At 43.1% G+C, this 244,179-nt stretch overlaps 2 protein-coding genes across 11 annotated transcripts in view; one reads left to right on the top strand and one right to left on the bottom strand.

The window, feature by feature from the left end:
• Window positions 1-3,198: 3,198 nt before the first annotated feature.
• NMNAT2 (nicotinamide nucleotide adenylyltransferase 2) lies at window positions 3,199-179,852 on the bottom strand. Of its 2 annotated transcripts, none has more exons than XM_025359456.1 (11): window positions 179,191-179,852; window positions 47,368-47,456; window positions 46,453-46,520; window positions 43,827-43,905; window positions 40,389-40,515; window positions 38,436-38,516; window positions 37,704-37,748; window positions 32,616-32,692; window positions 15,822-15,923; window positions 15,622-15,689; window positions 3,199-7,679 (listed from the first exon to the last, which is right to left on the bottom strand). In XM_025359456.1, the coding sequence occupies exons 1-11, from the start codon at window positions 179,273-179,275 to the stop codon at window positions 7,577-7,579; spliced, it is 924 nt and encodes a 307-aa protein (XP_025215241.1). In that variant the 5' UTR covers window positions 179,276-179,852; the 3' UTR covers window positions 3,199-7,576. The 2 variants fall into 2 exon arrangements, with proteins under 2 accessions (XP_025215241.1, XP_025215250.1); XM_025359465.1 differs by lacking the exon at window positions 179,191-179,852 and adding an exon at window positions 59,307-59,511.
• A 56,923-nt stretch (window positions 179,853-236,775) lies between these two features.
• The window catches only part of SMG7 (SMG7, nonsense mediated mRNA decay factor), an 87,631-nt gene continuing 80,227 nt past the window's right edge, over window positions 236,776-244,179 (top strand). For 5 of the 9 annotated variants that reach the window (XM_025377201.1, XM_025377236.1, XM_025377220.1 and 2 more), the window contains exon 1: window positions 237,104-237,376. Coding sequence is in view for 3 of the 9 variants with exons in the window: in XM_025377227.1 (XP_025233012.1) it covers window positions 237,348-237,376 (29 nt within the window). In the remaining 6 variants the exon portion in view is untranslated. Of the gene's footprint in view, window positions 237,377-244,179 lie in introns of all 9 variants that reach the window. The other 4 variants (XM_025377227.1, XM_025377175.1, XM_025377211.1 and 1 more) reach the window with 2 other exon arrangements.

Raw genomic sequence — 244,179 nt, 5'->3', positions numbered from 1 at the left:
GACCTCGTGATCCGCCCGTCTCGGCCTCCCAAAGTGCTGGGATTACAGGCTTGAGCCACCGCGCCCGGCCTAACTGATGCTGTCTCCTAAGCATAAAGCTTTATTTCTAGAACAACTCAAGCTGGGTGGAGGGGGGTGGTATAGGTAATATTCTTATCTTTTTCATCAGCTATAAAATGCAGGTTGTGGTGCATATGTCATGCTTTTTAAGAAGTTAAAGTGTACTAAATTAAGATCATGAATTGGCCATCTACATAAGCGACTGAGGAAAGAATCCTGCTTGTGTCCATTGACCCCCAAATTCTGATAGGTCTGGTCACTTTGCTTTACCTTCTGTGAAAATGAATTTGTAATCCTGTCTTGGCATACCCAATTACACATTCTACAGATCTCTTGCTATAATAAACAACCAGTGCCCAGACTCCACAGTCATTTCAGAGGCCCTGCCATTTACAACATGTGACTTCTGAGGTTGCCTGGGGGATGGAGGGTTATGGCCATTCCAGCAGGTTGTCACCAGCTGATGGAAAGGGAAAAGAACATGGAGTAAGGAGACACAGGAAGGCCAAGCTTAGGAGGGCCTCACATGCCATGGTCCAAAACCCATGAAAACAATCACATCTACCCTGCAAAGGGGTCTGGAAGATGTAGTCCTTTGTTGGAAGCCACTTATCAGTGACAATTCTACATTATGAAAGGAGAAAATGCATTGTTCGTGATTGGCTGTCTCTTCCAAGTGTAAGATTAGACAGTATGTGTTGTAGGAAACTTGGTGAGGGATCCCATTAGTTAATAACCATGATATGTATAATCATATAAGGATTCCTCAATGGAATAGATTGTTTTAAAAGTCGTAAGAGGCTGGGCGTGGTGGCTCACGCCTGTAATTCCAGCACTTTTGGAGGCCGAGGCGGGCAGATCACGACATCAAGAGATTGAGACCATCCTGGCTAACACAGTGAAATCCCGTCTCTACCAAAAATACAAAAAATTAGCCGGACGTGGTGGCGGGCACTTGTGGTCCCAGCTACTTGGGAGGCTGAGGCAGGAGAATGGCGTGAACCTGGGAGGCAGAGCTTGCAGTGAGCCGAGATCGTGCCATTGCACTCAAGCCTGGGTGACAGAGCGAGACTCCGTCTCAAAAAAAAAAAAAAAAAAAATTTGTAAAGCTGTCTGACTGTCTTCCCTGACAAATGGGAAATGATACCTGAGTAGAGATGGGGAATAGAAAAATGACTTATGGGACTTCCCTTGGTGTACAAATAATTCTCTCATTTCTAAGGACCTGAAAAGTTATCCGTAAGAAGAGAGAAGGGGATGTGGCTTCCCCAGCATCTAGACTCATGTTGTCAGTCCTTAACCTGACCCTGCCAAGATAAGGAAGCTTTCCTTCTGATTTTTCATCATTATTAGTAGTTCATAGTGAAAGCTTTCTTGAACTTCTCCTCTGAGAGTTTCTGGTTAATTATGCTGTTGGTAAGCTATTACACACGTCATCTACTTTAACTCTTAGGGACCTCTCTTTGGAGAGAGGGGTGGACGTGAAACTGCCCATAGACTATAACTTCTTAGCAGATGTATTTCTGGTCTTCTCCGAGGATGTGGTTTCTTTTCAGTACTCTCCAGTACTTCTCTCAGCCTCTTGGGAAGCTGGAGAAAAGGACAAGAAAATGCTTAGTAATATTCAGTGTTTTGAACAAGTCTCAAGGACCAGGAATATGTTTATTGTGTCTTCTTTTAATGTTTTGCATAGCAATGGAAAGGTTATGGATTCTTGCTGTGGTTCAATTTTCCACCTGGAGAACATAGGTTAGAATTTTTCTCTCCTTTCTTCATACTATTGGCTACATGGAACTTTCTAGGAAATCCGAAGATCTAAAGCTTACATATAGGTCATAAGGGAAGAAATGTGTATGTGCACATATGTTAATTCATATTTAGTATATATATTTTATAAGTTAGCAAATTAAACCAGTGTTTATATTTCACTTTAAATGAGCTCTTGGCTGAACGCGGTGGCTCACGCCCGTAATCCCAGCACTTTGGGAGACCGAGGCAGGTGGATCACCTGAGGTCAGGAGTTTGAGACCAGCCTGGCCAACACGGCAAAATTCTGTCTCCACTAAAAATACAAAAATTAGCTTGGTGTGGTGGCAGGCACCTGTAATCCCAGTCACTCTAGAGACTGAGGCAGGAGACTCACTTGAACCCAGGAGGCTGATGTTGCAGTGAACTGAGATTGCGCCATTGCACTCCAGCATGGGCGACAAAAGCGAAACTGTGTTTCAAAACAAAACAAAACAAAACAAAAACAAAACCCAAAGCAAATAAATGAGCTTTCATCATTATGTACTCTCAGGACAAGGAAAAAAAAAGGCAGTGTTTAGCTTTGTGAACAAAATAGCAAATGTAAACACAAGTGATCAATTTACAAACATATCAAGCATCATTACGATGTGCCACGAAACCCACACGATGCATACAAAGCTGCCACATCTCAATTTTAAGCCAAAAATAAAAGATAAAAGAAAAAAATACTAAGAACCCCAAAAACCAAATGATTCGTTTAAAAAATTAATCTGATAAACAAATGGCTAACCCTTCAATGAACTAGCCTAACAGGGAATTACTGTTTCACCTTCTGAATCATATCTGATAATTAGCTAATGGCAATCACCATTCACACCTAACCCAATACAGGACTGAAGGTGAAATAAGAACTGATAATCACAGCAGGATTGAACAGTTAACAAATTATTCATTTTTGCTTGTTTACATTGCCAAAGCAAATTACGAGTTTAACAAGTTCTGTTTTACTTAAGATCTTTCAGGCTAAAAAGTTGTTCAAATTTTTCGTTTTCACAAATATAATTTTATTTCATAAAGTACTAATTTCATTGAGGAGCCAAAGTTAACCAACACTGGACTATGCAGATTATCAAGATCTAAGATTTAATGTTTTAAAACTAAGAAAATGGAGACACAATTTACAAATTTGCTAATTATTCTTCCCTTTATCATCCTTGGATGTGGCTGTACATACTTTTATATTACACATGTGGCATCAGCTGAACCAGGCAGGAAACTGCTTGTTCTACGTACATTTTTACAACTGTTGTCTCCTGTCAAGTAAGATTATGAAGAAAAAGTGATTAATGCTGCAACTCACAGAGAAGGTTCTTGAGCAAGACACAAGACTCTTGTAGCATTGTCTTATTTATTAACATAATTGAAACATTTTGCATAAAACTCTTGCCCATGACTATTCTAGCAACAAAATCGTACTCAAAATATTTCACTGTGAAATGGTATTGCAACTTGAATATCATTTTTTATTAATGAATTGATTCCATAAAGCAAATCTTACTCTTAAAATGGCAGATTATGTGATCAAAAAGTGATTCAAAAAAAGCTTCCCCCTCCCCATGCCAACCCTCAAGACCATGTGGATCCAGCTGAATCCTCAGCCCTGGGACTAGACTAAGGTCGAGGGAAAGAGCCGTTACTCATTCCTAACCAGAACAGGCTAATAGGACACTCCAAACTCACACTACAAAGAGACCACATGAACAGTCGAGTGTGCTGGGCAGCTATAAGATGGTGCAGACTGGATGAATCTGGCAGAGCATATTCATCGCCATTACTACAATGCTATTCCTAAGGTGTCCTAATTGTACGAGCTACAAAATCGGTCCCTGTTTCCATTCTTCCCATCTCACCTGTTGGCCCTCCTGCAGCAGGTAGCCTTGGGAGAGATCCTGAGCTTTTAATATTCTTCCGTTTTATTTTTGCATTACTGTTTGGATGAGTAAAATGTAATAACATGCTTCTCTCTCTTAGTCCTCTAAAAGAGTGTGTGTGTATGTGTGTGTGTGTGTGTGTGTGTGTGTGTGTGTGTATCAGTTTGGGGAGAGTAGAATTGGGTTGTTAAGTAAAAGTTGTTTCTCCCTGTAATTCTCTGCCTTTTGCTGTAGTTCAATTATTGAGTCTCACTTTCTATTTAATTTGAACAGCAAGTTCTTTAATTCTTTCTGAGAAGCTGGAGCTTGAAACTAGAGAACATTGTTGAAAGGCTGGCCAAGCTAAGACAGGAAGAACGGTGTCTCTAGAAGCTCTAGCTTTGGGTTTCAGGCACTTCAGTAAGAGACTTTTCCCCCTTGTTCCTATGTACATTCAAGGAAAATGAAAGCAAGAAGGCTCTAGAGGCTACCTGGGGTTGGGGATGTGTGACTGAGGTACCCACTAGCAGCACAGCTCTCTGGGAGGACCATTCCTTAAGGACAGAGTTATTGACAAAAATTCCTTCTGCCTGTTCTTACATCAGCCACTTTCAGAAAAACGGGAGGGATATTTTTTTTGCTGGTGGGCAGGAAACAAAGCTCCAGACCCCTCTGGACATGATTGTTCCAGTCCATGCCTTTCTCACAACCTCTGAGCCATGCCAGTCTTGGATTGGCCTTGCAGGAAGGAGCAGGACCCCAGAGGCAAAGTCGGGGCCCAGAGGTTATCCTGTTGGCACCTGGGGCACCACTTCAGATTCTGAATCATCTTTCTGGTATTGGCTGTGGCTGGGTCACGGTCACAATGTCCTGTCCTGGATTCAGTTGTGCTGTGACCTTTCCCTAGCAAATGAAAGGGGGCGTGTGTGTGTGTGTGTGTGTGTGTGTGTGTGTGTGTGTGTTGGGGAGGGGGGGCGGGGCGGTGATGGGAATGGACGATTCTATCCAAAAGAAGATTCACTTTCTTTTTATATTAAATAGGAAACCTGTTTTTAGTACAGCACCTGTAATCCACAAAGATAAGATCTGCCCCACTTCATTCCTAGAAATCTACTTCTATGGCACCTGTTCTTTGTCTTCATTCATCTCACTTTCCCTCCCCACTCCCACATGCCTTCTGCCTGTATGCAGAGAGTGCAGAGCCAGCTTCATTCCTTCTCGTGGGCTGTAGACCAAATGGGGCTTGACCACAGCAGAGTAACAGAGAGGACCAAAGAAAAAGAAATCGAGTCTTCCTCAGGTCTGCTCATGTGGGTCCCATAAAGTCTACCCATAACTCCAAGTCCTTAAACAAGCCATGTTTCCCAGGAAATTCAGGCACCTGTTTTCCTTTGTTTCATTTCCTGGCTTATGACTGTCCTGCCTGGACAAAGGCTGTTCCAGATTTCGCTCTCCAGCAGTAGCATCATCCTGAGCACTCTCTGCGTCTCCCTTCACCTTCCCCAAAGCAATTCTTTCTTGGATTCATGGAGTCCGTTTCTGGGATTTCTTCCAAGTTGTTGAGATCTCTTTCTAAAGGAAACCCAACAGTGGCCTTCCTTACTATCACACCCTACCCTGGGACTGGTGTTACCATCCTCTGTGTGGGGAGCACCTGGGACAGACATAATTTAAAAGAAATATGCCAGGGTAAGGCTTGGGAAGTGTAGAAATCACATGGATACCTGGTCAGCAACATGAGGAAATGGAGGGTGTGGTGTGACGGCCTAGGGGTCAGGGAAACAATGTTTTCTTGTCAGGCTTTACACCTGCTGGCTGACCTGGACCAGCCATTTAATCCCATGGGCCTCTGCTCCCTCACCTTTTAAAGGAAAGTGTTGGATCAACTGAACTCTAAAGTGTTTTTCAGTTTATTACTTCATGATCCCTAGTCAAACACTGATACTCAAAAATAGGATTTTCCTTCCTTCCTCTGAAGATTATTTTAAAAAATCCAAGAGGAATAACAGACTCTCTGGATGCTGCTCTACCATGTTCTTCTGTTCCTTTTCCCGCAACTGAAGGATGTTGCAGATGTGAAATGTGTGGTAAAGAACATTGTCTTTGCTTTCAGGTCCCACATGGCCCCTCCTGGCCATAATTGGTACTAGATTTTGATAGAAGTATCCTAATACTCAGAGACTATTTCTCAAAGACCAGAATCCCAAGAGCCAGAGACTGGATGAGAGACAAAAAGCATAAGAGAGCAGTTTCCTTATGGCTGTCCAAGCAGGACATGCATGAGACCCTAGTAACCAGAAGGAAAGCTGGCAAAACTGTCTGCACAAGCAGAGAGGAAAGTAGAAAATTAGAGAAAAAAGGAGTGAAACAACTTAGTGGCTCCTGAGCCCTCCCAGATCTCCCTTCTGGGAACCCCCTCCCCTGTTAGGGAGATTTTCTCAGATAGTTCCTGCAGCTTCCGGGCTCTGCAGGGGCTAGAACCAACCACAGAAACAAGGCCAAGGCACTGCCTCTCAAGAAGGAACTGACCTCAGGCACTGTCTGAGTTACCTCAGCTACAGAAGGTGAAAATAATCAGTTATCATCAGGGCAACAAATTGCTTTCTCCTAGTTCATCCTGGACTTACTATATGAAAGAGACATTTCCCGGCCCAACAGACAATACATAATTCCAATTAGCAAAGACCTCCAGGACTGAGTGGACTCCTAGTGTTGTTTTGTATAGTTTTGCTTTTTTAAAGACACGACTGCCTGATCTGGATCTAGTCCTGCTTATGTGATTCTTCTCAGATGCAGGAATGTGTCTAAGCATGGCCTCCAAAGGTCCCTTGGAAATCCCTGGCTGGTAGGGAACCTGCACTGTGCCATCAGCTACAGCCCACATAAGTAAATGAACAGATGCCACCAGGAAATGAGGATGGACTGGCTCTGTGTGATCATAAGCTCAGAGCAACAGGGAAATGATCATTTGAAACTAAGAAAACAGATTCAAATTATTCTGAGAAAACTGACTATCCCCAGACTTGCGTCCCAGGTTTCAGAAGCTGAAAATCTCACTCCTGATCAAAGGTTGCTGCTGCTGCTGCTACTGCTATATGTGTGTGTGTATGTGCATACGCAAGTGCGCACGCGTGTGTGTGTGTGTGCGTGGTGCTGGAGAAGTGGAGGTTGCTTGGCCTTCTCTACTGGGTGTGGCCCTGATGCACTCACTGAGTGCTGAGGCTGGCTACAGTGTCCTATCAGAGGGGAAGTAATACCACAGGAGCACATCAAGACTACAAACATAAAGAACCATGGACACTGATTTCATCCAAGTTCTACAGGGAGTGAACAAAGAAAAATAAATAAACAAAAGAAAGAAAAGAAAAACAGCCCTTTGTAGTAAAGGGCATGCTGGGAAGGCGAGAGCCAGAGCTGCCTCCCCAGAACATGCTGGGAGGAGAGGCACCAGAGCCACCTCTCTAGAGCATGCTGGGAGGAGGGGCACCAGAGCCGCCTCCCCAGAGCATGCTGGGAGGATGGGCACCAGAGCCGCCTCTCTAGAGCGTGCTGGGAGACGGACACCAGTACATCTCCAAGGACTGCACTTCCCCCAACTCCCACCCCATTCCCTCACCCACCCCCAACCCGGAGACTAGAGGAAAGTCTGTCCAAAGATGACTGTGGAATAGGGAATGCCATGGTTCTCTGCAGGTCCCCCACACTATGGGGGGTTAAGTCAGCAAATAGGGAAAACAGTCAAGACGAGGAGATTGAAAAACAGAGAGGCAGGAGAGAAACGGGGGGCTGACAAAGATGGAGGGGCCATTGTGTTGCTGGAGGACGAGGGGAGAGTGGAGCTGAGCACTGTGTAGCTGCTAGCCGGAGGCATTGATGTACAGCTGGCTTTTAAGGATGTAGTCGATGACCGGCTGGGACAGGTAATCCACAACATGGCCGTCCCCATGCTGCAGGGCCAGCCTGCACAAGAAGAGATGACAATCAGATGGACGTCCACACCCAAAGCAAGCCCCATGTCTCCCCAACACCCCATTTCTAGCCTTTTCTCAGGTTGAGTAAATGGTTCTGTATTAGGAAAAGCCCTCTTGCCTCCACAACTCCTTCCCTACCTTGGTGACATCATTCATTGTGGTTCTGCCACTTCCTAGGAGAGAGGCCTTGGGAAAGTTATTTAAGCCCTTGTGTTCTTCAGCTTTTTTCCTCTAAAATGAGGGTAATATCTGGGCCCCTCTCATTTAGTTATTCAAAGGATTAAATGAGTCATTATGCAAAGCACTTAGAAGAGCACCAGACACACAGCGGGCATCTAATGTATTCACTATTCTTTTTTCTCAAATAAATTGTATTGTGTATATTTAAGTCATACAATCTGATGTTGTAAGATACACATGTATTATCATCATATAATATAGTATATACTATCTATGTTATATTACATATTTATTATATATATTTTATAATTTTTATATTATACTATATCATTTATATAATAGTGTTAATATTATATTATATTATTTACATAACAGTGTTAATATTATATTATTTATATAATATAGTTTAATGGTTACTGTAGTGGAACAATATTAATATATCCATCATCTCACTCAGATACATATTTGTTCTTGTGGCGAGAATAGCTATAATCTACTAATTTAGCAAAAATCCTAAATATAATACACTATTATTAGCTGTCATCCTCATGTCACACATTAGATCTTTCAACTTGTTTGTCTTACATATTTGCTACCTTCTATCCTTTGATCAATATCTCCCCACTTTCTGCCCTCCACACTTGACCCTGATAATCATGTTTTATTCTCTATCTGTATGTTTAAGATTCCACATATATTCCTACATATTTGCTACTTTGTATCCTTTGACCTATATCTCTCCACTTTCTGCCCTCCACACTTGACCTTGGTAATCATTGTTTTATTCTCTACCTCTATATTTAAGATTCCACATATAAGTGAAATCATGCAATATTTTTCTTTCTGTGTCTGGCTGATATCACTTGGCAGAATGTCTTCCAGGTCTAGCCAAGTTGTGGCAAGTGGTAGGATCTCCTTTTTTAAGTCGAATAATATTCCACTTCCGTGTGTGTGTGTGTGTGTGTGTGTGTGTGTGAACACATTTTCTTTATCTATTCATCCACTGATGGACATCTAGGTTGTTTCCATATCTTGGCTACTGTGAATAATGCCACAATAAACTTGGAAATGCAGGTATCTTTACAAGGTGGTGATTTCATTTCCTTTGGGTGTATACCCAGAAGAAGGATTGCTGGGTCATATGGCAGTTCCATTTTTAATCTCTTTAGGAACCTCTATACTGTTTTCTATAACAGTTGTACCAATCTACATTCCCACCAACAGTTTACAAGGATTCCCTTTCTCCACACCCTCATCAACATTTGTTATCTCTTGTCTTTTTGATAATAGCTATTCTAATAGGTGTGATGTAGAATCTCATAGTGCCTTTAATTTGTATTTCCCTGGTGATTAGTGATGTTGAGCATCTTTTTATGCACCTGTTAGCAATTTTTATGTCATCTCTGGAGAGATTTCTACTCAAATCCTCTGGTGGTTTTTTGTTTGTTTGTTTGTTTGTTTGTTTTCAGAGAGACAGGTTCTTACTCTGTTGCCCAGGCTGGAGTGCAGTAGTGCAGTTATGTCTCACTGGAGCCTCAAACTCCTGGGCTCAAGCAATTCTCCTGCCTCAGCCTCTCAAGCAGCTAGGACTTCAGGCACATGCTACCATGCCTGGCTAATTTTTTTTTTTTTTTTGTGGGGGGGGGGAACGGGTAAGGATAGAGACAGGGTCTCACTATGTCTGGAACTCCTGGCCTCAAGCAATCTTTCTACCTCAGCCACCTAGTATGCTGGGATTATAGGTATGAGCCATCACACCCTGCCCCTTTGCCCAGTTTTTAGTTGAGTAATATGTTTTCTTGCTATTTTGAGTTGTGTAAGTTCTTTATAAATCTTGGATATTAATCCCTATCTGATATATGATTTGAAAATATTTGATTGTTTCCTTGCTGTACAGAAGCTTTTTAGTTTGAAGTCTTATTTATTTATTTACTTGCTTTTGTAGCCTGTGTTTTCGGTGTGGCATCCAAGACATAATTGCCAAGACCAATGTCAAGGAGATTTTCCCCTATGTTTTCTTCTGTTTTTTTGTTTTTTTTCCCCTCAGGTCTTACGCTTAGGTCCTTTATCCATTTTGAGCTGATTTTTGTGGCTGGTGTAAGATAAGGTCCAATTTCATTATTCTGCATATAGAAATCCAGTTTTCTTGGCACCATCTATTGAAGAGACTATCCTCTCTTTATTGTGCCTTTTTGGTACCTTTGTCAAAAATCAGTTGACCATGTATGTTTGCATTTATTTCTGGGCTCACTATTCTGTTCCACTGCTCTATGTGTCTGCTTTTATGCCAGTACCATACTGTTTTGATTACTATAACTTTGTAATATCATTTTAAATGAAGAAGTGTGATACCTCCAACTTTTTTTGTTCTCATAATTGCTTTGGTTATTCAGGGTCTTTTGCAGTTCTGAGCAAATTTTAGGGTTGATTTTTCTATTTCTGTGAAGTATGAATGCCCCTATTGGGATTTTGATAGGGATTTCATTAAATCTTTATATTGCTTTAGGTAGCATGGACATTTTAACAATATTAACTTTTCTGATCCATGAGCATGAAATGCTTTTCATTTATTTCATTTATTTGTGTCATCTTCAATTTCTTTTGTCCATGTTTTATACTCCTCTATGTACAGATTTTTCACTTCCTTGGTTAAATTTATTCCTAAGGGTTTCTGTTTCTTTCTTTCTTTCTTTTTTTTTTTTCCAGACAGAGTCTCACTCTGTCACCCAGCCTGGAGTGCAATGGTGTGATCTTGGTTCACTGCAACCTCAGCCTCCTGGGTTCAGGTGATTCTCCTGCCTCAGCCTCCTGAGTAGCTGAGATTACAGGCACACACCACCATGCCCAGCTAATTTTTGTATTTTTATTAGAGTCGGGATTTCACCATGTTGGCCAGGCTGGTCTCTAACCCCTGACCTCAAGTGATCCACATGCCTCGGCCACCCAAACTGCTGGGATTACAGGTGTGAGCCACCGCACCTGGTTGTCTAACTGCTCTTGATAGTACTTTCAGTACTATGCTGAATGGAACTGGGGATAGTGGGCATTCTTGCTTTATACCAGGTCTTAGAGGAAAAGCTTTCATTTTCTCCCCATTGATTATAATGCTAGCTGTGGGTTTAAAAATAAATAAATAAATGGCCTTGCTGGGTGCGGTGGCTCATGCCTGTAATCCCAGCACTTTGGGAGGCTGAGGCAGGCAGATCACAAGGTGAGGAGATCGAGACCATGTGGCCAACATAGTGAAATCCTGTCTCTACTAAAAATACACAAAAAATTGGCCGGGCGTCGTGGTATGCGCCTGTAATTCCAGCTATTCAGGAGGCTGAGGCAGGAGAATCGTGTGAACCTGGGAGGTGGAGGTTGCAGTGATCTGAGACCGTGCCACTACACTCCAGCCTGGGTGAAAGAAGGAGACTCCATCTCAAAAAATAAAAATAAAAATAAATAAATAAATAAAAATGGCCTTTATTATGTTGAAGAACTTTCCTTCTATATTTAAACTGTCAAGAAAGGATGTTGAACTTTGTCCAGTGCTTCATCTGCATCAACTGCTATGGTCATGTGGTTTTTATCTTTCAGTCTATTTATGTGATGTATCACATTGACTGATTTGCATATGTTAAACCAGCCTTGTGTGCCAGGGATAAATCCTACTTGATCATCATGTATAAACTTCATGTTGTGTTGTTGAATTCAATTTGCTAATATTTTATTGAGGACTTTTGCATCAATGTTCATCAGAAATATTGGCCTACAGTTTTCTTTTCTTGCGGTGTCTTTTTTTTTTTTTATACAGAGTCTCGCTCTGTTGCCCAGGCTGGAGTGCAGTGGCACGTGATCTCAGATCACTGCAACCTCCGCCTTCTGGGTTCAAGCAATTCTACTGCCTCAGCCTCCCAAGTAGCTGGGATTACAGTCACATGCCTGGATAATTTTTTGTGTTTTTAGTAGAGATAGGGTTTCACCATATTGGCCAGGCTCGTCTTGAACTCCTGACCTCAAGTGATCCACCAGCCTTGGCCTCCCAAAGTGCTAGGATTACAGGTGTGAGCCACTGTGCCTGGCCTCTTGTGGTATCTTCATCTGGCGTAGGTATCAAGGCGATGCTGGCCTCATAGAATGTGCTAGGAGGTATTCCTTCCAGCTGTATTTCTTTGAAGAGTTTAAAATGTATAGGCCGGGTGCAGTGGTTCATGCCTGTAATCCCAGTACTTTGGGAGGCCGAGGTGGGTGGATCACAAGGTCAAGAGTTCAAGACCAGCCTGGCCAACATAGTGAAACCCTGTCTCTACCAAAAATACAAAAATTAGCTGGGCATGGTGGCAGGCACCTGTAGTCCCAGCTACTTGGGAAGCTGAGGCAGGAGAATCACTTGAACCCGGTATGCAGAAGTTGCAGTGAGCCAAGATCACGCTACTGCACTCCAACCTGGGTGACAGAGTAAGACTCTGTCTCAAAAAGAAAAGAAAAGAAAAAAAAAACCCAGAAGTATTGGTATTAATTATTCTTTGAAAATTTGGTAGAATTCAGCTCTGAAGTCATCTGGTCCTGGCTTTTCTTTGCTGGGAGGTTTTTAATTACTACTTCAATCTATTTGTTATTGGTTTGTTCAGGCTATTCCTGATTCAATCTTGCCAGATTATCTTTTTAAAGGAATTTATCCATGTCCTCTAGGTTACCAAATTTGTTTGCATATAATTGTTCATAATAATTCTTTATGATCCATCTTATTTCTGAAACATTTGTTATAATGTCTACACCTTCATTTCTGGTTTTATACATTTGAGTCTTTTTCAGTCTAGATAAAGGTTTGTCAATTTTGTTTATTTTTTTCAAAAAACCAACTCTTCATTTTATTAATTTTTTTCTATGGTTTTTCTATTCTCTATTTAGTTTTGCTCTAATCTTTATTACTTCCTTCCTTTGGCTTTAGTTTGTTTTTCTTTTTCTAGTTCCTTGAGGCATAATGCTAGGCAATTTATTTGGGGTTTTTCTTCTGTTTTAATGTGAGCATTTATTGTTAGAAGCTTTCCTCTTAGAACTATCCTTATTTTATCCTTTTGGGTTCCTCTGCATGCTGGCCTCAAGAGTATGAATCCTCTTCCAGGGATTCTTGGGATTCACTACATCTTTTCTTTCCTACAGGAGCCCATGGAGGAGAGGCACCAACAGGTATAAAGGACCCCAGTGACACATTTTGGCTTCTGCACAGTTTTTTTCCAGCCTTGGTCTGGCTGCTTCCTGTTCTCTCCTAACACAATAGTCTAGGTGTCAGACCCAAATGAATTATTTTTAAAAATTCAAATATTCCTCCACATACCTAGATTCTAAAAGGCGTCTGAGTCCTGCCTGTGAGATCTCACTGGAGACCAGCTCACTGCCTTTCAATGCATGCACAGCCCTTGAAACCACCTAGCAAACTATGACTGAGACAGTGAAAGAGATCTAACTTAACTGACTCTATCTTGCTTCTAACCTCCAAGTTGTCCTTGTTCCCGGTGTAGGCTGAACTAACTTCGGGAGAAACTTAGTTCATAGTTTATAGTTTGGGAGAAACTTAGTTTATAGTTTAAAAAAAGATGATAACAGCCCTTTCCCAAAACAGACCTCCTTCTTGCCTGGGGACTACATTGCCTTTGTGGACTAACATTAGCCACAAGATTAGAAATTATGGTTTAGGAGTCATGCAGCTGAAGGCTACAAGATCTGACCCTCCCTAAACTGCTCCTAAGATCAGTGCTTGCGATATTTTGTAGACCCTGCACTTGATGGACCAGCTGGCACCATCCAGATCAATAAACTGGCTCATTCGAACTTGCGCCCCGCTCCCACCCAGGAACTGACTCAGTGCAAGAAGACAGCTTCGACTCCCTATGATTTCATCTCCGACCAGTCAGTACTCCTGGCTCACTGGCTTCCCCGACCCACGAAGTTATCCTTAAAAACTCTGCTCCCCAAATGCTCAGGAAGACTGATTTGAGTAACAATAAAACTCTGGTCTGCCTCACAGCCGGCTCTGCGTGAATTACTTTTTCTCTACTGCAATTCCCCTGTCTTGATGAATCTGCTCTGTCTAGGCAGCCAGCAAGGTGAACCCCTTGGGCGGTTACACCCTGACCTTGCAAGTTAGGTCCCTAAGTGCCTCCTCACATAGTTAAGCTTTTTGAAAAAGTGTGTATACCTGTGACTCAGAAGCAGATTCCTAAGCCCACCCCCCATAAATTCTGATTCAGTGGGACTGGGCGGGACACAGGAATTTGTACTGTTGTATAACTCTGCATGGCGACTCTAATGTGCAGCCATGTTTGGAACCACATCCTACTCCTCTCCCCTTACTGCCCATTGCTTCTGCCCTCACTTCACAGTGGATGCTACCCTTGTGAGTGCCTCTGTAATTGCCTTCCAGGGAAGAAGGCAATTACTTTTTAAAGTCCTGGTCTCATTTGATTTCTCTGAAAGATGGGACGCAGATGGCAATGCTCTCCATCTTTGTATCCTCTCTCACCTTGGCTTCTGGGCCACCACTGCTGGTGGTTTCTAACTGCCTTTTAACTTTCTATCAAATGCTAAAATGTTTGCAATGTTCCCCATAGTCTTCTCTTCTTGACTCTTTCTGTGAGCTTGTCCATACCTAGAATTCTAATTGACACTTACATGTTCGTGGCTTTCAGTTTTTCCCCTCCAAACCTCTATATTCTGTATATTTCACCATTCCACTTAACATTTCCACTTTGGGTTTATGGTAGAAACTGGTAACTGGCCCCTAACACCCATTCTTTCCCTCTTTGGGTTAGTAATAAAGCATACTGAGTTTTATCTGGGTGTGTGGCTGCCTAGCTACACAGTCTATTTCCCAGCTGTCCTCCACCCCTGAGTCAGTGTGATGCAAAGGGAAGTGGTATGCACAACTCTGGGTCACCTTAAAGACAAAGCTTCTTGCCATGGGCTTCACCTTGCCTTTTCCCACTGGCTGAGAAGAGCCACCGTTGCAGCAGCTGTGCACCCAGAGATGGAAGTTTTATATGGATGAGGCCGTAGATTCCATCTTTGACTTCAGTAAGAGGGAACTAAACATCTAACATTTAAAACTCTGAATACTGGATTTTCTTTTTTTTTGGTTTTGGCAGCTTAGCCTGTACCCTTGTCAAATATTATTCCATAAGTACCTCCAACTAAAGCGTCCACAACTGAAAACACCCTCTTCTCCCCTTAAAGCAGCTAAGACTAGCTAATGGACTGTCCCCCCTTTTAAAAGTAAATGGCTGGGGCCGGGCACAGTGGCTCACGCCTGTATTCCCAGCACTTTGGGAGGCCGAGGTGGGTGGATCACTTGAGGTCAGGAGTTCAAGACCAGCCTGGCCAACATGGTGAAATCCCCATCTCTACTAAAAATACAAAAATTAGCCGGGCGTGGTAGCATGTGCCTGTAATCCCAGCTCCTCGGGAGACAGAGGTAGGAGAATTGCTTGAACCCGGGAGGCAGGGGTTGCAGTGAGTCAAGACTGTACCACTGAACTCCAGCCTGGGCAACAAGAGTGAGACTCCGTCTCAAAAAAATAAACAAAAAACAAAAAACAAAAACAAAAAAAGGTAAAATGGCTGGGAACAAATGAGGTCCAAACAGAAAGCTAAACACCAGGGCAGCAGATGTCTGCCTGAATCTTAGGGTCATCTCTGATGGAGGAAAGTTATGCGGAGACTTATAAGACAGTTTGACTAAAGTCTCTCCGGCCATTTGTCAAACATACCTGCTCTTGGTTGAGCTGACAACAGACATGGGATGGTTGATGTCATCCTTCACCACCATGATGTTGTTCTGAGGACAGAGCAGAGAGAGTCAGTTGCCAGTCCCTCCCACTAAACTCCTTTTGCTCTCTCACTCCTCCAGCTGCCAGGACTCTCACACAAGGGCCGTATCACAGATGCACTAGCAGGATGGAGGACTCACTTTGTATTTGCGGAGTATTGAGGAGTGATTCATGATTCGGTCTGTGTCGGCTGCATCCCGGGGCACCACCACAATCCCAAAGTCGCCAACAATCACCTCCATCTGAAGAAACAGAGAGAGGGCCCTTTGGTGAAACCCTGATCCCAAACTCCTACCAAGCAACTACTTAGCAGCGCCCGCTTCCATTCATCCACAAGCATCCATGTAGCCCCAAGCTTTAGTCCCAAACTGGCCTTCTTCTCAGCCCTATCAGCCAGCTCCTTCAAGGAACAACCCTTAACGGTGTTAATAGACTAAGTGAAAGCATTGACTGGTACACAGAAGTAGCTTAATAAATACCCTAGACTTAAGGAATAAATGAACTCTTACATGTCTGGCAAGATCTCTCCAGTTCCTGAGGCTCCCACTGAGTTCACAATGCTGCAGAATCACATGAATGACATCGCGTCCTTACCTGGTAAACACCCTCTGGAGTGAAACAGATCCCTCTGTTCAGCAAGCACATTTGAGCCCTCAGATGGACGTCATGAGAGGGACCAAATGCTCTTCCAGCTCACCCTCATAAAAACTGCTGTGGGACTCAAGGGGTAGCCAAGAGCTAGAACTAGAAGTTCTTGGAATGCATCACTGGGCACCCAGGCTGTGGTAGGGAGATGATGATGATGATTAGGGTCACTTCAGAGATCAGTTTTTGATAGACACACGGTGCCATGTGAGAAATGAAACTTTTTTTTTTTTTTTTTGAGGCATGTTCTCAGTCTGTCTCCCAAGCTGGAGTGCAGTGGCACGATCATGGCTAACTGCAGCCTCAACCTCCTGGGCTTAAGCAATCTTCCCACCTCAGCCTCCAAATAGCTGAGACCACAGGCACATACTACCATGGCTGGCTAATTTTTTAAAATTATTTTTTTGAAGAGAAGGGGTCTTGCTATGATGCCCAGGCCAGTCTTCAGCTCCTGGACTCAAGTGATCCTCCCACCTCAGCCTCCCAAAGTGTTAAGATTACAGGCGTGAGCCATTGCACCTAGCCAAACCTTGTTTTCATTTAAAAGAAATAACATTTTTATTTTCTGACTGTAGATGCAGTGCAAGCTTAGAGAATCTAGGAAAAAAAATAGAAATCAATCACAATCACACAATCCAGGTAGTGACTGTGAATGGTTGAGTGTATATCTGTAGTTTTTTTTCTCTCTGCAAATAGGTACATATCCACAATTGGATTAAACTATAAAATTAGTCGCCTTACCTATCTTTTTTCACTAGCATTATATTTTGAGAATTTTCTTACATTGTTAAAAATTATTTGAAAACATAACTTTTAATAATCTGTACATTTTACACTATGTGTACAGTTACTTCTGATTTTTTGCAATTATACATAACACTTTAGTGAAGATCTTTGTACATAAATCTTTTATCACACCTCTGATTATTTCCTTAGGATAAGAAATGATATAATTGGATAAAAGGAGATAAGCTGGACATAATTCAAGCTCTTGAGACATATCACCAAGTTGCTTCCGGGAAATTTGTGCCAACTTTTATTTTGAAAGAGCCTGAAAGTTATGGCATTTAATACTCTTGGATCTACCCTGGGCATATTACTGTTTAGATCTTGCCAATTACAGATCCCAGACTGGGGAAGGGAGGAGGAGATAGGTGGCTTCTAAGCAGCACAGTTCATTGAGCAAGACCTGATTTGAGGGCAAGGGTTTTTTCCCATAATTATCTAAACAAGTGGCACAAAAACAGATATACTGGGGCACGGTGGCCCCTTCTCCCCAGAGGATTTCTACACCAGCAGAATTCCATTTCTAAGCCTGATTTACTGGTTGTGTGTGTGTGTGTGCACATTCTGATTATTTCTGTCCACTTTTACTCTGCTTCTCCTACTGCTTACAACTGGACCTACACTTGCAGCTGGAGCTCTGATGTCGCTGAAATAAAAAGTTAGCTAAAGGTGTCTTAGGAGGAAAGTCGTAGAGAGAAGTTAAAAAGCTAGGTGTAGAATATCAGAGCCCCCATTGGATCATGTACTCTGGAAGATACAGAGCATTGCACAACACACTGCATCTATTGGTGTTGTTCGGATCAGGTAAACTGACACCAAACCTCTTGTCTTATAAACCAGAAATGGTAGGGAGAGGCAGGGCAGGGAGTTGGAGTTAGAGTCAGCTCCTTCTGCCATGGCATTTAGGATATTGCACTGGGACTCACTACTTAGACACTGGTTCTCAAACTTGGCTGCACATTAGAATCACCTGAGGAGCTTTAAACATTTCCAAAGCCTAGCTCACACCTAAGATCAATTAAACCAGAATCTCTGGTGCTGGAACTCAGGCAGCAGAAGTTCTTTAAATTCCCCAGGTGATATCAATATACAACAAAGCTGGTGAACCAGTGGTCTAAGTACTTAATTAAAGTTCTGGGGAAATTGGCAGAGAAAGAGACAGAAAAGAGAAGGGAGGAGAAGAGCAGAAGAGAGTGAGGAAGAGAAAGGAGGGAAGAGGAGAGGAGGACAGGAGAGAAGAGAGAATCTATCCAAGCTGGTATCCATGGGGATTCCTAAGCTGCGTGGTTATGTAGATGTTTCAAGATAATCTAGTATAGATTGCATAATGTAGGATCTGCCTTCAAATTGATTCTGTAAACTTGATGAATGTTTCATATATGATGTTTGTAATAATGGGTCTATATAAAGTGAGCATTCTAGTTTAAACCAGGAACATAATGGCTCAGAATAGCAGTCCTCATGGGGGAATCGCCCTGTGGGTGACAACAGTGCAGCTGCTGCTCTGCACTCAGTACCTAATGAACCGAGCGCCCAGTGAATAACTGTGCCAGGCTGTTCAGTGGGTGGCAAGCAGATGGAGGCCTTACTGCTTAGGATGTTTTCCTTTTCCAAAAACAGTGACAGACTTGTCCCTGGGAATCATAGATGGGTCGAGGAAGAGAGGGTCTATGAGACAAGATCTACAGCTTTAGGGCATCACGGCCAGGGTTTAGGCCAGAGACTGCCGATACTCTCTGCTGCTTTGGCCAGACACTGTTGTTTTTGTAGCACCTGTTTGGAGAATTATGGGAGAAAATCTGAGTGTCTTGCCCCCAAAGCAGGCCTTGCTCAATGAGCTGCACTGCTTAGAAACATTGTTCATGGTGGAGGGTATTTGTGTGTGTGCATGTGTGTGTGTGCGTGTGTGCGTGTTCGGGAAGGGAAGGTACTAGGTGCCAGAGCTGGTGAGATGTGCCCTCAGTCCAACGAGTGCCCATCTCCCTCTAGGAGCTTAGCTGTCCTTCCCACCTCAAGCACCCATTGCCTGCCTTCACCAGGCCTCAGGACACTACCCTCTCCTGGTTGTCCTTCTACCTCTCTGGCTGCTGGCTACTCCTTTTTGGACCCCCATGCTAATTCCTCCTGTTCTATCTGACCTTGAGCCACTGACCTCCTCCAAGCCTCAGTCCCTGGATGTTTTTTCTTTTCTATTCACACTCACACCCTTCATGATTTCATTCAATTTTGAAGCTTTAAAAGCACACTAAAGGCTTCCAAATTAATGTTTCCAGCAATAACTTCTCTCCTGAACTGGAGGCTCATATGTCAGCTGCCTTCTCAATATGCCCACTTGGATAGGCCATCTCAAACTCATTATGTCCATGAGCCCCTGGCCCTGCTAACATAAACAGACAGTTAAACCAACCACTCCCCTCAAAGAAATGGTTTTCCTGTCATCTTTTCCATAAAGAGAAATTCTCTTCCTTTTTTTTTTTTTTTTTTTTGAGACAGAGTCTCGCTGTTGCCTAGGCTGGAATACAGTGGTGTGATCTCGGCTCACTTCAACCTCTGCCTCCCGGGTTCAAGCAATTCTCCTGCCTCAGCCTCCTGAGTAGCTGGGATTACAGGCGCCCGCCACCATGCCCGGCTAATTTTTGTATTTTTAGTAGATACAGGGTTTCACCATGTTGGTTAGGCTGGTCTCGAACTCCTGAGCTCGTGATCCGCCTGCCTTGGCCTCCCAAAATGCTGGGATTACAGGTGTGAGCCACCATGCCCAGCAGAAATTCTCTTCTTATAATTGCTCAGACAAAAAGCTTTGGTATTTTCCCTGATTCCTCTCTTTCTCTTATATCCCACATTCAGTCTATAAGTTAGTCCAATGGACTCTACCTTCAAAGCAAATCCAAGAATCTGCTCATTTCTCACCATGTCAGTCCCTTCTATACTGGTCCAAGGCTATTTTGTTAGGCTGAATAATGAACCTAAAAGATATCCAGGTTCTAATCTCTGGAACCTGTGAATATGGCAAAAGAGACTCTGCAGATATGATTAAACTAAGGATCTTGAGATTATCCTGGGTTATCTGGGCAGGCCCTAAATGCAGTAACAAGTACCCTTACAAGAGGCAGAGGGAGACTGGACTCAGAAGAGATAAGATAATGGGAGATGAAGCAGAAAGAGATTTGAAGATGCTCCACTGTGGGACTTGAAGTTGGAGGAAGGGACCATGAACCAATGAATATGACAAATGCAGCTCTAGAAGCTGAAAAAGTCAAGGAAACCAATTTTCCCCTAGATCCTCTGGAGTTGTTGGCCTTGCCAACAACTTGATTTGGGCCCAATAAAACCTATTTCAGACTTCTGACTTCTGGGACTGTAAGACAATAAATATGTGTTATCCTAAACCACCAAGTTTGCAGAACTAGGAGACTAGCTCACCTCTATCATCTCTCGTTTGAATTTCTCTGGTCTCCCTGTTATTTTCTTGCCTTTTTTTAGTCTATTCCCAATAGCCAGACTGATAATGTTAAAATATAAGCCAAATCATGTTGCTCCTTGGCTTAAAATCTTTCACTTAAATATCACCTTCTTGGTGAGATCCTCTCTGGCCACCCTAATTAAACCTGTATCCCTTGTGCGCTCCCACCCCTTAAGCCTAAATTCTCACCAGAGTTGCACTTTCACCCTTTTGGTTCTCTGAGCAGCACTAAGGTGGTTGGCAAGAATAGTCACTTTACAAAATGTGGCAAAAAGGGAGCCAAGAAGAGAGCACTTGATTCATTTTATAAGACTGGTATGATGTAAAAATACCAGCTATATGTTTCATATAAGAAATAACGGAAAAACACCAGTCCCAAGGATGCGAGAAACCAAAATTGCATGGAGTTGTGATAGCCTCAAGTGTTGTGCATTTGAAGTGAGTCTTGCTCATCTGCAAAATGCTGAAGTTGCATTTAGAAAATTCAAGCTAATTACTGAAGATCCCCAGGGCAAAAACTGCCTGACTCACTTCCATGGCCTGGATCTTACCTGTGACAAAATGTGTTCCATGGTCAAAAAAAATGACAGACCATGACTGAAGCTCAGTCTGAATCAAGACCACCAATGGTTATTTGCTTCATCTATTCTGCGTTGGTTTTACTAAAAAGAGGCAACAATCAGATATGGAAGGCATCTTAGGCTCAGGTCTGCCAAATCTTGGAGAAGAGGATGGTAATAAAGACCAGGTGCAGGGTGGAGGGGTTGTTGTAGACAAATGACTTGAAAGAAGTGGTCAATAAATTGATCCCAGACAGTACTGGAAAACAGAAAAGGCTTGCCAATCTGTCCTCTCCATGATGTTTTCATTAGTTTTTCCACAGCCGCTACCTTTGTGTGAAGGTAGTGGCTCTGGAAAAACTACTGCGGGGAGAGATAGGAGCTAAAGTTGAACAAGCTGGTGGATAAAAGCCACTGGACCAAGAATCTGTTAAAATTCAGACTTTAAGGGTGACAGATAAAAAGTATTATTTGTGAAAATAAAATAAAATAAAATAAAATAAAATAAAATAAAATAAACGACAACAACAAACATATTCCCCAGACCTCACCTGAGAAATTTTGATATAGCATGTGTCAAGGGGCTGGAGCCTCTATCTTTACAAAGTTCCCAAATCCTTCGGATATACACCCACCTTTGGGAATTGTTGCTTTAAACCACATGGACAATTACCTAAGCTGGTAGTATTCTGGCCTGGTTTAGGATGGGGTCAAAATGAGATACTCGTGGGACAGGTACCTCAGCACCTCTGAGAAGTCCAGCAAGAATAAGGACATTCCCCCTGTGTCCTCAGGAGCGGGGGGTGTAAGGGCAGACATCTGACCCCAGGAAGCATAGGGCACTCAGATCCCCTTCCTATGGCGCCTGCAGGAGTGTGCCCAGGCCTCTGGAACTGAACTCTTGTTTCTGCTCGAGGGGACCAGCACCTCCTGTCTTCATGAAGAGCTCTCTGTGGGTCTTGCCCTTGGGGTGGAAAGGTGGGGTGGACGAGTGGCCAATGTGGTAGAACTGTCCTGATTGGTAAATCTCATTCCTGATGGTGACCAATGTGACCCCACACCGTGGGCAGGATCAGGACACAATCTTCTCCCCCTGCAGCACACAGTGGCCCTCACTTTAGCACTGGCCTGTGTCGAGCCTCAGAGGTGGGGGTCTGTGGCATTCATCCTGCTTCTACTTCCTGCTCACAGGCACAACTTTGATCATATCTTTTCATCTTCTGGTCAAAGGCTCCCCAGGGGAGGTAGGGAAAGGGATGGGGAGAGGATGTGGGAGGCGGTAGACTCTGCTTCCCCAAATGTGGGGAATCTGAGGGAAGGATATGAGACATGTTGAGGCAGGAAGCAACTTGGCCTTGGAAGAGAAAACACTCATGACCCAGGCAGCAGAGCTCTTGGAAGGAACGTAGAGTTTGCATCATCCCTCCAAGAGGCTGAATTTCAAGACCTGCCCTGCTGGATTTAAAGGGATGCTTTGAGGGGGTGGATGCCTTGTGGTTTTAGCCAGGCACTTTCCTAGACACTAGGGATGCAGGGTTGAGCAAGGCAGATATGGCTTCATCTCTTGGACAGATCACTGTCTGGTATGAGACATTAAACAAATGATTATTTTCAATTGTATCTACTGCTGTGAAGATATGAGTAGGTTGCTACTGGGTGGCTAATATCTTACAGTGACTAATATATCATGGGTAACTGGCAAAAGTTTGGGCCATATCCCATGGGGGAGGCAAACTGTATTATGAGCTGAACTCCTCCAACCAAGTTGTTCTCAACTTTCATTCAACAAACTTTTATTGAGCATGTATATGGTGAACTGGGCACTGTTCTGGTATCGGCGAATAAGACAGGCAAGTTTCCTGTACTCAAAGGGCTTACCTTCAAGTAACGAGAGATCATAAACAAATAAATACATAAATAAGAAAACATCATGGCAAGGTGTGATGTCTCACACCTGTAATCCCAGCACTTTAAGAGGCCAAGGTGGGAGGATCACTTGAGCCTAGGAGTTCCAGACAGCCTGGGCAACATGGTGGTCAGACCTCATCTCTACAAAAACAAATTTTATTTTAAATTAGCTGAGTGTGTTGGCACATGCCTGAGTCCCAGCTACTTGTGAGGCTGAGGCAAGAGGATCGCTTGACCCCAGGATGATCACTTGAGTCTAGGAGTTCAAGGCTGCAGTGAACTATGATCACGCCACTGCACTCTAGCCTGGGTGACAGAGTGAGACCCTGTCTCTGAAAAATAAATAAATAAAAGGAAAACATCAAATAGGGTTAAGTACAATATTCATTATAAAACCAAATGACCTTTATGTTGAAACCTACGTGATATGAAGGGATGGGCACAGGGATATCTAGGAGAAGAGGATTCCCAACGAAGCCACAGCCAGTACAAAGACCCTGAGGTGGGGAAAACTGTTCAAATAAACTAGGTGGGACTAGGGTACGCGGTGGTTGGAAAAGTAGACAAGGACCAGATCATGATGAAGACGGGGTTTCATTCCAATTGCAAAGAAATGCCATTAGAGTGTTTTAAACAGAGGGCTTGACTTCCATTAGCAACAAGATCCAATGTATGTGGATTTGCCCTGGCAGGCTTAACTGGCAAGATCCTCTGCAGGGCCATCCTGAGATCAGCGTTCTGAAGCCTGACTTTCCCTCCCAAACAGTGCTCTCTTCTCAGGTACAGTACATCAACGACTGCAGCCCACTTGTGTTTCTTCTCTGAATAAGGATTAGTCAGGGATGCACATGGGCCCATTGGGAAGGAGGGGAAGAAACATTGATTAAGGTGCCTGCTATGTGCCATGCACAGTACTAGGAACTTATCACATTTAATTCTTATGACAACTATCTTCTGAGATATGTGCCTCAGTTCTTATTTCATAGATGGGGAAACCAAGACTCAGTGAGATTTAATAACCTATCCAAGTTGCACAGCTAACAAGTGAATGGAATCCACTCTGGTCTGCCTTAAAGACTCTTTCCTCCACATCACACCTCTTCTAGATCCATTTTTAAGACTCACATTGTAGTGACTTGAAACTTTTTTGGTTAAAAAATTTCTATTTGAAAATATATTCTACCTTATTTTTTCCCCCAGCTTACCACAGCTACTTGGGAGGCTGGGGTACTCTGCATCACCCTTAGAGTATTATAATTTTAGAATACTTCTGGATGACTTTAAAAAGATGCCAAGAGAGAACTTCTGGCAAAAGTCATGCAGTACGTGAGCAGCTTCTGAAACATGCTGCCTCCATTTCAGTAAAGGATGCTCCACCCTTGCTCTAGCCCCTGCCACTCTCTGGAGGGAAGGCTGGAAGGAAACTAGTAGGGTCAGAGTTTAGCAGGTGGAAATGCATTTCCAGGATGGCCCTCTTAATGAAAAAAAAAAAAAAAAAAAAGAGAGAGAACCATTCTTAAGAGGGGCTTCCCAAATGAAATCATCCCCCCTCCCACTGCCAACTTAACTGGGGGTGTGGGAAGGCAGTGGATTCCAGACTCAAGTCAACAGCCTGGAAACCAAACCAACAGTGCCTTTCACATGAGAACAACCAGAATCCCCCATTGGTGGAAGCTGAGCCTCCTTCCCCTGAGCCTGTAATTTGGTATCATTTGGTATCAGTCATATCAGTGTGGGGGCCTAATCCCTGGGGTGCAAGAGTCCATCAGGCTTCCTGGCTGGAGCTGGACTGTCTGATAAAAACCATCTGAGCCTGAATAGCCAAATGTTTGTCTTTGTTCCATTTATCCTGGGGCCCTGGGATTTCTTCTGGAGTGGCTAATGCCCCAGGCTCTTCCTCTGTTTATTTTCTTTGGTTGTTTTCCCATAGCTGATGGATGTAGGAAGCAGTTAGCCCATGGCTGGTTGGCTGGAAAAATGTAGGATACAGCCAATTAGAACCAGCCCGTGGAATGCTGGGCTTTGAGGAGTGCAAAGAGGAAAAAAGAGAAAACAATTCCCTCAGTGGCCATCTCTGGTGGCTGATGTTCCATCCCCAAGTTTTTGCTCCTTTGGGTTAAATATTGACTCTTGCTCATTTGAAATGGAAATACTCTTGAGAGCAGCTAATACGTGTAATCATTAAACTTAATGATTTTGCTGCTTGCTCAAAAGTTAATACCATCTCAAATAAATACCAGGATTTACCTATTTCAAGCAACCAGAACATCTCCCCAAAGGTCTTGCTTCCTCCACTGAATCTTTTATATCCTCTTTCCTCCTTAAAAAGCTCTTCTCTTTCCACCTACTTAACCTAGTCCTGCTCACAATTGAAAGCCCAGCTCAAGGGCCACCCCCTCCCACAGAAAGTAAAGTGCACGGTCAGGTACTTTGTCTACTTTGTTTTCTCACATGGCTGGGTGCTCAATAAATATTTTAAAATAAGTGAATAACGGCCAACATTTACGGAATGCGTACTAGGTTCAGGAACTCTTCTAAACTTTTCACGTGTTATATTTAATAGAGTATAAAGAAATACTATAATGAAAAGTAAGATACTTTTAGACTGCAAGTGCCTCAAGGATAAATGCATGCTATGTTTATCCCAGGCACTTAATAAGCATTTGTTGAAAGATTGATTGAAGAAAGGAATGCTTGAATTAGAATTTTCTTTTCTTTTTTTTTTTTTTTTTTTTTGAGACGGTGTTTCAACCTTGTCGCCCAGGCTGGAGTGCAGTGGCGCTCTCTCGGCTCCCTGCAACCTGTGCCTCCCGGGTTCAAGCAATTCTCCTGCCTCAGCCTCCAGAGTAGTTGGGATTACAGGAGCCCGCCACCATGCCTGGGTAATTTTTGTATTTGTAGTAGAGATGGGGTTTCACCATGTTGGCCAGGCTGGTTTTGAACTCCTGACCTTAGGTGATCCATCCGCCTTGGCCTCCCAAAGTGCTGGGATTATAGGCATGAGCCACCACTCTCGGCCTTGAGTCAGAATTAATTTGCCTGCTGGGCACAGTGATGGACAAAGCAGTTGGCAGCATCGGATCCCTATACAACGGGTTTTGTTTTGGGGAGGGGAGTGAGTGCAGATGCCTTCTGCTTCACAAATCTGCCCATGGTTGACCCTATTGCCTTTGGCCTTGGCTTCCCACAGTCCCTGATCCATGCCTGGATGCCTGCACTGATGCTGGTGTCAGGATGCAGAAAAGCAAAGCAAAGGAGCAGGTCTCCTGGGAGAGACTAGTTCTCCAATAAAGAACTCGGGAATGCAGTGGCGTGGCAGGAGCTGGGTTCTGATCTCCGAGGCTGGTCCAAAAGTCTGGATCTTGATTTCCCATACAGCAACTCTATTCTGTTACACTTGAGAGAAACTCGATGACTATGTATGGAATTTTTTCTCCACGGAATGTAAGGGGAAGGGTGTGTCACTGGTCAGAGAAGGTCAGAATGTGCTGTGGGCTAATGGATCTTTATGCCTAATGGGAAATGCCACAAGGGAGGTGTTTGGGGTGGGGATGGGGGTCATCCCATTAGTCATGTAATTAGATTTCTGGATGGAGAGCTTTGGTTCAAGAATCCAAAGTGAAAGAAAGAGCAAAAGTGACTTAGTAGAGAGTGTGTGTTGGTGCTGGAGGAGGCCTTGGCAGTCCTGCTGTCCAACAGACGGTCTCAGCCAGTTCCCAGCCTGGCTGGAGGCCAGGCTGCTCCACAGCCCCTTCAAGCTTTCTCCCCAGACCCGTTTGAACCAGTGGCTTCCCTCCTGCCTTGTTTCTGAAGATTCTGGAGAAGATATGAGAGGCTGGAGTGTGGGGCCGGGGCCTAGGACGTTTCCAAGAAAAAGCTTTGATCTCTCTCCTGCCCTCCTGTCCCCAGTCATGGGCAGTGTTAAATCAAGGTTAGCCTAAAGCTGCCTCCCTGCATATTTTAAGTTCAGCCTAAAGGTTTCTCTGTACATGCTGAACTATAACAAGTGGAAGTGTTAACAGGCTTTAGCTTACATTTGTGCCAATCACCAAGTTTTGGCCAATCAAATGTAGCCAGCTGTTCGAACTGTGTTCAAATAAGGCTGTTTCTGTACTTGACTTCCATTTTCTGTACATCACCTTCCTTTTTCTGTCCATAAATCTTCCACCACATGGCTCCTCTGGAGTCTGAGAGCCTACTCTGGCATGGGATGCTGCCTGATTCACCAATTGTTCATGGCTCTATTAAACTCTTTTAAATTTCATTTGGCTGAGGTTTTTCTTTTAACAGCAGATTTCAGGGTTTTGGCCTCATGGTCTCCAAGCAAAGGTCTATGGTCAACAAGTATCACTTGGGGCACCAGGTAATAAAGAGAAATGTGCTCTGAGAAAGGGATGAATGAACGGGCAAATGAATGAAACCTGAAGCAGAAGCAGGTCTCACATATCTCATTTCCAGGAGTCTCATGGTTAGGAACAGACATTCCTAAAACAGGCCGTTTCCAGGCAAACCCCAGATGGTAGAACTTGCTGGTACAACAAGCAGGACTCATTCTGTACCTACCCCTGAGAGATGTTCCTTTTCCAGAACTTGAGATCCACCCTTCCCCAAATAAGGGCAGTGGACTAATTCACTGACATGCTAACTAGTTTTGTGCTCCCTACACCCTCCTCTGCCAGCTCTGTCTGCCTCCCTCCCTCCCTCCCTCCCTCCCTTCCTTCCTTCCTTCCTTCCTTTCTTCCTTTCTCTTTCTTTCCTTTCCCTCCTTCCCTCCCTCCCTCCCTCCTTCTTTCTTTCTCTTTCTTTCTTTCTTTCTTTCTTTCTTTCTTTCTTTCTTTCTTTCTTTCTTTCTTTCTTTCTTTCTTTCTTTCTTTCTCTCTCTCTCTCTCTCTTTCTTTCCTTTCTTTCCCTCCTTCCCTCCTTCCCTCCCTCCCTCCCTTCCTTCCCTTCCCTCCCTCCCTTCCTTTTGTTTTCTTGCTTTTTGGAGTCTTGCCTTGCCACCCAGGCTAGAGTGCAGTGGTGCATTCTTGGCACACTGCAACCTCCATCTCCTGGGTTCATGCAACTCTTCTGCCTCAGCCACCCAAGTAGCTGAGATTACAGGCATGCACCACCACGCCTGGCTGATTTTTGTATTTTTAGTAGAGATGGGGTTTCTCCATGTTGGCCAGGCTTGTCTCAAACTCCTGACCTCAAGTGATCCACCCACTTCAGCCTCCCAAAGTGCTGGAATTACAGGTGTGAGCCACCACGCCTGGCTGCCCAGCTCTATTTCTAGCAGAGAGCCAGATCTTTTACAGGAGGAATTTGCAGGACAAAACCAGAATGCTTTAAAGTCAATGACTTTATTTTAATATTTATTTATTTATTGAGACAGAGTCTTGCTCTATCACCCAGGCTGGAGTGCAATGGCACGATCTCTGCTCACTGCAACCTCCACCTCCTGGGTTTATGCCATTCTCCTGCCTCAGCCTCCCGAGTAGCTGGGATTACAGGTGCCCGCCACCACGCCCGGCTAATTTTTTGTATTTTTAGTAGAGATGGGGTTTCACCATGTTGGCCAGGGTGGTCTCAAACCCTTGACCTCAGGTGATCCACCTGCCTTGGCCTCCCAAAGTGCTGGGATTGCAGGCGTGAGTCACAGTGCCCGGCCTGAAGTCAATGCCTTTAAACTCACTGAAGAAATTTTGAACCTAGTGCAGTGGCTCAGGTTTGTAATCCCAGCACTTTGGGAGACCGAGGTGGGAGGATCACTTGGGCTCAGGAGTTCGAGACCAGCCTGGGCAACATAGTGAGACCTTGTCTCTTAGGAAAAAAAAAAAAAAAAAAAAAAAAAGACATTTCATTAGATGTCCTGAAGAGGGGAGAGAAAATAGGGAAGATGACTTGGGGATAGAAAGAACAAAGAAGAGGTTCTGCTGCCCTCCCACCAACTTTCCCTACAATAGGAAGAGGCTAGAGCTCTGTGGAGCCCACTCCTCCTCCTCCTGGGCAGCACACTAGGGGCAAAGCCTCAGAGGAGAACGGGCCTGGTGATCACAATGGGGCCCAGCACGAGGCCTCCAGACTCAGCCAGGAGTTTCCTGCTCCCGGTGGGTGCGGAGCAGGGCACCTTTGACTTCAAGGGACCACAAAGGCTTGGACAGGGAAGATGTCTGTGGTGACCATGGTGAACTGAAATTGAAGGACTGTCCTCATGTTCGGGGTGTGCAAGAGTCTTTCAGGTCTGCTAATTAGTAATGGCTGAGACGAAATTACCACCATCCCTGTGGGATAGGGATTTGGACTGGTATGTTAATTTGATGTAAATACATTAACATGATATTTCCGGCACACCTCGGTCGCAGGCTGAGATTCACACTCATTATGTGAGGAAACAGCTTCTTGAAACTTTCCCCCCTCTGTCTCAGACTCAGTGATTCTAAGGACCTCTAAGGATCACTTGGGCTCAGTTGAGGCAGGGGACTGAGCAGTTGGCTGGCAGGACGTGGAAGCAGGTCTGCTCCAGGCTCCAGAAAGCCATCTAGAGGAAGCTTGAGGGTCTGCTTCACCCAAATCCTTCCGCTGCCTCTGCAGGGGACTGGATTTCTCACCACCCTGGACAAGCTAGATGTGGGTCCCTACTGGCCTGGGACGTGGTACCCTCTGTGCATAGCTAGGCTGGGTGTCCTGGGACTCCAGGGTGGCTAACCCGGGACTGAGGGAGGTCCCAGGATATAAGCATTTCCGTTTTTTATTTTATTTTATTTTATTTTTTAGACAGAGTCTTGCTCTGTCACCCAGGCCGGAGTGCAATGGCGTGATCTCAGCTCCTGCAATCTTTCCCTCCAGGGTTCAAGCAATTCTCCTGCCTCAGCCTCCCAAGTACTAGGACTACAGGTGCCCACCACCACGTCCAGCTAATTTTTTGTATTTTTAGTAGAGACGGGGGGTTCAACATGTTAGCCAGGATGGTCTCGATCTCCTGACCTCGTGATCCGCCCACCTTGGCCTCCCAAAGTGCTGGGATTATAGGTGTGAGCCACCGCGCCTGGCCTAGTATTTCAGTTTTAAAACTGGGTAAGTCTTGCAGAAACAGGGACTAGTTGGTCACCTGATCTTGCTGTTGGTTCATTATCTCATCCGTCCCTGGCTTCCAGGGGATGTTCCAAAGTCATCCATCTCAGATGGTGATTGGAAATGGGATGGGAGAATCCCTCCCCTTTTTCCACAACCACCCAGATGGGACAGAAAGTCTATGATCTCCCTGGGGAATCCAGAAAGGGAAGAGGGTTGGGGCTGGGACTTGCCAAGTGGTCAAGTGGGAACGTATTTGACCCAATGAGTTCACTCCACCTCTGCTGTCACATCCCTGGTAAATCAACAGCTACTGGTTTCTCATATTTTCTCTCTAAACCAACCAACCCTGGTCTCAGCACCAGGGACCAACCAGAAAAGGAGAGACCTGGGGCTCTTCTCCCTGGTCCTATAATGTTGGTATCTGACAACACCAAGACCAGCCGTTTTGGAGAGAAGTTAGAGGACCTGCAATCTAAGTCAGCAATCTAACTGGGAGGAGCAGAGAGGGATTGGCCTGCAGCAAGGCCCCAAATTGTGTAAGTTTCAGGCTCCAGGAAGCCTGGGTCTGCCCCTGAGAGGAGGCTCCTCACCCATCACATTTAGTAATAGCCCTCAGGGATTCCTGCTCCACAGCACTCCAGGCTGTGCCACAGCTGCTGACCTTGTCTCTCTCAATTCCTCCAGGACGGCCCAGGCCTCTGCAATAAAATGGGGCCCCAGGTGATTGCCCAGATTTGCCTGGATTCTTGAAAGAGCTTTGATGAGCTCTTGTACAGAACTTTGCCACATTACTTTTGACTTTCACAGCTCCTTGTGAATTATCGAGGAAAGCAAAAGCTAATTAAGCCACATAATTTAGAACTGAAAGGAGGTTTAAAATCTCCTACCTGAAAGGAGGTAGGAAATGGTTCCAGGGCGGAGAGGACTGTATATTTCACACAGTAGACTTTACTTCCTGGAAACTTTCCCTCCCATCTTGGTTATCCCACAGCATGTTAGCATTTATGCCCTTCACCCTGCATAGCTTTGTGTGTATCTGTGTGTCTAGGTAAATTCACTTATTAGCTTTGCTGAGCTTGACTGTGTGTCAGGTGCAGGGGCTAGGCACTTTCAAAACACAATACCATTTAAGCCTTCCAAACCCAGGGGATGTAGGCACTCTTATTAGGCTCATTTCAGGGATGCAAAAAACTGAAGCTCAGAATATATTTTGTTGGCAGGGAACAGTGGCTCACGCCTGTAATCCCAGCACTTTGGGAGGCCGAGGCAGGCAGACCACCTAAGGTCAGGGGTTTAAGACCAGCCTGGCCAACATGGCAAAACCCCGTCTCTACTAAAAATACAAAAGTTAGCTGGGCATGGTGGCGAGTGCCTGTAATTCCAGGTGCCTGGGAGGCTGAGGTAGAAGAATCACTTGAACCTGGGGGGCGGAGGTTGCAGTGAGCCGAGATCACACCACTGCACTCCAGCCTGGGCGACAGAGTGACTCCGTCCCAAAAATAAGTAAAAAAAAAACCAATATATTTTGTCATGAGTTGTGTTGGAGTAGAACTCGAATCTCAAGCCTGACCCTGTCCTGCCTCTGTCCTGACTCTCTATCTCTGTCCAGAGACACACAAATGTACACGAAAATATTTCATATGTGTATGTCATGCCACCTATTACTTGGGGACAAGGATTGTGTGGTACAACGTTTCTTTAAAATCTCAGAACGCTGTAGATAACATTCTATAGATTTTATAGATTAAAACAACAACAACAAACTGAGGCAGGTCCAGAGTCACATAGCAAGTTAATCAAAAAGCACTACGTCTAGAATTGTTGCCTTGGGAATTCAATGTGCATACAGCTATGGGTTTGGGAGCTAGCATTAGCTTAGGCTACCAGATGAATGAATTAATGAAGGGATAAGAATGAATGTATGTGTGAAGAGTGAGTCATTTATGGGTGAGCTGGTTTGAGATCATCACAGTCAGACCTGGCAACAAAAGGTGCCATTGAGCTCCTAAGTGGTGTAAGTTTAACCTCCTGGTTCCCTCAATGCCAAGTCAATTGCCAAGGATCCTGCTGACCTCTTGCCATGAACTTCTCCCCTCTGGACCAATTTTCCCTTGTTGAGGGGATTCCAGGGTGGTATTTACCACCTCTTCAAAAGGAATCAAAGGAAAACAAAACACACAATAATCTCAAAAGGGCAAAGATTTTTTTTTTCTCCCTTCCTTCTCCTCACCTGCAACACATGCATACCCCAGCACTATTTGGAGCCAGATACTGCATGACTCAGCTTGCTTTTTTCCCAGGGGCTTTACTGGAGCAAGCTTGAGGAGGAGTAAGTGTAAAAATGCAGTAGGAGATAAAGCTTGGGGGTAGGTGAGAATTTTCTACCATAGTGATGTGAACGAACTGCCCTCTTAGGAGCTCAGAAGAAGTGAAGACAAGAGGCCAAAATCAAATGTACCCTTCCCATCCCTGCCAGTCCCAGCTGGGTGCCGGGCGATAACCTTGCTACTCACATCTGCCTCGTTCCAGAGCCCCGGGATGCAGAAGGACTCCAGCAGGTCACTACCACACAGCAGCAGGATCCGCAGCTCTGAGGAAGGCGAGCAAAGTTTGCAAAGGGAGTAAGTGGAGGCCTGGGAAGTATTAAACCCTCAGCCTTCGTCCCCTGGTGAATATGTAACTCTCCCACCTCTGGGGCTGTGGGACCCAGTTCTCCCAGGTGCCCCTGCCCCTGAGTGTGTGCAGTGCAGAAACCCCTGCTCACCTCTCCCTCGGGCTCATTTCCAGACCACCTTCCTCTCCTGTGGGAGGAATTATTCATGCAAGGAGAGTAGGGCACAGGGGGTGATCGACTGCCCTGGCTTTCCCAGGACATGGACCTTTGAGGGCTAAGCCAGGATGGCTTATGATCGTTTTTGTAACAGTGGCTGAGCCAGCTACGCATCTTGTCTAAGGTCTGAGGTACTCTCTTGCTCCCTGTCAAGCTCAAACGTCAACGGAGTTTGGATTCTCTGTTTCTGTGCGTCGTCTGGGGTTTGTCTCCCTGACATGGGAGGGGGTGTGAGGGGACATTGAATGTACCTTGAGGTAGCTGAGTGTATAAAATGTGCCACATGACCACTATCCCCAGCAAACGGCTTGAGAAGCAAGGCTGAGGCCCCTCCCAGTGCTCATACTTTTCCTGGCACCCAGGCGCACTTCCTGCTTGTCAGTTGTGTTTCTTTCCTCATTAAGCTCACTCTGAATTATCCCAGTGAGGCCCATTGTGGTTTAAAAGAGGCAGCAAACTGACTCACTTATTAAAACTGGGCAGTGGGGAACAACATTCTGAGAACACCATGAGGAGAGTCCTCGCCCAGGATGTGGCTCAAGGTGGAGCATAGCGTGGTTCCCAGGCGTTGCAGTCGCTCCCATCGAGAGGCCAAGGCTGTTGGGCATCTTGTCTGAAACAGTGAGGCAGCTCTGCACTGAGGGTACCACCAGCCTTCCAGAGACAGCTACCGGCACAGGCCCCGGAGCCCCGAGGCCCAGGCGAGAGACGAAGAGGCTGCGGGCAGCCCTGCCTGCCTTAGACCCTGTAGCTAATTCTGGGGCCTGACGGGGGCTTTCAGGTGGTCAGCTGTCCCCTGCTGTGGAATGAGTCTCTAGGTGGGACTCCTAAAGCAGGGGAGAGGCTACTGGGCCAATGGTGGGCAATGCCAGCATCTCATGGTCCCAGGGTCAGGGCAGCCTTCCCACCTCAGGGAGTCCCACTGAGGACTGGATTGTAACTATGAAATATTCCTGCCTCCTGTCTTCTCTCCTGTCTATCATACCTTAGTCTAATGATCTGTTTGTGTGCAGGGATTGTGCTTTATCTTTACAGCCCCAGGGTCTGGCAGAGTCACTGGCATACAGTAGGTGCTCAGACATGTTGAATGGATGAGGCAACAGATGAGCTGACAGCAGAGGTCCTGCAGGCTGCCTTCCGGGCAATCTGGGAGGCGTGTGGTGGCTATTGTGGCCTCTGCTCTTGCAGCAGGGGCCACTGGGGGAAATGTTTGCCTGAGTCAGTGGCTCCTCTGTGTTGCGCCATAGGATTTCTGGCCCAACTCCCCAACTGTGGAGAGGAACCACGCTTGGTATTGCAGACGGGGCTTATTTCTGGGATTCTGTTGTTCCTCAGGCCAACTTGGAGCCACCCAGGGTTCTAGGTCAGTTCTCTGTTGAAAGGGCACGTCTCTGTAATTCTGACTGCCTATGCGTTCAGTTAGATCAAGCTTGTCCAACCCATGGCTCGTAGGCCACATGCGGCCCAGGGTGGCTTTGAATGCAGTCTAACATAAATTTGTAAACTTTCTTTTTTTTTTTTTTTCTTTTTTTGGAGACAAAGTCTCCCTCTGTCACCCAGGCTGGAGTGCAGTGGCATGATCTTGGCTCACTGCAACCTCCACCTTTCAGGTTCAAGCAATTCTCTTGCCTCAGCCTCCCAAGTAGCTGGGATTACAGGTGCCCGCCACCACACCTGGCTAATTTTTGTATTTTTAGTAGAGAGGGGGTTTCACCATGTTGGCCAGGCAGGTCTCGAACTCCGGACCTCAAGTGATCTGCCCACCGTAGCCTCCCAAAGTGCTGGGATTACAGGTATGAGCCACTACACCCAACATGTAAACTTTCTTAAAACATTATGAGATTATTTTTTGGCAATTTTTTTTTTTTTTTTTTTGCTCATAAGCTATTGCTAGTGTTAGTGTATTTTATGTGTGGTCCAAGATAATTCTTCCTCTTCCAGTGTTGCCCAGGGAAGCCAAAAGATTGGACAGCCCTGAATTAGATGGTCACATCAACAGGGAATGTGCTGGCCCTCAGCTTTTGCTACATCAGTGGTTCTCAACTGAAGGCACTTTTGCAATTGCCAGGGGACATTGGGCAATATCTGGACATTTTTGGATGTCAGGACTGGAGGGGGAGGGTGGCATGCTACTGGCATCTAGTGGGTGGAGGCTAGGAGTGCTGCTAAACATCCTACAATCTGTTCCCAAATGTCAGTTAGTGCCGAGGTTAAAAATCCCTGCTTACACAGGCATGAAAATAAATCTCTTTCCTATTCTCAAGCCAGGGACGCACTATCCCAATCAAATATAATATGAGACTTTTATTTTTTAAGCCAAAGCACAAATAGTTCAAGAGTGGGGTCTCTGCACCTTTTCTGGCAGGACCAGTGCAAACATTTAAGTCACAGACAAGCGGCCCCAGCAGGGCTTGAGATCCCACATGTGGCCACTGGAGGGCAGCAGTGACTTCTCCCAGTTAGTCGTATGAGGCTAAGGCAAGTTTCCAGCCCACCAGCCTGTGGCCTAGGGCAGCCCTGGAGGAGCAGTCAGTTGTTAGGAGCATGTAAATAGGGTCAACAGGTGCTAATGGAACTAGGAGAAAATGGCTTTTCTTCCTCATTTAGTATGCAAGGAACTATCAAAAAGGGGGACATGTGAGCCCCAGGGCCTCACACAGCGCAGGAGTCGGGAGGCAGCATAGCTCCCTTCCAGTTTCTTTGGGCCGGCCTCCTTCCCCAGGTCACCCTGATTCAGGGCCACGAGCCAGAATGCACGCTGTCTGTCCACACTCCCCTCCCAGGAATCCGGGCTATGTGAAGCCCGAGCCCTGCAGCCCATCCCAGTTTCCACTGCACGCAGCCACCACCTGGACCATGCCAGGACCTGAGCCCAATCTGACAGCTGTGGATGCTGAGCTGTCCTTTCTCGGAACCTAGGTGTTCTCCATTCTCTACCCGCACTGTCCCTTCTCCATCACGTGCCGGTAGACCCTCCCTCTCAGCGAGCACAGGGATGTGGAAGGGGACAGGCAGAGCCTCAGAGAAACCAGAGGTGAGAGGTCGGTCACTCCCCAGCTGCATTTTTGGACCCTGGCGGCTGTCTCACCATAACTCCAGAGCTGCTATGGAGCAAGAAGAGTAAGCAGAGGCCCCTGCCCCTCCCAAGGTAGCCATGAGCTACTGGAAGTGAACACAGCAGTACGCTGTGCAACATTGATCACCACTGTCCTCTCCCAGAGGGGACTCCTTGACTCAGGGTGGGGAAAGCCTGATCCACCTGCCCCGGGCACTGGGAAGACAAGCAAGGCCACGGTTCAAGCTTGCCACAATACATCTCTGGACTAAGGAAAGAGAAATACACATTGGAATACAATGAGAAGTCCTAAGGCTGCTCTAAGCTCTGCCGGCCAAGAGACTGCGTGGGAAGGCAGCAGGTGATGGCCAGGCTGGAACTGCAGGGAAGTGGAGTGCGGGAGCTTTCAGCCCAGTCCCGGCACCTTCACTCGCATCCTTGCCTGTTGGGTGTTCTGGGGCTACAGAACCTAGAGCCTGTTTTGGGGAGCAAGCAGGAAGGCGGGTGCTCCTTCCTGTGGCCTTCAGAGAGTACCTGCTGGTCAATAAAGGATATTAAAATATAGTAAAATAATTAAGAAGTGAGGAGTTTTGAGTCTTCATTCCTTTTGTTTTTAATTCAATTTAATTTTAAGTTAATGTCACTTAATTTTTAGTAATGCCTGTATTCAAAACTGGTTCACAGAATTCCTGAAAACTTTACAAATGGTTGTAGGAAACCAACTGAGCCGATTCAGGGACACCACTGCACCTCAGGCGAGAGGATGAGACCCAGAGAAGCCCCTTGAAATGACATCACATCTGCCGGGTCTGCAGGAAGAACCAGGTGCTCAGGACAAACCCTGCCTCTCAGGATTGCAGCGGGAGCCCTGACTTCCAGTTCTTGGACAGAAAAGTACCAGGAGGGGATGCTTGGAGGATCTTTTCAGCTGGAAGTTGAAGATCGAGGGTGTGGACACCAGGCTGCCTTGCCCTAGAGCTCCAGGCATTCCTGATATCACTGACCCTTCTTGTACCCTGGTACCTGTGCCAGCTCCAGCTCTATTGTGGTGTCTCCCTGCCCTTTCCCCAGTGTCTCCCACTTGTGTCTCTCACCCATTCTGAAACCCTGGGAAGATTTCAGTGTTCCTATCTGCTTCTCAACTTGCTTGTAGGGGTCATCAACGCCTTCCCACCCTGACAGCTGTGGAACCGCCCTCCACTGGCTTGGGCCCGCCCTGGCCTGCCCTGGGAGTGGGTTGGGCAGGCAGCCCTCACACACAGTGAAGTGCCTTAGCCTCTGCCCAAGGCTGCAAGGGAGGTGTGGAGGTGGCTTTCAGTCCCCTCTCTATTTCTTCATCTTCACACACTGACTGAGGAAGGCGGGGGTGCTCTTCCGCCTCATTTGTGTGCAGTGTCTGTGCTCAGAAGAAGGGTCTTTCCAACTGGTGCCAAAGCTCAAGTTTCATGTTTTTTAGAGGAAGGAGAGGCTCTGAAGGAAAAATCACCAAATGATCCAGTCCTATCTCTTGGGAGCTGGCCGGAGTCCAGTTGAGAGATGTTAAAGGGAGCTAACTATGAATGCAGTCTTAGCCTGGGAACGATCCCTCTTCCGAGAGGAGACCCTGCTGCAAAACAGTCCCCGTGTTTTCAAGCCTCTCTGTTCCCCATGTTGCCTGTTGTGAAGGCAGGGGGCTCCAAATGTCCCCATTTTCCCCACTTTCACAGTCCCACTCACCGATCTCTTCATACCGCATCACCGTGCCCAGATTGGCATTCTCATCTAAGGAGGAAAGAAGGAAGGAAGGGCATTAGGGAACCGGCTTCCTCGTACCCAACACACAGTTTGCCTGAGGGCCTTAGCAGGAGTTATTGGGATGGGGTGGGGTGGGTGCAAGTAAGGGGGTGGTGTGCCACCCTGCACAAGTGACACCTGAGGAGGGTGAATGGAGAGCACAGTCAGGCATAAAATGGACAGGAAGCTCTTCTCCTGCTCCAGGAGCGGCACTTCACATTGCTGGGGCTTTCAGAATGAGACAGCCTGACTGGGGAGTCAATGATGAACACACACGTGCTCATGCTGAGCGCCTTCTGTTGTTTCCTTATTTGAGTGAGCTGGCCACAAGAGCAACATCCTTACAACCTACAGAGATGGCTTTTGGGGTCACAAGAGGTGGCCGGCTCTCAGGGATTACCTGGTTTAAAGTACAGGCACACTCGGGGTGCAGAACTTTTTCACATGGTGGAATGTAGCAAGCGCCTGCAGGAAGCTGAGAAAGACTGAGTCTTTGATGTGCTCTTGTGTGTGCAATGCCTGTGTGGGGTAATACGGTGTGCACAAGTATGTGCACACACACAGTCACAGGAATTTGCAGTGGGGGGAATGTGCTTGAGGATCTTTGCTGAAGCAATGAAGGGAAGAGAGAAAGAAAAGAGACAGGACTGGGAATCAAGTTCCTTAGTTCCTCACCTACAAAGGTGAAACGCTCCACCGGTGGGCGGACACAGCAGATCCGGCTGAGGCTTTCTCCCACCTTCCCCAAGATCTTGGCTATGGGAGAGAGCAAGACAGACAGGGACAGAGTGGGAGAGAACCACTCACAACTGGCACTCATGTCGGCCCGCCATTGGGGCCGCTGTAAACATCAGGGTGCATGGATGGGGCAGGAGTGGGGAGCAGGAGGTAGCAGGAGGGTAGAGAGAAAGAACAGAAATATGACAGCACAAATTTCTTCTTCTCATTCACAGTCTGAGGCACACACATTGTGAGCCCTAGACTGGAAGCCATTTTCTGGTTATGTTTATTTCATTGTTGGAAACTTGGAAGATATAGAAGAGGGAAATACATAAAGAGGAAAACTTAAGGCACTCATAATCCCACCCCAAGATATAACTACTGCCAACCTGTTGGTATATTATTTATTTTCTTTCATGTTTTAAATGTGTATTATGCAGGTATGTCTACATAAATTGGATCAGATTTTCCATTTAAAGGCCATATAGGCGGCTGGCTTCTTTCATTTTCTATATCATGAACATTTCTTCCCCAGGTTTGTCCCAAGCCTATCCTTAGCTGCTCCTCCCACTGGACAGCTACACCCACATCCAAGGAGACTCAGCAAAGTACATGTTTGGAACCATTTCTGCTGGGCTAAGGCGTTCCTTCCCATGCAGATGGTCTTTAGAATCATCAGACATCCTATTTGGCTGAGAGGGATCTGGTTTTCAATTATCCCTCCGGGCTCCAAGCCAGCAAAATTTTCTGAGCCCCCCACATGTAGCTGTATGCAAACTGTGAAATTCTGACTCTTCTTTGTGAATTACCCTGTTTATAATAGACCAATAATATAATAGCTTATGGTCTCAAGGCTTGAAAAGTAATATCAGAATCTGTCTCTTGGAGTTGGCTTGGAAGAAAATTTCAGAGCATGGACCTCGAAGCCTGACAGTACTGAATATGAATTGTAGCTCTTCTACTTTTGAGCTGTGTGACAAATCAGCAAATCACTTTTCTTCTCTGAATCTGTTTTTTATTTGAAATGAGAACATAATGTCTATATCACAGTACTACTGCATTAAATAAGAACGCAGGTAAAGCACGAGCATCATTTGGGCACATAGTCCTAGGTCTGGGGTATGTGTTGGTGCTCTCTGTCACTGGATTGGTGGCTAAGAGTGTGGGGAATCTGGGTGCAGACCGCCTGGGTGTGACTCATGGCCCTGCTTCTTCCTCACTGTGTGACCCTGGGCAAGATCCTTAACCTCCCTAGAAGAGGCAGAGAAAAATGCTCCATTTTATACATTCAATTCCCAGTTAACACAATTATTTCTTAAAATTCATGTTTTTTTTGAGACAGGGTCTCACTCTGTCTCCCAGCCTAGAGTGCAGTGGCACAATCCCCCACTCCCTGCAACCTCTGCCTCCTGGGCTCAAGAGATCCTCCCACCTCAGCCGTCTGAGTAGCTGGGACTACAGGCATGTGCCACCATGCCTGGTTAATTTTTGTTGTTGTTATTATTATTATTATTATTTGGTAGAGGTGGGGTTTCATCATGTTGCCCAGGCTACTCTCAAACTCCTGGGCTCAAGCCATCCACCCACCTCAGCTTCCTAAAGTGCTGGGATCACAGGCGTGAGCCACCAGGCCCGGCCCTATGCTTATATTTAAATGCAAGAGAAGAGTGCACACCACCACCTGCCTCTCTCTGATTGTGACTGGTTTGCTCTGATGCTCAGTATTCAGGGTTCTCAAAGTATTGTCTGTGGACTAGCAGCATCAGCAGCACCTTGTTAAAAATACAAGTCCTCTTTCCCCTCCCAGACCTACTGAATCAAGTTCTGGATGGATCCCAGCAATCACTATTTTAACAAGCCCTCCACATGATTCTGAGGTTTGGGTACCCCACATCAGTGTTCCCCTACCTGCAGTGGGCTTGGTGGGCACGTTGCTGTTCTGGTAAATGGGCTGGGGGGTCTCGTTTTGTGGCTGTCCGATCACAGGCGTCATGGAAGGTGTGTTGACATTGGAGAGGATGCAGCCAGTCACCCTCTAGGGAGAGGGAGAAGAGTGTTATTAGCCACATGACTTTGAGAATCATTTCAAAGTTATTTCCAAATGGTTATCTGCTTGTCCATCATGGAGAGGCCACCCAGAGCTGAGGAAGAGCCCTGGGGATGGTTCTAGACCCAGCTGCATCATGTGGTCACTAGGCTGGCAGGAGCAGCTCAGTAGGAAAAGCATGAGATGTGGTGTTATAATGGGTCCTGGGGCCAAATTTGGGCTCTGCCTCCTAGCTATGTGAGCTTGGACAGTTACTTCATCGCTCCTGAACCTCAACTCAGGAGTCTAACCATATACCCGCCTTTTCCAATTGTGGTCGGGTCGCACAGGCGAGCATATGCAAAGTGCCTGTGGGGTGCCTGACACATGGCAGGAGCTCCGTCAGCAGCAGGCGATGCTGGAACCTTCTGTGTAACATGAATATCTGCCCTCCCCAAATGTTTCATGGGGCTCAAATGAGATCATGTCTGCAAAAGGGCTCTGTAAGCTTGGGAAAGGTCATACAAACACAAGGCACGATCACCACCTGCGGCTTCTTCAGGCCAGAGTTGTCAGTAACACAGCCAAGCAAGAGGGAGAGCGGTGCCAGGCAGCACAGGATGTGTTTGTGCTGCGGGAAGCAGGGTGGGTGGGTTCTGAGCACTCTCTCGCCTGCTCAGTGTGAATACACATGCCAGAGCCAAGCGGAAATTCTGTGTGCATTATCCATTGTCCTGAGTTATCTGCCAGGCTACTCCTCGCCAGTGCTGCAGAAAACACAGAGCTGATAAGACAGCATTCCTCACAGCTGACCCACTAGCAACCCCACTGGGACGAGGTGACAGGGAGAGTGGCTGTTGGGCAACAGAGAAACAAAGGATGAATTCCCAATCTCTTTAGCTTCACAAGGGCCACTGCTTATTCGAGGTTTCTTTATTCCCAAAAGCCAGCTGCCTGGGTACCCACCACCCACTCCTGCATGCCACCCTTTCTGGATTCAGATTCTGCTGCCAGGGGACCCCCAGGCCCAAGGCTGGGGTGATCTTCTAGGCCCCCGTTCCACAGGCCATCCTGTGGGCAGAGCAGTGTGTGAGTCCTTCTCAGCCCTAGAAGGGCAGGCATTTGTCCTGTGGGGTAACCTGTCACCTTTGTAAGACTCCTGATAGGAGGAGGTCACATCTGACCACATCTGGGAGCCAGCTGAGGTGGGTACCGTGGGATCTTTTCACCTCTCGGTGGGCTTCTTTTCCCAGCTGTGGCCGGTGGGGTGGAAGGGGTGGTCTGCCTCCATGTATTATTTCACCAGCAGAAAAGAAAACACTGCATTCCTGTTTCCTGACTGGTCTGGTAGCTGAGGAGTTTCTTCCTCTTGCTGCACTGTGGGTCCCATTTGACTTGTTCTATCTCAGAGAAGTAGAAAATGGCTGGCTGCACTCCCTGATCCTGCCCTCGCCAGCCCCCATGGGCTCCTGCGTTCTCAGAGGCCTTGACATTGGAGAGTTGGCCCAAGTCACCTGTTAAGTCATGCATCTATCTCTGCGGTTGGTCTACTCTGCATGCCGGGAACACCTGCCTCATGCTTGCTAGGAGTTTCAAGGCTGAGAGTTCTTAGGAAGCAGCTCCAAGCTCTTACTCCAAGGCAGGGGGGCCGGCAGTGACCTACATTCTTTGACAGCCTCTGCCCATTGCTGAAACAGCTGGGGCTCCTGGTGGAGCTTCTCTGGCCTAGACTCATACCCTGGGCATGAGTAACACAGGTAGAGTTCAGGAAGCCTGGGCATTTAGACAACAAATGATAGCCAGGCTTTCCAGCCAGTATTGCCAGCACTGAGGAATGCCTGCAGGGTCCCCATTCCTCCCTTCTGTCATGGAGCCTGAGGCTTCTGTGTGACCAGAAAGAGCACAGGCCCACAGGTACTTCCCAGGTGACATGTACTGTGAGAAATAAACTTGTGTGAAGTCACTGAGCTTTTAGGGATGTTTGTCACCACAGCACATCTTTGCCTATCCTGACAGATACACTCTTACACAGTGCCTTTCATTACTGCTATTGTGGAGACCAGCACAGAGGAGCAAGTCAGCGTGGCCCCAAGTCAGCCTCCTTTCAAGGGGACCAGAAGGGTCAGGATGTGTGAGAAAGGTTCTGAAAACCAAAGGGAAAGGAAATTAGTTTTCTCCAATTGCGTGGGGGAGAAAACAACAGATAGAGAACAGCCAGCTGGTCCTCTCTACCTCACTTGCCCTTGGCTCCCCAGGACAGAGCTCTGAAGCTCCACATCTGTTAAAATAAAGCCTGGCTGTGCAGCTGGTGGAGTGTGGGGTGGTCAGGGGCTGCTCCCCAGGAAGAACATGGTGACAGGCCCTCTGGCAGCAAGGACACAGATGGGACAGAGGCTCTCCCTGTAGGAAGGCAGTGCCAGGTGGATGCTATCTGGGGCTGTGGAGGGCTCTGCTGCAGAGTCCGTGGAGGCGAGCAGAACTGATTGTTTGCTGTCTTGGTTGGTCAGGCTTCTCGCCGTCGGTGGCATTGCTTTTCGTCCTGTCACTGTGGAGTTGATGGGTTGGCATTGATCTGGGAAGGGTGCTTCCTGCACACTCTGGCCAGTGCTGCTGGCTGGTATGGAGCCCATTCTAACCTGGCAACCAGCCCTGAAGTCTCTGCAGCCCGGCCACAGGCCCCAGGCTCCAGTGGGGAATACAGAAGCTCTCGCCTATCTGTGTTCACCAAACACTCACTGTGTGTGCTCAGATATGTGGACTCCCCTCTCTGCTCCCTTTCACGCACTAATAAAACAGGCATCAGACACCGTCTGCCCATGGGGCTCTTGTGAGGAGGAATGGGTGGGAATGGGGTGCAATGACTGGCAGGTGTGACGTGCCAATGGGGTCCCCACAGGCGGGGCACGGGGCTTGGCTGCTTGTACCTCCCCTAAGTGCTCCTCTCTTCTCCTGCCTTTCGTTGCCCAGTCTCCTCCTCCCTCACTTTCTGAAGTCCTATCACTGTGGTCTCCTTAATCCCACCTTGAACTTGCTCCCAGCTGATAAAAGCTGCCTACCATACCCAGCAGCAATGCCCCAAATGGGAAGTCAAGACTGAGGGTGGAAGACAGGGAGTAGCCCCTGGTGCTACTCGGGGTTTCTCATTCATTGTTCTTTGTTATACACAGGCTGGTCTCTCTCGAAAGAGGCAGAGAAATAAGAGGCTGAAAGCAGGTCGAGAGGCCAGCAGCACCCTCTCCTCTCCTTGCCTGACTTCTGTGGGTCCAGCGCCTCCCCTGCAGCCTGGTGGTTCATGCATCCCCAGGCTCAGCCCAGCTCACCTTCATGAGGTCCCGGTGGTGTTCCAACACGCTGCAGGTCGTCTGCCAGGTGTCCTGGTAGCACTCCCAAGGGTCCACCCTAACATCATGGGAAAGAAATTTCTCTTGGTTTCTGTTCTCATACTCTTTCCTTATTGTTTCCTTCCAAAGATTATAGCTCAGGAAGCATGGAAGACCTGGCCATACCATGTGCTTAGATCTTGAATCAGATAAAACCCAGGTGTGAAACACTTTTCTGAGCTTCAGTTTCCTCCTTTGTAAAATGAGAAGAGCATGGTATAGGCTTATGAGAAGAGATGCTGGTGCCAGTCTGCCTGGGTTTAATTCCAGCCTTAGCTCTTTGCAACTGTGTGGCTTTGGGAAAGTTATGTGATCTCCCAGTGCCTCACCTTCCCCATCGGTAAAATGGGAATAACAACAGTAACGAGCTTACGGTCTTGTTAGAAAGGCTCGGCAAGTTTTATGTGTACAATGCTCAGTACAGCGTCTTGCTCCTATTATTACCTACAAAATAAACCCTCCTTTGGACCCTTGAGGGTTGTGACAAGGATTAGCTGAGCTGGGCCTTTGTCAAGTGGTGGCCAGGCTGCAAGCCCTCGAAAATCAGTCTTGCCTGCCTCCCTCTGCAGTGAGGTGCTTTATGGGTGTGGAGGTGAGGCATGGCAGGCAGATGAGAGGGCGCAGACCCAGCAATGGCCAGCCCGTCTGGGATACTGCTTGTGAAATAAGCAGGGATCCAGCCCCAGACTGAGGCAGCACTGGGCCTTAATTGCCAACTTAATGATTTTTTTTTTTAGACGGAGTCTCGCTCTGTCACCCAGGCTGGAGTGCAGTGGTGAGATCTCGGCTCACCGCAACCTCCACCTCCTGGGTTCAAGCGATTCTCCTGCCTCAGCCTCCTGTAGCTGGGATTATAGGCACATGGCGCCATGCCCAGTTAATTTTTGTATTTTTAGTAGAGATGGGGTTTCACTACATTGGCCAGGCTGGTCTCAAACCCCTCACCTCAGGTGATCTGCCCACCTTGGCCTCCCAAAGCGCTGGAATTACAGGCATGAGCCCCCACGCCCTGCCTTCGCAAACATTTTCTTAGCAGTCGTGCATCCCCTTAACACCACCACCCTATCCCACCACCCCACCTAAAGTGCCCAGAGGTGAGATCCCACTAGCTGAAAACCCTTAGAGAGTCAGCTTGCAGTTTGCCTGGAGCCTAGCTCCCCCTAGCCAGGCCCTGTGCCTGGAAGCGCACCTGTGCCAGAGACAAACACTTCATCTGGCTAAATGGGCTCCCAGTTTTAGGCACCCCATCTCAGCCAACCCCCATCTCTAGAGGCAATGCTTAGACTCCCTAGTGATCTCAATTCTCAGGATTCTGATTTTCCAACCTAGAGCAGCCCAGGGAAGGTGGTAGGTACTCAGTAGTTGTTGAATGAATGAGGGAATTATTCCAGAATCTTCTAAGCACATCCAAGCAGTAACAGCCTCCTGCCCAGTGATTTCCTCACTGGACCCTTATTCAAGGTCCTCAACATCCCCAGAAGATCAGGAGTTACAATGTTAAGAGGCTTCATTTCTAATCTTTTCTTCCCTATGGATGTATCAATGTATCATTGCTCAAACCCTTTGATTTCTCTGGGCCTGTTTCTCACCTGAGAAAAAGCAGCCGTCTCTCTCCAAAGCTTTGTCGTTAGGGGGATGAGAAAGTCTATAAAGGGCATGTGCTTCTCACACAAATCACTGTGCACGAATGGCAAGGATCACTGCTGAATTATTACTGTCGCTTCCCTTCACTGCTCTCATTCCCGCCCACCCTACTCTTCCCGGGCGAACTCTCTGCATTCCTCATTCTGAGGTCAGCATCCCGTCACTTCGCCCCTTTCATGGAAACCTCTAGGTGATGCTTATTTTTCCATAGAGGGGGAAATTACAGCACACATGGCATGCCATTATTTTCTTTAAACATCATCTTCTCATGCAAATTATAATGGTAGGAACTTTGGGGAGCATCATTAGCATAATTAGTGGAAGCTTGCTTTAATTACACTGCAAGCTCAGTGGAGGGGTTGGGGTGGAGGTGCCTTCCTAGCAGCACGTCTGGCCAGAAAGGCAGTGAGCAGGAAAGCCACCTAGTGGGTGTGATTTGGTGTGGCTGCCGTTAAGGGCAGACTCGCACCTCTCTCCTGGGGCCAGTGTGGGGCCCTTAGGCAGCCTGAGTTCAGGAATGGGAAATTGCAAAGGCCGGGGAACATTCCCTGAAAGGTAGTGAGGGTTCATGGAAGTTAGTGGGAATGAAAGGGAGAGGCATTTCTGATTTTCTGGTCATGCTTCACCCAAAACCCAGTGATATTTCTGGAAGCTCCAAGAATCAGGCCAGGACTCAGAGATGCCAAAACAGGTGCAACATTCAAGCTCTTTCTTTACTTTCATGGGCCTTATAGTTTGGTTCAAAAATAAAGTTACCGGTATCCCTGGAGGTCTACGTATTGCCTCCACAAGGCTAGCATCTTGCCCCTGCCTCCCCATCCTTTCAGGATCCAAATTACTGCTGGAACTCTTCTTTTTTCCCCACCTCACTCCCAGTAAGTCTCCGGGCCACCTGCCTCTGGCATCTTCAGGCCAGCCCTACCTGATCCAGTCAGAATTCTGGACGGCCAGCTGACACATGATGAGACGGTGCCGGCTTGACACGAGGCCCTGGGAAGCAACAGAGCAATCATTGGGAGACTCCCTCCGTTCCCCACAACATCCTTGGGGTACCAGCCCAAGCCCACCCATTGTTAAGGTGCAGCCTTTTTCCAGTGGTGAGAGGGAATGAGGGATGTGACCCCTTTACTTGTCCGTTTGCCACAGGCAGGCCTGGAATGGTGGTGGGGAAAGGAAACGAATAAAGGGTGTGTGGTGTATACCACCCCAACAGGGTCGATAGATGAGCCTCCATTTGCAAAGCAGCCCCTCTGTGCCCTGCAGAGATGAGACTTAACTCAGCAAATGTGGCCTTGTCTTATGACTCAGTCTGGCTCATTAGGTGAGTTTTCCCAGAGCCCACCAAGGTGCATCTGTGGGAGAAAGGGGGAATGATGGGTAGAGCTCCTAGATTTGCCGGAATATGTGGTAGGGAGGGATGGGCAGGGAAATGAATTTTAAATCAGACTATATGAGGCATAGGCCGTTTTCTCCTAAAACCCTGAGAAGACTTGCCCAATGCAGCTCAACCCATAACCAGCTGCCAACCTGGCATCCACCATACCAAGCCACACCCAGTGGATGTTCCTGCTCCCCTTTCAATGAGTCCTGACCGGCCTGTGAGTGGCTCTATGGTCATGGACAGCTGGTCTTTCCAGCTGCTGCTTCAACACCCATCCATTCAGGTCCAACTGTGGTCCTGAGATGGGAAGCAGGATGGATGCATGGACCTGGGCATTTTGTGTCTCCAGGAATCTTAGCAGAGACAGAGGTGGGGCAGTTTTTCTGCCAGGAACTATCAGGCCAGGGATGGGAGGGCGGGAGTTGAAGGAGGACAGAGGCACAGGAAGGAACCCACCTGTTTTCCATAGGAGTCGTGGACAGGGGAGACAATCCCGCCAATCACAATAAACCTTCCAGTTTTGTGCAGATAATCCCTGGCTCTTTCTAATTAAGAGAAGAAATCCATACATTATAAAGAGGAAAGGCATGGATTAAAGGTGATAATTGAAATCAATATGCTCAGCTCTGTAATGCTGAGGTTTATTTCCCATCTCTCTTGCCATTTAAATAGAAAATGTCAACTTTCAAAGCAAACATTGGTGATTCAAAAGGTTACAGAACCAGATTTCAGCCCCCAAAGCAAAAGGATTTAGAACTCAGAGTTTTAAAAGTCCTCTGTGGGAGGAGCCAGTGTAGCTCAGAGGGATTTAAAACAAGCGCCTCATTAGCAGCCGTTAGAGCTACAGATTGGAATTTACCCCTATTGTCACTTGCAGAAATTATAACGTGGAGGAGTAGTGTTTAAAAAAAAAAAAAAAAAGCCTCCTTGTAATATGAAAGATGTGCTGATTGCCTCATCTAATTATTCAGAAGAGAAAAACCACCAAAACAAATTTAAAGGGCCTTGTAGATAATTACAGAGAATTAGCAATCAACCCAGAAGACCATCATCTTAGACTTGGTTGAGACGAAAAATTTGGCCGGATAAAAGCCTTTTATCCTTTGGAAGGTATGCAATATTGCTTTTTCAAATCTATCAGAGAAACCCAATTTTATTTTCGCAATACATTTCGGCAAACTAAGAAGGGGCTGAAAAGTCTGGTTCTATCTTACTTCCAAAAAAGTTCCTTTTAAGAATGTCAACAGAGGCCGGGTGTGGTGGCTCACACCTGTAATCCCAGCACTTTGGGAGGCCCAGGCGGGTGGGTCATGAGGTCAGGAGTTGACGACCAGTCTGGCCAAGATGGTAAAACCCCATCTCTACTAAAAATACAAAAATTAGCCAGGCGTGGTGGCAGGCACCATAATCCCAGTTACTCCGGAGGCTGAGGGAGGAGAATTGCTTGAACCCGGGCGGCAGAGATTGCAGTGAGCCGAGATCATGCTACTGCACTCCAGCCTGGGCAACAGAGGGAGACTCCGTCTAAAAAAAAAAAAAAAAAAAAAAAATGTCAGTAGGGCCTGAGCTTATTCCACTGAGGAAAAATCTGGCATGGAGTTTACAGTGAAGGAATTTTTAACTAGAAGGGAGCCTGGGCAGCAAGGCTGGCTGTGTAGTTTACAAGCAAGTTTTCAGAATGACTTTGCTGGATTTCTTAACACTTGAAAAAAAGATCTCACCATATTTGCTTCTTTTTCTTTCTTTCTTTGTTTTTTGAGACAAAGTCTCACCCTGTTGCTTAGGCTGCAGTGCAGTGGCACGATCTTGGCTCACTGCAACCTCCACCTCCTGGGTTCAAGCAATTCTTATGCCTCAGACTCCCAAGTAGCTGAGATTACAGGCGTGAGCCACCATGCTTGGCTAATTTTTGTATTTTTAGCAGAGACAGGTTTCACATGTTGGCCAGGCTGGCCTCAAACTCCCGGCCTCAAGTGATCTGCCCGCCCTGGCCTCCCAAAGTGCAAGGGTTACAGGCATGAGCTGCGGCACCTGGCTGCTTCTTTTTCTTTCAATGTGAAATTTCTTAGATTTAAAAAACAAATAGACGATTTTTAACACCGTTTTAGATTTACAGAATAATTGAGGAGATTGCACATGGAGTTCCATATACTTAGACCCTTCCCACCTTTTTACCTCCCTCCATGCACAGTTTCCCCCATTATATTAATAATTTTGCACTAGTGTGGCACACTTGTTATACTTGACAAATCGATATTAACACATTATTAACTATAGTCCGTAGTTTACATTAAGATTTACTCTGTGTTGTAGAGTTCTGTGGGTTTTGACAATTGTATCCCTCATTATAGTATCATACCCAGTATTTTCATGTCCCTAAAAATTCAGTGTTCCACCCATTCATGCCTCCTCTTTTCCCAAACCCCTGGCAACCACGGATCTGTTTACTATTTCCATAGATTTGACGTTTCCAAAATGCCATACGGTTGGAATCATACAGTATGTAGCCTCTTTGGACTTGCTGTTTTCACTAAGCAGTATGCATTTAAACTTCCTCCATGCCTTTTCATGGCTCGACAGCTCATTTCTTTCTTTTTTTTTTGAGACGAAGTCTCGCTCTTGTCCCCTAGGCTGGAGTGCAGTGGCACCATCTCAACTCACTGCAACCTCCGCCTCCCAGGTTCAAGCGATTCTCCTGCCTCAGCCTCCCGAGTAGTTGGGATTACAGGCGCCCGCCACCACACCCAGCTAATTTTTGTATTTTTAGTAGAGATAGGGTTTCACCATGTTGGCCAAACAGGTCTCAAACTCCTGACCTCAGGTGATCTGCCTGCCTCGGCTTCCCAAAGTGCTGGGATTACAGGCTTGAGCCACCGCGCCCTGCCGACAGCTCATTTCTTTTAATCACTGAATGATAGTCTATTGTCTGGAAGTACCTCAGTTTAGCCATTCATTTACCAAAGAACATCTTTGCTGCTTCCAGTTTTTAGTGATTATAAATAAAGTTGATATGACATTCATGTGCAGGTTTTTGTGTAGACATAGGTTGGGGAATCTACACAAGGAGCCATATGAATCACATGGTAAGATTATGTTTAGCTTTTTAAGAAGCTGTCAAATTGTCTTCCAAAGTGGTTGTGCCATTTTATATTCCCACCAGGAATGAGTGAGACTTTCTGTTGCTCCAATTTATTACCAGCATTTGGCATTATTTGGATTTTAATAAGTGGGTCATTCTGATAAGTGGGTCACATTTGCTTTTTTTTGATAGAGTCTAGCTCTGTTGCCCAGGCTAGAGTACAGTGGCACCATCTTGGCTCACTGCAACCTCTGCCTCCTGGGTTCAAGTGATTCTTGTGCCTCAGCCTCCTAGGTAGCTGGGATTAAAGACGTGCATCACCATACCCAGCTAATTTTTTAATTTTTTAATAGAGATGGGGTTTCACCATATTGGCCAGGCTGGTCTCGAACTTCCGACCTCAGGTGACCTGATCGCCTCAGCCTCCCAAAGTGCTGGGATTACAGGCGTGAGCCACTGTACCCGGTCCCACATTTGCTTTTTAAAAGAGTTGTAGTACTTCACTTGTTTTCAGATTTTATTCTGAGGTCAAATTAAAGGCCTTGCAACAATCTCTTCTGATATTTGAAGAAACTGCACAGCCTCTCCCTGTTTCTCTTGGGCCTTCACACTCCAGTCCTCCTTGGGGTCATTTCTATCTGGCCCTTGGCAGTCACAGACCCTCTGCTGCAATAAACCAGACCTTCTTTACTCTCCCTGTTCTCCAAATAGTGCCTTCTCCTAACTCTTCACTTCCCAAGCACTTCATTCAAACCCAGCTCTACCCTACCCCACGTCTAGCATGCCTGCCCTGCCCAACATCCTCCTGCTCTGGACTTATTGCCCGGCCACCTCACTAATCTCACTGTGCATCCAGTGCAGTCCAAGGGACCTGGAAACTGTTTCTGTAAAATGTCTCCTTTGCAAAGTTGTTATGAGGATCAAATCAAATTACAAAAGTAAAAGTGCATAGTGCTAGGTGGTTTTACTGGAGAATTCCACCAAACTTATAAAGAACTAAAACCAAGTCTACATAAACTCTTCAAGAAAGTAGAAAAGGAAGGAACTCTTTTTCTTTTTCTTTTTTTTTTTTTTGAGATGGAGTTTAGCTCTTGTTGCCCAGGCTGGAGTGCAATGGCGTGATCTCTGCTCACTGCAACCTCTGCCTCCTGGGTTCAAGCGATTCTCCTGCCTCAGCCTCCTGAGTAGCTGGGATTACAGGGATGTGCCACCATGCCCGGCTAATTTTGTATTTTTAGTAGAGACGAGGTTTCTCCATGTTGGTCAGGTTGGTCTCGAACTTCCGACCTCAGGTGATCCGCCCACCTTGGCCTCCCAAAGTGCTGGGATTATAGGCGTGAGCCGCCATGCCTGGCCGAGGAAAGAACACTTTTCAATTTATTTTATAAAGCCAGTATTACCCTGATATCAAAACCAGGCAAAGATAGTACAAAGAAGAAACTACAGACCAATATCCTTTATGATTGAATACTCAAAAATCCTTAACAAATGTTAGCAAATAGAATCCAGCTATATATAGAAAGAATTATACACTGTGACTAAGTGGTATATATTCCAGGGATACAAGGCTGTTTTTTCAGTATTTGAAAAATCATTCAATGTAATCCACCAGCAAGCTAAAGAAAAATCTCATGATCCTATCAATTGATACAGAAAACACGTTTGACAAAATTCAACATTCACGCATGACAAAAACTCTCAGTATAATAGGAATAGAAAGAAACTTCCTCGACTTGACAAAAAGCATCTGCAAAAACCTGCAACTAACATCATACTTAGTGGTGAAAGATTGAATGCCTTCTCCCTAAAATCAAGAACAGGGAAGGACGTCTGCTCTTATTGCTGTTATTCAACCAGAAGTTCTAGTGCACACCATAAGGCAAGAAAAGGAAATAAAAGCCATACAGATAAAAAAAAGGAAAATAAAAAATCTGTCTCTATTTGTAGATGACTTGATGATCTACCTAGAAATCCCAAAAAATTTACAAGGAAACTCCAGCAGCTAATAAGTGAGTTCCTAAGTTCATAACTTATCACAAGGTCATAAGTTACAAGATCAACATAAGAAAATTAATTGTATTTCCATATGCTAGCAACAAACAAATGGAAATCAAAATAAAAATACAAAGCAAATGTTAATCAATCAAATGAAATACTTAGGTATAAATATAATAAAACATATATAGGGCTTATACGTTAAAAACTATAAGATACTGATGAAAAAATCAAAGATCTAAATAAATGTAGAGACATATGCATTTTAAATCTTAACTGAGAGTCCTTTTCAAGGATGCCTTCAACCCTTTATTCCCATATGCACTATATCTATGTTGCCTCTGTGAACACAGGAACAAATATTTGAATTCAGTGCCATGACAAATAGCAGAAGATGCTGATAATCCTGAATTTCTTTGGGTGATCATGCTTCTATTGAGTTGGATGGCATAGTCTAGTGGTTAGGAACAACAACAAAAAAATAAAGGGACATACTATGTTATGGATTGGAAGACTCAACACAGTCAAGATGCTAATTCTCCCCAAAATGATATATAAATTTAATGTATTTCCTGTCAAAATTACAAGATTTTTAAAAATGTAAATATCAACAGAATTCTAAAATGTATATGGAAAGTTATAGGAGCTAGAATAGTTCATAGCAGCTTTATTTGTAATAATCAAATACAGGAAACCACCCAAATGTCTTATAATAGGTAAATGGTTAACTAAATTGTGGTACGCCCATAGCAGGGACTATACTCAGCAATAAAAAGGAAAAAATTGGCTGAGCACTGTGGCTCATGCCTGTAATCCCAACACATTGGGAGGCAGAAGTGGGTGGATCACTTGAGGTCAGGAATTCGAGACCAGCCTAGCCAACATGGTGAAACCCTGTCTCTACTAAAAATACAAAAATTAGCTGGGCGTGGTGGGTGGCACACACTTGTACTCCTAGCTATTTGGGAGGTTGAGGCGGGAGGATTGCTTGAACCTGAGAATTGGAGGTTGCAGTGAGCCAAGATGGTGCCACTGCACTCCAGCCTGGGTGACACAGTGAGATTCTGCTTCAAAAAATAAAAAAATAAAAACAAATAAAAATAAAAAAAGGAACACATTATTGATATGTGCAACAATTTGGATGGATCTTTAGTTCATTATGCTGAGTGAAGAAAAGGCAATCTCAAAAGTTTGCTCATTATATGATTTCATTTATATAACATGGTCAAAAAGTTGTTCAAAAGTCTGGACATTTCGGCTCATGCCTATAATCCCAACATTTTGGGAGGCTGAGGCAGGAGGCTCGCTTGAGCTTAGGAGTTCATGACCAACATGGGCAATATAGTGAGACCTCTGTCTCTTAAAAAAAAAAAAAAAGTGTTAAGAAGATTAGTGCTTTCCAGGGGTTAGGGATGGTGGGTCAGGGAAAGGGGTAGGTATGACTTTAAAGCTGTAGCTTGTGGGAGATCTTTGTGGTAAGGAGCTAGTTCTATAGCTTACTTGTGTTGGTTCTGTAAATCTACCCTTTTGATAAGATAACATATAAACTATACATACACCTTATGCCATTGTCAATGTCCTCATTTCAATAGTCTACTATAGTTACAGAAAATATAACTGTTATGGTCTGAATATCTGTCTCTCCAAAATTCATATGTTGAAATCTAATCTCCAACATGTTGCTATTAAGAGGTGGGGCCTTTGGGAGGTGACTAGGTCATGAGGGTGGAACCCTCATGGATGGAATTACAGACCTTATAAAAGAGGCCTGGGGGACCCCATTTGCTCTTCCATGTTGTGAGGACACATAGACGCCACCATTTAGGCTGGGCACAGTGGCTCACGCCTGTAATCCCAACACTTTGGGAAGCTGAGGTGGGTGTATCAGAAGGTCAGGAGTTCGAGACCAGCCTGGCCACTATGGTGAAACCCTGTCTCTACCAAAAATACAAAAATTAGCCGGTCTTGGTGGCACGTGCCTGTAGTCCCAGTTACTTAGGAGGCTGAGGCAGAAGAATCGCTTGAACCCAGGAGGCAGAGGTTGCAGTGAGCCAATAGTGCACCACTGCACTCCAGCCTGGGTGACAGAGCGAGACTCCATCTCAAAAAAAAAAAAAAAGAAGGCACCATTTATCAGGAACAGGCCTTCACTAGACACCACATCTACGAGGGCCTTTATCTTGGACTTCCCAGACTCCAGAACTGTAAGCAATAAATTTACGTTATTTATAAACTACCCAGTCTAAGGTATTTTGTTACAGCAGCCCAAATGGACTAAGTAATCAGTAATCACTAGGGGAAACTGAGTGAAGAGTACATGGGCTCTCTCTGTATTAAACTTGCAACTTCCTGCAAATCTATAGTTATCTCAAAAAAAAAAAAAAAAAAGGTTTTGAAATGTTCATGGTAAATTATAGAACACTGCAATTTTAAGGTGGTGGTGTGCAAACCCAGGCAATGGCAAGCAAGCTGGAGGAGTTAGATGCTTCTGAAACTTTATTTCTGCTCATACCTTTCTATCTTTGCTGCTGTCTAGATTCTAAGATTTTGGTTTGTTACATTGTGGGTTATGTTGTCTAAAGCTGTGCTTCTTAAACTTTGATTTACATATGAATCCTCTGGGGGTCTTTTTAGAATATAGATTCTGATTCTATAGGTCTGGGATGGAACCTGAGATCAGAGTCAAGATTAGCATGAGGTAAGTGCGGCAGATTTGTTTAAGTGCTGAGTCAGATCTCGCTTTTATTTAAAATGTTGATATTTTGTGTATCATGGATTTTTGGCAGTGATTTCGGTATTTTAAAATATTGTTTATCTTGATTACTGAGTTTTGGGGCACCTCCTTCCATTTTGCACTATAGGCGGCCATCTCTCACTCTAGTCCCAGGCTTGCCTGAGATTCCGCATTTCTGGCAAGCTCCCAAATGAGACCAAGGCTGCGGGTCTGCAAATTATATTTTAAATAGCAAGGGACTAAAGACAGGTGGAGCAGCCCCTGCCATGTTAGAATACCCACAAAAGAAGCTCTCCTCCCTTCCCCCCTCCACCACCGTCTCCAACTTGCATGACAAGGGCATTTCTGCACATTGGTAGAAAGCCAGCCCATTGGCAAAGCTGTAGCTATGGCCCTGGAATTTAATTTCATGCCAGGCTTCCCAAAATGAGGTCTATTTTTGTCCATCAGTTCTGCCCCAAAGAAGGAGCCAAATTACTCTAACATAGGACATGCAAGTCAGACTCGTTCTGCATTTGGTCACCATCTTTGTGCCTGTGCTCATGGAGGAGGACCCCATGACCATTGCCACATGCTGTCCTTAGGACCCTGAGGGTCCACTGTGTCTCATGACTCATTCCAGGCCACTGGAACCAGGTAAATCTCCCTTCCTTATAGCCTGTGCTGGATTCTTGGATGTCCAGCCAAGGACAGACACAACACACAACATGAGTGATTTGCCCATTAATAAAAATTCATGAGAGGCTGGGCGTGGTAGGTCACGCCTGTAATCCCAGCACTTTGGGAGGCCAAGGAGGGCAGATCACAAGGTCAGGATATTGAGACCATCCTGGCTAACACAGTGAAACCTCATCTCTACTAAAAATACAAAAAAAAAAAAAAAAAAAAAAAAATTAGCCGGGCGTGGTGGCAGGCACCTGTAGTCCCAGCTGAAGGCTGAGACAGGAGAATGGCGGCGTGAACCTGGGAGGCAGAGCTTGCAGTGAGCCGAGATCACACCACTGCACTCCAGCCTGGGCGACAGAGCGAGACTCTATCTCAAAAAAAAAAAAAAAAAAAAAAAAATTCATGAGACACACATATCCTCCTGGCTACTCAGTGAACCTGGCTGACATGTGTAATCTACTCCTTCCTTCTAGGGAGTTAGTGGAAGAAACACTGCGGTCAGAACATCAACACTAACTCTATTTTTCCTTTTCAGCTGCAATTAGAAATGACCCCTTCTGAATTGTAGTCATAGCTGGAGCTGCCTGTATTTTCCTTGTTTGTGAATTTCACGAAGATTGTCTGGATTTGTAAACATTCTAAATTTTAGGAAGACCAAGTGCTGGATGATAAAGGAAGAAACCAAGCTTTTGAGTGCCTCTTAGCAGGGTTATTCCTGCTAAGGAGTTAAGAAAAAAACTTTAAGGAATCATCCCTGTGGCCTCCTAAACTGAACCTTGAGTGTTCCCTAACAAAAATTTAATGAGTGCTTATTACGTTGAAGGCTCTGTGCCAGTCGCTATAAGGGACATAGAGAAGTAAGACACAATTCCCATTTCCAAGGAGCCGAGGTTTCTGATGGGGGACACAGCATACACTTTGCTGAAATAATAAGACACCAAAAGAACAGCAGAGACATTAAGTGCTATAGGACTTCAGGGAGGGAGTCATCCAGTGGGATAGGGTGGCCTAGGAAGCCTTCTTAGAACAGATTAGACCTAAACTAGAATCCAACAGCAGAGAAGAGGGTGTTATTAACTATGTCTTTTTATTTTCTGTATTTTGATGTTTGACATTTGGGGACTTGCTGACCCTTGAAGGGAGGAATTATCCCTCTAGCCAATTCCTAGGGATAGTAAATAACTGGCCCTTGAGCACACTTTTCAAATGCAAACCAACCAATCCAGACCAACCACGCCCCCAACCACCTTCACTATTGGGCTGTCACACTCAGGGTCACTGTTCCCCTACCCTAATCTCCCCAAGGCTAGGTACCAAACAACTAGGGATATCCCCTATGCCCCAGAGGCTGCTGAATTTATTTAAACTAGGCAAAGGAGAGCCTGCCTCACCCGTCATTCCCAGAACCACAATCACATCTTTTGCCCTTGTTTCTCCACTCCCTCTGCCTTCTGACTGACCCTGGAGCCTCCTTGCCGGCCCCTTATGGCTCAGTGTGCCCCGTCCTCTTGGGACCTGTGAGTGTAACAACTTTCTTTTCAACAGCAGCCATCTCCTGATCTGTTGGCCTTGTCATATCTAAGAAATAATAAAACCTCGTATAAGGAGTAAGTTGGTGGGATTGTAAACTAGTTCAACCATTATGGAAAACAGTATGGCGATTCCTCAAGGATCTAGAACTAGATGTACCATATGACCCAGCCATCCCATTACTGGGGATATACCCAAAGGATTATAAATTATGCTGCTATAAAGACACATGCACACGTATGTTTATTGCAGCACTATTCACAATAGCAAAGACTTGGAATCAACCCAAATGTCCATCAGTGACAGATTGGATTAAGAAAATGTGGCACATATACACCATGGAATACTATGCAGCCATAAAAAAGGATGAGTTTGCGTCCTTTGTAGGGACATGGATGCAGCTGGAAACCATCATTCTTAGCAAACTATCACAAGAACAGAAAACCAAACACCGCATGTTCTCACTCATAGGTGGGAACTGAACAATGAGATCACTTGGACTCAGGAAGGGGAACATCACACACCGGGGCCTATCATGGGGAGGGGGGAGGGGGGAAGGATTGCATTGGGAGTTATACCTGATGTAAATGACGAGTTGATGGGTGCAGTAGACCAACATGGCACAAGTATACATATGTAACAAACCTGCACGTTATGCACATGTACCCTACAACTTAAAGTATAATAATAATAAATAAATTTAAAAAAAAAAAAAAAAAAAAGAAATAATAAAACCTCAATTTTAAAACAGAAGGAAGATACTCACTCCAGGGGGACAAAATGAGGTGAGCAGATGAACTGAGTCAGGGATGAAGTCTCTAAGCCCTACTGAAGCCTCCTTTTCTTGGTTTTGTTTGAAGAGCAATGATACCATTTTCATCCATCGTCACCAAGGGTGTCTCACCCTCCCCCACACAGCTGGAGCACCTTTGCAAAACTGAGGGGAAGACCCTAGCTGGGAAGAAGGCAGGGAAGAATTAGGCCAAATCAGGAGGTTATTGTGTGCCAAACCAAGGAATTAACTTACTCACCATTTGTTGGTGATCTGCTCTGTGTTAGGTGCAGTGTTAGGCACTTTGGTCTGTATTTTCTCATTCTAAATTTCACAACAACTCTGTAATAGGTGTTATAATCACTGTTTATCACTGTTAGGTGATATAATCACTGTTTTCCAAATAAGGAAGCCAAGGTTCAGAGTCATTCAACAGTTTTGCCTGAGATCACAGAGACAGGAAGTGGCTGTTGGAATTTGAAGTGGGATTTGAACACAGCATTTTTGACTCTAAGGTGAATGCTTATTCGATTTGGTCCTTTAGTCCCAGATCCTTCCGTTCCAGTCTGGATAGTTTTGGGAAGCAGGGAGCTAGGTGCTCACATTCTTCAGGGAGCATGAAACAGACAATCCTACCAGGCCCTCCCTCTTCAAATTGTCCAGCCTAAGCCTTAAGACAGTTTTCAAGTGAGATAGTTCTACTTGAGTCTGAAGTCAGTCTGAAAGTGTAGTATGGTCCACAAAGTTTGATCCATAGATGGGACCACAGGAGCCTACCATCCCATCCCTTGGAACTGTTAGCTGAGTGGGCTGAGGCCTCCAATAAATACAGGCTAGTTATGGATTTCCTCTCCACAGGGAGCAATTTTCCTTGCTCTTCCTCCAGCTAGCCAGTCATGCCTAGGCCAGCCGTCTACTAACACTTGTCCTTAGGCCTCTGGGCAGAGAATGGGGGTACATCAGCACGATGCCCTCTCCCTGCCCTCATACCCTTTACTCCAATGCGTTGTGGAGCCAGCATCTTCCCAGGCTTGTGTCTGTGATTCATGACAGCAGCTGGATTTCCCAACTTACCAACACTTAACGTGACTTGTGTCTTGGGTATTTCAGTTTGAAGCTGGGTGGAAGTTTTCTAGGAAGACAAAGGAAATAGGAAGTGGTGGAAGGCATTTCTGGAAGAAGGGGCAGCACATACAAAGGCATGAAGATATGAGATTTTGCAGGTATCGAAGAAAAGATCTATATGCCAGAAAGAAAGATGTGTGTAGAAGAAGGTAAGGCTGGAAAGAAAGTGGGGAGATAGCATGATAGGAACTGGGCTTTTTTAGGGGAAACAATTGACCGCAGAAGGCACATGATGGCAGCTGGATTTCCCAAGGGGATGATGGGTTACCCACATCTGGTATGTTCTTCTACCCAGACTCAGTGGCCAGTGGCTGACCAGCAGAAGGGGTGGCTGGGCTTGCATGCATATAGAGATCAGGATGAGGTCCCTAAACAGACTTGCACAGAGCAGCCCTGCAAACCTCAAGCTCCACTGGCCGCTGGCGACAGAACCCTGTTTTCTTGACCATCTGCGCCTCCCTCCATACCATGTGCCTCAGGCTGTCTGAACTCACCAGAGAGAACAACATACACTTCCCAGAGCCCCTTGCAGGCCTGAATTTCCTCTAGTTCCTGGATTTCCATCTATTTGTCTGGCTTTTGCAGCCACTACTTGCAGCCCTGCGCTGGCCATCAGGGAGTAACACAAAGTGGCACAGTTGCTCCCTCATTGCTGCTGATCTTGTTGGCTACACTACCTCTGGCTTGGGAGACTTTGAATCCCTTTGTCCTCACAGCTAGGAAATGATTTATGACCCTCCCTTCCATAACTGTCACTTCTGCCAGACCATGTTGATATGCTCCGGCTTGTAGGAGCCACTCCAGAAGTGTGGCCTCTGTTCAAATCCTTTCCACTGGAAAAGCTACCCAATTCCCATCCCCCATCCTTTCCAAATCAGACTCCAGGCTTCTTGGAATTCACCCATTGTTGAAAAATGCTTTTTTTTTGGGTATATATTTCTTCAGAAATGGAAAGCTAAATATATATGTAAAAATATGACACGAACTAAATACATATGTAAAAATACGACACAAAACCAAGGTTTCCCCTTCAGTGAAACTCAAAAATACATGAGAGAATTCTTTCAGAAACCCACAGACTATGGTACTAAATATAGCTGGGCGGGGGGTGGAGTGGGGCGGGGGATAGAGTGGAAGGTGAGGAGGAAGGAATGAAGACAGGAGGAGGACATGTGATGCAGAAGCCCACCGTGGCTCCGCAGTGGAGTATCAAGTCTGTGTCATTCGCATGGAATCAGGCTCTATTTTTAACTACATGTCTATTTTATTCTACACTTTTATTAACCTTTCTGAGTACAAGGCTTCTTAACATAGGGACAATTCGAGCTTTGAAATAGACTTTATCCAGGAGATAGCCGTTTTTCTTGGGTAAAACAGGTGACAGAATATTCAGCACAGATTCCTTTTTGTGAGGGTATGGCCGTGCTGAGGCTGCAGTGCGGGGATGTTTTGAAAGGTCAAAGGTTGCTTTTTCCCTAAAGAATGACATTGGAAAAACTGTTTCCTTTACAGCTTTTTTTTTTTTTTTTTTTTTTAAAGAAAGAGTTTCTCTCTTGTTGCCCAGGCTGGAGTGCAGTGGCATGACCTCGGTTCACTGCAACCTCCACCTTCCAGGTTCAAGCGATTCTCCCACCTTAGCCTTCCAAGTAGCTGGGATTACAGGCGTGCGCCACGATGCTCGGCCAATTTTTTGTATTTTTAGTAGAGATGGGGCTTCACCATGTTGGTCAGGCTGGTCTCGAACTCCTAACCTCAGGTGATCCACCTGCTTCGGCCTCCCAAAGTGCTGGGATTACAGGTGTGAGTCACCATGCCCGGCCCCTTACAGCTTTCTTATTTGTGTTTATCTTCCCTCTCTATTTCCCCTAGTAAGAATATCTTCGTGGAACAGAGTCCCCTTCTAGGGAACCAGCTGTCCAGGTTTGCGGGGACTTTCTTGGTTTTAGCACTAAAAATCCCATGTCCTGGGAGACCTTAGTCCCCGACAAACTGTTGGTTGGTGCTGCAGGCTGAATAATGGCCTTCCAAAAATGTCCACACTCTAATCCCCGGAACCTGTGAATATGTTATCTTAACATGGTAAAAGGAATCCAGATAGCCCCTGGAAGCTAGAAAAGGCAAAAGAATGGATTTTTCCAGAAAGAATGTTTTCTTCCAGAAAGAACATTCTTTGATTTTCAAACTTCTATGACTATAAGATCATAAATTTGTGTTGTTTTAAGCTAGTAAGTTTCCAGTGATTTATTACAGCAGCAATAGGAAGTGAATACACTTGGTTACCCAGCCCCTTCCTCAACCAGGAAGCCCAATGAACCGCTGAACCACTCATGCACTGAACCGAAGAAGCTCAATTACTGCAGAAGTGGAGAAACAAAGTCAGCTCATTGAAAATGTACCATGTGTGAGAATTTCAGGGACACAGAAAGACACAGTTTTAAATTAATTCCGCTGTTATTTTGGACTTTTCTCTAAAAAATCTGAAAGTAAAGAAATGCACAATAACCTACAAATGCCCCAAAATAAAGCCTTTGCAATTCCTTAAGTTAAAATACTAACCTCCACCTAGAGGCAACAGAACCTGTTTACAGGTTCAGGTTTAAATCCTGCCCCAGGTGTCACTAGCTGGGTGACCTTGGGTGCCCAACTAGTTACTCAATTGCTCTGGCTGCCAACTCTTATCTCTAAGCTGGAGGTAATAATATTAATCTGGCTCACAGTGCTGTTAGATAAATGGTATAAAGAGTTTAGTACAGCACCAGCACTCAGGGACGTTGGACATATTTCTATTTCCTGAGGAAGTCCAATCACCCCTTGGGGAGGAAAGTAGAGGGGGACAGGGAAAACTCAAAAACTCTTTGGAAAAAAAAAAACAAAAAAAACGTGCAGCTTGCCAATGTGGGAGTTATTAAATCTAAGAAGATTTTCTTTTGACCAGCAAAGCTTGTCCCTGGCCTGGCCTCAGTGAGATGTTTTTCTTGGTCTTGCTGCCCCTTTTGTCCTGCTGTCCCTTAGAGAGAGCAGATGTTTCCTTTCCGGCTTAGAAAGCCATCTCTAGAGAATGAGGGTCTGACTACAACCAGACCCTGATATCTTCTCTCCTCTTTAAGTGAAACCAAACAAAGGGTTCTTTTTTTTTTTGAGATGGAGTTTTGTTCTTGTTGCCCAGGCTGGAGTGCAATGGCATGATCTTGGCTCACTGCAACCTCCGCCTCCTGGGTTCAAGCGATTTTCCTACCTCAGCCTCCCTAGTAGCTGAAATTACAGGCACCCGCCACTGTGTCCAGCTAATATTTGTATTATTATTATTATTTTTTAAGACAGAGTTTTGCTTCTGTTGCCCAGGCTGGAGTGCAATGGCATGATCTTGGATCGCTGCAACCTCTGTCTCCCGAGTTCAAGTGATTCTCCTGCCTCAGCCTCCCAAGTAGCTGGGATTACAGGCTCCCACCACCGCACCTGGTTAATTTTTGTATTTTTAGTAAAGACAGGGTTTCACCACATTGGCTAGGCTGGTCTTGAACTCCTGACCTCACGTGATCCGCCCACCTTGGCCTCCCAAAGTGCTGGGATTAGAGGTGTGAGTCACGCGCCTGGCCTAATTTTTGTATTTCTAGTGGAGATGGGGTTTCATCATGTTGGCCAGTCTGGTCTCAAACTTCTGACCTTAGATGATCTGCCCACCTCAGCCTCCCAGAGTGCTGGGATTATAGGCGTGAGCTACCGCACCCCGCCCACAGTATTCTGAGTAATGTCAGAGCAGCCAAGGTTGGGGAGGGCGTGTGCTGCGCTTGGGCAGATTTTGACGGACTTTAGAGCCTCAGCTGAGGTGTGTTTGGATGATGGATGGGGGAGAGCCGCATGCAGGAACGTCAGGCTGGTCCACAGTTCTCCAAGTTATTGACTGAGCTCTGCTGGCATTGAGACAGAGGAGGTTTCTGCTGCGATGGACGACATTGCTTTGAAAGATTTCATGTGTCTTATGAAAGTCTCAGAGCTCATAGAGGATTTTGCTGCTTCTCCCTCAACTGACCCAGAGGTATGATCCCAGTGGACACCAGCATGAAACAATCTTGAAATGGTCTTTAGGATTCTGATGTGAAATAAGACACCACTGTGTATCACTTAAAGCAAATGATTTTAAAATGCCAATGACTAGTGCAGGTGAGGATGGGGAAGTGTACATTCTAACACATGGTTGATGAGAGCATAAATTGATAAAGCCTTTTAGGAGGGCAATATGGCAGTCAGCATCTAACAAAATGAGAGATGGGCATGACCTTGACCTGGCACTTCCACCTCCAGGAATCTATACTACAGAAAAAACTTGCACGTGTGCACACAGATGTATTCAAAAAGATGGTTCACTTCAGCATTATTCGTAATAGTAAAAAATCGAGAATAAAAAAGGAAGCTGTTAAATTTCGGTACCTCCATTTGAAGGAATATTATATAGCCATTTAAAAGAATGAAGTAGATTTGTCTAATCTGACATGGGAAGATCTCCAAGACACATCACTAGATGGGAAAAAAATATCAAATCACAGAACAATACCAAGTAAAACTGTGAGTCTATAGTAACTTCACATAGTGATGATAAGAGCGGCAAAGAAAATAACACAGGGAAAGAAGGTAGAGATTGGGTGCTGTGGGCTGCTGGGGAGAGAAGCAAATGGCAAGCCACCAGCCACACGACAGTGAGGAGGAAAGTGTCACAGAGAGAGGGAGCAGCTTTGTAGCCTCTGAGGTGGGAGAGCTGCTGGCATGGCTGCAGCGCTGGCAAAACAAGCTGAAGTCAGAGGCTTGAAGGAGCAGATAGAAAAGGCCTGGAAAGCCCAGGGTACAAGTTTGGGATTTTATTCAAAACCTTTGGAGGGTTTTTGTTTATTTTGAGACAGGGTCTCACTCTGTGCCCTGGCTGGAGTGCAGTGGCGCAATCACGGCTCACTGTAACCTCAAACTCCTGGGCTCAGCCTCCCGAGTAGCGGGGACTACAGGTGCATGCCACCACACTAGGCTAATTTTTAAATTTGTTGTAGAGATAAGGTCTCAGTATGTTGCCCAGGCTGGTCTCAAACTCCTGGCCTCAAATGATCTTCCCACCTTGGCCTCTCAAAGTGCTGGAATTATAGGCACGAGCCACTGTGCCCGGCCTTTGGAGGGTCTTAAGCAACAGAGTGATCTGAGTTACATTTCAGAGACTGGCTGTTGGGTGGAAAATCAATGTAGGGCAGCAAGAGCAGAGGCAGTGAGATCATTTAGGAGTCGATTCCAGGAGTCTGAAATAAAACAGGCGCGAACTCACTCATCTCTAGGCCTCATGTCACTCCCTCTGAGTTAAACACGATACTATGCACGTTAATGTGTTTGATAACTATGATATTAGTTTTAAAAGTAAAAAGGCCTACATTAAGTGGAGAGTAATATTACAGTAGAATTGAATTTTGTTACAGCTCATTCATTACACAGATTGTTTTGTTGTGATTGTATCCAACCTGATCAAATCCCGTCCCAAGAATATAGCAGTTTATTCAACAACCTGGTTTTATCTCATTGGTTTATGAAATGGATGGCAGCACTGTCCCCCCAAGCCCAAGACTAGAAGGGAGACCCCAGGAATTATGAAAACCTGTACAAAATTCCTAAGTAAGGCTAAGGTCCCACAGCCTCATGCTCTTAAGTGGGTTGCTCAAGTGCTTCTGCATACTTCTCCCGCTCATTTTGGTTTTGTTCATTTTTTAGCTAAAGTTGCAGTGCTCCCTGGAAGATCAGACTTTATCTTTTTCACCCTAATTCAAGGCATGGCAAATATTTTATCCTGGGTGAACCTTCTCAGTACTTCCCTGAAAATATTGGGTGGACACCTGAAGAATCATGGAAATTCACTTTGGGCAGTCCATAGCTTTGTTCTTGGAATGTAAAAGATGAATTTGTTGACCTTTACCGAGAGGGCAGTTTTAATTTAAGAGGAAGGAGAAAGACTGCCTAGAATAGGTAAATCTGGAGAGTCAACCTGGGTGGGTCTCAGATGGGCTCTCCCAAACATTCTTAAAATACTGTATTTCTAATTGTTCAAAGACCTTGGCCTGGTGATCTGAATCTTAGTATCTCTAGGCCAGCTTCCTATACTGCCCTGATCCTGGAACCGCTTTCAAAAGCTCCTTGCATGAACAGCAAATGCAGAGTATAACATCATTCTAATGCTTTAGAACTAGCACCAGAGTAATACAGCAAACCCTGTCTTCCAGAATGCCTCTGATATAAAATCATAATTACTCCTCTTTCCTTCATGAGCCTGAGTTTGAGTCAAATGCATCCAGCCTGCTCTGATCTCTCTCCTGTCTCCAGTGGTTTCCCAGGAAAACCAGGACCCTTATTCCTAAAAAGGTTCTAGATCAATCATTTTCAACCAGGGTTAATCACCCCCCAGGGCACATTTGGCAATGTCTGGAGACATTTTGGGTTGTCACAATTGTAAGAAGAAAGTGCTACCGTCATTTAGTTGGCAGAAGCCAGGGGTATTGCTAAACATCCTATAATGCACAGGATAGCCCCACAACAAAGAATCATCTGGTCCAGTTTGTCAACTGTGCCAGGGTTGAAAAATCCTGTTCTACACATAAACAAGGCCTCTGTTTCAAAGGGAAACTAGAAACTCATAATGCCAACACAGGTGGAAGAATTACGGCCCAAAGGGAAGGGAAAAAGAAAAAAAAACAAGGACATTGGAATTTCAGAGTGTTTTTCCACCCCTTTTAGCACAAGGGACTGTTATTGGAAAAAGTGACCAAGTCAAATAGCATATGACAAATGTCCTGCGTGACAAAGGGATTTCCCAGCTACTCACGCAGATCATAAGAGATTAGTTCTAAGGTTCCTGCTCACCCTGTGAGGCTGCTCATGGAGATCTGCCCCTGCTTGAGTGAGGCGCCCTGGTCTAGAACCAGCTCCTGCTCAACTGCCTTCTTCCTTCACTATCCACTCCCCTCCCTTTGTTTTGACAAACCAAATTCCAGTCTAGGGTGTCAGGTCCTGAAGCTTCGAAATACCCCCTGACCTGACAGAATTAATGGTTTCTGTGCCCAGTCATTAAGAGCACAGGATTTTGGAACAAGCAGAGTGAGCGATTTGGGGAATTCTTGGCCAAAGATCAAGAAAGCCTGTTTCTCCTTACAGGCCCTAATTAATTAACTGGCTCTTTATGAAACACTGTGAGGGAACAACTCAGACAAAAAGCAGTAAAGGGATTTTTCAGCAGTCTTTTATTTTCCAGATTCAAAACAGTGTTAGGTAATAATTAGGCAAAGCTAATTGCACTGGTGTCTTAGCGCTGGGAAGGATATTTTCTCCTGAAAGTGAAAATGGTGGGGATGGACAAAGAGGCCTGTCCCCAGTCAAGCTCCCTGACAGGACCTGCCGACCGCTTCTCAGGGGTCTGCTTTACGACCTGAATGATTAATGGCCACCGTGAAATCTGGTTACTGATTTGCTTTTCTCACACAGGATCCAAGAAGTGGGCTTCTTCTCAGAACAGAGTTAAGAAAAGAGTTGTGCAGTTCACCTCACACGTCTGGCCCCTACACACACACAGACACACACACACCCGCACACACGCCCTGGTGTTCTGCCCAGTGTAACCATGTGATATAGTTTGGCTGTGTCCCCATTCAAATCTCATTTTGAATTCCCACATGTTGTGGGAGGGACCCCGTGGGAGGTAACTGAATCATGGGGGCAGGTCTTTCCCGTGCTGTTCTCGTGATAGCAAGTAAGTCTCATGAGATCTGATGGTATTATAAGGGGGAGCTTCCCTGCACAGGCACGCTTTTTGCCTGCTGCCCTACATGTAAGATGCGACTTGCTCCTCTTTGCCTTCCAACCATGATTGTGAGGGTTCCCCAGCCACATGGAACTGTGAGTCCATTAAACCCTCTTTCTTTCGTAAATTGCCCAGTCTCAGTTATGTCTTTATCGGCAGTGCGAAAACGGACTAATACACCATGACAGATTTAGAAATTTATAAGCATACTATGAAGTAGAAGATAATCTTTTTTTTTTTTTTTTTTTTTTTGTAGGCACATTAGTCACAGGTTTGGGATTTCTTTTGTAATTTCTTTTCAGTTTAGATAATTTAAGCCTTTTTTTTTTTTTTTTTTGGTCAAATGAGGTCTCACTATGTTTCCCAGACTGGTCTCAAATTCCTTGACTCAAGCAGTCCTCCTGCCTCAGCCTCCCAAGTAGCTGGGATTACAGTAGGCATGAGTCACCACACCTGGCAATTTCAGATTTTTCAACAAGCTGCAGGAATAGTACAAAGAACTCCCATGTACCAATCTCCCAGATTCCCTATTTGTTAACATCTTACCACATTTGTTTTATTTGTTTTGCTCTCTGTATATTTATTTTATTAGTTTTAAAACTATTTAGTAGTAATTGCCTTATACTTCCTAAAAAAAGGACATATTGGTGACAGTTTGTCAAGCTCATCTTTTTTCAGTTGAAGAAACTATGAATGTTTGGCAAATGGCCTAGAAGTCTGGGCCTACTAAATAGGATTTTCCAAGTATCCCCCAGGATATCTGGGTTCAAATCCTGACTCTACTTCTTTCCAGCAGTGTGACTTTGGGTACCTTCTTAAGTCTCAATTTCTTCATCTGTAAGGTGGGATAATGACAGTATCCCTCTCAGGGGATGCTGTGAGGATCAAATGAACTAAGTAACTAAATAAGTCCATGCACAGACAGGTTCAACTGCATATGCCACCATGTTCAATAACAACATTGCTTCATTTTTGGCTACTATTATCTCCTTTTCCTTTCTCATTTTCTTGTAATTATTCAAGGTTATTATTCTCTAATATTTCCCCAACTAGTGTCTTTTCCAATGAAGCCCAATTCCAGTTTTCACTCGTAGAGCTGTCATGGAACACTCAATCTCCCTAATTTCTCTCTCCCACTGCTAGCCCCCAGCCCCATCCCCTGTTCCCCCAACACACACACATCCTGGTCTTCTATTCAATTTAACCAGAACAAATTCAGAAGCTTACAAGCATACCATGGAATACCAAAGAACAAAGAACCATTTCTTGTAAGGTTATTAAAATACTTGTGATTTAAAGCAGGACAACCCTGAAGAATCCAGGATGCCTGAGCTCACACATCTCTGAACAAGCAATAGGCTGTGATTTGAGTAATTACCCCTGAAGAGAGGGAGGTACCTGACTTCTGGGTATTTGGGTCAATCAGCTGGACTTTCTTTCCTTAGGCATGGATAATTGGGTATTTGGTTAGCAAGGAAAAAAGAAAATTAATGTTTAATATACACATAATATTCCTGGCACTTCCATTAAATGTTTAGAGATTTTCACTTTTAAGCATTTCTTTTTGTGAAATATACTTTTTTTTTTTTTTTTTGGAGATGGAGTCTCGCTCTTTTGCCCAGGCTGGAGTGCAGTGGTGCGATCTTGACTCACTGCAACCGCTGCCTCCTGGGTTCAGGTGATTCTCATGCCTCTGCCTCAGTCCCTCTGGTAGCTGGGATTACAAGCACATGCCACCACGCCTGGCTAATTTTTGTATTTTTAGTAGAGATGGGGTTTCACCATGTTGGCCAGGCTGGTCTCGAATTCTTGGCCTCAAGTGGTCTGCCTGCCTTGGCCTCCCAATGTGCAGGGATTACAGGCGTGAGCTGCTCTGCCCGGTCAATGGGAAATATACCTTTTAAAATCCAGCAACAACAGCACATATTAATCAATTACTAATTATTACCAATGGGCAACCCTCAAGAGGAAGGCCGGAAGAAGGGTCTTGAAGCAGACATCTCTGCTTTCAAGGGCCGCAGCTACAGCTGGGATTTGTTTCTAGGGCCCTGATAGGTGTGCAGCCACCGAGAACAGGGTGGCTTTTGCTGAGCAACAGCTTTGAGCCACGTGTTTATGAGACAGGCTCTACCAACAGCAATTGCAGATGAACAATGGAAGCAGTCTTCAGTGTCTGCTGTGTGGAACCTTGTGCCCGTTTCCAGAGGTGCACATTTACTCTCTTATATGCCTTCAAACTTTGTGCAACTATTTGCCTGTAGGATAAGATCCAAACTCCCAAACAGAGCAAATATAAAGGGTTCTTTAAATCTGAGCCCTACAGCTCTCTCCTGAACCTCCTGCATGCCCTTTTCCCCCAGCAACATATGCCTTCACTCTTGTGTTCCTTCTGTCTCAAATGCCCTTCCCTACCTTGGTAACCCCTGCCAACCCTTTAAAATCCAACTTTCCATGCCACCTTCCCTGACTTTCAGAGCTGGAATTGATCTGTCCTTCCACAAGTCCATACATGTCACTGTAATAGGTTTGATCCCATTTTCTTGGGAGTAGTTCCAGGTCAGGCCTGTGCTTTACTCTTCCTTGCATCCCCAGCATCTTGTCCAGTGTCTGGCACCCAACTGATGCTCAATTACTGTTTGTTGGGTTAAACTGGAAGGCATAACCAGGTCAGGGGCAGAGCAGCCTTGGCTATGGCGTTTCTCTGTTTCTAGCTCCTCCTTATCAACTAGACATTTGACAATACTCAACAAGCCCTCATGGTGTGCACAGCCTTTTGCTGAACTACAGTGTATGCATATGTAAAAATGCAGGCACCTTAAAGATAAGAATTCACTGGACGTGGTGGCTCATACATATAATCTCAGCTACTCTCAGCTGAGGCAGGAGGCTTCCTTGAGCCCAGGAGTTTGAGGTTATAGTGAACTATAATGGCACCACTGCATTCAGCCCTGGGCAACAGAGTGAGACTCCATCTTTAAAAACAAACAAACAACAAACAAACAAGCAAACAAACCTAAGAATTCCCAGTCTAAAGGTAAATTGCCTGACACAAGTGTAGGAACCTATGGGTGAAAAAGTTGTACACTTTGTATATGCTAGTTTTGTGAATGTAAGTTTCTAACATCAGCTCATGCAGATTTCAAAAATCAAAAGTTTAACGTCCCATCTTAATATTAAACCAATTATATTTTTTCTCTTGTCATTCTGATCATTGGTCTATCTCAACAAAAATATGGGGAAAAAATAGAGGCAAATATTCACTTGGCCATCCATCATGCTGTGATGGCTGTCCGTAGCTGATTCTGAAATCACTTGGGGCAGACACACAGATAGGAATAAAATAGTTCCACACATATTTTTAAAGGGTCAATTGATATCTCAGTTGTTTTAACAAAATAAAGAATAGCACTAAGTTCACCACTGACAAAATATTCCCATGTTGGTGAGCACTCAAAAATGTGTCACGCATTCAGTAACATGTGCAATAACAAGTCTTGGATTCCTTTAGAAGGTACAATCCTTCTACAGAGGGTACAGAGGTCAAGTTTGTGTGTGTGTGTGTGTGTGTGTGCGTGTGTGTGTGTGTATGTGTGTAATTCAATCCAAATTAAAGACATCATATCCAAATTACTTTTAAAATATGAGTAGCTTTGGGAGGCCGAGGTGGGTGGATCACGAAGTCAGGGGTTCAAGACCAGCCTGGCCAAGATAGTGAAACCCCGTCTCTACTAAAAATACAAAAATTAGCCAGGCGTGGTGGTGGACGCCTGTAATCCCGGCTACTCAGGAGGCTGAGGCAGAGAATTGCTTGAACCTGGGAGGCAGAGGTTGCAGTGAGCCAAGATCATGCCACTGCACTCCAGCCTGGGCGACAAAGCAGACTCCGTATCAAAAAAAAAAAAAAAAAAAAGAATACCTAATATAGATGACGGGTTGATGGGTGCAACAAACCACCAGGGTGTGTGTATACCTATGTAACAAACCTGCACGTTCTGCACATGTACCCCAGAACTTAAAGTAAAAAAATAAAATGAGTAGCCCATGAACTAAAAAACCAACAAATTTAGAATAACATAAGTCTTTAATTTTTGATTCTTAGAGCTTTTTCTCCTTAATTAGTGGAAATTAAACACCCACCCTAGGAGAGGGGTCAGCCAGGACCTCTGTTCTTGAGCTGTTTCTGTCCATCCCTGACATTCTCTGCACATTAGGGTGTTTGAGGCAGCAAGGCACCCTCTCCTGGGGAATGAAGGTGACATCACAGGCCCAGAGTCCCCACTGGCCCTGAGTGCTCCACTTCCCAGGGACTTCCTCCCTGGAATCTGGAATTCATTTTGGCACAAGTCACGGAGAGCCATGTGAACGATGAAGAGGAAGAGGGTGGCAGGGCTCAGTGTCTGTGTCACCCAGGGTCCATCACCCCCGACTCTTCCCTGAGATCAGTGGCTGCTCGGTGGGGTGGGGAGCTAAGAGGAGAGGGCTGGCCCCTCTGTCCCCTGCAGGCCCTCCAGCTTGAAAAGAGAGCAAATCCATGCCCCCTCACCTCCCTACACACATTCTTTCTGACCCATTTTCTTTCATGTCTGTGTAGATCAGATGCTGAGTCAAACAGCAGCCCAGGATTTCTTCCTGGGCTGCTGCAGTACCAGCTCCAGAGCCAGGGCCAGCTAGTCCCCCGCCAGGCACCTCGGGCCCCTGAGCTGGCCAGGCACTGCGGCCTGAGGGACCGAACGCTTTACTTGCACTCTGGAAGGCAGTCACTCTGTCTCATCCAGCTTGCTCCCTTCCTCAGCTCCACCCCACAGCCCTTACCAGGGTTCCTTCTATATTGTTGACATTCAGCAAACATTGATTCATTGGGTAAGTGAACGTAAGCAGAGCTTGCCATAGGGAATATTATGTACTAGGTAAAATTTGTTGGAAATAACCCTTTATCTGATTCCCCTTCTTTCCACTTACAGAAATTGAAGTCTTTCCCTCCGGTCCTGCATGTTGGGACTCTAATTCAGCATCCTTGGCATGCCTATGTTCCAGATCTCCATCCCCATGCCCTCAGCTGGTTGTTACCTAGTAGTCGGACACTACTAATCATTAGACCTGTGTCCCTTCTAAATGGGTACCATCAGGTCATACCTCAAACGTGGCAGCCTCAGAGTGGTGTGAGCCTGGCTGGTCAGCTCTTTTATCCCAGAAAGTAGGCTCAGCTTCATCCCCCCGTATCTCAGCCCACATCCTCCAGCATACCCTGAGCCTAACCAATGAATTTTTTTTTTTTTTTTTTTTTTTGAGACAGGGTCTGTCACCCAGGCTGAAGTACAGTGGCTACCTCTGGCTCAAGTGATCCTCCTGGGCTCAAGAGATCCTCTTGCCTCAGCCTCTCAAGTAGCTGGCATTCAGCCACCATGTTCAGCTAATTTAAAATTATTTTTTTGTGTGTGTGGGGATGAGGTCTCACCACCATGTTGCCCAGGCTGGTCTGGAACTGCTGGGCTCCAGCTATCCTCCTGCTTGAGTCTCCCAAAGTGCTGGAATTATAGGCATGAGCCACTGTGCCTGGCCATGACCCATGGATTTTTATGTACTCTCTTACCCACTCCCTCATCACCTACAATCAAGTCACCTCTTGCCAGTCTTTGGAAGCCAGGAAGACTTTTAGAGTTGACTCTGTTTTCCTCTCATTTTATTGACAAAGATGTGAAGGTCCAGAGACTGCCTAAGATAACCCCAAGGGTTGGAAATGGATTCACGAACCCCCACTCAAGTCTATTAACCCCAGGGCTATTGACACTAACAGAGAGAAAGGCTTCTACCCAGATTAATGCCAGGAGCTATTCAAAGATTCTTGACCAGTGTCCAAAAGAAAAAAATATTTAAACTACATCCACTGTGGGCTGGATTCTATGCTGAGCACTAGAGTCACAGGTAGAGCACCCACTGTGAGAGACAGATACACAGTAAACAAACAAATACAGTGTTAAAGGAGACGTAATAGCCAAAATGTCTGAGTGTCTGTTAAGTGCTGGGCACTGTTCTATAGCCTTTACAACTAGTTATTCTAAGGACAGAGGTAAGTTCATGGTCCTATGGAAGCTCTGAGTTCTACTGACACAGTGGGAAATTGGGCTTCGACTCCCAGACACTGGGCCTGGGCTAGCGAAGTCTCTGCCTCACCTCCCCAGCAGGCCCTGGGACCCCAGTGACATGGCCTGAGCCTTGGATCCTAAGACCTCCTCTCACTTTTGTGTTACTGGGCCTTCCGTGCCCCAGTCTGAAGTCCTCTTGCCTGTCTGCAGGCCACAGTCTGTTAGAGAAAAAGTCCAGGCTGGATGAGGAAACGGGGCTCTGCCTTTGAGACAGGAGGTGGGGGGACTGCGGAGGTGATGGCCCACAGGTGGAGAGGAATGACTTGAGTTCTGTGCGTGGAAGTCAGGGCAGCTCTGCAAGATTTTTTTCTGGCCAGTTTTGGATTTCCAAAACCAGAGAGAGATTCATTGTGTTCGCCTTGAGAAAGGAAATCCTCCAAACAGGACAACGGGGGAGGAATTTCTGAGGCAGAGAGTTTCTAGAACTGAGAAGGGAGGGTTTAGGGAGGCCAGGACAGAATCATTGCACAACCCTCCTCTCCCTGGGAAAAATGCTCAGTCCTTCCTGCCTTGAGCCAGAGGCCACGGGCTCCATCTGCTGAGGGCTTGTAGAGACACACATCAAACAAGTCCCAAACTGCTGACCTCTACTTCTGCCTTTGCTGAACTCCCTCAAATCTGATGCAGGAGCAGAGGTTTGGGGCCTGGGAGCCTGGGGCAGGAAAGAGCCAAGGGCAAAGAAGCACAAGCCAGCTATGGATTTTAAATATCATTTTGTTGTTATTATTTATTGAATCATCACATCAGCTCTATTGGGGGTGGTATCATTAAGCACAATTTATAGAGGAGAAGTTAAGGACTTGCTTATAAGGGCAGAAATGGGAATCATATAGGGACTCAAAGCCCCTGCATTCTCCTCGTTGCAATGCTACCGCCTTGTGGGGACACCGGCGTGTGCACGCCCCGTACCCCCACATACACACTACCCACGACTGTGCTGCAGCAGAAGCCATGCTGAAGTAGAAGTCAAGATTGCTGAGCTCTAGTCCTGACCCCACTGGAAACTGGCTGGGGGCTCAGGACTCTAGCTGACTCACCCCGAAAAATCTGCTCTGGTTACTTCCATTCTGCCAACATCGAGCACCTACTGTGTACCTGTGCTGAGTGCCAGGAATACAAGAATTTAGAAAATGAAAGTCCTGCCCTGGAGGCGTTTACACACGAGTCAGACTTATAAACACCAGAGAACGACTTATAAACAGATCACTTCAGCACAGTGCCTACATTTCCAATCAGTTGTAGAGTTGAGGTGAGATGATACACGCCGCTGTTTAGCAAACCCAAGAATTGCCCCAATGTTCCCAAGGTTGAGCCAGCTCTCTTAGAGGCAGCAGGAGAATCACAAGCAGACTGGGACACTCTTGGTCATCCTTCCCTTCTTAGCAGCGCCTCTGTACGCCAAGGCCAGGCCTGCCGTCAGCTTCCACTTGCCATGGTGACAGTGCCATCTGCCATCCTTTGTTTCTTCCCTCCTTCCTTCCTTCTTTCCTTCTTCTCCTCTGCCTCTCTCCCTCTCTCTTTCTCTCTCTCTCTCTCTCCCTCTCTCTTTCTCTCTTCCTTTATTTTTTGGCTTCCACTATTCTATGTGTCCGCAGCAGGGAAACCGGTAGGATATTCCTTCTCCATCTGACAAGAGTCAGCAATTGGGGAACTTCCATAGCCATGGGGTTGAGAGTGGGATGCAACCTAAGATAACCCTGGGAGGGAGTTTTCCATGATCTGCCATGTCTCTGAGCATCTGCAGTTCCCATCCTCTCATTCCCATTTTTCTGGACTCATTTTGATAGGAAAGTCATTTATTTACCTCTATTAACAGCCTCTCCCCTTCTCTGCCCATGGAGGGGAATTCTGGGATAGCCACTGTCTCTCTGGCTGAACTAGGGTAAAGGGAAAGGAGGGAACTGAGTGAAACCAGACCAGGTGAATTGATTTCCTCTAAAAAGTAACTCTGATTTCCTGATGAAGGAGAAATAAATAGATCCTGAGGATGAGATGAGAGGAGAAACAAGATGAGAATCTTCTGGGCTTAGAGAGAATTTTTAGGAATGAGGAGAGAGGTGATAGTATTTCAGAGGTAGTATATGTGAAATATACAGAGGAAGATAATGTTTTTGAAGTGCTGCTCTAGTTTGAGTTGAACATCCTTTTGGTATTCTTTGAGAGATTTTAGCAGAGATTAAAATTTCTGGCCCGGCGCGGTGGCTCATGCCTGTAATCCCAGCACTTTGAGAGGCCGATGTGGGCAGATCCCCCAATATCAGGAGTTCAAGAACAGCCTGGCCAATGTGGTGAAACCCCCGTCTCTACGCAATAAAAAATGATAAAGGGGATATCACCACTGATCCCACAGAAATACAAAACACCATCAGACAATACTATAAACACCTCTAAGCAAATAAACTAGAAAATCTAGAAGAAATGGATAAATTCCTGGACACATACACCCTCCCAAGACTAAACCAGGAAGAAGTTGAATCCCTGAATAGACCAATAACAGGCTCTGAAAGTGAGGCAATAATTAATAGCCTACCAACCAAAAAAAGTCCAGGACCAAACAGATTCACAGGCGAATTCTGGTAGTGCCAGAGCAGCTTTAGTCTGTAAGGTATTTGAAAGGAAACAGAAATATTTGGCCAGGCCACGGTGGCTCACACCTGAAATCCCAGCACTTTAGGAGGGAGAGGCGGATGGATCTACTTGAGGTCAGGACCAGCCTGGCCAACATGGTGAAACCCCGTCTCTACTAAAAATACAAAAATTAGCTGGGTATGTTGGCATGTGCCTGTAATCTCAGCTGCTCCAGAGGCTGAGGCGGGAGAATGGCTTGAACCTGAAGGGTAGAGATTGCAAGATTATGCCACTGCACTTCAGCCTGGGCAACAGAGTGAGACTCTATCTCAAATAAAAAGAAAAAAAGAAAAGCAAAAGAAACAAATACGTTAATTAATGTTACTTGGACTAGATTTTTGGTTTTTGTTTTGTTTTGGTTTGGTTTTGGTTTTGGTTTTGAGACAGGGTCTCGATTTGTCACCCAGGCTGGAGTGCAGTGGTATGATCACAGCTCACTGCAGCCTCGACCTCCTGGGCTCAAGTGAACCTCCCACCTCAGTTTCCTGAATAACTGGAGCCACAGGCATGTTCCACCACATTTGGCTAATTTTTTAATTTTTTTTTTTTTTTTTTTTGTAGAGACAGGGTCTCGCTTTGCTACCTAGGCTGGTTTGGAACTCTGGGGCTCAAGTGATCCTCCAGCCTTGGCTTCCCAAAGTGATAGGATTATAGACATGAGCCATCGCACCCAGCCTGGGCTAGATATTTGGATGCCTCTAATATCCTTCACAGTAAAGATGGAATTCCTTTTAAATTATAAGTAAAGATTGAACTGACTTTCCTGCATGGGACGCCCCTCTGAGACTGAATTATGTGGGTTTCTGGATTCATAAGGATTGCAAATGTGAGAGATTGTGTCATTTGAATGTGACATCCTTTAAGGGAGAACATGATCAGGTGTATGGTCCCAGGCTGTCAGACCTGGGTATGGGGGCCTCATGCTCCACTTCTTCATTATCTTGTACTGCACCTGCAGCCTTGAGGCTCAAAGGACAATTGAAACTCTAGAGCTAGGTACCTTCATCTCATCTAGAATGATCCTTCTCCACCTGACTCATCCAGCTGGGCAGATTAGTCCCCACTCCTACTCCTGCTCCTCCAAAGCTGGGCCTGTCCCAACTGCTATCCCCAGCTGAGAGCTCCCACAGATTACCAGACCAACAGTCTACAGACTGAGCAGCAGCAGCTCTCAGGGGATTAATGATCCACCACCTGGGTCCCAGTGGCCCCTCAAGAAGCCATCTGGAGCTTAAGCTCTTCCCCTTACCCAGATGACGGGGTGAAATTTTCCGGACCACACAGCAAAGCCTAAGGCCCTCCCAAACACTTGGGACTATTCAAGGTGTAGTCCCATGATTTAAAATACCATCTGTCTGCTGGTATCTCCCAAATTTATATTACCTTGCAGACCTCTCCTCCGAGCCCTAATCTCAGAAATCGAATCATCTGCTTGACATCTCTCCTTTGGTTGGCTCTCACAAACATCTCAATACATACAAAACTAGATTCTTTATTTTGCTTTATTTTTATTTATATATTTTTTAGATGGAGTCTTGCTCTGTCACCCAGACTGGAGTGCAGTGGCGGGGTTTCGGCTCGCTGCAACCTCCGCCTCCCCGGTTCAAGCGATTCTCCAGCCTCAGCCTCCTGAGTAGCTGAAACTACAGGCATAAGCCACCATGCCGGGCTAATTTTTGTACACTTAGTAGAGAAGGGATTTCGCCACGTTGGCCAGGCTGGTCTCGAACTCCTGACCTCAGGTGATCCACCCACCTCAGTCTCCCAAAGTGCTGGGATTACAGTCATGAACCACTGCACCTGGCCACAAAACTAGATTCTTGATATTCATCCCTAAATCTGCACCACCACTTCCTCCCTCCCTGCAATGGTGACACCACCTAGAACCCAGCTGCTGAAGCCAGAAGCCAGGGAGTTATCCTTGCTTCCTCCTTCACCCTTCACCCTCATATCCCATTCATTGGCAGCCTCTAAAATTGCTAGCTTCTTTCATCTCCACTGCCACCACCATACTCCAAGTGACCCTATGTCTTGTTTGGACAACCAAAGGATGGAGCTTAGAGAATGGATTGGAAAGCGAGCACATGTAAACACGTATGGAGCCTTCTGCCCTACCCTCATTAGCATTGCATGGAATCAAAAAAATCTGGAAATCTGAGAATGCAAAGAAGTGGATCCACCACCTTCTGCAACTCTGGAAAGAGACAGAGATTCCAGCACCAGCAAGAGATGCTCCATTAGTATGGGTGAGCAGATTTAGGCAGGATGTAGGTCTGAGATACTACCTTCCTTACAACCTTCCCCCCAGCTTGTCATCCTTGCTTCCTATGGCATAGGGAACACATCTGACAAAGGTAGATGTAAAACCTCTCCCCCATGGGAGAGAGGAAAGAATCTCTTAGGATTTGGCCTCTCTCCTACGAGATTTGGCCTAAGAGGCTAAGAGAGAGAAAGGCAGGAGAGGAAGCCTCAGAGGCTGGGGTGGAAGAGAAGTTTATTTAGGCAAATTAGAGAGTGAGGTTTAAGAATGAGCCAAAGTCGGGTAACAGTTAGCTGAGACTTGAGAGCTTGGGGGCCTGCTGGGGGATCACCATAAAGTGAGCAAGGGGACCCAGTGGTGGGTCAGGGTGGATGACTCAAACTGGAGACCTGAGAGGTGGCATAGCTGAGATGAAGGCAGATGTAGGAAGGGGAGATTCCTCAGCTCCCCTAGAAAATAGATACCAAGGTGCATGAATACAGCAGATGCCAGCAGAAGATCAATATGGGTCAGACACCCTTCCTGCAATACCAGGAAGACACACCAGCCCTTTGGAATTTTGAGCACATCCAGAGAGAAGGAAGAGGAAGGGAGGAATTCTGAAACTGCTGAGAGAGTACTCAAAAGAGACTGTGAGAACTGAAGATGCTTCTTGCATTGACAAGGGGAAATGAGCTAAGCTGAATTTCATCATAGGAAAATAAATACAATTAAATGTTTGCACATTGAACTGTTTGAAGTGGGAAATTTCCCACTTGTGACATGTAAATCCTACCATACTATTTCCTTTACTTAAACTCCGAACTGCTTATCTTGAGCCAGAAGGCCCTGCATGGTTTGGTCTACTTTCTTCACCATCCTCAGTTCAAGCCTCTCTTCCAGAACCACCAGTGCAAACCACTCTGGCTTTCTTTGAGTTCCCCCAATACTCTGAGCCTTTTCTTGCTTTCACACTTGCTCTCCATGTCCATTCCTCCTTTCCGATCCATCAAAAGGATGCCACCTCCTCCGGGAAGTCTTCTCAGATCACTTTCCAAATGGTTTCCCTGTGCCGCCCTTTATCTCAGCACCTTACTGCCATCCTCTTAGCACTTCATACTGTACTTCCCTCATCTTTGCTTGCTACCTGTCTCTTCCATTAGACTTAAACTCCCTGGGGACAGGGTCTTAGCCTTTCCTTCATCACCATTACATGCCTATCTCCTGGTACTGTGTGTAGTAGGTGCTTGATCAATGTGTGTTGAATGAATGGATCTCTGGACTCCAAGGCCCCACCCAGCAGAGTATCTAACACAGGGTGGATGCGGGTTCAGTGACAGTGACCAAGAACTCCCTCACCAAGCAGACCCCGAGGAACCAGAAGTCACATCAAATTGTCTCTCTGGGTAGAGCATATGTGACTGGGGGCCCTGGCCCAGGGTTTCCCGTTTTGCCACTATCCATCCTGATCTGCTGAAGTGCGAAGGAGGAAGCAAATCTAGCCCAGCCCCTGGATTCTCCAAGTCAAAAAGCTGAGGCCCAGTGAGATGATCTGACTTAGTGGTAGGAGGGGACTCAGAATCTCCGCTTCCCAACTCCAACTCAGCAAGCTTCCCTGCACATTTCACCCTCAATTCAATTTCTTCCTCTGCATAGAAAAGGAATTTTATTCCCTCTCCTTCAATTGAATGCAAACATGGCCAACTTGTTTAAGAACTAAAATTCATAAATACTCTGGAGAAATACATACATTTATCTGCATGAAAAGATGGAAAAATGAGAAGTGTCGTATTCTTTAAGTGACTCAGGACTGTCTTTATGGTTTTCTTTAAGCTACTTTAATGTTGTAATGGCTTGACTGAGGAAAGCCCTCCAGAAACCTCTAGAGAAAATGGCTCAGTAGATCCAAGGTTTTACACCTGGGCTGGAGTGACTTTAAATAAAACTCCCTTTCACCTCATTTGATTTCCTCACTGCAACATTTCACACGTAGCAAACGTACGTCTGTTGCTCCTGTCTTGTTTTTTAAATGTAATTTCAGAGTGCTTTCAATATTAAAAGAGCCATAACCTTTTCTTCCCTCACACTCAAACAATAGTTAAATCATGTGTAATGAGGGTCAACCCTATTGCCCAGTACATAGTACAATCCATTTCACATAGTGGGTGCTCACAAAAGAAGGAAATAACTATTTATAGAGCACCTATTCTATCCTGGGTACCCAGCCTAGGTGCTGATGTTTAGAGGTGGACCAAGCAGACATGGTCACTTCCATGTCCCTGCCACGAATTTACAACCTGAGGAGGGAGACAAACAGCACACAAGTATTTAAGCATACACATAAACACACATATACATGTGAATCGAGCAAGGTGGTGTGAGAGTAATGGACAGAATGCAGTCATCAGGCACACACAAGACAGGGGAGGAGGCCGGGCACAGTGGCTCACGTCTGTACTTCAAACACTTTGGGAGGCTGAGCTGGGTGGATCACTTGAGGTCAGGAGTTCAAGACCAGCCTGGCCAACATGGAGAAACCCCGCCTGTACTAAAAATACAAAAATTAGCCGGATATGGTAGTGCACACTCGTAATCCCAGCTACTTGGGAGGCTGAGGTGGGAGAATTGCTTGAACCCAGGAGGTGGAGGCTGTAGGGGCTGAGATCACGCCACTGCACTCCACTCCAGCCTGGGCAACAGAGTGAGACTCCATCTCAAAAAAAAAAAGACAGGAGAAGAGAACTATTTCGATACGGTTGCGAGGGAAAATATGTTGTGAGGAAGAAATAATTTCACTTTGAGGCATGAATGAAGAGGAGGATCCAGGGGCAGAGACTTAGAAGCTTAGCTTTCCATATGGAGACAGCAGCATGTGCAAAGGCTCTAGGACAGGGAAAATGTGGTGTTCTAGAACTTGAAGAATCTATATCACTAGGGTGGTCAATAGGCACCATATCATGTTGGGTGTGCTCTAACGGAAATAGGAAGTTACTGGGGGATTTAAGAAAGAGAGTGACATGATCTTACTCATGAAAAGCACCCTGGGCTGTGAGAAGAATGAATTGAGAAGCTCGCAGAACAAGATTGCAATGGACAAGGTGAGACTCCATTAGAGAAATGGAAAGAAGAGGATGGATTTAAAATATACATTGGAGGAAGAATCACCAGGTGAGCTGAAACTTTGACTCTGAGGGTTAAAGAAGGGACTGGATAACCAGGTGGATGGAAGGGGACTGGGAGAGGACCAAGAAAAAGAAATGAATAGGATTAGTCTCCAGTCACACAACAGAGAGGGAAGGAGTGGAAATAGCTATCCCCATCACCCTTTCTCAGCAGTATTCATAATTATATTTTATTTATTTATTTATTTATTTATTTTTGAGACAGAGCCTCACTCTGTCACCCAGGCTGGAGTGAGGTGGCACAATCTTGGCTCACTGCACCCTCCGCCTCCCAGGCTCAAGCAATTCTCCTGCCTCAGCCTCCCAAGTAACTGGAATTACAGGCACGCACCACCATTCTCGGCCAATTTTTGTATTTTTAGTAGAGACAGCTGGTCTCTACTACATGTTGGCCAGGCTGGTCTCAAACTCCTGACCTCAAATGATCCACCCGCCTTGGCCTTTGACAGTGCTGGGATTACAGGCATGAGCCACCACGCCTGGCCGTAATTATATATTTTTTAAATAACAAAGTGGAGACAGAAATTTAAGATAACTTCTCTGAGTTCACACGGCGAATTATGAAGATGTATTGGCTCAAGCATCAGTACTCCAAAAGGGCCATATTTGTAGGCATTCCTTCTTGCTACCTCGACAGCTCATGTATACCAGTGCTTCTTACTGTTTTCCGGCAACTCTTCTGAAATTCAGATATCTGTACACTTCACAGACATCAGTATGTCCCAGAATCGTTTCCAATGGAGTGGTGGGTAGGGGTGAGTGGCTGAAGAAGAGCAGGGATGTTTATTCGCCAGCACTGAGTTCTCTATACTCACAAACTAGGCGATTTCTCAGTGCCACAAGGACATTTCTGAGTCACTTGGGCAGATCTCTTGGGAGCAATGCTTGGAGAATTAGAAATAAAAATAGTCTTCTTGGCTGCTGTTTTTTTTTTTCTTTTTTTTCTTTTGCCCTGGGAAGCTACTACTTTCCCTCCCTCTCCTCCCTGGCCCTGTCTACTCCCTGGCTCCCCTGGGTTTCAGAGGAGCTGGCACTGAACACTGCTTTTTCTCACTTGACATCCTCTCTCCAACTTAGCAAGCAGCTTTTCTGCCAAATCTCCAGGTCGGTGGCTCATCAACGTCAGCTGCCCCCACAGCTTCTAAGGCAGGCGGAGAGGTTGCTCCCTCCAGGACTTGGGCCAGAGAGGGGAGAATAGGGGTCATGGGAGTGAACCATCACCTGGTCTCGGACCACACAGCATTGCAGCTGGACTCCAACCACTCACGCACACTAAGTTGGCAGGTCCCTGAAAACTGAAAAGGGAGAGGGGTCAGATGCCACAGGCCAGGACCCTGGCTTCCTGACTCCCTGGCTTCCTCCCCACCCATCAGCTCTACCCCTTCTCACCTCCAGAAGCTTTGGAGGGGCTATGATTGTTTTGGACACAGATTGAAGCTGAGATCAGCAAAATATAAACCCTCAGAGAGCATTTTGAAAAGAGCCTCTCTGGTGCTAAATGTTAATAAACCCTTCTGGGAGAATCCTCTTCTGGAATTTGCCATTTCTGCCTCTCTGCCATTCCTCCTTGGGCAATGTCCTTGGGCAGTAAACCCTCTGTTCTCTTGTCCTTTCTGAGGGAGATGATGATCAGGACAAAGCCCTAGCCAGCCCCATGAGTCAGCATGGTCACTGCTGATGTGACCATCAGGCCTGGTGTCAGGAGTTGGCGATCCTCCTGGCTCTAGTTAGGTGACTTGTCTCTGGGAGCCCTGCCTACAGTCCTCCCAACCTCAACACCTAGTGCCATGGGAACGATGTTCTGTACCAACAAACCTTTGCCTCCTGTGGGGGAGATCTTGTGGAATGTCTGCCCCAATCTACAGAGTCTCCTAGCCTGACCTGTGGACTCATGGTAATAGTTGGTAGCCGCCTTGTAAAATGTGACCCTGCTTCCCATTCCACCATCAGTTGATTGGACTATAAGAGCCAATAGAAATCCTTCCCCCGGTATTTGGATTACAGGAGAGAGAGACAGAGGAACATGGAGACAGAGATTTGGTCCTTCTGTGGGGCTGTGGTTGTCTGTTTCTGTACTGTGCATCTAGAGGAGCAGAGGTAGCAAGTCAGTAGAAATAGCAAACAATGTATCAGCTACAGAGAAAGAGGCAAAGATGACAGACCGACATATTCCAAGGGTTCCCCACAGCTTTCCAAATCAGGGTTCCTAGCCTCCCTGAAGCCCACTTCTGCCTATGGGGGTTCATGATTTCTATTCCCCTACCAGCATAAACTAGAGTAACAATCATGCTATTGTATTTCCTTAATTCAAACAAGTATCATCCATTTTAATTGCGTGTGTGTGTGTGAAGAAACACTAAATTGAAGATAAATATTGTGAGATTTATTGCAGTTTCAGAAATGCTCAGCATGAAAATCATATATCTTAGCATTGAGGAAATACGATACTTTAAACTCCCTGATCCAGACTCTTAATTAGGTAAAATGGTCCATTTTAACCCATTAAAGTGTACATTCCTCCAAGTCATTCAGGAGTGGTTGGAAAATATCTGTTACCACCCGCATGGGAGGAGACCTACTTGGATAATCTTTGGCTGGATAAGAACAGCTTTTAGCAATTTCCTACTGAGCCTGCCATGGGGATGACCCTGCTAAGGTCATTATTCAAACCCTTACTGTTCCCCTCATGGAGGGCTGCAGCCAGAGCCACACTGAGCTGTCTTCCTTTCCAACAGATACTGCCCACCCATCGACTTTTTGCTGAACATATTCACTTTCCTTCCTGCTCCTACCTTTTCTTGATAACACCCAAGGTGAGATCCAGGAGGCTGCAGAGATGGTTGGTTCCAAGCTCGGCTGAGTGCTCTATGGGGGCATTGCAAGCATCTGGTGTTAGAGAGGTAGAGACGTCATCTAATCTACTCCCTCCTCTGAAAGTCATGGAACTGGGGCTCAGAAAGCTTCAATACATTGCACAGGGTCACCCAGCCAGATAGTGGCACAACCCAGACTAGCATTCAGGTTTACTGACTTCTGGTTCTGTGCTCCATTCCCTCTATCATAACTCTTCTTCCCCCAAAAACTGGGAGGCTAGATATCGAACGGGGAGACAATGGGAGCCATCATGAGATGCAGCAAAACAGTCACTGAGCATATGGATCTGGAGCCAGAGTGTCCAGGTTCAAATCCCAGCTCTACCACTCCCCAGTTGCATGGACTCAGGCCAGCTACTTAGTGACTTTATGCCTCAGTTGCCTCATCTGTAAAATGGAGGTAAAAACAGCATCTATCACATACGATTGTTATAAACATTATTTGAGTCAATGTGAGTACAGTGTTTTGAACAGTACCTGGCACACTGTACACTCTATTTGTGTATTTGGTAAATAAAATCAAGCAGTCTCTGAAGACCCAGGATTTGGTCAGGCATCTGGAATTAGAGCTATCCTGAGACGTCAACTGAGCGGAGGCCCTCAACACCAGGCTCTGGGACTGTGTTACAAAAGCAGCCAGGCAGAGAGCAGAACAAAGGAGGGTGGGACAGGTGCTGGCTTTCAGCTTGGACTGCTTCACCATGGTCCCTACCTACACTCCCTCCCCGGGAAGCCTCCCTGCTCTTCCTCAACCATGCCTTCACTAGGTGAGAACATTGTTGGTGGCATTGGCGCCACAGCTGACTGGCCAGTTATCTCCCCATCCTAAAGCAAAACTTGGTGGGCTATGCGTGCCTCAGGAAGTCTGGGTCAACCGCTACAAATGTAAGCATAGAGCTGGGGCACTCCTGAATTAATGAGGCATTTCTTAATGACCTAAAAATATATTTCTTTTGCCAACCTGCATCTTTCATGGTTAATTCAAACAGAATCAGCGAGGTGAATTCTATTCCAATTGGTAGTTCCTCCCCACTTTAATGTCCTTTCAGATATCTAGAGTAAAATATGCAGAAAATCGTTTCTACCTCCTTCAGGGTTCAGAGCTCCCAATCCCTGAGTAAATGATCCTAATGTTTCCTTCAGATCTCCACTCAACCGCTCAGACATGCTGAAGGAGCCTCCTCTGTCTCTTTTCTTTCCTTTCATTTCTTTTTCTCTCTCTCCCCTCCCTTTCCTCCCTCCCTCCCTCCCTCCCTCCCTCCCTCCCTCCCTCCCTCCCTCCCTTCCTTCCTTCCTTCCTTCCTTCCTTCCTTCCTTCCTTCCTTCCTTCCTTCCTTCCTCCCTTCCTCCCTCTCTCCCTCCCTCCCTCCCTCCTTCCCAGGCTTTATTCAAGGTCCAGGCTGATTTTCAGCCTGCTACTCAGCTGGGAGCCCCTGCAAATGAAACCCCTCACTGCTTTCCAGCAAAAGCACAGAAGCATGTGAAATCATGAGGGGCAGGTGGGGGTGGCTGTGGCGCACTGAGCACTGGAACTGGAAAGAGGGCAGACATCAATCACAGCTGCTGTCATAAAACATGCATGAAAAGCTGGGTGGGGTCTGGGGGAGGGTTGCCAAAGCCTATTTTTCAGCTCACAGCTGGGGACTTGAGGAGGAGACAGGCTGACGGGAGGCGAGGCGAGGCGTGAAGGAGAGAGAAGGGAGTTGGAGGGTGCAGCGCTGCATAGACAAGATGAAAGGCAGGTACCCAGAAGCTGAGAGCCAGAGGGAAGCAGAGGCAGGTTTGGTCTCCAACAAGAGGCAGCCAAGGGAATCAGGAGCCTGGAATGTAAACACCTTTTCTTCCTACATGAAAAGCCACCAGTCTTTCTTTTTCCAACTCCCAACCTTTCTGGGGGCTCCCTGCTCTCTCCTGTTGGGCCAGTGACCTGACACTCCGCAGCTGCCTGAGCCTTCCAGACAGCCCTGCACCTGCACGCTGCTGCTGCTGGTAACGCAGGACTTTCCCTCCCCAGAGGAACACAGCCCGCCTCCACCCACCCAGGCTATCTCATAGCCAGCCACACACCCCATGGTGCATAGTTTTTAATTTTTATTTATTTATTTTTTGAGACAGAGTCTCACCCTGTCACCCAGGCTAGAGTACAGTGGTGCAATCTTGGCTCACTGCAACCTCTGCCTCCCCAGTTCAAGCGATTCTCCTGCCTCAGCCTCGTAGCTGGGGTTCTAGGTGCTCGACAACATGCCCAGCTAATTTTTGTATTTTTGCAGAGACAGGGTTTCACCATGTTGGCCAGGCTGGCCTCAAACCCCTGACCTCAGGTGATCCACCCACCTCAGCCTCCCAAAGTGCTGGGATTATAGGCGTGAACCACCGTGCCTGGTTTCCATGTTGCACACTTTTGTAGCCCTCCAAATCAAACCTGTGTCCTCAGATGCAAGCTCTGCCAAAGCACTATGCATACCTCCCAGCCAGGAGGGCCAGCTTTCTGTTAGAGAACTGTTTATTTTTAACATAAACACAAAGCCAATGGGCCTTTTCTAGAATTTTCTAGACTCAGCAGGGCCCAGAGTCTTAAAGTTAAGCCTGCTCCTTTGTGTGTTCTCTGATCTCACCAATGTGGGATTTTTTAATAGACAACTTTATCTTACCTAACTGTCTTTTGGGGAAATGATAACCCAGGATGTGCCTCAGAATTAAATTATAAGAGGCAGAATGTGATATTAATCACTGCGAATACTCAGGTTAAAAAGCACTAAATGTGAATAAATTAGAGTACTCAGTCACATAGACTGGAACCAAAGTGGGGGGAAACTGAGGGCAAACGGAATGGAGAAAAGGCTTAAAATGAGGTTTGGGATTTATAGGAACACATGGGATGAAAGTGAGATGCAACCAGACACTGTTACCAGCCAACCCTGCGTATGGGGGCGGGGGAGGAGATTCCAAAAAGCCAAAAAGACACTTGCCTGCCTTTTAGCCTGACTGACAACATGCTAGCCAAGCCCAGGAGGACCACCCAAATTCACTTTTAAACTATTCTGGACCAGAGGAAATGCACAGCTTCCTTGGATCTAACAATTTCTCTAGGGATCCAGACTTACCAGGGGAAATTCTCAGCCTCGCCCAAGTCTGGGTGCACTGCCTTCTCACCCTCCCTGCTGATTTCTGGGCCTTCAAAAACTCTGCACATTTATCCTCATTTTGTTTGCAGTAGCAGCCATCAGCCTGTTAGGAACCACAGGGTGACAGCTCTCAGAGATGATGATCTTAGGATGGCCTTATGGCTGGACCAGGCCATGAATCAGTGTTACCAGGTAATGACATCCACTCTGATACAAAACTGGGATGAAGCTGGCTCCCATTGGAAAACCCCATAGAAAAGGACTCCAACCAGCTGCACGAATCTCTTTTAGGGGAAGGAACAAAACCCAGGTGGAAGCCAATGCCCAGAGAACCCTCCAGGGGATACCTGGAGCTGGTAAAAGTGTGGTCACTCCAGCACTCAGAGGCATTTACTGAACATCTTCAGAGACGTCCTTGGACCTAAAGAAAACTCAGGCTGGAGGTGCGATGAGAGGGTCATCTCTACTATCGTAGGCAGAATAATGGCCCCCCTGAAGATCTCCACATCCTAATCCCCAGAATCTGAGAGTATGTTATCTTATATGGCAAAAGGGGCTTTACAGATGTGATTCAGTTAAGGATCTTCAAATGGGAAGGTAATCCTGATTATTTAACTTAAGCATCCTTATAAGAGGGAGGTCGGAGTATCAGAATCAGAGAGGGAGATGTGAGGAAGGAAGCAGAGGTCAGAGTAATGTGGGGCCATGAGCCAAGGAGTGCAAGCAGCCTCTGGAAGGTGGAAATGGGCAGGAAACAGATTCTCCCCTAGAGCCTCCAGAAGGAATGCAGTCCACGTAATTTGTTTTGGACTTCTGGCTTCCAGAACTGTAAGACAATACACTTGTATTGTTTTAAGCCACTAAATTTCTGGTAATTTGTCACAGCAATAATAGGAAACGAATACCCTTTCCAAGCAGTTTGACTTCCCCATAACTCAAGTCATTGCTGGATAAACCTGAAACATGGTGCTCCTTTTGGCTTTCTTCACAGATAATCTGCTGCTGGTTCTTCCCCCTCCTAACTTATAAATGCTGCCATTAGCTCTGTCGTTTCCAGCTGTGTTCTCGTTCTCTTCAACTATCTGAGGGACCCACCAATGCCGTCTAATTGTCCCCAGTAAGTAAGAAAGCTGAAAGGAGAAAATGATCTCATTGTTCCCTGTTAAGTAAGAAAGCTGAGACGAGAAAGTGATAAAGTGAAGTGCAGATGCTTTGGGAAACGTGCACGATGCATCTTCCTCACAGTCTTTTTTTTTTTTTTTTTTTTTTTTTGAGACGGAGTCTCACTCTGTCGCCCAGGCTGGAGTGCAGTGGCGCTATCTTGGCTCACTGCAAGCTCCGCCTCCCGGGTTTACGCCATTCTCCTGCCTCAGCCTCCTGAGTAGCTGGGACTACAGGCACCCACCACCTCGCCCGGCCAGGTTTTTTGTATTTTTTAGTAGAGATGGGGTTTCACTGTGTTAGCCAGGATGGTCTGGATCTCCTGACCTTGTGATCTGCCTGCCTCGGCCTCCCAAAGTGCTGGGATTACAGGAATGAGCCACCGCATCCGGCCTCCCCACCGTCTCATATTTTTGAGACCGTGTCTTGCTCTGTCACCTAGGTTGGAGTGCAGTGGCGCCATCTCGGCTCACTGCAACCACCCTCTTTTTCAAGCTCAAGCAATTCTCCTGCCTCACCCTCCCGTGTAGCTGGTATTACAGGTGTGCACCACCATGCCCGACTAACTTTTGTATTTGTAGTAGAGACGGGGTTTCACCATATTGGCCAGGCTGGTCTTAGACTCCTGGTCTCAGTCTCCTGACCTCAGGCGATCCATCTGCCTCAGCCTCCCAAAGTGTTGGGATTACAGGGGTGAGCCATCATACCCGGCCCTGTTGAATTTCAATAGACTCCCTGCTTTCTATGAAAGCCTCCTCAGGCTGGAAACCCAGATTCAACTAAGTTCACTTCAGTACACTCAAGAGGCTGTGTCTGCCCCTGCCACAGGGCCCATGGAAGGCAGCTGAGTTAGGTACAAGGCCACCCATTTTTTTTTTTTTTTTTTGAGACAGAGTCTTGCTCTGTCTCCCAGGCTGGAGTACAGTGGCATGATCTAGGCTCAATGCAACCTCCACCTCCTGGGTTCAAGTGATTCTCCCACCTCAGCCTCCTGAGTAGCTGGGATTACAGGCACCCGCCACCACGCCTGGCTAACTTTTGTATTTTTAGTAGAGATGGGGTTTCACCATGTTGGCCAGTCTGGTCTCGAACTCCTGACCTCAAGTGATCTGCCCGTCTCAGCCTTCCAAAATGCTGGGATTACAGGCATGAGCCACCGCACCCAGCCAAAGGTCACCTATTCTTCAGGTCCTGACCCAAACTGCCAGGACAGCTGAGCCCTGGGTTTGGGAGACTCCAGGGTGCCCTAGTGAGGAAGCTCTGGGCTCACTTCCTGTCTGTTCTGGGTCAGGAAAAGGTTACACGATATTGTCCTAAGTGGAGAGAGTTAAGGAACTGGAGCACAACATGGAATTAAGTTAACATAAAAATCTGATTCAGCCAGGTCTCCCAGCATCTCACTACATTGATTAATAATAATTGTTAAGTATAACCTACCAGGTACCTTACAGATGTCTCCTCATTTACTCCACTCAACTGTTCCATTATTCCCATTTTGCTGGGCTTCTGTGAAAAGTCACCGAACAATCACAACCAAAATAACAATTCCCCAAACAACTAGTTTCCTTCTTCTTACTAGATCCCATCTCTGTTAACAGCAACACCATCTACTTAGATGTCCAAATTAGAAAAGTCTGGTAGAAACAACATGGTCTCTTCCTACTCTACACCTCTGCACAAATCTGGCCCTATGTCTTGAAAAATCTATACCTCTGGCTGTGGATGCAAATGGGAAGGAAATAGCCCTTCACTCATTAGTGTAAAATGTGAATGAACCACCAACATGGCCACTACCTGAGTCTCCTCTGCACCCCTCTGTGGCGAGGTGATGTGAGGAGACTCTTTCTCTGATTATGGATGCTTTTGCTACAGCCAAGCTTGAAGATGTTTCTGCTGTAGTCATCTTCAGTTCCAGCTTGGCTATGTTTCCTTGGGATAGACATGGGAGAAATGTCTGTATAATGCCTTCCTAAAGCTTGGGGAAAAAATAGAACTTCCCTGGTGTCCCAGGGTGGGGTTCGTTGATCATACCTTTGTGCTCCCACATTGCACATACCCCTTTTTGCAGTTATCCCTGTGTATTTCATTCATTTTATTTCATTATTTTTACTATATGTTTTGCCAACTAGATTATAGGCTCTCAGAAGTCAGGATCATGTCTAATATATCTTTTGATCCCAAGCTTTAGCCAGTGCTTGACACATTACAGGCACCCATCAATGTTTGTTGGACAAATAATCTGTGAATACAACAGGCTGGCCTATCTTTGGGCACAGGATGATCTCAGGAGATAAGGAGGTTTACAAGGAGAGTAGGAGGGAGAGACCTTCACAACAAGGGTATCTGAACGCTGTGAAATTCATTTCTGTGAGAAACTAAAACATAGTCTAAAATTCTTCCCTAAATGTATGTGATTTCTTCTCATACCAACTTTATTCCCTGGCAACAGACTATAATGTTTTCCTAAATCAGCCCGGTGAACTTAGGCTTGTTGGGTTTTAACCAACAGTAGCACCGTAGTGTTACTAGAGTAGTGCCACAATCAAATCTAAGCCTAATAGACTAGGATGCAAGTCATTTAATAACAAAAAGACAAACAAGCCAACTAAAAGAAAATGTATGAAAACTTGATCAGACATTTCACAAAAGAAGATATATATAAGCAGCCAATAACCACATGAAAAAGTACTCAATGTCATTAGAAATCAAATAAATGCAAAAGAAAACTACAATGAGGCCGGGCGCGGTGGCTCAAGCCTGTAATCCCAGCACTTTGGGAGGCCGAGGCGGGCGGATCACAAGGTCAGGAGATCGAGACCATCCTGGCTAACACGGTGAAACCCCGTCTCTACTAAAAACACAAAAGAGTAGCCGGGCGAGGTGGCGGGCGCCTGTAGTCCCAGCTACTCGGGAGGCTGAGGCAGGAGAATGGCGTAAACCCAGGAGGCGGAGCTTGCAGTGAGCTGAGATCGCGCCACTGCACTCCAGCCTGGGGGACAGAGCAAGACTCCGTCTCAAAAAAAAAAAAAAAAAGAAAAAGAAAACTACAATGAGATACCACTTCATACCAGTTTGAAAAACCAATATGTTTTAAAACCTTTTTATTTTCAAAATAATTGTAGCTTCACAGGAAGTTGCAAAGAGAGTATAGAGAGAACACTCTTCACCCAGTTTCCCCCACTGGTTATATCTCATATCACTTCATGTGGATTTGAAAACCTACAATTAAAAAGGCTGACATTACCAAATACTGTTGGTGATGTGGAGGAACTGGAATTCTCATACTGAATAGGAATTCAATCCTATTGCTGGTAGGATTGTCAAATGGCAACCACTTTGGAAAGCCATGTAGTAGTTCTTTACAAAGTTAAACACCAGATGATTCAGCAATTTTATTCCTAAATACTTACCTAAAAGAAATGAAAACCCATGACCACAAAAATACTTACATGAGAATGTTTATAGCAATTGTGTTTACAATAGCTCCAAACCAGAAACAACCCAAATGTTCATCAATAGGAAAATAGATAAATAAACTGTAGTAGATTCAAACAATGGAATACTACATATCAACACAAAAGGATACACTATGCTACTTGCAAGAACAAAGATAAGCCTGTTGGGGTAAGTCTATCAGGAATAGAAAGCCAAATACAAAATAATGTATTCTGTTTAATTTTATTGATCTAAAGGTCAAGAATGCAAAACTATCTATAGTGGCAAAAATCAGAATAGCTGCCTAAGGGGGAGGAGGATTGCCTGGAAGGGAGCAGGGGAAAATTTCTAGGGTGATGGGAATGGTCTGTATCTTGATTGGAGAGTTGGTTACACAGGTGTATTTATCAAAATTTATTGACTTGAACATTTAAGATCCATGCTTGCTACTCTATGTAAATCTTTTCCTTAATTTGAAAAAAATGAAAATAATGGGAAAAAAGATTTCTACAATGAGAGAGAAAGAATTACATAATGAAGGGATAAAAATAAGAAAAAAATTAGGAAGAGAGAGAGTCCTGTTGTTTACTACCTGTCAGTAGCATTACAATTTTTTAATCATGAATATGTTTTACTTCGATGAAAATACAAAAACAAATTTATCTCTTTAAACTTCAAAATCCTCACATCACTATTTGATATATTATTTAGTGTTATCATTGCCATACAGGTTTTATAAACAAAAAACCCAAGACATAAAGAGGTTGAGTCATTTACTGAGAAATAAGACCTTGAATCTAGGTTTTCTTACTACCAACAATCTTAACCACCTCCACTCCACAGCAAAAAAAAAAAAAAAAAAAAAAAAAAAAAAAAAAATCATACGTTTGAGAAGCATTTGTAATTGAGAGTTGCCATCAGTTTGTGGGCTTTTGTAATTATTCCTTCAAAAGTAATGGACCAAGGATTCAGCTGAAGCTTCTCTCTGCTGGCAACAATTGTTTCCTGCTCCATTTTTAAATGCTTAATCACTTAGATACCTTTTGCCATCAATACTCTCCATCCATTTGCACTTTTATTGCCATTTTCCAAGGGTCCAAATGCCTCGTAGATGATTCTAGATGTCACAAATCTGGCTTCTTTATGGAGAGAGGCCTGTGCTGTGCTTAGATGTTTAATGCAAAAGTAGTGGAAATGCTGAGATGTGCATACACTTGTCAGGCTGTTTCTTTATTTGCTAGTGAAATCGAAGGAATAAACTGGTTGTTCTCTTATTATTGATTTCAAATAGATCCCCTCCCTTAAAAAAGGGTATGCCATGAACTATAACAATGGAAATGTTGCCAGGAACACTGGCCTGCATCTGTAGTCCTAGCTACAGGAGGATCACTGGAGCCCAGACCAGCCTAGGCAACATAGTGAGACCCTCATCTCTTAAAAAAAAAAAAAAAAGCAAATGCTACAGGATACAGATAGAAGAGTGGGAATAGATCTGACAGATCATTAACCATGAGGCAGATATCATAACTCTGAGTTCTTCAGATGAGTCAGGGTGCATCTGAAAACTGCAAGACACTAGATTCTACTTGAAAGCTAGAAAGAAATTCTGAGATCATTTATTCCAAATACCCTCACTTTGCACATGAAAAAATTAGGGGTGGGGTTGGGGGAGAAATGACAACAGTATAGAAATAGCATAGGAGTTTCTATTTAAAAATCTTAGCTTTATGTTCTGGTTTTCACTTACTAGAGGTACAATCTTAAAGTGCTTAACCTCATGTTCTTTTCTGTAAGATGGAAATAAGAGAACCTGTTCTGATGACTCACACGGTCTTATGAGAATCAAATGAAATAAGGTTTGAGAAACAGTTTTGTCAACCTTACATTAATGTGTATTATTACTGTTGCCCAAGGTGGTAAATGGAAAAGCTAAAACTAGAACTCAGGTCTCCTGAGTACACGCCATCCGTCTGAAAAACTGCTTCTAGGCTACTCAGCTGACCTCAGAGGGCAATTTATTATTAACTCCAGGACTTAGGAAGTAGCACTGGCTTCAGGAGGCTACAGAGGAGGAGCAGGAGCTGACCACTATGGTGAGACAGTGCTGGCTTGGGGAAAAGAAAGAAGCAACTAGAAACTGTCCTGTGTCAGGCAATGTGGCCAGGCAGCCTTTTGGAGACTGTCCCACTCTGTCTCAGGCTATGAGCTGGGATGTAACAGGGTGAGGAGGGCAGGACTGAAAGGGCATCAGAGTCAAGTGCTTCTATTTAGTAAGGCTGATTTCGCAGGGTCCTGCCAGGCGCCCCTCCCCAAGGGCCCCCTTAGGGACAAACATCCCATCATGGGTAGGCACAGCAGCTCCAGTTCCTGAGATCACAGTTTTAAATCCTCAGGGATGGGTACCCAGAGTCAGTGCCTGGACAGCACTGCTTGAGTCCTTTGCAGCATTATTGTAGAGAGTTTCAACAGCATCAGAAGGCCAGTCCAGAGGAGCAGTACTGGGTTCAAATCCCAGAGTTGAAGGTCCTTGGACAAGAGATTTACCTTGTCTGAGCTCCAATGTCCTCGTTTAAAGCTGGGATAAAGGGTTGTTGTGACAGATGATCACAAGGGTCAATATTAACTGAACACCTACAGCGTGCTGAGCACTGCTCTCAGCATTGACACGGCTTGTCTTATTTAGTAGTAACGCAATGCATTTTTGATAACTGCCCTGGCAGTCAGGGAGGTACCATCTGTACCCCAAAAAATGAAGCTGCTTTTGAGAGAGCTTCTTTATCTCTGCCTTCTGAGTGGCCCAGTGAGAGGTCCTGAAGGAGCTGTGTCTGCCTCAGGTGGGTGTTGGAAGCATTCATGAATGCCTGGAACCACAGGCATGTCCTGAGCAGCCAGACCATTGCTATTACTAACGATCAAGATCCTGAAAGCAAGAACACATAAGGGTGAATGTCGGTTGCCATAGGCCCTTGGCAGATCAGCAGAGTCACGTAGGCCAATCACAATGATTACAAGAAGCAGAGAGCCTGGTCCCATCACCCTCCTTAAGGTCAATTGCCAACCAGCCTTGCAATGGCCTCAGGCTAGAGAATCAGACTTTCTGGCTCTCCCCTTCTGGGGGGCTGCCTCCCTGCTGGGGGCCAAAACTCTGAAGAGCAGACATCTGTACTGGCAAGCCCAGCCTCCCTCAATGGCTTCCACGGAAGACATCCTCAAATAGATACAGCTGGTTAGTACCCAGGTGGCAAAGTGGCTGAGAGACATTTGGATCCTGGCACTGTTTCCCTCAGCTAACTTCTTCTTTTTTTTTTTTTTTTTTTGAGATGGAGTGTTGCTCTGTCACCCAGGCTGGAGGGCAGTGGCACAATCTTGGCTTATTGTAATCTCCACCTCCTGGGTTCAAGCAATTCTCCTGCCTCAGCCTCCCTAAGTAGCTGGGATGACAGGCGTGCGCCTGTAGTTTTGTAGTTTCGCCATGTTGGCCAGGCTAGTTTTGAACTCCTGACCTCAGGTGGTCTGCCTGCCTCAGCCTCCCAAAGTGCTGGGATTACAGGCATGAGCCACTGCCCCGCACCTCTGGGTTAGCTTCTTCTTATGGACAGTCAGACTGGGAAGCTCTGCAAAAACTTGCTTGACTTAGATGTGAGCATATCTGCCTGGGTGCTGAGAGGTATTTATCCTCCCAGGCCTCCCAAGCTGGGCTGAGGAAATGCAATCCAAAGATGATCTGCTGGATTGCTGGTTTGATTATAGCATCCCCAAGTGTCCTAAGGGCAGGGAGCAAAAGGATTGTGACCCAGAAGCCCCACCTAACGACCTGGATTTATACGAAGGGTTGGGTAGTGATTGTTAGACTCATGCTTTACTTGTGGGAAGGCTGTAGCTCACAAAGGCTCCACATGCGTTATTTCATTAGATCCTGATGATGAGCTGTGAGCTGAGGCAACACCTGTCCTTGGTTTACCAAGGAGGAAACTGAGGTTCTGACAGGCTGGGCGACTTGCCCAAGGTCATGCAGTGGATGGGTGGCTGGGCTAGAACTTGAACCCAGGTTGGCTAAGCCCAGGTCCTTGGCCCTTTCGTCTGTGGCAGTTTGCTCAGGTTGGTAGATTGAGCGCTGTGAGTCAAGAAGGCATCTGTGTGGCTCACTGCGAGACTCTGGGACCATCAGGTCTTTACTATGCACCTACCCATTAGTTGCTCCCATTCTGAAATGGCAACCACAATGCTATATAAATAATATAAGTGAGGCATTTTGGGACAACTGGCCACACATAATAGACGCCCAATAAATGTTGGTTGTTGTTAAATATGAGAAAGTCCAAGCATGGTGACTCATGCCTGTAACTCCAGTGCTATGGGAGGCTAAGGCAGTGGATCGCTTGAGCTCAGGAGTTTGAGACCAGCCTAGGCAACATAGCAAAACCCTGTCTCTACCAAAAAAAAAAAAAAAAAAAATTAGCTAGGCATGGTGGCAGGCACCTGTAGTTCCAGCTACCCGGGAGGCTGAGGTGGGAGGATTGCTTGAGCCTGGGAGGAGGAGGTTACAGTGACCCATGATCATGCCACTGCACCCAGCCTGGGCAGCAGAAAAGGAGGGGGGGAGGGAGAGAGAGAGAGAGAGAGAGAGAGAAACAAAAAACAAAAAAACAAAACAAACAAAAACAAACTGTTTCCTCCACTCCGGGTTACTTTCTGATCAAGTGTTTATGATTACATAATTTCCATCCAAGAGGAAAAAAGTCCTTTCAGGAGCACACAGGAAAGTATATCAAAGTAGTTATACTACCTGATGGAATCTGGGCTCCATTCTTTCCGGTGATTTGCCCCCAAAGACATTTACCTAAGGTGGAATCCCACCTATGAATTAATTGAGGGGGAAGTTTCCTCACAGACCGAATACATCCAGGTGATTATTTTTATCTTCCTTCCTCACTTTTTTTTTTTTTTTTTACCAACCCTTTGGCATTGGGGAACCCCTGCCCACTGCCCCTGCTGAGGCCCAAACATGCACAGCAGTGTCTCTGAGTGAGAAACCTTCCACACTGCACAAAAATCTCCATGGTGCTGGCTGCCCTCTTCTCAGACTTACACTTTAAATCTCCTAAAGAGAACTACAGGCCAGGCAAGGTGACTCATGCCTCTAATTCCAGCACTTTTGGGAGGCCGAGGTGGGAGGACTGCTTGAGACCAGGGGTTCAAGACCAGCCTAGGCAACATAGCAAAACCCTTGTCTCAAAACAAAATTTTTTCAAAAGAATAACATATTAATAAAAAATAAAGAGAGCTACCTAATGCCTCTCTGAAACAGACTGGAGGATGCTTAGGCCCACAGTGAGAATATCACAGTGCACATCCTTCTTTTATGTGTTAATTTCACAGAAAAGGGGTAGAGCTTAAGACTTTTCTAAGAAGGAACTAGATGATTCCTCTTCCCTGTTAGGTTCTCCAGGGTTTTGTCCTCCACTCTCCACTTACTCTACACACACTTTCTCTTCCCCATATATGACTTTGATTTCCACTTCTATGTTGGCAATCCCAATCTTCATCCCCAGACAGTTCTCTCTCTTGGTCTTCAGACCTGCAATTCACATGATCTCTTGACATAGCCTGTTGCATATTCTAAAGTCATCTCAAACTCATTTTTAATTTAATTTTAGTTTTTTTGAAATAGGCTCTTGCTCTGTTGTCCAGGCTGGAGTGCAGTGGTGCAATCACAGCTCACTGCAGCCTTGACCTCCTGGGTTCAAAGGATTTCCCCACCTCAGCCTCCCAAGTAGCTGGGACTACAGGCATGTTCCATCATGACTGGCTTATTATTATGATTATGATTATTATTATTGTTGTTGTTGTTGTTGTTATGGTAGAGATGGGGTCTTGCTTTGTTACCCAGGCTGGTCTCAAACAATCCTCCCACCTCAACCTCCCAAACTGCTGGGATTACAAGTGTAAGCCATTATACCACCCAGCCTCAAACTCATTTTAGCCAAAGTGCAATGCAAGATCTTTTGTCTTCATGTCTGCACCTCATTCTCCTTCCCATGTCACCAGATGTCACCCCTGGACCTTTGAGGCCAACCATCTTGGACTCCTCCTCTCTTACCCCTACATCCAAGCAATCACTAAGCCGTGTACTGGAGATTCTTCTTTCTGAATTTCTCAAACGGATGTCCCTCTTCTCCTTCCCCACTACTACTCACATTCATACACTCTAGTCCATTCATTCTCTTTCATTTGGTGATTCATTCATTCAAGAAATACCTATTGAACAACCACAATGTTCTCATGCAGGCCTTAGTTTATCTGTCATATGCTCAGAGTGACCTTTCCTGACCATCCTGTCTCCAGTTGCTTCTCATCCTAGTCATTACATTATACTACCTAATTAAAAATTTCCACAACTTTTAACTTCTATGTTTGTTTTCTTGTTTACTCTAAGTCTGTCTCACTAGAATGCAATTTCTATGCTATCAGGAATGTTGTCTTTTTCAGTATTCTGAACACCAAGAGCTTCATAGATGCTCTGTAAAAATTACTTGAATGAATGGAGATTATACTTTGAGATAAGGCACTAGAACTTACTAACTCTCTCTCCTAGATTTTTGGAAAAGTCTCTTTATCTGTCTACTGACCCCCTCCAATCTATCCTTCAAATGTTTTAAAGAAGTGATTTATTTTCCCTAATTCACAAGTCTGATCTTGTCACTACTCCTTTTAAATATTCCAGTGACTCCACATCTTACAGTACAAAAGCTGAGCTCCTTGGCATTGAATAAAAGGCCCTTCAGGATGGGGCCTCTCCTCCCTATCCACCCTCTTATCCTGCTGGCCCCTAACTCCACCCCCAGCCAACATCCCTACTTTCTTTAAACTAAGTCGCACTGGGCTATTCGTAGTTCTCCAAATGAGTCACAATATGTCCTCTCTCAGGGTCTTTGCCCATGATATTCTCTGTCTAAAATGCCTCTCCCTCGTTGCTTACCTCGCAACTTCTACTCATCCCTCAAGCCTTGGGTTAAATGCTGAGAAGCTTTTCTAAATTCTGAGGCAAGTAAACATCATTTTCATCATCATTATCCTCATCATTATTATTAGTTATCATCTGTTGACAAATTATTATGTGTTAGCACTGCACTGAATGTATTTAATCCTCACAACAGGACAATGAAGCAAGTATAATAATCATCTGCATTATAGATGAGGAAACCGAGGTTTGTAGGGGTGAAGTAGCCTGTCCCAGGTGGTACAGTATAACTGGGATTTGATTCCAGGGCTGACCCATTCCAAAGAGGCTGCCTTCAGCCACCACGCAGCACTGCTTCCTGCTGTTCCACCGGCCTTTGTATATACCCCGTGATAGCACCTGCCTTATTTTCATATAATGGTTTGATGGCACATCTGTCGCCTCACAACACTGTCAGGTGTTTGAGAGCACAAATTTGCCTTTTCATCTTTATATTCCCAACACTCTACTTAGAGCTGACACTTAGTAGGTGCTTTATAAATAATAACTGAGTGGATTAAAGCAGGCCTTCTCGGCTTCAGCACTACTGACATTTTGGAACAGATAATTCTTTGTTGTGGGGGCCGTCCTGGGCATTGGAAGATGTTTAGTAGCATAAACATAAACAAACTCTGGAAACACTTCCAGAGAAGGCAGAACAGAATATTTAGAGGCCCCGTGAAGTACTAGGCATTGAAAACCATACCTCATTTAAACTCTATTTTACAAATGTGAGACCAGAAGCTGAGAAAGGTAGAGCATCTTTTCCAGGACCACATGGTTAGTGATGATGTAGCTTAGGTTGAGCACAAACCTGCCTCCCCGGCAAGGCTCCCTCCTCATCCGGGGGCCAACTCTCCAGCTGTTCTGTGTCTGTTCTCCACTGGTTCAGAGCCACAGCGGGGAGAATGATTGTAAAATGTCATCTCCAATCCCAACTGCTCTTTCAAGGACCCCATCTCCTCATTTCACCTGTTGTAAATCTCTCCTGGACATCCTATTGTAAACTAAAATGACACTGCTAACACACAATCTTCTCTTCTCTTCCCCTAGCCCACCCTGCCATTCCCTAGCTGACTTGCTTCTACTAACATCACCTACCTCTTCAGGTTATTAAGCCTTTAAGTCATCTTTGACTCTTTTCATCCCCTACCTTCTCCCCTACTGTGTTTGAATATATGACCCTCTAAAATTATGTTGAAATTCAATCCCCATGATAAATTATATATGTATATTTTACCTCAATAAAAGTAAGAAATTATTACCAAAAAAAAAGGAAACTTAATCCCTAATGTGACAGTATTGAGAGATGAGGCCTTTAAGAGATGCTTAGGTCATGAGGGCTCTGCTCTCATGAATGGATTAATCCATTCCTGGATTAGTGGATTAGTGGATTAGTGAATTAGTGGGTTATGATGGAAGTAGAACTAGTGGCTTTATAAGAAGGGGGAGAGAGACCTGAGAGACCTAATCGGCCCTCCCCCCATGTAATACCCCGTGCCATTTGGGACTCTTCACAGAGCCCCCCCCAGCAGGAAGGCCCTCACCAGATGCAGCCCCTCGACACGGGACTTCTCAGCTTTCATAACTATAAGAAATAAAATCCTTTTCTTTACAACTTACCCAGTTTCAGGTACTGTGTTATAAGCACCAGGAAATGAACGAATATATCCCCCCACATCTAATCATTTTTCACCTCTCACATCTGTCCCCTGATTCCCAGCTCCAATTCCACTGCTGCTGGGTTCTCCTTGCCTTTCAGCTGGGCCGTTTATTAGTAGTCCCTCTCTGTGATGGCCTCCAGGGTTTTTCCTCTCAGTTCCATCGCTCCCACTGCTACCAGACTGAACACCCCCAATCTCACCTTCAAGATCAACACAAATGAGTCCAAACTCCAAATTTACCTTTACTTGCCTTTCCTCTACCCTTCCAGCCTCTTGTCTTCGATTTCCCAGCCACAACAAACATGTTATCACCCCCAGTGACTCACAGCCTCTGTACCTCTGCTCTTACTGCCTTCTGCCTTGTTAATTAACATTTATAAAAGGCCACTGGTTGGGACTGTGCTCCTGCACCAGGCACAACAGACTAAACCAAAATGGAGCCCCTCGTGCTGAAGTTCCACATCACCAAGCCAAAACTAAGCTGTTCCTCTGACCTTCCAAGAAATCAGGAGAGGGAGATAATTGCCGAGTTCCCAAACAGGGCAGTTTTAGCAGGCATGATAAGGAAGTCTCCTCTGCTTCAACCTTTACAAGGAAAGTAACTTTGAAATGGCCGACCTTCTTTTTGTTTTATGTTTCGCTGTCCTCAGCCCTTTTTTGTATGTGAAACCAATTTCCTCTGCTCAGCTCATTGGAACACTCATTCTGCTTCACAGAATGAGGTGTTGCCTGATTCTAGAATCACAAATAAATGCCAATTGAGATCTTTAAATTAAATTTGTTGTAATTTTGACTTTTGACAGCCTAAACAACCCTACACCCCATTTTTACCCCATTCACCCTTTTTCTTTCTATGACAAAGCAAAACAAGAGCAAACACATAGAAACTCACCCTACTCTTCAAGACCCACTAAGATTCCACCTCCTCCATGAAGCCTTCCTTGACCTTCTGGGTGGGAAGTCACTTTTCCTTCCTACAAACAGCTATTGCATTTCCTTTGCATCTTCTCTGGTTCTTAGTCACTTTCTTCTGTGAGTATTCCATCACTACTATAGAGAACAAATTCCTGACTCATAATCTGTGAAAGGGGATAATAATAGTACCTCCCAGCTGGGCACTGTGTTTCACGCCTGTAATCCCAGCATTTTGGAGGCCTAGGTGAGAGGATTGCTTGAGGCCAGGAGTTTGAGATCAGCCTGGGCAATACAGTGAGATGCCATCTCTACAAAAAAAAAAAAAAAAAAAAATTAGCTGGGCATGGTGGCGCATGCCTAGAGTCCCAATTACTCAAGAGGGTGAGAGAGGAGAATCACTTGAGCCCAGGAGATCGTGGCTGCAGTAAGTCATGATTGTACCACCGCACTCCAGTCTGGGTGACAGAGCAAGACCTTATCTCTAAAAATGATGATGATTATGATAATAATAATAATAATGGTACCTCCCTCATGGGGCTGTTGAGAGGATTAAGTTAGATTAAGTACATTATTATATGGAAAAAGCTTTGGAAAGTGCCGGACACATAGTAAGCATTATAAAAGTGCTTGCTATTATTAGTACAATACTACCCTTGTGTTTCTGAAGCCCTTAGCACTGGACATAGGAATTATTAAAAAACACCCCTGAGTCTGTGAGTGACTGCAGGAGCACTGGTTTTTGAAATGTAGTAACAGCTGTGCAGCATATAGCAGGGGCTCCCATTCAGTCCCAGATCTTTAAATGGAAACTGTTTTTCCTTGAGTACTACCACTCTCCTGGTGTTAGATGGCCCCTAGTCATCACACTCTTTTAGACCAGTTGACTTCAGCCCTTTTTATTCATGCCAACATCCTGAGAGAGAGCACATGCCTTCCTCAGAAACTCAGCTCCCTTCAATGGCTGCTTGGGTTGGGAGGGGTGAAAAAACGGGGACATGTCCACTAAAAAGTAACCCCAAGGAGATTCCTGATATACCTCCCCCATTCCCACACCGCTCCCCCGACCCCTCCCATTCATCTAGAAAGATCTGTCTTTGACTGCCTTCCTTTAAAAGACAGGGCCTATTTATAAAATGCCCTGCTCTTTTATTTTCTCAACATGGGTGATATGTTGGTATGTTCTCCTTTTCAATTTGACATGAAGTTTAGTTAAAACAGTCAACCCAGTAAAGGCATCTTTTAAAGGTTTTTTTTTTTTTTTGGTCCCTTGAATAAACAACATGGCTTGTTTCCTCTTAAGCTGTGTGTGCGCGCACAGGTCCACAAGCATGAGTATGTAAGTGCACACACATGCCATACTGGGAATAGAAGTAATTTATTCTGGGAATGCTGAGTGAGTTACTATTAAATCATTTCTATCTCCTTCACCATCAAAGCCCATCCACTGAGCTCCCCGTGTATAAGAAACTGCACCAAGCAAAATTTAATCCAATATTAGATTCACCAAAATATTTATGTTCTTTGTTCCTAAGACCCTTTTCTCAGTCAAAAATAAGAGAAGGAGATTGGGGGTGTGGGGGGATGACGGAGAACATGTAAACATTTTTGCATAATACATCAGACCAGCTTTGCAGCCCAGTGTTTGGAGATTTGCTGGAACAAAAGGTCTTTCCTGATACATGCACAATAAGGGGCATTTCAAATAGGATCCTTTTGCTTTAACGAAACAAAAACAAAAACTTCTTTCCTTCACTCCATCCTGCCACACATTCCAGATGGAAGGAAGGTATTATGCTTTCGGAGATCTTGTGTTTTGGCGAGATCTGAGTTCACTATTTCAGTCTTGATGCTTTCATTAGCCAAAAGATCAGAATACAAATCCTGGCCAGGCGCGGTGGCTCAAGCCTGTAATCCCAGCACTTTGGGAAGCCGAGACGGGCAGATCACGAGGTCAGGAGATCGAGACTATCCTGGCTAACACAGTGAAACCCCGTCTCTACTAAAAAATACAAAAAAAAAAAAAAAAAAAAGAATACTAATCCTTGGAAGTCAAGGTAGTGTCTCCTCACATTGCTTAGGAGAGATATGGCACCAGGTTAGGTCTTTGCTAGGAGAAAATGATGCCAAAGTGAACACAGCATGGACTCGGTGCACCAGGGTGACCCAGGTACATCCATTGCAGAGTGTTACCTGCAAAACTCTGGCCCAGGTGGCTTCTGACCCCAAAGGGCCCAGCTCACCTGCTCTCTGATCTACACTGTCCCAGGCATTGGTTTCTGGTGTTCAGAAATAGCCCCGGTGAAACCTGTCATATGGATTATGTTTCTCCCAAAGGACAGAGCTCTGCTGGTTTGAGATCCTGAATCATCAATTTAATAACACCATTCTGCATGGCGGAATGGAAAGCAGGCTTGGAAATGTTTGTTGCCAAGTTTAGCTGCCTCTGCTCTTTCAGGCAGCCTGGGAAGAACTGTCCACATTCACAGCCAACATCTCAAAGCCTTTGCCTGCTCACAAAAGGACCAGTCATCCTTAAATGGTCATGGACAGAAGAGGCAGGACAACTCACAGGCAGCTCGGATGCTGAAGGCAAAGGCAGAGGAAGAAATGAAAAGACTTTAAAAGCGTTCTCTTTCCAGCCCCCGCTGAGAATTTTAAATGCCTTTGCCTCTGGCGTATTTGAAGTCTGCATTTTATAGTCTGTTTAACTTACCCAGCAAGCCTTTGGGGCAGGCAAGAGCTGCCTCTTTGCATGTTTGTGTCTAATGCTGAATGTGCTGTTGGCACTCAGAGCAGCAGAAAATAACATGGCTAAAATCCACGGCAGCAGTGGGTGGCCTGGGCCCAGAAGGTAAAAGCCAAAGGAGAGATTTCCTATCTGTGTGGTGTAAGGAGGGCAGGAGATTTACAGACCTCTGAACCAACATTGGGGAAGGAAGGGAACATCAAATATTGATTTTCTCCTGGAAATGGATCTTGGCCTTGCAGACTGGGAGCCTGGGAGGGGGAACTAGGAAGCCCACCCCTCTGAGAAGAAAAGCTCAGGAGCCAACCAGATGCTGACTTTGCTAGAAGATGCATCTCTCCAGCCGAAATCAGGATTCCCTTGTTTGGACTGGCAGAATATAGTCTGAGGCTCCAGAGTTAGGCTCTGTCCTGGACTTGCTATACAACCTTGCCCTACCAGGCCACCATCCCACACATTCATACATTGAATCCCTGCTGTGCACCAGACATTATGCAAACACTGAGCATATGAAGATATACAAGATACACACGATCCCTGCCCTCATGGAGCTCATCTTCCAAGGGGATCACTGTAGAGGGTGGTAAGTGCTGTGAATAAATGAATGGGGAGAGGTGATGGTCAAGGTCTTCTTTTTTCCTTCCTCCACACACCAAGTAAGAGCCATGACCCAGGGTGTGCAGGAGAACAAGGGAGTCTCTGTTCCCAATCACCAGCTGATTGGTCAGCCCCTGTCAATTTGGGAGGAAAATCTGAGAGAAATCCATTCAAAGATACTCTGCAGGCTGATAAAGGGAAGAAGAAAAAAGGGGGAGGGAAAACAGAAAGAAAGAACGGGGCCCTCCTTCAGAAAGTGAAAAATCTTATTACCATAATTGTACCATTCAAAGAATGTAAGTAAGCTTTAGTAAGGAATATGCATGTCTGACTTTCAAAGGCCAATGCTTCTTTGTCAAAATTCACTTTTGTTATTAGGCTTGATCACAGTTCAGCTCCTGGAATACTTGAGTGAACAATTTTACATCTAGATGAGACTCTTGGGAGTGGAGCAGAAGGAATTCTTTATGAACATCATTAAAGGAAGCTGCTACAGAAATAAAAGGAGAAATAATAATTTCCATTTGTTGTATGTCTACCACGCGCCACACATTAAACATAATTTCACTTAATCTTCACAAACAGCCCTTCTGAGTAGGCATTGTTTTCTCCCTTTTATAGTTAGGTGAAGTAAGGCTCAAAGAAATTAAGTACCTTAGCTAAGATCACAAAGCTATTAAGTGAGAAAGGTGGGATTTGCACCACGAGCTAGTTCACTGAGTTCAACACGGATTTGAAGGAAAATTTTCCCAGTTCCAGAATTGTGTCAGCAAAATGGCAATAAAATGTCACTGTGGAGTCTTGTGCTAGGGATTGCAAGGCCCCAGAGAACTGTGTCCCATCACCATTGTTAACCAACCTATCATCATTCAGCATCTCTGTCCTCTCCTTCAGTGCCTCATACTCCAGGTCTTACTGTTTGTTCAGCCACTTATGTCTTTATTTGTTACTGATTTCATGGAAAATGATTTGCATTATATAGGAGCTTTCTGGATATAATACTATTATCAAAAAAGAGGCCCAAAGGCATGATGAGATTTTCAGATACTCTGACAAAGTGCTGGATTCCCGGCAGCACGCTGTTCCCTTGATGATCCACAGTGCCTAGAAAACCTCAACCACAGGTCAGGTACTAGACACATAGTTGGGCATTGATAATATCTTCTGATTGGTTTATTCCTTTCAGCCTAGGGTCTTTGTTGAAAGGACTGAACCTCTAGAAGAGTGGTGAATTCCACAATGTTGGCAGCATTCAAGTCAAGGCAGGCTGGAGATAGGGCATTGGGAATTCTTGTTCTAAAGTGTTGGACTGGGTGAGCTGCTGGTCCTTCCACAATCCTGGAGGAGGCTCTAATAGGGTCCCTATAAGAATACAGAAACCAGGTACCCTTGGAAAGGGAGACTATGAATGATCAACACATCCTAAGAGAATGTCAATAAATCAGGAGACAAGGTGACCAGGGTGTGATTTGTGAGGACATAACAATAAATGACATGAGCATCAAGACAGTTGAAACCCAATGACATGCAATGTGCTACCAACAAGGATACCGTCTGGGTGGATCCCGTGTAAGCCCAAGGGAACAGACTTATCAGTACTTATTTTCCCAGGGCTCTCCTGGGGAGAGAATGTCTAGTTCAGGGCATCTGAGCATTCTGGTATAACCCAAAAAAGTGTCGTTGGGCAGGGAGAGTTCATCTGGGGTTTCTCTTCAAGATAAAAAAGCCTTCAAAATCATCCACCTCCCTTTGCTCTGAAGCGCTGATCACTAAGCAAGTTTCCGATTACCAATTTAATCTCCTGAACACCTTGACATTGAATAAGAGATGTGTGAGAGGCCAGGTGCAGTGGCTCACACCTGTAAGCCCAGCATTTAAGGAGGCTAAGGCGGGTGGATCACCTGAGGTCAGGAGTTCAAGAACAGCCTGGCCAACATGGTGAAACCCCATCTCTACTAAAAATACAAAAATCAGCCAGGTGTAGTGGCATGCGCCTGTAATGCCAACTACTCGGGAGGCTTAGGCAGGAGAATCGCTTGAACCTGTGCGTCGGAGGTTTCAGTGAGCCGAGATCACACCACTACACTGTAGCCTGGGCAGCAGAATGACAGTCTGTCTCAAAAAAAAAAAAAAAGAGTTTCGAGTGAGAATTCTGGTCACTGAAATAGAATATCCACCATTATAAAATCCAAATATAGACATTTGTGTTTATATGTCAGTTTATTGCAAGCCTGGTTATTGTAAGTCCGTCTATGAGACTAGCATCTATACAACTAATGGCTTGTCCCGGGAACATGGTGACCACACCAAGGCCCTTCACTGTGGAAAAGGCCTCACCTGGTTGAAGCCTTGAAGTCTCAGGCAGCCCCATGCTCACCCCTCTGTGACTGAGGTACTTTACAGCTCCGAGATTCTGTGATTCAAGAATTCTCTGACTGCTGCGGAGATGAAGTGCTAAGGGGTATGCATGGCCTCTGCATGCAGCTGACCAGGAATATGAAGAGAGGGTGAGAGAGGAGGCTCCAGCCATCTTTTTCTGAATACATCCTCTTTTTCTGTTTCTTTTTCTTTTTTTTGAGACAGAGTCTCACTCTGTCACCCAGGCTGGAGTGCAGTGGTTCACTGCAACCGCAGCCCTCCGAGTTCAAGTGATTCTTCTGACTCAGCCTCCCAAGTAACTGGGATTACAGGCGCCTGCCACCGCGCCCGGCTAATTTTTTGTATTTTCAGTAGAGACGGGGTTTCACCGTCTTCGCCAGGCTGGTCTTGAACTCCTGACTCGTGATCCACCCACCTCGGCCTCCCAAAGTGCTGGGATTACAGGCGTGAGCCACCACGCCCAGCCTTGAATACATCCTCTTAAAAAGACAGAGACTAGGGCAAAGGTTCTCAGAGATCTTTCCGAAACAGTCAGTAGGATCTTTTCCATTCATCCTTCTCCTTTTGATATTTTTTCAAATCAGAAAAGTTGGGAGGTTTTGAAATGCCCTAAAAGAGCTTTAAGCTAGTAGAAAATCTCACTCCATTGGAGCCTTAAAGTCAATCGTTCTCTGAGGATCGTGCAGCAGACCAGGGGAAAGACACATTGTGAGGTGGTGTTTCTGGGGCCTCTAACCTGAGACCACATCACCATGTGGAAAACCATCTGAAACTCTGCCAAATGCCCAGGACCCAAATCATCACAAATATCTCCAATCTCAGACATGAAACTGAAGAAATACAACAGGTTTTCAAAGCAGCAGTTGACTCACCCCCATATTGCTGGATTGCTGGTCTCAAAAAAGAGGTGGCATTACCATTGCCATGGGAACCTCCACTTTGACTTACTGGTATTCAGATCTCCAGCTGGGAAATTCCTGTTCCTGTCTCTGATTGCAGCTCATGACCTACTTCTACTCGCTTGAGCGAGAGGCCCCAGTGAGATACCTGGGAGTCAGGAAGCTCCAACCCTCCTACTCTGGAATTGACTCCATTCCCTCTCTAGCAGAGGGCAAGGCATATCACTCCACGGTTCAGTGCTGCCTCAGTTCACTAAGGATGGCAATGGCAATCTTTCTCTGATGAATGTTTTATGAGTTTAGTAGATAAAATTTGAAAGGGTGCAGAGCCTCTGTATCTGGACAATCCTTTTTCCCCACTATGTTTGTCACATAGGAAGCCCAAGCCCACACGTCTTGTTCCACATGGCCAGAACCTTGCCCTTATCTTCAGATAGTCAATTGCTGCAGCAAATATCTTACCTAGCCCAAGTGACAGGTGGATATAGTCTGGCTTGAGAACAAAGAGATGAGAGGGGAAAGAGATGACGGAGGAGGAAGGACAAGGAGTAAGGTTAGATAAAAACTGTCAGTGGATATGGACACAAAATTTTCATCACTTTCTCAGGAATCAGTAGATTTGTCCTGCTGCTATAATTTAATCTTACTTGCCTGTGACCGTCTTTAATGCTTTTTTATTTATTTATTTTTTTGAGACAGTGTCACTCTGTCCAGGCTGGAGTGCAGTGGTGTGTTCATGGCTCACTGTAGCCTCAACCCCACAGGCTAAGGTGATCCTCCTACCTCAGCTTCCTGAGTAGCTAGGACTACAGTCATGTGCCACTATGCCCGGCTAATTTTTGTATGACCTTGTTTGTAGAGACAGGGTCTCACCATGTTGCCCAGGCTGGTCTCGAACTCCTGGGCTCAAGTGATCCTTCCACCTTGGCCTCCCAAAGTGCTGGGATTATAGGCGTGAGCCACTGTGCCCAGCCAACCATCTTTAACTTTTTCCTCTCTCTCTGCCATATCCAATCCATCACCAAATTCTATCAGTTTTATATTCAAACAATATCCCAGAGTTACCTACTTCTCTCAGTCACCACAGGCACCACCCACCTACCACAAAAGCAACCATCTTTTGCCAGGACATCTGTAAAAGCTTCCTAACAACCATTTTTGCTTCTCTCCAACACATCTGCCATACAACAGTAATAAAGTTAAATTTTACAAACATAAATCAGAACACGTCAATTTTCTGCTCAACAAGGTTCCTTCCATTGTGCTTGGCATAGACCCATGGTCTTTCTACTCCACAGGCCCTGAATGGTCCATGCAACCCCTGGCCCATCCACTGCACCCACCAGTTATGCTGGTGTCCGTTCTCTCCCTCCCCCTGCCCCTGCCCCTTTCTTCCTCAGTTTCCACATTCTCACCCCTTGCATCCATCTTTCTCACCTATTCATCCTTCAAGGCTCTGTTCAAATGCGATTTCCTCGGAGAGGACATCTGAGAGTCTTCTAATCTGTGTTAGGTCCTCCTCATATGCTCTCCCAGACGCCTCTTATTTTCCCCCCAGGGAACTTCTCACAGTTTGTTATGATGTATTAGTGGTTCTCCAAGTGTGGTTCCAGACCAGCAGCACCAGCAGCACCTAGAAGCTCCTTAGGAATGCAAATGACTGGGCTGCACTCCAGGCCCACTGAATCAGAGACCGAGGGTGGGGCCCCAATCTGTGTTTTAACAAACTCTTCGAGTGATTCTGATGCACACTAAGGTTTGAGAACCAGGCCCATATTGTTATTCCTGTGGCAAACTGATTGACATCTGTCTCCTTTACTTGAGTGAAAACTCCATGAACTCAGTGTCTGGCACAGAGCAGGCACTTAATAAAACTTTGTTGAGTGAATGAATTAATAGATGTGCATTACATTGGTTTGTTGGGAAAGAGGCTAATGAGGCCCAGATCAGAAATGTAGCCCCAGCCTGGGCTCCTGTGGCTCACTCTGCTCCATGAAGTGCTGCTCTAACTCTCCAGCAGGCCCTCGGCCCAGATTGTGCTCACAGTGTGTTTCTGGGCCTGTACAGGCCGTGTTGCTGTTCAAACCCATGGAGCCTCTGCTGCCCTTCTCCTAGACTCAGACAATTAGTGAAAGGTTTTTGACAGACAGAGTTGTACCATTATCCTCTTAACCTTTTAAATCCTTCCTCTGGAAATCTCAGAGCTCCACTGAGCATATGGTGAGCTCAGAAGTGTCTTCATAGAGCAGGGCCTCCTGCTCAAAAGCCAGAACCAATGGAGAAGCATCTGCCACTCAGGAGGTGGAGCATCTGTCACTCACCACATGGAAGTAGTCAACTCATAATAACCAGCTAGCACACCTTGCGCATTTACTATGTGTCTGACACTATTGAGAGGCGCACAATCTCATAGAATCCTCAGGACAATGCCAGGAAGTGAGCTATTTCTCCAATTTACAGATTTTTAAAAATGAGCATTAATGACTTAAGTATTTTGTTTTACATTCCTCCTTTAGTAGTGGTAGGGCAGGACTTTAACCTCATTCTGTCTAAACAGACACCTCGTTCATAACCCTTATACTATACTGTTCCCCATAAGTCATAGAAAGCCATAGACTCTTAGAGCCACCTCAGGTGAGCAGTCAGCCTGTTGGGTGCCTTTAAGCAGCTTGCTGGCTCCCAGAAGCTTTCCAATCAGCAATACTAGGGAATGACCCAGTGTACCCGGGCACCACCCAGCCAGGTGGGTAGTTCGCATATACCTGCTAAATACAGAGAATGAAAATGTAGCACCATCAACGTGTGCATCTGTCCTGGATCTCAAATCTTTTGTTTAAACTTGTGTTTGGACCTGACTTCCATTAGAACATGGACCCCTGTGGATCCTACTAACGTCATGCCAGGCACAAGATCAGCTGGGTAAACTATGGGCCTGAGCCAATTGGTTATGCCTAACTGTATTCATAGTATATAAACACGCTGAGTTAACTAACAAGGAGGTGAGAAATTCACCTTTGGAAGGAGCTGACATTTCTGAGGCTGCCAGGGCCATTTATAGCAGTCTTATAGAAGACGGAGTTTTCTAAATTAAACTTGGTATGTCTGAAAATAACTGTCTAAAACCCAAGCAACTTTTTACACATACAATCAGGTCTACCGTTAGAATTCACACCCAATATTTAACTTTTGTTATGGCTGCACAGTATTCTATGGTGCATACGTCTACTGTTAGAATTCACAGCCAATATTTAACTTTGGTCTGGCTCTGTGCCAGGTGCTCTATGTATATTATCCATCTGCTACGGATAATATAAAAATGAATAAGACACAACCCATGTCTCAAAAAGTTTATAATGTATGATTTGGGATGGCTATGGTGAGATGGGGGGCAGAATGTGGAGGACGTTGGTGAGGTTTAGGGAAAGCACACTAAAATAATACATGGGAGAAGACAGGTGGCCAGGCCAAGGGCTTCAGTGGCTCAGGGAAGAGAGACATCAAATTCAATAGAAGATCTCATCTTTAAGGAATCGCCTCACACTGTCTTCCAAAATGGTTGGACTAATTTACCCTCCCATCAACAGTATACAAGCATTCCTTTTTCTCCACAACCTTGCCAACATCTGTTATTTACTGACTTTCTAATAATAGCCATTCTGACTGGTGTGAGATGATATCTCATTGTGGTTTTGATTTGCATTTCTGCAATGATCAGTGATGTTGAACTTTGTTTCATATGATTGTTGGCCGCGTGTATGTCTTCTTTTGGAAAGTGTCTGTTTATATCCTTTGCCCACTTTTTTTCTTTTCTTTCTTTTTTTTTTTGAGATGGAGTCTCGCTTTGCTGCCCAGGCTGGAGGTGCAGTGGCACGATCTCGGCTCACTGCAAGCTCTGCCTCCTGGGTTCACGCCATTCTCCTGCCTCAGCCTCCCGAGTAGCTAGGCCTACAGGCACCCACTGCCATGCCTGGCTAATTTTTGGTATTTTTTTTAAGTAGAGATGGGGTTGCACCTTGTTAGCTAGGATGGTCTCAATCTCCTGACCTCGTGATCTGCCCGCCTCGGCCTCCCAAAGTGTTGGGATTACAGGCATGAGCCACCACGCCTGGCCCTTTGCCCACTTTTTAATGAAGTTGTTTCTTTCTTGTAAATAACTGTTTAACTCAGTAATCCCATTATTGAGTATGTACCCAAAGGAATATAAATTATTCTATTATAGAGATGCATGCACACATATGTTCATTGCAGCACTATTCACAATAGCAAAGACATGGAATCAACCTAAATACCCATCAATGATATATTGGATAAAAAAAAATGTGGTATATACACCATGGAATACTATGCAGCCATAACACAGGTATCTATGCAGTCTACAGTCCTCCACTCTACCAGCAGAGCTATCGAAGGGTGCATTACGCAGCCATAACAAAGAATGAGATCATGTCCTTTGCAGGGACATGGATGAAATTGGAGGCCATTATCGTTAGCAAATTAATGCAGGAACAGAAAGCCAAAAACCACCTGTTCTCACTTGTAAGTGGGAGCTAAATGATAAGAGTGCGTGGACACATAGAGGGGAACAACACACACTGGGACCTATCAGAGGGTGGAGGGTGGGAGGTGGGAGAGGATCAGGAAAAATAACTAATGGGCTTAATACCTGTCAATGAAATAACCTGTACAACAAAACCTTGTGACTTGAGTTTACCTGTATAACAAACCTGTACATGTACCCCTGAACTTAAAAGTTTAAAATATATGTATAGTTTTAAAAACTAGAACATCTCAGGGGAATCCTCACAAAGAACATGATTTTCTGAGCTGAGCCTTGAAAAGTGGGGAGGAAAGAGGGAAGGCCTGAGTAAAGGTGCAAAAGTGAAAACATTGCAAGTATATTCTGCAACATCTTGATCCAAGTGTCTAGACTGAGAAGGGAGAGCTGCAGAGTAAGCCAGACAGGAAAGGGAGAGTGACTATGAGAGGGAAAAACAGGAAGACAGGCCTCATCACTTTTTTCCCTTTGTCACGTGGTCTACCAATTTTAGTTTCCTAAACATACTGAGTCCTAGATGCTTCTAGAATCTCCCAGCATGCTAAGAATGTGCAGCTTTCCTCTTTTTCTGCCTTCCCACCTTCCTCTCCTTTCTGAATAGCAGTAAACTGAAAGGTACAGGATGGATGATAAGGTTGGTGCAGGCTCCCCGCCAAGCCGGTCCTAGTCACTCAGGCTAAGCTGTACAAATGATCCAAAGGTTGCAGCATCCTGATGATACAGAGCTAAGCAAGTGTTGATTTGAAGAAAGTTTGAGCAGATAGGCCAACAGAAAATAGCTGGACAGATACAGTGCAGTTAAAGTATCATTGCATATTGAGCTGTTCAAATCTACTTACAGAAATTCCTTTCTATCTTGATTTTTTTTTTTAAAAAGTGTAATCTAATACTAATTACAGAACACATGGGGCTGATTTCATGATATAGCTGATTTTAGGTAATGTTTATAATTCTATCACATTTGCAAAAATGTCCCTCCTTTTGGAAATGGAGGCTAGGGCATGTTCCAGGTTCCTTGAAGCATCCCCAGAGCCACAATTACCAAAAGATTATGTTAGTAAAATAAGAACTTTTTCATAATAGACATATTGCGCTGCCATTAGGAACATTTCCATAAAGACATGAAGAACTGAGGAAAAGGAAATCCCCTCTTTCCCCCACTGCCCACCCAAGAGATAGAAAAGAAGAGGAAACCAGGTGGTGTGTGAACCACCAAATTCCCACACTGTCTGGTTGCATGTGGGACAGGAACAGAAGAAAAGCCCTGAAAAGCAGACACCGGCAGTCTTCGCCTCTTAAGTTCTTGGATCATTTTATAACTTGAACCATGTGATCTCAACTCTCTCCCTTCTCTACGTGAGGTTGTATTGGCTTTGGGTAAACCTTTGTCCAAGCATAGGACAGCAGGACAGATGGAATCTTATCCTTACAAGGGATATGTGAGGTGGAGATAGCTTGGGTTGCTGGGAACATCACCCTCAGTGCTGCCTCTTTTTCTCTTCCATGCCAAGATCCGGCTCAGCAGTGGGAGAGGGAAAATGGAGACATGTGGGATTCAGAGTCCAGTGGAGATGGGATACAGGTGTGCTCGAAAGGCAGGAAGCCCTGGGAAGCGTTTGTTCTTGGAACTTTAGCTAGGATATAAATTTTTCTAGTTATTCTTATAGAGACACCTGCAAGATAATGATAGGCTTTTTTTTTCTCACAACATTTTAGAATCTTTCTCCTTGGGTCCTTGATGTTGGCTCCTAGCATATACTCATCCTTATATATAGTTAAGTGTAAAACATTGGATTTTTGCTGGCTTTGGACACTATTATGGTGGGCTAAGTCTAAAGGTGAATTAAGTGCCTTTTTACACACTTGGGTTCCTTCAAGCCTGACAATGAGTCACTCAACTGTGCTCTGTCCTTATTTCTGTATCGTTTCACTTTCCATTATGAAAATGCTCAATAGTTTGCTCTCAGAAGCCTTGCAATACATTTCAGACCAAAGCTAAATAGATTTCACCAAATTCCTGGAACAGAGGAAATATGAAGCCAAATTCATAGATGAGAAAGCCAGATTTCAGCCAAGGAGAAACAGCCTTCTAAAGTTGACATGGAAAACTTAGACTGGGCAAGATGGAAGCTGCACAGCCTACCTACACTCCCCAGGGTAAGATGCTTGAGACAGCTTGTCATTCCTCACCGAGAAAGATACTAGCTACTCACCTCTTCATCTTCCTCCTTCTATTTAGCTCCAGGACCCAACAATAATTGAAATTTTTAGACTCCCACTTCACAGGTCTCCCCTACCCATCCACGAGTCTCCTAGAGGAGGACCCTGCTTGTACCCTCCTATAAACATCCTCTGTCTAGGGAGTACCTAGCAGGGAGGAATCTGAGAGGTGCTCTGTGCAGAACTGAGGTCTAGAAATGTCTGCCAGGTCATCTATTAAGATCAAATGACAGCAAATTGCCCATAATGGAAAACAGGCTGAAGGAGTAAAGTAAACGAATCTAAAAAATTGGCAGTGTGCCTCTCACTGCAAAGACTCTGGACCGGAGGTTGCATATAGTAAGCTGACTTTTCGGGTTTCCCCAGGAATTAAAATAAATGCAGATCCTCCAGGATTAGTTTTTCCCCAAGCACAAGTGTTCTTTTATTGGTGGAAGCATTTTTATAAGCTGTGTTGTTTTGTATTTTAAAAAATAATATGCAATTATAAAAATCTCAAACCTTATAAAAACAGAGAAAATATCCTTCTTTATTTACCCTACCTCTCCACCAACCACCATCTCCAGAGTCAACCATGTTTTAACTGTAAATCTGAAAGGGGTCTTTCTATCTTAATGATCGTCAACCTCAGAGCCACAACACTGAACATGTATGCTTAAGAGGCTGTAATAAAATTTCTGCACATTGAATGTTCAATACATGCCAACCACTGTTGCGAGCATTCTGGCATATGTACACTTATTAAATTGACACAACATTCCCATGAAGTGGCAGAGGCAAGATTCAAACCCAGGCATTTGACTACAGAGTCTGGACTGAATGCTACTTACATCACCACCACCCTTATCCTCCCCATCGCCACGTGGTCCACACTTGGCAAGCCACTACTTGTTCTTGACTCTCCTGCCCAAACCTCTCTGGCCTTTAGCTTTGGAGTCAGACAAATCTGGAATCTGGGCACAAATTCTACCTCCACCACTCAATAGCTGTGTGGCTTTGGGCAGTTTTCTTAACTTCTATGAGCCTTAGATTTTTTGTCTGTAAAATGAAGAGACTAATATTGCATGAGTGAGGAAGTAAACATAATAAACTATAACACAACTAGCAAAATATCTGGCACATTCTAGATGCCCAATAAATATTTTTAAATAAATGAACAAGTGAAAGTGCAATGGCAGATCCTAGTACTAAGTCTACCTTCATTATGCTATTATATTATAAATGATGGCTGTGTCTCCTATTGACTGGATACTCTCTAGTACTGTAATCTCTGTGAGATACACTAATATTACTTGTATTTAGTGAAGTATCCTTCCACCGATTCAAAAGGGGTGTTTTCATTCTCCTTTTTGGCTGTTTATCAAGAACCTCATTTCCGAAGCTGTCATTTACAGACACTCCAAGCAAGCATTGTGTCAGTCATTTTATTTTATAATCAAATCCTAAATCTTAGTGGCACGTGCTCAGTGCCCTAGAGTTTTTCCTAGGTATGGGTACTTGGCACTTTCTAAAGCCAGCCCTCTGGTCTCAGATGCATTTTCTATGATAATTTTATTTGCTTATTTATTTGAGATGGAGTTTCGCTCCTTCGCCCACACTGGAGTGAAGTGGCATGATCAGGGCTCACTGCAACCTCTGACCCCCCAGGTGCAAGTGATTCTCCTGCCTCAGCTTCCTGAGTAGCTGGGATTACAGGCACTTGCCACCACGCTGGCTAATTTTTCTATTTTTAGTTGAGATGGAATTTCTTCATGTTGGCCTGGCTGGTCTTGAACTCCTGACCTCAGGCGATCCACCTGCCTCAGCCTCCCAAAGTGCTAGGATTACAGGCATGAGCCACCACACCCAGCCTCTATAATAACTTTATTGAGACATAACTCACATATCATAAAATGGGTCCTTAATTTTAAAGTGTGCAATTCAGTGATTTTTAGTGTCTTCAGAGTTGTGCAACCATCACCACTATCTAATTCTACAACATTTTCATCACCCCAAATAAAAGAAACCCAATATCCCTTAGTAGTGATTTACCATTCTCCACTGCCCCCTGCCCCTGCAGTCCCTGACGGCTACTACTCTGCTTTCTATCCCTACAGATTTGCCTATTCTGGACATTTCATATAAATGGAATCATACAATAGATGACGTTTTGTGACTGGCTTCTTTCCATTAACAAAATGCTTTAAAGATTCATCTATGTTGTAGCATGTATCAATACTATCCTCATTTTTATGGCTGAATAATATTCCAGTATATAGATATAGCATGGTTTTTCACCAGTTGATGGGTATTTGGGGTTTTTTTTCTTTTTATCTATTATGAATAATGCTGCTCTAAACATCATGTACAAGTTTTAGTGTTTCAATTGTTCTCAATTCTCTTGCATATATACCTAAAAGTGGTATTGGTGGGACATATGATAAGTCTATGTTTAACTTTTTGAGAAACTGACAGATTGTTTTCCAAGGCAGCTGTACCATTTTATATTCCAATCAACAATTGTATGAGGGTTGATTTCTCATACAATTGTTGATTTCTCATACAATTTCTCCACATCCTCATCAACACTTGTTCTCGTTTGTCTTTTTTATTATGGCCATTCTGGTGGGCGTGAAGTGGTATCTCACTGTGCTTTTGATTTGCCTTTCCCTAGTGACTAATGATGTTGAGCATCTTTTCAGGAGTTTATTTGCCATTTGTATATCTTCTTTGGAGAAATTTCTGTTCAAACCCTTTGCCCAGTTTTTAACTGGGTTAATTGTTGGTCTTGGATAATTTTATGACTGCTATTGTAAGCATGGTGTGTTGGAAGGATCACAGGCTTACCTGTATTTGACCTGTATTTCATTCTGGCTTCATCACTTAGTTATGTGACCTCAAGAAAGATTTTTTAAAAATTTCTCTGAACCTTAGCTTTATTATCTGTAAAAAGCAATTATATCTCTATTACGGGGCTATTGTGAGGAACAAGTGAATAAAGCATCAAACACAGTTTGGGGCACCCTATAGACACTCGACATTTTGTTAGACCCTCGCATCCTTCTGCTCTCATTTTAGACATATTTTTCCTTAGGAAGCTGTATTTGATTCTAGCAGACAAAGTGGAGTGAGTTGAAGTCTAAAAGGCAAGGCCCCCAATTGGAAGAGGTCAGCGAGTTTATTATGAGGAGTCCCCTAGACACACACACACACACACGCACACACACACACAATTCCTTCACTCAGCATAAGATCATCCGGACAAATACAAACTGTTTCAGTAGCTGAGAAATAGGAGGAAAGAGACAGTTATAAAAGAGGAATTGTAATTCCTTATTCCAGCACCAGTACTCTGTACAATCTTTGCAATTTTGAATAGTAAGGCTTTAAGAATGGGGTGGCTTGAGAGGGTTGGATAACATAACATTCAGAGTCTGGCTTTCCATAAGAACAAGTCTGGCTCTTGCTTATTAACAGTCTGGTAATGCACAAGGCCTGTCATTTGTTCTTTCTCTAATGAATGGATAGAATGTTTAATTTCCTGATGGGCAACCTAGTAATTTTAGGCTCCCGCTTCCAAGCTTTTGTCTGCCTTGTTCCACGTGCATAAAAACAACCCCCTTCCTCCTGCTATCATGTGCTGTCTTTCTTTCCATTAAAGCCCAGCTCAAAGGCCATTTCCTCTAAGTAGTCTATTCTATTAGGGGAGGATAAGCATTGAATGTGTGGCCAGACTGATAACTGCACTTAGTCACCAATTCTGCAATAATTTATTGAGCAAGTACTATCTGCAAGACCTTGTGCTATGTATTAGGAACACAAAAGGGAATATGACACAGTCTGTGCCTTCTGAGCTCATAATGCATTGGATAAGATGGGTGTGTAAAGAGATATTTACAAATAATGTCACATTTCAATGACTGCTCTAAAGCAGTTTTCATCATTGGAGCTCCCAGGATAGGACTTGCAGGAATGGCAGATACTGAAGTTTCATCTTTCTTCAGATATCCCATTGGCAACTCTTTCATTTGCATACAATCACTAGAAGGGAGCAGTGAAAAACATAACCCATTGCTTCATTATTCTATATTAAATAATATTTTTGGAGGAGGAAACCAGCAGAGAAGAGAAGGAATGAAATATAATAGATTTGTAAATGGTTGTTCTAAAAAGAAAAATGAAAGAGAAGTCATAGGAAAGTATTAAATTATAGTTTAATTTTGTTATATTTTGTTAAGTAGAAGCTGCAGGGATAAATTTAAGCAAGTGGAGAATGACTTCTTTTTTTCTTTTGTTCTTTCTTTCTTTCTTTGTTGTTGTTTGTTGTTGTTGTTTTTTGAGACGGAGTCTCGCACTGTCTGTCACCCAGGCTGGAGTGCAGTGGTGCGATCTTGGCTCACTGCAACCTCTGCTTCCCAGGTTCAAGCGATTCTCCTGCCTCAGCCTCCAGAGTAGGTGGGATTACAGGTGCCACCACCACACCCAGCTAATTTTTTTTTTTTTTTTAGTAGAGAGGGGGTTTCACTATGTTGGCCAGGCTGCTCTTGAACTGCTGACCTCATGATGGAAGGATGATTTCTATCTCCCATGTCCCCCAGAATTGCACAAGGGTTCCCATCCACCCAGTCCCTCTGCTTCCCAGGTTCAAGCAATTCTCCTGCCTCAGCCTCCAGAGTAGGCGGGATTACAGGTGCCCACCACCACACCCAGCTAATTATTTGTATTTTTAGTTGAGACGGGATTTCACTATGTTGGCCAGGCTGGTCTTGAACAGCTGACCTCGTGATGGGAGGATGATTTCTATCTCCCATGTGCCCCAGAATTGCACAAGGGTTCCCATCCACCCAGTGTCCCGTGAACAGGATCCTCAACCTCCTCTAGGCCTCCATTTGCTCATATTTAAAAGGAAAAAATCAAACCAGCGTGTTCTGAAGATTCCTTATAGTTCTGACAGCCTATGAATCAGAGTGGGCAGTTTATTCATGTATTTATTTATAGCTGTGAGAAAGGAAGAAAATAAAAGTGGCAGGAAAAATGGAGGTGGCTTAACATTTATTTGATTGTAGAGGGCAGTGAGAGAGTGAGAAGAACCCTTTGCATTGCTTTTCTTTCTCAGTGGTCTGGGGAGAAGCACAGAACGGTGGCACAGCGCCCTATGGCAACAGAGGGGTAGCCCAGGGAGGATTAGGAATTGAGAAAGACAGCAAACAGGTCCATGCAGCATCATTTTTTTAGGTTAGGAAAATGTACAGCCAATAGTTTGTGGTAACCAGCCTCCAATGTGATAGAGGAGATGTGGGGATGGAGAATGGGTTTTAAAAATAAAAAACAGGCCAGGCACGGTGGCTCACGCCTGTAATCTCAGCACTTTGGGAGGCCGAGGCGGGTGAATCACGTGATGTCAGGAGTTCAAGACCAGCCTGGCCAACATGATGAAACCCCATCTCTACTAAAAATACAAAAAATTAACTAGGCGTGGTAGCGTGCGCCTGTAATCCCAGCTACTCAGGAGGCTGAGTCAGGAGAATCACTTGAACCCAGGAGGCGGAGGTTGCAGTGAGCTGAGATTGTGCCACTGCACTACAGCCTGCGCAACCAGAGCAAAAATCCATCTAAAAAAAAAATAAATAACAGTGGCAGGTGGCCCACAGCCCCTGAGAGATGTTCGAGACATGATGGTGTTGTATAAATCCCAGGTATGTGACTCCCTGGGGGACACTTGTCACGATGTTTTTGTAGCCAGGGCTGAATGCGGCAGGATGCCAGCATCACTCTGCAGGCACAGACTGCAGATAAACCACCCCTGACTCATATCTCCAACTGAAATAACACCTTGAACCAGCCAACTTCCTTTCCTCTTCCATCAAGAATGCTTTATCCTCTTATTTCTTTGAATCATGTATATCAGATTCCATTCTCTCTGGTATACCACTACACCCTGGGGTAAACTACAACTGCCAAAATAGCAATTAGTACCTCCTTAGAAAGAAACCCAAGAAATGGCTCCCAATCTACTAACTACATGCATGGCAGAAATTATCATTGTATGACCCATCCCGTCTTTCTGACCTCATTCATTTATTCTCCCATTTATGTATTAATTCACTCACTCAACTTTGGGCTGTTAAAAGCTATACACCTTGGGCAAATCACTTTACCTCTCTGCCTCATTTTCTTCCCCTGTAAAAAGGGAAGTATCTACTTCACAGGGTCATTTTTAGTGAGTTATCGCATGTGAAGTGCTTAGAACATTGGCACAAATTAAGCACCATGTAAGCATTAAATATCATCATCATCATCATCAATTAGTATTAGTATTATGTAGTAAGCTAAGCACTCTGCTATCCACTGTGGATTCCAAGATGATTAAGTCTCAGTCCTTGACCATGCCAGCACACAATGGTCAGAAATAGTAGATTTGCAAAAAGTGTTATTATTGTTGATATTGCAGGAAATTTCTTTGAGACATGGTAAGAAGGTAGAATGGAATAGGTATTAACAGAATGGGTGTGAGAGTGAGATGGGGAGGAGTCTGATGTGGGTACAGGGATAGATAGATGGTGGTGCCATTGATACACTGAGTGAGTGGACTGAGGGGCATTTAAGAAGCATAGATGGATCTTATGCTAAGATGAGCGATCTGGAACAGAGATGACAATTGGAGGAGGGAATGAGAGCCAGCAATGAGTATGAAGACCTCTATGCCTTTTTGCATGCTATTACTTAAAATATCTTACCTCCTCCTGTCAACCATGCAAAACCTGCTTATCTGTCAACACCTTCTCAGACATCAGCTCCACTGGGGGTATCTTTATCTGAGCACCACCCTCAATGGAGTAAACCACTCTTTATGCTCCAAGTTTGTCTTACTTGATTTCACATGTTACACTTAAAGCAATGATCCATTTGAAAATCTCTGTCCCTGACTTAGATATGTCTCCCCTAAGGAATGGAGGTTAATTCCTAGCCATCTTCATATTTCCACATCCTAGCATGGTGCCTGGATCACATCCACACTTTTCTCAGCTTAGTAAATAAATAAGGGCTGGGAGTGGTGGCTCAGGCCTGTAATCCCAACACTTTGAGAGGCTGAGGCAGTCGGATCACCTGAGGTCGGAAGTTCGAGACCAGCCTGACCAACATAGAGAAACCCCATCTCTACTAAAAATACAAAATTAGTCAGGCATGGTGGCACATACCTGTAGTCCCAGCTACTCAGTAGGCTGAGGCAGGAGAATCGCTTGAACCCAGGAAGCAAAGGTTGCAGTGAGCCGAGATCGTGCCATTGCACTCCAGCCTGGGCAACAAGAGCGAAACTCCATCTCAAAATAAATAAATAAATAAATAAGCATAAATAAGACACAGTTCTGCAAATAACTTATAGTTTTATTATAATTTTAGGTCAGGCATAACTATATGAAATCTTAAATAACAGAGGCCCATGCAATTAGAGAGATATTCCAAAGAGGCATAGCAGTAACTTTTACATGAGTAGTCAAGGGCAACAGATTTCAACACATTATTGACCACATAACTCTTTCAGTAAAAATATTTTGGGCACAACTTGTCATATATAATTTACAAATCCATAAATTTTATATGTGTCTTATTTTACTATTGTGCTGTGTACATTGAAAATATACACAAAGATGGCCGGGCGCGGTGGCTCACGCCTGTAATCCCAGCACTTTGGGAGGCCGAGGCGGGCGGATCACAAGGTCAGGAGATCGAGACCATGGTGAAACCCCGTCTCTACTAAAAATAGAAAAAATTAGCCGGGCGCAGTGGCGGGCGCCTGTAGTCCCAGCTACTCGGGAGGCTGAGGCAGGAGAATGGCGTGAACCCGGGAGGCGGAGCTTGCAGTGAGCCGAGATTGCGCCACTGCACTCCAGCCTGGGCGACAGAGCAAGACTCCGTCTCAAAAAAAAAAAAAAAAAAAAAAAAAAAAAAGAAAATATACACAAAGATAAAAATTAAATGAGGATGCAATAACAATATAAATAGAAGTGTCAATATTTTCTTCCTGTGCCCAGTGGATTGTCTTGGCACACCATTTTAGATAGCAGAGGTCTAGAGCACAGCTATTCAGAATGAGGTCCCCCAGCATGGCACAAGCTATTCTGTTACTAGTCTGCAACTCAATAAGCAAAGAAGTGGAGAGTAAGCATCTAGAAACTTCTGTAGTGATTTTGGTAGGTCTATGTATGTCTGCTGAATGTGATAATTAAACGTGGTCTTGTGTTTTGTATCTCTTTGTTTCTTATTTCATTTTCTCATTTATTTACTAAACAAATTTAGTAAATAATATTTATTATATAAAAGTATTGATCCCACAGTGGATTGGAAACTTAAAAGAAATCAAAATAAAAACCTGGTCTTTCACCACAGAGAGCTTGAGAAGTGCTAGAACAGATGGCAAGTCTTAGAGCCATTAGCTCGGGGGGCCTTGAAGAGCAAGTCCCTGCAGAGTCACGGGGTCCTCTGGGTTCAGAATTAAGGGGCAGCATCATGGCTGCAGTGGACTAGAGACGATTCCTGGAGGCCAGAATAAGGACAGAGAAGTCTTTTCTCTTGACTGCTCCCTGCCCCTGGTTGCTCTGTCTCATCTCTTCTGAGCTCCTGAGGCCTCTACACACCACACAATAAATGCCGTTGATCTGAACAGAATTGGGTGTTTTGGGAGAGTTACATAAAGGAAGTCTGAAGATCTGAAGGAGCTCAACCCCTTACAGGGGTGCTAATTCTGTCCCCAGATTGACCGTGTGTGTCTGCCTTCCCTCCTTTGTCCCATAACATGCCGCTTGCTGTTCCTGATCTGAACTCTAAGCACTTTGCTTTAGCACCTTCTAAGCACCTTCTCCCCTCCCTATTGACACTCCATAAATATTTGTTGGCAAGGCTGGTGAAAACATTAACACACCATTCTCTTCTCAGTTATCCTGCGTTGATACCATTTAATTGGATGTATTCCCCAGTAGGTTCATAGTTCTTTTGTTCTTGCTTAACCATCAAATTCAGCCACACATCAGAGCCGGCAACTCATGAAGTTAGTCTGTGCAAAATGGGGCAATTTAGCAAGCAGTGTTCCATTTATAACCTTGCTGCTCAACATGGGCAGGGAGAGCTCTTCTATTAAAATGCGCAGTCACCAGTCCCTCTCCTGACAGCTGCCTAATCACGAGCACAGGGAAGACTTCCAGGTCCTGGCTGTGAGACCCCTTCTCACGGCAACTCTGAGCCAGTGACAGGTGTGCACTACACAGCTCTGCCCCTGGCTTCCGGGACTTCTCTGGAAGAGATGAAAGTTGGAGCATATAAGAGCTCACATTTATGGAGCATTTAATATGAGCCAGGTTCAGTCTTAAGTGCTTAAAATGCATAATCTCATTCTCGCCTCCCCAAATCCTTTGAGGAAGGTATTCTATTTTTTCTTTTCTTTTCTTTTTTTTTTCTTTTTTATTTATTTATTTTTGATGGGGTCTTGCTCTGTTGCCAGGCTGGAGTGCAGTGGCGCGATCTTGGCCCACTGCAACCTCTGCCTCCTGGGTTCAAGCCATTCTCCTGCTTCAGCCTCCCAAGTAACTGGGACTATGGGCACACACCACCATGCCCAGCTAATTTTTTGTATTTTTAGTAGAGACGGGGTTTCACCATGTTAGCCAGGATGGTCTCCATCTCCTGACCTCATGATCCACATACCTCGGCCCCTCTAAGTGCTGGGATTACAGGCACGAGCTACCACACCTAGCCTATTCTTTTTTTCAATTGTGGTAAATATTCATAACAATAAAACTCAACATTTTAACTGTCATTAAGCAAACAGTTCGGTGGCATTAAGTACATTCCCACTGTTGAGCAGCCATCACTGTCATCCATTTTCAGCACTTTTTAATATTCTCAAACTGAAACTTTTTACCTATTAAACACGAACTCCTCATTCCTTTAACTCCTCATTAAACACTAACCTCCTCCTGGTCCCTGGCAATCACCATGCTACTTTCTGTCTTAATAAATTTGTCTGTTCTAGGAATAAGGATGGTACTCTTCTTATTATTGCCATTGCAAAAGAGGAAACGGAAGCACCGACAGTTTAAATAAATTGCCCACGGACACACCACTAGCAAACAGAAGAGCTGGGATTAGCACTCAGGAAGTCTGGCTCTGGAACCCGCTAGGCCATGCTAAAGAGAACAGAGGACCCTCTGAGAAGAGGAAATAGTGCCTCTTTTCCTTAATGCCACCTGTATTCCCAACACACGGCTGCAACCTGATCAGAAGCAGAAGGGTGGCAAAGGGCTCCTCCTTCCAGGACCCAAGGGGGAGAAAAAGAGCCTGGGATGATTTCTACTGCTGTGTTCATCCCTCCTATTACTTCCTACCACTACTACCAACTCCCACCACATATATACACACACACATGCACACACACAAAACACACACACACACACACACACACACACAGGCTGCGGTTGCAAAAATTTGAGTTCTGGTACCAGATAGACCTGGTTCCAGGTACAATTCTGTGATGTGCTAAATGACCGCCCTTTCCTGAGTTTCCATTTCTGCTTCATTCATGTGGGGATGGTGTTATCTATCTTACTAGTATGCTGAGAATAAGGGTTAAATGAAATAAAGTCGTGAAATCATCAGGCAGAGTGTCTGGCAAACAGCAGAAACTCAATAATTGTGAACTCCTGTCCCACTTCTCCACTTCACCCTAGAAGGAAACTGCAAAACCTCTGTGAATGCCCTGGAACCCAGCCAGCCTAGGAGTGCTCTTCATATCAGGTGTGCTGGGGCATGAGGAAGAGACAGGGTTGAGGGGAAGGACTGGTTGGGATCCATTGATTCTGGGGGAATGAAATAAAATCCCCAGAAAAATATGCATACCTCTTACATCTCAAGTATTGGCAGGACAATTAGAAGAAGGGGACGCTGGTGGGCTCCCAGTAATACTGATGCTGTAAAAGCCAAGCTGCTGCCTGAACTTCTGTCCCTTGGCCGGCGGGCAGGCTGGACAGCTCCTGCCCGTCCCAGTGCTCTCCCACTATAGCCCCAGAGCCTCAGGGAGGGTTGAGGATGCTAGGGAGGGTGTGGTAAATGCATGTTGAACCAATGACTGAGTGAGTAAATGCATGGTGCCTGACCATGGTGCCCCGCATGTTTTTACTTAGAAAAAGCAAACAAATGCCCTGGACAAATATTTCAGGATGGATTCCCCCACACCCTCTACAGGTGAAAAAAAGAGGCCAGGGGCAGGAGTCATGTATGTGAACACTAATTTTGATTGATACTTTCAGCCACCTGGGGCATTAGACGCACTTTATAAAACTCTTCATCCCAGAAGAAGTTGATTACTAAGTGAAGGAAGCTGATCTGAAAAAGGCTATATACTGTATGATTCCAACGATAAGACATTTTGAAAAAGGCAAAACTGTGGACACTGTAAAAAGACCAGTGGTTGCCAGGGGTTGAGGGGAGGGAAGGACGAACAGGCAGAGCACAGAGGATGGTTAGGGCAACGCAACTGCTCTATGTGATGCTGTGGAGGTGATTACGTGTCAATAGACATTGTCCAAAACCATGGGATGCACAACACCCCGAGTGAGCCCTGGTGTAAACCATGGCCTCTGAGTGGTGTGTGGATGCAGCTCCAACAGCTGTAACTAATGTACCCCTCTGGTGGGGGATGTTGATAATGGGCAAGGCTGTGCATGTGTGAAGGTGGGACTCTATGGGAAATCTCTGTACCTTCTCTCAATTTTACTGTGAAACTAAAACTTCTCTTAAGAAACATTTTTTTTTTAAAAGGAGTTTGAAGGGCCTGAAACTCCAGGGTGTTCTGAGCTCTGCTGGGTCTGCTGCTGGCTGGAAGGCAAGGAAAGGAAGCTGCTGTGCTTCCCAAGTACCTTCTTTTCTTTTCTGTTTCTATTTGTTTGTTTTTGTTTGTTTGTTTGTTTTGAGACAGGGTCTTGCTCTGTCACCCAGGCTGGAGTGCGGTGTTGCAATCATGGCTCACTGCAGCCTCCATCTCCTGGGCTCAAGCAATCCTTCTGCCTCAGCCTTGTGAGTAGCTGGGACCACAGGTATGCACCACCATGGCCAGCTAATCTTTTTTAACTTTTTGTAGAGATGAGACTCAACACATTGCCTAGGCTGGTCTCAAACTCTGGGGCTCAGGTGATCCTCCTGCCTCAGCCTCCCAAAGTGCTGGGATTATAGGCACAAGCCCCTTTACCTGGCCATATCTTCTTCTCTTTGCAGGGAGCAACATGAAATAAACAAAAGATGACCTATGTCCACTCTTCTAGAAAACAGGGGCTGCTTCAGGAGGATGTTTGAAACAAGTAAGGGTTCCAGAAACAAGGGCGTGCCTCTCAAGGAATTGTGCCACCTGGCATTGGCTAGTGAAAAGAATTAGAAGCAGAGGATATCCATCAAACCAGAAAAACAGAGACACAGAAAAGAAACCAAGAAGGTGGAAACAGAAACAGTGACTACAGAGAAATAGACTCCACACCACAGAAAGTGACAGGAAAAGTCAGAGAGAACAGCAAAGCCAGAGAATAGAGATTGAGCAAGGGAGTGAAAGCAAGACACCAAGGCAGAGCTGGGAAGAGTGAGACAGAACAAGCCTCAGCTTCCAAATGCAGAAATTTAATGATTATCTGTGTTATCCACCTATATGGCTCCCAGGTTCTTCCTGTTCCTCAAAATATAATAGATCCCAATGTTCAATGAAACTAAAGTTCAGAACCTACTGCAGAATTGCTTGGTTCCTTGACCTCTCCCCACGTTTTGTTTCTGCAAACAAAACAGCAAAAATGCCCCCTCTCTTTACTTTCAAGGCTAGATGATTTCCAAGGAGATTTTGGAAAGCAAAATCCAAAAGTGTGATCCTGGAAGGTGACCAAGCTGGACAACTGGGCTTCAAGGCATGTTGTTATAGAGATAAGATACTCTACGACATCAAAAAGAATTCAGCTCTGATGCCATGTGTGCAGGTCAGCCTGGAAATTGGGTCAGGAGCCAACATCAAAGGTTAATCTCCCAGGGCCTGGAGGTGAGAGATTCTCCATGGATTCTTCTTGTGAATTGGAGGGGCCAAGTGTCTTTCATCTTCTAGGCTCCACATGGGAGGGGCCGGCTCCCCCAGGGAGGCCATCAAGTCCAGGCCCAGTTGTCTCACCCCTGCAGCTGACAGACTCTAAACAAGCTATTGGGCCAAAGGGCCCTCGGAATGGGGCCAAGTGAGGCACGTTACTGAGGTAGTCAGCCCTAGGTGGTGAGAGAGGCCCAGGCCATTCCCTCCAGCTGAGAGTAGCTTCTCTATTCAGCCCAGCGTGCTCTTCAAGTTGTCATTTCCTAGTACTTTACCACGAAAAGGTAGGGCAACATTGCAGAATAAAATGTCTGGCTCTCTTTAAAAGTCAGTATTCTCTATGTGGTCAGAAACCTAAGGTCCTATCTGAGGGGCCTGATTGCAAAAGGGTCCTTTACATGGGGCGTCATGCACCACCAAATCCTTCTCCCTTCTCCTTTCCACGACCCTGTGGAGAGTGAATAAGCAGAAATGTAACAGGGTCTGACTGTCATGGGGCAGCACCAGGCCTGACAGGGCTGTTGACTCCTTCTGTAATAACCACTGGGGGAAAAGCCTCAGAATATCCATGAAATTCCATGGAGTCACCAAGGAAAAACAAGTGTCCACAGTAAGGGTCTGCACTTATTCTAAAGCTTCTGCCACTTCTGTTGAGATGGTTGAACTTTATTTTATTTTATTTTATTTTTGAGACAGAGTCTCACCCTGTTGCCCAGGCTGGAGTGCAGTGGTGCCATCTCGGCTCACTGCAACCTCCGCCTCCTGGGTTCAAGTGATTCTCCTGCCTCAGCCTCCAAAGTAGCTGGGATTACAGGCACGCACAACCTCCCCCGGCTAATTTTTGTATTTTTTAGTAAAGACGAGGTTTTACCATGTTGGCCAGGCTGGTCTCAAACTCCTGACCTCAAGTGATCTGCTCGCCTCGGCCTCCCAAAGTGCTGGGATTACAGGCATGAGCCACTGTACCTCGCCAGTGGAACTTTATTCTTTATTAATAATTAAGAACTGCTACCTTGTATTGAGCAATCATTATGTGTCACTTTGCTAAATACATTTTGTATATTATTTCATGTAACTCTTATGCAATAACTCAGATGTTGGATACAATAACTCAGGTGTTGCTGTCCCCAAATTTTAGGTGAGGAATCTGAAGTTCAGAGAATGTAAGTAACTGTTCCAAGGTCATCCATGTAGGGTTGAGGGTCTGAACAAATTCCCTCTATCCCTAAGTCTGCACTCAACCAGTATACTGTGGTACCATTTATTTTAACAAGAAGCATTGCCAACAGACAAAAAGCACAAAAGTGATGGTTTCTCCAAAGGAAAGATAGACTTCAGGAATCTGCTTGCACCCCCCTGGCTCTGGGCGCCTCACCTGTGCAATTCCAGACCAGGCCATCTGTCCTCAAGAGACCGCTGGCCTCAGAGCCTTCTACCCTTTTGAGAAGAGCCTTTCTCTCCCCACTTATGGGGGATCATCTGCTTAAACTAGGCCAGAGTCATACTCATTCATTCCAGAAGGGGCTATGATTCACATCCGAGCTTCAGAAAATGGTTTAGTTTGATTTAAAGGGGAGATGAAAGCAAAATAAATGCTGAGATACTGACAAATTTCTCCAGATCTTAATTTACATTCGTTTTGCTTTCAGATCATTTGATTTGTTTTTATTTTCAAACTGTGTTGTACCACATGCAAGGAAAATAGATTTACTTAATCTGTATCCTGTGATTTCATTGTTTATTAATATCAATACCAAGTAGATGAGGAGTGCTAAGAGAGGAACATCAGATGACTTTCCATTTTCTCTCTAGGAAGCCATAATGAGAACTATCAAGCTTAGGAGTTTCAGAGGCTTAGACAGTCTTCAGGGCTGACAGCCACACTAAGTGTCACTTCCCCAGATGCTCCCTTGTAGTGAGACTGACCCTGGCACAATGCAACTGGAAGACTTTAGTCTCCTCCCTAGGAATAGGATGTGTGTTGATGTTCCTAGAGTGTGTCTAAACACGCTCTACATTTAGCTCGAGTGTTGACATTCATTGATCCATAAATGTTTCAAAAGAGGGAAACATTCCAGCCTGACTTTTCATGGAGGCAGAGAATCAGGTCTTTCAGGACTGGGGGCAGGGAGTCCTCTTAGGACAACCGCCACACCTTCCTAACTCATGCCCCTACCCCCATCGGCTTTGTCTCTCCTTTGTCCTCCAGAGACCTGCCATCATAATAGGATCTTACCACCTTTCTATTCAGAATTCTTCACCATTAGCTACTAAAATAAATAAATAAACAAACAATACAACCCATGGCCAGTGCTTCCCTTTATCTATCCAATCATTTAACAAATATTTATTGAGCACCTGCTCTGTGCCAACCATAGTCTGGTTCTGGCCAGCCTCTTCAGCTACATCTTCTACTCCACTGTCCCCCAACTCCACACCCTACTCCCCAGTTACTCTTCAGCGCTTTCCACTTCCTGAGACTGACTTGTGTTTTCCTTCCCCTATGCCTTTGCCCAGACTGTTTCCTGTGGCAAATTCCTCTCTTCCACACACATATATCCAAGTTCTACATAGTTTCAAAGACAACTCAAGTCTCAACTCACTTTCTCTATGAAAACTGCTTGGATTTCCCCCAAGTCAGCATTAATTCTCTGACCACCTGCAGCCTCCCCGATCTCCTGGAAGTGGTAGCTGCTCCCCTCTCAATTCCTTGACCACCATGCTCTTTCCAATCCCTCCATTATTTTCTTACACGTTGGTGGCATTAATTCTTGACTACTATCCATTGAAAGAAGAGTCCACATTTATTCTCCTCCTTCCACCTAAGTCCACAACAAATCCTCTCAGAGTACTTATGAGTCAATGGGCACGTGAACACCTTCTCCTCTGTTCTCTTGCCACTCTGTGTTCACAATTAGGTTACTGATCACACTCTGGTATTAGAACCACCTGTGCTGTATAGATAATTATAAACCACTTAAGGGCAAAACTCTTGTCTTGTGTATCCTTTTCATCTCCCACCACATCTGAAAAGAAACACCTCACTCAAAGTGGTCACTCACTAAATACTATTAAGATGAAAGGTAAAAAAATTAAATTCTCATCCTTCCAGGTGGGCCTAGGGGGTACTGGGGAAGACCTAAGAGTGCTGAAGAGGTCGTGATATCTTGGCATCCAGTTCCGTTCAGCTAACATTTATGAGAACAACCTACGTGTGTTATTACTATTAATGTACTGATATAATCAATTAATGGTATTAATAATTAATATCATTCATTGTTAATCTCATTAGCTGAGAACCTATTAAGTGGGTCACATTTGAGGGTCAAATTGGAGAAACAGAGGTGAATATGACATGATTCTCCTTTCCAGGAGGTTACAACAAAAATATAGAAGATAGAGCTACGTGAAAAAACAGCCAAGTTCTACAGCAGTGGCTTATGAGTGCTGGCTGAGGACTTGTGCTGGTCCATAACTAAGCATCCATTGATCTATGACGAGGAGCAGAAAAACTTGACTTCACTTTATTGAGGGCTAAATTTATTCCAAGTAAAGGATTGTTCACTATTCCAAGAGTATATCCTTTGTATTTTGGTGGGTGGGTGGGTGCGTCCTTTCGTATTGCCATGATGTGATGACAGGTGAGTGATTTTTGGTTTGAAAACTAAAAAGCTGAGAATCTAACGTTGATCCTCCCAATTATTTTTTATTTTAATTTTGCTGTCCCATGAAATTCAAACCTGGAATTCACCATTTCCCTATATAGAACTTTACGATCTTGAAGATGCATTTGACTGTGTGGTAGGTAGAATGAAGACAAGCCTGTTTTCCATTAAATATCATGGCCCTATCTATAGGGGCTCCAGCAGCCCCTTCATGCAGAGGTAGAGTGCCCATCTCCTTGGGCCTGAGAACTGTTTGAGAGTTTAATTTTCTTGAGAGGAGTTCAACTCTGCTCAGTTAACTATCAGAAATCTGGTTCTCCTTGTGAATTTTTCCTCAGGAACCCCACCAAGGGCTTCCAGGGAAGATCAAGGGGAAAGTTCCCCTCTTGGTTCTGGGTGGGAGAGGAGAACAGCAACCGCTGGAATTCCATCTCCCCTGTCTTCCTCAAGGAAGGAAATATTCAGCAGGAAGTGTGACACAGCTATAGTCTGAAGGCAGTGGTGGAAATTCACGAAAGCTGGGATAAGGGAATACGGAGGAAAAGGAACTCCCTACCTGTGGTAAAGAGGCAGGAATTCATGCTGGCTGCAGCATTGCATCTGGAGAAGGGGTAAGAACACCTGAGAGAGCCACAACCCTGAGTTCCAGATTGACAGTGACTGCCTACAACTGAGGCTTAATCAGAACATCAGAGAAGGGACCCTCCCCATACCCACCACCTCCATGCTGTCAAGCATCAAATGAAAGCATCACTGGAATGCAACTGGGAGTGTGGCAAAAGGCAGTTCTGTCTCAGGAGCCGTGCAAAGGGAGACTCAAATCCAAGCAGAAATATTAGAAGTCATGCAGAGTACAGACATTGACAAAAATTCTCTTTTAAATTAGTCTACACTGTAAATACAAGTTACTGTTAAAGGAATTGGAAGACTTTGGTGCACTAAGGGTAACAGCAACATGGACTTCAAACCCAGTCCAACCTCTGACTAAATTAGCATAAACTCTCTACACTAAGGATCTACCAAAAGGAAAAATGGATTCACTTCAAGAATGAAAAATATTCTCCTCATTATCTACTGTCCTATACAACATGTCTAGTTTTCAACAATAACAACAAAAAGTACAAGGCAACAAAAAGGCAAAGGAAAACAAAGTCTGAAGAGAATCACTAAAACGGGATTCATAAATGACACGGTTGTTGGAGCTATCAGATTAGAAATTCAAAATAACTATGATTTATATGTTTAAAAAAACTCTAATGAAAAAAGCAAACAAGGATCAGATAGGTAATTTCATCAGGTAGTTGAAAACTATAAGAAAAAATTAAATGGAAATACTAGAAATCAAAAACACAGAAACAGAAAGAAAATGTTATCAGTGGGTTCATCAGTAGACTTAACATTGCTGATGGAAGAAACAGTAAATCAGTAAACTTGAAGATAGGTCAATAGAAATGATCAAAATTGAAACATAATTTATAACATAATAATAAGTCAATTTTAAAAAGGTAAAAATAGGCCGGGTGTGGTGGCTCACACCTATAATCCCAGCACTTTGGGAGGCCAAGGTGGGTGGGTCACCTGAGGTCAGGAGTTAGAGACCAGCCTTGCTAACATGGTGAAACCCCATCTCTACTAAAAATACAAAAAAATGAGCTGGGCATGGTGGTGGGAGCCTGTAATCCCAGCTACTAGGGAGTTTGAGGCAGGAGGATTGCTTTAGCCCAGGAGGTTGAAGCTATAATAAGCCATGATCATGCCATTGCATTCCAGCCTGGGTGACAGAGTGAGATATGGTCTTAAATAAATAAATAATGAGGTTTTTGAAGATAGCATCAAATTGGATCTTTTTAAAAATCCAATCTGACAATATCTGCTCTCTCTCTATATATATATATATACCTTTTTTTTTTTTTTTTTTTTGAGACAGAGTCTCACTCTATCACCCAGGCTGGAGTGCAGTGGTGTGATTGAGATCACTCACTGCAACCTCCTCCTGGGTTCAAGTGATTCTCCTGCCTCAGCCTCCCAAGAAGCTGGGATTACAGGCATGTGCCACCACGCCTGGCTAATTTTTGTGTATTTAGTAGAGGTGGGGTTTCACTATGTTGGCTAGGCTGGTCTTGAACTTCTGGCCTTAAGCAATCTGCCTGCCTTGGCCTCCCAAAGTGCTGGGATTACAAGCATGAGCCACCACGCCTGGCCAATATCTGCTTTTTAACTGGTGTGTTTAGACCATTCACATTTTAAATGATTATTGGTACGATGGGATTAAAACTTGATACCTTGCTTAATGATTTCTATTTGTTCTAGTTTTTCTTTGCTTCCATTTTCTTTTTCTGTCTTCTCTAGGTTTAATTGAAACTTTTTATGATTCTATCATTATTATTATTATTATTATTATTATTATTTTTAGACAGAGTCTCACTCTTGTCACCCAGGCTGGAGTGCAGTGGCGCTATCTTGGCTCACTGTAACCTCTGCCTTCTGGGTTCAAGCAATTCTCTTGCCTCAGCCTCCCGAGTAGCTGGGATTACAGGTGTGCACCACCACACCCAGCTAATTTTTGTTTTTTGTTTTTGTTTTTTAAGATGGAGTCTAGGTAATTGAAACTTTTTATGATTCTATTTTAATTTAATTTATTATTATTATTTTTAGACAGAGTGTCACTCTTGTCAACCAGGCTGGAGTGCAATAACGCAATCTTGGTTCATTGCAACTTCTGCCCCCGGCCATCATGCCCAGCTAATTATTTATTTTTTGTAGAGATGAGGTCTTCCTATACTGCCCAGGCTTGAACTCCTGGGCTCAAGCAATCCTCTCACCTCAGCCTCCCAAAGGGTTGATATAAGCTTGAGCCATCATGCCCAGTCATGAATCCCACTTTTAATACAAAGACATAGATAGGTTAAAAGTAAAAGGTTGGAGAAATATAATACATGAAAATTTGAACAAAAGAAAGCTGGAATAGTTAATTTCAGGCAAAGTGGACTTCAGAACAAGGAATATTATGAAGTATAAAGAGAGACATATAAAAACAAAGTATTCAAGTCACCAAGAAGACATAACAATCCTAAATGCGTATGCACCAAACAACAGAACTTCAAAAACGAAGATCTATCCTTAATTGGTAACAGTCATCACACTCCAGGATTTGGTCATAGACTCTGTAGCCTTGAACTCTCTCAAATAGTAACAAAAGATATATTCATGATATAGTCATATTAAGTCAAGGGATTGCTTGAAAGATAAACAGACCACCCATTTCTATAGTTAGTTTAAACTTTTCTTTCTAATTCCATGAAACCATTAGAAAGCTGTGCACTTGAACCGTAATATTTTAGTCCTTCATGGAACTGTTTTCTTAATTGTACTTCGATGTTCTGCCAGCAACTTGAACTGAGAGATATTATGAGAAACAACCTATACAATTCCCTACTGGGTTTACCATAGGGTTATTGTTGAGAAAGCTGTCCTTCACATCACAGTGTTCTCTTCATAAGGGCTCATGAGAGAGATTTTGTTCAGGTTTCAGAACTAGGAAAGTCTCTATTTTCTCTGATCATAATTCTCTATTTCCTTTGGCAGCTGGGAAGCTCAGGAATAATGTCTTTAGACCATGGAAACTTATGGCATGCATTTTTAAATACTAACCTTACCCCTGAATTTATTTTACTTTCCTACCCTTATTTTCCTTCATCTCAATTTTCTCATCTGTTTATTTTTTATTTTGCTATGGTTTTGCTGTAGTTTTTCTTTTAAAACCAATTTTATTGAGGCATGATTTGCATGCAATAAAATGAATCCATCTTAAGTGTATAGATTGATGCATTTTGACAAATATTTCCATATAATTTTTGTTATCCATATAAAGGCAATTTTGAAGCAAGTAAACATAAATATCATGAGACAATCTGTGCTAAGCATTATCATAGAGACACAAACGAATGACTATGGGAATATGAGAGAAGGTGAAAATTCTGACTGGACAGATAATGGGATCAGAAGGGGTGTGGCTCTTGGAAAACAGTTCTCATTTTAAAAAGTAATATCTCTCCTTCAATTTAAAAAATGGAAATTCAACAGATCAATGTGGTAGGAAAGGTGAGTTAGAAAAGGAAATAGCTTGAATAAAAGCATGAAGCAAGAGAGGTAGGCACTGTTTCAGTTCAGCTGGAGTAGAACGTGGGAGGAAAAGAAATATGGAGAAATGAGCTTCTTGTCAACTTGTAGGAGGTTCTCAAAACAAAACAACATCTTCCCACATTGTTGTACAGGTAATTGGGAGCCAGCGGAGGTTTTCAGTAGAGAAGAGACATAATGGGACTTGTGTTTTGGAAAGGTCAATCTGGAGGCAGTGTGAGGAGTGGATGAAGGCCTGGAGGTAGAGGGGCCAGTGGAAAGGCTTCTTCAGTGGTCCGGGGATGATATAATGAGGACCTGGATCAATCATTGTGAGAATGAGGGAGAGATGGAACGAGCTGAACTGTGGCAGAAAATCTCTAGGAAGAGTCAAAGAATGGTTGTGAAGGTGTGTGGGAGAGAGACTGATTACATATACGACCAGGAGGATGGGCATCCCCATGACTCCTGTTCTGGACAGAAGATTGGCAGGCCTTTGGGTCTTCCCTCTCTCAACCTTTGCAAGCAGAAAAAGTTCAGGTTTCCAATCAAAAACCAACCTCTTTTTGGGCTAGTCATGGTAGTCATTCCCTTTCCAGTTAGTCCCTGTAACCAGAGCCAATAGTGCCTACAATAATAATGGGTACTATTTTACCTCAATAAAAAATAAATGAATAAGGCCAGGCACAGTGGCTCATGCCTGTAATCCCAGCACTTTGGGAGGCTGAGGCCGACAGATAACTTGAGGTCAGGAGTTCAAGACCAGCCTGGCCAAAAAGTGAAATCTCATCTCTACTAAAAATACAAAAAAATTAGCTGGGCATGGTGGTGTGCACCTGTAATACCAGTTACTAGGGAAGCTGAGGCAGGAGAATTGCTTGAGCCCAGGAGGCAGAGGTTGCAGTGAGCCGATATCATGCTAGTGCACTCCAGCCTGGCCAAAAAAGCAAGATTCCTTTTAAAAATTAAATAAATAAAATAAAAAATAAAAGAGTAAAATGGTAACTAATAACTAAAATAACAGTTACTCTGTGAGGCACTATTCTAAGCACTTTACTTATTTTAACTCATTATTCCTCACAGAATTACTATGAGTTACGAATTATTATATACACATTTAACAGATGAGAGAATCAAAGCAGAGAGAATAACAATCTGGTTCTAGATCACATAGCTGGTAAAGAACAGAACCAGATCCAAACCAGGCATCTGATTCCAGAGTCCACACTCTGTTGCATTACGCTCTGATGTTGATTACTCTATGTAGTCCATTCTCACATTGTCATAAAGAACTACCTGAGACTGAGTAGTTTATAAAGAAAAGAGGTTTTATTGGCTCACAGTTTCATACACTGCACAGGAAGCATGACTGAGGAAGCCTCAGGAAACTTACAATAATGGTGGAAGGTGAGGGGGAAGCAGGCTCATCTTACATGGCTGGAGCAGGAGAAACAGAGCAAAGTGGGAGGTGCTACATAATTTTAAACAACCAGATCTCATGAGAACTCACTTACTGTCATGAGAACAGCAAGGGGGAAATCTGCCCCCATGATCCAGTCACCTCCCACCAGGCCCTTCCTCCAACACTGGGGATTACAACTCAACATGAGATTTGGGCAGGGACACAAATCCAAACCATATTATTCCACCCCTTCCCCTCCCAAATCTCATATCCTTCTCACATTGCAAAATATAATAATCACTTTTCGATAATTCCCCAGTCTTAACTCATTTCAGCATTAACTCAAAAGTCCACATTCCAAAGTCTCATCTGAGACAAGGCAAGTCCCTTCCACCTATGAGCCTGTAAATAAAAAACAAGTTTACAGTTAGTTACTTCCAAGATACAATGAGGGTATAGGCATTGGGCAAATACTCCCATTCCAAAAAGGAGAAATCATCCAAAACAAAGATCTATATGCCCCATGCAAGTCTGAAACCCAGCAGGGCAATCATTAAATCTTAAAGCTCTAAAATAATTTCCTTTGACTCCATGTCTCATATCCAGCCCACCCATCAGTCAGGAGCAGGCTTCCAAGGCCTTGGGCATCTCTGGTCCTTTAGCTCTGCAGGGTACAACCTCCTCAGCTGCTTTCACAGGCTAATGTTGAGTGCCTGCAGCTTTTCCAGATGCCTGGAGCCTGGAGAATGGTGGCCCTCTTCTCACAGCACCATTAGACAATGCCCCAGTAGTGACTCTGTATGGGGGCTCCAATCCCACATTTCTCCTCCACATTGCCATAGTAAAGGTTCTCCATGAGGGCTCTGCCCCTGCAGCAGACTTCTGCATGGACATCCTTGCATGTCTATATATCCTCTGAAATCTAGGCAGAGGCTCCCAAGCCTCAACTCTTGTCCTCTATGCACCTTCAGGCTTAACACCACTTGGAGCTGCCAAGACTTACGGCTTGTACTCTCTGGACCAGCGGCCTGAGACATATTGGGGGCCCTTTTATCTATGGCTGGAGCTAGAGTGGCTGGGACACAGGGAGCAGTGTCCTGAGGTTGTGCAGGGCAGCAGGGCCCTGGGCCCAGCACATGAAACCATTCTTTCCTCCTAGGCCTCCAGGTTTGTAATGCAAGAGGTTTCCACCAAGGTCTCTGGAATGCTTTCAAGGAAATTTTCCCATTGTCTTGGCTACTAACATTAGACTTCTCATTACTTGTGTAAATTTCTGCAGCTGGCTTGAATTCCTCCCCGCAAAATGGGTTTTTCTTTTCTACTACATGATCAGGTTACAAATTTTCTAAACTTTTATGCTTTGCTTCCCTTTTAAATATAAATTCCAGTTTCAGATAACCTCTTTGCTTATGCCTATGACCATATGCTGTTAGATGCAGCCAGGCTACCTCTTGAATGTTTTACTGCTTAAAAATTTCTTCCACCAGATACCCTAAATCATCACTCTCAAGTTCAAAGTTCCACAAATCCCTAGGGCAGGGGCCCAATGCCTCCAATCTCTCTGCTAATGTGTAACAAAAGTTACCTTTGCTCCAGTTCCCAATAAGTTCCTCATCTCCATCTGAGATCTCCTCAGCCTGGACTTCATTGACCATATCACTATGAGTATTTTGGTCACAACAATTTAACAAGTCTCTAGGAAGTTCCAAACTCTCCCTCATCATCCTACCGTCTTCTGAGCCCTCCAGACTCTTCCAGACTTAGCCTGTTGCCCGGTTCCAAAGTTGCTTCCACATTTTCAGTTATCTTTATAGCAATATCGCACTTCTCAGCACAAATTTTCTGTATTAGTCCATTCTCACATTGCTATAAAGAGCTACCTGAGACTGGGCAGTTTATAAAGAAAAGAGGTTTTATTGGCTCATGGTTCCACAGGCTGTATAGGAAGCATGACCAAAGAGAAACTTGCAATCATGGTAGAGGGTGAAGGGGAAGCAAGGCACCTCTTACGTGACTGGAGCAGGAGAAAGACAGTGAACAAGGAGGTGCTACACACTTTTATTTTTTATTTTTTTGAGACAAAGTCTCATTCTGTCACCCAGGATGGCACGATCTCAGCTCACTGCAATCTCTGCCTCCAGATTCAAGTGATTCTCCTGCCTCAGCCTTCCAAGTAGCTGGGATTACAGGCATGCATCACCATGCCCAGCTAATTTTTATATTTTTAGTAGAGACAGGGTTTCACCATGTTGACCAGGCTGGTCTTGAACTCCTGGCCTCAAGTGATCTGCTTGCCTTGGCCTCCCAAACTGCTGGGATTACAGGCATGAGCCACTGAGCCCAGCCAGTACACACTTTTAAACAAGCAGATCTTATGAGAACTCACTCACAATCATAAGAACAGCAAGGGGAGAGTCTGCCCCCGTAATCCAATCACCTTCCACTAGGCCCCTTCTCCAACATTGGGGAATCCAATTTGACAGGAGATTAGGGTGGGGACACAGATCTAAACCATATTATTCTGGGCCTGTAATAACTTCCCAATTCACATCTTTATTCAAAGATATCTCTCATTGCCTTGAGGTAGGAGGTGTTAATATTCCCGGCAGAGAGTAACACAAATTGAAGATTTGAGTTAATATTCCCAGCACAGAGTAACACAAATTGAAGATTTGAAATTGAGAGAAAGCATTGAAGATTAATGTCTGTGGTATATTTGGTGCCCAGCCAGTCACTAGGTATAACTGAGTAGAGTGTTGGGCAGGATGTTGTGTATATACTGTGACCAAGACCATTACAAAATATGGAATAGGATTGGGTGTGGTGGCTCACACCTGTAGTCCCAGTGTTTTGGGAGTCTGGGGTGGGGTGAGAGTCACTTGAAGTCAATAGTTTGAGACCAGCCTGAGCAACTTAGTGAGACCCTGTCTCTAAAAAAAAAAAAAAAAATTAAAAAATTAAAAAAAATTAACTGGCACAACCTGGGAGGCTCAGGCGGGATGATCACTTGAGCCCAGGTGTTTCAGGTCACAGTGAGCCATGATCGAGCCACTGTGCTCCAATTTAGGTGACAGAGTGAGACTCTGTCTCTAGAAAAAAACCAACAAAATATAGAATAGATGCAACAAAAACATTGGCAAAATGAACATCCGTAGATATATATATGTGTGCCTGCCTGTTTAGAAAATGTGAGCTGTTTGACAATGGCTGAAGTTGGCTGAAGCAATAGCCTAAAACTCACAGATACCAGAAATTCCTGGAAAAATATTCACCAGCTATCTAACAATCTAAAAATACACCTATGGAAGATAATCTTGAAAGACAGCAGGCACAGGTCTAATTGAGATAAAACATAACCAAAGCAGATTACCCGTCTGTAGACCTGCTGAACTTGTATACATTCTGTGAAGACAGGGGTGTGGCCTGGCACTATCACAAAACCAAAGCCATGTGATATAAACAGACAGAGCCTGGGTTTTTTTTTTTTTTTTTTCCCCAGAGAATCCTCCACATTTAAACTATAGGCATTGCCTGTCCTCCCTTTGTCACCTCACATATGAGATTTGGCCACCCATACTTTTAGGCAACAGATGGGAACTATCTGAATGTGTGTACATAATTGGAATCAACAAACATTAAAGTCTGCATATGGCATCATTTGAAATTTGCCCCAACTTTCTAAGATATTGGAATGATTCCCTGTCATATGAGGACATGTGACTCTTATTTGATCATTCCTCTCTCAGACCAAGACACAGTGCCTATCCTCAGGATGCCACGTGTCTACCTAGAAAGACAGACAGGCAAATCGGAGCCTATGAGTCATTGATGAGGGTCTGAGGGGATGAGGCCTGGATGCTGAGAGCATAGAAGGGAACTAGGCTACAATGTCAGGGAGCTCCAGAGAAGAGACGTAAAAATTGAGACCGGATGCTGCTTGAGAGGACTGTGCTAGGGGACTCAAACTTTTTTGTGTTTGTTTTTGTTTAACTCTACTACAGCATAGTATTTAAATATATTTTGTTACCTGAAGGACTATCTTTTAAGCAAAACTTATATCCACTTCGAGAAGATTAAAAGTCACAGAAGATCTGTGAGCAAAGGTATCACAAGATACCTTTGAGAGATTTAGAAGGCCATATATATCCAAATATAAGGTAAGGTGTCCCCCACCAAAAAAACTCCCTCAGGAAAGAGAGAGTTATCTCATGTATAAACCCTTACAAAGTTTCCAATATCTTGAGGTGCCCTTTCGATTACCTTATTTTGAATAGCAATGTACTATTTGCGGGAAGTTATACTCACTTAAAACAAATGCTATTTATGCTAAGTTTGAGTGTTTATAGAAAACATCTCATGAAACTGGTAAAAAGCAAAAGCAAAGAAATTTGACACAAACGTAATAATTATTTTTGGGGAAATAACCTCACAATAGCAAAGGCTGGTCATTATATATGAATTTTTAAAAGAGCACTTTTAAAAAGCAAAGTAACTAGTTTGGATATTATTTTTTCATAGTTGAGGTCATACTATCTTTCTATAGTTACATATTCTGCCTTTTTCACTTGACATTCTTGTGTCAACATTTTGCACAAAATGAAAAATTATTTAACAATTATAAAAGCAATATAATATATAGTTTTATATATTATATTATGTATTATATATAATATATATTATATATTAATATATATATTTATATATTGTATTATAATTATATATATTATAACTAGCTATAGGATAAATGAAAAAATCAAAACTGTTCTTACATTATACAAATGGATGCATAGTTAGGACACTTAGAGTAATCATAAAATTTTATTATACAGAGATGCAAGAAATACTTTATATCAAACTACTTAGTTAAATGCGAAGATGTGCTCTGGAAAACTATTAAAAAATGTTTTGATGATTTAAAAATTCAGTTTAATGATAACAGAGACATTGATGTTGAAAATACTTGTGATTAGTTTGAAGAAATTGTTTGATAAAATGTGCATGAAGAAAAGAAATAATAATATAATATATAAATATATTAATTTATATTTATAAATAATATAAATTATAGAGTATAATTCTAAATCTGTATAAGTAGTTGTATTCATGAATTAAATGTTATTTTAAAATTTCATCTACAGCTGTAAGTTTATATTTCTATGATGGAAAAATCCTGGTTTTTTTTTTTTTTTTTTTTTTTGCCTGTTTTTATTGAGAAAATGTGAATGACCCTTGATTTGGAATATAAAATTAATTCATTGCCCAAACCCTGTACAGCACCTAATGGACAGATAAGACTAGTAAGAAAAAAAAATTGAAGAATTCAGAAAATTACAGTAGCTTTGGGTCATTTAACATCAAGGTAAACAGCCCTTATACCCACACACCTACTTTATAGCAGAGAACAAATCTGGATCCTTAAAATTCCACAATAGTTTTCAATTTGCCTACAAGGTCTAACACCAATAACCTTAACATTCACATGCTTCCACAATTTGTCAACTAACCTACTATGTTTCCACATCTATCTCTTGGTCTTAACCTTGTGCATTCAATGTTGAGACAAATCAAACCAAACAATATTTCAGTGCTGGCCCTAGATGCCCAGCTTCTGTCCTTTTGCTCATGGTATTATCTCTAATAAAATGGCTTTCCCCTCCTCTTCCCCACCAAATGTCTGCATCCTCCCCATCTCCAAGGTCCATCTCAAATACCACTTCATTGGTGTTTTCATATGTCTCATGTAGAGTTAAGTCTCTTTTTTGTAATTCCAAATCTGAAGTGCCGAAGGATCAACACTGGTGGCCTTCCTGTTTGATTGGGAGTCAAGAGGTAGATTCTCAGCCGGGTGGTCTTAAGGTACTAGTGAGTGAGGTCAGTCCAAATAATAATAATGAACCCCTCAGAGAACACCAGAATAATGTTAATAATAGCTAATCTAACTCGAAATTTGCTATGTGCCAGGCGCTCTTCTAATTACTTTATATAAATTAATTCATTTGATCTTCACAAGAACCTCACAAAGCAGGTACAATGATATCTGCAGCTTAACAGATAAAGAAACAACAGCCCAGGTTCAGTAACTTACCCAAAGTGGTCCAGCTACAAGTGACAGAGCTGAGAAACCATGGACCTAACCATCACACTCTCCTACCTTAGTGAGGACTACCAGAAAAAAAGACGAGCCATGAGCAGGAAAACAGCCTGGTAAACTGAGGAAGATGGAGGAGCACACATTTATTTGGGGGAAAAAAGGTGAAACCTTAAGCAGGCAGGGATGTAGCAAACTGGGGGCAGAGTGGGGCCCTTCCAGGGTTTTCTTCCCACTCTGGGCCAATTTCAGGGTCCTAAAGAAAAACACCCTGCCAAATGCATCGGAAGTTTCATGGCATTGTAGGTAACTCATCACTTCTAAAATTACTAATAAACTTGTCACATCTCCCTTATGAACCATATGGTCTTTGAGGACCTATGTTCAGTTCACCTGCTACAATATCTAGAACTCAATGTTGCACCTTGTAATTATTGTATTAAATAATTTTCCATTATATTATATTATATATTATATATAAAATAATTCTCCATTATATTTTTCTTCATAGCATTTCTTTGTTTTCTTGTTGTCAGTCTCCCCCAACTATAAACTACATAAAGGCAGAGACTTCATTCTTGTTTACCCATGTATTTCTGGTGCCCTAGAACAATGCCTGGCACACAAAAATAACTCAGTAAATATTCATGAGTTCTTGAAAAAGAATGGGCTTTGAAGATCCTCAGCAGACCCTTGTGGGCAGCCTTTGTTCTTGCCAGCCAACCTTGAGTAAGTGTACCAACGTGATTCCATTACCCTCAAAGCAAACACACGTCATGGAGCACGAGGAAAAGAAAGAGTTTCACTCTTGATTTCAGGAGGGAGTTAGGGAATGGAGGAGAGCGTCAGCCTTACGCAGAGCACAGCACTTTACTCTTCCCTAAATCTCCATCGGGCATCTCTGTCCCCAGCCAGCTCCTCGCCTGCCAGCTGGCCATCCCTCCACCCTCTCACAGTGTCACTCCTCCAGCACTGCAGGTCCCCAGCTAACATTCCTCCTGAATCTCTATATCCCCTTTATTATTCTGCAGAGTAATATAGAGTCTCCAGTTCACCTTCTCGCACCTGTCATCTCTGTTGAGCAAAGGACACATCCCCTTGGGATCCATCTTCCAGGAGGAAGCATGGAAATTAAAAATAATTTTCTCTTTTAAAAATATTTTTATTTGTTCTGTCACACACCAAGAATTGAATTTGAATCTAAGCTTTACTATTTTGTAGTTGCTGTATCTCAGTCAGATTACATAACCTCTCGCCACCTAGGTCTTCTCATCTTATAAATGTGGGGATAAAACCAACTTGACAGGGCAGTTTTGAGAATTAAATGGGACAAAACAGGCAAAAGCACCTTGTGCAAAGTAGGTATTAAAGAAGTTAGATTAGCTGGGCATGGGGCACATGCCTGTAGTCCCAGCTACTTGGGAGGCTGAGGTGGGAGGATTGCTTGAGCCCAGGAGGTTGAGCCTGCAGTGAGCTGAGATCATGCCACTGCACTCCAGCCTGGGCAACAGAGCAAGACCCTGTCTAAAAAAAAAAAAAGGAAAGAAAGAAAGAAAGAGAGAGAGACAGAAGAAAGAAAGAAAGAAAGAAAGAAAGAAAGAAAGAAAGAAAGAAAGAAAGAGAAAGAAAGAGAGAGAGAGAAAGAAAGAGAAAGAAACAAAGAAACAAAGAAAGAAAGAGAAAGAAAGAAAGAAAAAAGAAAGAAAGGAGGGAAGGAGGGAGGGAGGGAGGGAAGGAAGGAAGGAAGAAAGGAAGGAAGGAAGGAAGGAAGGAAGGAAGGAAGGAAGGAAGGAAGGAAGGAAGGAAGGAAGGAAGGAAGGAAGGAAAAGATGTTAGTTCTCTCTTTGTCCTTAAAATGAACTTTTAACTATCTAAAAGGACCACTGAACCAAAGGTTTTACAGGATAGTGCAATAGAAACTCATCACAATATAGAACATTGTTTCTGTGGTGCCAGGGGTTTGGAAGGCATTAACTACACAGGGCATTAACTACACTGCTGTGGGCAGCAGTAATACGGGAAGGTGGGGAACACTGCTGTTTTTTCTGTGTGTTTACAAATCAGAAATTACTGAATAGGGTGAGCTGCATGAACATCACTGTTAAAACAGATACTCAAAAATGCCCATGGTACCAGTCAGCCTTGGAAAATGAGACACACAGATCTTAATGAATTAAGTGCTCACTTAGTGCTTACAGTGAGGAAATGTCAACAGTCAAAGTTACCTTCACACCCTAATCTTGTCTCCTCGCCCTCAGTCCTCAGTTTCCTTATGATAATAGAGCTGAGCCTGAGAAGGCATCCCATCCTGTCTTCATCAGCACTTTGTTAATGCCGAGTATGCTATCACCACACATTGTGATTTCTAGGTGAGTACATCATAATTGTCTTACACATACTTGTTGGCTACTTGATTCTGATGGTAGTTATACAAATTATACTTAAAACCCAAATTGAAGACTCTTGGCTGCTGTTTACAAGGGAGCACTTACAATTGAAAAAACACAAAATAATTCACGCTTTGGATGCATGAATTGCATAATTCATTCATTATGGTGAATGAGGTAAACCAAAGTAGTTTTTGCCGGGGAGAAATGTAAAGGACAGCACATTTGTCTAGAATGAAAGAAACAAGTAATTCCTCTTTCAGGCCAGAATGGACTCCCTAACTAATGATGTGACGGTGAAATACAATCATGTGATGCTGCATGCATTTGGAACATTTTGAAGGTCAGCTTGGGTCAGAGCAAAACATTTTTTTTCTTTTTATGAAGTCAATTTCTGAAAATATCATGACAGTTCTGATAGCCTCCACAGCCTGAAATCATTTGGGGTGATGCACATGAGTTTCAGGCAAAACTTATGCCGAAAAATTAATACAGACCTGACCAAGAAGGTTTGAAGGAGGGATAGGGCCACCTGGTATTTTGCAGCATCAATGAGCATGGAAGAGTTCCCTCACTGGAACTAATGCCAAAGGCCTTGGAGCAATGCCTCCACATCACATCACTTAGGCTCTGGCTCTGCTGCTTTTGCAGGCTTCTTCTCTCTTCAAATCCCATTGCTTCCTCCCATCCTCGTCCTTACTCTGCAAGGATGACCTTTCTCCCTATTTCACTGAGGAAACAGAAGCTCTCAGAAGGGAATTTCTCCATGTTCCCACCACCTCTATCCACCTACCTGTCTTTAACTCTGTATTCTCTACTTCTCTTCTACATATGGATGAATTGTTGGTGCTTCTAGGCAAGGCCAACTCCTCCATTTTGACTTGACCCAATACCTATAACCTACTCTAACATGCTTGGACATTCTTTTGAGATTTCTCCCTTCTCAGTCTTGTACCATCCGTTCTTCCATATCTTTTGGATGATTCCCATCTGCATAAAAACAAGCTGTTATTTCTCTCATCTTAAAAAAAAAATAAGCAAAAAACAAAGACCTTCTCTTGACCTGTATCTTCCAGCCATACCTTATCTCTGCTCCTCTTTAGAATAATACTCCTCAAAAGAATGTTTAAACAGAAGCTCTCCATTACACTCTTTTAATTTCTTACACTCACTCCAGTCCAGCTTCTGCCCCCTCCATTCCAGAAAATCTGCTCTTGTCAAAGCCTTCAAAGTGGGCTTCCACTTCAGTTCACTCCAACAATCAATTCTGCATGCTCACCTTAATTGTCCTCTCAGAAATGTCTGACGTGATTGATTGTGCCCCCTAAACACTGATGGCACCTGACTTCGAGGACACCACTCTCTCCTGATTTTACTGTGTCTCCCTGGCTGCTCTTTCACTGTTAGCATTGCTGCTTCTTCCCCATCTCCCCAGTCCCCAAATATGGCAGTGCCCCAGGATTCAGTCCTTGACCTCTTCTCTAATGCACTCACTCCCTTGGTATTCTCAGTCAGTCCCATGGCTTTAAATACCAACTCTATGCTGATGCCTCCTGGCTTTATTTATTTATTTATATATTTTTATTTTTGGCTCAGGCTGAACTATGCTTACTCAACATCTCCACTTGAATGTCTAATCATCCCTTCAGAAGCAACATGTCCAAGACCGAGCTCCTGACATTTCCTCCCAAACCTGCTCTACTCACAGATACCCCACACCAATAAATGGCAACTCCATTCTTCCAAGGGCTCAGGCCAAAAACTTTGGCTCATTCTTAATTCCTTTTTCTCTCTCACCAAAGCCGGTTCAACAGCAAATCCTACTGATACTTCCTACAAAATATATCTGATACCCTATTACTTTTAACCTCTACCTCCCTGGTTCAAACCACCATCACCTCTCCTATAGATTACATGCAGTAACTTCCTAACTAGTTGCCCTATTGTTATTCTCAACCCCTATGGTCTATTCTCCTCAATGCAGCCAGAACAAATATAATGAATGTCAAATCATGTAACACTTCTCTTCAAGACCTTCAAATGGCTCCCTTTCTCCATTGGAGTAAAAGCCCAAGTCCTCACAATGTTATATAAGGCCCTACACAAGTTGGGCATCCACTATCTCTCTAATCCCATCTATCACCCCCTCTCTCTTCCTCCACTCCAAACGTACTGGCCTCATTGGCTTCTTGGATATGAGAGGGAAGTGCTCAGCTGCCGGCCTTTGCACCTGCTGTTCCCTTTGCTGGGAATGCTTTCCCAGAAGCATTCTTCATATGGCTAAATCCTTCATCTCCTTCAAGTCCTTGCTCAGGAATCACCTCAATGTGATTCCCCCAATCACCTTTTGCAATTGCAATCCCCCAACCCCATACTCACTATTCCTCTATCCATTTTATTTCGTTTTTAATTCCTGATACTTGTAACCCTAATGTACTATATCATTTCCTTATTTATTTAGTTGATTGTCTTTCTGCCTCCTCTAGACTGTAAACACATGAGGGCAGGGATTCTGTCTGTTTTATTCTCTGTGACTGTCTTAACATAGTAGGCACTCAAGTGGTGGTGGTGTTGGTGAGCAAACTCACACAGAATATCTCTGGAGATCGCATGATCCCTAGCTGCTCCAGGAATTAATTCACCTCGAGTGGAAGATAAATTCCTTCTCAGACTAAATACACTTTCACTTTATCAAGATTATATAACTTCAATTGTCATCATCATCATAATTCATGTTTACGTGTTATAGTTTTCCAGCTTACAAAATTCTTTCTCTTATATAGTCATATTTCAACCTCAGGACAACCCTGTGAGTTAAATAGGGCAGACGGTGCCAATCCCATTTTACAGATGAGGATGCTAAGCCTCAGAACGGTTAAGCGCCCAGCTTCAAGGTCACCCAGACGATGAGTGCAAACTTGGGATGAGCCTTGGAGTAAATCCTAAGTCCCCTTACTCAAGGACCATGGCTACTACACAGTCGGCTTAAAAAAACAGCTTGCCCTTCTCTGGAGTGTTTGAGTGAATACTGACAGAATCTGGAAGCTTCACTATCCTAATGTGGCTATTTATTTATTTAGAGATGGAGTCTCACTCTGTCACCTAGGCTGGAATGCAGTGGCGTGATCCTGGCTCACCGCAACCTCCGCCTCCCGGGTTCAAGTGATTCTCCTGCCTCAGCCTCCCGAGTAGCTGGGATTATAGGCACACACCACCAGGGCTAATTTTTGTATTTTTGGTAAAGACGGGGTTTCACCATGTTGGCCAGGCTGGTCTCGAACTCCTGACCTCAGGTGATCCTCCCACCTCGCCTCCCAAAGTGCTGGGATTACAGGTGTGAGCCACTGCACAGGGCCTTGGCTCTTGATTTATTCAAAAAATATTAACTGAGTACTTCCCAGATTCAATATTGTTCTCTAAATGGGATACTGTTCAGGACAACACAGACAGGCACAGGTTATGCTCTTATGAACTTTATGTTCTCAGAGAAGAGATAGACAATAAACAAATAAACAAATCACCTAAAATAAGTCAGAGGATGATAGTGCTACAAAGGGAAAAGGGATAGAGGTTGATGAGAAGCATAGCAGGTGAGCTATGTTTGAGATGCCTACTAATAAGTTATTAACATGTTACCCACAAATTTTCAACTGGTAACAGGATGGACAGTGCCTCTAATTACTGGCTGGGGATGCTACAAATTGTATTATCATGCATTTGGGTATCAAAGATGTTCAAGATTCTCAGTCTAGGTGTCAGGGAATGGGGATGATAATAAAGCAAAACAAAGCAGAGCCTGGTCAAGGGTTTCAGAAGATAGTGCTAAGACAAACATTAAGTTGTAAGAGCACTGATTTTATTCATGACAAAAGAGCTTTCTAATAAATGAAGCTGCCCAGCAGTGAAACAGGCTGGAAATGAGCAGCTTGTCATCAAAAGTATCCAATAAGCAAATTGATGACTTCTTTTCCAACTGCAAATTTGATTATTTTCTATTCTGTAGAGCTTCTCTCTACCCTAAGTCTCCATTATTTGCAGTGGAAGGCTCTGTGAGGATGAGAAAAGGCAATGGGGTAAGGACAGGAGCAACAATCTGGCCCAAAACCATGGTTCTTTTGCCAGCCCTCACAGAGGATGGGAGTCACCTGTCAGCCCCAGATCCTTCCAGCAGTGGCTAAAGTTGACTCGTTTTTGTTTTTCTTTTAGACAGAGTCTCGCTCTGTTGCCCAGGCTGGAGTGCAGTGGAGCAATCTCTGCTCACTGCAGACTCCGCCTCCTGGGTTCACGCTAGTCTCCTGCCTCAGCCTCCCGAGTAGCTGGGACTACAGGTGCCTGCCACCACACCTGGCTAATTTTTCTTTTTTGTATATTTAGTAGAGACGGGGTTTCACCATGTTAGCCAGGATGGTCTTGATCTCCTAACCTTGTGATCCACTCGTCTTGGCCTCCCAAAGTGCTGGGATTACAGGCATGAGCCACCGTGCCCAGCCTCAAGTTGCCTCTTCTACAGTGAGATTAGGGGCATAGCCTCCTCTAGCCTTCCACTGCAGAACCCACCAGGGGCTCAAAAGTGAAGCCACCAGTGGTTACAAAAAAGAGAGGAGCAAACTGTCTTTGGCAGGAGGCTGCCCCTTTAGTGATTTCTGGATGCTCATTGACAATGTCCACATGTCTGCAGGCCTCTCAGAGATCCAGCCAGCCCACAATATCCCAGGATGACAGTTACCAACCCTCCTTTGCTTTTCAGCCACTCTCCCAGCCCTTCACTACCATGGGCAACCAGATATTCAGGGGTGACTGCATACTGGCCCAGGAAAGATATCATGGGACAGACACTAGCAACAACTGCTAATATTGCTCCCATTGATCCATCACTTACTCTGAACTATGTGCTAAAAACTCCATATATGAAAGGATGGTCTATAACCCTTATACATATGCAGAGGCATGCTTGGAGAACTACATCTGACCAGAGTTTAATTAACAGTGGTGGCTTTTGCTTGCTGAGCAGGGCAGGCCAGCCTCTATTACCTTTTCTACCACTCTAAATCCCTTGATTTGCAGCCAAATCAAGGGATTTAGAGTGGTAGAAAAGGTGATAGAGGTGGGTCAAGGAAGCTAAGTTGGTGGCAGGGGAAGCCAGGGCATTTTGTAGAAAGGACATGGCCAAGAGGAGTTTTCAAGAGGAAGAGAGATGAACCCACTCCCATTAAGAGAAGAACAAAATGTCCTCTCCCTAGAGTTGAGTGGGATATTTGGAAATGGTGAGTGATGTACACTATAACACCTGCCATCTCCTTATAAAATATTTAGTGAAATTTACATCACTTGTCAATACATAGGGGCTGGAGCCATGATTTTGCAGGGGGTGAATTGAAGCACTGGGACTCAAGGTGAGAGCCAAGAGGTCCAAGCAGGTGCCTTTACCATATGGTCACATTATTTCGTTTAATTCTTACAACACCCCAATAAAGCAGGTATTACACTTTTTACAGTGTGTTGGGAGAAGGGAGGCTATTGAATAATAATCTGTAGACATTCCTGCCAACTGCAATGCAAAAGAAGGGGGAGAATATCATATTTGTATCTGTCTACTCTGATTCTGTACCTTTGGCGTAAAGGTGAGTGTGGCTTCTTCACAATGTTCATCCTCATCACCCAGACCCTTCTAGATTTGGTCCCAGTGACTCCTAGTTTCCCAGCAGTGACTCCTAGTTTGCTGTTGACCCCTTCCTTTTGCTCCTGTCACTTCCCTCTGGGTTTGTCCACAGGTCTCCTTGGTGGCCTGCAGAGTCCTCTGGCCCTACCACACTTGGATGCCTTCAGCAAGATCCCCAGAGCAGTGCCAGCCTCTCTGCAAACAAACCCTGGCACTAGCTTACTTGGTAGACATAAGGGCCAGAGGAGGCTATCTTCTGTCTTTGCATTGTCACAACCCCTAACACAATGCTGAGAGTTCCTTTATTATAGTAGGTAGGTAGGCATGAGCAGGGCAAGAGAGGTCTCCCCCTGCCCTACCAGGAATGTCAGACAACCGTCAGGTGATTGTCAGGTGGTTGTTAACTGTCTCTCTAAAATAATAATTGGTTGCAGCCAGCAACAGGGAAAGGCAGTCTCCCAATAGACAGAAAACACCTGAAGCTGGTGATCAGCAGCTTCCCAATAAGATCTCAGGAGTTGGGTGAGTGAGCTCAAGCATGTGCACTAAGAGGCAAAATGGTGGAGTTTAACTGGTATATGACCTCAGGACATTTGACTGGTAAGGGAAGAATGCCTCAAGTGAGCGTGCATATAACTCCAGTAAGCACACTGCGCATGCTCCCCTCCCAAATGCTAGTCAGGCCACTGCACATACGGACAGCCTGCCCCAAGAGAAGAATCCGGGAGAAGGAATGCAAGACCCTGGGAGCATGCCAACATATGAAACCCAAAGTCAAAAGGTCAAACCACACACTTAATCTTTCAAGTCACCCCCTTGGACCTCTTCCAGGTGTACTTTACTTCCTTTCACTTCTGCTCTAAAGCTTTTAAATAAACTTTCCCCTGCTCTAAGACTTGTCTCAGTCTATTACTCTGCCTTATGCCCCTCAGTCGAGTTCTTTCTTCTGATGAGGCAAGAATTGAGGTTGCTGCAGACCTGTATGAATTTGCTGCCACTAACGTATTTTGGTACCATGTGACTCAGATACATTCTGCTGCTAACACCTTCACACTCAACAAATGAGCAAGGCAGAATCTTGCAATAGTCAAAACTGTGACCTCCAGAGTCAAAGCACATGGGTCTACATTTCTGCCCACCAAACACTTGCTGTGTGGTGTTGAGACAAGGGTGGTGTCAGGAGAACAGAAAATATGCCTGCACTTCCCTTTCTTGAGTGTATACTTTTTACTTTGCAATAATCTCCATACTTTCACTGTTTTCCAACCCATCCTTGAATTCCTTCTCATGACAGTGTCAAGACCCTGGATACCAGCCAGGGTTGAGGTTCTGCTAGTGTTTGCGGACCTCTCCTATCCCACTGGTATCAACTTGACACAAGTGGCCTAACCTCTCTGATCATTGGCTGAATGGGGATGATAATGGGATTGTTGTAAGGATTAAATGAGGTAAGAAAAGGAAATCACTTAAAACAGCTCCTAGCACATAGTAAGTGCTTGTAAAAGAAAAGAAAATTTCAGGAACCTCTAAATGTATAATATGCTAAGAGGGACTACCAGGTTCCAAGATGGCCAAATAGGAACAGTTCCAGTCTACAGCACCCAGTGTGAGCGACACAGAAGGTGGGTGATTTCTGCATTTCCAACTGAGGTACTGGGTTCATCTCACTGGGGCTTGTCAGACAGTGGGTGCAGCCCATGGAGCATGAGCCAAAGCAAGGTGGGGCATCACCTCACCCGGGAAGCATGAGGGGTTGGGGAATTCCCTTTCCTACCCAAGGGAAGCCGTGACAGACGGTACCTGGAAAATCAGGACACTCTCACCCTAATACTGTGCTTTTCCAACAGTCTTAGCAAACAGCACACCAGGAGATTATATCCTGTGCCTGGCTCTGAGGGTCCCATGCCCATGGAGCCTCACTCACTGCTAGCACAGCAGCCTGAGATCGAACTGCAAGGCAGCAATGAGGCTGGGGGAGGGGTGGCCGCCATTGCTGAAGTTTGAGTAGGTAAACAAAGCGGTTGGGAAGCTCGAACTGAGTGGAGTCCACCACAGCTCAAAGAGGCCTGTCTGCCTCTAGACTCCACTTCTGGGGGCAGGGCACAGCTGAACAAAAGGCAGTAGAAACTTCTGCAGACTTAAACGTCCCTGTCTGATAGCTTTGAAGAGAGTAGTGGTTCTCCCAGCATGGACTTTGAGATCTGAGAACAGACAGACTGCCTCCTCAAGTGGTTCCCTGACCCCGAGTAGCCTAATTGGTAGGCACCTCCCACTAGGGGCTGACTGACACCTCATACAGCCAGGTGCCCCTCTGAGATGAAGCTTCCAGAGGAAGGATCAGGCAGCAACATTTGCCGTTCTGCAATATTTGCTGTTCTGCAGCCTCCGCTGGTGATAACCTGGCAAACAGAGTCTGGAGTGGACCTCCAGCAAACTCCAACAGACCTGCAGCTGAGAGTCCTGACTGTTAGAAGGAAAACTAACAAACAGAAAGGACATCCACACCAAAACTCCATCTGTACATCACCATCATCAAAGACCAAAGGTAGATAAAACCACAAAGATGGGGAGAAACCAGAGCAGAAAAGCTGAAAATTCTAAAAATCAGAGCGCCTCTTCTCCTTCAAAGGAACGCAGCTCCTTGCCAGCAATGGAACAAAGCTGGATGGAGAATGACTTTGACGAGTTGAGAGAAGAAGGCTTCAGACAATCGGTAATAACAAACTTCTCTGAGCTAAAGGAGGATGTTTGAACCCATCGCAAAGAAACTAAAACCCTTGAAAAAAGATTAGATGAATGGTTAACTAGAATAAACAGTGTAGAGGAGAACTTAAATGACCTGAGGAGCTGAAAACCATGGCATGAGAACTACACGACGCATGCACAAGCTTCAGTAGCCGATTCGATCAAGTGGAAGAAAGGGTATCAGTGATTGAAGATCAAATGAATGAAATGAAGCAAGAAGAGAAGTTTAGAGAAAAAAGAGTAAAAAGAAATGAACAAAGCCTCCAAGAAATATGGGACTATGTGAAAAGACCAAATCTACGCCTGATTGGTGTACCTGAAAGTAACGGGGAGAATGGAACCAAGTTGGAAAACACTCTTCAGGATATTATCCAGGAGAACTTCCCCAACCTACAAGGCAGGCCAACATTCAAATTCAGGAAATACAGAGAACACTACAAACATACTCCTTGAGAAGAGCAACTCCAAGACACATAATTGTCAGATTCACCAAAGTTGAAATGAAGAAAAAATGTGAAGGGCAGACAGACAGAAAAGTTGGGTTACCCACAAAGGGAAATCCATCAGACTAATAGTGGATATCCTGGCAGAAACTCTACAAGCCAGAAGAGAGTGGGGGCCAATATTCAACATTCTTGAAGAAAAGAATTTTCAACCCAGAATTTCATATCCAGCCAAACTAACCTTCGTAAGTGAAGGAGAAATAAAATCCTTTACAGACAACCAAATTCTGAGCAATTTTGTCACCACCAGGCCTGCCTCACAAGAGCTCCTGAAGGAAGCACCAAACATGAAAAGGAGCAACCGGTACCTGCCACTGCAAAAACGTGACAAATTGTAAAGACCACTGATGCTAGGAAGAAACTGCATCAACTAATGAGCAAAATAACCAGCTAACATCATAATGACAGCATCAAATTCACACATAACAATATTAACCTTAATTGTAAATGGGCTAAATGCTCCAACTAAAAGACACAGACTGGCAAATTGGATAAAGAGTCAAGACCCATCAGTGTGTTGTATTCAGGAGACCCATCTCACAAGCAGAGACACACATAGGCTCAAAATAAAGGGATGGAGGAAGATCTACCAAGCAAATGGAAAACAAAAAAAGAGCTAGAGTTGTAATCCTAGTCTCTGATAAAACAGACATTAAACCAACAAAGGTCAAAAGAGACAAAGAAGGCCATTATATAATGGTGAAGGGATCAATTCAACAAGAAGAGCTAACTATCCTAAATACATACGGACCCAACACAAGAGCATCCAGATTCATAAAGCAAGTCCTCAGAGACCAACAAAGAGACTTAGACTCCCACAAAATAACAATGGGAGACTTTAACACCCCACTATCAACATTAGACAGATCAATGAGACAGAAAGTTAACAAGGATATCCAGGAATTGAACTCAGCTCTGCACCAAGCAGACCTAATAGACATCTACAGAACTCTCCATCCCAAATCAACAGTATATACATTCTTCTCAGCACCATATCCCACTTATTCCAAAATTGATCATATAGTTGGAAGTAAAGCACTCCTCAGCAAATGTAGAAGAACAGAAATTATAACAAACTGTCTCTCAGACCACAGTGCAATCAAACTGGAACTCAGGATTAAGAAACTCACTCAAAACTGCTCAACTGCATGGAAACTGAACAACCTGCTCCTGAATGACTACTGGGTACATAATGAAATGAAGGCAGAAATAAAGATGTTCTTTGAAACAAATGAGAACAAAGACACAACATACCAGAATCTCTGGGACACATTTAAAGCCGTGTGTAGAGGGAAATTTATAGCACTAAATGCCCACAAGAGAAAGCAGGAAAGATCTAAAATTGACACCCTAACATCACAATTAAAAGAACTAGAGAAGCAAGAGCAAACACATTCAAAAGCTAGCAGAAGGCAAGAAATAACTAAGATTAGAGCAGAACTGAAGGAGATAGAGACACAAAAAACCCTCCAAAAAAATCAATGAATCCAGGAGCTGGTTTTTTGAAAAGATCAACAAAATTGATAGACTGCTAGCAAGACTAATAAAGAAGAAAAGACAGAAGAATCAAACAGATGCAATAAAAAATGATAAAGAGGATATCACCACCAATTCCACAGAAATACAAACTACCATCAGAGAATACTATAAACACCTCTACGCAAATAAACTAGAAAATCTAGAAGAAATGGATAAATTCCTGGACACATACACCCTCCCAAGACTAAACCAGGAAGAAGTTGAATCCCTGAATAGACCAATAACAGGCTCTGAAACTGAGGCAATAATTAACAGCCTACCAACCAAAAAAAGTCCAGGACCAGACGGATTCACAGCCGAATTCTACCAGAGGTACAAAGAGGAGCTGGTACCATTCCTTCTGAAACTATCCCAATCAATAGAAAAAGAGGGAATCCTCCCTAACTCATTTTATGAGGCCAGCATCATCCTGATACCAAAGCCTGGCAGAGACACAACAACAAAAAAAGAATTTTAGACCAATATCCCTGATGAACTTGGATGCAAAAATCCTCAATAAAATATGGGAAAACCAAATCCAGCAGCACATCGAAAAGCAATTTGATTCCCACCATTGTCAATTTGGCTTCATCCCTGGGATTCAAGGCTGGTTCAACATATGCAAATCAATAAATATAATCCAGCATATAAACAGAACCAAAGACAAAAACCACATGATTATCCCAATAGATGCAGAAAACACCTTCAACAAAATTCAACAGCCCTGCGTGCTAAAAACTCTCAATAAACTAGGTATTGATGGGATGTATCTCAAAATAATAAGAGCTATTTATGACAAATCCACAGCCAATATCATACTGAATGGGCAAAAACTGGAAACATTCCCTTTGAAAACTGGCACAAGACAGGGATGCCCTCTCTCACCACTCCTATTCAACATAGTGATGGAAGTTCTGGCTAGGGCAATCAGGCAGGAGAAAGAAATAAAGGGTATTCAGTTAGGAAAAGAAGAAGTCAAATTGTCCCTGTTTGCAGATGACATGATTGTATATTTAGAAAACCCCATTGTCTCAGCCCAAAATCTCCTTAAGCTGATAAGCAACTTCAGCAAAGTCTCAGGATACAAAATCAATGTGCAAAAATCACAAGCATTCCTATACACCAATAACAGGCAAACAGAGAGCCAAATCATGAGTGAACTCCCATTCACAATAGCTTCAAAGAGAACAAAATACCTAGGAATCCAACTTACAAGGGATGTGAAGGACCTCTTCAAGGAGAACTAAAAACCACTGCTCAATGAAATAAGAGGACACAAACAAATGGAAGAACAATCCATGCTCATGGATAGGAAAAAACAATATTGTGAAAATGGCCATACTACTTAAGGTAATTTATAGATTCAATGCCACTCCCACCAAGCTACCAATGACTTTCTCCACAGAATTGGAAAAACTACTTTAAAGTTCATATGGAACCAAAAAAGAGACTGCATTGCCAAGACAATCCTAAGCCAAAAGAACAAAGCTGGAGGCATCATGCTACCTAACTTCAAACTATACTACAAGGCTACAGTAACCAAAACAGCATGGTACTGGTACCAAAACAGAGATATAGACCAATGCAACAGAACAGAGCCCTCAGAAATAATACCACACATCTACAGCCATCTGATCTTTGACAAACCTGACAAAAACAAGAAATGGGGAAAGGATTCCCTATTTAATAAATGGTGCTGGGAAAACTGGCTTGCCATATGTAGAAAGCTGAAACTGAATCCCTTCCTTACACCTTATACAAAAGTTAATTCAAGATAGATTAAAGACTTAAATGTTAGACCTAACACCATAAAAACCCTAGAACAAAACCTAGGCAATACCATTCAGGACATAGGCATGGGCAAGGACTTCATGACTAAAACACGAAAAGCAATGGCAACAAAAGCCAAAATTGACAAATGGGATCTAATTAAACTAAAGAGCTTCTGCACAGCAAAAGAAACTACCATCAGAGTGAAAGGCAACCTACAGAATGGAAGAAAATTTTTACAATCTACCCATCTGACAAAGGGCTAATAACCAGAATCTACAAAGAACGTAAACAAATTTACAAGAAAAAAATCAAACAACCCCATCAAAAAGTAGGCAACAGATATGAACAGACACTTCTCAAAAGAAGACATTTATGCAGCCAACAGACACATGAAAAAATGCTCATCATCACTGGCCGTCAGAGAAACGCAAATCATAACCACAATGAGAGACCATCTCACACCAGTTAGAATGGCGATCATTAAAAAGTCAGGAAACAACAGGTGCTGGAGAGGATGTGGAGAAATAGGAAAACTTTTACACTGTTGGTGGGACTGTAAACTAGTTCAACCATTGTGGAAGACAGTGTGGCGATTCCTCAAGGATCTAGAACCAGAAATACCATTTGACCCAGCAATCCCATTACTGGGTATATACCCAAAGGAATATAAATCATGCTACTATAAAGACACATGGAGAGGTATGTTTATTGCAGCACTATTCACAATAGCAAAGACTTGGAACCAACCCAAATGTCCATCAATGATAGACTGGATTAAGAAAATGTGGCATATATATACCATGGAATACTATGCAGCCATAAAAAAGGATGAATTCATGTCCTTTGTAGGGACACAGATGAAGCTGGAAACCATCATTCTCCGCAAACTATCGCAAGGACAGAAAACCAAACACTGCATGTTCTCACTCATAGGTGGGAACTGAACAATGAGAACACTTGTACACAGGATCAGGAACATCACACACTGGGGCCTGTCATGGGGTGACTGCACCCATTGACTCTTCATTTACATTAGGTATATCTCCTAATGCTATCCCTCCCCCCTCACCCCACCCCATGACAGGCCTTGCGAAGAAATGTATACAGATGTAACAAAACTGCACGTTGTGCACATGTACCCTAGAACTTAAAGTATAATTTTAAAAAATGCTAAGAGGGTAGTTAAGCCCTAGAGACTGAGTCACATAGCATGCTTGCAACTTCTATATCTTAGATTATAGGCTAACTCTCTTCTTCTTTGTTCTTGTTCTTAAATGACTAGGAGAGACCAGAGATCAGACCTCCTTCCCTTCAAATAGTTGATCTTTGTTATAGATTAACTGCCTCCTTTATTGTCCTGAACCTACGACTCAGGTGGTACCAAAGACCCTACGACTGTCAAATCTTCAGTGTGGAAAGTCAAATATTATCTTTCCTAAAAGAATAAGACCATCTTGACTAATCCAGTTGTTGTAACTATTCATTAAGACTTATATAGAAAGATGTTGAAATTTTGTTAGCCTTCCCTAAAATTTGTCTGTATAAATGATTTCAAACTTCTATGCTTCAGAATACTGACTTCCATTTTCGGAAATCTGTGCATTCCAGGTGGCTATCCTCAAACTCTGCACTCGAATAAACTCTCTTTAAACTAGATTCTGACCCATTTGATTGTTTTTTTTGTTAACATGCTTGATAAATATTAGTTCACATATTAATTTATAGTGATTATTTATCGGAGGGGATACTCAGAGTTACTCACAACACAGGCCAAAAAATTTTTTCAGAATGTCAGGCCACTGCTGCTCCTGTTCCACTCCCTCAAGGCAGGAGGAGTATCTGTAATTTCCCACAAAGGTCTTTGGACAGGTAACCTCTGGGGATAATTCAAAAAGGGAGGGGAAAGGAAGCTGAGTATCACCTAATTGACAAGTTGGTTTTTCTTTCCTCTTGCCCATTCCTTTAATCTCTGCAGATTGGACTTTACCCCAAAGCTGCCGTCATGCAGTAAAACATCATGTCATGCATAAACAACATCATATCTTTTTTTTTTTTTTTTTTCCCAAGATGGAGTTTCGCTCTTGTCAGCCAGGGTGGAGTACAAGGACTTGATCTCGTCTCACTGCAAACTCCGCCTCCCAGGTTCAAGCAATTCTCCTGCCTCAGCCTCCTGAGTAGCTGGAATTACAGATGCCCACCACCACGCCCAGCTAATTTTTGTATTTTTAGTAGAGACAGGGTTTCACCATGTTGGCTAGGCGGGTCTCCTACTCCTGACCTCAGGTGATCCACTGGCCTCGGCCTCCCAAAGTGCTAGGATTACAGGCATGAGCCACTGCGCCCAGCCAAACAACATCATATCTTATTCCTATTTCCTCCCTCCCAAACTTTTCAAGACTGCAGAAACATGTCGTTTCTCAGTTTCTTTAAACAACAAAAAAATGTTTAATCGCAATAGCCTGAAATAAGTCAATTTGCATGTAAAAGAAATGTGTGTGTGTAAATTACTGTGGGTTCTATTAAGTTGGGGGAAGGGACAAGTGAAGAGGAATAACCCCCCCAAAAAAATGGCACTAAAGCATCTCAGTAGCCATGGGGAGTCCCTACTCAGGAAACTGCCCTTACCCACCTCCCCACCATTCCTTCCATCCACTGTGAGAGCTCAGTACAACAACAGATGAAACCACAAAGAACCAATCGTAACAAAGCAAGTGCAGTGCGAAGGGCAAATTCCACACGGAGAAGTTGTTCAGGCCTTTTTAATGAATATTCATAGCCATATGATTTACTGGGCAAACTGGGATGTTGGGTTTAAACATTCCACAAGGGGTTCAGCAGGGAGTTCTTTATTCACTACATTTAAATGCAAATGATAACAAAATTGCATGACAATACACATTGAAAAGTTGATTTAATGCAGCATAAGAGAAGGATTAGGGAATCAGTAAGAAAGACTTTATTTCAATTCTTTACGGGGGGGTTAAAGTCAGGCCAGACAGAAGCCAAGAATTCAAATGCTATTACAGGAGACAACCTTGTCACCAAACAGGATTTGTTTAATTATTTTTCTCCTCTTGCGAAGAAATAGAAGAAAAAAAGTCCCTATTTTTGTTCATCAAAGATATCTATAACTACCCATTAGTACTCCTGATCAGCAGGAGTTTATCTCACCAAACTGATAATAATTCAGGCAAAAGCCCAGAAATGTAATTTTTTTTTTTTTTTGAGATGGAGTCTCACATTGTTGCCCAGGCTGGAGTATGGTGGCGCAATCTCAGCTTACTGCAATCTCTGCCTCCCAGGTTCAAGTGATTCTCCTGCCTCAGCCTCCTGAGTAGCTGAGACCACAGGTGCACACTCGGCTAATTTTTGTATTTTAGTAGAGACGGGGTTTCACCATGTTGCCCAAGCTGACCTTGAACTCCTGACCTCAGGTAATCCACCCGCCTTGGCCTCCCAAAGTGCTGGGATTATAGGCGTGAGCCACTGTACCCAGTCTTAGAAATGTAATATTATACTTAGTTAGCCTGTGCCATATTGAGGGGGAATGCATATGCTTAGAAATACTGGAAGCATTTCCCAGACCCTTTTTCTGACTGATGAGAAACGCTGGCTGTTGAGGGGCTCCAAGTTGAAAACCACTGATATAGGAACATCTTCTAACACAGACATTCATGGCTTTGAAAAGATAGAGAACTAAATGCTCCATTTCACGGGAAGAATGGCCCATTGTGTCCAGTAGGAGCTCTACTCTGGAGGGAAGCCTTGGAGGCCCCTCATGATATGAGAAAGATGTGAAAGACAATGCTTTACAGGCAATGTCAATGCTAAATTGTCACCCGCTGTTGGTCTAGAGTGGAAGCATTATTATATCTGCTCAAAGATCGGAATTAGACATCTTCCCTTACCAGTCCTGTCTGCAACCCAAATGGTCAAGCAAACAAATGCAAAATGGGGAGGAAAAACATCCTGTCTGTAAATGCAGGTCAGATAGACAGAAAAGAAATTATGTACCAACTAAAAGGATCTCAGGCCAGGCGCAGTAGCTTAAGCCTGTAATCCCAGGACTTTGGAAGGACGAGGTGGGATGATCATTTGGGCCCAGGAGTTCGAGACCAGCCTGGGCAACATGGTGAAACCGCATCTCTACAAAAAATACAAAAATTAGCCAGACTTGGTTGAATGTGCCTGTAGTCCCAACTACTTAGAAGGCTGAGGTGGAAGGCTCACGTGAGCCCAGGAGGTCAAGGCTGCAGTGAGCTGTGATGGCACCACTGCACTCCAGCCTGGGTGACAGAGCAAGACTCTGTCTTAAAAAAAATAATAATGGAAGAAAGGATCTCACCTTCGAGACAATAGGATTCTAGGATTTGCTTCAAAATAATATAGGGCAAGGATCGGGAAGTGGGTAGGGGTATCAGCACATCAAAATGAGGACGGAATTGATAATTATTGCAGCTGGGTGATAAGTACATCAAGTTCATTGTTGTATTGTTCTGTTTATTTTTGCATATGTTTAGAATTTTTCATAAGAAAAAATGGCTTTTTTATTATTTGGTTTTCAAAAAATTCCACTTCAACCAATGTAAATATGACACTATCCACCTCTGTTGGGACAAAGTCATCATTGCAGGGAACAGGGTCATTTAGCCGCTTACATGGGAGCCCTGGGAACAGGGAAGCGTCTGCCACATGGCCAGGAGGGAGGAGCTTGACAAAACTGAGACTTTAAGACATGGACAAGAGTTGATTGGAGCTTTCAACAGAACTCTTTTTAGTTTTATTGTTTTTTGTTTTTTGTAGAGACAAGGTCTCACTCCAAGAGAACTTGTTTTAAAAATAACAGCCCTTTCAGTGAAATATCTAAAAACAAACTTGATAATTCCAGAATTCAGAAACGCTTAGTCTCAGCCCTGCCTGGGAATGTGCAAAGTGTCTTTGCTATTCCAAAGGCAGGATGTTATTCCCAGTGTGTGGTTGACATCTCACACAGCTAAGTATGTGCTCTGACCCCCAAAGTTCTGGAAGTTACCACGTCTTGACAATACACCAGTTAGACTTTTTAATAAATTGGAATAGCTTAGCAGTTACTCCACCAAATGACAAATTTTTCAGAATGTCAGGACATTTTAACATGCAAGTAGCTATAGCTTACCTAACTTGATTCATTTAGGAAAAGAGAGAGAGAGTGCCATAAAGAAAGGGATTACTCGCTATGCTAAGTTCAATGACAGATAAGACAGCACAATCAGGCCACATCAGAATGCAGCATCACAAATTGAATTGAATAGAGGGATGTAGACAATGAAGGTATGTTTAAAGGAGATAAGACAGAATGCTATGAAGACTGGGAATGTAATGACATCCAGATAAAAAGAACTAGAGCTTGTGAAGCCGAAAGAGAAGGGTGCTGGGACAGAGTAGCTGTCTCCACCTATTTGAATGTCTCTCAGTGGAAGATAGATTAAACTTGCTGCATGGATCTCGAGGAAAAGAACTAGGTCCAACACATGGGAGTCTCAGAAGCCCAGTGTCAGCTTGATAGAAGGGACAATCTTGAAAAAAGTGCAATTGTGCCAAATGCTATTTGGCTGCTTTGGAAAATAGTGCATTCTCTGGACCTGAAAGATCTCAAGAAGAGATTGGACAGATACTTGTAAAGATGTTTTAAAAGGGATTTCAGAACTGGAAGACTATCTGCACAATTTTGAAATCTGCTTCAAACAGAGATTCTGTGATTTCTGAAGATGCAAACTTAATTGATAAACCAATGGTTTTTGTTTGGTCTGCTCAAAGTAGAGTAAGTAGTTTACAAAGCTTCACTTCACTAGGTGCCATGTGCCCAAAACTTTTTTCAAACTGCGGCTGAATAAAAAAGAAACTCAACTGCTCTGTCATTCCTTTTTTTTTTTTTTTTCTTTTTGAGACAGAGTCTTGCTCTGTCACCTAGGCTAGAGTGCAGTAGTGAGATCTCAGCTCACTGCAACCTCCACTTCCTGGGTTCAAGCGATTCTCCTGCCTCAGCCCCCTGAGTAGCTGGGATTACAGGCGTGTGTTGCCAGGCCTGGCTAACTTTTGTATTTTTAGTACAGATGGGGTTTCACCATGTTGGTCAGGTTGGTCTCGAACTCCTGACCTAGTGATCCACCAGCCTCAGCCTCCCAAAGTGCTGGAATCATAGGTGTGAGCCTCCGCACCTGGCTTGATCTGCCACTCTTAAACCTACTTTTGCCTCACTGAAAAATCGTTCCTGCATGTCCCATGCACCTGCCTGAAGTGTCCAGTGGACACTTGACTCCGTATTTTTCACTCCTGCCAAGTTGCACACTTCACAGCTCCCAAACGTGACTTGCAGTTCCCACTGTGGATATCTGGGAAGAAGCATGAGCTTTTCTATCTTGAGGCAAGAATTATCTTGATTTTGAAGTCCCTAAGTCACTGGCACCTCGTGTTTGCTATCTGTCCTGTTTTTTCAGTCCTGTCTTGCTTGAATCTCTGTTTTCCTGTATTTTCTGGTTCCTAAATGCTTGCCTTTTTTTCTGATCATCTATTTTGCCTAGATGTTGAGATTTTGAATATTCCTAACAGTTTAATCATTCATTCATTTGCTAAATATTTAAAGTGTCTCCATGTTCCTAGAACACGGTGCTAGGCACCCTAGGAGATACAAAAAAACCCACATGACCTTGCCTAGAGCTTATATCTGATAGATAATATGAGGCATGGACAGAAATAGCTACAACCCTCAGCACAATGTGCTAAGTGCTATAAGAGAGGTACAAACCAAGTGCTATCAATGTTCGGAGGGAAGTGAGGTGCTGCAGAAAAACTAGATATGACTGCCCGAGCACCATGTAAAAGCCTGATGCAATTGGAGTGCTAATTTTCTAATCCTCAAATATAAGGTATATAAGGTATTAAATTTAAAGAAGGAGGCAGCTATGAAACAAGAAAAGGATAAATGTGTTCTGAGAAAATATACCTAATGTTCAACAGCAGATAAATGTCCAAAGTTAGCCAGAGTGTGGTGAATCAAATATGTCCACTGTAAACCGAACACCAGAAAATCATCCCCACCATGAACATGGCCATTTACGCAGTCAGCCAGAAAAATTACAATTATGAAATTGAAAGTACATTTGCTGCTTAAATGAGTCTTTTTAGAGATTTAGTTTAGACTGAAAATTGTTCGTCAAACAGTTCCTCTGGGTAATGGACTTCAACAGCACTTCCTATTTTAAGAACATTTTAGATATTTCCATTCCAACACCCAGAGGTAGGTTATACCAGGGGTTGGCAAGCTTTCTGTAAATGTCCAGAGAGTAAATACTTTTGATTTTGCAGTCCATAAAGTTTCTGTCACAACCACTCACCTCTGTTGTTTCAGTGTAAAAACATCCAGAGAGAATACATACGTGAAATGAGAGTGGCTATGTGCCAAAAAGACTTTATGAATACTAAAATTTTATTTTATGAAATTTATATGTGTCACAAAATATTATTGTGATTTTACATTTTTTTTCAGCCACTTAAAAATGTAAAAAGCCATCCTTAGCTTGCAGGCCTTACAAAATCAGGTAGCTGGCCACATATGGCCTGCAGGCCATAGTTTGTCAACCTTGAGTTATATCAATCACGCTATTTTACAAATGAGAACGATAAGCCTCCAGGAGACTAAGTATATTCCCAGATCAACAGCCATTCAGTTTATTAATTTCCATATAAACAGAAAAAATGGAGTGGTAGGAAAAACTGGGGCCTTTACCCATTTTTTGTCAACATTGTTAACAGCAAGAGAACCTGATACATTATCTATAAATTTTGATTCCCTGGGGTATAACAAGTAAATAATTTTTAAATGGTGCTTAGCAAGATTGGTTCATGGAAAATGAAGCAATTATGGCTTGAATTTATATGTATAATATTTATTGTCTTAATTTTAATTTAACATGAACGACAGGTCTCTTTTTTTTAAAAAAAAAAGTCTTCTTTTAAAGATCTTGTAGTTCATGTGATGAGCTATGCACTGCTAAATATTTGCTAAATATCTGCACATAAATATTTGAAAAGGAATATGAATAGTCATGGATGTAGTTTCATCTCAGTGCTCCATGGAGGAAGTATTCCACCTCTCTGTGGGCACTAAGATGAAGGGTTGGAAAAATGTTGAAGAATAAAGCATTGGCTGGGCACAGTGGCTCACACCTATAATCCTAGCACTTTGGGAGGCTGAGACAGGAGGATCACTTTAGCCCAGGAATTTGAGGCCAGATGGGGCAACATAGTGAGACCTTGTCTCTAAAAATAAAAAATAATAATAAATTAAATTTAAATTTAAAAAATAAATAAAGCATCAGAAAATCCAACCCCTTACCATTGTGTCACTTTATTGAGTCTTTTAAATGGTAAATAATTTCAATAGTCATGGAGAATGATATATTTTTGTTTTTGTTTTCTTAAGACAGAGTCTCTCTCTGTCACCCAGGCTGGAGCACAGTGGCATGATCATGACTCACTGCAACCTCAACCTCATGGGCGCAAGCCATCTTCCCACCTCAACCTCCAGAGTAGCTAGGACTACAGATGCACACCACCACACTTGGCTAATTTTTAAATTTGCTGTAGAGATGGGATCTCCCTATGCTGCCCAGGCTGGTCTTGAACCCTTGGCCTCAAGGGATCCTCCCACCTCAGCCTCCCAAAGTGCTGAGATTACAGGTGTGAGCCACTGTGCCCAGCCAGAACCATAGTTTTATAAGAACAGAAATACACTTGATCAAGACCTCCAGGATTAGAGCTAAAAACAAGTGTCAAAAGACAGGATCTCCACAGTGCTTACTTTTCAGACAATTAAGCCTGTGGAGAAGAAAGCAGGCACATATCCAAATCCCACAAAATCATGGAAGATAAAACTAGGGTGAACCGAGTTCACCAAATCTGAGAATACTTGAGCAACAGGGGCATTCCAGTGAAGCACAGTAAAATCTAGATCCTAGGCAAGAACAAATCAGGGGAGTGACTTTTTTGCTTATTTGTTGTTATTTTGGTGGGTTGTACAGCAATATAATTTCTCACTTGTGTATTTCATCGACAGATATACTTTATGCAATGTATAATGGTTCCATTTCAGAAAATAATAAAATCGTGGCCGGGCATGGTGGCACACCCCTGTAATCTCAGCACTTTGGGAGGCTGAGGCAGGCGGATCACCTGAGGTCAGGAGTTCAAGACCAGTTTGGGCAACACGGTGAAATCCTGTGTCTATAAAAATAATACAAAAAAAAAAAAAATTTAGCCGAGCATGATGGCGGACGCCTGTAGTCCCAGCTACTCTGGAGGCTGAGGCATGAGAATCACTTTAACCTGGGAGGCGGAGATTGCAGTCAGCTGAGACAGCACCACTGCACTCCAGCCTGGGCAGCAGAATGAGACTCCATCTCAAAAAATAAAAATAAAAAATAAGTAAATAAATAAAATCATGAAAAGAAAGAAAAAGAAAAAATCCTCTTCATTTCAAAGAGTGATACAGAAATAATAACTTTAAAATGTTTAGATAAAATCACAATGGCAGCTCCCTACTGAACTGCTAACAAAGGGAACATTGACATTTGGGATGCAGGTCCAACATCTGCCATGTACTCCTTTGTCCATCACCTTTTGAGGCCTGCTAAAAAAAATGCTGGATCAGATCTGAACCCTTGGCACTGTCCCCCTCCCAACCTGTTTTCTGGCTCTCTCATCTCCTGTCCTTCCCTCCCTTGCCCACCTGCACTCTAGCAAGTTCCCTGGAAATTCCTTAATGTGCCATGCTGTTGAGGCTTCCACACATATCCCGCTCTCTTCCCAGAATGTCATTCTCTCTCTCTCTCTTTTTTTTAATTTCCTTTTTTTTTTTTTTTTTTTAAGAGATGAAGTCTCGCTTTGTTGCCCAGGCTGGTCCTGAACTTCTGGGCTCAAGTGATCCCCCTACCTCAGCCTCCCAAGTAGCTGGGACTACAGGCACATGCCACCACACCCAGCTAATTTTTTAAATTTTTGTAGAGATGGGGTCTCATTATAAAGCCCAGGCTGGTCTCCAAATCCTGGGCTCAAGCAATCCTCCCACCTTGGCCTCCCAAAGTGCTGGGATTACAGGTATGAGCCACCACGCCCAGCCAAGAATGCCTTTTTCTATTCTGTCCACTCAGCAGCTTTAACTTTCAAGCTCAAACTCTCACTAACACCTGCTCTAATGGCCCATCTACCATGTCCAGCATGGTAATTTCCTCCATGCTCCTACTTTACCTCATTCTCACCTCTTTTGTAACACTTTTCACTTCAATTGCTTTGTTTAGTTTGTTATCTCTGCTAGAGATCATCAATAGCCATAGAGCCCTCCTGACTCTACTCTTCCTGCCAGTAAGTCTACCATAGACTTGAGATGAGGAATCTAACATGTCACTCATTACTCACTCAAAAAACATTTTTTTTTTTAGATGGAGTCTCGTTCTGTCACCCAGACTAGAGTGCAGTGGCGTGATCTAGGCTCAGTGCAACCTCCACCTCCTATCGTCCCACCTCAGCCTCCTGAGTAGCTAGGATTACAGGCATGCACCACCACGCCTGGCAAATTTTTTGGAATTTTTAGTAGAGACAGGGTTTCCCCATGTTGCAGGCTGGTATGAAACTCCTGACCTCAAGTGACGTGGCCACTTCAGCCTCCCAAAGTGCTGGGATTACAGGCATAAGCCACCACACCTGGCCTCAAGAAACGTTTAATGAGCACTCACTGTGTGGCAGGCACTGTCCTAGGAGCCTGAGATACATTAATGAGCAGAGTAAACAAAGATCTCTGCTCTTGAGGAGCTCTAGCTGGGGAGACAGGCATTGAATAATAAGCATAAGAAAACAAGAAATAACATCCTTAGTTTAAATGTGATAAGCACAACGGAGAAAAGATATAAGTAGAGCAGAATAAGAGGGACTGGGAGTGTGTGAGGTGCGATTTTAAATTATATGATCAGGGGAGTAGGATCTGCCAAGTGGACGATGAGGAGAAGGTTACATTTGAGCAGAGAATTGGAGGAGGGGAGCGAATGAGACATGGGCTATATGGGGAAGGGCATTCCAGGCAGAGGAAACATTCAGCACAAAGACTCTAAGGCCAAAGGAAGGACGTTCCGTGAGGTTAGCTAAGAATGAAGTGGAAGTGATGTATTAGGGTGGAGGTGGGGGCAGGGTGGCTGATCATGGAGGCCTGTAGGCCATGATGATGACTTTGACTTTGATTGAGTGAGATATGGAGCTATGGAGGATTTGGAGCAAAGGAGCAACATGATCTGACTTAGATTTGGCTTACATTTTGAAAGGATCACCCTGGGATTTTTTTGTTTATTTGTTTACTGAGACGGAGTCTCACTCTGTGGCCCAGGCTGGAGTGCAGTGGTGCAATTTTGGCTCACTGCAACCTCCGCCTCCCAGGTTCAAGCGATTCTTCTGCCTCAGCCTCCCAAGTAGCTGGGACTACAGGCACGTGCCACCGTGCCTGGCTAATTTTTTGTATTTTTAGTAGAGATGAGGTTTCACCTTGTTAGCCAAGATGATCTCGATCTTGTGACCTCATGATCCACCTGCCTCGGCCTCCCAAAGTGCTGGGATTACAGGTGTGAGCCACCATGTCTGGCCGAAAGGATCACTCTGATTATTTGTTAAGAATTGAGTGTTGCAACCAAGAGTGGAAGCAGAGAGACCAGTTAAGAGGCTATTGCAATAATTCAAATGAAAGATAACAGTGGCTTGCACCAGGGATGTAGATGGAGAGAGGTGGTTGGTCTTAGTTATATTTTGAAGATAAAGAGATTCCAAAACATTTGGACATAAATAATGTGTACAAAACAGGGAATAATTAAGCATTAGTGCAAGGTTTTTGGCCTAAGAAACTGGAACAAGAATAAAACTATAAGCATTTAGTCTTATCTAGGGAATATGCTTTACTGTCTCTTCTACTGCCTGGTAAATATTAAATGAGGTCAATATGTTGCAGCATGTCTACTCATGTGGAGGCAATTTGATGTAGGAGAAAAAACAGAAAAAGACTGCTATTTAGCTGCCATCACTTCCAGGGGTTAGCCTCAGAGTCTTGCTCCCTTGCTACTTCCTCCTCTTAACCTCTTATTGCCACGATCAAAAGAATTTTCCTGGCTGGCTCACTTGTATAATGCTAAAGAGAATTATGCATTAAATTTAATAAAAAATAGCTTAATGGCAGTATGGTTTAAATAAGCTCAAATAAAGTGGCTTCATGATCAGGATGATAATGGGGAAGATGATGATGCGGGTAGTGGTTATAATATTTGCCTTTGCTGCAGAGTTTACAAATCATGGAGACACTGGAAGATGTAAAAAGAGGAAGGAGCCAATACCAGGAGGATGGCCTTGGTCATACCATGTAAGCCACTGAAAGATCTTTTTAAGCTAAAAGACTTCTGAGGCTAGCTGCCAAACTATCCAAAAAAAGCAAATGTGTTCCATGCAATTGAGTGCTTATAATTGGAAGATCTCTGGAAGTGGAAAACTTCCCTCCTTGTAAACTGATGCTGCATTGACATATATTGAGATATGGAACATATCCATAAATAAAGTTATGTAATTCTCTATAAAATGAACTCCTATATCTCAGGTCTTAGTCTATAACATTGAATCCTAAAGAATTATTTTAAATGCCTTTGTTTAACTAAAATTTTGTGTATTGAATATGCTTAAAATTTTTTTTTTTTTGAAACGGCGTATTGCTCAATCGCCCAGGCTGGAGTGCAGTGGCGCAATCTCGGCTCACTACAAGCTCCGCCTCCCGGGTTCCCGCCGTTCTCCTGCCTCAGCCTCGCGAATAGCTGGGACTACAGGCGCCCGCCACTACGCCCGGCTAGTATTTTGTGTATTTTTAGTAGAGACGGGGTTTCACCGTGTTAGCCAGGATGGTCTTGATCTCCTGACCTTCTGATCCACCCGTCTTGGCCTCCCAAAGTGCTGGGATTACAGGCGTGAGCCACCACACCCGGCTAAAAAAAATTTTTTAAGACAAGATCTTGCTCTGTTGCCCAGGATGGAGTGCAGTGCTGTGATAATGGCTCACTACAACTTTGAACTCCTAGGCGCAAGCAATTCTCCTGCTTTAGACTTCAAAGCACTGGGATTATAGGCATGTGCTACCACACCCTGCCTGAAAAAATATTTTTGCATTCCTTTGTGTAGTTAGGATCTTTTTGAGCAATTCAGGATGATCCAAAAACCAAGCGTGAACAAGAACTGTGCTAGAAAGTGTATTTTACAGCATCATTAAACATTAACTAAACAACCACCATATTCAGGACACTGTACTGGTGACCAAGAAGACAATTATATAGAAAAATTAAGACTTGAAGTTTTTCAAAGAAACACTTTCAAAACTGGATTTTCATTCTCTCTTCCAGTCATGCATGGATTACTTTTAAACTATTGCCTATCGATAGAAAAATAACAAAATAAATATATTATCTGTCTACTTTTTCATTTGCCTCTTGTGTCTGTGGATATCTTTGAAACAGAGGGGTTCAAACTTGAATGTTGGCAGGTTATGCTTTTTAGTTTGCCTTCACACTTTAGGCTGTTCATTTGACTTAATCTAAAATTGGAAGTTTATATAGAAATGTTTCTCTGGCACCCATAACATTTCAAAGGATGTTCCTACTAAGCAATAATTCAAATGATTTGAGAAATAATTGAATTATCTTAATTCTGATAGTTCTAAGCAGAAAGGCTTAGAAGTATAGAATAGGAACAAGTAAAACAAAAAGAGAAGAGAAACTGAAATAAATATTTCAAGACTCTTAGAACATCAGCTCTGTTCTTCATTAGACCATATTGCTTAGTTTGGAATACATTCTAGACAGAAGATTTGCCTCTCATGGTTAGGTTGTTTTCACATGAGGTTCAGTTAGTCAGTGCAGCAGAAAAAAGTAAACTGAGTCAACAGTTTGTGTGAACACAAATGTCTACATTTTCTTTTTCAGCCCATTATTCTTGTGTCATGAGCAGACACTGCTCCTGCTAGTGAAACCACCTTGAGTGATCCATGAGTTACCACTTGTGTACCTTCAACTTACCAACAAATTAGGTAGGATTCCCAAGCATCTACCTCTTTTTTTTTTTTTTTTTTTTTTTGAGAAGGTGTCTTGCTCTATTGCCCAGGCTGGAGTGCAGTGGTGAGATCTTGGTTCACTACAACTTCCACCTCCCGGATTCAAGCAATTCTCCTGCCTCAGCCTCCCAAGTAGCTGGGATTACAGGTGCCTGCCACCACCCCTGGCTAATTTTTGTATTTTTAGTAGAGACGGGGTTTCATCATGTTGACCAGGTTGGTCTTAAACTCCTAACCTCAGGATCGGTCCCTCTCAACCTCCTAAAGTGCTGGGATTACAGGCAGGAGCCGCTGCGCCTGGCTACTTTTTTTTTTTTCCTTTGAGACAGGGTCTCACTCTGTTGCCCAGGCTGGAGTGCAGTGGTGTCATCATGACTCACTGCAGCCTTGACCTCCTTGGTCTGACGATCCTTCCATGTCAGCCTCCCATTGCTCAAGCGATCCTTCCACCTCAGCCTCCCATGCAGCTAGGACTACGGGCACGTGCCACCATGCCCAGCTAATTTTTATATTTTTAGTAGAGATGGGGTTTCACCATGTTGCCCAGGCTGGTCTCAAACTGCTGGGCTCAAGTGATCCCAAAGTATTGAGATTATAGGCATCAACCACATGCCCAACCCCAAGCATCTACTTAAGCATAATGTCACAGCCATCATCAGAGTGGTGGGCAAGTCAAAAGTGGTTTTGTGAACTACTATCAGTTATTTCTAATTTTACAGCCTCAACATTAAAAAGAGTCAAATTTAGGATATTGATTATCTTCCATTTTATGTATTTTTTTAAAAAAGCAGAAAACATTTCTTTTTGCATTTTATTTCCATACTGTTAATAAATTTTATATCTTTCTTGCATGAATAAATTTTAATAATCTAATTGGAATCTACTGGGAACTTTCATTATAAGACTCAGACATCCCAGGTCACAAAGAAACTTTGCATTTAGGTATTCTGTCACATCAGTGCTTGGTTAGAACACATATTACCAAAATTTTCAAGTAAGAAGTACGAACCTTTACTTTCCCCACCAACCCCTAAACCTGCTTCTCCTCCAGCATTTTCTATTCATCCACCTTGGATAGAAACCTGCAAATTACCCTGGACTACTTCACCATCACACACTCATCACATCACGAAATGAAGATCTCTCTCTCTCTCTCTCTTTTTTTTTTTTTTTTTTTGAGATGTAGTCTCGCTCTGTCACTCAGGCTGGAGTGCAGTGGTGCGATCTCAGCTCACTGCAACCTCTCCCTCCCGGGTTCAAGCGATTCTCCTGTCTCAGTCTCCCAAGTAGCTAGTACTACAAGCACATGCCACCACGCCCGGCTAATTTTTTGTATTTTTAGTAGAGACGGGGTTTCACTGTGTTAGCCAGGATGGTCTCGATCTCCTCTCCTCGTGATCTGCCTGCCTCAGCCTCTCAAAGTGCTGCGGTTACAGGCGTGAGCCACCGCACCCGGCCAAATGAAGATCTCTTTTACCTGCTAAATAATGTTCATATACACATTCTCCATCCCAGAAACCACCAGCCTGGGCCAGGTGACCATCTTCTTTGGGTTGAATCCTGTATTGCTGAAACACATGCCTAACTGGTCACCACATTCTTGCCCTTCACCAATCTATATTAAACATTTAATTAAATCATAATTTAAAGATATGGCTATGTTACCCCTTTACTTTAAAAACAATGCAATGTCTTCTCATTGTCATTGGGATAAAGTCTAAAATCTTTAAAATGACTTAGGAGCCTTCGTAATTGTTCAGACATTCAACTACCCCTCTCTAGTCTCACCTCTCACTCCCCTTCTCCTTGAGCCATCCTGAACTTTTCCTTGTTCTATTATTCTATGTCTCTGTCTCTTTACCCTAGCCTTTGTAGATGGCTGATTCCTCTGCCTGGAACAAGATTCTATACATTCATTTAAAAAATTCATTCAACAACTATTATGGAGATCCTACTACATGCTAGGTACTAGGAAATATATCAGTGATGACACCAGGCATTGTTTCTGTCTTCAAAAAGCTTAAGGTCTACCATGGGAAACAGCCATAAAACACATGAGATGAAAGTTATGGCCTGGAAAACATAAGGTGATGTGGGAACAAATGTCAGGGTAGCCAGACTTAATTTAGGAGTCAGTGGAGGTTCCCTGAGAAACTATCGTTGAAGCTAAAATCCGAAGAATGAATAGGTGTTAGCTGAGGTAACAGAAGAGTGGGAAGAAAGGAGGAAGTTGGAGGAGTTATGGAAAGCCCATTCTAATGACAAAGTTAAATGAAAAATACAAGAGTATTAAGAAAAGAAAGACCTTTTGGGTTAGACACAGATATCTTTGTTGGATATATTTTGTTGGAGGTCTGTGTTGCCAAGGAAAAAAATTTGTAAGGTTGTCATGACCCTTTGTTGACAGCTAAGTTCAAATGGCTTCTTCTTTCATAGGTGCTATTGCAATTATAAGGAAATAAAAAAGAAGCGTCATGAGTGAGAGAGTCTAGATATCAAGAAAGAGGTTCTATACTGATTTTTGCTGATGAATTCGACCCAATGACTTACACACGTACCTCTGCCTTATCAATCGTAAAAGTGGATACTATTATTCAGTTTACCTTGCAGGGTAGGATCAAATTAGATAGTGGTACAAAGGAAAAGAGTACCACATGTGCTTAATAACTTTTATAATATAAGAATTTTGATCACATTCAACAGCTTCTTGATTTATAGCAGTTCTATATATTTATTAGTAGCAACTCGAATTCATTTTCTTATGGTTTCTAGCTGTAGCAGTAGGGGCTGCATCTCCAATTCTGCAACAAGTAGAAGGCCCTCTTCATTACCCTTTAAGAAGAACAAAATTGGATTACGTCTCTTCAAATGATCCAGCTCAAAGCAAAAAAAAAAAAAAAAAAAAAAAAAAAATTTGAAATAGAAAAACTGGAAAATCCTTTTATTTTACAATTATTAAAAAGCAGGATACAGCTGGATGCAGTGGCTCACATCTATAACCCCAGTTACTTGAGAAGCTGATGTGGGAGGATTGCTTGAGGTCAGGAGTTGGAGACCAGCCTCAGCAAAAGAGCAAGACCCTGTCTCTAAAAGAATTTTTTTTCATTAGCCACCAGGGTGTGCCCATGGTGCCTGTAGTCCTAACTGCACAGGAGGCTGAGGTGAAAGGTCCGCTTGAGCCCAGAAAGAGAACTGAATTTGGTCATTTCTGGCTGTCACAGCCAACATACCCTCCTCTTTTTTGGTCATATTCTCCTGGATGCTGGTGGAGGGACCATTGCTGTGGAGGAAGGCGGTGGCCGTGAGCATGCACCCAGCCTAAGCATGCAATTCTACTATGCCACAGGCTCGGGTACATGGAGAATGATTATAGTAGATCTTGTACCATTTGAGTTATCAGTATTGTGGATCTTTTTGAAGAAATATGACTTTTCAAAGAAATATTAATTTTCAAAAATAGCGGCTGCCATAAGATTCCAATTCCAATTGTTCTCACTGAAGCTTATTTCAGAAAGCTCTCCCTGGTATTAACCACCTGACCTGAATGACTGACTCCTTGCCACCTGGTCATCCCTCTCTGTCAGGCATTAGACCTCTGACTGGCTTAAAGGGAGGAAAGATGTTAGACTTTGGTAATTTGGGAGACGTTATCAGAGCGCGGTAAAAAGAAAATAGTTTTTGGAGTCAGGTAGACCTGGATTTAATCCGCAGTTAGCAGAAACAGGAGTTTGAGACTGCAGGAAGCCGTGTGACCCTGCTGCTGCTCTCCAGCCTGGGCAACGGAGCAAGACCCTATATCTACAAATTAAAACAGAAAAAATACAAAAAATAGCTAGAAATATTTCTGCTGTGATGAAATTCCCCAATTCCTCTGTTTTTTTTTTTAGTAGCCAAATTAATCTGAGCTATATTTTCTTACTTTTCTATTTAAACTTTCTCTCTGACTTCCCAGTGGTAGATTTATTGACAAATATAGCTATAAATATAAAGAAAGCCACATTAAATTATAATCTCTACATACTTAAAAACTAAGCAGTTACATTTTTTAAAACTTCCACATTATCTTCTTATGTAATGAGGCAGACCCATGAGATATGACATCATTCATTTATGGGTTTACTTTGCCAAAAACTTTTACTCATCCTGAAAGCATTTTAGTTACAGTTGAGTATACAAGTGTCAAATATCTCTCACAAATATTATTTTTTCCTGTATGTTTCTATAGCTTCAAATAGGAGAAATAATATCAGCTTCCCTTTCAGAGTAAAAGAAAATTTCATTCTAAAAAATTTTACAAATATTGAGAATTGTACAAGTGCTACTTTACAAAAATGAAGAGTGAGTCTTTAGTTTTGAATGCCACTTCTCTTTTTGTTTATAGTCTTTCTCTTTTTCCTTTGGTAAGAAATTGAATTTCAAGATACAGGAGCTCTATTTAAAATGTCTAATTTCAAAGTCCTATTTGTATCTGTTTTTTAAAACAATGTATTACAAATTTCAGTCACCTTAAAGAAAGTTTGAAAAAAATTTTTAAAGACAGAATCTGGCTGTATTACCTAGAATAAAGTGCAGTGTGCTATCTCGGCATACTGTGACCTCTGCCTCCCAGGCTCCCACCTCAGCCATCCTCCCACTTCAGCCTCTAGAGTAGCTGGGACTACAGGCATGCACCACCATACCTGGCTAATTTTTATATTTTTTGTAGAGATGGGGCTTCACCAGGTTGTCCAGTCTGGTCTCAAACTCCTGAGCTCATGTGATATGCCCATCTTTGCCTCCCAAAGTGCTGGGATTGTAGGAGTGAGCCACCACGCCTGGCCAAAAGTTTGATAATTTAGTTGTATTAATTATTTCTGTGTTGTCAGAGAGAAAATTTTAAAAGCCATTTGAAAGGAGGAAATAGTTCATAAATAACTGGTTTCTTTAGAGATAAGACAAAGATCTTAAGGAAATGCATATATAGGAATCTCGCTTAGTTGATGGTCAACTTAATTCTGTTAGTTTACGGTTCATGAAAATAGAGTGTTCATGGAATTCTGCAGTCAGAAGATGAGTGGGCACTTCCTGCAGCCTTTGTTGCAGTATGAAGGCCTTTGCAAGAGGAATCGGGAACATGAGGCTGAAGTCTCAGTGCCACCTATTCTCCATGTGTGTTCATGAGAAAGTCACTTGGCTTCCGTCAGTTTCTTATTTGTAAAATAGAGGTAATAATGTATTTCTTATAAGGTTGTTAATAGGAATAAGTAACTTAACGTAGATGAAAAGGTTTTGTTAACCAGAACTGCTGTACAAAAATAAATTATAAAATTTATCCAGAGCTCAAAGATTCACATAAGAGATTCTACCAAAAATAGTTTAATGTGTATTCGTGTTCTTATTCTTGCCTCATTTTTACTTGTTTATGTGCTAAATTCTTCATTAGGTAATAAGCTCCTTAAAGCCACAGTGAGTGAACATATCATATCCCTTTTTTGTGTTGCTCTCTGAATTATACTTTAATGGACATGCAAAGGACTTTGTTGACATTCTGCCCTGGTCCTCAGTTCTTACACTAAGTAAATAATCGCTACTGCCAAAAGTCTCCTTTTCACCTTTCTGTATCTAAACTCTTCCACTGCAACTCAGGCCTATTTCCACATAGTCTATCCTTGAAGCTCATGGAGAATTGGCAGGTCAGTGTTTGCTTAACAAAAGCCTTTATTACTGTTAACAAAGAATCTTCAGTTGCAGGACAGAATTTTTGGTTCTCAATCCAAATCTGTTTCTCTTGTAATCTAAAATAAGTGGGATTTCATAGCTCCAGGAAGAAAGGAGTAGTACCCACTGGGTCACCAAAGATTCTTAGAGTCACAGAGTTTCATCCCCAGCCCAGCAGCTCTTCCCTACTCCTCCTTTCTCTTGGTTCCAAAGGAAAACCCATCATTGCCTGGTCAAGGGAGAGGAGTAAAGTGCATCAACATAAATTGCCAGAGGACATATGGACAGACAGGAAAAGAAGGAAAGGGATGAAGACACCAGCATCAAAGGGCACTGGGCACTGACATTCCTTAGAAGACTGATGCTCTTGTCTACCCTGATGCTTGAACAGAAGTCCTTATTTAACAGGCAAGTTGGCATTGGTTCTTAATAAAAGACTTTTAAAAGCTGAACGAATGGTGAAGAAGGGATGGCTGTTTCTCAGCCTCCCTCCTTCTATGGTGTAGATATGCCTACCCGATTTGCCCTCTGCTCAAAGTAGTTCTATATTCTTTACATGAGGTTTTTAACAAGCGATCCCAGTTCAGCGCACCTTTTAAGTTTAAAGATGAATATTTTTAGCCTAAACCACCTCGCCCTGTCTTTACTGCTGTAATGTGGTTTTCATTAAACCTCCCTAGGAGGGCTCGCGCAATCCTCAAGCTCCGGATAAACACGTGTGCCCGCATCCAGCTCCGGCGCGCCCTGCATTTCAGCACCGCCGCCTCTGGAGAGCGCCTCGCTGGCGGGCCAGGTCAGGGCCTCCCACCCGCTCTCTCATCCATCCCAGCCCACTCACTCTTCCCTACTCCTCGCTTCTCTCAGTTTCAAGAAAAAGCACACCCAACTTCTAACTTCTCAATTCGTGCTTCTAAAGTGACCTCCGCGTCCCTCTTTCCGTTTCTAAACGCTCATGCCCCGCTCCTTTGAGTCCTACTAGCAGCTGCGAAGCCGCGTGGTTTCCCACCAGTGGCGCGAGACCTCCAACAGGCATCCATCGATCACCTTTCCCCTGCCGCTCCTGGACCCCGAACCAGCCAGCCAGATGCCCCCGCTCGCTCTCTCTGGCTCCACACCCCAAAGCTTCTAAGAAACAAACGCGCGATGATGAGTCCCCTTCCCCCAACACGCACACGCATATACTCACACACACTCATTCGCACATTCATACACACACTAGACGCCTCAAACCTTCCGCGTGCCATGGCCACCCTGGGCAGAGCCTCAGCCAACTTGGGCCCCGATCCTTCGGCTCCGGCTCCCGCAGGGCCTCCCGCAGCCGCCACCCGGCCCCCTCCCTGTCCTAGGCAGCCGGTTCCTGAGGCCGAACCTAGGCGGAAAAGGGCCCCCTCCCTATTCGCTCAGCCTCCACCTCGCGCGCGCAATACACGGCCCACAATTCCCAAACACTCGTCCCTGGGCCGCCCAGAACCACCAGCCAAATCTGAAATTAATCTTGAAGCCCCAGCCCCTGTCACTGGTGTGTTGGGCGCGAGTGTGTTTGTGAATCCGAGGCACATACATTATTTAACTCCTTCGAGATTTCGGCCCATCCTAAACAAACAGCACGTTATCTCCAGCCTCCTCCTCCCCCTACTCGGCGCCCCAACCTCTGCCCCCATCCCGGTCCTCGCCAGCCTGGTAGCCGAACCACCGCACCGCCGCACTCCAGTTCTGGTATTTCGAACCCCTGCCCAGCCCCAAATGACACTTGTCTCTAGTCCTCTCCCATCCCCCACCTTTGGCCCCCTGCAAGCCGGGTCTGGCCCCAGCAAGTGACGCCTCGGAAACGCAGTCTGCCTCTCCTCCCCCGAGTCCAAAATAAAGGGGCCGACCTCCACCAGCTGGATCAGCTGGCGCACCCCTCCGAATGGGGCACACGCCTTCCCGTTCGATCGCCCTGGAAAACACAGGTGCCTGGGAAAGGAGAGGAGGGGAAGCGGCTTCCAGAGGTGGGCGGGAGGACTCACCAAACATCTGAATGTGCCCTTTGGTGATGGGATTGAAGCTGCCGCAGGCGAGCAAGATAACGTGGGTCTTGGTGGTCTCGGTCATGGTGCAAGTGGGTCCCTCGCGGTGGTCTAGGGGTTGCCTCTCTTTTTGTGTCTCGTTGTGTCTGCAGAGGGAGAAAGGAAGGCGAGGCTCCGGCGGTGGATGCTGTGGACTCCAAGGAGCCGCTCCAGACGCAAACCGCGTCACTCTCCGCCTCCCCTTAACGCTTGCAGCTCCGGCAAGCTCCGAGGCTGCTTTTGTATTGCTCTGCTCTCTTCTCTCCTCGGTCCCTCTCTTTTCGTTCTAGCTTCCTTGCCGTCTCTCGTCCTGGTGCCCCACCCCATCCTTTCTATCGCCCCTAGCACTCTTCACTTCATCACTCTCTTCCTTAGAGTTTATCCAGAAGGCAAGACGTGGTACCCAAGCTCGGAACCAAGAGCTCACAGCATGGTGTGGGCTCTTTCTGCCTCTTGCCTCATCTTGATTCAGTTTTCCTCCTCAGTCTAACATTTTTCTGTCTCCCCACTTTCTCTAACATCTCCAAGTTAAAAAATGTTTCATCTTAAGATATTTTTTTCTCTCTTCCTCAAAATTTTAAGTGAGAAATGACCATTGTTTATTTCAGTAGCATTCATTTCTGCCTTTCCTTTTTCCCTTATCTGATGATTCCAAACTGTTAAGTTGAGTCCAAATCTTGATCTGTTGCCGCAGAGAGATAGGGGTGATCTCAACCCTTCCTCTGTTATACTGATCCTTTTTGTGGGTGAAGCAATGCTATCCATTTGAGAGAACATGAAGGCGGCAGAGTTACTAAAACTGTATTAGAAAATTATGGGGATCCGCCGGGTGCGGTGGCTCATGCCTGTAATCTTAGCACTTTGGGAGGCCGAGGCGGGTGGATCACGAGGTCAGGAGTTCGAGACCAGCCTGGCCAGCATAGTGAAACCTTGTCTCTACTAAAAAACAAATACAAAAACTAGCCAGGCATGATGGCGTGTGCCTGTAATCCCAGTTACTCAGGAGGCTGAGGCAGGAGAATTGCTTGAACCCAGGAGGCAGAGGTTGTGGTGAGCTGCGATCACGCCACTGCACTCCAGCCTGGGTGACAGAGCGAGGATCCATCTTGAAAAAAAAAAAGAAAATGATGGGGATCCTCCATAAGCTACCAAAGTTGAGACAAAGACTTACCATTTAACAAATGTTTCTTGAGGACTCACTGTGTGTCAAGTATTGCTATAAACCCTGCTGGTGAAGCAAAGTCACTGTCTTCATTTTACTGGAGGAAGACAGACAATAAATATTAGATGGCAATTGTGCAATGCACAGTAAGTGAATGCAATTTACTCTCTGAGAGAGCAGAGAGTGAGTGGAGAAGAGGGGATGAATCAAGTAGTCTGAGAAGGCCTCTCTGGGGAGGTGACATTTCAGTGAGACTTGAGCAGCAAGAGTAGTTGCTAGCCCACATATTCAGGGACAGGGAAGGGCTTACTGTGCTCATAGAAATGAAAGGCCAGTGTGGCTAGAAAATATGGGCAAGGGGAAAAATGATAGAAGACTGAGCAGCAGGTGATCAGGGCCAGATCAAATGGGGCTTGTAGGCTAGGGCAAGAGTTAGACACTTTTCTAAGTGGACTAATAACAAAAGGAAGCCACTGAAGCTTTTAAGCAGAGGAATAATATGTAATTTACATTTTTATAAGATCTCTCTGGTTGCTGGGTGGAAAGGGAGGCCAAATGGGAAGACAAGGAAAGCATTTAGGAAAATCTGCTCACCTAGGCAAGTGGAGTTGTCCTGAGACTAGGGTTTATAGAGACGGGAGCAATGAGAAGTAAATGGTCTCAGGATACGTTTTATAGATTTTGAAATTTGGCTTAAACAATATGTAGACTGAAATTGAGAATAGTAGAGGAAGACAGATGTTCTATGCTTATGCAACAGAAAGAACCAATAATTCTTTGCAGATGAACTGAATATAGAGGATAATTCTTTTTTTTTTTTTTTTTTTTTTTTTTCAGGATCTCACTCTGTCGTCCAGGCTGGAATGCAGTGGCATGATCTCAGCTCACCACAGCCTCGACTTCCTGGACTCAAGCAATCCTCCCACTTCAGCCTCCCAAGTAGCTGGGACTACAGGTGTTTGCCACCATGCCCAGCTAATTTTTCATGTTTTTTGTAGAGACGGGGTTTCACTATATTGCCCAGGTTGGTCTTGAACTCCTGACCTCAAGCAATCCACCCACAGTAGCCTCCCAAAGTGTTGAAATTAAAGGCGTGAGCCACTGACCCAGCCAGAGTCAATAATTCTTAACTTAGAGATTGACAAGTACAAATATGTACCTATCCTGGGCTTCCAGTTTCTTGGATAAATTTCCATGCCATATTAATGAGTTGGTCACTGTTTTTTTTCTTATCCAAGAGCATGTAGTAGGTGTGGAATAAATATTTGTTAAATTGTGATGAATAGCAAATCAACCCTAATATGCATAAAATTTCTAGTTTAAATAGAAGACTCCTAAGAACTGATGTATATTCATAATGGGGTTTGTATCTTCCCTAATATAATATGCAGATTAGTGGTGTAAAAAGAGCAAAAGCTTGTAAAGGGAGGCTGACTCGGGTACGAAACTCTGACACTCACTAGCTAGGCAATTGACATAATTATAGTTAAGCGATAAATATTTACTGAGTGTCAGCCATGCACCAAGCACTGATTTAGGGGCTGTGAACAAAACAGAGTCCCTGCTTTAATACAGCTCACATTCCAGAGGAAATCAACAGACTGTAAACAAATGAATAAACATAATGGTAAAAAGTACCATAAAGAAAAATAAAGCAGAATGCGAAGAAAAGAGAAAGAAAGAAAATCCTCTTTTATTGCAGTGGTCAAAGATGGCCTCTCTGATAAGACAGTACTTGAACAGGGACCTAAATGAAGTGAAGGCATGTGTCACTTGAATATCTAGGGAAGAATATACCAGGCAGGACTGCCAGTATAAAGGGTCAGAAGACTAAGAGTGCTTGGGGGTGTTTGACAAGCACACCAAGGTGACTGGAGAAAACAAAGAATGTGGAAAGCACTCAAAGACAGGTCCAAAAAGTAGGACAGATCATACAGGGCCTTGCAGGTCTTGATTAAGGCTCTGGTTTTTTCACTGAGAAGGGATGGGAAGCCATTCAAGGGTTTTGAGTGGAGAAGTGACATGAGCTGACTCAACGTTTGAAAAGTGTGTTTGGCAGGAGATATACATTTGGAGTCTTCAGTATAGTTTATATTTAAAGTCATGGGACTAGATGAGGTTACCTAGGGAGAAACAGAGTGAAAAGGAGGTCCTCAGGTTCAACCCTAGGGCACACCAAATTAATAATAGTAGTTAACATTCATTGGGTGTTACTGGAAGCCCAAGCACTATAAAATGTTTACAGATGTTAACTCATTTAACACTCACAATAACTCTGTGAGTTTGTATGATTTTATTCTATCTTAGAGATAAGCCTACAGGCGCACAGGGAAATTAACTAACTGGTCTGGGTTCAGACTGCTAGCATGTATGGAACCAGATTCAAACCCTGACAGTTTTGATTGAAGGCTCTACTCTTGACACCTGGCTACTCTCTCATCTTGTTTCACTGCTATGTTATACTAGCCACATTTGTAAAATGAGGATAACAATACCCACCAAGCTGCAGAGATGTGAAGATTAGAGGTAATGTATGTAGAACACCTAGCATATAGTAGATGATCAATAAATGAAAGTTTATAACTGAGAGAATAGGACTTCTCAGCAGAGATTGGAGAACAGACTAAGAGATACCTTACCATGTGCTAAGGTCTGAATGCTTGCTTCCCCCAAAATTCATATGTTGAAACCTAATCCCCTATGTCATGGTCTTAAGAGGTAGGGTGATATGGTTTGGATCTGTGTCCTCACCCAAATCTCATGTTGAATGTAATCCCACATTGGAGGTGGTGCCTAGTAGGAGGTGATTGGGTCATGGTTTAACACCATCTCCCATGGAGCTGTTGTCTTGATAGTGAGTTGTTATGATATCTAGTCGTTTAAAAGTGTGTAGCACCTCCCTCCACCCACTCCTCATGCTCCAGCCATGTAAGACCTGCCTGCTTCCCCCTTGCCTTCCACCATGAGTAAAAGCTTCCTGAGGCCTCCCTAGAAGCCGCTATGCGTTCTGTACAAGCTGCAGAACCATAAGCCAGTCAAATCTCTTTTCTTTATAAATTACCTAGTCTCAGATATTTCTTTAGAGCAGAGCAAGAACATACTCATGCATAGAGCCTTTGAGAAGGACTAGATCATGAGCTGGAAGCCCTCATAAATGGGATTAAAAGAGGCTCAAGGGAGCTCATTTGTTCTTTTTACCATGTGATGACACATCTGTCAACCAGGCACCAAGCCCTCACCACACACCGAATCTGCTGATGCCTTAATCTTGGACTTCCCAGGCTCCAGTAAGGAATAATTTCTGTTGAATATAGCTGTTCCTAAAGCTAGATCTATCCATTAGACTTCCCAATTAAATAAATCAATAAATTCCTTATTTGGCTTAGTTCCAGTTGACATAATAAAGGCTTAGCAATAAATGACTTGCCCAAAGCCATACAATAAGCAAACTCTAATTTCAATAGAGTTATTGTTATTTGCTTCTGAAATAGTCCTAAGTAATACAAGAAAGTTACAACATCTAGAAGTGCACAGTTACCAATCTTGAGCCACTTCAACTCCAGCAATAGAGTGAATATGGGTATGAAAACTGAGACTAGCAAGTCTAATTGGTGCAAATTTTTCTTATGCTTCCATTTTCACTGAAATTAGTTTAGTTATTACTAGGAGGTGTACTTTACGGGTTTGCTATACGGATCAAATAAAACCATGTGTGGGCCGGGCATGGTGGCTCACGCCTGTAATCCTAACACTTTGGGAGGCTGAGGTGGGAGGATCACTTGAGACCAGGTGTTCGAGACCAGCCTGGCCAACATGGTGAAACTCTGTTTCTATTACAAATACAAAACTTATCCGGGCATGGAGGCACATGACTGTAGTCCCAGCTATTCGGGAGGCTGAGGCACAAGAATCACTTGAACCTGGGAGACAGAGGTTGCAGTGAGCTGAGATCATGCCACTGCACTCCACCCTGGGCAACAACGAGACTCTGTATCAATAAAATGAAATGAAATAAAATAAAATAAAATAAACCATGTGTGAGTAAAGAGCTTTGTTAAAAAAGCATATCACCAACTTTAGGTTAAACTTCACAGTTGCTAAATACAAACACCAATTGTTTTTAAGTGTTCAGTTGTTTCTACTGATGCATTTGTCAAGAATGTTTCTGGAAGTTGCAATCTTAGAGAGTAATGGCTTTGGGGATATTCCAATAGTCTAAATATCAACCAATGAAAACAAATTGCCAAAAACATACCAATAATGAGTTTGTTTTCAGTAAAACCTGGTTTATACGATGTAAGAATATCAAGTCTTGCACAATAGATGCACCTTAATATATATAGTGATTTATTCTCAGGGATGCTTATTTTAACTTAGGTAATATTTTTTCCAATATTTCAACTTTCTGACAGCTGGAAATTACTTTAGGCTATAAAGAAGGAAGTAGAGTCATTCTCCCACTGCCTAAACCTTCCAGTTCACTCGAGCCAGTTCAGTTTTCCAATAGCTCAAGGCAGACAGACCAAACCAGAACTTTCCATGCCATAAATACCTGTTATGAAGGGGCAGGCTTAAGTGTCTATTGGATCTGAGAGAGATGTGCATATGTGAAGTCTAACAAAGTGGGTATATATGCTCATGGGCATGTAAGCTCACCTGTTTCCCTATTTACCTAGACAAGATTGATTATACATTTTCATCACAAATTAGGGTAAAACCATTTCATGTTTATAGAGCTGGCTTCCAAAGTAATATTAGGGGCTGGGCACAGTGACTCATACCTGTAATCCCAGCACTTTGGGAGGTTGAGGTGGGCAGATCACTTGAGGTCAAGAGTTTGAGACCAGCCTGGCCAACATGGTGTAACCCCGTTTCTACTAAAAATACAAAAATTAGCTGAGTGTGGTGGTGCATGCCTGTAATCCCAGCTACTTGGGAGGCTGTGCCACTTCACGCCAACCTGGGCTACACAGCAAGACTCTGTCTCAAAACAAACAAACAAACAACAAAGTAATATTAGGGATCATCTTTCATAGGAAGAACAAAAAGACACACCTATATTCCTGGAGTCAAGTCCTTCAGTTTCTAGAATCAAGTCAGCTATTGAATATTTATTTCATGTATTTCTATTAAAAATATTATCCTAAGAAAACCCTGCTTCTTTGGGAAGAAAGTTTTCCACATTTCTATATTTTTCTCTCTTTTGCTTTCTTCACTTTTCTTCAAGATAGATATCATTAGGATAGAGCTAAAATGATTGGCATTTCTCTCTTCCTCACAAGCAAACATTTTTATGTCCGTGGAATAAACAATGTCCCTAGATCAAGATCCTCCTTCTTGCAGCTTTAAGTCACCAAAATTTCACTCAGACTTATAATTTATGTAATTATTCAAAGAATAATTCACAAATGAAATATATTCCCCATTTTTTTAGGAGCTGGGGTCTTGCTATGTTGCTCTGGTTGGTCTTGAACTCCTGGCCTCAAGCAATCCTCTCACCTGGATCTCCCAAAGTACTGGTATTATAGGCATGGGCTGTCTCACCCAGTTTATGTTCCCAAATTTTAAAACCTAATTATCAATTATAAGCATAGCAATACTTCCGGCACCACAGTGAAAGAGAGAAAGTACACAGGTTTCTGTAACCAGTAAGCATTCCATATCATTAAAAATAATAAATTTCTTCAGCTAACTCAGATATTTGCTCATTTGTTCATCATGGCTTCTTTCAGATACTGGGGGAGGTGGTTCAAATTGAAAATTTTATATTTTCAATTATTTTCTTGAGACTGAAAATCTTACTACTTATAAAGTTTTCCCAAGAGCAAAAATAGGAGACAGAAAAATCAGTACTAACAGACTTGAAAAGGGTATAATTGATTAAGAAGTAAAATCATTCCCTGAAATGACATCTGAGAATATCTCTGCCTCCTTCCTTTAAGTCACCCAAATGAAAAACACATTTGGCTCAAGGGAGTATTAAATAAAGGATAGGGAGATTAAAATACAAAATACTTTTTCCATTAGGTCAATACTTCACAATGTAGTTAAGTCAGATCTAACTTGGAATTTCAATCCCATGACTCCCAAATTTATCAGATGTAAAAAATAACAGTGTCTCAGCTGAGCTACTCCAAACAACTCTCCCATAATAACTAAACTAATTTCAGAGGAAATGAAGGCACAAGAAACATTTGCACCAATCAGACCTGCTAGTCTCAATTTTCACAACCCAGATTCCTTCTATGGCTGGAGTTGAAATAATTCAAGGTTAGTAACTGTGCGCTTTCCATTTTTATTTTTATTTTTATTTTTTAAAGACAGAGTCTCGCACTGTCACCCAGGCCGAGTGCAGTGGCACCATCTTGGATCAGTGCAACTTCCATCTCCCTGGTTCAAGGGATTTTCCTGCCTCAGTCTCTCAAGTAGCTGGGATTACAGGTGCCCACCACCATGCCAGGCTAATTTTTGTATTTTTAGCGAGACAGGGTTTCACTGTGTTGGCCAGGCTGGTCTCGAACTCCCGACCTCACGTGATCCGCCCACCTCGGCCTCCCAAAGTGTGGGGATTACAAGCGTCAGCCACTGCACCCGGCCCACTTTTAAATTTTATAAGTTGCTTGTATTACTCAGGATTGTTTCAGAAATAACAGAAACCCTATTCAAACTGGGGTTTAAGTCAAGGAGGAAATTTATTGATCTATTTGATTGGGAAGTCTAATGGGTAGATTCGGTTTTAGGGACTACTATATCCATGAATTCTGATAATATCATCAAGATCCTGTTTCTTTCTCTCACCACCTCCTATTTTACTTTCCTCTATGATTCCTTTTATTCACAGATGAGTGCTCTCCATATTGAAACAAGGTGGCTGCTGGCAGCCCTAAACAACATTGTCCTTACAGGTCATAATCCCACTGAAAGACAGGATCTTTGCCCAGAATGCCAATAAAAGTCTCAATGAAGACTCTGATTAGGCCTACACTGATCATGTGCCCATTCTTATCAATCACTGTGACTAGAAAGAGGAACTGGTTGGCCAAACCTGGGTCACTTGCCCACACTAGGCTTGAAAGGGGAGGGGAATAGGAAGAAAACCAACTTCATCTGAATTTCTCAGACTGGGGTTGTAATAGAAGGTAGAGAATCTTGACAATAAATATAGTGCTGCTGTAAGAAGAAAATATGTAGTGTAGACATCGAGTTATAATCTGAAAATGTCTTCTTAATATGTGCAGGTCCAGCACCTTGTAGGAAGTAAACTGAGATTTATTAATTTTTGTGGGAGTGTAGAAACTGATGGAAAAAAAGAAAGGCATTCCAAGGGAAATGTGATCCTGGATAAATTCAGGACATTTAGGCTGTGGCTTCTAGGGACTAAGGAGAGTGTGGGAAATGCTGTCTTGAGGGTGAGAGATGGGAGTTCAATACTCTCTGAATCCAAGCTGGCCTTGTTGGCATCTAGAAGCTTCTAAACTTCGTTCTTTCTCTCTCACTCCCTCCCTCCTACTTACTCCCTCCCTCCACATAATCTGTTATCTATGCCATGCATTAGCATTATCCTTCTCTGAAAGTTTCTTGGTTCCTGCTGCTCCATTAAAATGATTTGAATTTTCACGGCCTAAACTATGGCACAGACCTAAACATGACCTCCAGTTCCCAACATCTGCTGACCTCAGTCTCCGTGTCTTGGTTCAAATCACAGAAAGAGAATCCTATTAGCTCAGCTTGAGTCATGGGACCATTCTGATATACTCGCCTGGGGCCAAAAAACAGGTCTGCTCTACCCACCTCTTTGGTGAGGGTTTTAAGGGGCACCGTCCCACTTTTTATACCCCCAAACACACTCAAAATTTGGTTCCACCATGAAAAACAGGGTCAGAAACTAGAAGAATAGTAAGGGTTGCACAACATGATACTTTTAGTTACCCCTATCATGTCTGCTTGGACAAGTAGCTCAGATCAAAAGATTATCCTAAAAAGAAAATGGTTGTTCACCTGAAATATCTGCAGCGTAGCTGCAGGATTTGAGGGCTACCAAAACAAAAGCCAAATGCAAATGTAGTCCCTATATCATCTTTTTTTCCACATGACTATAAATTTGCAATAATGTTAAATAACCGTGTTAAATATCTAACATGGAGCATATGCTTCTGAAGGCCACTAACTGATCAGATAGCACTGTTACCTAAGAAGGTGAATTATTTAAAGAAGTTTTGCTCCCTAATAAAAAGGAATAAAGAGAAAAAGAAAGAGAAAGGAAGAAGGAAGGCAGTGAAAAATGTATACTGTACTTTCCAGCCAATTACTTAGTAAATATCTCCAGAATTATTCCACTTTTCTTGATCTTTCTGCCACTCCCCAGGTTCTCCTTCTTAAATTACTGAAGAATTCAGGTTGGACTTTCTGCAGTAATCTTTTCCTCCTCTCAGTCACTCTGTATACTCCAGCCAAAGGGATTACTATGGTTTAAGTGTGACCCCCAAAGTTCATGTGTTGGAAACTTAATCCCCAATGCAACAGTGGTGAGATGTGGGACTTTTAAGAGGTTATTAGGTCGTGAGGGATTTGTCCTCATGAATGGATCAACATCATTATTGCAAGAGTGGGTTTGTTATAAAAGTGAGTTTGGTCCCCTCTTGCTCTCTTGCCCTTTCATCATGGAATGACACAGCAAGAAGGCCCTCACAAGATGCTGGCCCCTCAATCTTGGATTTTCCAGCCTCCAGAACTGTGAGAAATAAATTTCTATTCATTATAAATTACCCAGTCCCAGATTATTCTGTCACAGCTGCACAAAACAGCCTAAAACAGGGATGTTTTCTAAATTATAAATCAGATCAGATCACTGTTTGACTTTAAATCATTCAATGGCTCCTCCGTACTCTCAGAATAAAATGTGAATTCTTAAAAATCTTACAAGTCCCTCATGATCTGGCTCCTCATTGCCTCTCAACCTCACCTTACTCCCTTTACTCTAACCACACACTGAACTCCTTTTAGTCATCAAATGTGGTATGCTCTATGCTAGCTGGTAAATACTGTTTTCTCATCCTCATCCCTGATAACTAACTCTGACTCAACCCAGAATTTATTAATTTACTTCCCGAGCCTTCTGTGGGCCCCCTGGGTCTGTGTTAGTGCCTCTTCTCATATGTGCTGTTTTTCTTGTATTAAAGCACTTATCAGTGTCCTGTATTGCGATTACTTTTTTATTTGTTTACACCCTCCGCCAACATTTATTCAGACCCTGCCATGCACTAGGCAGTATGCTTAGCACTTTACAGACATTATCTCATTTAATTTTCACTATATCTCAATGATATAGGTTCTTTGATTACCTGTATCTTACAGACAAGGTGATAGACTTACAGAAGTTAAATTGTGTTCAAGCTAATATGTGGTGAAGGCAGGCTTTGAACTTGGGTAGTCAGCCAGGCCCTCCTAATGCCTTACTCTCCCAAACCCTTCATGAGAGCAGGAACCACTTTTATCTTGTTTACTATTACATCCCCAGAGTCTGTCACAGTCCGACACATAGTAAGGGTTCACAAAATATTTCTTTAATAAATGTGGAATGATTTTTGCTTATGGCTGGATCCACTCTTCATGAATATTTTAAAATTTCTACTCTGAGTTAGATGTCTTAAAAACTAGAAAAAAAAAAACCAGCCAGGTGTGGTTGCTCATGCCTGTAATTCTAGCACTTTCGAAGGCCAAGGTAGGTGGATCACTTGAGGCCAGGAGTTTGAGACCAGCATGGGCAACATGGCAAAGCCCCGTCTCTACTAAAAATACAAAAATTAGCCGACCATGGTGGGACATGCCTATATTTCCAGTTACTGGGGAGGTTGAAGCCCAAGAATCACCAGAACCTAGGAGGAGGAGGTTGCAGTGAGCTAAGATGAGATTGTGCCACTGCACTCCAGTCTGAGCAACAGAGTGAGACTTTGTCTAAAAAAAAAAAAAAAAAAAACCATAGAAAAAAGGACTGCCAAAAAAAAATCTCAACAGGTATTCATAAAGCTTGCAACTATAAGATCTGTGCACCCTGTTCCTTCTCCCATCAAGCTCTAGTTTAGACCATAGTTGAGTTGTTCATTCTTTGTAAAGATTAGAATTCCTCCCTTGAGTGGGTTATTGTTAGCTGGAAGTAAACATCCATTCTCAAAGCCCCCTATGTATGCTTTTGAACTTTAGGAGCCAGAAAGTCAGAAACTACATTTTTTCAGATTCCCTTGCAGCTAGATTTCTGGATACTAATTAGACTCTACCATGGAGATGCCCTCATGTGAGATTAAAGTAAGGTGAAAGTCATTTTCCTATTGTTATTGCTGCTAAACAACATTGTAAATGTGTATTTGAAGCCAAAACCCATCTTTCAGTAGTCACCAAAGTCATGAGCATTGAGAGGCAGTTTTGGCAGCTGACCTGTAGACTACAGCCATTGTGGTGTACCCTTGAAATCCAGAGGGCACTGGTGGTCCCTAACTTCAGTTTCTTTAGTGCTTCTAATGAATTTTATAAGCACTTAATTTCTTGTTTTTATAATCCCTTTCTTCTGGAAATACATAAGGTTGTTTCTGTTTCCCCAATTTAAACCTGACTGACACACCCCCTTAATTTCTGTATCTAGCTGACCCCTTTTTATGTAAGCAAGAGCAAATCATATGTAAATGCAGTTATTTTCAAAATGTAAATGTAGTTATTTTGGAAATGTAAATGTGTGATGAATCAAAATTAATTGACAGGAATTAGAATAATGGATGAAAGAATTACAGGGTTTGTGTGTGTGTATGTGTGTGTTTCACAAGTTGAGGAAGGGAGATGTTGAAAAAGATGAATCAAGTGGAATGACAGAAGAAAATGAGTAGAGAACCCTCAGGTTCTATAACGGAATAGCAGAGCAGATTTGGAATTAATAATGAGTCGTTATTAAGAATTTAGTCTAATAACTGTTTACATGTGTGGAGCTATTTAGAGCTCCCAACGTTTCCTCATATGCTATTTTATTCGATCTTAACAACGAATGATCCTGTGAGCTAAGTGTTTGCAGGCCCTTTTGTGCATTTTGCACATGAGGAAAGAAAGTGAGGCCCAGAAAGCTCAAGGTTGCAGCTGTAAGTGCCTAGGTCAGAATGTTGATTCCAAGTTCCAGCATTCTACTCCACGTAGTTAGCTATAGAAATTACTTTTGGTTTAAGAATGAGGGATGACTGAGGAAGAACTCAGACTGTCAAAGACGATAAGCATGCTATTTTGAACCTGAACACAAAGGTTGTAGGGCCCAGTTAGAAAGACCCTTTCCTTTCTCAAGACTAGGAGATACCTTTGCTTGCTTTTTTTTCAGTGACCAGTCTCCGAGAGGTAGAACCTGAGTGAACTGGCAGTGGAGCTAAGAAGCTAAAAGGATCCAGTCTCTATGTTGGGTAGTTAAAATTTGCCATTTTGTAAATAGTCTTCGCTTGATATTCTCATATCGTCAATCTTGCACTTAAGAGTTTGGCTGGGCTGGGTGCAGTGGCTCATGCCTGTAATCCCAGCACTTTGGGAGGCTGAGGCAGGCGGATCACCTGAGGTTGGGAGTTTGAGAGCAGCCTGACCAACATGGAGAATCCCGTCTCTACTAAAAATGCAAAATTAGCCAGGCGTGGTGGCACAAGTCTGTAATCTCAGCTACTCGGGAGGCTGAGGCAGGAGAATCTCTTGAACCGGGAGGTGGAGGTTGCGGTGAGCTGAGATCACACCATTGCACTCCAGCCTGGGCAACAAGAGTGAAACGCCATCTCAAAAAAGAAAAAAAAAAAAGAGTTTGGCTGAATTCTTATTGGTTTATCACAGAGAAGGGCTCTGGGGCAAAAGGAAAGGCTAATTGTGATTCCAAGGTCACATCAGTCTAAAGAGAAGGGCACTCTTTGAGTGCTTTGAGTCGTGACTTACGGTGTGTGAGACGCCTTCTTTGCAGAGGGGCCCTGGTGTTTGGGTTCTGCCAGCAACAGGAGTCCCTCACAGCTCTTACCCTTCCTTTCATCTTAGTCAATCCTACTTTAAGATGCGAATAGGCAAGGAGCCTTGCTTGGGGAAAAGAGTGAGCTGTCCCTACTGGTGCAGTGTCATATACAAACAGCTGCTCAAAAGTGGTGTGAGAAAGGGAGGATGAATGAGCAGTCATTTTGGGAAACTAGAAGGCGTTGGCTCTAGGATTTATTTCCTCTGCCTGAATGGCACTTCAGGATAAGGTGAAAGGAAGGAAGAGTGTCTTCTGCCACTTTGATGACTGGCACAATGATAAACACAGATTCATCTGGCCCTGACCTAGGAATTGTGAAGAAGAAAGCACTTTCTTAGGGAGACTGTACAAGGAGGACTTCCCCCACTTTTGTCAGGTCTGGTGGCATTTGCCCTGCACTAGTCCCTGTCTCAGGGAATACAGGCAACAGTCACCCTAGGGTTTGCTGGGCATGGAGCGTCCCTGGAAGAAAAGAAGATATGAAAAGAGGAAGGAATGAGCTCACCTTGCCTGCAACTGTCTCTCAGGGCAGAGTGTTTAAGGAGACTCAAAGAAGAGGAGAGGAGTCCAGGAACTGAGAGCTGCTGTATGTGCACAGGTGTGTGTAGAAATTCTGAAAGTTACTGGTACATGCACTCTCAAAAAAGAGGTGCAGAGGGCAATATAGCACACTAGACTTCCATAAAAATACACCCACAGTCTTAAGACTAATGGGTGGTCATATAGCTATTTAAGCTGAAGGTGAAAAGACCCATTTAGAGGTTCCAAGCCTTGGAAACCCTGAGATTGCATTTTGTAAAGTGGGTGGGGAGGGTATATTATTTAACTCACCTTTATGGCTGCTTTTGATTCATGTTGTTCTTTTAAACTGCCCTGTACACACATCTACCAGCCTGCACAGGCCAGATGGTCACAATTTTTCTCCTGCTCTCACTCTGGATGGGAGCTCTTCCTACTCTCCACATCAGTACAGGAAAGGTATTTGCAAGAGAAGGAAGTAAAGGAAACTACAGGAGACTATTAAAAGTCTTTCTGACTTTTGGCCGGGTGCAGTGGCTCACACTTGTAATCCCAGGACTTTGGGAGGCTGAGGCAGGTGAATCACTTAAGGTCAGGAGTTCGAGAGCAGCCTGCCCAACATGGTGAAACCCTGTCTCACTAAAAATACAAAAATGAGCCAGATGTGGTGGTACACGCCTGTAATCCCAGCTACTCCAGAGGCCGAGGTACAAGATTCATTTGAACTCAGGAGGCAGAGGTTGCAGTGAGCCAAGATCATGCCATTAAACTCCAGCCTAGGCGATAGAGTAAAACTTTGTCTCAAAAAAAAAAACAAAAAAAAAACACAGTCCTTGTGACTTTTTTTTTTTTTTTTTTTTTTGAGATGGAGTTTTGCTCTTGTTGCCCAGGTTGGGGTGCAATGGCATGACCTCGGTTCACTTCAATCTCTGCCTCCTGGCGATTCTCCTGCCTCAGCCTCCCAAGTACCTGGGATTACAGGCACCCACCACCATGCCCAGCTAATTTAATTGTTGTATTTTTAGAAGAGATGGGATTTCACCATGTTGGCCAGGCTGGTCTCGAACTCCTGACCTCAGGTGATCCACCTGCCTCGGCCTCCCAAAGTGCTGGGATTACAGATGTGAGCCACTTTGCTCAGCCTTGGCTTTTTAATCTAAACCTGGATTTGTCATGTAAGGGCTTAGAAGCTAGCAGGCATTATTATCATCATTTTCCCAATGAGAAAATAGGCAGCAGAGTCAAATAATTTGCCCATAATCATTCATCTATTACACCTGGCAGAGCCAGGATTTGAACAAGGTCTGCCTGAGTCCATGCTGCCTTTTTGAAGGAAGACTTGTGGATCAGGGTACACAACTGCCTCTACTGCAGGACTCTAATGTAAGTGACAGTATCCAACTGCTATCTTTGATCTCTCTTGACCCTCACCTATGATAACAAGCCTGGATGAGGACAGAAAGAACTGCTGCACTACCCCACTTTGCAGCCCAGTGACATGTCCAGCAGGCTAAGGACACCAGCTTATCTGAAAGTGACTGCCAGCCAGAGTCCCACCAGTTGGAATTCCAATCATGTGTGGGGTGGGTAGGGCAGCACTCATTGCCTGTGATCATCAGTGCCCTTGTTCTGCTCCCTCCTCTCACCCACCCCACCCCTGCCAAGGCCTCTCTAGCCCTTCAGTTGTGAGGCTTTGAGAGGTCTCAGGCTCAGCATATCCCTTTCCAAGAAGACTTCCTGACAGAAGGCAAGTGCAGGCCAACTGCAATGAAAATGCTTTAAAATCTTCCTTTAGGCCCTAATGAGTATAAGCTGAAGTGGTTTCCAAGATGATTTGAGCAAATTCATTGTGGGGAAAAGAAAGATCAGACCGTTACTGTGTCTATATAGAAAGAAGTAGACATAAGAGACTCCATTTTGTTCTGTATTTGAGATGCTGTTAATCTGTGACCCTACCCCCAACCTTGTCCTTGCAAGAGACATATGCTATGGTGACTCAAGGTTTAAAGGATTTTGGGCTGTGCAGAGTGTGCTTTGTTAAACAAGTGCCTGAAGGCAGTTTGCTGGTTAAAAGTCATCACCATTCTCTTAATCTGAAGTACACAGGGACACGCACACTGCCAAAGGTCACAGGGACCTCTGCCTAGGAAAGCTAGGTATTGTCCAAGGTTTCTCCCCATGTGATAGTCTGAAATATGGCCTCGTGGGATGGGAAAGACCTGATTGTCCCCCAGCCTGACACCCGTGAAGGGTCTGTGCTGAGGAGGACCGGTACAAGTGGAAAGAAGGCCTCTTGGCGGTTGTTGGCAGTTGAGATAGAGAAAAGCATCTGTCTCCTGCCCCTCCCTGGGCAATGGAACATCTCGGTATGAAACCAGATTGTATGTTCTGTTTACTGAGAAAGGAGAAAACCGCCTTAGGGCGAAAGGCAGGACTTGCTAGTGCAATGTTGCTCTTTATGCACTAAAAAGGTTTATGGAGATGTTTACATATTCATATCAAGGCACAGCACTTTTCCTTAAACTTATTCATGTCACAGAGATCTTGATTCATATGTCTTACTGCTGACTTTCTCCCTACAATGATCCTATTATCCTGCCACTTCCTTTCCTTTAAGATNTGCTGACTTTCTCCCTACAATGATCCTATTATCCTGCCACTTCCTTTGCTTTAAGATGGTAAAGATAATTATCGATAAATACTAAGGGAACTCAGAGAACGGTGCCAGCGTGGGTCCTCTGTATGCTGAGTGCCGGTCCCCTGGGCCCACTTTTTCTTTCTCTATACTTTGTCTCTGTGTCTCATTTCTTTTCTCAAGTCTCTCTTTCCACCTAACGAGAAACGCCCACAGGTGTGGAGGGGCAGACCACCCCTTCAATTCATCACATAGAGAAGGTGTCATTAATACATAGTAGAGAGTTTATTTCTTCATATCTATGGCACTGAAAGGGTGCTCGGAAGTAATCAAACTTTTCATAATTAGGAATGATGGGTCTTTTGCTTTCTTAGCCTCTCTGCAAAAAGTGCAGAAGCCATAATGTAGATTAAAATTAAATATGCTACCAAAAAGGCAATTTCACAATACAATGTGTAAGTAACTACCTTAGTGGTTGACTTGGATACACTGTTCTCTCTATTCTCTTGCCATTCTGCTATTTAGCAAATCCAGGACACTGAAAAAAAAGAAAGTATTTTTCATATGAGAATGACCCAGATCAAATTTAATTTACCAATCTTGGAAATGGGATTCAGAGGGGGAAGAACGAAGCTCACTCATACTTTTTCCTAAAAGCTCCATTAACAAAAAAGGCAAGATGGGGTTTTTCCGAACATAAAGTGTTTGTTTCTTTGGGGTGTGTGTGTGAGTGTATGTGTATGTGTATGTGTGTGTATGTGTGTGTTTGTGAAGAGGGAGTTGTCTTAACAGGAACTTTTGTTACAAGAAATGTGCATATTATTGAAAATAATACAACTAAGAAAAACAAAAGTAGAAAAGCATGTCATATATTAGTCAAACTTCATATATGTAAATATATATTTACACAAGAAATAATTAGGGAGTGAGTATTTAATTTTTTGTTTGAGAGAAATATTCGCATGTAGAATTTCTCTACATACCAAGATCCTGATTGGACACCCATGCTTCAGGATTTAGCAAAATTTAATTTACATTCACATTTTTAGGCACACAAAGCTTTTGAGTGAAAAAAAAAAAAGTACCAGAAATAAGATAGAGTGAATAAAAATACATTTTTAACAGAAACAGTCTTTCTGTATAAACAAAGAAAAGTCAAGTTTTGGATACAGTAAGAAGCCAATATTGCGTTAATTTATCTAGGTTACCTTTAGTTGCTACCTTGATTAACTTTCTGTCACCCCCCCCCCCCCCCACCCACACACACACAAATGACACTTATCTTAAACAGGGTGGCAGAGGGGGAGTTCAGAAAAAAAAAATGCTTAAAAAGATTGGTAGATACTTTTGTATACAAATAATGAAATTATTCCAGGTGACTAGTGTTTATTCATTAAAGCTTCCATCATTAAAGATTAGTTCTCGGCCTTCCCTGTTTAGCCCAGTCCTTACCAATAAGCTGCAGTGTAAATATACATGCTGCTAAAATTATTCCATAATTAAAAAAACTCAAATGAACTTAAACTTATCTTGTTTTCAATTAGTCTAAATAAATTAGATATTAGTATAGAGATTACAAAGTTATTTAAGAAAGAAATTCCAGAATCAAAAAGTGTTTGGGTGAGGGGGAAAGGACAAGATGGAGGAAGGTGAACAAGATGGAGCAGTCCCTGTTGTTTCCGGGTTCTTCATCACAGATTTTCCCGTGCCCGGGAAAAATTCCCACGCCCGGAAAAGAACCAAATCAACTGAGCATGTGCAGAGTGACGTCAAGCCGGGGACACCGAAATTCAAGAAGCCACTCCTACACACATGCCCCAAACTCCTCCCCCTCCAGCTCCCTGGCATAAAAGTCCGCTGCTGGTAAGTGCCGGTGTGACTTCTTCGGCCCCGGCATTTGTGGACCGGAGAACATCACCGGAGAGCGCCGGCGCAACTTCCCTGGCCCTCCACACCTGAGGACCAGAGAACCTCGCCCGAGAGTGTGTGCATATTTGCAATAAGACTGCCACTTTCTTATGTACTTTGGCCTCATGTTTAATTACTTAGCTCTCCTAAATTAAGTCACATTAAATTAAATTAAAACAAAAAGAAGAGTAGTTGAGGTACTTTTTTTCTCACTAAACTTGAAGGTTGCTTTTGAGACAGAAAGTAGAAGAGACTTTTTTATGGAAGTATAACTGTGTGACCCAGTTCGGGCCAATGATATATGAGGGGAAGTCTGCTGGGGTGGGAGGAGGAGTTTACTTCTGGGAATGACTTTTAATCCTGATCAAAACAGATGAGGGTTCAATACAATTGTATGAAGATGTAATCTTGGAGCTGCAGCAGCAATTTTATTACCATGAGATGAACATTCAAGACTCTGAGGGCGTCAGGGTGGAGAAAACTGATCTTTAATGGCATTGTGGAGCCACTTCCCAACCCCAGAACCATCTATTGCCAGATATATGTATTAATTGCTTAAGCCACTATTTGTCATGTGTTCTGTGACTTGCAGCTCTATGTATCCTGGTGGATACAACAGACCTAGCAAAGGAAAGGATAAATTTTTTTTGGTCAACATCTCACTCTGTTTCCCAGGCTGGAGTACAGTGGTACAATCACAGCTCATTACAGCCTTGAACTACTGGGCCCAGGTGATCATCCTGCATCAGCCTCTGGAGTAGCTGGGACTACAGGCACATGCCACTACACCCAGCTACTTAAAACAAATTTTTTTTGTGGGAGCTAAATGATGAGATCTTATGAACGCAAAGAAGGAAACAACAGACAAGGGTTTACTTGAGGGGGAGCGTGGGAGGAGGAAGAGGAGCAGAAAAGATAACTATTGGATACTGAGTTTAATACCTGGGTGATGTAAAAATATGGACAACAAACCTCTGTGACACCTGTTTATCTATGTTACAAACTTTCACATGTACCTCCAAACCTAAAATAAAAAGTAATTTTTTTTTTGGTAGAGACAGGGGTCTCACTATGTTGCCCGGGCTGGTCAGTAACTCCTGGCCTTAAATAATCCTCCCACTTTGGCCTACCAAATCCCTGAGGTTGCATGAGCCATCACACCTGATCCAGAAAGCATTATTCAACCAGAGCCACCATTACTCCATTTGGCGCCTCTATGTAACTCAGAAACTAGGTGCTTCTTCCTCCAGAGGGGTGTCAAGTCCCACTTACCCACTTTGCCAAGTGCCCTTGTGCCATCACAGGTAACTGTGTTGCTTCCTTATAAGTTTATGGAAGGGCTGCCTCTGTTCGAAGGACTCAGGTTGAGGCTGCCAATTCCAAAAGAGGAGGAGAGGGCAATGTGAGTTCCTTTTGCTTTCTGTCACATTGCAAGTGCATATATCGCATTGCTTATATATACTCTCGCAATGTGAAAATATGCACTTATAATGTGACATGGACTATTATGGTGCGGATTAATTATCTCATTCTTCTTCTCTGATCTACCGGCAGCACTTCATTTGTACACTTAGCATGACATCATTTAACCTTCATTTGATGCATATAAGAAATTTACATATTAGGTTGGCCACAATGCATTAGCTAGAACTATGTCATTTTCATCATGTTTAACCAAAATTTCAAGTTATTAAATGAGGCATTTTTATAAAAACATCTAATTAATGTAAACACTATAAAAACTTAGTTTGGTCTGCAAAACTGGCAAAATTAATCTACATGAGTACAGCAATAAACGTAGGATAATAATGACTTTAAATTTAAGACATGCAAAGTTAACAGAATCTGACATGACATGCTTTTCTACTCATTAAATACTATATGCTGTTACTATGGGTACTCACTGATATACAGTAAACTGGAAACAAACACGGCAACTAACACTGTATGATAAGATCCAGAATAATCTTAGATGATCACAAAATATAAACATACACTTTAAAATTCTCCTTGAACTCTTAGATCCATTTGAAAACTTCACATAATGTATTTAAAACATCCCGACTAATACTATACTTTCAAGGATCATTTCTATTTTATTTATTTTTTATTTTTATTTTTTGAGACGAAGTCTCACTCTGTCGCCCAGGCTGGAGTGCAGTGGCACCATCTCAGCTAACTGCAAGCTCTGCCTCCTGGGTTCAGGCCATTCTCCTGCCTGAGCCTCCCGAGTAGCTGGGACTGAAGGGGCCCGCCACCACATCTGGCTGATTTTTTTGCATTTTTTTAGTAGACACGGGGTTTCACCATGTTAGCCAAGATGATCTCCATCTCCTGACCTCGTGATCTGCCCATCTCAGCCCCTCAAAGTGCTGGGGTTACAGGCTTGAGCCACCGCGCCCGGCCAAGGATCATTTCTATAATTAGTTGAAACATCTAGGTTGACAGCCTGAATAGACAAAGCAATCATCATAACTAGACCAGATATGACATAGATGTTAGAACTAGACTGGGAATATTATAATTATGATATTAAAATTACTACATTAATATAATATATAAAGATCAAAAGAATAGAATACATAGCCCATAAAAAAATGCACTCACATACAGTCAATTGATTTTTTTTTTTTTTTTTTTTTTTTTGAGATGGAGTCTCGCTCTGTCCCCCTGGCTGGAGTGCAATGGCGTGATCTCGGTTCACCACAAGCTCCGCCTCCCGGAATCACGCCATTCTCCTGCCTCAGCCTCCTGAGTAGCTGGGACTACAGGCGCCCGCCACCACGCCCGGCTAATTTTTTTGTATTTTTAGTAGAGACGGGGTCTCACCGTGTTAGCCAGGATGGTCTCAATCTCCTGACCTTGTGATCCGCCCGCCTCGGCCTCCCAAAGTGCTGGGATTTTTTGTTGAGACGGAGTCTCGCTCTGTCCCCCAGGCTGGAGTGCAGTGGCGCGATCTCGGCTCACTGCAAGCTCTGCCTCCCGGGTTCAAGCGATTTTTCTGCCTCAGCCTCTCGATTAGCTGGGACTACAGGCACCCACCACCAGGCCCGGCTAATTTATTTTTTATTTTTAGTAGAGACGGGGTTTCACCGTGTTAGCCAGGATGATCTTGATCTCCTGACCTGGTGATCCGCCCACCTCGGCCTCCCAAAGTGCTGGGATTACAGGCGTGAGCCACCGCGCCCGGCCATCAACTGATTTTTGACAAGATTCAAATTCAATTCAACAGAGAAAATACAGCGTTTCAACAGATGGTACTGGAATAATTTGACATTGAAAGGAAGAGAAAGAGAGAGAGAGAAGGAAGGAAGGAAGGAAGGGAGGGAGGGAGGGAGGGAGGGGAGGGGAGGGGAGGGGAGGAAGGGACAGAAAAGAGAAGGAAAGGAAAAGGAAAGAAAAGGAAAGGGAAAGGAAAGGAAAAAAGAAAAGGAAAGGAAGGGAAAGAAAGGAAAGGAAAGGAAAGAGGAAGGATCTTACACCTATGCAAAAATGAATGCAAAATGAATCATACACCTCAGTGTAAAATGTAGAAATATAAAACCTCTAGAAGGAAAACAGCATTTTGTATGATCTTGGGTTTGGTAATGAGTTTTTAGATATGAGACCAAAAGCACAATCCATAAATGGAAAAGTGTGATAAACTGGACTCATCAAAATTAAAAACTTTGGCTTTTCCACCAAACCGCCCCCCCCCGGCCCCAAAAAAAATGCTGTTAGTAGAATAAAAATACAAGCTACAGACTGGGAAAAAAGTTCCAAATCATGTATCAATAAAGAACTTGCAACCAAAATATAAATAATTCATAACAAGAAAAACAACCCAATTTTAAAAAGACGAAAAGAGATCTGAGCAGATACTTTTCTAAAGAAGATTCACAAGTGGCAAATAAGCATATGAAAAGATGCTCACAATAGTCATTGGAGAAATGCAAATGAAAATTACAATAAGATACCTCAACATACCTATTAGAATGGCAACTTTTTAAAAAAATAATAGTTCCAAATGCTGATTAAGACATATGGTGCAACAAGCACTCTTGTTCATTCCTTGTGGTAATGCAAAATGGCAGAACTGACTTTGTCAGTTTCTTACAAAGTTAAACATACACTTATCATATGGCCCAACAATACCACTCCTAGGTGATTACCAAAGTGAATTGAAAACTTGTATTTATAGAAACCGATAAATGAATATTTATAGCAACTTTGTTCATAATTACCAAAAACTAGAAGTAACTGAGATATCCTCAAGAGGCAAACAGATTAACATATTGTGGTATATCACACAACAGAATACTACTCAGCAATAAAAAGAAATTATTGATTCACATAACAACATAGATGAATCTTAAATAAATTTTTGCTAAGTGAAGGAAGCCAGACCTAAAAGACCACAACCTATTTTATTTTATTAATATGACATTCTGCTAAAGGCAAAGCTATAGAGACAGATAAGACAGATCAGTGGTTGCCATGTGTTGAGAAGAGGTTGACTGCAAAGGGGCCACACAAGATAATTTTTAGGGTAATAGAACAGTTTCACAAAATACTGTGGTGGTAGATTCTTTATGCATTTGTCAACACTCACAGAAGGTACATTCATTCTAACTAAGGTATAATGTATTAAAAACCTAAGTGAAATTTACTGTATACAATTTTTTAAAAAATCAACCACGATCTGGGGAGATTCCAGGATGAAATGCAGACTGACAAATCTGTGTTACAAATATATGACATAACCTGACTAAAATGGTTGGGGAAAAAGGAGTTGACCTAAGTAACTTTGGAAAGGTGTTTTAACTGGATACTGTAAAGCTAAAGCAAAATCAACTATACATAAATGCTTTTTTTAAATTGGTCATTATGTTTCAGGGAGGAGTATGAGTTAGCAGTTCTGAAACTACTTTACATGTATACTAAGGCTGAACAAATAAGTAAATAAATTGTAGTTAATGGAAGCCAGCTTTCTCACTGTCAGAGAAAGAAGTTACAAACAAGCAAGCAAGCAGAGAAGACTGAAATGAATCCTGTGGTTCTAAATAAAGTTGGCAATAACAATATGAATTCAATGTGTGTGTGCGTGCGTGCGTGCGTGTGTGTGTATGTGTGTCCCATTTGAGACTCAGAGTTTAAGGTTTTTCTAGGGGGCTAGTCCTAAAAAGGTATTCTCTGCCTGGCAACTACCAAAATGTCAGACTCTGAAGGAAGCAGTGGTTCAGTACCTCAAGTGGACAAAACAGCCTTAACAAAATAGGAGACTTTTCATGTTGGTTTGGGGAACTTTTCACAAGCCAAGTTCCCAGATGTCAGGCAAGAGTTAATCTTTTTTTTTTTTGAGACAAAGTCTGGCTCTGTCGCCCAAGCTGGAGTGCAGTGGCGCGATCCTGGCTCACTGCAAGCTCCGCCTCCTGGGTTCACGCCATTCTCCTGCCCCAGCCTCCCGAGTAGCTGGGACTACAGGCGCCCGCCACCGCGCCCGGCTCATTTTTTTTTTTTGTATTTTTAGTAGAGACGGGGTTTCACTGTGGTTTTGATCTCCTGACCTTGTGATCCGCCCGCCTCGGCCTCCCAAAGTGCTGGGATTACAGGCGTGAGCCACCGCGCCCGGCCTAAGAGTTAATCTTTAAGCAGCCTCTTCTAAGGATATCAGCCTTGGGTTTGCAGTATTGATTCTTTCCTGTGTAGGGATAACAAATAGAAACAGGAGCCAACCTGAAACCACCCCTAAAAACCCAAATTGGAAAAATTTGAACAAGAAAATCAATAATTATATTATTGGATTACAATCCAAACAAACTATATATATATAAAATAAATATATAAATATAAATATATATAAAATAAATATATAACTATATATTTTATAACTATATATTTTATATATATTTTATAACTATATATTTTATATATTTTTATTTATGTATATTTATATATTATATATTTATAATATTATAAATGTATATTTATAATATTTTAATTTATAAATTATAAATTATAAATTATAATTTATATTTTAATTATAATTTTAAATATAATATATAAATTATAATTTATAATTTAAAATTACAAACGATAAGTTATATAAATTATATAGATTATAAATTATAAATATATAAATATTTATAAATATTATATTTATAAATATATATTTATATATTATAAATACTTATAAATATATATTTATATATAGAAATTCATATATAATAAATTATAAATATATTTATATATTATATATATTTATAAATATATAAATATATATTGTTTATATATTTATATATTTATATATAATATATTTTTATATATATCTATATAATATATTATATATATTATATTTATATATAATATATATAAATTATATTTTATATATTTTATAGATATATTTATATATTTTATATATTTTTAATGTATTTTATATATAGTATATTTATATATTTTATATATGTTTTATATATTTTATATAAATATATATATTTATATTATATATAAAATACATAAAATATATATGTGTTATATTATATATTTTATATAAATATTTTCTATATTTTTTATGTATTTTATATATTATATGTATTTATATATAAATATATAACTATATATATTTTATATGTATATATTACAAACAAGTAAATGAATAAACAAATAAATAAATTAGGGAAGAAGAGCAAACCTTCCTTACAGAAGAATTCTAAATTATAAGTGTAGAAGGAATGAGGGACATTTAAAATCACTATCAGAGCACATTAGTAATATCTGCTGCCAGTAAGATCCACTAAAATTAATAGGTAAAACCTTAAGGAGAAGCAGCATATTTGTGTAGCCTGATAGTATCCCATCAAAAAATATTTAGTAATTATTGTGGTAGCTTAAACATATGTCCACGAATTATTTGATAATCCTTCCTCTAGAAGATGAAGCCTGATTGACTTCTCCTTGAGTGTAGATTGGACTTACTGATTGTTTCAAATGAATAGAGAATGGAAAGGGAAAATGGTAACTTTACGGTGAAGAAACCTGGCAGGCACTACCTTAACCAAATCACAGTTAACATCATCAGTAAACAAGTTATATTGATCATGTACCCTCAATATGATGTGATGAGAGGACAACTCTACCTCCATGATATTGTTTTCCAAAAATCCATAATTCAGTCCAATCATGAGAAAACTTCAGAAAAAGCCCCATGCAGGGATATTCTATGAAATACTTGACCAGTGGTCTTCAAAATTGTCAAAGTCATGAAAAAACAAGACTGAGAAACAGATTGAGGGAGACTAGACATGATGATTAAATGTAACACAGTCTCCTGCATTAGGTCTCAGAACCAAAAAAGGAAACATTAGTGAAATCTGAATGAAGTCTGTAGTTTAATTAACAGTATGGCACCAATAATTTCACAATTTCAATCACTGTACTGTGGTTATATAACATAACATTAGCGGAAACTAGATGAAGGATATCCATGAACTTTCTGCACTGTATTTGCAACTTTTCTGTAAATCTGAGCTTATTTCAAAATAAATGTTTTTAAAAAGTACCTGCACTGGCACATACTAGCTAGTATCTCATGTTAGCTTCTCTTGGTTAGTTCACTTGATAATGCTAGAGAACGATAGTGCTGGGAAATCTCTCTTGTTGCCTCTACTCCAAATAAAAAGTGTTTTTCTAAGGATAAGTGATTGTAGTGGCATTTGTAATTGCTTTCTTTAGTCCATTCAGGCTCCTATAACAAAGTACTGTAAACTCAGTGGCTTACAGGCAGCAGCAATTTTTCAAAGTTCTGGAGGCTGCGAAGTCTAAGATGAAGGCACCAGCAGATTCAATATCTGGTGAGGATCTGGTTCATAGGCACTTTCTCAGTGTATCCTCATCTGATGAAGGGGGTGAGAGGTTTCTCTTCAGTCCCTTTTATAAGGGCACTAATCCCATTCATGAAGATAATGATCTAATCACTTCCCCAAAGGCCCCACTGTTACTGAGCAAAAGGGCTCACTACCCAAGGCACTAGACCCAAGGCACTAGAAGCCCATACTATGACACCAGGTTTTTGAGAAAAGCTTTTATTGTGAATCAGTCACCAAGGAGAGAAGAGTCCAGATCAAATCTGTCTCTCTGTGCTGTTTTTAAGGCAGTCATTTTATTAGAAAGGGTTTATGGGGTAGATTCTGGGATTAGCAGGTGACTAAAGAAAGGGGAGGTCTGGAAGGTCCTCAGGCATGCACGATTATCTCTTCATGCTACCTCATGAATCACATTTGCAAATTTGGGGAACTTAGTAGGAAACATGGTGGAAATGAAAATTTTATCCTGCAGAGACTCCAGTTGACCATGTTGGTTCCAATAAATTTCAGTCTTTTATTTTTTTTTTAATATCACAAGCAGAGGGAGTTTCAACATTTCAGCAAGTTGTTTCTTTTCTTATGTGCCCTCATACAAGCTCAAGAATTTCTGTTATTCACTGGATTCTTTAACTCTGTGGCACAATTTCACCACCTAATAATACCATCATCCTAAGAGTTAGGATTTCAGTATATGAATTGGGTAGGGACACAAACATTCAGACCATAACAATAAGTGTGGGAAATTTCTTTGCCCTTTAAATGAACAATATTATGATGAGAAGATACCAGGCTGACCCTTTTAAAAGTTAGTGCTTCTGACCAATGTCAATTTTGAGTAGCTGAGGACACGTTGGTTTCATTGTCCTGTTAGTGGAGACTGGTTTTCAGAGTGTCATCATGGCTGGAGAACCAGGTCTGGACACATGATCACTCAGGGGCAAGGTGAGTGAGCTACGCATGCCCCTGATTTGACGGTGCAGGCCCTACACCTACCAGCTCAATTATCCAATCCCGTGTTTTGAGGTTGTTCGGAGGTATATGATCCAGGATGCCAACAGTAAAACCAGAAACACTTAAAAATGAGGCATTGTAAAAACGATGGCAAATTATTGTTTCGGTCTATTTCAACCTTGCTTTTTGTTTGTTTGTTTGTTTTTGTTTTTGTTTTTTTAATGCTTACCACTGGCCCTAAGTGTTCTAAGTGCTAGTGACTTCAACAGTGGTCAAGTGAGAGGCTGGGTAAGGGTGGAGTGGCAACTTTGGAATATGGACTTGTAAAGCTGTTTTGTATTGTTACCTGTGCTTCATCCTACATTAAAATGTTTTTTTCTTTCATTGAAGAAGAGCTTTGTAGTTTTACCTTGGCTAAGCTCTTTCTTACTCAGAGGCTTTTGCAAAGCCACACTGAAGTCATTTTTGCTTATTATTTGTGCTTCTACCTACTTCCAAAAAGGATCTAAGATGACTTATTCCCCAAACAATTGTGCTAACCCTAGGCCTTCATTCTCTCCCAGACCATCTGTTCCTCTTTACCATGAAGTCATAGTACTATATTTGTGACAGCACAATCATTTCCATGGCAACAGGATGTGGTCCTCATCACTGAATCCTGATTTCACTCTGACAAAGATCAAGCAGCAGGGGATTGGGTAGTATATTCTGACATTTTCTATTCTTTTTCAAGTTTAGTGTCGCTCTGAAGAAATTCCTACTTTTGATTCTAAAATTTTATACTCAGCCTAGGTATATGTTTTTGCAGAGTTTACATACGAAGTATTTGCCCAGCAAATAATTAGACATGCAAGCCAAAACTAATAATTTGAGAAAAATCACACAAATCTATACACACACACACACACACAATGATATGTAAACTTGCTTGAAAGTGAGATGATTAGCAAATGCCATTCTGGTTTGGATAAAAGAAAAAAGAACAGCAAATCCATTTAAAAGACAAGAAACTTCTAAGCCTAAGAAATTTGCTTTGATGACTGTGATAAGCAGTGGAAGGGACCTGACCTAGTTCTTACTCAATGCTTTCCTTATCTTCTTTAGCACAAATAAGACACAAAAGGGCCTTCCCATGTGAGCTCAGACTATCTGACCAGGGAAAGATAGATGGACAGCTTTATTCATATGAATGACCAACATTCATATAATTTTCTCCATTTGCTTTGATTGCACACAGTTTAATTACACAGTATTTGGAGAAATTCCTTAGAATACTATTGCTATACTATGAAATTGAGTTAAAAGTATAAACTTTAAAAAGGGAACTAGTTACTACAGCATCAGAAAAAAATACCTAATTGGTCCATTAATTTAGCAGCTTTACAGGACAGATGGCAAAGACTGTTATAATGAGGCTCTGCTAGACATATTATATAACATAATGTACATCATATATATTGTATATAGCATGTTACATATGTTTAATGTCATATGTATTATGTAAGACACATATGTCAGAATAAAAGAGTAACTTGTCAGACTTGATCATGTTCCCTTCCTCTGTTCTCCTCCAGCTTCCTTGCTGAGTCTAAGGGGTAAGTCACGGAAAGAAATAGGGAGAAAAGGTGGTAAGGGACAGAAAGAAGAACTGAAGGAGAAGCTAAAGCAATTTACATTAAAAAGAAAAAAAGATAAGAATTACCCGCAGTGTAAGGAAGGGGAAAGGGACAGAGAAAGCAGAGAGGTGAGAGGTGAAGAGAGTGACTGAAACCGGAGCAGGAGCATTTGGACAGCAGCTGCTCTGCAGTGTGGGGCTTTGGGGAAAGGAGGATTTTGACAAAGTTCCATTGTTTGTGATGGGATGTGATTGATCACTTTGCTGCTTTTTCAAGAGCCTTCAGTGGAAATAAATTATTTTTCAAAGCTCTTTAAAGATGGATTTGTGATTTTTTTGAATGAGACAAAATATTCAGATGGACTCTAAGGATACAGGAAGCCTTATTCTGATTTTACAAATATATATGTAATCAGCCTCTCTTGAGGAAAATAATAGATGAAAATAATAAGTGGTGCTACCATTGACTGCTATCTCTGACCTTTGGACATTATGTTGACCAGAGCTGTCCCAGTCCCAAATAATGTAATATTTGCTGTAGGTGATGTCCAGAGATGGGTGGCCTTCCGTGGTCTGGAATTTCTAATTCTAATGGAACTTAATTTTAGCCTTAAAGGATTTAGGAACTTAGATGAATCAAACGTGGAAGGGTAGAAAAAGACACAATGATTGCTTCAGACAGCCCTAGTGCCAAGCCAGTTTTTGAGGCCTACGAGAAGGCAAAGGATAATTACAGAGACTATCATGATACATAAAGGACAGGCTTCACGGACAATTGTAGCATTAAGGCCTGCTCCAATCTCATACTGGTCTGAGTCTTATTACAGACTGTAGTTGCTTCAAAAAATGCAGAGCCTTTACTCACGCATAGGAGTATGGTAATAAGTGGGAAGGAATTCCTTCTGTGAAGGTCATCATCACTTTTGATCTCATTATTTTCCTAGTGTGAACATCATAATAGAGGATATGTAATGATTCAGGGGAGGACAAGGTAAGACAAGGTGAAAATGATCATCAGGATAGAAACGGTAGGCCAGGGCAAGAGTAGGAAGGCTCAGCGATTCCCAAGTGTCCCACCTAACATTAGTGCATGAGATGCGCTGTGATAAAAAAGAGTTCTGTGGGAAGACAATTTTGGGCACACTGCATAATTGTTTTTCCCTTGGAAAAATACCCACTTGCATGCTATAGGCTCTGAGGAGTCCCAACAAGAAAAAAGTTTCTGCTTAAACTACTGTTGCCCAAAATTATTTGATCATAAAACACATTTCAGCAACATCTATTAACATTCCAAGAGACTGGTATTATTCAGAATATACATTGACTAATATTGGGGCAGATGATGTATATAAAATCACCTTGGCTGGGCGCAGTGGCTCAGGCCTGTGATCCCAGCACTTTGGGAGGCCGAGGTGGGCGAATCACGAGGTCAGGAGGTAGAGACCATTCTGGCTAACATGGTGAAACCCCATCTCTACTAAAAAACAGAAAAAAATGGCCAGGCACGGTGGTGGGCACCTCTAGGCTCAGCTACTCGGGAGGCTGAAGCAGGAGAATGGCGTGAACCCGGAGACAGAGCTTGCAGTGAGCCAAGATTGAGCCACTGCACTCCAGTCTGGGCGACAGAGCAAGACTCCATCTCAAAAATGAAATAAAATAAAATAAAATAAAATAAAATCACCTCATAACAGGTTATATTACCGTGATAGCTTTAAAAAATATTGAAGGGCACGGGCCTACTGTCAATCTGTATTCAATTACTGTGACTTTTGGCCTTCCTATAACTTTGGTGTAGGATTTCACCCTACTATACAGTCAGGGCTTGCTTCATAAAAACTGGGTAGGGTTTGTATGTAACACTCTACAAAGCTTCATCCCTTCCTTCAGTGCTCCCAAATGCTCATTACCTTCATGATGCCTGTTACTACCCAGGAACTCTCATTTGGCAAATCTCCAGGATGTAAACTTTTCTTTGCAGAATTGCATGCATCCGTGTCTTTAAACTCCCAACCACCAAACCAACCTTATTTTTCAAGAAACAGCTTTCTGCTAGGGAACCAACAAAAAAATCCACCTAATGTTACCAGGTTAGCCAGGTTACATATTTGCAGCCTGACAGGGACTCCCTGAAAATATAATGCCTTTATCCTAAAATAAAAATAAAAGAAGTTTCATGGTAGGGATTTCCAGAACTGGGACACGTTAACAAAAGGAAATGTTTTGAGTTAGATAGGGCTTTAACGATCCACAGATAGTATCCCTTGAGAAGTCACCTCTTCTCTTTAAAAGAAGGGGACTCAGTCAGCAGGACGATGCTCTCTTTGAAGGAACCATGCTTGACTGTGTGATATATTTCTTTTCAAAAACACAAGAATCACTGGCACAGAGTCTCGTAAGTGTGTGTAGGGGAGGTATCTATGTTTAATGAATAAATAACTGTCTCTGCCTGGGTTTGGACTTTAAAATTTTTTTTTTAATTTTTGAATAGGTAACACACTCATGTATACAAAATCAAAAGACACAAAAGAGCATATCATGAAAAGTAAGTTTCTCTTTTTTCTCAGTGATTCTGTTTTCCTCCCCAGAGGCAACCACTATTACCAATTTTTAAATTTCCTTCCATGGACATTCTATATATAAAAATGTATATATGTATTTTTAAACATATATAATTTTTCCTTTTTTACACAGATGGTAGCGTAATATACACACTACTCTCTTTTATTTTATTTTTTTCATTTATCAAGATATCTTAGATACCTCTCCATATGGAGAGCTAGTGGCTTGGCTATTTTAACAGCTGAGCGTTGTTTACTGAATGCCTGTGCCATTTTGTTTTGCCATTCTATTGAGGGATATATATATCGTTGCCAATCTTTTGTATTTTTAACAATACTGCATTGAATAGACTCACTGGATAAATACCTAGACATGGAATATGTGTCAAAACGTATGTGCATTTTTACTTTTGAAAGATATTTCCAAATTTCTCTCCATCCCTTACACATCCATAAACTATTTATGACTGGCTACTTCCTCAAACCTTCATCAAAACAATATTTTATCAAATATTTTAATCTTTGACAGTCTGATAGGTGAAAATTATATGGATTTTTTTTTTTTCACAACACAGGAACCACAGATAGAGAAGTTGCAACTCAGGTAAGTAGAGTGGTGCTAAATTAAAATAATAAGTTAACCTTAGATAAAAAGTAATTTGAGATTTAAGCAGGTTACTTCAAAAAATTAAAGACGGCCAGGTGCTGTAGCTCACGCCTGTAACCCCAGCACTTTGGGAGTCCGAGGCAGGCGGATCACAAGGTCAGGAGATCGAGACCATCCTGGCTAACATGGTGAAACCCCATCGCTACTAAAAATACAAAAAAAATTAGCAGGGCGCGGTGGTGAGCGCCTGTAGTCCCAGTTACCCTGGAGGCTGAGGCAGAAGAATAGGGTGAATCCGGGAGGCGGAGCTTGCAGTGATCACCACTCCACTTCAGCCTGGGCAACAGAGCGAGAGTCCGTCTCAACAACAACAACAACAAATTAGACACTTTCTACCAAGAGGCCTTACACATGCATAATTCTGACGGACACTTTTAGAAAAGGAGGAAAGCCCATACTCTCCTAAGAGTTTTCTAGCTTCACAATTCTGTGATTTCTGTAACTCCATGGAATAAGAAAATACTGAACAGTGAGAAGAATACTTTCATTACTGATCCATCTATTATAGAAATAGAAATAATTTCTATTTATTTAGAAAATAAAGGGAAAACGTTTCTTTTGTAAATCACTAAATATAAATCAGGAGAAAAGAGGGTGACTACAGCTGTCTCCACTTCTGATTCACCTCAGCCTCCTAGTCTGGTGGCCACATCCAGGACCTTAAAATCAGCTGGAGCCAGTTAACCTCCCAAATTTCAAATTCATGCCTCTTACCATTTGACCACAGCTTCTGGCCTTGCAGTCACCTCATTTCATTATTGTCACCACACTTGTTCTCTCAATTGAGTAGGCCTTTCCCCTTTCCTTTTTCTCTACCCAAGACTACCGACTTTTCTGAGACTGGGCAATTTACAAAAGAAAGAGGTTTATTGGACTTACAGTTCCATGTGGCTGGGGAGGCCTCACAATCATGGCAGAAAGTGAAACGCACATCTCACATGGCAGCAGACGAGAGAAGATTGGACTTGTGCAGGGAAATTCCCATTTTCTAAAACCATCAGATCTCGTGAGACTCATTCACTATCACAAGAACAGTGGAGGAAAGACCCGCCCCCATAATCCAATCACCTCCCACCGGGTTCCTTCCACAACACATGGGAATTGTGGGAGTTACAATTCAAGAAATAAAGATAGGCTGGGCGCGGTGGCTCAAGCCTGTAAACCCAGCACTTTGGGAGGCCGAGACGGGCACATCATGAGGTCAGGAGATCGAGACCATCCTGGCTAACACGGTGAAACCCCGTCTCTACTAAAAAAAATACAAAAAACTAGCCGGGTGAGGTGGCGGGCGCCTTTATTAGCAGTGTGAAAATGGACTAATACGATAGGCCTGCACAAAACCCTCCAGTGGCTTCTCATTCCGTCAAAAAGTCCAAACTCCTTACCTTGGCCTGAAGGCCTTATGTGATGTGGCCTTTGCCTCTCTTCCAGATTCATCTCTTCCCACTTTCCACTTCTTCCTTTCTTCCAATGTTTCAAGCACATTTCTGCCATTCCTTCTTGCCTGAAACGCACTTTCCTTAGAACATAAACACAGATCTTGTTCCCTCACTCCTCTAAGTCTTTTAAAAATACTTTGATGGAAATATGAAAAGACAGTAACAGTTCATTTGGGGTGATAAGTACATGGATGCTTTATATTATCATTCATACTTTGAAATATTTTGTTTGTTTTCATGAAAGGACAAAGAAAGACTGAGTGTTGTCAGTGATGTCTAGGAGCATGGGCCCAAGCCAACCTCATGCAGCAGAGAAGCAGAGGAATGACTTCCTGTGCACCCAGCACAGGAGCATCCAGCATGCTCTGACAATCAGATGGTTGACGATGGTGATCTTCAGACTGCCAGTGCAAAGAGAAGGTGGCTGCAATATGTGTAGCAGAGGTCCCTGAAACCCCGTCCACCCGCTATGGCATAATACAATTCCGAAACTCTGAAATGTAGATACAATCCAGAGAAAGGCAGGGAATTTGCCAAGATTATATGTTAGGATGGAGGCTTGCAATTGAAGTTGAATTTATTCACAGAAAAATTAAGTATTTCATAAACATCTAAGTTTATAGTGCATGTTTATGTTAGGAAAGAAGGAAGCAAAGATGGCTAGTGATATAGCTACATTTCTCACTGGGGAGATGTTGAGAAGTGGTTGGATCCAGAATATATTTTGAAGCCAAAACAGACAACTTGATGGGGATTTGAGATGTGAGGAAAGGGATTCAAGGATGACTGAAGTTTTTGGCAGAGCACCTAGGCCCAGTGCCTGGTGATGTCATTTACTGTGAGAGAGACTAGCTAGTACTATATGGTGAAAAAGTATAGGAAGGGATAGTTGTTGCAATATTTGTTTGTATCAACAAAACACTAGAAACAACCCAAGAACGAATGGGAACAAACTGTTGTGTATTCATTCTATGATATACAGTACAGAAATTAAAATAACAAATTGACTTTATATCAGTATATGGATGTATTTTGAAAACATTCTGCAACATCAAGTTGCAGCATATTTTATCCATATGATACTGTGTGCATACACTTTTAAAAAACAATACAAGATATTGTGTTTTTCTACAATTATGTCAAACAAAAGCATATCAACATGGACTAGCAGATTTGCACCAAATTCATGATAGTGATTACCTCTGGGGAGTAAAGAAAGTAAAGGAATTATGCTAGGAAGGACATATGGGAGACTTGACCTTTATCTTTATTTTTTGTTGTTGTTGTTGTTGTTGTTTTTGACGGAGTCTCACTCTGTTGCCCAGGCTGGAGTGCAGTGGCTGGATCTCAGCTCACTGCAAGCTCCGCCTCCCGGGTTTACGCCATTCTCCTGCCTCAGCCTCCCGAGTAGCTGGGACTACAGGCACCCGCCACCACGCCCGGCTAGTTTTTTGTATTTTTTAGTAGAGACAGGGTTTCACCATGTTAGCCAGGATGGTCTCGATCTCCTGACCTCATGATCTGCCCGTCTTGGCCTCCCAAAGTGCTGGGATTACAGGCTTGAGCCACCGTGCCCGGCCTATCTTTATTTCTTTAAAAAATACTTTGATAGAAATATGAAAAGACAGTAACAGTTCATTTGGTGTGATAAGTACATGGATGCTTTATATTATCATTCATACTTTGAAATATTTTGTTTGTTTTCATGAAAGGACAAAGAAAGACTGAGTGTTGTCAGTGATGTCTAGGAGCGTAGGCCCAAGCCAACCTCAGGGAGGTCCTCCAACACAGATCTTGTTCCCTCACTCCTCTAAGTTTTCTCAAATTCACCTCAGGGAGGTCCTCCCTGTCCATCTTACCTAAAATAGTACTTCCAGCCCCTATCCCTTTACCCTGCCTGATCTGATACATGTGTTTATTCATAAGTTTGTCTCAATTTCATGAGAACAGTCTTATTCATCATTTTATTCCCAAGGCCTTGTATAAAGCTTGGTTTAGATAGGAACTTGATAAATATTTATTCAATAAATACATGAAAAAATGTTTCCTTATACATGTTTTCAACCTTTTTTTCTAAATTATACATGTTTCTGGATCATAGACTGTTTGCATTTTCAACTAGGCAAGGTATTTCCAAATTGCTCTCCTAAGTGGTTGTACCAATTTACATCTCAACAGAAAGTAAGATTTTTTCATTGCCCTGTATCCTTGCCAACACACGAAATTGCCAGACTTAGATTGACCAATCTCATGCATGTTTTAATTTGTATCTATCTGATTACTAGAGTGAGGTTGAGCATATTTTTTTTTTTACTTCATTTTCTATTGGATTATCTTTCTCTTATTTACAAAAGTAATATATGTTTTCTGAATACTAATCTTTTGTTTAGTATATGTTACAATTACCTTCTCCCAGACTGCGGCTTTCCTTTTAATTTTGTTTGTGGGATATTTTATCAAACAGAAGTACTATATTTGGAGTGTTCAAATTTATTAGGTTTTTTCTTCATAATTTGTGCTTTTGATGTTACATTTAAGTAATCCTTCCTTCCCCTGTGATCATGAAATGTGTTCTCCTATAATTTCTTCTAATAGTTATGAAGTTTTTACTTTGTTCCAGGTTCAGATCTTTTCCATCTGGAATTCAATTTATACCAGCGGCTCCCAAACTCTAGTGTGGGGATACCTGTAGAGTCCCCAAGACCCTTTCAGGAGGCCTACAAGGTCAAAACTATTTTCATAATCATACTAAGACATTATTTGTCTTTTTTGCTCTCATTCTTTCATGAACAGTGGAGTCTTTCAGAGGCTACACAACATGTAATGATGTCATCACTCTGATGCCTAATAGAATGTGTGCTTATCTGTTCATGTGTTTTATAGATTTCTCAGTTTTAATTTCTAGTATGATAAATACTGACAGATATAACCCACATAAACAAAACTCTGTGGGACCTTCAGTAATTTTTAAGAGTATAGACTGGGCACAGTGGCTCACACCTGTAATCCTAGCACTTTGGGAGGCTGAGTCGGATGGATCACTGGAGGTCAGGAGTTCGAGACCAGCCTGACCAACACGGAGAAACCCAATCTCTACTAAAAATACAAAATTAGCCAGGTGTGGTGGCACATGCCTGTAATCCCAGCTACTCAGGAGGCTGAGGCTGGACAGTCACTCGAACCCAGGAGGCAGAGGTTGCAGTGAGCCGAGATCGCTCCATTGCACTCCAGCCTGGCAACAGAACAAAACTCTGTCTCAAAAAAAGAGTATAAAGAAGTCCTGAGACGGATAAGTTTGAAAATTGCTGGTATAAGGTATAAGAAAGGGATCTAATATTTTTTCTTTTTTTTTTTTAATCATAGAAAGTATTTCCCAAACTCACTAGGTTTATAATGTTTCCTCTATCATATTTCAAGGTCTCATATGTACACGTGTCTACCTCAGGGTTTTTCTTCATATTACAACCACTGTACTATTTAATTACTACAGTTCTACAAGGAACCTTCCTTTCTGGAAAGGCAAATTACACTTCCTTAGTTTTTTAGAATTGTCCTGGCTCTTATTAAAACTATTCTCTCTATAAATAAATTCAGAATCAGCTTGTCAAGTTCCATAAAAAAATCTTGTTGAGAATTTGATTGAAATTGCATTGAATTGTGGAGAATCATACTTCTTATAGCATTGATTTTCTGTTCTGTGAATTTAGTATTACATATAACATGTTTTTTATTACAGTCTTCTTTTTTTTTGCCCTTTGCTATTTATAACATTCTTCGTAAAAGTTTTGCACATTTATGCTACATTTGTTCCTAAGTATCTTATTATTTCTGTTGCAACTATACATTTCATTACATAGGTGTATAGATTTCCTATTACTTAGGTATATAGGATTGCTATTGATTTTTCACATTGATCATACATTTAACCATACTACTCAACACTTAGTCATTCTAATTTTTTTTCTTATAGAGCCTCTTGGAGTTTCTGGCTGAGAAATGGTCCTGTGCACACATATTTTTTATTCTTCCTTGCTAATCACTGAATACTTCTTTTTCTCTTATCTTAAATACAGGGACTAGAACTTGTAGTATGATGTTTAATTGTAGAGGTTTCAGCAGGCTTGTTATATTCTTGACTCTAATAGGAATGCCTCTATAGTCTCATAATTAAATATGTTGTAGACTCTTCATATACCCACATGAAGTTAATATTTCTAGTTAACTAAGACATTTTGTTTTAAATTATAGTTCTTAAATTGTTAATGCTTTGTTTGTATCCATTGAGATGAGCATATGGGTCTTCATCTTAATCTGGTAATAAGGTAGATTACAGATAGATTTTAAAATCGTAATACTATCTTTACATTTGGGGCAAATTTTATTTGTACCTGATGTATTATTTTGTATACTTTGTTGGATTTGATTTCATAATTACTTTATTTAGGATTTTCGTGTCAATGTTAAAAAGTGAGATTCATCTATAATTTTTTTTGTCTGTAGAGTTGTCCTATTTTGGTATCAAGATTATATTAACTTTGTAAAATAAACCAGGTAGCCTTTACTCTTCTTGTCTAAAATAGTTTGTGTGAGTTAGCACAGTCTGTTCCATGAAATTTGATAAAATTCACCAGTAAAACCATCTGGCCTGGCTTCTTTGGCAAAGGATGGAAGAACAACTGGGAAGGGACTATTGGGAGACTTTTGTCTATTGATCTATTGTCTTTATGATGCTTGATTTATTCAGATTTTATATTTCTTCTAGAGTTAACTCTTAAATTTGTATTTTTCTGGTAAGTTGTGGATTTCACCTCAGTTTTCAATTTACTGACATAAGACCACACAATATTATAAAATTTCTAGTATAACCAATATTTTAAATTTCTACTCTACTGTATATATCTCTATATTCTTCTTTGAATTCCTCATATTGCTTATTTATGCTATCTTCTTTTCAATGTGGCTTGTTAGAGGTTTATTTATTTTGTTGGTTTCCTCAAAGAACCCATTTTTGAATTTCTTAATCAATTTTACTTTTTTTTTTCTTGAGACGGAGTCTTGCTGTGTCACCCAGGCTGGAGTGCAGTGGCACAATCTTGGCTCACTGCAACCTGCACCTTCCAGGTTCAGGTGATTCTCCTGCCTCAGCCTCCCAAGCATCTGGGACTACAGGCATGCACCACCACACCCAGCTAATTTTTTTGTATTTTTAGTAGAGATGGGGTTTCACCATGTTGGTCAGGCTGGTCTTGAACTCCTGACCTCAAATGATCTGCCCAGCTCGGCATCCCATAGTGCTAGGATTACAAGCATGAGCCACCACACCCGGTCTGTTTTTGTTTTCTGAAATGACTCTGTTCATTTTCCAGATTCTAGGGGTAGGTGTTTGCTCATTTACTTGAAATCATTTTTAATAAATGCATTTAATACCATACATTTCCTTCAAATGACTGAGTTACTTGCATTACACAAGTTGTTCCATGCTGTATTTTCTTCATTATTCTGTTCTAAATGGTTTTTATTTTTAAGTTTAAGTCATGAGTTATTTATGAGTCTGTCGTTAAGTTTCAAACTTGCTAAAATTTATTTCTAACTTAACTAAATTTTGGTCAGAGAATGTAGTCTGTACTATGGTGATTTTTGAAATAGCTGGCCTGGTATGTGGTCAAATTATATAAATGTTTAATGTGTGCTTGAAAAGAATATTTGTCGGGTGGAGGGTTTTTATATATGTATATAGATAGATATTATAGAAATCTTTCATTTCATGGAGATGATCCATTCCTACTGGAATAGAAATCCAGATTTTAAAATAATCTTAAACTGACTTTAAAATAAATACATTCAATAAGATAAATAAATAAAATAAAAAAGAATCAAAGGTTAAGAAACAAACACAAAAGACATGAATAAAGTAAAGATAAATATGAAAAATAATTACATAGGATAATGGAGGCCAGGCATGGTGGCTCATGCCTGTAATTCCAGCACTTTGGGAGGCAGAGGCAGAAGGACTGCTTGAGCCCAGGTGTTCAAGACCAGTCTGGGCAATATAGGGAGATCCCGTTTCTACAAAAAATTTTTTAAAAAATTAGCCAGGCATGGTGGCATGCATCTGTAGTCCCAGCTACTCAGGGGGCTGAGGTAGGAGGACTGCTTGAGCTGGGAGTTTGAGATAAACTCTAAACTGGTCAGAGAAATAATTATTGAATTGTGAGAGTAAAGAATTGATCCAGAATTCAGCATGATATCAAAGAAAAGACATATTGTGGCAGTTTCAAATCATAGCCACAAATTCTTTGATACTCCTCCCATTAAGAGGTGGGTCTAGCTCCCGCATTCCCAAACTGGGTGAGCTTGTGACTAAGTAAAGGTGGAAATGGCATTATATATGACTTGTGAGGCTAGATAATAAAAGTTCATGCATTCTACCTTGTTTGCCAGAACACTCACTATTGGAGCCCTGGGCTACCATGTAAGAAGTCTGACCACCCTGAGGCCACTATGATGTGAGGAAACCCAAACCACATGGAGAAGTCATGTGTAGGCATTCCAATCTACAGTCTCAGCAGAGTGCTGCCTCTGTCCCTCTAGCCTAGAGGCAGGTGAGTAAAAATTCCTCCAGTCATCCAAGTGACCACCCACTGTTCAAGTCTTCTCATCCGACACCCTGGATATCTTGAAATACAGTCAAGCTATTCCTGATGTACCTGTTCAAATATCTATGTTGCAGAATCTGTGAGCATAATACAATATTAATAGTTATTGCTTCTTGCCACTATGTTTTGGAGTGGTGTGTTTGTTACATAGCAATGTATAGACTGAACACATGAAGGTTGCATCTAATAGTAATTTCAGAAGGAGAGAATAAAATGAATGGTGGAAATAATATTTGTAGAGATGATACAGAGAATTAAAAAATGAAGTTGCATATTAAGTGTGAAATAATGAAAACAAATTCATACCTCGATGTACTGTAGTGAAGACACCTAACATTAAGAATAAAGGGCAAATTTTAAAAGCCGCCCCAAAGAAAGAACACAGATTACCCATAAAAGAATGACAATCAGGCCAGGTGCGGTGGCTCATGCCTGTAATCCTAACATTTTGGGAGACCGAGGCGGGCGGATCATGAGGTCAGTACTTTGAGACCAGCCTGTCCAACATGGTGAAACCCCGTCTCTACTTAAAATTCAAAAATTAGTCGGGCATGGTGGCGGGCACCTGTAATCCCAGCTACTCGGGAGGCTGAGGGAGGAGAATTGCTTGAACCCAGGAGACAGAGGTTGCAGTGAGCCGATATTATGCCACTGCACTCCAGCCTGGGTGACAGAGCAAGACTCCATCTCAAAAAAAAAAAAAAAGAATGACAATTAGATACCAAACTTCTCATTAGCAGCAATGCAGTAATATCACCAAAGGACTGGGATGAAAATAACTGGCGACATAGGTTTCTATATCCAGCTATGTGACAATTCAAGAATAATGAAATAGAAAACTTCGCCTTAAAACTGACTTTAATAAACATACATTTTTTATGGAAAGAACTACTAAAAGATGCATTGTAGCAAGAAGAAAAGTGAATTCAAAATGAAAGTATTGTATTAAAGAAACAAATGGTAAAAACAAAAATTGATAAATTATGTTGATAAGTCAAATTACACATTGATTGTATAGTAACAGTTTTATGTTCTGATAAATATGGAACTAAAATTCTAGATAACAATAACTCCCAATACATTAGGTAGATAAAGCAGTCTTGGGGCTGGAGGATAACTGGCTTTAAAAAACTTTAGAAATCCGCCAGGCGCGGTGGCTCACACCTGTAATTCCAGCACTTTGGGAGGTCGAGGTGAGCGGACACGAGGTCAGGAGATGGAGACCATCCTGGCTAACATGGTGAAACCCCGTCTCCACTAAAAATACGAAAAATTAGCCGGGCGTGGTGGCGGGCACCTGTAGTCCCAGCTACTCAGGAGGCTGAGGCAGGAGAATGGAGTGAACCCGGGAGGCGGAGCTTGCAGTGAGCAGCGATCAGGCCACTGCACTCCAGCCTGGGCGACAGAGCGATACTCCATCTCAACAACAACAACAAAACAACTTTAGAAATCGTTAGGAAAATAAATGGTTAAGTATGCATGTCAAAATTTTAAGAGTAGCTTCTAAAAGAATAGATAAAATATAACCTACAAAGTTCAAATAGGCAGAGGTAAAAAGCAAGGGAATTTTCAAAAGTTATCAATCCAACAAAGGCAGGAGAAGCAAACAAACAACAATAACAACAACAACAACAAAAAAAACAAAAACAAACAAACGGAGAAATCATTGCAAACAGAAAATCAAAAGTATATTGGAATCCCAGCACTTTGGGGATCAGAAGTTCAAGACCAGCCTCGCTAACATGGCGAAACCCTGACTCTACTAAAAATACAAAAAGTAGCTGGGTGTGGTAGCACATGCCTGTAGTTCCAGCTACTTGGGAGGCTGAAGCAGGAGAATCGCTTGAACCAGGGAGGCAGAGGTTGCAGTGAGCTGAGATCATGACACTACACTCCAGGCTGGGTGACAGAGCGAGACTTCCTCTCAAAAAAAAAAAAAAAAAAAAAATTGGTAGATATCAAAAGTAGACATTAGTAGAGATAAATTCAAATAGATCATACTCATATAAATTGAACTTTTCAGTTAAAAACAGAGACTGTCAGGATTAAAGACAACAACAAAAAATCAGCTATATGCCACATGCAAAAGATGTGGCCATAAAAAAACAACATAGAAAAGGTTAAAAATAAAGGTAAAAGTTATAGCAAGTAAATGCTAACCAAAAGAAAGTTGAAGTTTAATATTGGTAGCAGACAAAAATAGTATAAAGCAAAAAGTATTAATAAGGATAAAAAAATTACATAATAATAAAAATTAAAAATTGCCAAGAAGTTCTATTTAGTTGACCATATAACCATGATGTAAAACAAAAACCAACAGTATTACACCAAAAATTAGTAGATCAACTCTATATTGAAATTAAAAAAAAAATTTTTTTTAAGCAAGTTCTCACTGTGTTGCTCAGGCTAGGCTGAAACTTCTGGGCTCAATGGATCCTTCCACCTCAGCCCCCTGAGTAGCTGGATCTATAGGTGCATGCCACCAAGCCCAGCTGCTATATTGGAAAATTTAAATATGTCTTTTTAGAAATTCACAGATCAATTTAACAAAAACTAAATTGAAAGTTGGTTGATGTTTTTAGTATTGTTTTCCTTGTGTACAAATTATAATTTGCAGGTCATCTAGAGTGATAGTTTTTCCTTATTTTTTTTTTTTTTTTTTTTTTTTTTTTTTTTTTTTTTTTTTTTTTTGAGACTGAGTCTGGCTCTGTCGCCCAGGCTGGAGTGCGGTGGCCGGATCTCAGCTCACTGCAAGCTCCGCCTCCCGGGTTCACGCCATTCTCCTGCCTCAGCCTCCCGAGTAGCTGGGACCACAGGCGCCCGCCACTTCGCCCGGCTAGTTTTTTGTATTTTTTAGTAGAGAGGGGGTTTCACCGTGTTAGCCAGGATGGTCTCGATCTCCTGACCTCGTGATCCGCCCGTCTCGGCCTCCCAAAGTGCTGGGATTACAGGCTTGAGCCACCGCGCCCGGCCTTTTCCTTATTTTTTTATGTATTCCTTCAGTTTCCTGTTTTACTGTTGCATCCATGTAGACCTGAGACCCCCTGGCTATGTGTCTCAGGATGTGTCCTTCAGTTCTGCCTCCTGAACCTCAAAGTAGGTTGGCCTAAGTCTCGTGTGTGCTAGTTTGTTTGTTTCCTTTCACCACCATAACTAAGCAGTTTTTGTTGTTTTCTATTTGCTTTGTTTTTTAAACTCTAGCCCAGGGTAGAAGTCACCGTTTTTCCCAAATTCCAGTTTCACAATGAACCTGACTAAGGTGCCCTACCATGTTTGGGGTGCCTTTGATCTCCACTTCTCAGAAGGATTCAAACTCCTAGCAAACTTCTACCTGCTTCCACACTAGAAGACCATTGAGACTGTAGCTCTAGCCCCCACTAACCCAGTTGTGTTAGTCTTTTTTTTTTTTTTTTGAGATGGAGTCTTACTCTGTCGGCCAGGCTGGAGTGCAGTGACACAATCTCGGTTCACTGCAACCTCTGCCTCCTGGGTTCAAGCGATTCTCCTGCCTCAGCCTCCCGAGTAGCTGGGATTATAGGTGTGTACCACCACGCCTGGCTAATTTTGGAATTTTTGTAGAGATGGAGTTTCCCCATGTTGGTCAGTCTGGTTTCGAACTCCTGACTTCAGGTGATCTGCCCGCCTCGACCTCCCAAAGTGCTGAGATTACAGGCATGAGCCATTGTGCCCAGCTGGTCTTTCATTTTGATGCCCAGAGATGATTACTTTGTTAATGAACCCAGAGATGTCTTTTAATTTTATTATTGAAGTTCTTGGAAAAGATGTAGAAGTTCAAAGCATGAGCTCCACAAAATGATTTTGACCGTTTTCTTATGACATTCTGGATGTGGGGAACTCTGGTCTTGCTACCTTTTTTGGCTTTCCTTAGTAATATGGATTCAGGCTTCTTGTATTCTCAAATGCCAGAAATCTATTTGGAATCTCTGTAAATCGCAGGACTTCTGGCTCAGGTTGATGCAGAGTATAAAATCCCCTGTTTCTTGCTCTCCTAGCTGACTTAATGTATACAACAATTAGAGACATTAAAACAATGTATTCTGATACTGAAACTCTTGCTCTTAAATTAGTCTTTGTCCTAAATTTCTTCAAAGTCTGTGCATTTTTGTAACCTTAACTTTTGAAATCCAGTAGGGAAAGGGTGTAAGAAAAGATGTGTGGAGGAAAACCCCACAATTACATCTCATTATTATTCTATCAGAGAAGAGATGTTCCTCTTTGCATTTGTGTTCTGGAATCTACTTTTTCTCATTTCCCCAGAGGCCTCACTCTTATCTACCTCTCTCTCTCTCTCTCTTTTTTTTTTTTTTTTTTTTTTTTAAGAGACAGGGTCTTGCTCTGTCTCCCAGGTTGGAGTGCAGTGGCATGATCACAGCTCACTGTAGCCTCGAACTCCTGGGTTCAAGAGATACTCCCACCTCAGTCTTCCCAGTAGCTGGGACTTACAGGTGCATGCCACCATGCCCAACTTATTTTATTTTATTTTTGAGATGGAGTCTCCCTCTGTTGCCCAGGCTGTGGTGCAGTGGCATGATCTTGGTTCACTGCAACCTCCACCTCCTGGGTTTAAGCGATTCTCCTGCCTCAGCCTCCCCAAATAGCTGGGACTACAAGTGTGCACCACCACGGCCAGCTCTTTTTTTTTTTGTATTTTTAATAGAGACGAGGTTTCACCATGTTGGCCAGGCTGGTCTCGAACTCTTGACCTCAGGTGATCTGCCTGCCTCAGCCTCCCAAAATGCTGGGATTACAGGCGTGAGCCACCGTACCTGGCCTATTTTGCTTTTTATAGAGATGAGGGTCTTGCTTTGTTGCCCATGTGAGTCTTAAACTCTTGGGCTTAAGCGATCTTCCAGCTTCCGCCTCCCAAAATAACTGGGATTACAAGCATGAGCCACCATACCTGGCTGGCCTCTATCCCTGATTTTTCTATATGGGATGTTTTCCTGCTGAAGTCTCCCACCTCTTTATAAGACAAAACTCCTATCTTTCATTCATTTTGTAGGCAAGCTTTCTGAAAACCACACAAGTAGCTTTAATTACTATCTACCTGCTGATGACTCCCAAAGCTACAACTCTAGTACAGATTTCTCTTTTGTTCTCCAGATACACAAGATTTCTTAACCCCAAACAAATGTAGCTCAGCATGTCCAAAATAAATTCATTATCTCCAATTCCCATACACCTCTCCAAACCTGTTCCTTCTCTTACATTTTCCATTTTCATCCAGTTTCTCAAGCAGAAACCTGAGAGACTTCTTGATTCCTTCCCATCCAATAAACCACCCAGTTCTGTCATTGTATTTCCATTTAATGAATTTCTATATCACATATTTGTTAAGTACCACTAGAACCAAAGCAGTATAATGAATTAAAGATGAGGTTAGTCTGGGCACAGTGGCTCATCCATGTAATCCTAGCACTTTGGGAAGTTGAGGCGGGTGGATTGTTTGAGTCCAGGAGTTTGAGACCAGCCGGGGCAACATGGTGAAACCCTGTCTCTACAAAAAATTTAAAAATTAGCTGGGTGTGGTGGTGCGCACTTGTGGTCCCAGCTACTCAAGAGACTGAGGTGGGAGGATTGCTTGATCCCAGGAGATCAAGGATGCAATGAGCCATGATCATGCCACTGCACTACACTTCAGCCCGGCAACACAGTGAGACCCTGTATCCAAAAAAAAAAAAAAAAAAAACATAAAACAAAAAACAAGGAAAAAACCCAAAAAACATGAGGTTAAAGTGGTAGAATGAAAAAAGATTTTTAAATTCAAGGTCAAGATCATTAAATTCAAGGTAAAAGATAGTTTGGGTAAAGAAAACATGATTAGTATTACCAAATGGGTGCGGTGGCTCACGCCTGTAATCCCAGCACTTTGGGAGGCCAAGGTGGGCAGATCACTTGAAGTCAGGAGTTTGAGACCAGCCTAGCCAACATGGTGAAACGCCGTCTCTACTGAAAATACAAAAAAATGAGCTGGGCGTGGTGGCATGCGCCAGTAATCCCAGCTACTTGGGAGGCTGAGGCAGGAGAATTGCTTGAATCCTGGAGGCAGAGGTTGCAGTGAACTGAGATTACGTCACTGCACTCCAGCCTGCATGACAGAGCAAGATGTGTTTCAAAAAAAAAAAAAAAAAGGAGAAAATGAAAATTTACAAGAGATTATTAGATTTAGTTCAAAGGTTCCTGGCTCTCTATCTGAAGCTTACCTGAGGGGTAAAAGAGAACTTTCTGCAGAATATACAGTAGTTTACAACAACTGTCTGGACTACATTATTTTGTTTTGTTTTGTTTTAAATGGTATTTCCACTCATACTAAAATGGGTGAGAGTACAGTGACATTCCACCTTGTACCCAAAGTCCATTGTTTCTCAGCCTTTTGGCAAAGATTAAGTGTAGTATCAAGTGTACACAAAGTCCAAATTCAAATGGATACAATCTGTTTTGGAGAATATTGACCATTGAGGCAGGCTGGAGTGCAGTGGCATGATCTTGGCTCACAGCAACCTCCATCTCCTAGGCTCAAGGGGTTCTCTCTACTCAGCCTCCAGAGTAGCTAGCTCTACAGATGCGTACCACCATGCCCAGCTAATTTTTTTTTTTTTTTTGGGGGGGTAGAGAAGGAGTTTTGCCATGTTGCCCAGGCTGGTCTCAAACTCCTGGGCTCAAGCAATCTGGAGAATGTCGGTCTTTTAAATGGCAATATAAAGTTTCTTAGGGTGTATAGCTTCTTGAACTGGATCTTAAATGGAACAATTTCCAACTGTCATAGATTTTAGGCAGCAAATCTAGGGATGCCCCACTCAGAATGTAGAGACTGCTGAGTCTGGAAGTATATTTTAGAGGCAACAGGGTCCCTTTTCTTTATTTTAAGACAGATTGGGGATCTAGCCTCTTCTTAAAATCTCCCATGGAAAACAGATTATAACAGATGGGTGTCTAACAACTATTACTACCACCAGGCAATGTGCTTCTTTGCTTATCTATCTCTTCTTTCGCCTCTTTCAGACTTCATGGTTTTCTTTTTTCTTTCTCTCTTTTTTTTTTTTTTTTTTTTTTTTTTTGAGACGGAATCTCGCGCTGTGTCACCCAGGCTGGAGTGCAGTGGCGCGATCTCGGCTCACTGCAAGCTCCGCCTCCCAGGTTCAGGCCATTCTCCTGCCTCAGCCTCCGAGTAGCTGGGACTACAGGCGCCCGCCACCACGCCCGGCTAGTTTTTTGTATTTTTAGTAGAGACGGGGTTTCACCACGTTAGCCAGGATGGTCTCGATCTCCTGACCTCGTGATCCGCCCGCCTCGGCCTCCCAAAGTGCTGGGATTACAGGCTTGAGCCACCGCGCCCGGGCTTCTTTCTCTCTTCCCCTATTCTTTCTTCTTTCTCAATTCGGTTTTCCTGCCTCTTTTACGTTCTTACCCACAAATGGGGGAAAAAAAAAAAAAAAAAAAGTAAATGTGGAAGTTCCTGACTAGCCACATTCCAGAGAATTGAGGAAATGCAAGTTGTTACATAACTGGGCGGGGCCAGTAGCATGACCTAGAGTTGAGGGAGGAGAAGAAAATAATTTTAAAGGTAAGAAAAGGCAAAATGACAAATAAAGGTGTAACTTTAAACTTTTATTACTGAAAATAATTCTCTGTGAATTCCATCCAGGGCATGCCATCTTTCTCAGGCTGTGACAGTTTCCAGAAGTAGATCCACAAATTACCACAGAGGCATTTTGGTCTACACTGTTGTATTAAAAAATGATCATCGTCATCAATTTTTGCTCATACATAAGTATTAGTTGTTGATACTGCATTAGAGCCATAGGAATTGTCTGTAACAAGATTTTTTTTTTTTTCAATCATCAGTTGTGAAAAGCTATTACACTTATCTTTTTTCTTTTTTATTCCCTTTAGAGAGAGCTTACTCTGTTGCCCAGGCTGCAGTGCAAAGACTTCTACCACAGCATTTATCACTCTATAATATAACTTCCCTTTTACTTAACTGTCTTTTAAACCTTAAGCTCTGAGAGCAGGACTGTTTCGTTCACCATTTGCACCCTAAGGACTAGCATATGACCTGATACAATGAAAATTCTATTTAAGAAAACTGAATGAAAGATTGAATAAATTACTAAATACTAAAATTCTAGAGGATACACAACTCATCAAACTTCTCCATAGTAGCAGGATACACCAAGATTAAAATTCCCAGAAGTAAAGTTTTAGTTTCGATATAGATTTGTCTTGAAAAGGCAGAGAAAGATAGGAATTGATCACCATCAATTGAATATTCTCTATAGATATTAAACTGAACTCTACCTAACATTCACACTGTGCTTTCATGCTAAAATTTGACTGTTCCTCAAATACTTAGAGAAAATTAATTTCAGCTTCTTTCTACAGCTGGTAACCTTCTGTAACATCTAGCCCACTGATGCCTATATTTCGGAAATGGTGGCATTCCAATTATTTGGCATGCCCTCTGGTCTTGGTCTTACCTACAGGGACATTGCTAAACAACTAAAACTGGTGGGGTACAGTGGCTTATGCCTATAACCCCAGCACTTTGGAAGGTTAAGGCAGGTGGATCGCTTGAGCCCAGGAGTTCAAAACCAGCCTGAGAAAAATGATGAAACCCCATCTCTACTAAAAACACAAAAATTAGCCAGGCGTGGTGGCGTGTGCCTGTAGTCCCAGCTACTCAGGAGGTTGAGGTGGGAGAATGGCTTGAGCCTAGCAGGTTGAGGCTGCAGTGAGCTGTGATTATGCCACTGCGCTACAGCCTGGGTAACAGGGAGAGACCCTGTCTCAAAACAACAACAACAAAAAACCAAACTAAAACCATGCATGTCCTCCTGGACAAAGAAATGGATGACTTGGAGGACCATAATGGGAACATTATAGCCAATGGTTGAAAGAGCAAGAGAATGAGACAGCATGCAAGCCAGAGCCATTCCAGAGGCGTTAGTTTGAAAGAGGTCAGGGGAAAGCATAAGCAGCTGGTTTTGCTCCGTAGAAGCCTCCTTATCCTCTTTAGCTTTGAACGAGATCTTGGCTCTCATTTCATTCAAATATAGAACAGCTAATGAACTAAGATATCCTTCAGAAATAGATGAAAGAATTTATACTGGCCAGGCACGGTGGCTCACACCTGTGACCCCAGCACTTTGGGAGGCTGAGTTGGGAGGATCACTTGAGGTCAGGAGTTCATGACCAGCCTGGGTGACACAGTGAGACCTCAAAAATAAAAAACATTAGGTGGGCATGGTGGTGCATGTCTGTTGTCCTAGCGACTTGGGAGGTTGAGGTGGGAGAATTGTTTGAGCCCAGGAGGTTGAGGCTGCAGTGAGCTGTGATTACACCACTGCACTCCAGCCTGGGCAACAGAGTGAGACCCTGTCGAAAAGAAAGAGAAAAAAGAAAAGGAAAGGAAAGGAAAGAAAAGAAAGGAGAGGAGACGGAAGAGGGGAGGGGAAGGGAGGAGAGGGGAGGAGAAGGCAGGGCAGGGCAGGGTAAGAAAAAAAGAGAGAAAGAGAGAAAGAAAGAGAAAAGAAAGAAAGAAAGAGAAGGAAGGAAGGAAGGGAGAGAGGGAGGGAGGGAGGGAGGGAGGGAAGGAAGGAAGGAAGGAAGGAGGGAAGGAAGGAAGGAAGGAAGGAAGGAAAGTTGGTCATATGATAAAACTGGTCATATAGTTTTGAGGCAGTATGCTGTGTACCTCTACAGCATTTTGTACTTGTTTTTAAAGGTGCATTTAACCTACATTAATTAGTGTGTATGCAGTTCTTATTCACCCTTTATATACAGTAAGAGCATTTGTTGAGTGTCTACTAAGTGCCAGGCTGCTTACATATGTTACAAGCCTTATTTAATTGAATTGAATTCAGAACCTGCCTCCAGAAACTTAATTATCACATTTACTTTGAAATTGGATATAGCCCTTTCCTTAAAATCCTACATTCAGTTTACTTAACCCTATCCCATTACAGGCAAAAAAATTAACAATAATAATGCTAGAATTTATAAACACTTTTCTGGTGAAAAATAGAGACCACTGAGCTTTCCATTCTACACCCCGATCCAATTTTCTTTGCGAAAATTTAAAGGTAATTTTTTATATTACATTCTAATTAGCTGATAGCCTCTCTTCTCTTTTGCCATCCTTCCCTAGCACCCTCTCCTGCCACATAATGAAAGAATTAACTGCTTCATCTAATTTCAAATTAAAAAACATAAAGTTAAATAAAAATAATTTGGACGTTGAAGACTGTTTTACTACACTGAAGTCTGAGACTCTGGTGTGAAATAACTGATGAGTTATCCTTCATCTTGTAAGTGTGCACTTTACTCATTGCTTAAATATTTCATTTAATTAAAACTTTAATCTTGTTAAATGTAATAGCAATTTCAATTACCGAGATTAGTTGAAGGCCCAACAAAATTCTTTTCTTACTGCTTTAGGATTAATTCTAAAGAATACATGGTCCAACTTGTTTTTTGTTTCACTATGTTGCCCAGGCTGGTCTCGAATTTCTGGACTGAAGCAATCTTCCACCTTGGCCTCCAAAGTGCTGAGATTACAGGTGTGAGCCATTGTACCCAGCTACCAAATTTCTATTAATTTGTTTTTGTTTTTTAATTCATTGGCTTAATGAACATTTATTGAGCATTCCTTGTATCTGGTGTTCTGCTAGGGAAGTGATAATACAAGAATAAGCAAAATAGGAACAGCATCTACTCTTACAGAGCTTACAAGTGGAGGTAACAGATATTAAACAAAGATTTACAAATATGAAAGACTTACAAATGCCACGAAAAAGAAGGGCAGAGTGCTATGGGAACATATAACCAGTTTAGCTAACTTAGCCTAATGGTTGGGGGTTGGAAAGTAGAGAAAGCTCATCCAAAGAAGTTCGGATTTAGGCTTGAAGCATAGGAAGACATAAGAGTCGTCTGAGGAGAAGAACTACCTAGATAGAGGGAACAACTTATCTAGAGGCTCTGAGAAGAAAAGAACACTGCTTATTTGAGGACCTAACAGAAGGTCACTATAGCTAGAGTGGTGATACCAGGGGGTGGGGAGGGTTGTCAGAGAAGAGGCAGGCAGAGACCAGAACAGAGGTCATGGTAAGGATTGGAAACTTTATCCTAAGGGTAATGGAAAAGCAATGGAGACTTAAAGCCAGGGGAAAAAACTTTTTAAAGAGCTTAACATAGCTAAAATATGGAATATATGTACCCATTAATTTATTATTTAATTTGTTCCAGAATGTATTCTTACATCTTAATCCAATAACATTAAGAATTGTTTTTAAGATGGAGCCTTGCTATGTTGCACAGGCTGGCCCCAAACTCCTTGGCTCAAGTGATCCTCCTGCCTTAGCCTCCTGAGTAGCTGAGATTATAGGCACCTGACACTGTGCCAGGCTAATATTAAGAATTTTTACAAATATGACCAGGTGAGGTGGTCACCTGTAATCCCATTACTTTGGGAAGCCAAGGCTGGAGGTCTTCTTGAGCCCAGGAGTTTGAGACCAGCCTGGGCAACATAAGGAGACCCCCATCTCTACAAAAAATAAAAAAATTAGCTGGGCATGGTGAGGGAAGCCTGTAGTCCCAGTTACTTAACAGGCTGAGGCAGGAGGATTACTTGAGCCCAGGAGGTTGAGGCTGCATTGAGCTATGATCATGCTACTATACTCCAGCCTGGGCAACACAGCAAGTCCCTGTCTCAAAAAAAAAAAAAAAAGAACTTTTACAAATATGGGACAAACTATCCAGGTTTTTGATATGTAAAAGTTTTCTGAGAATAGAAAAGACCCTGGGATTGTAAAGCAAAGCAAAAAAGTGCTTGGATACATACTCTTAGTATGCCTTGAAGTGATGGACCTAAGTCCTAAGTTTCTTTGCTTTTCATCTTTATCACATTTTAACTTGACTAGAAATTGCATTGGTACAATAATAATGTTAGGGAAAAGAGGAAGGTGTGTGTTAGTCCATTTTCACACTGCTATAAAGATACTACCCAAGACTGGATAATTTATAAGCAAAGGAGGTTTAATTGACTCACAGTTCTGTATAGTCGGGGAGGCCTCAGGAAACTTACAATCATGGTGGAAGGCGAAGCAGGCACCTTCTTTAGGAGGCAGCAGGGAGAGACGAACAAAGGAGGAAGTTTCAAACACTTATAAAAACATAAGATCTTGTGAGAACTCACTCACTATCATGAGAACAGCATGGGGGAAACCACCCCCATGATCCAATCACCTCCCTCCCTGGACACATGGGGATTACAGGTCCCTCCCTCAACATGTGGGGATTATAAATCAAGATGAGATTTGGGCAGGGACACAGGGCCAAACCATATCAGTGTGTACATGTATATATGCATGTACATGTTTCCCCTGATTTTGAAGAACAGATTTATGACAATGAATATCAGTATCACATTCTTAGTGCTCCAAAGTAGTATCTACCTGATAAAAGTTAGGGAAGTAGAAACTGGAAAATATTAAAAGATTATGTTATTTTAGTTGGGTGTTTTAAGAAAAATATGGCAACTTCTGGGTAACTCAACAGACTTTGACATGAAATATGTTGCTGTTAGATTAGGGACCCCCAAGATGATTTCAGTAAGTACTGTGCTTGGGGTAGTAAAGAGATGCATGAACACTAAGGCCTTCTGCCAATAAAGTAAGAGAGGTTAGGGTTTTTATTTTGGTTTTTCAATACTTTTCAATCTTCCCTGTGAGCATCTCTTCTTGTCTTCTGCAGATTGTGTCCATTAAATCAGCAGATAAGAATTTTAGGTGTGGTACTTTCTCAGAGGTATTTGCTTATTGGGAGTTGGGAGAACCTTGAAGATAATAAGATTTCCCTTAGTAAATATTAGGAGAATGGAGAAGTGAAGGGGGAGAGAAAGCTCTGAATATTGTTCCCCAACTGTCACCTCACTGCTTCCCATATCAGAAGTTTCTTTTCTTCAATCTTGGACTACAATGGTTCCTGACTATTCTTCAGGCTAAAAGACTCCCTCTTTAGGGTGAATGAATAAGTATACGCTTTGCAAATTGTTTGAAGGCTACTGACCCTTGATCTAAGAAATCTTGAGCAACAGGAGACCTGAATTTAAATGTCAATTTGTATCTGACTCACTATTTGAAGATAATGAATTACTCATTTGATTGAATCACTTAACTCTATGGTCTGAGGTGTGGTACTGAAGAGGAATGAATTGCTAGCTTCACACACATCGTGTACTGAGTATGCAATTGATAATAAATGTTTCTACTTTGATGAGAATGATTTACCAAGTTCCTAATTGTGCACAGGATTTAGAAACATTCAGAATATGTAGGCTAAATATAAAAATAAATTAGGGCTTGTTATGATGTCATGGAACAGGCTGTCTATTATTACAAAAAGGGAGGAGGCCTGCTATGTATTAATTGTCAGGTTACCAAAGCTCTGGGTAAATTTGGTAAGAATGTTAAGAGTAGCTTCTCAGCAAGTACCAATGTTTGATTGAAAAGAGGCCATTCTATTTACTTGGACAGAAGTGTGGTTATATTAGGCTGTCTTATGTGATAAAAGGTTTTTGAAAAGTTTTAAATCTCTAGCATCTGACTCACAATGTCCTAATATTGTGTTCTTTTCTGTAATCAGAGCCATGGATAAAGAAATCTATCTTCTAGTACTGGACACCAATAGATTTGAATGTGAGTTCAGACCTATGAGTATTATAGACAAAGACTAGATTGAGAGCTGGGTACAGTGATTCGCACCTAAAATCCCAGTTACTTGTGAGGCTGAGGCGGGAGGACTGCTTGTGGCCAGGAGTTAAAGATCAGCCTAGGCAACACAGTGAGACTGAATCTCTATTTAAAAAAAAAAAAAAAGACTAGATAGAGTATTATTTTAAAAAATAACGTTATGCTGTAGTAGTTCTATTTTACTCATTTTAGCTTGATATAAAAGAGCAAAAGGGGCCAGGCAAGGTGACTCACACCCATAATCTCAGCACTTTGGGAGGCCAAGGCGGGCGGATCACTTGAGGTCAGGAGTTTGAGACCAGCCTGGCCAACATGGTGAACCTTGTCTCTACTGAAAATACAAAAATTAGCCAGGCATGGCGGCACACACCTATAGTCCCAGCTACTTGGGAGGCTGAAGCATTAGAATTGCCTGAACCCAGGAGGCAGAGGTTGCAGTGAGCTGAAATTGTGCCACTGCACTCCAGCCTGGGTGACAGAGTAAGACTCTGTCTCAGTTAAAAAAAAAAAAGGCCAGAAAAAAAATTAACATTTATCAAGTCCAGTGTTGTATAATGGGCACTCAATCATGTATGTCATCATTAAAGGTCACAGGAAGCCTATAACAGGTAATGCTTCCATTTTGGTCAAGGAGCAAACTGAAGTTCAGAAATCAAGATGGCAGAGTTAGAATGCATACTCAGGTCCGTTAGCTTGTGATCTTTCCATGAAATCACTTAGCCAAAAAGACAAACCCAAAAACTTAAAATCTGGTAGGATTAATGTAAGTAAGGAAGCTTCTCTTTAATTTTTTTTTTGGTTTAGATGTGATCTTATATCTGCAGGGGAAAAAGGTGAACAATATCTGTTGCAGAAAGAAAGATGTCTGTAATTCTACAAGTTTGTTGACTAGGGCAAGTAGAAATAGATGAAATTGGAAAATGTGTATTAAACAGTATATAAATAGAAGGTAATAATTTTTCTGAGTCCTATTGATTTTTGAAAGTAATTTTAATATTAGTATCAAAGTCTTCTAATCTCTAAAATATGCTGCTATTCTTCTATTTAGCTAGAGATATTGTAAAGCTATTGAAGAGTCTTATAAAATTCTAAGGAAAGCAGATAATAAAACACAGATTATTTCTGACCTCATGTGTTCCTACTTTGTTCTTACCCCAATTACTGCATCCCTTATATTGCATCCTAATCATCACTCTGAGATCTCTACCAGCAGGTGGGTTCCCTCAAGACAGGGACCAGGTCTCTTTCATTGTGGTATCCATCATAACCAGAACAGTATCTGAAATACAATAAGTACTCAGTAAATGTTTATGGAATAAATCAGCAAACCCTAACAAAAGGATTCATCTTTCTGATCCATTTCTCTGTTTCCAAAATGAGAAGATAGTAGCAATATTTTCCTAGATTGCTTATCAGGAATGTATGATAACTGTTCATACACTCTTTTTATTTTTTTGAGACAGAGTCTCGTTCTGTCGCCCAGGCTGGAGTGCAGTGGCGCGATCTCGGCTCACTACAAGCTCCGTCTCCTGGATTCAAGCTATTCTCCTGCCTCAGCCTCCCGAGTAGCTGGGACTACAGGTGCCTGCCACCATGCCCGGCTAATTTTTTTGTATTTTTTTAGTAGAGACGGGGTTTCACTATGTTAGCCAGGATGGTCTCGATCTCCTGACCTCGTGATCCACCTGCCTCTGCCTCCCAAAGTGCTGGGATTACAGGCGTGAGCCACCGCGCCCGGCCTTCATACACTCTTTACTGGAGATATGTGCCACAGACATAAATGGCTATTACCATAATTAGTAAGGGGATAATTATTACCATTTTTATTCTGGTTGAAATCTTTAAAAAATCTAACCAATATACTATCACATTGGTCTTTAAGTTAAAAAAAAGAAAAAGAAAAATATCTAACCAATAAATTTTCGGAAAGAAATGTAGGCTATTTGAGGTAATAGGTAGTAGGAATCTATCCTTGGGCGCTCATGGAAGAAGGAAAAGCAGAACCTCACCGCGGAAATGAGAATAATCCCTCACTAGGTGGCTCTCTTTGCCGTGAGTGGGCGGCGCGTCGGTGCCGGGCGGGTGATTGAGGGCATTGTACTGCCGCAAGCGCTGCGCGTCACGCCGCATCATACCAGGCGCTGGCAGCATGAGGGGCATAGTCCAATTTCTATTTCGTTAATGACAATCTGTCCTTGGAATTTATTTCAAAGCAGGTTGTACTTTCGCTTCCGCTAAACTTATACCTGATGTTTCAACTGAACATTGGTATAGTCTTATTGGTACAGGTTTCAGGGAAGGATCTTGAAAGTGCCTCTTCGGCTAGCATGGAAAAAGACAGCAGGAATCAGGTAGCCAAACCAGACCAAACCAAATCAAAATAGTCCATTAAAATCCTTATTTTAACTCTCCTATGAGGGCTGCATTCTTGGAAGGTTTTATATAGTTACATATCCTAAAGTACTTTGGGATAGCTCCTTAAATGACTCCACAATACGAACCGAAAATACAACTTGTAAAATGTCAATTTCTTCAAGCCATGAATGATGAATTCTCCAGCTATTTCTCGTATACTCCATATTATTATTGACTTCGTTCTTTATTTCGGCTTTTTGGCCCGAAACCTGACACAAAACACACATAATAAATATCCAAAAAGATTTATTCTAAGAATGAAACTTCTTTTCCTAGACTCCTTTCATCAGACAGATGTATCTAGGGTTCTTCCTGATACTCTTTTATCCAATGTTTTCCTCTCTAACCCAACGACACAGAATGACGACTTTTAAAACACTGCAGATCCGTGAGAGGAGAAAGGTTGCAGAGGAGGGAGGAACTTGGAGGTCTGCCTTTAATAATCTAGCAGGATCCCCACTGCGGGTGCCTATCAGAGTGATGGCGATAGTCAGCCTTCCGGTTAGTCCCCGACTATGATAGAAAACACGTGTTACCCTTCTAGGATGCGTTCCTACCCTCACCCTGGCCTCCTCGCAGCAGATCGCGACAGCTAGGTCAGGAGGGAGTACGCGGGTGGGGTGGATTTGGGGGAGGGGTTGACTCGCCAAAAGTCGGCTATCCCCGTCGGCAGGGGAGGCATCACGGCTGTCGTGTGCCGCTCTCCTCCCTCAGGGACCCCGTTCAGGCGGGATCCCGCCTCCCAGAGCCCAAGGCAGTTGTGGGGAAACCCCTTGCCCTTCCTCGCCGCTTGGCGCTGCCGCCTCGCTCTCCCGACTCCAGCCCGCCGCCCGCCAGCCTCCAAGCCATGCATCTTCTTCGCAGGCCCAGCCCTGTCCACGCCCGGCTCTGAGAGGAAACTATGGAGGTGGTTCCCGCCTGCAGGCGGGTGGAAAAGCCCATGGTGAATGCCTCGGGGTGTCCCCCCAGTTGCTGTGAGAAGTGGGGAGGGAGGAGGAAGTGGACTTCACCACCGGGGAGAACTACCTCGATTCCTAACTTGGGGGAGGCCTTTAGATGGAAGGGAAGCCAACGGGGAACCCTGGACGGTTTCCTGGGAATCCATTGGCCAAGGGGAGGGTCACCCTGTTCGCACACACCGGTTACTATGACAATACAACCACAGCCTCCAGTTGCCATGGCAGCTGTCTATCCAATCCGATTGTTTTCTTTTCTCTTCCTCTCCGGGCCCCACCTTATCCCCTCCAAGAGTCTCCCAGCGTGCATGGGGAGGGGCTGCAGAGAAGAGGAAAGGGGGTCCTTCGAGTCACTCTCTACGCGCGAGAGAAGACAAGAGTCGAGGGACTGCTGGGAGGAACTGTAGGAGGAAGGGGCGGCGTTTCCGGTGGGGAAGAGTGGAGGCGTGCAAAAAGGAAGAGAGAAATCCGCTGGAGTGATAAGAAGGGGGAAGACTTTGAGTGTAACTCCCGGTTCTTTGGGCCTCGGTGTTCTTGGTGGGGTTGGGATTGCCCCCTTGCGCAGGAGGAGAAGGGTGGATTGGCAGGAAGCCGCCAAGCGCCACCAGCCGGTAGCTCAGAAGCCGCACACGCGCCACACAGCTCGTTGATCCCAAAAGGGAGCGCTACAGAGAAGAGGAAATCACCGGGAGGGACAGGCGCTGCTGAAATCTCGCGAGAGGGAGCCCCCCTCGTAGCCGACTTCCTTCCTCTGCTTCTCCTCTTTCCCCCGCCCCTCCTCCCTCCCCCTCCCCCCTGGGTCGGAGTGTCCCTGCGCCCCACGGGCCGGAGCAGCAGCGAGAGCAGCTTTCCCCGCTCCCTCCCCCTCGCCTCATTCACCCCCACCCCCTTGCCGAGCGAGGAGGAGCCGGAGGAGAGGAAGATGGCGGCGGCCGCCAGCACCCGCGGTGCCGCGGGGCCGCTCCGAGGAGCCTGAGAGACCCACGGAGGCTTCGCGGGAAGACGCGGCGGCGGAGGATGAGCCTGCAGAGCGCGCAGTACCTCCGGTGAGTGCCGAGGCCGGCCTGGTACGTAGGGGGAGCGGGCCGCGGGTTAGGGCATGGAGCAACAGACACCGAGGTGGTAAGTCCGGGGTGGCGGGGGAGTTGCTGCGTCCTCTCCTCGCCGGGCAGGGCGGCGGGGGCTGCATGGGGATCTGCGGGAGGGGGCGGAACGGGTATGGGTGCCTAAGCCCCCACCGGCCGGGCTGAGCTCTGGCGAAGCCGGCTCGTCCCGGTGCGAGGAGGGAGGTTGGGGAAGCGTGAGAATGTCTGTGCGCGCGCGCCCGTGGTCTCGGGCTCGCTAGCGAGGGGTGGAGAGAAACGTCCGGGAAGGCAGCGGCGACCCCGAGTGGAGGTGGGTGTGGAGGAGTCTGATCCCCCTGGCAGGGGACTCGTGGTGTGGCGTGGGATTGGTTGGAGCGATGCATGAGTAGAGGACGGGGAGGAAGTCTGCACACCTGGGGGGTTGGGGCGGGGTAACCGAGGAGGGCAGACAGAAGGAGAGGGAGACCGCAGGAAACTGGAGCTTGTTCTTCATTCTCGGGTTGGGAGTATTAAGGAATAATGTCATCTGTAGTTAGTTGGCGGTGTGGGGAGGGGATGAAGAAGGGGACTAGATGGGGAAGTGAGGAAAGAGGGAGGCACTGTGGACAAGGTTGGGTTTTTCAGAAGAAACTGGGTTAGAATCAGTGTAGTTGGAAGATACCATTCTGAGAGTCGTGTGCATTCATTAAGAGTGGTGTAAGGAACTTACACCAGAGGTATGTCAGAGGTAGAGTGACACATGGATATAGTGTGTGTGTATGCGAGATGTGTGTTTGGGGTGGGGGGGCGGCTACTGATGCACATTTCAGAAAGAAGATGTAGATAGGTTGAACTTAGTACATGATGGCGAGAACATATTGAATGGAAGGACACCAGCTTTTGTGCAGCCAGAAAGGTTCCATGGAAGCTGAGTAAGAGCTTGGAGGCAGAGGTAAAGTGGGTCAAAAATCTTGATAACAGAGAAAAGTAAGGTTGTTAGATCCTGAAATTAACTGGGGAGTGACTACTGCTTAGAAAAGGGGAAGACTTTAAAATTGGTCCTTTTTGTCTTTCAGGAGCAGAACTAAGAAAGGGAGGCCTTATGGAAAGATGTTTTTAAAAAACTTGTTTCATACCTTGCGGAGGAGGGAGTTGGATGAGGTTGAAGTCTGAAATGAGTGGAAAAGTCACTTTATCTGTTTAGTGACGTGAACGTATTGATGTGTGTGGATCCCTATATGTATATTGCAAGAGGTGTGTAGTTACATGATACATAGTGTAGCCATTATAATTTTTAAAGTAGTAAAGTTTTATTAAGCATAATAGGGAGAGGAAAGAATGAGATATTTGAACTATGCTTGAATGCTTGATTTTAACACAACATATATGCCCAGTGACCATAGCACAGTTGGAATGATGTCTGTAATTTGAGGCCCTTTTTTTCATCTCAAATATTCCTTTGTTGTTTAATATTTCAAATAAATACAGCTATGACAAAGATCTGTTGTAGGTGCTATAGAGAGATATGGAAACCATCAGGGTGCTGATTAGTCTTAAGGAATTTGCAGTTGAGTGTCTATTAGGCAAGTAAGTTAATAACAGCACAGAGTGTAAGGACCTTGAAAGATACCAAGTGTTGCCGGGCACGGTGGCTCACACCTATAATCCCAACACTTTGGGAGGCCAAGGTGGACGGATCACCTGAGGTCAGGAGTTCAAGACCAGCCTGGCTAACATGGTGAAACCCCTTCTCTACTAAAAATACAAAAAATTAGCTGGGCGTGGTGGCGGGTGCCTGTAATGCCAGCTCCTCAGGAAGCTGAGGCAGGAGAATTGCTTGAACCTGGGAGGCGGAGGTTGTGGTGAGCCGAGATCAAGCCATTGCACTCCAGCCTGGGCAACAAGAGTGAAACTGCATCTCAATAAATAAATAAATACATAAATAAAAATAAAAGATACCAACTGTTTTGAGTCCAAAGGCAGGAGATCACCTGAGCAATGGGAGGGAATCAGGAAAGACTTTGTTCATTTGCTCATTCATGTACTCATGATTCATTAGTTGTTTTATTGATCACCTGTATGGGAGGCATTGTACCAACATCTGAGAATAGAAAAATAAGAACTCCGCCCTCCTTTTACAGAGCTTACAGTTTGTTAGACTTAAAGAAAATGGCACTTCGGATATTGTTCATCCTTAATGTTCATTTTGACAGATGTGAATTGAGAAGAGGGGAATTCCAAGTGGAAGGAAACTGAGCAGAGTTATGTAGGTAGGGAAGTTGGGGGAAGGGAGGTTTTCAGTCCAATTAGACAAGAAGGTAGTGTGATACAGCTGGGAAAGCTTAAGAGTTGTAGAGATTATCAAGTTTGACCCTTTCCTTTTATACATGAAGAATGTAAGCCCAAAGAAGGTAAAATTGTTGAGGCTTATATAGCTGGTGTGTGGAAACTAACTCAAATGTAGGTCTTCTAACTTCAACTCAGCTATAGTACACTGCATGTCAGTGTTCATCTGTTCTTTCCACAAATACAAGTTGAGAACATAATATATTCTAGTGTTGAGGGTACACTGGTGAACAAAATGGTGAACGTGGGAGGATATATTATAGTAGAAAGACACAGTCAGTAAACATAGCAGTTAAATATATATCAGGGGGTCACAAGCACTAGGATGAGAAATAAAGTAAGACAGGAATGTACTGTTTTATCTGGACAAAGTGGTCAGGGAAATCCTATTTGATAAGGTGATTATATTTAAGAGGATCCTGAATATCATGTTCCATAGTTTATAGTTAAAATGGGTAGACAATGGAGAATCTGAGATGATTTGTTAGAATCAATATGTTCATAGCTATGTGTTAGGAAGATGACTCTATGTAATGTATTGGTGGATAACAGAGAAAAGTAAGGTTGTTAGAGCCTGACATTAATTGGGGAGTGACTACTGCTTAGAAAAGGGGAAGACTTTAAAATTGATCCTTTTTGTAAGGTTCTTTTCCTTACAAAAGATTCCCTTTGGGACTTTGGTCCGGAATAAGGTAGTGGCAGTGGATCTAGAAAGTTATGAAAAGCAAATTGGCAGAGTGGTGGTACTTTTAATGGGGAAGATCAGTGGACTTTGAGAGGCTTCTTGTTAATGTACCTTATATTTTATAGCTTGACATCATAGGGAAGATTTCCTTAGATGTGGAATCAGTGATAGCTTGAGATGAACTTAGTTCTTTGAAGAAGGGAGAAAAGAAAAAATATTAATACAATGATGTTTTTCAGCTAAAATTGAGCAGGCAAAAGGGGGGAGGCATAGGTCCTGGGGTCCCTGAAAGATTCCTGGAGCCAGTCTTGTCTCAATCTTAGGCGTTTGTCCTAAGTAAATTAAAGCAAGCGTTAGAAGTCTGAGACCTAGGTGATGGTTGTGGGAATCATAAATAAAGGCTTGTGCCAGTCTGAATTTCCCTCCTCCTCTTTTAGATACTCATTCCATTTAAAGTCTGCAGTAGGGACACTAGAGAATGTCTTTAGGGAAGCATTATGTTCACGTTCTTTGAAAATAGAACTTGGTTTTTATAGACACTTCAGGGAGGATGCTGAGTATTGCTGAATGGATGTTGTTGGGGGGTATAGCAGTTGTTTTTCGTGACCTTGATTTTAAGAATTTTCTTGCCTACCTTTGTCAGTGGTGGAAGATCATGACTGGGCAATTTTTAATCTGCATGGTTACAGATCCTGCCTCATGTAGATGAAAATTAGTTTTGTCTCAGCTGAATTTTGATTTGTTAGATGAAATGAGCTGGGGTGTCTGGCATTGAAATGGTGTGGTGGTGGGAAACCAAGGAGCAAGATGGAAGTTTCAGAAGGGTCAGAAATGAAGATATGAGGTAAGGAAGCCCCAGTAAGACCAATAAAGAGAAAATTCAACATCAAGGGAACTGAGTTAGTCTCAAGTTGTAAAAATAGAGCAGAGATGAAAGGAAGAAAACCTATCCTCTGTGTGGGAAAGATGATGATATTCTGGGCAGAAAAGGATAATGAAATTTTTTGTTTGTTGAAAGGTAAGTATCTTGTTAATACACTGACAAGACTTCTAAGTGAATCAGTTAAGTTGAAAATACTTTCTTATGTTTTATAAAAATAAAATGATCTTAAGTATGGGGGTTCTAGGCCAAATAATATTGGGAATTTATTACTCAAATTGAAGGAAAAGTCAGAGAATTTTCTCTTTCGATTTATGACAGAATGAAAGATTTTAAAAGACTTTGACACCTCTGTTGAGTAAAAGAAAAGAGTGTATTGAATATAGTTCATTTGGTGGGGGTAGGAGAAGGTTAGGATAGGCCACAGGTGAGATATAATATGCTTTAAAAGAATGATATTTTGAAAAAAAGAAAAATGGAAATTAACATCTCCAAGTCGGAAAAGCAGGAGTTGGGGAAGTATTAAAGTACCAGACAGAGAAGACATCAAAGTTGTTTTGGAAGATGAGAAAGTAGAATAATCATAGCCATAGGGAATACCAGACAGGTCAAATCCTGTTATAAAAGGTGGCATAGGTGCCACCGAATGACTTCTGCTGCCGTTGTGGGAGGCACTGTTCATACTCTGCACTCCCTTCAACTTTCCTCCTTTCTTTCCTTCACTATTCTCTTTTGTCTTCAATTTCTTCCTATGCTGTGGGTGTTTCAGTGAGATCCACTTGAAGTGGATTCCTGCCGTTAGACTCCTTTACAGGAAAGGTCCAGAAAGTATCTGTTTTGTTTTATGCGTGTGTGTGTGTGTGTGTGTGTATGTGTATACGTGTGTGTGTGTGTGTGTGTGTGTGTATATATGTATATATTTTTTGGTATGATACATCTATAGTGAAGAGGCTGCATCTCAGTGGTTCACTTGTCAGAAATTTTGTTTTTTATATATTTGTTTTTTATATTTGTTTAATATAACAGCCACAGGGTTGTTTTCTAAGCCAGCAGAAAAATGGTTGTCATTTAAATAGGAAGTAAAATATCCAATATGGTATAAAATAAAAATAAAAATGTATCACTATAAATCTTGGAACAGAGAGAGATAACGGGGATAAGACTGGATAAAGTAGCAAGCTGAGCCTTATCCTAGCCTGGGGAGAGGAACAGAGAAGATAGTGGGAGCATTGGGAGGAATATATAACTAAGTAGGATGGGCTCCAGGTTCTAGAAGAGTTTAGTGATGCTAGATCAGATGGTGTATCCTGAAGCTTCTAGAAGTCTTAGAGCACATGCTGATTTTAGTTCATGTGGTCCAGGAAGTCATTTTCCCCTGTCCCATCCACTTCCTTTCCACCAAGTACATCCTTTACAGAATGTAAATTAGCTTTTGTCCCGGAATATCAGCCAAATGTGGTGACATTATTTGAATGAATGGCTGTCTCTTTAGGCTTATAAGTCTTTGTTATAACAGTGTTAATAGCTTATTACCTGCTTGGATATTGTCTGACTAAATTATTTTGGCAGTTAATTTCTGCTTCCCTTGTGGTTTCATTTGGATTCAAAATGTATACTTCCTGTCCTATCTTAGGTTTCATTTCTTTGCTTTCTAACAGCTGTGGTCTTCTGCCTTCACGGTAGAAGCAGCAATTGCTGAGTTTTTTGTTGTTGTTTTTAATGGATGTTACAGTCAGATCTGGACCCACTAGTGTTGCAAGTTTCATAAGGCAGTTTTGGGGAGGAGAGTGGTTCACATTTAAAAGGGCTGGTGTGTTTTATACTTGAGAGAATGGTATTTCTAGTTCTAGATCCTTGAGGAATCGCCACACTGTCTTACACAATGGTTGAACTAGTTTACAGTCCCACCAACAGTGTAAAATATTTGTACATATTTTAATTTCTTAAATCTGTGTTCTCTTTTACTGGCCATTATTGAATACTTATTGTGTAGAGCACAATTACCGGGGTTTTGCCTTTGGCAAATTAAAAGAAAGACATTTAAGTAGCTATAATAGTAGGTCAAAGGTACTATGTAAGTATAGGCAAGAAGTTTATTTCAACAGAGGTGGAGATAGAGTGAAGAGGGTGTCTTTGAGGAGGTAAGATTTGGTTTGGATATTGAAAGATGGATGGGATTTTAAAAAGTGGATGTTGGGCAAATTGCCATTTCAGGCAGGAAGAACAACTCATGGCCCCTTTGTTCCAAATAAATTTTTAAAAAATTGATTCACTCATTTAATACATTGCATTAGTTAGTATTTTGACCACACCTTAAGTTTTTCTTAGGTAAGATAGGTTCATGGACAGAGAAGTGGTGATGTGGAAGCGGTAGTTCAAAGATTTGGTGACTGCTGTGGGCCTCAAAAAGGGAAAAGGAATTTGGTCAGGAAGGTTCCTACAGAATCCCTTCTTTTAACTGTACTCTTAAATGTTTACCATCCTTCAGGACCTTTTTTCAGTTGTATGGCTCTCTTCTTTTAGTCTCTTTAATTATTGCCTTTACTGGTCTTACCTTCTGTGAACCAATCTCAATTTTCCCTTAAAAGGCCTTCCTGTTCTGATTTTTCTTTGTGCTCTGTCCTTCTTTACCTTTGTTTAATGGCCAAGCATTTCAAGTTTGCCCTAACCTATGTTTTTCCTTTAGTTACCATCTACTTTTCCTTGATCCCTTGCTATCTAGCCATTTTTTCCTGAGTACATTATTGAAATTGACATTTTCAAAGGTGCCAAAGACCTCAGCGTGGCCAAATTCATTTACTGATTGTTTTCCTTTCTCTCACACTCACACTTTTGTTTTCCTTCCTCTCTGTGTCCCCCTCTCTTGTATCTGTC

This window comes from Theropithecus gelada, chromosome 1 (genome assembly GCF_003255815.1).
Source record: "Theropithecus gelada isolate Dixy chromosome 1, Tgel_1.0, whole genome shotgun sequence".
NCBI classification, from domain to species: domain Eukaryota; kingdom Metazoa; phylum Chordata; class Mammalia; order Primates; family Cercopithecidae; genus Theropithecus; species Theropithecus gelada.
The sequence above is the reverse complement of the archived record's forward strand: the minus strand, read 5'-3'. Positions and strand labels throughout refer to the sequence as shown.

Bases quoted from the DNA above. Each gene is read 5' to 3' on its own strand.
- NMNAT2 (XM_025359456.1), bottom strand. From the start codon at position 179,275: ATGACCGAGACCACCAAGACCCACGTTATCTTGCTCGCCTGCGGCAGC. The intron at 46,521-47,367 runs GTGGGTTCCTTC...GTTGCTTCCCAG, and splicing joins ACGACTCCTATGGAAAACAG to GGCCTCGTGTCAAGCCGGCA. The intron at 32,693-37,703 runs GTGAGTGGGACT...CGCCTTCCTCAG, and splicing joins GATGCGGTATGAAGAGATCG to AGCTGCGGATCCTGCTGCTG.